At 52.6% G+C, this 246,274-nt stretch overlaps 2 protein-coding genes and 1 non-coding gene across 6 annotated transcripts; 2 read left to right on the forward strand and 1 right to left on the reverse strand.

Annotated features, from left to right (window-relative positions):
- The first annotated feature begins 39,825 nt into the window (after positions 1-39,825).
- Positions 39,826-69,656, forward strand: ALDH1A3 (aldehyde dehydrogenase 1 family member A3). 2 transcript variants are annotated; one of them, XM_040968832.1, is made up of 13 exons: positions 39,826-39,991; positions 44,413-44,517; positions 46,236-46,376; positions 51,106-51,235; positions 51,509-51,570; positions 52,296-52,424; positions 53,884-53,997; positions 54,844-54,946; positions 57,938-58,122; positions 61,207-61,371; positions 62,430-62,587; positions 63,963-64,037; positions 67,759-69,656. In XM_040968832.1, the coding sequence occupies exons 1-13, from the start codon at positions 39,893-39,895 to the stop codon at positions 67,829-67,831; spliced, it is 1,539 nt and encodes a 512-aa protein (XP_040824766.1). In that variant the 5' UTR covers positions 39,826-39,892; the 3' UTR covers positions 67,832-69,656. The 2 variants fall into 2 exon arrangements, with proteins under 2 accessions (XP_040824766.1, XP_040824768.1); XM_040968834.1 differs by lacking the exons at positions 51,106-51,235; positions 51,509-51,570; positions 52,296-52,424 and having other exon boundaries at positions 39,893-39,991.
- Positions 69,657-71,982: 2,326 nt separating this feature from the next.
- LRRK1 (leucine rich repeat kinase 1) lies at positions 71,983-189,138 on the forward strand. 3 transcript variants are annotated; one of them, XM_040969910.1, is made up of 34 exons: positions 71,983-72,121; positions 77,507-77,724; positions 114,302-114,465; positions 125,332-125,503; positions 128,560-128,739; positions 128,894-129,039; positions 144,088-144,317; positions 144,806-144,933; positions 145,019-145,182; positions 146,260-146,397; positions 147,592-147,704; positions 149,599-149,675; positions 153,670-153,799; positions 154,340-154,452; positions 154,819-155,033; positions 156,837-157,001; positions 157,403-157,575; positions 158,325-158,445; positions 158,539-158,698; positions 159,608-159,884; positions 166,689-166,860; positions 169,107-169,273; positions 169,837-169,976; positions 171,461-171,710; positions 174,262-174,428; positions 175,161-175,358; positions 176,507-176,784; positions 177,916-178,110; positions 178,737-178,888; positions 182,064-182,181; positions 183,010-183,126; positions 185,046-185,893; positions 186,400-186,501; positions 188,267-189,138. In XM_040969910.1, the coding sequence occupies exons 2-34, from the start codon at positions 77,628-77,630 to the stop codon at positions 188,442-188,444; spliced, it is 6,045 nt and encodes a 2,014-aa protein (XP_040825844.1). In that variant the 5' UTR covers positions 71,983-72,121; positions 77,507-77,627; the 3' UTR covers positions 188,445-189,138. The 3 variants fall into 3 exon arrangements, with proteins under 3 accessions (XP_040825844.1, XP_040825846.1, XP_040825845.1); XM_040969912.1 differs by having other exon boundaries at positions 144,091-144,317; XM_040969911.1 differs by lacking the exon at positions 71,983-72,121 and having other exon boundaries at positions 77,334-77,724.
- On the reverse strand, positions 132,892-132,998 carry LOC121149524. The gene has a single exon (XR_005882684.1). It is a non-coding gene; the product is annotated as a U6 spliceosomal RNA (small nuclear RNA).
- Positions 189,139-246,274: the final 57,136 nt, after the last annotated feature.

Genomic DNA, 246,274 nt, shown 5'->3' on the forward strand with positions numbered 1-246,274 from the left:
GAATTCCCTCAAGGAATTCATCCATCCTCCCTGGTTCCTTGTCCCAGGGCCACTTCCTGGGCAGTTTCAATAGTCAAGAACTTTCCCTAAAGATGTGCTGTGTCGACCCAGTGACTCAGTAAATGAGCAGATCATAGACCAAACAGGACTTGCCGAGACATACAGAGATAGTGCCTTTATTTTTATTTAAATTTTTACTTTGGCAGGAATCCATTAGAACTCTGCAGCTCACTCCAGGCTTTCAAGGCTTTCACTTTGAAAGCCTCTGGTCTCTCTGGCATCCTCACCAAGGCCCTAGCATCTGACCATCCACCCTCAGCCCAAACTCTCACGTCTCTTTTCTGCTCTCACCTCTCTACCCTCCTCCCTCGCTTCATCATCGTCCCCAATTTCCTGGAACAGAGTCACCCAGGCTATTCACAGAACAGAGTACAACAGGAAATGGTCATTAAACTGGCTTCGGATGTGTGCCCTCGTGGTAAGAGTCAACAAAATTAGAGCCCCCACCGGGACAACTGGACAAAGCAGGCACGTCTGCTGTGCTCCAATAGCGCAAGAACTGTGCACACGCTCCATGTGAAGTCAGATGGCAGCATGGTCTCTGAGATGTTATCTCCTGCTGGTGCATTGCGCAGCCTTTGAGAAAGGGCCAGGAAAGAACATGACGTTGAACATGCCGCCAAGGACTGCTGCTCCGTAATGGAATTTGCAAGGTAGAAATATCAAAGCCAAAGACTTGAAAAGCGTAATGTTCCACATGAAAGCCTCTAAGTCGCAGAGGAATGTCTATTACCATAATCATGAGGGTAAGAAAAACGCGGCAGGATGAAGTCAGTGTGCTGGCTGAACAAACGATCAGAAACAGTGAGCCATGACTTCCAGCTAAACACGGCAACGCAGTGCATCTCTGCTAAGAGGCTAACATCTGAGCCAGGTGACGTGGCCGCCAGCAGGTGCCTGTGTGCCCCAGCAGGTAGAACTTCCGCTCCCAGCTCTCACGGAGCTGCTAGAAGATATGTTTCACAGGAAGGAGGGTTGAGCCGTGAGAAGAAGGTAAAAGGACTCTGGGGGGTCATGAGGAAGAGGAACCTGGGATCACAGCTGTGGGGCAGGCCTGGAGAGTTCCCTGCGGAAACTGGAGCGGAAAAGCGGGGTGCTCTGAGGGAGTGACTCCCCCTCTGAGCGGGGCGGCTGTACAGCAGGTGCGCGAGAGACATAATGCATGACTGATGTCGTCCATCCCATGCTCAGGAACGTCACTGTGGTTCCTGGAGGTTGGCCAGAGTGGCAGTTTGCACATCTTGGAAAGCTACAACTCAGTGCTTGGTTTGTGATGCTGATTGTCTGCACTTCAAGAACACGATGAAGAACCCCTTAACAACGTAGATTAACATGTGTCCACCGTGAAGCCAGGCCAAAGACTGATGTCTCCATTACAACCTTGACAGCATGAGTTGTTCTCGGTGTCTTGATTAAGTAATAGAGCATTAGCAGGCCCTATTAAGCATCACTTTATTTCTAACCTTTATAACCCATCTGGGGCTGGGCCAATAGACTAGGTAAATCAAGTCCAAGCAATAACATTGCAGGGTGAATGACTATTGGGCGGAAAGAGGGCTCCAGAGGGACCTCACTGTTCCCTGAAGCTGATGCCATGAAGAGGGCACTGTGGCATAGTAGGTAAAGCTGCCTTCTGCAACAGGGGCCTCCCATATGGACACCAGTTTGAGTTCCGCTTATTCCCTTGTGCTAATGTGCCTGGGAAAGCAATGAAAAATGGCCCAAGTGCTTGGACACTTGCACCCACCTAGGAGACCTAGAAGAAGCTCCAAGCTTTTGGTTTTGGCCTGGCACAGTCCAATCATTGTGGTCATTTGGAGAGTGAGCCAAGAGATGGAAAATCTCTTACCCTCTGTGTCTCCTTCTCTTTGTAAATCTGCCTTCCAAATAAAATAATAATGAGTAAAGCCTTAAAAAAAATGTCCTGGGAAAGTATCAGTAAAAGGTAGGTTTGTGTTGGTTCAAACATTGCTGAGAATCATACATAGTTCTTGCACAACCCGCATTACCTACAACCTCTTGGAAGACCCCTGGGGTATGCCCATGTACCCCCTTGGATCTCCAGCTCTGGTGCCAGTTGGCATAGAACAGGTGTGCATGCAGAGCCAGCCTGAGCAGAGAGCTGGGCAGCAAAATCTGTCTGCCAGGCCACTTCCTCTGCACCCAGGCAGAGGACTAACCTACTCAAAGCCCTCGTTCATAGCCTCTTTACAATGGTGCCACTCCAGTTCTTACTACTCCCCATTACAGACCTGGGCTGTGTGACCCAGCGAGTCACGTGGTACAAGTTTGTCTCACCACGCAGCTCTGTCTTTGCATCCCTGCCCTGTGGGTTGACCTTCCTGGCTGGCAGCTGTGGGAATGGTGACAGGGAGGGGGCCCAAGGCCTCCCACACCCTACCCCATCCGATCTGCCCCTCTGCTCTGTGTGAGCTTAGTAATCCTATCCACCTGGAGAAAAATAAATGTGAGCGGGGCTCTGCACAGTCCCCAAGCTGCTTAACTGACCTGCTTCCTTGACCTTGTTGAGAAACACTTTCCAGGTCTGAAGACCCTCTAAGTCCCTGTCAGTCTGGCCATGCACATTTCTGGGATTTCCCGGACATTCTGCTCGAGGCAGCACTGGGTTTGCGCATCCTCTGTATCTCTCTCCATTCTGTCTACACACACTGGGATGTGTGCAGGTGAGAAGCCTCTGTCCCTCTCCCACAAGATCAGGGACACTTGCTTTGGCTGATGGCTGGCAAGGTCAGCCCAGCACACAGCGAGCTTCCAGGGACAGGGTAGGTGGATGGCAGCCCATAGGTGGACAAGGAGCTCAGGATTGGAGGGCCCAGGAATGTCACACTTGCCTCATTTACATGAGGACAGAGGCACCTCAGCCATAATACAGCTCCAGAGCCACCTCTGAGCTACATGCTGGCTCTGCAATCTGGGCCTGATTCTGGCCACGTGAGGCCCCCCTCCTGTGCCATCGTCATGAAGAATGACAGGATTTGGGCTGAAAGCATTCACCTGCTAGTTCATTCCTCAAATAGCTGCAATGGCTCAGGCTGGACTAGGTGGAAGCCAGGAGCCTGGAATTCATCCATGTAGGTGGCAGGGGTCCAAGCACTTGGGCCATCCTCTGCTGCTTTCCCAGGTACATTAGCAGGGAGTTGAACTGGAAGCAGAGCAGCTCTGTTACAAGATACTGTGATCAAAGGCAAGGACTTGGCCTACCACATTGCAAGGCTGCCTCCACTTGTCTCCCTGCGGAGGACTCATTCCAGGGCACCTGGGCATACCCACAAGTGGACCAGGCTGGCCCTCACCTACCCCTCCTAGACCTGTGTTGAGAATCAGATTCTAATTCCCCTGTAGGGCCCAGAGCAGCAGTTCCCAGAGACAGCCACCAGCTGCCCCAACCTTCCCAGTGCCATTTACTGGTCATGGCCAGCTCTCAGCTCCTACACCAACCAGGAAAGCCTGGCCCTGCCATTAGAGACACATGCCATGAACCAATTTGTAAAACCCAAGAACCCAAGTGGAAGTCATTTGAGTAGTCCACAAGAATAACACTGAAGCAACCTAGGATTTTGGATACAGACCAGTGTAGCTGAACAGGCTGAGGTGGAAGGCTGCAAGCAGAGACAGGGATCAGAAGGGAGGAGTTTGATACTTAGCATGGGGCTTAGCATGTGGTTAGAGTCCATAAGTGCCAGCCAGTGTTTATGTTGACATTCACAGATATAAAGTTGCCTTTTCCTCAGTGTATGGCTCTGGGAGGGTCAAGATATGATTAGTGTAACCACCTGCATAATCAGGTGACAAGTGACAGTCATCACTCCACTACCCTTTTACAGCCATCCCAACCAACTTCTGGCCACCACCACTGTGTGTTCTGGCTCTGACAACTGGACTCATGCAGCAGCCAGCCCTGGTGTCCTTCACTAGGAAGCGGTCCTGTGGCCGGGCGGCTACCTGGCTCATGGCTGAGTGCTGCCTCACAGGACACATCCACTACAGGGCGTTTAGTGACGGCCATACCCAGAGTCCCGGGGCCTGCTGCTGGCTTGGGGAAGGATGACTACTCTTTCCATCCACTCTCCCAAGCAGGCTTTCGTGCAGACACGAGCGAATGCCTAGCAGTGGGATCATCAGGTCAGAGAGTGAGTCTGGGACTGAATTGAGAAGACACTGCCCAGCCCTCCTCCAGAGGAACTGCACCATTGTGTGTCCCCAGCAGCAACGTGTGGCAATTCCCAGTGGTGCATATGTGTGGGTACTAGACGTTGTCAGCATTTTGTATTTTAGCAGTGCTTATGGGTAGTTTTCATTTTTTCATTTCCCTGGTGACTAATGACTTTTCAGAATCTTCTCATGTGTTCATTTATTCTCCTGATACCATCTTTGGTGAAGCCTTTGTTCGCTTATCTTGCTTATTTTTAAGAACTGAGTTTTGGCTCAGACAGCAAAGCTGCTGGCTGCAATACCCATTTCCCATATCAGGACAACACCAGCTGTTTCCAATCCAGCTCCTTGCTAATGTGCTTGGGAAGGTGGTGGAAATAGTTCAAGTGCTTGGGTCCCTGTGTGCACTTGGGAGAGCAAGAGGGAGCTCCAGGCTCCAACACCAGCAGACGGAGGAGTTCTTCCTCTCTTTGTCTCACTCCTCTCTCCCTCTCTCTCTCCTTCTCTCTCTGTCCGCTACCCCATCATCCTGCCTTCAAGTAAACAAATAAATATTTTTTTTTCTAAATAAAAATTGAGTTGTTTATTTTGTTGCTGGTGAATTTATTTTTGGGTGAAGTCAAATATATGAAGCTTTTCTTGTATTGGTTCTATTTGGATATCAAACAGAACATTTCAGCTAAGCGCATCAGGATGTTGCCCTGTTTCCGTTGAAGAGTTATGTATCATCCATTTAAGCTAATTTTTAAAATGCAGGATAAGGCTAAGTTCAGGGATTTTTCAGTTTCTCTGCCTAAGGATGCCAAGTTGTTCATTCGGCCAATACTGTTAACAGGATTGTTCTAATCCCTCTCTTGATGTCACTTTTTTCTTACTGTAAATTGAAAAGCCTTATTTGAAACTCACTACAACAGTATGTGAAAAGTGCCTGGTATGATTCATTGAAAAGCAAACAAATACATAATGGTTCAAAATACACTTAAACATGCGTGCACACACATGGTAACACACACATCCATGCACACACACTTCAGAAATTGCAAAATGAAGGCAAAGATCAGCTATGGCAGCCAGAATAGCTTCTTGAACCACAAGGTGAAGTTTGCAATGTGAGCTTGAAGCCCAAGATGCACAGCGATCACCAGCTCCCAGCCAGCCCCTCTCCAGGCCCTGCTGGAGAAGAAACACCTCTGCCTTTCTCCACAAACGAGGCCAGTGTGCGTGCAGCCCTGTTAGCAGACAGAGGAGTTGGCTGCAGCAACAGGCTGAGCTGGCGCGGGGTGCCCCACTGTGGGGTGCTGCCTGTGTGTGGATGTGTGGGCACTCGGGCTGCACAGAGCCCAGCTCCTGAGGCCTCTGCAAGTGCAGGTCCCATGAGAGCCATATGCCTCCTCCCTGGCTGGTACAGCGGCTTTCATCCTCTCCTGGGAGCTGGGCGCTCATTAGCATCATGGCCAGCACCATAAAGCTACAGATCTCCCATCTCAGGAAAGATTGCTCTGAATACAGAAGACTCGTGTGGAAGGCTGCAAACGCTCTTCTTGCTGTTATGATGGAAGAAGAAGCCCCTGTTTCTGGATTCTGCTAGAGGAAAAAGCCCCATCTTTCTATGTTAGCAAAAGTCATTTTCCATAATGAGCCTAAGGAGGGAAGTACAAGAGTACCCGGGCTGGCTCCGAAGCACAGGCAAGCTAAGTGATTTGTGAGACCTGTTTGGTGCCTAACCCAAATGCTCTCAGATGAGCCAGACTTACATGACTTGTCAGGCTGATGATAAGATTAAAAAAAAAAGTAAAGCGAGGGTTCCAAAGTTCATGGCCAAGCTCCAAAACCAGAACTGGGGCTGACAGATCAGCAGAGCTCAGCATAACCAGGTATTGGAACATGCGACATATCTACAAAATGGAATTCCATGTTGAAAAAATAGCCTCATTCTCTAAAATGTGTTTTCCACTTTGGAAAATGAGAAGGGGGCCCAGCATGGTAGCTTTATGGCTAACGTCCTCACCTTGCACGCTCTGTGATCCCATATGGGCACCAGTCCGTGTCCTGGCTGCTCCCTGGCTGTTCCCTAGCCTGGGAAGGCAGTCGAGGATGGCCCAAAGCCTTGGGACCCTACACTCACCTGGGAAACCATGGAAGAAGCTCCTGGCTCCTGGCTTTGGACTAGCTCAGCTCTAGATCTTCGTCTCCCCTTCTCTCTGTAAATCTGACTTTTCAATGAAAATAAATCTTTAAAAACAAATAAAGGAAAGATGAGAAGTAAGAGGTCTTATGGAAACGCAATGGAGGGTTACAGGTTCTCACAGGTGAGAACAGTTTGCAATCCTAAAACAGAGCAGGCCAACTAGATTTGCTAAGAGCAGGTGAGAAGGAGAGACCCACCCAGACAGAGGAGCTACAGGTGAGTTACAGCTGAGCCTCTGCAACAAACTTGGCCCGATCCTGTTCTGGTTTCCCAGCTCTGGGAAAAGATGCTTCCACACCACAGAAAGACCCCCAGCAGCATTCGACCCTTGTTCATTTCATTCCCTCCTCGGATGAAAGGCCACGTCTCTGAGCCTGTCTGCTCCTGAGTTCAGTGGGAATAAAGATGTCCACCCCATTCGTGTTAGACACCCTGCTGTAAGGCACTTAGCAGTATGGACGTTCAATAGGATGTAGCCTGGATTATTCTTACCATGAATATTGTTTGATGATGCTCCCAGACTGTTCAAATCAGGTCTGATCTCATGACCTACTGTTGAGCTAGGCTGCACCAAGTCATTCTCTCTCTCTCTCTGGCACACATGCAACACATAGAACTAAGTTTAATTGGAGGACTCTTCCTCTTCTTCATCCTCTTCATCCCTCAATATGCCTGGCTGCTTTTTGGCTTATAATTATAAAATAATAGAAATCACTATAAAAATAATTACGCCTACCATGTGACACTGAAGTTGAGCACAGATGGAATTTATAAGGAATACCACAGGCTGCCCTGGCGTAGATGGGAAAGAAGCTGTGGGGAGGGACAAACAGAAAGATGCTGCAGGAGAGAGAGCAGGAACAGATCCACAGTGGAGTGAGCCGGGGCTGGTCCTCCCTGCCGTCCCCCCTCCCCGGCCCCCACCTAGCTGTGGCAGGAATGACCAGCTTGCAAGAGCACTTAATAGAAAACATCCCTCAGCTCCATGGAACTGCGACCTGCTGTAATTGAGAGCACATAATGCAAAACACACTTGTTGTTTTCCCTTCTACCTAAGTAAATAGAGACCCAGGGGAAGGGGAGCCAGCCTGTTGCTGTGGTCTTCTGTGGTTGTGGATCTTAAGGCAAGGGGAACACCCAAGGGCTGACACCTATAGGAGGAAACTCTCCACCAAGGGAAATACTGGAGAAGACCGTCCACGCTGGGACCATTGAGGAAATGGTGAGAGTGACAGGCAATGGACCGACTGAATCCTCTGAGAGCTGCACCTCCCCACTTCCATTGGCTTGAGTCCTTGTGGGAAGCTTCGGGGGAACAAGTGCAAATTTGCTGCAGAAAGGTGTCGGGGGCTGAAGCCACAGTTCCGAGGCTTATACACAAGCAATCACAAGGCCACCTCAGAGAAGATTCAAAGCCACGCGTCACGGGGCAGTGAAGCAAGGTAGGGGCACGGCTGGGGGCATCTCAGATGGTAGAATTCCTGGCGGTGTCTTGACTTCCACAGCAGCTAGGCAGAGGGGCCAACAGGGGCAGTACGCAGGGGCCCCCCTGAAGCCCAATGATACAGCAAGCACTTCCCATGCCCCTGGGCGTGGCAGGTGGGGGGCCAGCTCACCTGTCCCGGAAATGTCTTTCTCCACTGCCTGTCAAGCAGGCTGTCCGCAGCACGCCCTTAAGGGTGTCTCAGAAGCTGCGTTGTACGCAGAGTTCATATTATTTCTCACAGGGACACCCAGAGTCTCCTGGGTCAGGGGTGGGGCCGGAGAGCCATGGACTTGTCTGCCTCTTTTGTCCTTGCTCCTCTCTCCCTTAATGCTCTAGACGTCTTTATCTTTATGCTCCCCCATCCCCATTCTCATGAATCAAAACTTCTAACCCACGCGGCCTCTCGAAACGTTGTGAACTGATTGTGAAGCTCCGACTTGAATGCTCTCCTTGGGAAACAGTGAGAGCAAAAGTAAATCAGCAAGGGAGAGGACTTCCAGAAAAGCGCTTTGGCTATGTTGTTTTCGAGATTCATGACCAGATAAGAACATTTATGGAGAAAACAGTTAACACTGGCTACTGGCCTGCAAGGAATTTCTAAATAAATAAATACACTCCATGTATCAGGAATAACTCTTCTTTAAAGATTTATTTGCTTATTCAAAGTCAGACTCACAGGGAGAGAGATTTCATGCACTGGTTCACTGCGCAGGTGACTTCAACAAGCAGGATTGGGCCAGGCGGAAGCCAGGAGTTATGAGTGCAGAGTTCCATCCGGGTCACCCACATGAGTGGCAGGGCGCAAACATTTGGGCCACCTTCTGGTGCTTACAAGTAACAGGAAGCCGGATTGGAAGTGGAGCATCCTGGACTCGAACTGGCGCTCTAGTGGGAAGTCAGCGTCCTAGGCAGTGATTTTACTCACAGTGCCACATGGCCAGCCCCACAGGGATTGCTTAAAAGCAACAGGTCCCTGAAATTTTTGAAATGTTCTTATACAGATTTTCAGCTCAAAGTGAAGTAGAAAACAGAATACAGAGTATTATACTATTAAAAAAAAAATGTACCAGCCACAAAATGTTCCAGCCAAGCCAATAACCTTGAAGGTGTTTTATAGCTTTAAGTATTCATACTCATTTCAAAAAATAAATGATTTCCATTCAATAAATGAGGGAGAGGGCAACAAGGTAACTTTGAGGAAATGACAGGGAGACAGAATAAAAATAAAAGAGGAAAGAGAAGAACTCAGTGTCTTTCTCATGTGCAAGCAACAACTCATTAGAACGTATTGTATAAGAAAGAGTTAAAAACCATGTTCGCTCTGGGAGCACACTTTACAGGATATGTAGAGATCTTATCTAAATCTTATCATTATAAATGATACCAACAGGCTTAAAAGAAAACTAAAAAAAGGAGGGGGGAATACCTTACTAATGGGTAGAAAAACTCAATGTTGGAACCATGTCGTTTTCCCTAATCTATGATCTTAGTAAAAATGCCAACAGGGTTCTACTTCTGATTTTAAGCTAATGTTAAATACTCAATAGAAAAAAATAACTAAACATTTGATCATTTCCAGAAAAAAAAAATGTGAAAGCTTAAGAGCTTTGGCAGGTTAGTCCTACCACTCATTAAAATCTGACACCACTGGAAGCTGGCTTTGAGCTTTTGCATCCAAAAAGACAGAAAGATCAGCAGAGTAGTGAAGTGAGCCCGGAAACATGCCAGGCACGGGTAGGCATTGGGTACATGTTCAAAACTGCTTCACACATCAGTAAGAGGGAGCTTGCTCAGAGGGGTAGCTATCTGCAGAAAGCAACAATGGACAGCCTTATCTCACTCCACCTGACCAAGAACTTTTACAGAGACTGAAGCCTTAAGGACATGCCCATCACGCGTCCGAGTTAAGACAAAGGGTTGGTTCCATCCTATGGAGTAACTTCTTGAGACCAAGCATCAAAGACAAGTGGTAGAGAAGTAAGAAAGGCTGCGTTTGTGAGAACGACTGCCAAACCTCCACCCCAGTGAAATACACTTGATTTAATTCAGATTTACTTTTATTCATATGGAATGCTTGTATGGCTTTTGGGTCTATGACGCAAATATTTCAACACAAGTATACAGCATCAACTGATCAAATTAGGACACCAGACATCACCAACACTTCCCTTCCCCTTTTTTTTTCTGTCTCAATCCTACAAGGCATACTATTCTCTTCCAGTTTTTCACACATAGGCAAGATATTGGTGTGATCATGTTATTTGATTGAAAAGGATCAAATCTTGGCCTTTCAAACTGGCCATGACCATAGGAAGTTGAACTCTGAACATGACTGTGATGGAGCAGGGCTCTCATTGGCTAATTATGAGTAGCGTAGCCTTTTGGAAGGTAAACTTGTCTCTACTGTCCCTTGGTTCTACTGTCTTAGGATTTCACCCTTTAGGACACTCAGAGCAGTACACAAAGACACAAAGAGAAGGAAATTCATGGCCACAGTCTTTGTAATAGCAGCATGATTCCAAACCAGCTAGATGTCTGTCAGTAGGGAGACTGGTTCCACGAATATCCAGATGATGCAGTGATGGTGGTTAAAATACTCAAGGTGATAAGACACCTAGTGTCATAAAGGAAAATGAAACAAAGCACGAATAGTGTTTAGGTGTTGTAAAATGCAGAATGAAATGGTTTATATATAAAGCAAGAAAGTACACAGACATCTGTTCTGTTTGGGATCTGGGATGGTTCTGAGCTGGACTGATGAGTTCAAGGTCTATTGTGCTCAATGCCTTGTGCTCCTTCTCTGCTCTAGTGCACCTGCCACGTGTCATGTCTTCCTATCTTTTTAGGAATGGGTATGGCAGCAGGGGCAGTGGTCACAGGGGCTTCTAGGATCAGAATCCATACCGGGCTCCTTTCTAATTGGTGGCCTTGGGTAAGTCATGGTGTCCCTTTTGTTTGCAATTTTGTGAAAGAAGCTTGCTAGCTGCACCCGCCACCTAAGGTGGACAGGAAGGTGAAAGGAGCCTACTCAGTGAAATTTGGATGCTCACAATTTGCCCAAGAGAATCGACCAGAAGAAGATGAGGAGGCAGCAACTCCTGGGAGGGCCAGGGTGTGTAGATGCCAAGAATATTTACACCCACTGGGCCATGGCGAACTTTCCTGGGAATTCATTGTGCACATTGGTTTGCCCCCACTGTATGTATGAATTATCTTTTTAATTAAAAATAAATGAATCTAGACTGGAAGCCAGGACTAAGCTGAGAGCCTCTATGCCCTGGCTAGGAGGAATTCCAGGTCCCCACGGCCTTCCCCTCTGCCGCGCTACCAATAATCCCCAGGGCTTGATGTCCTGCCAGGTCCCAGGGGCGCTGACAGACTCCTGCTCAAAAGTCCCTTTATGAGACCTTGTCCCTCGGTAAAGCTTGCAAATTGCTCTGATCTTAGCAGACAAAGCCATAGCTCATTCTCCCTGAATCTCTGGGTATCCTACACAATAACGTAAGAATTGGTGAAAATTACCCGAGATAAAGCGTCTTTGAGAACATCAAAGTCCTTGATTTCCAGGCTGTAGGCTGCAGGTATGCGACAGGCCTGACAGCCCAGATGGATGGCGGAGATAAAGCAAAAAGTGAAATTCTCCCAGCCAGCGAGCCCCTGCTGGATCTGCTGCTAGGGTTTCCGCCAAGGGGATTAATGTTATCCTCGGAGGTGTGAGCACATTTTGCTTTTACCTTCAAATCCAGGTAATCAGCAGCAGATAAGAATCAGCGAAGGCAGCCTTTCAAGCCACTGCAGGCGCAGAGGAGGCTGTTCCCCTGCTCGGCCGTGATGGTGCTGCATTATGTTCAGGTGGTTTCCCTGGTTCAGCTCAGCTCTTTGTGTCTAAGATGTGAGCTCCTTCCCTCCCCACCATCAGCAGACATTTTCAGTGTGTTGGAGGGGGAAGATGGGTCCCGGCAAGCTGACCACTTTACTCAACTATCCATAAATGCAGCTTGCTGTGGTCCCCCAAACCCATCAAATCCATCCGTGTACCATGTGTTCTGAGCCATTTGAGGTCATTGGAGGAAGGTGATGTGGTTGTGGGATATTCTTGGGGTTACCTATGCTCCTGCTTGCCCCATTGGCTCCAAAATATCTTTGGGAAGGAAACATGTTACCACACAACCAGGAGAAAGATGAGGCATCTTCTATGCCAAGTTGGGCCAGCAGGTTTGCCCTGCTTTGTTTTGGCATCAAAAATTGTGCTCATCAAAACAAGCAGGTGTCACTGGATTGGGATATGCTCTGGTTTCTTTAGTGTAGGGTTTGGAAACTAACAAGAAAGACATTGGGAATATGGACATGAACCCTGAAGATCTGGCTGTTACAGATATCATCAGAGAGTTACAAGTTTGAAAAACACTTGTTCTTTGAACACCTGGAGCCAAAGGAGTTTTACTGTGAGTGGGATTTTGTAATTGCCCCTGACCCACAAGAGGCCTGGGATGCTATTTCCAAGGGAAGCAGAAACTAATTCTATGATGACCTCTGACTTCAGTCATCCAATTGGTTACCAAACTCATTATTTAGACAAATTCTTTTTGAACCCAGAAGCCACCAAAATACATGCAGATCAACCTGTAGAAAAATGCTACAAAGCAGCATGAACAGCAAGTTCATTTGATGGGTTTTCTCAGCAAACAGGAAGAGCATAAGACACAATGCATAAGAAAGAACAGTTTCCAAACAACCAGGTTCACACTTGCACCTTCAACCAAATGCTGCCCTAAAAATGTGTTTTTTTATTGATCTGAAAGATAGAGATGAGACACATGAACAATTTCCCATCCAAATGGCTATGATGGCTTGGCTGAGTTAGGCTGAAGCCAGGACCTTGGGATTCTTTTCTTTACAGATCTCCCATGTAGGTGGCAGCAGCCATCTTCTTCTGTCTTTTCAGGCTCATTAGCAGTAAGGTGGATTAGAAGCAAAGCAGCCAGGACTGCAATGGACACCAAGACATGGGACGTTGGCAGGTGGCAGCTTAACACGCTATTGCCTGGTGCTAGCCCCAGGACCCTGCCTTTTGAAGCTGCTTTCCTTGGGAAGCTGGACACCCACTCTGTGATGCAGCTTTTTAGTGTTCTGGCTACTTAATTAAGCCTCAACATAAAATGGTCCCTTTACTTGATTCATGAACATAAGAAGTTTTTAGGCAAAAAGCCTGGCATGACCTACCATGCTTATTTTCCCAGCAGATCTGGGTGATTTAGAACATCAAAGCCACCCTCAGAGGACAGAGACTGTCATTCTTGTTTTTAAATATTTATTTATTTGAAAGACACAGTTACAAAGAGGGAGAGAAGTAGAGACAGAGAGATCTTCCATTTATTGGTTCCCTCCCCAAACGGCTGCAACAGCCAGGGCTGGGCCAGGCCAAACCATGAGCTTGGTCTGGGCCTCCCACATGGATGCAGGAACCAGAGCACTTGGGTTATTTTTCTGCTGCTTTCCCAGGCATGCTAGCAGGGAGCTGGATTGGAAATGGAGCAGCCAGGACTCAAACTGATACCCAGAAGAGAGTCCCAGATTTGTCATTCTTGAGGAAAATCAAAATCCTGGACCCCTAGCCCTGAGCCACCCAGTTTTGACTCAGACAGTAGAGCTGGGGCACTGTAGTGAATCGGGGGCTTGCCTTTCAAACAAAAATAAATAAATCTTCTAAGAAAATAGTGAATAAAGCAATGATAATGAGAATACCAGGACTACCCCAACAATTTTCAGTTTTTGCCTAATCCCTGATTAAGGTGCTTCAAAAAAAAATCATGGAAAACGAAATTAAAACACAAATTAATTTTCATGCAAAAATAAATTGAGTTCTGCCAATAGTCTTGTTCATAATATGCACTTTCCAGAACCATTTGGGGTTTTTTTAAGGGCTTTTTGGTTTGAAAGATACATATATAGAGAGAGGAAGAGAGAGAGAGAGAGAGAATCTCCATTCACTGATTTAGTCTCCAAGAGGCCACAAGGACCAGCACTGGGCCAGGCCAGAGCTAGGAGCTTCTTTCAGGTCTCCCACTTGTGTGGCTGGGATCCAAACACTTTGGCCATCCTCTGCTGCTTCCCCAGGCACATTAGCAAGGAGATGAAGCTGAAGTGGAGCAGCTAGGACTTGAACTGGTATCCTTATGGAATGCTGGCACTGTAGGCAGCAGGTTTAACTATGGACACCATAATGCCAGCCCCTCTGTAAACATTTCTAAGAAACTTTGTACTCATGTGACTGTAATGACATGCAATAATATATAGTATTATTGTTTTATCTTCCAGAAACGTTACATAGGGGCTGGCATGGCGGCTCAGCAAGCAAATTCTTCTCCTGCAGTGACAGCATTGCATCTGGACGCTGCTTCATGTCCCGGCTGCTCCACTTCCCATCCAGGTTCCTGCCTTTGGCCTGGGAAAGCAGTGGAGGATGACCAAAGTGTTTGGGCCCCTATACTCAGATGGGAGACCCGGAAGAAGCTCCTGGCTTCCAGCTTTGGACCAGAGCAGCTCTGGCCATTGAGGCCATCTGGAGAATGAACCAGCAGATGGAATGCCTCTCCCTCTGTCTCTCCTTTCTTTGTAAAATCTGACTTCAGATAAACATAAATAAATCTTTAAACAATGTTGTATGTAACTATTTCCTGTTACTAGTTTTTACATAATTATTTTAGTTGCTGAATATCATACTATAAAATGTCCATATACATGTACATCACACGTGATTTTCTGCTTTTCTACCATTATAGGATATACTTTAACGAGACTCCTCACACAAACATAATTTTCCTTTCATGAACTTCAGATGAATTTCTCAGGGGTGGGATGGAATATTTGGTTCCTGATGTATATCACCAAGTAATTTTCTAAGAACTGCCGGACTGAGTTAGAGTGCCACGCCAACAGCCTTCCCCGCCCTGTGGGCAAATCCCCCACGCAGTATTCCTGTAGGTGCTGGACAGCTGACTGCTCCGTATACCTTCTGGTGATCACAGTGGAAAACAACAAAACATCAAAGGAAATGAAAAACCGATGTGTAGGGGGACCTGATGGCAGAGTGTCAGAGCTCCAGAAGACAGTGGGAGGGAGAGCAGGCCGCGGTGGCCCCTCTCGTCCTTTGTTTAAACCCAGGACGAATCTGAGCTGTGTTTGTCTGAAGTCCATGAGAAACACACACACACACACGGGACAGTCATACTGACCACAGGAGACTAGACTTCTTTGTTCTCAGGCCAAGGCCCCAGATACGTCTGCCGCTGCCACCTGCTGCTTCTTAAGGGCACCCCAACACTGTGAATTGGGGATACTGGGATCAGAGGTCAAATGAGTGCGTCAACCTGAGCCTCATATAGTTCTCGAGTTCCAATGAGATGCTCATCCGAGGGCCACTCCCCATGTAGATCTCCCGGTCCTCCATTCGCCTCCACCCTCCTGCTTTCTGCTTTTAATTAGAACTTGGAACTCACTGCACAGATCCAAGTCATTTGAAGAATGACTTTCAAGTCGTGTGCTTTAAGGAAAATGAGTCTTGCTTGCTTTCCAGCCCCTACCTGTCATTACGCTCTCATGCGTCTCAGGGAAATTAGCAACCTGACTCTTTGCCCAGCTGTCATTTAAAAGAAAAAGCTTTCTTATTTGCCATCCAAGAAAAAGTACAGTAGACCCAGTGGCAGGCGGATAGGAGCAATGAAAGCTAATTAACTGGGTTCAGCAGGGGGTCCAGGATCGTATGAACTTATGTGTTTCTCACGGCTGTGACTTGCAGACCACGCATGCTTGCAGTTTGCAGTGGTGCTGCCCAGACCTCAGGCAGGTGTGGACCGAGTCTGCAGATGGTGATGCAGGGGGCAATGTGTCACCCCTCATGACTTCAGGACCCCTGTGGCTGCTTACATCACTTCCTCCACCCCCAACTGCATATCCTCAGCAAAGAGCCTCGACAAATGCCCCTGCGCCTGGACTTGAGTCTCTCAGCAGAGGACAATGAAAGGAGCCAACCTCTTCCAGTGGAAGCTCTTTGGCTCTCTGGCACATGTGTCAACCAGTCCTGGTTCTCCCACAGCTGGCCATGCCCCAGGCACCCTTCTCAGCCTTCCACTCAATGGAGGAGTTGAGGCCTCCCAGCCAAGTCATGGGGCAGACATGTGGGGGATCCACCAGAAGTCACTGGAGGGCCCAGGGTTGAGGCCAGAGCTTCCGAGGTGTCTTGGGACCCCTGAAGCTGACTGCTCTGAGAGTCCTGCTAAAAACCAGCACCCCTTGCAGGAAGGACTCTTGCCAATGTCGCTGAACCCATTACAAACCAGTTTTTGGATCAAACTTTCTGAGCACAGATGAGCTCCAACTTAAAATTATTCTATTGGCAGCTTGTGATTTGACAATGATACAAAAGTGCACCATTCTGGTTTTCATTTTCTTTTTTTAAAATTAATTTTTAATTGTTTTAAATTGAAAAGTCAGATATACGAAGAGAAGAGACTGAGAGGAAGATCTTCCATCCAATGATTCACACCCCAAGCAGCCGCAATGGCCACAGCTGCACCAAACTGAAGCCAAGAGTCAAGAACTTCTTCCAGGTCTCCCACGTGGGTGCAGGGTCCCAAGGCTTTGGGCCGTCCTCCACTGCTTTCCCAGGCCACAAGCAAGGAACTGGATGGAAAGTGGGGCTTCTGGATTAGAACTGGTGCCCATATGGGATCATGGGTCTTTCAAGGCGAGGACTTTAGCCACTAGGATACTGTGCCTAGCCCCCGGTTTTTCACTTTCAACAAATTAATCCATTGGTGATTTGAACCATTCCCCACTCTGTCATGAACCAGGCTTTGTGTTAGATAATTGTGTTCAAGTGTAGGCTAATGTGGTGAGCACTGCAGCGTTGGACTGGGCTATGCCATGGCAGCCTGTGGGTGAGGTTGTATCCACTGGCCTTCTGACTTCACGCTATTTCCACTTGACAATGAGTTTATCAGGACATAAAATGGGGCAAGCTGAGAAGTGCAATTTCCTGGTAATTGACAGATCAAGAAACTCCAGAGGATGGTCCTAAGTGCTGACTCTGGCCACTGAGTCCTGCTATGTATGCATTGTGTTGCTCTGCACTTTTTCCAACAGTTTATGATTTTTCTTAAGTTGTGGGGGAAAGTTTTTCTTTGGTGATATTTATTTTGGAATATGTTGATTAAAAGGTGAATCTCTTAAAATCATGGGTACTCAAAGGGTTAGATACCACATGTTTGCCTTAATTTAACCAGTAATTTTTTGTTTGTTTATTTGTTTTTGAACCTGTCATTGATACTGTCTCAACCCATGTGAAAAATTGAACTTGCATTATTTTTAACATATTGTTTACTCACTACTATGTCAATCAATTCCATAACATTGTATATTGTTGCTGATGTTTTGTTGGGGCTTTTAACTGACCGGGACTTTACTCTGTTAGCTCTACCTTCAGACCAGAGAAGGTCTCCCCTAGAAGCCACTGAACTTATCTGGACAATAAGATGCTGGACTCTATGCTAGGTATGTGCTTGCAATGAAGGAATCCCAATTGAACTTCAACTGTGATTATGCAGCAAGGTGGAGGAATCCACCACAGGGGTAGGGTTGTGGGAGGGGTGGGGGGAATCCCAGCGCCTATAAAACTGTATCACATAATACAATGTTATTAACAATAAAAAAAAATAAATTAAAAAAAAATCATGGGTACTGAAGGACCCGACACGTTTTTCAACCAACACATCTCAGGTTCAAGATGAAGAAAGCAAGTGTCCTAAAAGCTATTTAAAATAGAGGCTACAACTAGTTTCATTAAGCATTTATCCAGAAGACAGAAAGACAAATGCAACATGATTGACTCATTTCTGGATTCTAAATAATAAGTGGATGCCATAGCAGTTTAGGGTACAGCAGTGAGCAGGGAGATTTGGACAGAGGAGTGTTTAAGATCGGTTGTACACTGCACATATGACAGTTACCAACAGTGTGTAATATTCTTGCATCATACTAAGGAGGTGGATTTTAACTCTTCTCACCTCAGAAATAGTATTTTATGAGGTGAGGCATATATGATTAGCTAGCTTCTGTCACTCCACAATGTCAATTGTGGAGTCAAAAATATGCTTTCATCTCTCCATTTAAAACTAATTAAACACAAAGAGAGTTTATTTATCCTTTTAGTGGTTTTCACAATTTCGACAGAGTTGGAAAAATGAAAATTTCAAGTACCTAGCTATTTCACTAATTATTTCTGAGATATCCAACAACTTGAAGAAGTGATGAGCATTGATTGCTAAGTCATACAGCAGACTGTAGCCTAATATGAAACACAGCAGAGTATAAGCTATGACAACAGTAGGATAATAAAATTCATAATGTAATAGAGTAACAACAATATATACAATAATAACCATACACATAAACACAGGCTAAGAGGCTATTCAATGAAGGTAAAGGTCAGAAAGGTCCAGAACTTTTTCAGAGGAGTGAATGGGCAGGCAGCGCTTGGCTCATGCAGACACAGTGCTGCATAACTGTAGCAGGGGAACTTGGTGCACCAGCAAACCTGGGAGCCGCGTCTCCTGATCAACCACTTCTAATTACCTACTTCCAGCTGCCCTCCAAAGAACTTGCCCCAGAAGGAATGGCCCAGAGGCCCTCTCAGCAGCTTCAAGGAACACATCGGAAAGCCTCCTGTGGCCATCACTCCCGGGGATGTGTTATCTATGGGATAAATCACATTCCGAGAAATTAGATTTCATGCCATTAAGGCATACCGTACAGCTCAAGCATCCAGCGATACTAGTTTCACGCCTAGGAACTGATGAGTCTTCAATACTTTATACTAAAATACAGATCAAATGGATGTAATAATTATAGATACATACAAATTACTGGGAAGAAATGACTCCAGTTTAGGAACAACTTTGAATGCTTTTTCAAGCCATCATGGACACTGGTCACAGGACAGACCTTCGGGCTAGCAGCTAAGATATTGATTGACATGTCTGCATCCCATCTCAGGACAACGCCTAAGTTTGAATGACAGTTCCAGCTCCTGACTCCCAGTCACTTTTTTTTTTAAGATTTATTTATTTTTATTGGCAATTCAGAGTTACAGAGTGAAGGAGAGACAAAAAGATCTTCTATCCACTGGTTCACTCCCCAAGTAGCCACAACGGACGGTGCTGAGCCAATCTGAAGCCAGGAGCTTCTTTTAGGTCTTCCACATGGGTACAAGGTCCCAAGGCTTTGGGTTGTCCTCGACTGCTTTCCCAGGCCACAAGCAGGGAGCTGGAAGGGAAGTGAAGCAGCCAGGATATGAACCAGTGCCCATATGGGATCCCAGGTTTGCAGGGGGAGGACTTAAGCCACTAGGCTATCATGCTGGGTGGGCCCTCTGACTCCCACTTCTTGCTTATGCAGACCCAAGGAGGCGGCAAGTGCTGGCCTGCAGAGCTGAGTCCCTACCACTCTTAGGGGAAAACCAGATGGAGCTCCTGAATCCTCCCAGCGTTGTCCTCACCCAGTTCCCACTTTTTCAGGCATCTGAGGAGTGAACCTGCAGATGGGAGCTCTCCTAGCCTTGCAAATGAAGACTCAATTGAATTAAGATAGGTTCTTCAGTACTGAATACCGTAGCACTCCTGGCAGGGTTGTTAGCATTGCTCTTAGCAGCTGGACTCAGTTCTGATAGGGAATGCTATTTGCTTGGCTCTAGCACTGCCCTTTAGCAATGACTAGACATTGGATGGGATAATGTGGATCCTGGAAACCGGGGGTTCAGACTAACAGCGATGCAGGCAGCACTTTTGAGCCTGACCTTGACCTTGCATGGTAGCCAGGAACCTGGCAGGCTCTCATTCAATGTTCTTCTCAGAGGCCAAATACAGACCTTCAGTTTGTTGCCCTGGTGGCCTAGATCCCACTCCCCAGACTCTACTCCCTCCCTCCACTGTTGGCACCCCTCTCCCCTGAGCTCCAGCTTTGAGCATTCCCAGTTACTTACACGAATCAAATTACGGGCACCTCTGCTGGGTTGCCTGTGAAATAACAGATCTTACTGTAACCAAATATTACCATCTCGGAAAAACCTCACGCAGCCAGCGAGGACGCTGCATTCCCAGGCCACAGAGAAAAGCGTCTTTGTTTGGAGGCCGAACACCTGGAACACGTTATCCAGGGCGGCCTCCCAGGGCCGGTGGTGGAGAAGGGCCCTGAGGACCTGCTCACAGCCGGCTCAGGCTGGCCCTGTGTCCTGGGACCCCAGTTCTTGCTGCCACCGGCCACAAGCGATGGCACCTACAGGAAAAGCAGTCCAGAGCTGCAACAGGCGAGGACAGGAGAAAAGAAAGGGCCGAGGGTGCAGACAGGGCAAACTTGAACTTCATCCCCAGGTCCCACCCTGACCCCCAGACCATACACCCTCCTGCAAAGTAGCCACCAGCTAAGCATGCTGCGTGAGAGCTGCCGGGTGTCTGGCCTGAGATCAGTCGGCTGGCTCATCTGCACACAACTTCCCTTGGAAACTGCTTTCACCTTTGCTTCAAAACACTGACTTTCTGGAAGAAGTCCTCACCCTGCTTCTTTCATCTTCACTCCATGGCTGGTCACGGTTACGGCTCTGTCATGGAAAGCCAAAGCTCCCGAGAATCCAACATGGGGCAGTTGAGCCAGAGTGCGTTGGTAGCAGTGGGGAGGGCTCAGGATGCCAGAACTAACCGTGACCTTGGTCTGTTGGACCACTCCTTAGCATAGAGACCCAGGAGGGACAGCCTCAGGCAAACACAGAACCCAAAGCCAGTGCGACTGCCCAAAGCCAGCCCAGAGCTGGTACCTATGCTTGTTTGCATCTCAGTGCCCTGTCTTACTAAGGCACAAGGTACCAGCAGGCCAGGAGTGGCTCCTGCTTGTCTCCTGTGACACCTGCTTGAAGTGTGTAGCACTTAGCCTGTGCTCACCAGAACCAATCCGCTCAGATACTCACCAACTCAGCAGTGCCCTGCCCCCTGGGAAATGCAAATTCTGTGTGGGCCTTTACAGCCAGTTTCAGCAAGACCCAGGGCTTGGGGCTGGGCCAGGTCACACTGGGAGTTGAGAGTGGACGTCCTATGGACTGGTGTTTGTCTACTGAACAGACCATTTCCTTGAGCCAATAAAACGCCCATTTTTGACTCTGAGTGCATAAGACCATCCTAAGACCACAGTTCCCCACCTGCTACCCCCAAACAACCACAGAGCATACTTGTGTCTGGGAGGTCCTTCTTGGGTCACCTATTCATGCAAAAATGACTGATTCATCTGAGCAGCTGATCAGAGATTCTTAGTCACTGGGCAAAGGAAACAGACAAGTGTGTGTTTCCACCAGAAATGAGTCAAACGCATTCCTGCAGAGATATGGCTGCTTTTAAGCATTTTGGTAAAAGTTAGTAAAGTCCCGGGCTTCTGCAAAAGACTCGGGCGCATGTGGACAGTGACCAGAAATGGCAGCAGTTACAGGCCTGCCCTGGGATGGAGTGGCAAGACTTCAGGGACTCAAAAACCCATGATTTGACTTCCTATGCTGGGTGCCAAGGGTGATGTTGACAGAATGGTCCCCTCGAATGGGCAGGGTGAGGGGAGGGCACCGATTCTTCCCTGTCCCAGGCTCTGTGTCCAGGAACACGGCACGCAGTTTTACTGCTACAAGCTGATCCACATCCACAAGGCAAGGGGGCTTTTTCAGCCCACTTGAAACCAAGTTTAATTTGCCTGATTAAGCATCCACCTGCGTGGTCAGCGTGCCCCACCAGGGCTAGGGAGAGACGGTAATGAAGAAGCCTCTTTTGAAACGGAAGAGAGCCACGCGGTTTCCCAGCGCTTCCCAGTCCATCCTGTTGCCAGCTCAGCTTTCATGCGGCATCTGCTCTCACAGGAAGGCAGGCAGGAGTCACTTCTCACCAGCCCCTTAGCCCAAGCCCTCCCTGCAATGGGGGCAGAAGGCAGCCAGCGGACAAAGCCTGCGGCAGAAAGCAGGCACCCCCACGTCTGAGAAGCCTCTCTCCCTACGCTTGCTTTCACAAACTTGTTTTTATTTGCCTAGGATGTCCACATTGAACACAAACATAAGTTAAGTAAAAGAAATCTATTGCCTGGAATTTGTTATGCAATTAGAAAACGTGTTTTGTATTTATGTGTCTATTTATGCCTTTCAGAGAAAAATAGTTTATATATACTATTTTTTTTTACCATGCTATGTAGAAATTCCTTCAGCAAACAGATACTGGGTCATTTTCAAATATAAAATATATTTATTTATAGCTTACACAGTTTTTTTTTAAAAGATTTCTATCTGAAAGATTGAAAGTATACTTCCTTAGGTTAGTTCATTCTTTGTTTTTTTGTTAAAATACATATAATTACACGCGTTTGGAATGTCTGTAATGGTCTCGAGCAGGCTGGGCAATGATCTCTGAAAATATCAGTAGGAAGCTGTTCTCATCATTTTTCACCGAAGTTCAATAGCTTGGCTATTCATTTCCTGTTGCCAATAGCTGAGATAATTATACCATAATGAGAACTCTTTGCTGGGAAGACGGCGTCTGAAAGTTAAAGCTTTTTGCTGTTGTGCCGGGGAGGGGGCAGGACTATTGACCTGGAATAAGAAAGTTCTACAAATGGGAAGGTGAATCCCCTCTGAAATCATTTCTTCTTAGAAAGACCCCAGAGCCTGAGAGGCTGTGAGCCTATGGGGCAGCTCCAGAAGCCTGGAAGACACAGCCAGGAGAAGCCTGCCCGTCACTGTGCCTTTTTCTTCCTGGATATGGCACGAGGCATGTGACAGTCCAACTGCACGCGTGTCCTGTGGGGGTCTTGACCAATGTCTTCCCTGTGTGTGGACACTTATGGAATCACCACCCTGTCAAGACTTCAGTCATGATCAGTGCTTGAAGGGTCGCAGATCCCTTCTTGTGAAAAGGGTGAAAAGGCATACAGTTTTGGGTATGAAGTTCAAGATGGTCCCCAAAGGCTTGGTTGCTGTTAAGGGTGGCAGCCCAGTGCATATGGGCAAAGAGGAATCACACGGTCAATCAGGAAGTAGAGAGAATGCCTGGATCCACTAGGCCTTTGTAACCACTCTGTCTAGAGAATGACCCTGTGAGGGCATGCCCCCATGACCTAAGGCCCTCCCACCTGGTTCACCTCACAAACACCATAATTGGATTAATTTTCACCTCCCTGATAGTACCATTTGTGATGTTTTAGGGGGTTAAGTCTTTATGCCAGACATGGGGAATGCCCTTAAAATCATTTGGTCAGACTCTTGCAAGGCAACCACAGGCAGGACTCAACACTTACTAGATCCATAGTAGACTAGTTGATAATTCTGTAATGCCTGCAAATGAAGGAAGGAAGGAAGGAAGGAAGGAAGGAAGGAAGGAAGGAAGGAAGGAAGGAAGGAAGGAAGGAAGGAAAGAAGGAAGGAAGGAAGGAAAGAAGGAAGGGAGGAAGGGAGGAAGGGGGGAAGGGAGGAAAGGAGGAAGGGAGGAAGGAAGGGCAATGGGGCAGAAGGTGGGAGGGCATATAGGGGGAAGGAGGAGCCCACTAGGAGAGGAGCTGGCCCTGACTGAGCAGTCTCTGGCCTAACTATTGGCACCTCTTCTCTACCCAGCATGGGCAGGGTGAAGGCAGTAACACTGGCTCAGCAGCCCTCCTTCCAGGTCTCCTGTCCTATGTACTTGGCCAAGTTGGGTTCAGGCTGCCCAACACCCTCTAGCCAGGGTGTCAGTCGCATACAACAGCATATATGGGGTGTGTCTGTTAGACACAGCAAGTCCCCTAAGCCCTTCTCCTTTTGGACTAAACTCCCTAGGTGCCCTTGTTCCAGTAACTAGTCTCACCAATGATCACAAAGTCAACAGCGAGGCTATGGGAGGAAATTGACCACCCTCATTGCCAGCAACTCCCCAGCCCTTCCACCATGGTCCACCAGTCCCCCTGTCCTATAGGAACAGCACTAGCCCCCTGATGCCCTACTTACTCACAGACCCTCCCGGGGGGCGGGGGGGTCTTACGGCTCCTGTTATAACTTGGTCCTAAGTCCCAGGGGAGATGAGGTCCCAGGTAGTCTAGAAGCGTGAAAGATGGAGGCTCCCAGCAGAGCGCTTTGTAACCACTCAGGACGGCAGTGTTTTTTAGATGTCATGTCCGTTGGTTCCCTGTCCAAGGAGAGGGTTCTCCTCTGAGCACTGGAGCTGAGTGTGCAAGTGGCCCTGCCCCATTCCCCCATTCCCACTTCCCCTGGGTTTTCTCTCAGGGATGGACTGGCCTCCTCTAGGAGCCTTCCATTTCCAGGAGTATTGCTCAAGGCCCTGAGGGCCAGGGTGCACCGTGGCCCGCCATCCTGCCCTGCCCTGTGGTCAGATCACGCTTCTGTGAATAGCAGATGTTTAGCTAGTGAGGGGCCAGCTGCTTGCTCCCCTTTCCTTGGTCAGTTTGTTCAGAGGCTCCTGATTCCCCCAAGGCTATGAGGCAGAGCAGGCCTGGTACAGCCAGGGAAGAGGCTGAACTGACCTTGAGGATTCTGTTCAGCATGAAGGACTGCTGGGAAACGCTCCACTGGCCCGAGTGTGCGGGTGAGACAGCAGCTGATTTCCTGCAGATATGATGAGAGAGACGGAGCGCCCCAGCAGGAAGCCAGGGCACCCAGCAGCAGGCAGTCTCACCTGTTGGGCTGGGCTTCACTCCCTGCACAGGGAACAGGTGCTTAGTCTGATCCACAGATAGGCACAGGTGAATCAGGCTTCGCCTCTGCAGGAGAGTGGCCTCCAAGACTGTGGAGTTTCAGTTAAAAACTATGTAATTCCCCAGATTGCTGTAGGGAGACTGGAGCCCACCTACAGAGCTGTGAGGAGGGACGGAGAAGCAGGGCACAGTCTTGAAAGCCAAGTTATGGGGCAGAGCCACCATGCAAATATGGCCAACGAAGACACCTGCTGTGTGCCGCTGAAGCACTCACTCTCTGGGTGCTGGTGGCTTTGGCCAGACCTGGCCTGGGCTGACCCGTATGGGCCAGGACGTCAACTCTGACCCCGTCCTCCTTTCTCAGTTCTGCCTACACTGAAGCTGATGTCTATGATGGGGTTGGGGCATCGCAGGGTCACTGGGGCTTCCAGGGCTTGGCGCCCAGAAGGATGGGAGAAGCGTTTCCAGAGTGAGTGTGGAGGGGCGGAAGGTGTTAGCAACCCACCCTGGCGGGCCGGTTCTGACGCCACCAAGTCAACAACCGTGGATGCTTTGCTTTCTTTTCCAGAACCACGGAGAATCTGGGGAAGTTGCTGTGTGGCCAACCCAGAAAACAAAGGCCACTTTGGATGTTGTTTTCTTTTCTCCTCTTCCCAGATCGCTGTGCGGTTCCCTGGAGGATCCGCTGTGGTTTGGAGTTTCCTCTGGGCTGACTCTGTCCCTCTCCAGGCGCCCCTCGACCCTCCCAGGAATCCCCCTCCCCCAGAGCTGTCCCACACCCGCCTGGGGTGGGGGGCCCAGCCTCCTCCTCCTTGTTAGGAAGTGTTGGAAAGTTGGTGGAGTGAGAAATGAGCCTGCGAAAGCTCGTTGTCCTAATTAAACTTCCACAAGGAGAGTGACAAGAGGCGATGGGGAGGAAACGTGGCAAGCACCACGGGTCTCCGCCCCAGGCCCAGGTCGGGGAGTCCTTTGTCCTGGACAACAAAGGCCGCTGTCTGCGTGTGTTAAAGCCCATCCAACTTCACCAGGCCCAGGTGCAAAAAAGTGCACAGTCCACATGCCGGCTCGGCTTATGCCACCTTTCCTGGGCAGTGAGGGGTTCCAGCCGTCAATCCACATCAGGGCCCGGCCACATCAAAGCCGTGCACCCTCCACCGATGACCAGGAAGGCTTTGGCCATTGTTGCAACTGCTCCCCGTGCCTGGCCTCTGTCTGGCAAATTAGGGCACAGGAGCCCCACGACCGACCCGGGCTGTTAATGAGGAAAGAAGGCTCGGCCCAGCCTAGGCCTGACCTACTCACGTCACGCTGTGGCTTTGGGGCAGACCTGGCCTGCCCCAGACTCAATTCCCCTGGTGGTGGAGACACTGAGAGGAGCTTCCTGGAGAAGATACAAAGCCGGCATTGTCTGTTGCCTCCCTCCACCCGCCGGGCCATGCCTGGGAGCCACAGCCTCTGGCTCAGGCTGTCCAGTAGCAGTCTCCTGGCAACAATTTCTCAACACGGTCCCTGGTTCTGAACTGGCTGGGTCCTAGAGACCTGCAAGAGGCTTGCGACGCAGGATCCCAGCTGTTGGTAGTGTCTGCCATGAGGCAGCAGAGGGTGGCCCCTGGGGCTGGGCCCCTGGAAGAGGACAGAGTGTGCATGAGGAGCCCTCCAGGTTTTCCTGGGCACCCAGGTGGGCATCCTGGTTGTTGTCAGGTGTCACCTCCCCCAAATACTTCTTCTACTTCTTCCTGGGTACCGCCCTGTCCCCAGAGCCAGAATCACTTTCTAGAAGGGGCTGATCTGGAAGGTGGCCCCCAGGACTCATGTTGCGAGGAGCAGAACAGGCTGGGAAAGGAGGTCCAGGACCTGGGGCAAAGAGGAATCAGGGCCCATGGTGGGGGAGTGTAATGACTGACCCACATGAGTCAGGAGAGCGCCTTGGAAACACCCGCTTCTCTCACACCCGCTTCCAGGGGTTCCTGTGCATTCCCAGGAGCACCACAAGTTCTGGAAAGTTCCAGGCCACCAAGACTCTAGGTGACCAAGAGGAGGCCCATCTTTCTTCTAGCTCCAGGAAGACCCTGCGTGATCAGTCAAGGAGGAGCAAGGCACAGTGGCGAGAGGAGCAGGTGGGAATCCCATTCAGAAGGGACAAGACAGGGCCACCAGTTCTCCCAGAAAACACATCATTTCTGGTGGTAGCTTTCTGGTCAGGTCTGTTGGGGGGTGGGGGACAGGAAGGAACATCCACATTGGGTACTTGGTACTACCAACCGGGCAGCTGCAGAGGCATGGATGGGAAATGAGCACGTACTTGGCCCACTGTAGTCAAGCGGATTAATCCACTGTCTGCTATGCCAGCATCCTGTATCAGAGTGCTGGCTCAAATTCCAGCTACTCCACCTGCAGACTAGCTCCCTACCAATGCACTTTGGAAGGCAGTGGACTTGGGCACCTGCCACTCAATTGGGAGAGTCAGATGGAGTTGTAGGCTCCTAGTGTCGACCATTTAAGAAACCAACTTGCAGATGGAAGATTCTCTGTCTCTCCCTTTTTGTCATCCTGCCTTTCAAAGAAATGAACATTTTTTTTTTTAAAGAAAGAAATAGAGCAAGGGGAGGCAAACCCTTGGCTGTAGCAGTCTCCGATTCACCTGTTCTCCAGGCATCTCTGGAAAATTGGGACTTTTTTTTCCTTTTTGCAGTGTGGACCTGCCCTGGGCTGCCACCCCCATCTCCCTCCCATGTTGCAGCCTGGTGTGGGGCAGGGGCTGATCATGAAACCAGATGAAGCCATTCTTGGGGGCCCCCTTGAAACCCAAGGCACTCACAAGAGACAGCAGAGAGAGTAAAGTCGCTCAAGAGCTATTCTGTCCTGTGTTTCCTTTTAAATATTCATCTGCATAGAGATAGATAGAGATAGAGATAGATACACATCCATATATGTATAGGGAAGGAGGGATGCAGAGTCGGCATGGGAATGCCTTGGCTCGGGCTCAGCAAGATGAAAATTTTAAAAACAATTTAATCTCGCCTTAGACTGCCACACGTAAGGCAATGCCTTCCCAGGAAGCTGGAGTTGAAGTCTGAGAACTGTGCCTGGGGCCAGCTGGCAAGCCAGCGTGCTCGCTTGTAAACATTCTGCCCACTGCGTGTGTGCATGGCTGCCGGGCCCACTGAGGGCAGTGGGCAAATGTGCTGTCATGCCCAGCTACAAGGCTTCTCCTCCCTTCCCAAACCACACACTCCCAAACAGCGGCTATGTGAGGCTTGGGAAAGGCTGTGTCAGCCATCGGGAGGGAAGAAGCCTGAGGCCACCACGGTACACAGACCACCAGCTCTCCCAGGAAACTCACACCACTTCCCAGTGGCGGCTTTCTGGCCAGGACTGTTGGGGGTGGGGGGACAGCAAGGAACCTCCACGTTGGGCACTTGCTGCTACCAACCCACGGATGGGAAATGAACAGGCACTTAGCCCACAGTGTGTATGCCAGGGAATCACGCATAGGGGGCAGAAAGAGCTTACATGCAGTTAGGAAACATGGTCGGGGGTGCGGGGATGAGGGTGCTGAAAGTAATGCAAGGTAACCTCAGATGGAAGCCCCCAAAATGAAAACATTCCCACCAGTGCCAAAACACAGGGCTCACTCTAAAGCTTGAAGTGGGCAGACCCCAACTGTTGAAATGCTTTAAAAAATAAAAAAGAACAAAACCAAGGTGTTTCACATTTGTGTGGCCCATGTATCTGGTGTCCGTCTGCCTGCAGAGGTGATGGGGGTGCGGAGGTGATGTGAGTGCTCACAACAAAGGGCTCAGAGCTCAGCCTGTGCAATGGGCATGCAGGTAACAGCATCGCTGGCAACTCCCAGCTGGGCCTCTCTGGCCTCTGCTGGAGCAGTGCACCTACCATCCTCAAAACCCACCTGAGCCCAGGAAAGGAGGGCCAACATTTCCCTACGCGGTGCAGAGTTCTTCTCACCCCATACCATCCTCGTCCAACCACTCCACTCAGTGGAGAGGACCGGAAGTGACAGATGTGCATGGTGGCCCCGGTGGCCTCACTAACCTGAGATGTTACTGAACAAGTGGAGGAATTCCAGCTCTGAGCTCCTTCAAGGCCCGGGAGATGGAAGGGATGGGAGGGTCCTGAGGAAGGTTCTTCAGCACAGGGATTACTCAACCAAAAGGCAGGCTTTCCTCTTGATCTTTCCCCCTTGGAATGTGGCACTAATGGCTGGAGCTTCAGCAGCCACATGGAGACCAAAGGATGAACATTACAGAAAGACAGATACAAGATGAGAGTGAGGGTGGGGCATCTTGCCAGCTGCCATGCTACCTTTCTGCGTTTGTGCCTTGGGAGAGGAATTCCACCCTTATTTAGCCATCCTCAGTCAGTCTGTCAGTAACAGCTGAGTAGAACCTCATCCCCCCAGGGCACCGTGCACACCCGCACAGGGAGCCTTCTCCCCATACTGTGTGACCATCTTCATGCTGAGCCTGGGAGCCCACAACAGCATCCTTGTGAGAGATTGCTGAACAAGAGGCTCGGGCACAGGGCTCTACCCATGGGGTCTCTGCCCATGGTGCCCCCTTCCAGAACTCAGGGCGGTGTCTGAGTTAGGGGTGTCAGAGCCAGGGTCCAGGGTTTGAGCCAATGAAGGTGCAGGGGTGGAAAACTTGCTACTCACACTTATCTGTAGCGAAGCCCAGCAGGTCTGGGAGCCCTCGTCCTGTGAGCTACATCTCTAGCACAGGCCCCGCCCTCCCACTGGAAGCAAGTTTCCTACAATTCTAAGTGTAGGATCCCTCCCCTGATTTGTTTGGGTTTCTCATCTGCTGCAGTTGGGAAATGGCTGGCCCTGAAGCCGGCCTTCTGCAAGGCAACCAGGGCTTTACATCCAATGTAACTTTGCTCACTTGCTGAGAACCTCAGCAGGTGGGCCTGAGAGGTAGACTGAGGCAGGGCGCCTTGGACAACTGGACCCATCTCTCTTGGCCTCCCTGTCCTTTGGTCACATGGTCTCCCCTTCAGACAGGCACAGGTAGAAGCCTGGATGTCACTCAGTGACTTCCGTAGCTCAGGCAGCTGTATGGCCAGCTCCAGCTCAGCACAGGAGGCGCCTACATGAGGACACAGAGGTTCATGGGGCCATGGCTTAGATATACAAGGTATGACTTTTGGAGTTTTATAGGTGAAGAGGCTGACTCGTTGCAGGCCTGCAATCCCCAGAGGATGAAGACAGAACCAGGGCAGCCCACAGTGGCACACAAAAAGGCCGTGTGGCCAAATGAGGCACTGGAGCTAGAAGTAATGAGCCGTTCTTTCCGAGCTCCCAGCACACGGACATGGGTGGCACCTAGCTGCGTGGCACCACAACAAGTGTCCTGTTTGCACTTGCATCTCAGTGAGATTGCTCAGCTCCATGCCATGTTGTGCAGACAAGAAACAGATGTCTGCTGGTACCAAGGGCCAGTGAGTGTGGATCTGAGGAGAGAGCACCTGGAGAAGGCCTTGCCAGTGGGTGCCCCAGGAGCCCTCGTATGAGCTTAGGACTCCCCTCCTGTTCTTGGGAGACCACCAGCACTCTCAAGAGGACCCCACCCTCCTGCTATGCCCAGCCCCACTCTTTATCTCCAAACCACTCCTTATCTCCAAATGTCAATAACTTGTGCCTTGAGGGACTGGGCAGGGGTGTTCAAACTATGAGAGCAAGGAACGCTAACACTCTGCAAATGAAGTTCATGGCCGAGGGCCACCATTTTGCCAGCTATAGCTGCCGGGAGAGGTGCCATGAGATGAAGGGTGTTAGGACAGCGGGACTGTCAGACGAAAGGCCAGCCACAATGAGTCTGTCGCCCTCAGCTGGGCCCCCCATGTTGGCCCAGTCTGCTCTGCTGACATCCCACCCTGGATGAACGCATGCTCTCACATGCACCTGCCCTTCAGTAATTGGGATTTCCCGGTGGAATCTGCAGGTGCAGCAGGCCCCAGGGAAGCTGCTTAGGGTCGGGTGGGGGGAACAGAACTTTGGTGACCCAAAGGGGCCCCTCGCCCCAGGTACAGTTCTCTGGGCGAGCTTGAGAGGTCCCCTTTGTCTGTTTTTGCCTGGATCTGTGTTAGGAAGCCCAGTTCCCAGGGTTAGAGCAGGCCCAGCCTGCTGGCCTCTGCAGAGCCCCGCCTGCGGGGTAGGGCAGGAGAAAGAATGTAATCAGAGTTATGGCTTAAGGAAGTGAACCGTGATAACCATAAACAGACAGTCTGGGATTGAATTTGTTATTCCGTCCAAGGCAGTACCTTTGTGCAGCAACTGGTGTCAGGGTCAAGCTGAAGCCTTCTCGTGTCACCAACACAAACACAGCGGTGCCATTGTTAGCAGTGCTGGACATTCCCACCTTCAGACGGGACCGGCTCTGCGGGCTGGGAAAGTTAGCCAGAGCAAGCTCCTTCCGCCACAAAGGGGAGAGGAAGGGAAGTGGCTGGGGCATTTTGCAGACCAGCAAGGAGGATGGCTAAGCCATGGCGGTTGCAGACAATGACAGCCCAATGCCCTCACAACCTAACACAGAGGCTGCAGCAGAGGTGACTGTATAATAGCTCGTGCTTGCACGCTAAGTTTAGTTAATAAAAAAAAATGTTTCCCAGTACTTGTACCATAACCAGCTTCCTTCTCTTTGTAAATCTGCCTTTCCAATACAAATAAATAAATCTCAAAAAAAAAAAAAAGGAAGAAAGAAGAAGAAAATTACTAAAAAAGTTTCCCCTCTTGATTGATTATCCGTACCCCCAAATACATCACCCCCAGCAGCTGCCCAGGCAGCTTCTTAGTGCCCCAGCCAGAATGGAGGGCAGATTCTGTTTCCCCACCTGGAGACAAGATGCCATCTAGTAACAGCCAGGGTCAGCCTGTTGTTAGAGCTCTAGGGGTTCAAAGCCTCCAGTGGTGACACTCGGGGGAGTCTCCCACTGTTATGGCATATCCCAAGAGCACTTCCAGCTGGAAGGGCATGTCCCAGGATGACACGTGCTGTGTGCCCAGGCCCTGGGCTCCAGACTTGAAGCCAGACTCCCTGTTTGCTTGGATGCTGCAGGCTCTGCCCACCCAGAGGCTGAGTGTGCAGCAGTTCAGGACACTCCTCTGTCTTCCAGAACCTGCCCTGTTCCCAGGAGCACCAGTTCCAGCCCGGCCCTCTAAGACCAACTTCCTCGCTTGGAAGGGATTGTTTGTGATTCCACCTGGACAGGACTACTTGGCCAAGTAAATCACAAATGGCTGGGGAGTGGAGAGAGAGTACATCCTGTTCTCCACGGCCCCAACGTCTGGCGCACACGATTCTATTTCATGGACAGGGAGCCTGGCCAGGTCTCCAGGAGCCTGCTCTGTTCAGGTCCCCCAGTAGGTTACACACCCACAGACTCTTGGGCTGGAACACACCTGGAGGAGACGAGTTTTCATGGGGTGTCAAGTAAAGCATCCTGGATGGGGAGTCCCCCAGCCTGCACTCCCTCATCCTGAGCCACAGCCAGGTCCAAGGCCAAAGACACAGGCTCGTTCCCCAGCTGTGGAAGTTAGCAGCCTATAAAAGAAACTAGCAGGTGTTGTGGCTCGCTCCATCTTTGCTGGTCTACAGTGCTAGGCTCGCCGTCATATGTGACTTCAACAGAAATAGCCCCACCAGGGGGCAGAAAAACAAGCAAAGTCGTGTGTTCCTCCAAGCCAAAGCTCTGCTTCAGTTAGTTTTAGAAAGAATGTTAATCCTGACATAGACCACCAATAAACTATGCACAGGTAATCTGTGTTTTGCGCTCTCCCAGACCCCTTATATTGGCCCCTACCAAGCTGTCCTTGGTCAATGACGCCACCTGGTGGGTGGCTGGTGTGAGATGGGGGTCCCACAGTTATTCATTTGTACACAAACATCAAAAAGGCCAATGGGCACAATGAGATCTGGCCCCAGGTTCCATGAAGGACGGTGGGGGCATGGTTGAAAACAGGTCCATCTGCAGAGGCCCTTGGGGGGCCAGGCAGATCAGCTGGGGCTCATGGCAAGATGGGATGGATCACACAAAGAACCCGTACAGAAAGACACCCTACACATACCCAGCACACCCCCGGGGACAGGGAGGGGCCAGACAGGCACAGGTTCATCCCAGAAGGCTTTGCCAGATGGAAAGAGTCAACACAGGGTGGGAAGGGCTCAGGTGTTGGGTGGCAGTGTGGCACAGGGCTGCATCCACGTTCCTTTCTCACCTTCGTCAGTTCCACTCCAACCCCCCAGCTTTAGTCAGCTCTACTTCAGCAGCATTTTTGTCTATTCAAGTCTTTGGCTGGCTGTCCCAGAAAAATTTCTCTTCCCTTGAACAGCTAAGGGGCACAGGCCTGACCCCCACAGTGTTAGAAGGTCGCACCTTCAACCCCTACCTCCCTGGAGCCTTTTCTTATTCCAGCAAGTCTGTCTACCTCAAGCTCCAGAGTTCAAAATCAGATTAAAGAGCAAGTTTCATTCAATGCCCACTAGGAGCACTCCCTGATGTCTCTCCTGCTTGATCTTACACATCCACATTGATTAACATTCCGTAGAAGTGGGTGCTGTGGCATAGCATATTCAGCTGCTGTATGGGCTACCTACATCCCAAATTGGAGCAACAGTTAAAGTCCTGGGGTTTGCCCTCTTGGGCTCTTGTCAACCCACAAGATTTGTCTGTGCAGAACCAAAGTGGCACCTGAGAGTCTGCACTTCTTAGAAGCTCGCCAGAGGTTCATATGTTGATGCTGCTGGTCTCGGCACGCAGGCAGCCCTGTAGCAGAGCCACGCATTGCCCTGTAGCTAATGGGATCCCAAGTGGCTGCCGAGTGTCTCCACCTGTGCCCATGATAGACATAGCTAATTGATGATGTGTCCAGATCCTTCTCTCCACAGGGCTGCAGGGCCCTTGCAAGGCCCAAGAGAGGCAGCCCAGGAATGGACCTTGGAGAGGAGGCTCTGATGAGAACAATCATCAATCCATGTCTGATGAGTGAAGCAGGCGAGAGAGCTGGCAAGTGCTGTCCATATTCAGAAGCCCACGCCCCGTATCTGGGAGGAGTCCAGCAAGTTACTCCAACAGGGTTAGGCATACATGTGAGTGGAAGGATGTGTGCTGTTGAGGATGTCAACTGGAGGAGAGCCCCCAACCTGAGGGGTCCAGAGTCACTGAAAGTCACCTCTGGTTTCAATCAAAGATCAGGAAGAAGGTTCTAGAAATTCTAGTGGAGGGTTTCTTGATCAGGGATACAGGAAGCACCTGGAATCTGTCTCTGTTGACATTCATGGATGTCTTCTGAGTGCTAGGTTGAGGTTGGCTCTATCATATCAACCACGAGGTTGGTGCCACTGTACCTCACTGAGGGCACCTGATACCAATAAGTCCTGTCCCACCTGCAAGGCTGGCCTTTGGGGCTCATACCTGTTTATCCTTGGGCATCATTTACCCTTCTACCATCTCTGCAGTTTCCCCAGGGGGTCCTTGGGTGTTTGACCTCTGGAGAGGAGCTGGAAAGACAGGAATGGTGGGGGGAGGGTGTAGAGGGGAAGCCAGGGTTTCCCAGTTCACAGGCAGAACAGGGCTCCAGGCCCCGCCCTCTGCACCCCAGATGGAGAAGATTCTTGCCATCCTATTGCCTCCCACTCTGTCATTGGTCCCCACCCATCCCTTACTGGGAGGCATCATCACGTCCGTTGTCAGAAGAGAAGGTTGGCAAAGGCATGGAGATCAGGCACCGCCACTCCTTGGGCAAAGCTGGGAACCTAGTTTAGGCTTCAGAGACGAGAGGGCTCTTGTGGGCTAGCCTGGACAGCCATTTGTAGTCCCAGCCTTGTGTCTGGGGACGAAAGAAGTTTGCAGTGTTCTCCTGCCAAGGCAATTCGGCACCGTGAAAGGGGTAGGGGGAGACGTGCCCTTTGCTCACAGTAGCGTGAACCCCAGCGGCAACATCCTACTCAACTTGGTCCTGCGACATCCAGTGGCCAAGGGGAGAAGTGCCACTAGCTAGAGTCCTGGACCTAACCAGCAGGTGCAAGTTCTGCTTTTTGTGGGCTAAAAGAGGAACCAACATGCACAGGAACTAAAAGCTCTACAGAACTTATCAGAACTTATCAGACGCACATTGTAGCCAAAACCTAGAATTATATTACTAATATGAATGCTATTTACTATCACTGGTGAAAAAGACACCATGTCCAATCCACTGCCCCATAACTGATATTATTTCTGTAGGCTCTGTGCTGTCAGCCATTTCCATAATGAAAAGCACCATCAATTCAGTATCTGATGACCACCATAATGCCCATGGGAAAGGCTAAGTGAACCTACCCCTAACCAGCAGATTTCCCGTGTGCCATGTCCACGCACATCAACTAGGATCTGCTTTTACAATCTTCCTGGCTCCAGGGAATTTTCACAGCGCAAAGAGGCAACTCCAAGAGGGTCCCAGACTATCTCAGGAGAATGTCGAGTGTCAACATCTTCCCTTGCTGTGGTCTCCAGTGTGCAAATCATGGCCAGGTTCTTGGGGAGGACGCTCCAGTGATGGACAGTCCTGAATCGAGGTATTCCAGCTAAAGGGAGGGGGACCTCTTGGCACCCTGGGGCTGAGATGGATTAACCCAGCAGTGATCTGCCAAACCTTCACACATTCAAGTTATTTTTTAAACAGTCTGAGTTTGGCAAAGTGCATGTCACTAAGCCCCTTTTCTCGACATTTTTATACCCATGTGACTTTCAAAGGAAATTTAATATGTATGTTTCTGATTCACTCCAGCTTAACTCAGCACAATTGTTCAGCGAGCAGCGCTTTGCGTCCAAGAATCTTCCTGAACCTTTCCTTATTTTTTTTTAAATAAGCCCCCTGAAATGATTTCCCTTCTAACCAGGAAGTGTGGTGGTTTTTGTTTTTCCATCACAAATCGGACTCAGAAAGATCCAAGTCTGGCTCAAAACTCAGAATCTTAATTCCACAAAGGCTGGAGGACTGGCAAAGACTTCCTCCCATGGCCAGGAATGCCCAGCGGTGGCACTGAGCTGCTGGAGGCATTTCCACAGAACTTATTACTCTGGAGTGACAATGTGCCATAGCCTTGATGGCGGAGAAGGCTGGCAAGCCCACACCTTGTTGGACCTTGAGTACAAGGGGCTCTGGCAGTCACGTCAGCTCCCTAAGGGCTGGCACCTCCCTCAGTCGAGTTGAGGGCATAGCAGACACTCCAGGGCACCCACCCAACGTGGGCGACCAAAGCTGCGAGTGAATCATGAAGTTAGATTTATTTATTCCCAGGGTTGGCTAAGTCTTTAAGATGTGCTGTAGGATGCGCACGTGGTGTGTCTAAGAGCATCTGATTAAAGTCCAAAACAGCAGAGAGGGTGATAATGGGCTGCCCTCTGTATATAAAGAGACATAATGATTCCCTGGGGGTCTGGAAGTACTTTGTCCTGCTCACTGGACCCCAAACCAGCTGTATTTTGCCAAGCATTCGAGTCAGTCACAAGACACAAGACCTAAGGAGCAAGCTTTTGCATGTCCTTTGCTCACAAAAAAAAAAAAGAAAGAAAGAAAGAAAGAAACCCAAAGATGGAGACCCAGGGCTCCATTTCAGACCTGCTTTGTAGCTACAAGAGAGCCACTGGGGCTCCAGCCTTCAAGTCCCTGTTCCAGGGAGCAGGAACGAAAGAAAGCCTCGGGGCTGGCTCCGGGCTGGCTCTGGGCTGTGCTCTGGAAGCTGGCTCTGCAAAGGTGGCAGGGAAGCGCCTTGCTTCTATCAGTAAGTGTTCTGTGGCACAGGAAGGAGAACTGAAGGGGTTAGCAACTGCCCCCCTTCTCCTCGCATGCCCTGTCTCAGCCTTGTCACTGTGCCAACCACCAGGAGGCAGACCCAGGGACAGTCTGAACACCCCAGGCCTCCAGCCTCTGTGTGTCAGGGGAGGCTGTGGATACTGGGATGTTCTGGCTGCCTTGCCTCACTCTCATGGTGTGGGTGCAGCCTTCTCCCTCGAGGCCAGAGGACCAAAGAGAAAGCTGCTGGAGGGGCGATGTGGTCATCTCACGGTAAGGGGTGGGGGTATCTGTGCTGCTTTGCCAGCACTGAGAAGAACTTGCAGGGGACCTTGAGCTTTTGTCCCTAGTCACCAAAGAGCCCACTGTCTGGAGGGGTGGGCTCCTCCCGCAGGCCTCATAGCAAAGCAACAATCCCTCCCCGCCAGTGCTGTGCACACGCCAGCTTCCCAGGAAAGCAATGGGAAGGCACACCCAGGGCCTGGCCTGGCACCCAGCTACTAGGAGGTGGTGGAGAACAGTGTGGCCCCAGAGGCCAGGAGGCCTGCTCTGGACATAGCACCAGTGGGGGACAGAGGAAGCTCTGGGAAGGTCTTTGTGTCCCTCTGGGGCCCAGGTGCCAGCCTTGAATGCGAGCGGACAGAAGCGGGGTGCCATCACCAACATCATGGTTGTTGGCTGCTTTTGGTACCAAATTCAATGTCTCCCGCTCATGATTGCGGGCTTGAGAACAGAATGAGGTTGCATTCCGGGGACAACCTGTCTGTCCTGCTTACTTTGGTTAAGCGTTCAGCAGCAGGTGTAGCAAGTATCTGGGGACTCAGCTCACCTGGCACGTTCAGGAGCCTGAGAGCAGACAGTGGGAGTGTCCCAGAGTTGGAGACAAAATAAAGAGAATTTCCCAAGCATGCGATCGGCACAGGAACCAAGGCCCAGCCTTCCAGACACCAGAAAGGAGCCGGGGCGCAGGAGGAGCTTGCTCAGTGGCCCATGTTCCCTGGGACCACCTGGAACACCAGCAGGTGGCATGCAAAGCTGTTTTCAATAAGCTCTCCTGAGACTTTCCAAAAGGAAGCCAGGGTTCAGGAGGTGCCTGGGTACACGCCGCTGGCACATACCTGGACTCCAGGTCAAGAGAGCGGTTAGAGGGCTTTGAGCCTCAGCCACTGCCAGTGGCACCCCCAGACAAGCCAAGAGCCCGCTGTGGGCAAACCATTCTGCCTTCTCAGCCCTGAGGCCAGAACCACAATTGGATTCCTGAGAAGGACATGGGCCCCTGCCATCACACTTGCACCTGTTAAGCCGCTTGGTACCTTCCCTCCACGGGACACGGCTCCAGGCCACAGGGCCACGGCAGGACACAGGTTCCATCAGCTGGCTAAATGACTGGGACAGAGGGATGTTAGACAAACCGCTCTCTCACGCCATGTACCCTCCACCCCCACATTGTCTGGCCGCGTGGTTGCTGCGCTGACGAGGCTGTCTGGGGCAAGTCGCTGCATGCCTCTGTTTACTCACCTGGAAAATGGGAAGAGGAGCATCTCGACGAGTGTAGGCCAATGGAGTCCGGGGAGAGAGAAGCTGCTTGCCTAGGCAAGCCCAGAGCTGGGGCCGGCCTCCTCCTCTGTTCTCAGGGAGCCTCCTGCTAGGACAAGGCCTACGGGCCGGGCCGAGGATTCTGCTCTGATCTCAGGCAAGCTCCCAGGATCATCAGGTGTCGACAGGAGGAGCTGCAGGTGGGTGCAGAGCCTCCAACATCAGCTGCCGTGGCTTACGAGGTCACCCTGGGCTACGAGGCGAGGCAACCCCCATTTCTGAGTTCCTGGCCAGAGGGGTGGGCAGCCGTCCACTCCCAGCGAACAGGCAGGATGCCCTTACACCCTAGAGGAGCGGAGTTCCAGTGCTGGTCCCTTCACCTGCCTCCCCCCCCCTCAACCCAGCAATTATTTAATTAGCCTAGCTTCCTCTATAAATATCCAGGGTTTTGTTTGTGTTTTTAAGACCTGGCTGAGTGACGGGTGTCCGCAAATACTGGATCCCAGCTCAGCTCCTACTCCTGGAGCTCGGTTTGGCAATCTCGCCTAGCTGTGTCACCCTGATTCCCCTGGGGGCCTGTACCCTGCACAGAGGCCTGGCTGATAAACCTTTCGGTTCTTAGGGAGGGGTTCGTGAGATCTAGGGCTTGGCAGCTGGCCCTGGGCTGTGGTCTGCTCAGTTGTTCTCATGAGCCCTAAGTGGGAGGCAGGCTGGCACCCACAGGAGCAGAGGAGGAAAGTGGTGACTTCTCTCTGGGCTCACCAGCATCCAGGAGCCGCAGAGCAGGCAGGGAGGCAGCTGGTTGGCTACCAGCCAACCTTGGCCCATTGTAGGGGCCCTGAATGGGGCCCCTTTACTCATCCACCCCGGAACCCAGCGGGCAAGTGGTAAGGGGAGGGAGAGGGCAAAGGCTTTAAAGCTAGCCCATGGTCTAGGAAAGACAGTGGTACAGGAAGCAAGCCTACCCTGGAATTGAACGCCTGCTTTCATCAGGAGTCCGCAGGAAGGGCACTCAGAAGTGACTGGTGCATGGCTCCCAGGGGGTCTGGGGCAAGAGCCAGTGGCTCCAAGGAGAGGAGCTGTGAGTGACCAGAGATTCAGCTCTGGAACCAACAGCTGCAAAGACGTTGTTTTCATTGAGGTTTAACGAGTGCATTTAAAAATTCACAGTGATTGCATCCCAGGGCTGGGGCAGGACTCGGTGCTGTGTGCCTGAGGGGAGCAAGCTGCACCGCAAGGTGAGGAAAGGGCCTCCTGCGCCATCCGCCCAGCAACTCCCAGGGCTGGGCAAGGGCCCGGGTGGACTTGATAGCGACGGTCCCGATTCGGGCCGAGTGGGACGTGGCGGTCCTCTGTGCCGTGAGCGAACGGGACTGAGTGGCGGCCCCAAGCAGGGTCACCCCGCCCGGAGCTCCGATCCCCCTTCCCCCGAAAGACTCAGGGACCCTGGACTGGAGAGCACCTTCCCGGGCGCTGCAGGGAGCTCCAGCTGAAGTTGGGCAAGAGCCGCAGGCGGCACCGGGCAGGGGGCAGCAGGTGCTGCTGGCAAAAGCGCGGTCTGTGGGGACCGGAGTGGGCGCTCCGGACCTCCGGGGGTCCCCCTCTCCCTGATCCAGCCCAGCGTCCGAGTCCTGGGACTTCCGGAACTTGGAGAAGGTGCTTCGTAGAGCTCGTCCAAGAACGGACTGGGACGTTGCGGGCCCGGGACGACGGGCGGGGTGGGGTGAGGCGGGCCGGCCCCCTCCCCGCCCTCCGCGTCTGCCCTCCCTTCCCCTCGTCAGGCAGCCAATTAGCCGTCCCTGAGGCGGGAGGCGTGGGGAGCTCCATAAAGCGGCGCGGAGCTGTCACCCCGGGAGCAGGCTGCGCATCGCCCAGGCGCTTCTGGCCAGAGTGCAGAGGAGCCATGGCCACCACCAACGGGGCGGTGGAGAATGGGCAGCCCGACAGGAAGCCGCCTGTTCTGCCGCGCCCCGTCCGCAACCTGGAGGTTAAGTTCACCAAGGTGAGGAGGGCGTTCTTCTCACCCGACGGCTGCCTGGCTCTGGGCAGCCGGGGTCGGAGAGCCGGGCAGGCCCAGGGGGTCCGCCCGCAGCCTCCGCCTCTGCACCGGGCGCTTCGTGGCGGGGCATTCCGGGCGGGTCCCCGGGCTCCAGGCAGACTATGGGGCTTGGCAGCGAGAGTCCGGAAGCCGCCGGTCGAGGAAGACCGCGCGGCGCCCAAGTGCAGCGTGGCGCGACCCCTGCCCCTCGAGGCCCGCTCGGTAGGCGGATGGAGGCGCGCCCCTGGGGTGTGGAGGGGCCGTCACAGACCTCTGGGGGAGTGTTTCCAGGGCTGCAGGAGTCCCCAAAGGTGCCAGAGGACGTCAAGAATGAGCTTGGGGACCCAGGCCACCTCGGGAAGCTGCCAGTGCGAATCGACGGCATCTGTGCTAAGCTTGAACCCGGCTTGGCGGCACGGCTAGGGAGCTGAGAAGCTCCCGGGAAGTCGCGGGTGGTCAAGCCAGTGCACTGGCGCGGCTGCTGCAGCGCGGTGAGATCACCTGTTGCCAGCGGCAGAAGGAAGATGGCGAGGCTTCCAAACCGGGCCCGGAACGGGGCTCCCTAGAGGACATCACCCGGGCTGTTGGGGTGCACAGCTGTGCAGGGGCAGGACGCCAGGCAACTTGGAGACCCTGGGTTGCATGGCCTTGCCTCGGGCAGGCAACTCTTTATGTCTTACCAGTAGTCTCCGACTCCAGCGGGCAGGCACAGGACTTAGAAAATTCACACGTCGATTTTATTTTCTGGAATCCCAGTTATCCTTCCCAACTAGTTTTAATCAAGGGGGGAAAGTTGCAGGCTACTCTGTGTGACCTTCAGATTTCCATCTCGGGATGCTCCATTCCCATGGTCTCCGGGGCCAACATATAAATTGCACAACCTTTAAATGTTTTCAGAAGACTGTATAGTCGCTTGAATGTCAGTGCTGGAAATTATTTTCCGTGTCACTCCCTGCTTAGCATTGGCCTCCGAAGGAAAGCTGCACTGCAACTTCTGGAAACAGCTAGGACAGTACCTTAATTCCGCCCCCACTCCAATTTAACTGTTCCTGCTTGGCTGCTGTTGGCCCTGGCAGTTGTTTTGCGTTTTTTCTCAAGTTGTGTTAAACTATTAGGAGCCAGAAAGTAAAGACATTATTGTCCTTTTGTGTTTGAGTCCCTGGAGAGCCATCTGGCCTCTTACAAGAAGTTTATTTCTTTCTCGATGGATGATTCTTCTATGTCCTGTAAGAGTTTACATGCAGCTGTTTGTAGGGGAGGATGGTAGAAGGCTTGCACAGCTTGAACCGCGTCATCTTTGCTAGTAGGACACTTTGGGTGCCCGTCCTCTTGTTGCTAATAGGACATTTGGGGTGCCCGTCTTCTTGTTGCTACTGGGATGTTTGGGGTACCCTCTCTTTGGCAATGGAACTGTGTGGTGAAGTGTGAGGAAAGATAGTGGGGTGGAGGGCGCTTGGGAGCGGAGACCCTCAGGGTTGCAGGGGACAATGGCTGCAGCTCCCTTGAACTCAGCTGTACCTTCTGTCCTTGTCCCCCAGTGCCCTTCAGGAGAGGCTTGCGGCTTCCAGAATGGGAGCTCCAGAAGCCGGTGCAGCTAAGGCTGGGCTCTCCAGGCTCAGGGAGCCTGGGCCCAGAGAGGCTGCATAAGTGGCATCCGGAGAGAGACTCAGGCAGAGTGAGTAAGGCAGGTGTGAGGTGGGCAGCCTGAGGGCAGACAGAACACGGGAGCCCATGGTGGGCTGCCTTATTTCCAAGCTGTTCCCCAGTGCTTGTTCGTAGCGGACTCATGCTGGAAGTGGTTCTCCCAGATCTTGGCTTCAGCCTTGGTGGTCCGCAGACTCAGGATGATCTGGCTTCTAGAAGAATGCCCCTTCACCTGTGATCAGACTTCAACACAGGAGCTCAGGCTGTATTGTTTTGGTGAGAGGAGAGTCTCACCCAAACTAAGTCCTCCAGAGAAATCTCAAACGATAGCCATCCCTTCCCGTCTGAGGCTCTTTCCTTTGCTTAGCCAAGTCTTTCCAGAGATTCAACTTCTTCTGTGAGTGAAGATGTCCACTTTTAGCATCTCTCACGAAAACTGAAAATTCGCCTGATACTGTCTTCTGCACACTCCTCTTGAGTTCAGCAGAAGGGTCCTGTGGGCATTTCTGGACATGGTGTCAGCAGGATTCACATTTGCCATTGATGTTGTTGTGCCCACCCTGACCACAGCGCCCAGCACAGTCTGAATTCCATGTCGCACTGGGCTTTTGGAGACACACGAATTCAGTGCACAGCTGAATACAGTGTGCGTCTGCTTCACACCCACTGACACGGCCACAGGAACACTTCCTCTCTGCATTCTGATTTGGGAGTCCCGGAGAATGCAGACAGCCCCGTGGGTAGGATGCGTTCCCAGAGGCTTCCTTCTTCATGGTTTTGTTTTTGCTTTGGCAGAGAGACAATCCACAAGAGAAAACTACTCGCAAATGACTTCCCAGGGTAGCAAATAGCCAAGAATTTTGCTCAAGTACAAACATTGTGATGAGGCAATATAGTTAGATTCCAGCAGTCTGAATTCTCTCTCATTTTGGGGGGGAAGGAGTTGCTGGCTACCAAGGACCGTGAATTAATGTCACAAACAACCTAGGAGTGAGCTTTTTGTGTTTTCCCCCTCTTTTGGGGACAGTGCTTGGAGGTGAAGTGTCCCAGGCATCCTTCCGATTGTCGCAGTCTGTTCCCATCCCCGCCCCCACCCCCGACTTCTAGTTTCTTTTGCCACCTTCTCATTTTCCCTGCCCCTTGGAACTGATACCAGGAAGAATCCAGAATCAGCAATTTTCCCTGACAGTCTCTATTATCTAGCCCGCGAAATTTCATCTTCCTGCAAATGGGCCCCTCTCCCTGACTGCAATTTCCTCCCCACACTAACTAAACTCCTCTGCTCCACTTATTAATTTCTTGCTCGGACCGAGTGATTGCTCGCTGGATGGCAGAAATGAACTCTTGGATTTGGTTTCAGTTGGAAGAAGAAACCTGTAATTGTAGCCTGGCCTTTTTCGTCGCGTGTTTCCCTAGGGGCCTGGCCTCTCACGCAAGTGCAGAACATCCAGAAATCAGGCGGACACGATCCCCTGTTTGGCCGAATACTCTCAGCTGCGGCTTCCCAATAGAGCACAGATGTTCTCTGCCCCCCGCCCAGCCAGAAGCTACCTTCTGCGCACAGTCCCTGCCACACCAGACCAGGCTTCTTTCTCCCACAGGCTGCAGGGTTTGTACGAGAAAGCCCAAGGCAGAAAGCAAAGCCAAGTGCCCCCCTCGCTCTTTCTTTCTGTCTTGTCACTAGAGTTGGGTGTTCCAAATGAATCACTTCTCACGATTGTTGAGATCGGCCCTTTCCTGCTCAGGCCTCTGCAGCAGGTCAGAGAAGGCAGCCACGGACAGTGACGGGTGAGAGCTTGCCTTCGGCCAGCCCTGCAGGGCCCAGGGAGCATGCTCTGAACTGAGAACCACGGAGCAGAGCGTCCAAGTGCAGGGACACAACGGCTGCTCTGCTCTTGCTGCTGCTGCCGTGGGGGCGTTGTGATGATGAGCGGCTCCCCTGAGAGCAGCAGAACCTGCCTGCGTCTGCGCTGGGGCAGCCGGGCTCCCTGCGGCGGGGCGTGCATCTACCCTCCTCCCCACCATGCTTCTGAAGGCAAGCAGTGCTGAGCACAGACCACGAATGGACACGCAGAACACACATTCCCTGCCGTGCGCCTTCTAACCTCTCTTTAGTTTCTCCTTGGCATTGCAAAATAAATAAATCAGTCTTCTTGTTCTCTGGGCAGCTGGGGCTCCCAGAGAAGTGGTTCTGTGGTTTATTCCTTGGGTTCGGCTGAGCACGGACGTTTGCTGCATCACTGAATAGATCTGGAACCTTGCTTACCAACACACTTGACTTGGAGTTCCCGCATCGGAAGCAGAAGCAGGGCGTGTGCTGCGCATTGGTGTAGAGCAAGGGGTGCAGTGCGGGTCTCCCCCAGGGTGGGAAGGTGAGGAGCTGCGTGGGCTGGCTCCTTGACAGTCTTGCTGGGATTACAGGGAAGCAGGTGCGTTGAGTGCCTGCTCGGGAAACCCCTGGAATCCTCCCCCGAGATCTGCAAGGGTTTAGTCGGTGAACTCAAGTGTGCCTCCATGACTCTGTGTTCTGGCTAAAGATTTAGAGAAGATGCTAAATGACACAAGTTCTTTTCTGGCAAACCCTTGAGTCCCAATTCTGAGGAGTGTCATGGTGGGGAGGGGAGGGAGGGCAGAAGGGAGTGGGGAGGAAGCCAGACAAGACGTTACCTAAGGACCTAAGCATGTTGCAATGATATGATTTTGATTTAAACCTAATTTGTTACACTTCCCCTCCTGGTTAGATATTTATCAACAATGAGTGGCACGAATCCCAAAGCGGGAAGAAGTTTGCGACGTACAACCCTTCGACTCTGGAGAGAATATGCGAAGTGGATGAAGGCGATAAGGTGGGTGGTTTTTCTCCCTCTTTCTCTTCCTCTGAGCAGTTTGATGGCAGATAACCGTGGGGTGGTGAGGAAGTGTGGGGCCCAGCCATGAGCCAGAGCTGGCCCGTACGGGGGAAAGGCCCAGGCCAGCTGTGCCGAGGCATCCTCCGTGCCAGCTTCTGGTCAGGACGGATGCTGGCTGGGCTCAGAATGGGATCAATTAGAGACCTCCCTCTGCAGAGGGTCGCCTTCCTTTGAAGGATGTCTCCGTGGCTCAGGAATGACCTCACCTCCTCCCTGCGAGGCTGAAGGGAAGGTTTTTATCAATTACTTGAACCTGCAGGCACGGCAGAGTCTTTCCAGAAAGCATTTCTGACTGGCCGGGCTTTACCGAGGGCAGCATTTTGAAACACTTAAAAGATTGACTTCAAGGATTAAACAAAAAAAGGTTGGCTGCCCCAGTGGTGGGAACAGTGATAGTATCTCAGAACCCCCAGCGTTCCGGTCTTCTGGAGCCTTGGGACTGTCTCTCGTTGTTGCTGGGGAGTCCATGTTGTGACACGGGAACTGCAAGGACTTCTGGCTGTGCTCAGGCTCTCGCTTGCATTCTGAATGAAGCGACCCTGGGGAGTAGAGAGGGGGGTGGGAGAGGCGAGGGTCTCCTATCACAGGCAAGCACACGGGAACCTGCCCTGCACCGAGGGAGCACGGGACAGGTGGCAGTGCTCGCTGGTAATGTGTTGGTAGCATTGCACAGGGCCGCTAGTCGGGCGGGGCTTTAGGCTCAGCGGTGACGATTTGTGGGCACCTATGCTGAGCCCCTTTTGTGATGCCTCACGCTGAGCTCTGCTCTAGAGAAGATCACCGAGTCGGGGGTTGGCACTGGGGAGAGAGTGTGCAGGGTTTGGTGGTAGCCCTTCCCGGAGGTGCTGGGGTGCCCTGGGCTCCTTCCTTGGTATAGGTGACTATTCTGAGCCCCCGGAGGCAAGGCCTGCCCAGTCCCCTCCACATCAGAGCCTGCGATGAGGAATTCAGCCCCCACTCACCTGCAGGCATGCACGGCCTTAATAGTGTCTCCCTCCTGGCTGGTGGCCAGTGCCCGCTGCCCCTGTCTGGGGATAGAGGCTTAAGGATGCCTGCTGATCCTCACAGCCCTTTTTCTGCCAGTGGCAGCTCCTGAAATGGCTTCCATGGCTTTCGTGTACTGTTGACTTTGATGTGAGGTTCTGTTGTCAGTGTTCTATGCATGTACCACACGTCCAGTTCCTGGTCGATGAAACAGCGTGGCAGCCCTGTCTCCATGGGTGGGGGAGGCAATCTCTGGGGACCACCTTGTTTGCCCGCTTTTCTGGTGTGGTCAGTTCTGCCACCAGCCAAGCACAAGTGTGCCCCAACTTGGGGGAGTATCGGGCAAGAATGCACTTGCCAGGGCAGCCACTGCCCCTGATTTGTGAACAGATGGGCATGGCCAAGGTAAAGCAGGACGAAGGTTTTCTTCCTAGGGTCACTAAGAAGTATCCTCAATGTCAGTGACTCCATTAGACATTCCCAAAAACCTCTTTTATTCAGATAAAAGAGGTTCCTGCTCGGCTGTCGCAACCAGAACCAACAAGCTAGGGGAAAAAGAGAGAAAAGCATCCCAGGGCCTCAAGGGGTTTAAAAGCTCTGGCTGTACCTCAGTGATGGCAGGGTGCTGCTGCGCCCCCCTGACATGTGTCTCTGTTGTTCTGGTCTCTCAGCCTGACGTGGATAAGGCCGTGGAGGCAGCCCAGGCTGCCTTCCAGAGGGGCTCCCCATGGCGCCGGCTGGATGCGCTGAGCCGTGGCCACCTGCTGCAGCAGCTGGCTGACCTCATGGAGAGAGACCGCGCCATCCTGGCGGTGAGTACATGCCCTGGGTCCCTGCGCACAGGCCTGTCCCTCAGGGGGCACGGGGGCAGGATGAAGGCACCACTGCACAGCGGCTGTCCATTCAGCCCCCAGAAGCGTGGTCCTCTCCTCTGGGCTTGAGCTGTATTATTCTGAAGTCATAGTCTCATGCCCTGCAGCTCGGCTCCTTGGCCGAGCAGCTGCCTGCCGTGACTCCTGGTTCCCAGAGGCAGGACACACTGACCACTGATGGCAGGTCACGGTGGATCAGGCTGGCTGCTGGCCCCACTTGCCTGTTTTATGGACTGGGCTGTTTTGTTTGTTTCCCATTAACTCCTGAAATTTAACCCCTGTCTGAGTGCTGGGCCTCCTGCTTCTCTGCGTTCACTCTCTGAGGTTTCTAAAAATACCAAATAGAAAATTCCAGAAATTACAATCTGGAAGTTTTAAAGAGCACTTATCACTATATATCATCATAATTATTTCTATCATTACTTGTTATCATTGATATTTTTCTGCATCAAAGACCAAGCTTTATCTGAGGCGAGTGCTTAGCCTAGTGGTACCGGCACAGGCTAAGACACTTGCCTGCTACGCGGGAGAGCCTTGGTTCAGTTCCCAGGCCTGGTACCTGATTCCCAGGTTCCTTCTAAGGCTGCTCCTCGAAGACAGTGGTGATGGCTTGACTACCTGGCTTTTTTTTTTTTGCCATCCCCAGGGAGACCCTGCTCATGGCTTTGGCCTGGTCTAGGCCAGCCAATGCCTGTATTACGGGAGCTGAATCAGTACATGGGTGCTTTTCCTATCTGTGTCTTCATGGCTCTCAAATAAACACACTTTTCCACTAAAATTTTGACTAAGAGTACATAAACTCTAGTATAGCTATGCTCATGCATGGTTTTCTATAGGATACATTTTCCACAAACTACCCGGATACCCCTTATCTGCATGGGTTTCCAAATTCCATCTCCCAGGACCTTTCGGAAGTTCCTCGTGTGTACTGGGAGAGCCTCTTATTCTTGCGTCTCTGGTTTCAGGCTCCCGGAGGGGATCCTGCCAGGAAGGTGTTCAGGAAGCCGCAGGCTCCATATGCAGCTTGTGTTGTTCCTTATTCTTATGAAAAGAAATGCCGCTGCTTAACATAGAAGCAACATTCTTTGTAGGACCCCGAATCATTCCCCAGTCACTCCTGAGCTGGGCCACAGTCAAGTGTTTAGAAAACCTCAACATAGAAAGACCCGAGTTCCGATCCTGGCTCTGCTACCTGCTAGCCGTGTGGTTTTGGATAAGTGGTTCACCTTCCTGAGACTTACTTCTCCAAGTAAAAGGCCACAGCTGCGTTAGGTGCTGTGAGCGTGGGCTGCCTGAGCCCCTGGCAGATGGAAGCACTGCATAGCAAGGATGCCTGCGATGTGCAGATCGTAACAGGTATCAAAATAATGGAGGCTGCAGCCACAGCTTCCCTTCCTCCCTGCCACCCGTGACTCCCAGACCTCTTGGTGCAGAGTGTGAGCGTCCACACAGCCTCTGTGCTCTGGACAAGCAGCTGTGGGGTGGTTAATAAGGTCACGGCACCCTCACACTTCGGTCTCAGCTGAAGGACCCCGGGGCATCTCTGCCGACCCTCCTCCCTGGACCTCGGGCTCCTTAGTGTCCTTGAATGCAGTAGGTGCCGATGTTGAAAAATTGTTCCTAACATTGAGGTCTAGTTTGTTGAGGGAGGAAATCTGCTTTTTCAGTCTCTAATTTGAAAAAAAAAAAAAAGTCTTTGTTTTGTTTTGATACTGGAAATGAGCAGTACAGGGGCTGCCCTTTTAAAGGACACTGTCACCTGACAAGGACATTCCCCACCTTGTCCCTGAAAGCATTTGCGGGGGTGAGGTGTGGAGGTGCTTGTGGGGGTGAGGTATGGAGGTGCTTGTGGGGGTGAGGTGTGGAGGTGCTTGTGGGGGTGAGGTGTGGAGGTGCTCTCGGTGCTCTTCCAGAATGCATTTGCCTGGAGGTGCACCTGCACAGAAACTGAAGCTGCTCTCGCTCCCTGTGTTCCGAGGGCAGCTCCTTCACAGCGATGGTTGCTCTTCTCCATGGAGCTTCTCTCGTTTCTTCCTGCAAGGAAAGCCGGCCTCAACACTCAAGCCGCCAAACAGGCTCTTTCAAAAACATGTCTGTCTTCGGCCGCATGAGCTCATCGGCTTGCTATGTCCCTGTGCGCTAATTGCAGGCTGCAGAAGGGTGCCCTGCACACCCTCCCCACCCTGGCCTTCAGTGTCAGCACCATCTTGGTGGCTGCACAGCCCTCAGCCCACCTTCCCCTGCAGCCCACCCAGTTGTCCAGGTGCGGCTAGGTTTTGAAGTGGAGGTCAGCTGTGCTGGCTTCATCATAGCAGATCGCTGTCTCCCATCAGGGGCACGCTGCCCGCGAGAAGTAGGATCCAGCTGGTTGTCCCCACATGAAAGGGATGGAGAATTCCTGGCGAGTGTGGCTTTTGAAAGCTGCAACCGCTACACAAGAAAGTGTGCTACACTCCCCACCTGGATGCTCTTCTTGCACTTGCTCATGGCACTGGGCTTGGCCCCACGTTGCTCTCTTGCCAGCTCTGTGGTCTGGTGGAGATTTGGTGTTCGAGGTTCAGAAACACATGTGGGGGTGTCCTGGCCAAGACTCTGGTTCTTTGGGGACTCATTTTTGGAAGTATCCAAAGGCGGTTGGGGGGACCCTCCCCTTTTTTAATCTGGCCTTCCAATTTTAGTCTGGGTGCTCTAGGCGTGTGTGTATGTAGCAGTTCCCCCAGCACTTTTCCATCATTAGGCAGCATACAAGGGTTACGCCGTCTTCATCCTTCAGAAAGGACCTTCTCCCAGAATGGCAGAGGCAGTGCTGGACAACAGGAGTGGCCGTGGTTCGTTCATGAGGAGTCAGACAAGAACTGCCAGCGGCGGTTGTTCCCATCAAGGCTAAGGCTTGGCTTCTCTGGCTCAGTACTGTGCACTTACCCACCTGCCTGCCAATCTCTCTCTCTCTCTCCCTCCAAGATCTTCTTCTCTGTGCCCTGAGGACCTTGCCCTTGTTTTCCGTGGAGAACCAGGGCCATTACTCTAGTGTGTGAACTTACCCTGGTTCCTCATCAAACATGGCCCAGCTCTGAGGCTGCCTACTCTTCCTCAGCTTGTTGCAGGCACCTGGCCTGTGCTATTTATTATCCCATTTCAGAGATGAGGAAGACGAGCCCTGAGGAGGTTAAATAACCTGACTGAAGTAGCCCAGGCAGAGGGGAAAGCCAGTACTGGGGATAGTAGAACCAAACGGGTGGCTCCCTGCCCAGCCCTCACCCGCGGTGCTCCCTGTGTCCACCCAAGAGGAGACTGAGAGCAGCTTCTGGCTCCATGGGTAGATGGGCAGATGCTGGGTGGAAAATGGCTGGTCCCTGGAGACCCTGGCGTCATCCATAACTTGCAGATGAAGAGAAGGTGACAAGAATTCCGGTGACCATTTCTCTTATCACTGGTACTTTTTGTGTAGTGACTCTATCAGTGCTTGCCTTAGTCCTATGAGAACTAGACCATGACCAGTCTCACTTACAGAGGAGGAAGCTGGGACAGGGAGAAACCCAGCGCTGGGGTTCTGCCAAAGCAGTTGCCACTTGCTTAGAGGGAATATGCTGGTGCACCCCTATGGCCAAGGTCAGCAGAAGGGCAGTGGGCTCCTCACCTAACAGCTGCATCCGTTGTCCATGGCCGGGCTAATCCACAGTATCCGCACAGTTGTCCACAGAGTCCAGATGTTATTCTCAGCCCCTTCCTCATGTACGAGCAGGGAAAGGACTGCTGGGGTGGGGACAGGATCCTCACAGCGAGGTGGCTGCTCAGATGCCATACTGCTGCCTCTGTGCAGCCTGGGCCGAGTCCCTGGCCTCTGCCAGCTTTAGGACTGCACTGTAGAGTGGGAATGGAGATTTCAAGTTCAGACAGGGGACTGTGCAAGTGTACTGGGTACAAACTGGGGGGGATGGGGGAAGGGCACGTCTTCTTCCTACTCCAATGCCACGTCCACAGGAATCCCGCCTGAGGCTGTGTGTCCGGTGGCCACTTCCTGCACAGAGGGATGACTGGGGGTTTCAGGACGGGCTCCACTGGGGCCGCTTGTCCCAAGGACAAAGGGGTTCTCTCTAACCCTGGCTGGAAATAGAAAAGAATCCTGCCATTGAGAGGCTGGCCCTGCACGGCCACCTCCCTGGGCAGCGGGGCGAGGCCGCTGCTCTGGGCCCCGCATCCGGCCACAGCCTGCACGTTGGAGGGACAGCTTCTTTGTGTGGGCGCTGTGACCCTTGACGGGCATGATCACACTATTCCCCCTGCCAGGCCCTCCCTTTTTTTCTCTGCGTCCCCGGAAGCTGGCCCCTGCCGGTCCCACCGACCTTGGGAGAGCTTCCCAGGAATGCCTCAGCTCAGCGGTCAGGGTCATGTAGCTGAAACCAAAGGCCAGATGCCAACAGGGATCCTTCCCAGTGAGACTTCAAACTGGCCTCGCATCTCCGGGGGAGGAGGGTGTGGATCCTTCAGGGGAGCCACAGGTCTGGGTGAGACCCCCACTCCCACCCCACCCTGGGTGTTTGGCAGTAAAGTCCAGTCTTGCCCATCTGGCTATGAAGTCGGTGTCACACTATCTGACGTGTGTGACACTGAGGCCTTGGGAGCTGTGAGCCCAGTGTGTGTATCAACAACCATCCTGTTGTTGTCACAGACCCTGGAGACCATGGACACTGGGAAGCCATTTCTTCAGGCCTTTTTCATCGACCTGGAAGGCTGCATCAAGACCCTCAGATACTTTGCAGGCTGGGCTGACAAAATCCAGGGCAGGACCATCCCCACAGGTAAGACCCCGCTGTGGCTCTACCCTCCTCCCCTGGCAGCCTCAGGTAGCCCCTTTGGGCCTCAGGACCAGGATGTCCCTCCAGGTCCCCCACCCGCTGTGGCTCTGGCCTGATTGTCCCCAGTCTCAGACCTTCCCTTTTAGAGATTAACTCAGACCCACAGCTCAGATCATGGCCACAGCTGGGTGCCAGCTCCCGTGTGGGCCTCTGGGCTTCTGTCTGCCTCTCAGAAACCTTGACCTTGACTGGATAAGCACCTTCTTCTTGTTGCAGATGACAATGTTGTGTGTTTCACAAGGCATGAGCCTGTCGGGGTGTGTGGAGCCATCACCCCGGTAAGTATAGCCACTGCCCTGGATGCTGGCACCTTCCAGTGCTGTAGTCCCCATCCTAGGGTCCTATGGTCCACAAAGCATTTATCAAGCAGTCTCTGGGAGTAAGGGGTTTCGCCCCTTTCTGCTGCAGGTGTGAAGGTGGGGAGCGGGGAAGTCCCACCTGGAACCATGAGAAGCAGCCTCTCCTGGGCCTTGACACCTAAGAAAAGACTTGTTCAGCAGGAAAGGGTGGGACATGCTTGGCAAAGGTGTGAAAGTGCCAGGCTGCTAGGCAGAAAAGGTAGTGCCATCAGAACCGCGGGGGTGGGAACACACATCAGGGGCGAGGGAGGCTTTCCTGGGATACAGGATATTTGCAGGTGTCCAAGGGATGCAGTGATGCTACTGATCTGCCTGAGCAGTCCCCAGGATGCTGGGGAGACAGGAAGCAGCAGGACAAATGACGGTGCACACACACACACACACCCATACTCCCTCACCCCATGGAGGTCAGGATGGTGTCACCCATGCAGCCACCCACAGCAGAGTCCTCTGCACCACGGCCCCCCACAGCATGACACAGCACACAGTAGTTCCAACCATACACACTCCTGTGTAACCCCTAAACCTCTAACTGAGACCATGAAAGGCTGCTGTCCTACACTGGGACACCACTGGGTGTCGGGGACCAGGGTCATGCAGCGGTTGGCTCCGGATGACCATGACATCCTGGTGCTCTGCTGCAGTGGAACTTCCCGCTGCTGATGCTGGTGTGGAAGCTGGCACCTGCCCTGTGCTGTGGAAACACCGTGGTCGTGAAACCGGCTGAGCAGACGCCCCTCACCGCCCTGTATCTCGGCTCTCTGATTAAAGAGGTGAGACATCTGTAGGGAGGGCCTGCAGCCCCATGCCTGGGAGCCTGCACCTGCCTGGCTGGACAGGCAGTGACCATGGTCCTGTGGGGATGGAGGGAGACCCTGAATTTTGCTTGGCAGCTGCACCCCCCCCCCTTTCTGCAGTGGCCATGGATCTGGACAAAATCCTGATCTGTTCCTCCCTGTGGTTCTCAGCTCTTAGCCTGTGCTCTCAGGGGTTCTTGGGGTGACCTGTTTCTGTTGGAGGGTGACCTCACAAGCCACCTTCCAGATACCCCAGAGGGCACCCTCTCATTCTAAGTAGCCACCACAGCTTGGGGAATCAGAAGGCCAAGGGAAATCCCCTTGCAACCTTCCAGATGCCCCTGGCGATAGGATAAGCCATTCTGTCACCAGCTGGCGTGTGGCAAAGACTTGGAAAAAGAAACAACAGGAGAGAGGCTGGGCTGGGCTGGTTCCAATCTGTCCCCTGCAGTTCCTCCCACGTAGGTTTGGGGCAGCCAATACCAAGCCAGTGCCTGGCTTCTGTAGGCCATCGGTGACATCACGGCCCTGTTACATGATCTCTAAAGTCACAGCGGTGCAAAACCAGCACCCGGAAAAACTCTAGCACTGGGTGCTACAGCCTTGGTTCCATAGGCCAATGCATGTGGGGAGCCAGCAGGCGTGAGGGCTCTTGACCCCACCTTGTCTGTTCCCAAAGTGCCCTTGGTTACCCAGAGGCTGCAAATGCGCAACATGCAGGCAGCACCTAGAAAGACACGGCTGCCCAGCCTTAGGAGGGCAGGCTTCTGGGGAGGCCACAGCAGCTGGGGGCACCACTGGGGCCATTTGGAAAACAGAAGGGCAGGTGGGAGAGGTGGGTGACGGGCTACAGCACACACACATTCACACACACATTCTCTCACACTGCCATGCTCACACATTCACACGCACTGGCGTTCACAAATCTTACATTCTCCCATAAACTCACAATCTCTGTCACACTCATTTACACACAAACTCACATTTGCACACACACTGTCCCATGCACTCACACATGCGTTCACCCACTCTCATACACACTCGCGTTCTGACACACACCTTCTCTCACATTCACACACTCCCGTACTAGCGTTCTCATTTATACTGTCACATACACATTCTCACACACTCACACACTCTCTCTCCCCTCTCACACACTCACACCACATGGTACCCTCCTGCTCCAGGAGGGTGGCTGCCACCTTGTGCCCTCTTTGCACACTTGCTCACAGACCTTTGGAGGGCAGGAAATGAGAACTCCAGGCCAGTTCAGGGTGGCATGGCTGGGCCTGGGACTCCTGTGTGACCCGGGTCATTCTTCCTGGGAGATGCTGTTCCACGCAGGACCATTATGCAGCCACAGCCCCCGGGCTCAGCACAGGCCTGTGGCTGCCACCAGTTCTCTCCCTCTGATGCTGGCTCTGTGTCTTCCCAGGTGGGGTTCCCTCCCGGCGTGGTGAACATCGTGCCAGGATTCGGGCCCACCGTGGGAGCAGCCATCTCCTCCCATCCTCAGATCAATAAGATCGCCTTCACTGGCTCCACCGAGGTAACCTGTGCCCTGCCCCACCCCACCCCACCCCTGCTGGCAAGGGGACACTGCCAGGTCATGCGAGACCGAGAACTTCCCTGTCAGCGGGGTCCTTAGCCTGCTTAACTTGACTGCGTTGTAGGAAGGTCAATGACACAGGAGGCTCTGATCCTGTTTACAGAGTAAATCACCTTCTGGTCCAACCCCACAGGACGAGGGAAAAGGCAAACACAGTGTGCTTATAGAAGACCACCCCTCAGCAAGGCTAGCTGGTCAGCAGGCCGGGGGGAGGCGAGGGGTGCCCGAGGGGGCTCCTTCACACGTGACACGTTCCTGCCAATCAGTGCACAGAAAGAATGCGGGGCGGATGGGCAGCACCAAGGAGGTGAGCTTTGTCTTGGTCACTGGCCACCAGGGTGGTGCAAACTCCATGAAAACCAGTCTCTCTCCAGGCAGCAGCTTTGTTGAGGAGAATGTAGGGAGACGGGCGTTCAATCCGAAACTGCAGAAAACTCGGCTCTGAGCAGGTGCCATAGGCGAAGCTTGGCCTGCGATTGCATGGCACTGGCCCCTAAAAAATTATTTTTATTTATGTAAGATGCAGAGAGAGAGAAAGTCCCACCATCTGCTGGCTTGCTGCCCACCTGCCTGTCACAAGTAGTTGGGGCTGGGTGGATACGGAGGCTGGGAGCTGGTTTGAAGCCAGCCCAGGAGATGCTGACCAAGGCCAGGGGTGAGATAACAGTGCTTGGCCCTGGCTGGGGCAGGCACATGGCAGATGGCCCTGGTGATGTGATAGGAGCCTTGGGGCCAGGTTTGCTCCCATGCTCCATGGTGGACTCAGGCCTGTTTTTCATCCCAAAGGTGGGCAAGCTGGTTAAAGAAGCTGCCTCACGGAGCAACCTGAAGAGGGTGACGCTGGAACTTGGGGGCAAGAATCCCTGCATCGTGTGTGCTGACGCCGACCGTGAGTGCCCCCCTTCCCTCCGAGCCCCCGTCCGTCTCCCGCCAAGGCCCTGGCCCAAAGTTTGAATCCGCACATGTGAAGCCTGCCCACTCCAGCCCCTCACAATGATGTCCCCTGGTGGGCTCCGCAGCAGGATGATGAGCTGGCCCCTGTCTTCCCATGTCCCTGTGGGCCAGGCCTTCCTCACAGCCCAGAGGCTTCTTTCTGGGTGTCAGGCCTGATTGGCCAGAGGAGGAAGGTGGCAGCTGGTCCAGAAAATACCCCTGTGGTCTGTGTCCTGCCGCCCATGCCACCCCTTGCCTGGGAAAGTCACCTGCCGAGCAGCTTGGCAGCCAGCTGGCACAATATGAAAGTCCTGCCGTTCTTGGCTCCAGTGAATACAGAGGGAAGAAGGAGCCACAACAGGCATGTGATTCTTTGCTGACAGGGTCAGCTGGAAACAAAAATCTATGTGATTTCCCAAAGACCTTGAAACACCTATGTCTCCAAGAATAACTTCCCCAACCTGTTCACCAGTGCCAGGAATTCCTTTCCTGGAAAACAAAGCTTTCTCTGCCACCCTCAGATAAGAGGAGGATTGCGAACATCCCTGAGGGTGGAGAGAAAGACCTGAATACAATTTCTTACTAAAGTGTGAATGATTTATACCTGTGCTTTCCCCATGAAAGTGGGAGCTGGCAGTGGGAGCGAAAGCAGGAGACTCAAGCTCCGAGGCAGGAAAGGGAAGCATCTCCGAAAGAAGCGTCTCCCTTCAGCCAGGCCCAGCCCCAGCTGCTGTGGTCATCTGGGGAATGTAGACCAACAGATGGAGGATCTTTGTAACTCTTCCTTTCAAATCAGTCAATCTGAAAACATAAACATGTACTTCTTAGGGCTTATGGCATGGCGCATGGCACAAGACCATGGCACACCGGGGTCTTGCCTGGTCTGTGGAGGCATTGTTAATGCACCAATGAGTCTGCAGCCACAGTTCTGGGTGTGACATTCAAGTGCACTTGAAGTCCCAAACTCCATTCCCAAGAAGGAACAGATGCCCTATGTGGCTTGCTTGTGCCACCAGGACCGTGTGCCCCACTTGCTTCTCAGCTCATGCCCACATCCTGCCAGCAAAGTCCAGGGCTGACTCCATGTGGGCCCTGCTGGTGCAGTAGTCACGGACACCTGCCAGGAAGCCATCTCTGGCTTCTCATGGTGGCAATGCCAGGCCAGAAACATGAACACCTGGCCCGACTGGCATCCCAGGCACGGTGTCAAGAGCAACATGCCACTCTGCCCCTGCCACTTGGAACACCACCCGAAGCTCCCACCACAGTTCAGGAAATGAATGAGTTATGTGGGAGGAGGGGCAGTTTCCTCTTGGCACTGCCCTGGCCATCAGGGTGGGGGATGTAGGTCGGGGCCAGAACCCTGTGACGCAGTCGCACTGGCACTCACACAGACAGCCCTGCCAGCCAGGAGCGGCCTGGCTCTCACAGCCTTGGGCAGTGGCCCTGGGAGCTGCCCCTGTGGACCTGGAACTGTTTCCTCCCAATGCTCAGAGCCATCATCAGCCATGGGCCTTCACTCTGTGTTCAACAAAGCTGAAATTTTTAAAGAAATGTATTTATTTATGTTTTTTGAAAGGCAGAGTTCCAGAGAGCAGGGCAGAGACACACACACAGAGGGAGGGGAAGGGAAGGAGGGGAGAAGTCTTCCACCCTCTGGTTCACTCCCCAGACGACCCCGGTGTCAGGGCCTAGGCCAGGCTGAAACCAGGAGTCTGGAAATCCATCCACATCTCTCTTGTGAGTGGCAGGGGCCCAGCACTTGGGCCCTGTTCCCCTGCCTTCACAGGTACATCAGCAGGGAGCTGGATCAGAAGTGAAGCAGCCAGGACTTGAACCAGCGCCCACATGGGTTGCTAGTATCAGAAGCAGCAACTTGGTTTGACCCACTATGCCAGGACATATGCCCCTAAACTGCATTTCTTGATTGTAAGATTCATTGATTGATTTGAAAGGAAGATTTACAGAGAGAAAAATGTATCTTCCATCTGTTGGTTCACTCTCCCCAATGGACCACAGCAGTTGGGGCTGGGCCAGGATGAAACCAGGAGTCAGGAGCTTAGACTGGCTCTCCCATGTGGGTGACCAGGGCCTAAGTACCTGGGCCTCCCTTCTCTGCCTTCCCAGGCACCTTAGCATGGAGCTGGACCAGAAGTGGAATAGCTGGGACTTGAACCAATGCCTGAATAGGATGGTGGTATCAGAGGCAATAGCTTAACCCATGATGCCAAAGCACCAGCCCCAAAACTGCATTTGTGAAGCCAGCACTACTGTGGGGGTGGACAGGCAGCCCATCCCTGAACATGAGCAGCCCGTGTGTGTGCTGCAACATGTCCTGTTTCCCTTCCTATCCACCAAGCACTTACTGATGTCCCTGAGCGCTTACTCACTGAGCGTCCCGCCAGCGCAGTTGTAGGAACTGGTTGTGATTCAATGTCAGCTGTGCAGTTCCGAGGGAGTCCTCCTTGAGGTTTTAAACAGTGTTTTTATATCATATTTTCTAACCCTTCTAAACCATACATGGTGTTATGTTTCTCCATAACACTCTTCTCCCATCTTTCGCCTCCTTTAAAAGGCCTAAGCACAGAGTGTATGGAATAGATCATTGGGCAACTCCCAGTAAAGGACAAGGGGGAGGCAGCAAGACTAGAGGGGTCCTTGGGCAAGTGAAAAGGGGCTGCTAGAACTTTCTGGGCCCATCAGGGTGCTAAAAACATTGAGAAATCCAGGAGGGAAGACTCACTTAACCCTGAACTTGGTGGCTTACAAAAAAAAAAAAAATCCTTTTCCTCTCACTCCCTGCTGGGAAAAGGCTGAGAACAAAATTCTTTTCTGAAATACAGCCATCCCATCAGGGGCCTGTTTTTTGGTGTGGGCAATTAGCCCTGCAGCTGCTGCCAGCTCTGCCTTAATGACTTAATCGCTTCCTCTTGCCCCACCCCTGCAGTGGACTTGGCAGTGGAGTGTGCCCATCAGGGAGTGTTCTTCAACCAGGGCCAGTGCTGCACGGCCGCCTCCAGGGTGTTCGTGGAGGAGCAGGTCTACCCCGAGTTTGTCAAGCGCAGCGTGGAGTATGCCAAGAAGCGGCTGGTGGGAGATCCCTTCGATGTCAAAACCGAGCAGGGACCTCAGGTAACACCTCACGTGACTGCACCACCCAGGAGCTTCAGGGTCCCTTCTCCCATGTGTGCCATCCTGCTCTGCCCCTCTGGGCTCTTCTTAGAAGCCAATTGAGGAGACCTACTAGGTTCCCGTGGGGCTGTCACGCTGGCTAAGGGCCCATGTGTGTCAAAGAGCACAGTGACCGCTGTCAGAAAGCGGAGGGAGAGGACTGGGTGCAGGACTGGCCATGGGCAGCAGGGACACACACATCTCTGGGGACCAAGGACAGGATAAACATGATTGTGGCCACCAGGCTTGAAAGGGCACATCCTGTATCACTTTCTTACTAATTGTGAACTGAAGCAGATGGATAAATATTTAAAAGAGGGCAGCCTGACCATCCCATGCATTATTAAATCCAGCTCGGCAGCAGCCCACTGCACTGTCAGCCAAGGCCCTGTTCCATCGCGGGACTGCGGGTTGCCCAAAGCACAGGCAGCGACACATGTTTTATTTCACAGGCAGCTGTCACCCCGTGCTCATTTCCTTTTCCTTTTCCACTGTCTCAGTTCTCTCATCTGGGAAATCTGAGTAGGTGAGGAATAGTATGAGCACTTACTCATACTATTTATTCCTTAAGGTTTACTTATTTGTGTGAAAGTCAAAATTGCAGAGAGAAAGTGGAAGAGACAGAGAAAGATCTATCTGCTGATTCACTCCCCAAGTGACTACAATGGCCAGAGCTGAGGTGGGCTGAAGCCAGGAGCCAGGAGCTTTATTAGGGTCTCCCGTGAGGCTGGTAAGGACCCAACCACTTAGGCCATCTCCTGCTGCTTTTCTCGGGCCATTAACAGGGAGCTGGATTGGAAGTGCAGCAGTTAGAACTGGACCTGTGCCCATATGGAACACTGTGGCATTGCAGATGGTGGCTTTTCCTGCTGTCCCAGATACCAGCCCCTCTGGTCACTTTCCAGATGCCTCTACATACTAGAGAGATCAACTCTGTGTGATGTTACTTGTCACTGTTTCTTCTCAGATTATTGTTTTGCTCTTTGACTTTGTTTGTGTTTATTTTGCCTTTGGGTTTTTTAAATTTTTGTTTTTGTTTTTTAGCATACCCAAATTTGTCCATCTTTTCCCTGTTGGTGTCTATGCTTGGAGCCATTGGAAGACTGTGAACACTCTAAGTTTTCAGGGGTTGGGGATAATATAAAACCCCTTACGGTTTTGTTTTTCATGCCTACCCCTTTGATCTACTTAGAGTTTATCAGGATCAAAGCTGTGAGGGGTGGATGTGAGCCAATGTTTTTAAACTGAACCCGTGTCTCCTGAGATGTCAGCTCCGGTGACATGCTTGGTCCAGGCCCTCCCCAGGGACAAGGCAGTCTGCCACACTCACTATGGCTGTGCTTATGTTTCTGTTTCAGATTATGGGACTGAGACAAGCCTTTTTTTTTTAATTGAAAAGTCTCAACAAAAGCAAACCTAGCAAAGCTCTGTCTGTCCCAGCCCAAAGCAACAACAGAACTCCCTCAAGGTCAAGAAGAACAGGCAGTAATGGGGGCAGGAAGAGCAGAACATCTGCTCATGAAGACATTCCCCAGAGGGTGGGTGGCCTAGGACGCCGGGGTGGCACCGTGTCCACAAGTGGATGCTATGCTGGCAGTGTTAGCCTTCCGAGAGACTACTCGGACATGATAGCCATGCAGCTGCCCCCACCCTGCCTGTCTGTCCCCAGGGCTCTGCCTCTGGAGGTCAGCCTTTCTTGCTCTATGAAGGGAAGGTGAGCAGGATGCAGGCTCACCAGTAAAATGCAGTTCTTCTGTGAGATGCGAATTTCACATACACAGCAGTGAGTGATTAGTGTCATTCCGTCCCAGGCAGTATTTTGGAGCATGCTTTGTGTGCACTGTCATGTCGTTTTTCTGAAGTTCTGATGTAACTGGACATTCTAAATGATACTTCACCCTTATTCTCAAAGAATAGCTCAAAAGGCTCAATAGACTCCTGAAATGGCAGGTAGCGTTCAATCCCAAGAACACTATGTTTTCTCTTATTCATATGCGTCTCTGGTAAGGTTTAAATTATGAAAGACACACAGTACTAGATAAATAACAACTGCTAAATAGAGCAATCATAGGGCCTTTGCTGTGGCTCAGCAAATCAAGCTGTTGTCCGTAGTGCTAGCATTCTTTGCGGACGCCAGTTTGAGTCCTGGCTGCTCTACTTCTGGTCCAGCTCCTTGCTAATGCACTTGGGAAAGCAGTGCAGGATGGCGCAAGTGTTTAGGGCTCCTGCACCCACATGAGAAACCTAGATGAAGCTTCTGGCTCCTGGCTTCAGCCTGGCCCAGCAGCTGTCACTGCATCCATTTCGGGAGTCAATCAATGGTTGTAAGATCTCTCTCTCTCTCTCTGTCTTTCCCTCTCTTTCTCTTTATTTATAACTTCAAATGAATCTTTAAAAATTGGAACAACGGTACCGATAGACTAATTTTAAGGAAAATAAGAACTGTTTGACCCACAAGCCATGCATATCGCATTGTTGATCTTATATCTAGGTTATGGTTCCTGGCCCACTAACGGGCAGGCAGCACATACGATGTGGATGCACTGGACAGAGAGACAAGTCACATCCCAGGCAGGGTAAAGCTGAATGTGTAAACCTTAGGAGCCGTTTATTTCTGGAATTTTCCATTTCATATTTTCAGACCAGGGTTGACCTTGACTAACTGAAATTTTTGAAGATAAAACCTCAGATAAGGAGGGAACCCCATGTTTTTATGTAACAAATCTCACCAGGATTTGAAGAGTTAGGACAGCAAGGAGTAGAACTTCAGCAGACCTGGGATTCTCCAGGACTGGCTGCCCAGTGCAGGACGGGGAGTCAAGAGGTCCATAAACCATAGGCCTGGAGAGGGAGAGAATGGGCTGTGCTTGCCCCTGGCCCATGTTCTGCAGAGCCAACTCGGAGCCTCGGAGGAAGAGTTACCCGCAAGCATCAGTTAGGGCTTGGCAGGGACCTACTGGGCAACACGGCTGGCAGCGTGAAAGGCCCTGGAAGTCTGGGACGTCTGTGGGGGAAGTGACTCTACTTGCCATTTGTGTCTTGCAGATAGATCAGAAGCAGTTCAACAAAATCCTCGAGCTGATCGAGAGTGGGAAGCAGGAAGGGGCCAAACTGGAGTGCGGGGGCTCAGCCATGGAAGACAGGGGGCTCTTCATCACGCCTACCGTCTTCTCAGAAGTCACTGACAGCATGCGGATTGCCAAAGAGGAGGTGCGTGCAGCTGCAGGCTGGGGACCTTGCACTTCACTTGTGGGGGCCAGACATTCTGCAGGGCCAGCGATCCCAGAAGCCTTTGCAAGTCCTTTCCCATGTGACCTAGCCCCTGTCTTCCAGGTTCTTCCTGTCTCCAACAGTGCACGAGGGCAATGTAGCAGCCATCAGGCTATTCTAGCTAGTTCCTGCTTGGCACCTGTGGTCTCAGTACCTGAGATAGTTGCACAGCTACTACCCGCTAAATGGATTTTGCCAGGCAGTGGGCCATGGACTTGGGTCCAAAGCTGCTGTCAAGCCCGGAGGGAACCTAAACAACATAGCCTTGTTTCCATCAAGGCCATCCTTGGAAATGGCAGTTAAGGAGACCCTGTAAAAGTGCACATCTGCTTGTACCTTCCAGCCTCACTAATAGGCCAGATGGAGGCTGGGTCCTGGATGAGTGAACTGTTACGGAGGGCTTCCTGGAGGCGGGTGTTACCTATTACCCCTGAGGTCTCACGCCCCTGGGCTTCAACCCTCCCTGGGACTGGGTGTCTCCAGGCACCTGTGAAAGGAATCCCAAGGACATGGGCAGTCCTGCTGGGTGACGGCTGGGCTTCCTTTGTGATCCCTGCAAAGGTTCCACTGTGGGGCTCCTCCCTCTCCGTTAGGTCACCATTGAGTCCACAGAGACTCTGGCTCCTCCTCTGCCAGGGAGCTCTTACAGGATCATAGTAGGGTGTGTTCGTTGGTGGAGAACACAGCATGGTGATACAACCTTGCCTGCAAACACCCCTGAGATGTTGCCCCCAAAAGAAACCCACCAAGGTTTGTTTTCTGAGCACCCCAGCAAGCAGGGGTGACCCCCAAGGTTCCTGAGCTGGTATTCCCAGGTACCCTGATGACAACAAGAGACACTGAGTGTAGTATTTTCACCCAAGGGCATAGCCAGCTCATTTTCTGCCATTCTCATGGTCAGTGCATGTGCTCTGGCCATGTGAAAACGGCAGGAAGTGAGTGAGACACCTGCTCAGTGTCCAGGTCCCTCTCATTGCTCACCTTGCAATGAACCCTAGATCTTCGGACCGGTGCAGCCGATACTGAAGTTCAAAAACATCGAAGAAGTGATCAAAAGGGCCAACAGTACTGACTATGGACTCACAGCAGCTGTGTTCACCAAGAACCTGGACAAAGCCCTGAAGCTGGCCTCGGCGCTGGAGTCTGGCACAGTCTGGTGAGTTGTGAGTGGGCCTGGGTGCACGTGTGTGTGTGTGTGTGTGTGTGTGTGTGTGTGTGTGTGTGTGTGTGCACTCACGGGTTCAGCTCTCCCAGGCTGAATGCGTGTTGCCAGGCTCCAAAGGGGCTTCCCATGTGTGTCTTGGACCAGCACTTTGTCCTTTGGTGGGTCCTGGTGTCCACCGTCTAGGGTCAAGGAGATGGAGATTGTGTGATCTGCCAGGGTCCCACAACTGGGACACTTGTCCTGCAATATCAACACTGTTGCTTGAGTTCCTTATATGAAAGGATGTCATATAGCATTGTACAGCGCCTACATGCCTCCTCCCACATACTTTGAAAATAATATTGACTTATTTGAAAGGCAGAGTTATGGGGGCGGGGGAGATCTTCCATTTGCTGGCAGAGAGAGAAAGAGAGAGAGAGAGAGAGAGAGAAAGAGGGAGGGAGATTTTCCACTGTTGACTCATTCCCCAGGAAGCCCCATGGCCATGGTTGGGCCAGGCCGAAGTCTCATCAAGGTCTCCTGCATGGGTGTGAAGGGTCCAAGCACATACATTAGCTGCGAGGTGGATTAGAAGTGGAGCAGTGGGGGCCTGGCGTGGTGGCCTAGCGGCTAAAGTCCTCGCCTTGAACGCGTCGGGATCCCATATGGGCACCGGTTCTAATCCTGGCAGCCCTGCTTCCCATCTAGCTCCCTGCCTGTGGCCTGGGAAAGCAGTCAAGGATGGCCCAAAGCCTTGGGATCTTGCACTCACGTAGGAGACTTGGAGAAAACTCTGGACTCCTGGTTTTGGATCGGCTCAGCACTGGCATTTGCGCTCACTTGGGGAGTGAATCATCAGACGGAAACTCTTCCTCTCTGTCTCTCCTCCTCTCTGTATATCTGACTTTGCAATAAAAATAAATAAGTCTTAAAAAAAAAAAAAAGAAGTGGAACAGCCAGGACATGAACTACCACCCCCAAGGGATCCCCAAGGAATCAATTTTTTGCATCAATTCTGCACAACCTGATACACACACACAAAGAGAGAGAGAGATCTTCCATTCGCTCGTTCCCTCCTTCAGGTGGTTACAACAGCCAGGGACAGGCCAGGTCAAAGTCGGGCACTTCCTCTGGATTTCCCACCTGGGTGGAAAGGTCCTAAACCCTTGGACTGTCCACCACAGTCCTTGCCATACCGTCAACAGGGAGCTGCGTCAGAAGGAAGGCAGCTCATTCACGTGCCATGCTGGCACTGCAGGCAGTGACTTCGCCCACTATGCCACACTGTCGCCCCAAGGGCCTTGATTTAGGCATGACTCCACATCAGATGCTGATGTAGCTGCTGCTTCTGCAGGTAACCGTGAGCATCTTTGCATTCTTTCTCTAGGATCAACTGCTACAATGCCCTGTACGCACAGGCCCCGTTTGGTGGCTTCAAGATGTCTGGGAATGGCAGAGAACTGTAAGTGTCTCCATGCCCCACACCCTATCCCCAGGCATTCACAGGATGGTGGCTCGAGCTGCCAGGAGCCAGCCCCAGCATGAAAGCCACTGGCCTTCCATCTGGAGGACCAGCTGGAACCAAGCAAGGTGCCACCTGTCAGGTGGCATTGCTCTCTTAAATCCCTACCCTCGGCCAGGAAGAAAGGCCTGACTCCAAATCAGCACACTCCCCAGTGCCTAGGCTGGGCACCCCTGCTTCCTTCTTCATTTTGCCTGCTAGGAGAAAGAACTCTATGGCTTTGGATTCAAAGACAGGCCTTCCAGTAGCTGGTCCAGATCCAGTGCTGGATAGTACGTCCGGTAGAGGAGACATTGTGGTTTGCTGTCCTCAACCCTGTCTCTGTCTTGGGCTGCAAAGGTTTTATTAGCCTTCGTGGAACAAACATCTTGCAGGCCCCAGTGTTCCTGAGGAACCCTCTCTGACAGCACCCCGGGGCCAGTCCTGGAACATGTCTGTCGCTGGACCTGCTGCTTGCTGCTTAAACAGTGCATCCAATGGGATGGACTCAATTGCTCTGGCAAGCTCGGGCCCTGGCAGAGCCTTGCTTGGGCTCCCCTGTGAGGTTTTAAAGATGTTACAGAGGATGCTGGCGTCCATCTCAGAACAAGTGCATGGGATTCAGTCCCTCTGCCACCCTCTGTCCTTCTCAGCCCATCCCTGCCTCTGCCGAAGGAGGTCTGGACACCTTGCGGAGTGTGTCCACTGGGCTTGCCTTACAGGCTCATTCCCCTCCAGGGAACGCTTTGTGGCTCTTGGCCACAAAGAGTCTTTGCAGAAAACACACCACCCCTTGAAGGGTGTCGTGCCCTGTAAGACCCTGCCCAGTACCTTCTATACCTGCCTCCCCACAGGCGACGGACAGGTGGCCCTGGCTGGCATCACCTGCGTCCAGGGCCTTCCAGCTGCATGTACTGAGCAGGAGCCCCAGGGTGCACCACGCTGCCCTCCCTGCACATGTTGCTTCACGCCTCCACCATACTCTGTGAGGTTGAGTACAACTGTTTTCAGATGGAATGGTTCATGGGGCCAGTGAGTGACAGAGTCCGAAACAAAAGCTGGCAGCTTCGTTCTGGGACCCACCGCAGCCTGGGGCTTGTGGACAGGGGTCACTGTTAAGCCACCTGGAGGGAAGCCAGCAGGGCTTCAGTGGTCATCTGTCTGCTCTGATCTGATGCCATCAGCCAGCAGGCTCCAGCCCCCACATGGACCTCCTCCCGGAGGCCACACACAGCCTGTTTCTGCAGCAGGCTCTCCAGGTCCCAAACCAAATGTCCTTGGATAGAGAAGCTTCCGGAGCCTGCCTGCCTGCCTGCCTGCCTCCAGGCTTGCCCTGGCTCACGCCAATAGCTCTTCCAAGTCCTCTCTTTTGCTCCATCTCCCTGCCCACTACCCTGACACTTGCAGCTCCTTGGCGCCCCCTGGCTTGCCACAGAGCAGAGTCCCAAGAACACCTGTGCTATCAGTGAGGGCCGTGCAGATGGTGCTGGCCGCCTGGAGTCACAATCTAAATCTTTTTTTTTTTTTTTGGCAAGTCTAATGCTTGGACCCTTGTTGTGCACTTTCCCAGGCTTTTTGAAAACTTTTATTAAGAGAATTCACCAGGAGCCTGGAAAAGGCCTGGAGAAACAGTTTCCTTCCTCTTGGGTCTCATTAGTGTCTTCATGAAGTGGCAAGAAATTCCCCTTTTCCATGGCGAAGCACCAGGCGGTGCATTCCATGGTTTTCCCCCATCCCTGACCACCTGGGCTGGGCTGGCTACTGGCCGCCCACCCAGGGGCCCTCCGGGATCTGTGGGAGGTGGGCTGGGGATTGCAGTGTAGCCTCCTCCGCAGGGCTTTTCTTCTTGATGCTTGGCTTTGCGTTTGCAACACAAGGGATACAGCCACCGACAACTCCACCTGATAGAGCTGTGTGGGAAGTGGGAATCGGAGCCTTCCTCCCTGGCCCTCACCCCCAGTGCTGTCTGTTAGAGGGGACGTTTGTCAGTCATTGATCTGGCTCATTCATGCTCGGATTCCTTTGGCATCCTTGAGGGGGCAGCCATGACACCAGGCTCAGGCTGCTGCCCCCTGGTGGTCTCTGAGAAGAAGTGTTTCCAAAGGGTTTCGCTCTTAGACACCATGCTGATGCACTTCTTGGTTTGTAATATGATACACCTGCCAGAACCTAGTTGCAGAGTAGATCCTGGTGGTATTCCCATTTTACAGATGACTAAACTCAGGCTTAGCGAAGGGAAAGAACCTGTCTACGTGACAGGGCTCTCAGGGAGCGATGCACCAGTGTGAGCAGGTGATGGGCTGGTGAAGCGTCTGCCGGCAGGGCTGTGCACCTGCCACTTCTGGATCACAGGGTATAATCCTCGTCCGTTACTGCTGCAACCACACCACAGGCTCGCTGGCCTAAACAACTTCAGCTTCTTAGGGTACTGTGGGAGGGAACCCTGACATGGGTCGCACAGAGCTGCAGTCGAAGCCACATTCCTTTGGGGAGTTCTTGGCTCTGCGAGGCTCCCCAATTCCTTAGCTGTTGAAGCCCATGCCCAACAGCTGCAGAGCCAGCCCTGGCTGTGGCCTCTGACCCTGCTGCTGAACTTCTCATTTCTCTCCAGTTACCGCTGACTTCTGATATCAGGAGAGATATCTGGAGAGAAATTATATATACATATATATACATAATTTGAGTTTCAAATTATATTTTATTTAGTTAGAAAGGCAGAGGAGTATGGAGAACAGAGCGAGCACGCTGCCATCTGCTGGTTTACTCCTCAAGTGCGCTCAATAGCCAGAGCTTGAGCCAGGCTAACGCAGGATGCTGGAAGCTCAGTCCATGTCTCCACATGAGTGTCAGGGGCTCAGCTACTTGGCTCATCACCCGTGGCCTTGTAGGGTGTGTATCAGCAGGAAGTGGGAACTGGGAGTGGAGCAGGGTCTCTGACTGTGGGTGCAGAGATTCAGCCCCCTTGCACATCAAAGGACCCTGCCTGGTGACTCCCCTTTGGGCCCACCCACAGACCCAAGGGGTCATCTCCTTGTTTGGAGATCAGCTGATTAGAAACTTGAATCCTACCTGCAGTGTTAATTTCTCATTGCCGTTAACATTGCCGCTAACCTAAGCCGTCCACAGGCTCTGGACATCAGGGGGTGGACACTCTTAGAGGAGAGCTTACTCTGTCTACCACAGGTCTGGCAAGGCCTGGCAATCTGCATTTCTAGCGCATTTGCAAATGAGACTGAGGCTGCTGGGCTGAGGCTTGGAGCACCAGCGGTCTAAGGCCTTTCTAGCACAGGGCTCGCATGACCACGCCCTTTCCTAAGCCAGCACACATTTTCTGTCCCTCAGCCGCTGGTCCAGCAGGGAGATTCCACTATGTCTATAGCTGACCCTAGAAGTTTAAGCAGAGGCAAAGGCCAAGGACAACGACAGCTCAAAAGCTCTGGGTTCCCTGTGCCTGCTAGCTCCTCCCTCTTCCTCCTGCTGGTCAGGTCTCTGTCCTCAGGCCCCATTCCCAGTCCAAAGCCTTGGGCCTCAGCCTCCCTCTGTCCTGTCCAGCAGTTCCAAATTGCATCCCAAAGCTCTCTCTCTTTCCCTAACTCTGCCTCTCAAATAAATAATTTTTTAAAGAATGCACCTAGAGCAGTCTCCCGAGATGCACCATGCAAATTCTCTTCTGTGCTCACAGAGGCGAGTACGCGTTGGCCGAATACACAGAAGTGAAAACCGTCACCATCAAACTGGACGACAAGAATCCCTGAGGACAGGCGGGCTCCGTCCTCCATTGCGGGACAGCTGCACAGGGCAGGTGGAACTGCTGAAGGACAAGTGACACCTGTGACCTTCTGAGGACATTTCCTTCTGGACACGGAGTTGAATGACTTTGGATTCTTCCTCTCACGCACAGGCTTTGTTGGTCCAGCTATGGACATGGCCCATGCCTTGTGTGTGAAGCAGCCCAGGAGAGGGAGCCAGGGGCCCCGGGGAGACTCTGAGGACACTTAGGGCTCTGAGCACAGGAAGTGGCCTCTGACATGTCCAGCAGCTGCTTCTTGCCAGCCAGACTCGGTTCTTATAAAGCAGGTTCCTCCTACCCACTGGTCTCAGGGTCACCTGCCTATAGGTAGGTCCCTCTTTCCGGGCAAGGGCAGGACCATTCAATGGGACAGATTAACACTAAGTTTAAGTAGCTTTTCTGAAGGGGGATTCCCCACAACCTCATATCCAATATGGGCATTTCCAGATGGTGTGCCCTCTGGAGAAGGTACTCAAAGCCTTGGGCGTGAGGTGGGCCTGTAGACTGACATTAACCTGGGAGAGGAGGAAGGGGAATTAACCTGCAAACCAGTTGTCACCTCTGGGATAGGAATGAACCCTGTCCAGAGCTTGCCCCTACCTTTGCCTTGATAGCCCCCAACCAAGTACTTAGTTAGGCCGGCAGCAGGATTAGGATCACCTCTGTCGCTAGGGACATCATGGCCCGCAGCAAGTCCAGGATAATGAAAGTCCCACACTGGGGGAAGCAGAGCTGGACCCCAGGCTCCTTACCCACGAGGGGTTGGTGCCAAGCATGCACAGCTTGGCTTTCCCTTATCCACATCCACATTCACCCAAACGGATCGTTTGCATGAGCAAACCAGCTGGGGAGACCGGTGTGGTCTGACAGCTCTGCCTGTCCCATATCCTGCTTGGGCACGTTTCTGACGAGTTAACAAGTAATGTCCGGGTGACAGCCAGCGAGCTCTTGGCTGCTCATCCAGGTGACTTGGAGATGCCATCAGCAGGTCACGGGGTCTCCTTTTCCCTGTTTCTGTGTCTCCACTGGGGAAGCGAAAGCCTTCCCCTACAGCTGTAAAACCAAAAGCAGACTCAATTCAGGGCCTTGCGGATTCACTCATTCTTAAACTGGTGGGGAAAAGGGCGGCTAAGGTTGGAAATGAAGCTGGAGGACCACGGCAAAGCTCCAGGGCAGCCCAGCAGGGTAAAGATACCACAAGAAACTCACCTGGCCTTCAGTTACTGCTTAGACCTGCACGGACTTCTGGCATCAGGATCTGACTTCATACACTGAATTTGCAGTATTGTGTCTCAAGTGACGAGAACGCTCACCGCGACAAGAAGACATGGGGAGTTTCTTGTTCTTCCTTTGTACGATAATGCCTTTCCGACGAGATGTTACATTATTTATAATTGCAATAGCTAATGTATCTTTTTATAGTTGTAAGTAGACAGAGGTGGTATATTTAACCTTCTGTAAAATACTGTATGTAGCGATGGAAATTTATCTAGCGTTAGCTCTCATTTCTTTTACGGTTTACCCCTGTGGCATGGTCTTAAACCTACTCGACTGGGAATTCCGATCCCAAATGCAGCCTCTGTTGAGCACTGCAGCATCAATAACATCACAGCAGGTATCTAAGGAATAGTACACTTTTTCGTGTAAGGACCAATCTCACTTTCATTCTGTGGCAGGCCTCTTTCTGAGGCCCTCTATAGTAAGTGGCTTATTTAAAAATAAAAGCAGTATGGGTGATCTTTCTTTCTTTTTGTTGTTGTTGTTTTTCAAATAAAATTGCATTTGCTCCATGGGTCGGTCCCAGTGTTTTGTCTGTGTGTCCCACCCAGTCCTGTGGCCATGGGGCTTCTCCAGAAAGTTCTGTCTTTGTTGGATCATCTTAAAACGTCACTGCCTCACTGAGGGGAGGTGACATGAATGTGGGCTATGGTGGGCGGGGTGCAGATTGCACGGAGACCTCGGGAAGCTCCACATTGCTGGGGAAGGAGCACGTGTCTTTGTCACTGTCACCCAGGGAACGTTTCAAATGCTTCCAACCAGGAAGCCTCCCTTGCCAGGCTATGAGCTGGCACAGAGGCTGGGTCAAGGCCATTGCTTATATTGGTTAGGTCCACCTGTGCATTTACTATCGAGAACCCAGATCACTTGGGCCATGGAGCGAGGCCTGCCCCTTTTAAGAAACACTCCAGGGAGGGAGGGTAGGGGAAAATAAAACACTCCAATGGCATCTTGGCTCAGAGCTCCCTTAAAGCACAGTGTTGTGTGTGTGTGGTGCGTTTGAGGATCTATGGTATGTGTGGTGTCTGTGTTGTGTGTATGGGTGTGTGGTGTATGAATGGGGGCATGTGGTGTCTGGTATATGTGTATAGTGTGTGTGTGGCGTGCACCGTGTGTGTATGGATTATTTGCAGTGTGGGGAGTATGCACGTGGCAGGTGGACAGATGGTCAACACACCTTGAGCCGACAGCGGCCAGCTGGAATGCCCACGTGCCCAAGTCAGACTGCCTGGGGCCAGGCCTGCCCAGCTTTCCCGTGCAACTTCCTGCTAACACGCACGCTGATGACAGGATGATGGCTCCAGTGACTGGGTCCTTCAGCCAGGCAGGAGGCCTGGACGGAATTCTGGGCTCCTGGCTTCTTCTCGGACCAGCACCAGGCATGGAAGGCATTTGAGAGTGAACTAGTGGGTGGGGCAGCGCCTGCTCTTTCTCTGTTCTTCTGTACTTCAAATACAAGTTAAAGTAGACCCTCTGGCTCCAGCCATGCTGAGGTCGGGACCGGGGTTGCGGGTGGGTATCCAAAGCCGCTGAGAGAGGCCTGTGAGCAAACTGCCCTGCTGGGGACAAGCTGGGGAGGTACAGATGGGAGCCACGAGGGGTCTGTATCCCATGGGACCCTGGGTCAGCCAGCGGACCCCAGGGAAGCAGTCAAGCTTAACCACCCACCCCAGCGTTCCCAAGCTGCGCTGGGGCTACCCATGCCTCACGGGCGGAGTAAAACTAGCTCCCTCCCCGGGGTGTGTGTGAGGGGAAGACACCCCGGCTTAGTCTCAAATTCTCTGAAAACGCAGCTGAGCGGTCCTCGCCTCTGAGCCAAGTGCGCTCCCGCTCGGCGGCGCCAGGTGGCGCGGTCGTACGTCTGGGAGGCTCCGCGGGGCGCCGCGAGTGCGTCCGGCTGTGCGCACAGCACCACCTGCCCTTGGCCGGGGAAGCCGCGCCCACCCCCCGAAGCGCAGCCTCTGGGGCTCGAGCCCCGCTGCCGCTGTCCCCGCTGTCCCCGCTGTGCCCGCTGTCCCCTGCCCTCCGGGGGCGGGGAGCCGAATGCCCTGCCCGGGGTTCCGGGGAGCGGAGGCAACGGCTACAGCGCACGGTCCCTGCGCTCGTTGCCACAGTCGCAGGAGAGGAGCCCCGGGCCCGGGTCGTGCCCTCAGGTTTCGCTCTCACTGGCGGACACGTGGGTAGATTGTGGACCTGAGCCTGGGGTTAAAACAAGACAACGTGGCAGCATGGTTTACCTCACCAAAAGGCACTATCTAGGCACCTATCCCAATTGGCGAGGCTGGGGAGGCACCTTTTGCGCCATGCTAAAGCTCTCAAAATACGAGGACGCTTCTAAGGATTCGTGGAAAACCGAATTAAAAGACAAGTTGATTGAGGTGCGGAAGTTTTTGAAGCCCACCCATGTTTTGTTTTGTTTTGTTTTGTTTTCTTAATACGTACTTCCCAGCAACTTTTCCAAAGCCCCAGGTGCAAGTCCGTTGCACTGTCCGGTTAAGGGGCGCGCCGGGGCCAGCAGCAGACTGGGGAAAGGCTCGCGGAAATAGCATCTGCGGAGATGCTGTGAGTGCGGGGTGTGGGGCTGAGCTCCGCACGTCCAGTCTCACCCCGCGCCCGCCCCGCCTGGGACCATCGGGGACCCCGGCTTCGGCTGAGTCGCTGACAGTGCGCGCGGTGACCTGGGTTTGCAGGTACAGGGCCTAGGGCGGCTCGTCCCGCCCACTCCTCGGGCCTGGCGTCCCGGCCCTGCGCTCGGCGCGCCGCCCGCCCTCGCGGCCCGCCCGCCGTAGGATTGAGGAAGTGCGTCTGGGCCCGGCCCGGCCCCGGCGCGCTCGGCCCGAGGCGCGGGAGGACTCAGGGCGCCGGGACTCCCAGGCCCCAGCTGGCTGCCGTCCTCCCAGCCCTCCCCGCGCCGGCCGCGCGTCCTGGGGGTGCCTTCGCCGGCACCCCGAGCCCACCGACGGCGCCATCTCCGCAGGTAAGTCCGGCCCGCGCCCCTCATCCGCGGGGACCCCGGCCGCTGCTTCCCGCGTCCGCCCCGCCTCTGCCCGCCCCCGGGGTCCACGGGTCCTGTAGCCCGGTGTGCCGGCAGGACACGGTGATCTTTCCCCAGGCGGCGGAGGGCTCCGGGCCGCCCCGGGCCGCGTTAGGATCCTGGGTCATCCCCGGGAACCCCGGAATCCCCCCCTCCTGCTAAGGCCGGTGCTGCGCAGAGCACCGGGGGAGAGGAGTTATGAGGGGGGCAGGCAAGAAACAGAACCAGGGTGATTCTCCTCTGCCTTTAATTTGGAACATGGTGTGAGCTTGTGCGGGTGTCGGGGAGGGACACCCCACAATGGCTGGGTGCGCCTGCCCCTTTCTCAGAGGCTGCAGCCCCTGTCTTTCCCCGAGTCCTATACTGAGAAAAGCCGCCTCTTCTGCTGGCTCCCTTGCCAGCACAGACCCTGGGTAGGCTCCATGGGCTGCTAGGGCCAACCCAATCTTCTCTTTCTTACTTCCAGGCCATAAAGTTTTTCCCTGCCCAGTCGCATCCCCCTGGCAGGGGTCAGAGAGAGCCAGTGAGAGAGTGAAAGCGAGAGAGCCAGGGGTGTATCGTTCTGTTTTTAGCAAATACACCAAATACACGACCTGTTCAGTAAATTCCCCACTCACGTGGGAGTGAAGTGTCAGGGTATTAGAGGGACAGGTACAATGTGCCAAATTTTGGGAAATATGAACATTAGTTCCCTTTTATGATTGGGTTCTCGGTGTGGTTGTTTATGTCCCAGAAGAAAAACAAACAGTAAGGCCGTTTGCACGTTGAATCTGCTCCCGACTCTCGTTCTGGGTAAATCAGACTTTCCTCCCCACCCTTCCCCACTGCGGGGTTCCTGAGGTCGACTTCATGGCTGCAGCGGAAGCCCTCGGAGTTGAGCTCATCCTTGGGACTCCATGCCCTGTCTGCCCCTCCTGTCCACGTCCCTTGCTGTCCCTTGCCGTCCCTTGCCGTGTGGTGACTTTGTCAAATAAAACAGATGCACAGGAAGGTGCTGGCCTTCTTCTCACAGCAATCTGGTGGCTTCTTCTAGTCACAGGGGTGAAACATGGAGACCCCCTTCCTCCAACAGCCCACCAAGCCACTATTCCCAAACCACCTGGCCACGTGGACCCCTCTGCCCCTGCGTGGCTGGTCCAGCCCTTGACGTGGCCTTGAAGGGCCTTCCTGGCCATACTCTCTTACACATCCCTCTCACTGCATCCCTCTCACAGTCCCCACCAGCTCTGTCTTCCTTCCTCATCTGTTTGATTGCCCCCAGTCACTTAACTCCCGAGGCCAGAAGCCATACCCATGCTGCCCACCACAGGGTCAGGAGCACAGTGGAGGGTACAGTGACTGAGTCATGAACGCCCACCGTGGTTAGCTACACTACAGCCACTCAGGAATGGACAGACATAACTCATGCGAGACTATCTTAAAAAAAGTGCAAAATGGAATTCAAAAATCAACGTATTTTGGTACAAAACAAATATTGAAATACATGCATGGTGTTTGTATATGATACATTTTCTTTTTTCTTCTTTTTTTAAAAAAAATTTCATTTTGGGTGATGTTTACATAGTTGATTAGGGTGGGAAGAGTTGAGGATTATAGGAAAGTGGGTGAGACTATTGTTTCCATATTTTCTTTTTCTTCTTCCTGTATCTGGGGGAAGGAGGGAGACCAGGGGAGAAGCCAGACCCAGACTCCCAACCCTCTCATTATCCAAGGCTGGGGAATGGATCAGTGGTGTCATCCCAGGGTCCCAGTATGGCACGCACTCTGAGGGTTCTGCTCAAATGGCTTCTGTAGTTCTGAAATGCTGTCGATTGCGCCACTCCAAGGGTGAGAAAATCTCTCCAAGGTCCGCTAGCTGACACAGTCCACCCTAGAATCTCCATTCACCCAGAAATTCGCTGTCAAGCTTCACTGGGGGTATTTGACCAACTTGTTCTACCCCCTTCCTCTGCTGTGGTACCAGACGTCCTCTATAGGCTCCAATGGACTGCCCAGTCCTCCACATGCATCTGGGTATGCTGTCCATTGTTACGGCTAAGCCACTGAGGATGACCAGTTCTGACACATTGTACTCCACTCTCAAATCACAGGTCCTGCTACTCTCCCCATGGTCAGAGTTCTGAGTCCAGCGGTTCAGTTTGGTGGACCCTCAAAGAAATCTTGTCTGAGGTGATCCCAGACCTGACTCCTGTGTGTGTTCACCAATACGGTGTCTGGCTCATTCTGTCACCCACACACACATCAGCCTACACATACACTGATATTTGCAATTGCTAGGTCAGATCTATCTCCAGCCCCTCTTATACAAACCAATGGGTACTGAGCCCAGCCCAACCTTGTCCACCACATGCTCAGCACTCCCACACACCATCAGGACCTGCAGCATAGTCAGAGCAATGCCCAATAACCCCCACTGTGCTGGTCCCCAGCCCTGGTTCCTGTGCCTCCCAGCATGTACAGTGAACTGGTTGGGTTTGTCTCACATCCCATTGAGCTCTCATACACATCATTGAGTGTTGAAGCATAACTCAACCCAGCCAACTCCACTGCCAGTCCATACTCATGCTAGTGGGTGCCACCTCCCATCTCACCAGGCCTGCCCCCAGTCCTGGCTCACGAGTGGGAGCCGCAGCCCAGCAGAGAAATGCCCACAGTTTCCCTATTGGACCCACTCTCTACCCTGATGTTATGCTCTCCAGGTGGTTCTACAGTCTAGTTCGACAAGACTTGTCCCCAGTCCCAGCACTTGCCAGCTAATGCTGTGGCAAAGTCCAATAGCCTGCCTTTATGTGTAGTGTTTGTGTAAGGTACATTTTCCATGAACTTTCTGAAGACCTCCTCGTATGTGGTTTCATGTGGTCTCTCTGTTCCCAACCATTGCAATCTGAGAACTTTGTATATCTCTGGCCTGGCACTTTGTGTTATGTTGATGTCCACAAACTCACAAAACTTGATTTGTACTGGTCAAGGGATGATATTGATGCTGAAGGAATGTCTGGCATCTAGAACTGTGGCCCAGCCATCTTGTGCCCTGGCTGTTGATTCAGAGAGAAGCTGGACAATATGAGCACTTGGCACCTGCCTCACTTGCCAGGGTCTTCTTGTCAGCTCTCAGGCTGCCTGAAAACAGACTTTAGTTTCTGCTGTGGCCAACCTAGAGTGATTACCTTACTGAACTATCTGTCCCAATACCAGCTTCAGACTCCCAGCCCAGTGAATACATCTGGACAATGAATGGGAGCTTCCTCTTTCTTTTCTTTCTTTTTTTTTTTTCCTTTTGCTTTGTTTGTGGACTCAGTAACACTGGCATCAAAGAGTTGGGCCAAGGAAATGAATGAGGTTTTACCAAAAAATTATCAGAGCAAGCATTATGGCAGAATGACCTCATAAAGCCTTCTCGAGGCTACGTAATGAAAAGGAGACACATCACGTCAGACCAGAATGGCTGCATCATCCGTCCCCCAGAGCAGCAGGAAGAAGCCGAGGTATGTTTGAGGACAAACGTTGCGCTCACTATTTAAGATGAGCTGCCTCATCTTAAAGCCTCCACCTGCCAACTTAAGCCTGAGTGCTAATTATCATTTAAAAACTGCTCCAGTAGTACAGTCCTCATTGGTAAAGTGATTTGCAAAAGGAAACTGAAAAAGGGAACAAAGTGTCCCCGGCGAGGGTTAGCTCAAAATACTTTGCAGATTTTACCTTTTTTTTTTTTTCTCAGCTTGAATACGTTGTATGCCGAGACACTTCTGTTTTCAGGAGGAATGTCAACTTTGGGCTTTTCAAATGTCACCGGGTGCTTTGGGTTTTGGATTTTGAGGGGATTCTAGAAGCCGACAGCAGCTGTGCTGCGTCTCAGCCTCTGGATGTTCGGGTGTGACTTGCAGCCTTAAGCTGATAACAGAGTCCAGTCCTCTCTGTGGCCATCTCAAGTGAGTTTTCCAGACCCGGTTTTGCAAGCTTTTCATCCGAAGCAGTTGTTTCCCGGTCAGGGTCTTCCCCACACACGGTTTCTCTAGACCTTTCCCTTGTCAGCTCATGATGAGCAAGACTGCGTCCTGGCCTTTTCCAGCACCTTCTTTGGCCTCAGAGTCTGATCCACTCAGACCAAGTGTCTGATTTCCAAGCTTACAGATAAGAATTTTCCACTGTCTTCACAGCTTTTGGTTTGTGGCTTCTTCAAGGCCCACGCTGCTCAGGGAACCTTCTAGAATCTACCAGCCGGAGGGAGAGAAAGAGAGAGGGTTCATTTTCTGAGCTTGTGAATTAAAGTGGGAAGCGCTACAGGCCTGCCCAGCCCTCTCACTGTTGCACCGGGTGGTGACCCGCCAGTCCTGTATGGTGAATTCCCCCAGGGCCTGTGTGAAGGGGGCCAAAGTCTGCAGCCAGCAACTCAGTCCAGGTTTCCCGCGTGAGTGGCAGGAGCCCCACTACTGGAGCCATTGTGGGTGCCTCACGGAACACACAATGGCAGAAATCTCGAATGGAAGCAGAGGTGGGACTGGGACCTGGGTGACCCAAGCGACGTTACAACAGCTATGCCAAATACCCACTTCCCATCTGAGATTTCCTCTTTGTGTAATTCTGAGCTTCTGCACCTTGGAAACGGTCTAGGATCAGCTGATTTGTTGCAGGCAGCTCTCCTGTTAAGTGGGGCATGCTTACCAATACCCCTAATTCCTGCTAACTGCATGTGAATAAAACACCCCCATCCCCAGATTGTGGTAAACAAAGATAAGCTCAGGTGTTTCCAAGTGCCCCCTGAGAGCAGAAAGTAAACCTTGTGGCCCTCACATCAACCCCAAAGCTCCCTCTGACTTAGCTGCTCCGTTGCCTGTCACAATGCCCTGGGGACCCCTTCTCCTGGCACCTGTTGCTCTCCTTTCTTTTGAGATTTCACATCCACCTCTGGGCTTTCAGAAAAAGGAGGAGTTTGCATCACAGTGTCTTCCCCGCCCCAGCTGGAGGGCGGACCCTGAAGGCAGAGGTTTGTTCCACTGTGTTGGTGTCACTGGCACCATACATTGGTGTTGACCAAGGAAGGCCCTTGCATACCTCCGCAATTGTTTTGGGTTTCTGTGAGATTCTTCTCAGAGAGACAAACCGTAAATCCAGTGCCATGATGGGTTGGGGAAAGGATCGACATTCTGTGTTGTTTTTTTTTTTCTTCTTCACTTTTCCATCCTGTGAGGTTGGGTAGGTAAGTGGGCTGGGAAGAGAACTATTGCAAAGAGAAGGAAAATGCACACAAAATAATGTCCCAGTGAATATGTGTGGGGATGCAAGAGGACTTGACACACCCTTCTGATTTGATGATGATTTTCACCACAGGACGTCGCAGCTCCTGCTCAGCTAGGATGGTGTGTCTGCAACTTCACCTACCCCGCGGGCAGTGGCAGCTGCAGTGACGAGCGTGGAACCTGTCTTCAGACATCTACTGGCTCCAGGGCTGATGGCCGGCATGTCGCAGAGACCTCCCAGCATGTACTGGTGTGTGGGGCCGGAGGGGTCAGCTGTGTGTCCCGAGAGCGCCATGGAGACCCACACTGGTAAGTCTGGGATGACCCGTGCACCTGCGAGCACCAGCTTTTCCTACGGATCGTCAGGGCCACATAAGCTCAAGGGCTTTTTGTAGAGTGAGTGCCAACTCTTTGAGATTCTCCACGACATTCTCAGGGGTCACCTGAGTTGTCCTGGGCTTGAAGACCTTGTGGAGGTGCACCTGCACGTGGGTGAAAGGAATGCTGCTGCTGTTTTCTTCTTTTCTAAATGGGAATTTGGTTTTGGCTTTACGTTATAAAACGAATGTGTGTTTATTAAAGGAACAATGAGAAAAGGGATGTAGGACAAGTACCCCACTCTCCCCAACACAACTTGGCCCACTGTGCCCTGGGTCCCTTCTCTGTCCTCAAGGGACTGTGTTGTAACTGCTCTCCTTAGAGTTCTGTGTCTGTAGATTTGTAACCTGCTCTTGTTCCTCCTGACGTTTTATCTGTGGTGTTTACGCAGGGACTAGCTGGGTCGTGCGATTAAGGGTGGCACCATGTAATAAGAGGGCACCGTGTCCAGGTGCCGGCCACACTCTTGTGTTGCTGTTGCTCCCTGCTGTTGGTTTGGATTTTAAGGTTGTTTCTGTCTGTTAGATTTCCAAACGTCAGGTCATGAACTTCGAACCTTATTAAGCCATTTGGTTTAACATGAAAGCTGCACCACTTTTAATCCCAATGGAACATCACTGTTGTTGTAGCAGTGAAATGCACTAATCTCCCTATCAGAAACCCACTTCAGTGCTTGAAGTAATCATCTTTAATCGTCAAGGCCACATGTGCAAATTCCCTTTTTCAAAACAAGGTTTATTTATTTTACTTGAAAAGTCAGAGTTACAGGAAAAGAGGGAGACACATACACACACACACACACACACACACACACACACACACAGATTTTCTATGCTCTGGCTCACTCCCCAAATGGCTAACAATGCCAGAGCTAACCCGATCCAAAGCCAGGAGCCAGGAGCTTCCTCCAGGTATCCCACATGGATACAGAGTCCCAAGAACTTTGGCTAACTTTTGCTGCTTTCTCAGGCCATAAGCAGGGAGCTGGATCATAAACGGAGCAGCCAGGACACAAATTGGTGTTCTTTTGGGATGCCAGCGCTGCAGGTGGAGGATTAGCTTGTTGCACCACCATTTCAGCCTGAAAATGCTACTTATAATCTTTGTTTTCTTGCTAGAGAATTTGAGGGTAATACATTTGCTCAAAGTCAACAAAACACAAATCATGGAACTGCCAGCTGAACCTGGCTGTGGCCTTAGAGTTGTCCATCTTGAAGCTGGACCATCCTGTAGGGTTCAAGAAGGGCCACATGTTTGTACCTTCAGCATATTAACCACTGGGCGTTGCAGCTCACTGCTCACTCGACAGATGCTTGTTCAATTGCTGCAGTGTTGTTGTTGTTGTTGTTTTGTTTTTCTCCATCTCGATGTCCAGAGGCTAATCGGGGTGATGTTGCTGGAGAGTTTATTTTTTACACATGATCAAATTATGAAATGGGAGAATTTGCTCCATGACATTGCCCAGCACTAAATGTTTCCAGGGCATTCTTCTTGCGCTTTTTTTTTTCCCTTTTCAGATGAGTGACTTTTTACTGTTGGCTTGTGAGGAAGGCCTAGTCTGGGGAGTTAGAGGGCAAGTGGAGAATGCTAGGCCCAAGTTCTGGATTGCGTCACAGCTCTGTTTTCCCAGCTGCAGCTCCTCTTAGCAGTTCTGAGGGGCAGGTATTGGGGCCCGTCCAAGGTGTACCTGCTAGGTAACTGCATTACGTGAAAGAACCAACCCCTCAAGAGGCTTTGCCAAGTGCCCTTCCTCGTCAAGAGCTGGTGACCCAAGCAGGTGCTTCCCATCGTGGTCCCCTTGTCGATCCCCGAAGTAACAGCTGAGAGACTGGAAGGAGACGTGGGTGTTTTTCCCGAGTCCCCTGGTGATTCTAATGTGCTGTTGGGTTTGAGAACCAAGCATTCCAAACAGTTGGAGTCCCACTGAGCAGCACTTTCCAAATGTGTGCTCGGGATGTGTGCCCTTCCCTGGGCATCTGGGTACGGGGCATTTCCAGCAGGCTCCCAGGTCATCCTGAGAAGTAGGCAAAGTGAGAAGTCCTAAGGACCCAGACAGGAAGGGCGCTGGACCCACCTGGGACCCACGCTCCTCCTGGGCTTGGGGCAGAGGACAGAACTCCAGAGTTCATGTGCACAGACAGGCCAGTCCCCGTTGTCCCGCTTAAAGGTCTGCCAGTTCTCTAGTGAGGTCCCCTCACCGGGAGGGAAAGTGCCTGGGCCTCTCTGTCCCTCAGTGACTCCAGGCTCGCCTGCCTCCCTTGTTCTGAACAAACTCAGGAACGCACACAGGGTGGAGGTGGAGAGGCTGGTGCAGAGCCCGCCCCCGCCCCCGATCCTGCCCCGTGCATTGTTCTGGGTGCTTGGGTTCGGGAATAGGGCAGGAAAGGGATTTCCTGTGACCCTGAGGGAGAGGGACCTATCCCATAGCCTGCAGGGCTGAATGTGAGTGGAAAGGGGCCTAAAATTCCAGAACATTCCCGTGGTTCAGCACTGAGAAAATTAGATATTCAGTGATTATGATGACGACCAAATGGTCCTAAGAAGTCATGGAGCAGTGCTCAGGTTCGGCACGTGTCCCCCAAAATGGAAGTTCCACCAGAGGGTGAGAGGCGCTAGCTGCCTAACCATGGAGATCCATGTCGCCGGCCCCCCACGCCCACCCACAAGGGGGCTGTCATTGTAGCTATGTGCTCTGCTTATCTGGGTGGGGTGTGGGTTATGGTTCTGCCGAGTATGCGTTTCTTTGTTGGGCTCTGCATCGCTATTGAAATCAGAAGAATTGCGGGTAGTTTTCTGAATGGCTGTTTCTCTGCCTTCTGATGTGCTGTGGCTGGGTCCACCTCCAGCATTCGCATCCACAGTCAGTTTTTCTTCAGCTGCCCTCTCCTCACGCATATCTTTCTGCACTGCCCCATAGGGGAATACTGGACCCGATACACCAGCCACGGAGCCCTTGCCACGCCCATCCTCTGGATTTGTACCTCCCCTGAGATCAGGGGGTCCCTGCCCCTCACCACTTCCTCACATCCATGAGGTTCACTTTCGGGAAGATTCTTACAGACCTAACTCCCAGGGCATGCTAAGAGAAGTTGGTCACCAGGAGGAAACCCAACGATAACGCCTATCATGAGGGCCGGTTGTCTCAACTTTCCAAGATAGTGTCTTTGGAAATGATAACATTTTTTTAAAAGGTTTATTTATTTTTTTTTTAAAGATTTATTTTTATTATTTTTTCATTGGAAAGGCGGATATACAGAGAGGAGAGACAGAGAGGAAGATCTTCCGTCCCATGATTCACTCCCCAAGTGAGCGCAACGGGCCGATACTATGCCGATCCGAAGCCAGGAGCCTCTTCCGGGTCTCCCACACGGGTGCAGGGTCCCAAAGCCGTCCTCGACTGCTTTCCCAGGCCACAGGCAGGGAGCTGGAAGGGAAGCGGGGCTGCCGGGATTAGAACCGGCGCCCATATGGGATCCCGGGCGTGCAAGGCGAGGACCTTTAACCACTTGCGCCACCGCGCCGGGCCCGGTTTATTTATTTTTATTGGAAAGGCAGATCTACAGAGAGACAGAGAGACAAAGATCTTCCATCTGCTGGTTCACTCCCCAAGTGGCCACAATGGCTAGAGCTGAACTAATTCAAAGCCAGGAGCTTCATCCCAGTCTCCCACATGGGTGCAGGGTCCCAAGGCTTTGGGTTGTCCTCCTTTGCTTTCCTAGGCCACAAACAGGGAGCTGGGTGGGAAGTGGAGCAGCTGGGACATGAACCAGTACTCATATGGGATCCCGGTGCATACAAGGTGAGGATTTTAGCCACTAGGCTACTGTGCTGGGCCAATGATAGCATTCTTATTCTACTTCCAGCAGTGGCTTGGACAAAGACCCACACCCCCTTTTAGTAAGACACTGATTCATGTTTGGATTTTCTGGGAATGGCATCTTGTTTCTGTTTGTTTGGAGGTATGTGTTTTCAGACCCTTGACCTGTTGAGACCTGTGTGATCCCTCCTTTGACACTGAACAGCTCCTGCCCTCCAAGTCTTGGAGGTGTGAACCAGGGCTCTGTGCCTGCCGTGTGGCTCTGAGCACAGCTGTGTCCTGGCGAGGTGTGTCTCCACATCAGGTGAGCAGCGGCAGCGGTCAGCTCCCCCGCAGGGCAGGGGGACCTGGTAGGAAGCGTTGTTGGGCTCACACGTGTCCGTCCATAGTACTAGGACTCTGGGAGAACCACTTAGGCAAACCTGCCATTAGGCATGCTTCCCTGGGTGTGTGCCACCTGCCAGAGTAGAAAAACCTGTCCCGCTGGCTGAGGTGAGGCACCTGGGAAAGTGGAGAGGGGAGAAAACTTCCAATCATTCACAACGAGGACATTTGGTAAGACTTCCAGATTGCAGAAGGTAGGGGTGTCTGCTCAGACACCCCCCAAGAGGCAGCTCCCGCCCGCCCTGTCTGCAGGGTCAGAAGCCCCCTGGAGCAGGGTCCACCCCCGGATGCAGCATGGACCAAAGGAGGGGAAGGAACCTTCTGGAAGGTCTTCAAATTCCAGGTTGTTACCTAGCTATTTCCAATGTCCCTTTTTGTCCCTACTGAATTGCCTTTGTTTTATTTTAACTCTGATATATTAAAACTATAGCTTCAAAGAGCCCAGATTGCTCCATCCGGGGCTTTTCCTGACTTCCAGAAATAGAAGTAGGAAACAAGCTGAATTAGGAACTGTCTGGGGAGGCTGCATGCCTTCTGGCCATGTTGGTGAGCCAGACCACATCCTTAACCTGTTCCTTGTGACCATGTGCTGCGGGTCCGTGCTGAGCTGAGACCCAAAGGGAGCCTGGAGAGGGAGAATGGATGGGGCTTCACTGGACCGGTGGATCATGGTTGTCCTGCATCAACCTGGCTGGGCAGCATGGCCAGCATCCACTGGGGCATCCCTTGTACACCAGGCAGAGAAAAGGGAGCCTTCCACCCCTGCAGATGGCGGTTAGCGTGGCTGTCTTTGTGCCCAGGATACAGAGGCCATCCACGCGAGCTCTGGGCTGCACCTGAATCTGAGGCTGAGCTCTGTCCAGGAGACACTTGCTCACTTCTGGGAACACGGAGCTGGCTACCTGTCCGTCCGTGCCAGCCTCACTGGGGCTGCCTGGGGGACAGGGGGCATTCATCTAATGAGGACCTCTCCAGCTCCTGTTGCATCCCACAGCTCCACTGATTTAGAGGCGGGGAGCTTCACACCTCTCTGGGGTCCCGAACAGTCTTGTCTTTCTTTTGGATTCCCATACATGCTTAACTGTCCTGCAGGCAGCACCTTTCCACATCCCACTGTAGCATCACTGGAGTTACTGTGTGAGTCTGTTATGAGACCTGGCCTGTCCCACCCAAGGGAACAGTGACCCTTCCTGCCCTGCCCCTTCGAGGCACTGGGAGCCTGAAGGTGGTCACTTAAGGAATTTCATCCCATCTGTATTCCAGCCCCTGTGAGTCAGACTTAGAAGGAATCAGAACTGAAGATTTTTAGGAAATTTATCCTCTCCCTGGGAATGGACCCTGCTACTGAGAACATGTGCTTATCAATCTAAAAGTTTGCGTGTTGAAGCCATTGACATTCTCAGAAACCCTGATCACCCAAAGTCAGGCTCTGTTGGCCCGGAAGTTCCTGGTTGGCCCAGAAGTTCCTGGCTTATGATTTTTTTTTTAACTTTATGATAGCACAGAAACCATACCGCCTCCATGAAGTCCATACCTGGAATATGGAATGAGGTCTCGTCCTAGGCCAGCGCTGTGCTTCTGATCCGCTCTCTGATGCTGGGCAGGGCAACTCCATGGTCACCATAGGAACAACAACCTCTCCACAGTGCTGTGCTGTTGGGCCATGGTGTATGGCCAGCTAGGGGAACTGGGTGCATTTCTGACTTAGGATACTTTCAATTCACAGTGTGTGTATGGGGACATAACCCCTTGTAGGTCAGGGAGCTTTTGTAATGCTTCCAAGTCCCAGCTCTGTGTGTCTTTAACCATCCAAGCCACCTGTGTGTGAGGCCCACTTCTACATCATCTTGCAGTTCACTGGGTGACATTTGTTTATTAAAGGAAAGGATGCAGGGGGGAGCAAAAATAGACATTTCAAACTTTAGATTGTTCCTGAGCTCACCACTTCTTCACAGCAGGATTCTTATATTGGTTAGAAATTGACTTTTCAGCTAGAGGACTTTTCCAGGCTGTGGCTCATCGTGCTCATTTCATTGGGTTGTGCTTGGCTGTTTTTTCTTATTCTTCATCCGCCACCCAGACAACAGGGCATCTTGCGTCGTGTCGGTTTCAAATTGACTTGTTTCCATTTCAGTGGAATTCAGACAAATTTCTGTGGCACATTGAACTTTTCAGTGACATAGAGATATTTCAAGGCATTTAAATTATTATCTATTCTTTTAGCTATAGATCTATGTGGATTCAAATTTGAGGTTAGAATTTGTTTACCAAAGGGCAAGAATATCGCCTAGAAGTTCCTGTGGGCAGCTCATTTTGGACTTCACCTGGTTGTGTGCACAGTTAGAGATAAGTGGGTGATCCCGGGTGCCCACACCCATCAGGGCTGGAGGTGGAGGGCACAGGTCCCTACTCTGCTGATGGTGCTGAGTGGGGTGAGTCGTGGGCAGGACCCTTCCAGCTGCACTGCCCACACTCCAGGCACACATCACTTTAGTGGGCACCTGCCCCCGATGTGTGAACACATTACCAGCACTTCTAGGCCCCAAACCAAAAAACAAGCAAAGACCTCCCCACCACCCGATGGTGGCCCAGGAGCATTCTCCTAGTGGGCAGCTCTTCCCCCAAAGGCTAAAAGAAAAACACTTCTTTGCATGTCAGCCTACGGATCCTCATAGCAGGCTGTGCCCCCCCCCCCCCCCGGTCCCTCTCCAACCTGCTCACTGTTGGAGGCTGGCTGTTTACGGAGTGTGTTTCCATCCCTGCTGCTTCCTACGCACTTCCTGCATGGGCACAGTGCTTCCTGAGTGTATTTGTGGTTTTATAGGCAGAATAGTCATTCCTGCACGTGAGCGTGCAGCGTTTTCCCTTGAGTGATGGCGTCTTGGAGCTCCCTTGCTGAGCACCTCATGTGATAGTGTGACAGTCGACCAGCATAGCTCCTTAATCCCCGGCAAGGCACTCTCAGAGCTGGCCTTCAGCGTGCCTGTGGTGATGCGGGTCAGCTGTTGTGCATGCGCCCCAACAAAACTGCACAAGGTAACCACATTAAGCATAAGCAAAGTAACGCAGGTCCTCTTCACTGGAGAAGCCAGTAGCTCAGATGGCACCGTCCCACAGGCAGGGTGACAAGGCGCTGCCCTGGTGTGTGCACTGGCCTGCAGGTAGGGCCCGCCCCCCAAGGGAGTGGGAGGCCCCATCTCTCTGCCTCTTGCTCTCTGGGTCCTCCCCTGGATGCCACATGCAGTCAGAGCTTGGCCGGGGCTCACACCTCTGGGAGTGCCCGGTTGCCTCCTCTGGAAGCTCTGAGGGTCTTCCCTCTGTGACCCGGGGAAGGGTCTTTTCCCATCCAGTCTGAAGGTGTCGCTTTAGGAATTGAGCCATTCCTTGTATTTTCCTTTGATAATATGTCTGCCTTTTTCCTTTTTGTGGCTTATCTTCTGTCATGTTCCTCAGCTCTGTTTTTGAAGTAAGATTTTCTCTTGGCCATGTCTTTTAGCCCATCTGTTAAATATTTTATTTTGGCCTTGTGTTGAATTTGCAAATATTCTTTCCCGTTCTTGGTTGTTTCTTTTCAAAGCATTCTGACCCTGTGTTACATATACAATATTTTCTTGAATTCATTAGCTGATCCTAACTGGCATTTATTTGTTTATTATTATGTCATTCTTACTATCTTTTCAGTTACTTTTTATTTTTGTCTTTTGGTAAAATGTTAAGTGTGTTTATTAAAATCAGTTTGCTTAAAATGTGTTTCAGATAAAACAATAGTTTCAGAATTCACAGAATTGTTAGGAAATCTGCAATCGACTCACTTTGCAGGCAGAGGATCTTTAAGATGTGTTTGTTTATCTGTGAGGCAGAGAGAGAGAGAGAAAGGGAGAGAGAGCGAGAGGTCTTTCATCTGCTGATTCACTCCCCAAACACCTGCACCAGTTCAAAGCCAGGGAGACAGCAACCCATCTGGGTCTTCTCTGTGGGTAGAAAGAACCCAAGTGTTTAAGTGACCATTTGCAGGCTCCGAGGATGCAGGAAGCGGAAGTAGCCGTTTGATTGAGGCATTCCAGAATGGAATGCAGGCAGCGCAACAGCCATGATGCTTATCCCAGAAAGTAAGTCCCTCTGAAGCCAGAGGACATGCTGACAGAATGTGGGAATGGGCTCAGCTTGAGTAACTGCACAATGGCCTGTGTGGCTGCAGGAAGGCATGAGAAGCCCCAAGCGGGCTGAGAGGTGCGGCTTCCCAGCAGGCTGTGGCAGGAGCTGAGACACAGAGGTGGCAGCACCCCAGGGGCAGTGTAAGTCATGGGGAGAGGCATCAGGCTTCAGATGGTGGCAGCGTGGAAGTGGGGAGAAGAGGAGAAAGAGGGGATGTGTTCACCTTACAGCTTACAACAATTCATTATTTCCTGGAGTTTGTGGGTCAAGAATCTGAGCTGGGGGTGGAGTGGGGGTTAGCGTTGTTGCATAGTAGGGTAAACCACTACCAGTAGCAACAACATTCCAGCATTTCATATGATCACCAGATCAAGCCCCAGTTGCTCCACTTTTGATCCAGCTCCCTGTTACTGAACCTGAGCAGGGAGCAGAGGATGGTCCAAGGGCTTGGGCTTGCTTCACCCATGTAAAAGACCCAGGAAGAGTTTCTGGCTTCAGTCTGCCCCAGGCCTGGTCATTGAGGCCATTTAGGGAATGAATCAATAGAAGAAAACCTGTCTCTCTCCATCTCCCTCTCGTGCCTCTCTCCTGTTCTTCCCCCTCCCTCTTCCTCTTTCTCTGTTAACTCCGGTTTCGAAAGAACCTGGGCAGGGCTCAGCTGGGTGATTCTTCCCACTTGGCTGACATGCCAGTTGCCATAACTGTGCTCTTTATTTTTATTACAAAGTCAGATATACAGAGAGGAGGAGAGACAGAGAGGAAGATCTTCCATCCGATGATTCACTCCCAAGATGAGTGCAACGGCTGGTGCTATGCCAATCCGGAGCCAGGAGCCAGGAGCCAGGAGCCAGGAACTTCTGGGTCTCCCAAGTGGGTGCAGGGTCCCAAAGCATTGGGCTGTCCTCGACTGCCTTTCCCAGGCCACAAGCAGGGAGCTGGATGGGAAGTGGAGCTGCTGGGATAAGAAGTGGTGACCACATGGGATCCCAGTGCGTTCAAGGCGAGGACTTTAGCCGCTAGGCCACGCCGCCGGGCCCGCACATACTTTCTTCTTATACGGATACCTAGCCCGAGCCTCTTTACAAGCTGTGGTTGAATTCCTAGAGCTCGGTAGCAAAGCCTTCTGAAGGCTTAGGTCGAGAACATTTCTACTCAGCACCACTTCCCCACCCCAACCCCATGGAGCAAAACCAGTCAGAAGGCCAAGCCAGGCGCAGTTCAGGGCAGGAAGTGGTGTCCCCTCCTGATATGAGGAATGGCATAAAGCTAGCAACCCATGCCATAGGATTGGACAACAGAGTCAATATGAGGAGTGAAGGAAAATCAATGTTATACCAGTACTCAGGTGTTTTGAAATTTCATGTCAGAGACAAAAAGACAGACACTGATAGAAAGATGGAGAGCTCCCATCCTCTGACTCACTTCCTAAACGGGCATGCGTGGCCAGCGTTGGGCCAAACCCAGGTCGGGAGCTGGACATCAGCCCAGGTGTCCCGTGCGGGTGCTCAGAAGCCAAGTGCTCCAGCATCACCACTGCTGCCCAGGGTCTGCATAAGCAGGAGGCTGGAGTCAGGAGCCAGAGATGGGAATCGAACCCCGACTCCCTGATACAGGGTACAGGTGTCTTAACAGCATCTTAACCAGCAGAACCAGTGCCAGCTCCCCCACCCCGGACCCTGCCACTCAGGGGCACTCAGGGTGCATGTTTTCAGTCATGCCCTCGGGTTCCGCCAGAGCCAAAGGAGATTACAGTTGCACTTGAAGGACAGGCTGTCTTGGCCTTCTCCTCCGAAGGGCGAATGAGTTCACTCTGCGCCGACTGTTGCTTTTAGCCTCGAAGTCTCTCTGTAGCGTCCTGATCTGATCATGGCAGGACGGTCTGTGCCTGTTTCTAGGGTCACTGCTGAGTCACTGTGTGGGGGCAGGGCTAGGTTCTGTGCAGGCACAGCACTGTCTGATATAGAAGACTTGCACACCCCTGGGTTTTGGTGTCAGGCTGGGGGCAGGGGGAGAGAAGGAACTGGGATCAGCCTCCCATGGTCACTCTGCCTACAAAACCATCTAAACCCTGCCTGCTTTGTTAGGGGCAGACTTCATGTTTTTTTTTAAATATTGGTTCTTTCTGTGAATGATAGATTTCATTTAAATTTTCTGCTTCCGGGCCCTGCGCAGTAGCCTAGTAGCTAAAGTCTTTGCCTTGAATGTCCCAGGATCCCATATGGACACCAGTTCTAATCTCGGAAGCCCCACTTCCCATACAGCTCCCTGCTTTGGGGCCTGGGAATGCAGCAGAAGACGACCCAAAACCTTGGGACCCTGTGCCCGTGTGGGAGACCTGGAAGAGGCTCCGGGCTCCTGAGTCTGGATCAGCTCAGCTCCGGACGTTGCTACCGCTTGAGGAGTGAATCAACAGTTGGAAGATCTTCTCTGTTTCTCTTCCTTTCTATATATCCGACTTTGCAATAAAAATAATTCTTTTTTTAAAAATTAAAAATAAATTTTCTGCTTCTCTTGAATTAATTTGGGGAATATCTTTTTGTGGAGACCCATCCATTTAATCTGGAATTTGCAATGTTTTAACATAAAATTCGTAGTGGCTTCAGGATTTTTGCAATGTATTTTTAGACTGTGCATGTTGAATGGATAAAGCAGCCATGTCTGCAGAATTCAATAGGAAGCGCTGTGGAAGTGCTGCCCCGCACGCCTGCCGCAGTGCAGTGCTGACCCCTCTCCCCAGCAGTCGGGGGCAGTGCTCCATTTCCCCGTTGGACTGCCTGCGAACCCGGTTCCAGAGGCCTACATTCAAAATGCAGTTTTGCTTTTCATAAGCCTGTGTGCAACTTGGAAATGCTTTGCCTGCATCCCAGATTTTCTTTTCATTTTTATATTATAGGGAGGGTTTTTGAGATTTTTTTATTTAAAGGCAGAGTTACAAAGAGAAGGAGAGAGAGGTCTTCCACCTGCTGATTCATTCCCCAAATGACTGCAGTGGCTGAGGTTGAACCAGGCCAGAACCCGAGCCAGGAGCTTCTTCCACATGGGTACAGGGGCCCAAGCATTAGGCCCATCCTGCACTGCTTTCCTAGGTGCATCAGCTGAGAGCTACACCGGGAGTGAGGCAGCCAAGCTTTGATTGGGTATGCCAGTGTTGCAGGTGGTGGCTTTATCCACTATGCCACAGTGCCAGACCCTACAGTCATTTAAAAATAATTTTTTCTGTTTATCTGAAAGACAGAGTGACAAAGAGGGAGATTCAAGAGAAAGATCTTACATCTGCTGTTTCAGTCCCCAAATGGCCACTACAGTCATGGCTAGGCCAGGCCGAAGCCAGGAGCCTGGAATTCCATCTGGGTCTCCTGAGTGGGTGCCAGGGCCCAAGGACTTGGACCTTCTTCTGTCACCTTCCCAGGCCCATTTTGCAAGAAAAGTTGAATCCACCATGCCACAATGCTGGCTCCTGTGGAAGCACTGAGCATATTGCAGAGGTGCCAAGAAGGCTTTTGTGGGTCCCCTGTACCTATTGCTGGACTTCCACGGTCATCACACCTGGCCACTCTTGATCCATGGGTGTCCCCTTGTCTCTGTCCCTCAAAGCCCAATTCCAGACTTGTATCCCAAGCGGCTTACACACACACACACACACACACACACACACACACACACACACACACACACACACACACAGAGTTACAATGCATTTAGCATACAATTTTAAATTTAAAAATTCTTTAATAGTCTAACCTGTCCTTAAGGACTTACATGTCCTTAAGTGCTTCTTAATCTCTTGTTTCATTGGTTTGTTCAAATTGGGTTTGTAGCATCAAAGTCCCTGCCTTGTTTGGAATCAGTGTAGCGTCTTCGTTTCCATCTTTCACCCTTCCTTTGTGCTTGTAGTCTCATTGCTAACACAACCCTGTGGCTCGTGCCTCGTGCTCTTCTGCAGTCTGGATTTTGGCAGGGAGGTCTGTGCAAGGCTGACCTGTTCCTCTACGAGGTCTTAGGTCCTGAGGCTTCCTTGGGCATAGTGAGATGTCTTGGCAGGAAGCCACGGTCGATGGTGTTGTGTGTTTTCTGTGGCCTCGCATCATGAATCGTAGACTGTCCAGTTGTGTCTCTTGAATGTTTAAATTTTTTTTTCTATGATTTCAGGTGTTGTCAGCAGAATCCTTCACTAGAGAGGTCTTAATGGTTTGGGGGCTCGTCCCCTGATTTTGTAATCAGGGGTCTTAGGTCAGTGTCAGTCAGGAGGGACCTTCAGCCTGCATTCTCTTCCTCTCAGCAGAAGGCCATCTCTCCCCAGGGCTGTCTTCCAGCACATCAGGAAAACACTTTGCACTTGCTACTTATTCATCGTGCTGAAAGCGACTGCATTCCCATCACCTTTCAAAGATGACCTAAAGGATATTTTCGTCAGGATCGTTATGAACCCAGGGGTTTTGCCTGAGCAGATTCTCGATGCTGGAACTGTTGCTGTTTGGCCCTTCCGGTTGGTTCCTCGGAGTCTTGATCACGTTCCTGCTCTCTGCTGTGATTTAGACTCTAAGCCATTGATAACCTGGATTCATTCATCACTGGCAAGTGGTCAAATGTGCTTACTGCTGGAATGTGAGCACCCTAAGACCAAATCATCAAAATTCAGTTATTGCAATGAAAACTGTGTTTTGAGGGGTTTTTGCTTTAAAGTTTTTTTTTTTTAATTGGAAAGGCAGATCAGATGTATGGAGAGGAGAGACAAAGATCTTCCATCCTCTGGTTCACTCTCCAAATGGCCACAATAGCTGGAACTGAGCTGGTTCAAAGTCAGGAGCCAGGAGCTTCTTCCTGATCTCCCATGTGGGTACAGGGTCCCATGGCTTTGGGTCATCCTCTATTGCTTTCCCAAACCATAAGCATTGAGTTATATGGGAAGTGGAGCAGTCGGGACACAAATCGGCTCCCATATGGGATCCCGGTGCTTGCAAGGTGAGCATTGAGCCATTGAGCCATTGTGCCGGGCCTGAAAACTGTTTTTAATTAAAGTTCAGATCTTTCCTTATTGTCCAAATGCAGTACCCTATCTCCTTCTCCTCCACACCTGCCCCCACACCCAACACCCTGTCTCAGGGAACAAAACTGGTGACACATGCAGCTGTAAAACTCACAGAGTGAGCAGGTCCGAGGTGTGGCATGGGGTCCCTGTCCCCTCTTGCTCTGCTGAGTCACCGTGGGCTAACCCAGAGATGGCCTCCCTGCCCCTGCTTGGCATCCACTTGCTGGGCAACTTGGGTGACACTTTGGGATACACTAGGAAAGGGTTTCTTCCCAGGTTTGTACCAAATGGCTCTGAAGTGGCTTGAAAGTATACACTGACTTTCCTGCTCTTTCACAAATCGGGACATTGTAGAGGGACTTCCAGGACACAGACAACAGACTGGGAAGTGAATGAATCCCCCATAAGAGAGCAGGACAAGCTGGCCTGCCTGACTCTTTCACTGCTACTCAGCCGGTGCCCAGGGCCGCTCTGTGCCTGCTTGCTCAGAGCCAGGAGCCCAGGCAGGGCAGCTGCTGGCCTCACCCCCGGCCAGTCCTTAATCTCTGTAGTTGGGGGTACACGTCCCTGAGCCACTCCAGAAATCATGTTTCCTTTGGACAATTATAAATCAATGTTCCTAGCTTTCTCATCTTGAAGCTCCTGCCAATTGCTACAGCATTGAGACAATGAACAGTAGTTTTAGGAAGTTGCTAGGATAAGCTATCAGAAACTTGTACTAAATCTGACTATGGACCATGTCCCTTTTCTCTTTTTTTCTTTCTTAGATCAAAATAAGCTTAGTGCCTCCACCAGTCCTCCGCAGTCTTGTTTGTGAGGGAGTGAATGTCTTGCGTGTTTCTCTATGATGGCTTAAATGTAGGGAGTCAGATTCTGGAGGCTGGGGCCTTCATAGCAGAACCAACATGCTTGGAATGTGTGTGATTCCTGAGAAATCTCAGAGACCCTTGCTTTAATAATCGGAATATCACCCTTTATAAAAGGTGGAGGGAGGGCATCATGCAGCCAGGGTCTGTGCTCAAAGGCCGAGGTTTAGACAACTGACTTTTCCAGACAGGAAAAGTAGCTGTTACTGGAACAGATACAGAGAGCAGCCAGTTGGACACTGAAAAACCTGGCCCTGGAAGAGGCCAGCTCACAGGAAAGCTGACTGTCGAGAAGAGCCACGAGTAGTTGTCCAGGAGATTGCGATAGGAAAAGCAGCTGTTCCCTTCAGCATTCTCTTTCCCAGGGATGAGTTTGTGCATGGGCTGGTACTTTGCAGAGCCCACATGCAGTTCTCAGATCCCCGGTTAACCTGCTCCCGCCCGCCTGCAGGAGCAGGGGTGGCCATGAGCCTGGCCTTATGGCTTCACTCCAGTGTGTTTTGCTTTTGGAGGGAGGCAAAGAACAGTTCCTGGAATGAGGTAAATCAGCTGGAGTCAATTTCTGTTTGAACTTGAGGATGTGTGTGTGTGTGTACATGCAGGCACGCATGGATACAGCTGGAAGAAGAGCAGCTGGCCTCGCCTTTCATGCTGGCCGAGACAGTCGTGTGTGGCTTCGAGACAGGGATGCGATTGGAGGATGCAGTGTTGTGCACAGGAAGCCTCTTGGAGGGCCCTGTCGGCTGCATGGCACAGCCTGCTGTCACCTGGCACTGCACACCCAGGCTTTCGACACACATGGTACACAGATAATGGCAACAAGAAGACGGACTCGGGCACAAAGAAAATGATGGCCTCCAGAGATACAGAAACACGGCATCCAGGAGGCTGCTCTTGGCATAACACAGTGCTTGATTTTACCTTTTTAACAAAGTTTTGCCCCTTTAAGGGAGAGAGACAGAAATCTCCCATCAGCTGGTTCACTTCCCAGACAGGGATGGACCATACCTAAGCCTGCAGCAAGGAACTCAGCCCCATTTCTTGCTGGTGGGTGGCTGGGACCCAGTTACTGGGACCCAGCATCATCTGCTGCCACCTGGGGAGCATATGAGCAGGCCTGGGCCTTGAACGCAGGCCCTCCGCTGTGGGGTGCCTGAGGCAATGTGTTGTATACTGAGCCGAGTGCTCGTCCAGGCTCCATTCAGCTTTCATCTGCATCTCTCTTGCGATGAGTGAGCCTGCTAGTGTTTGAAGTTGTGTCTGAGTTGAGGATAGAAGGGCTTTTCAGAAAGTACATGGAAAGAAACTACTTGCAGATTTCAAAAAAATTGTGTGAACAGGTACCATTTTACAAATATGCTACCTTCTCTCTTTTAGTTTTTGAGACAGTTTAAGTTTCCATTGGAGTCAAAGTCTTAAGAATCCACTAAAGAGTTCAACATGTAAAGTGTCTGGCAGGAATACAGGCAAACAAACAATAATCAAATGCAAAGATGTCAATTTCCCTCATATGAAGCAAATTTTAAGTAATCACAAATCATTAAAGCTATAATTGGTTATTATTATTATTCTTAACCATTTATCAAAGTTTGGTAAAACTATATTTGCAGTGATACAGTCACATTTTAACCCCATCTTTCCCCAAGCGTTTGGAAGTGCCCACTCACCTGCCTTTACAAGCACTCTCATACATCCGTTGCCAGGCTGCGAGGTGCGTGTTCCTGATTCCTTGGCCATCTCTCGGTACTCTTGGTGCCAGGCCTCTTCCCAGTGGTTGCTAACGTATCGCATGAGGCCTTGTGGAGACCCACTGGCGAACACGGAGATCTGAAGTGAGAATTTGAAACATTCAAGCGACTAACCGAGAAACATCCTGTATTGCTTCCATGAATGAACGTATGACTTAGAATGTTCCAGAAAGGCCCAGTCGGTTCTTTCCTCAGCTTAGTATAGAAATAAAAAGCCAGAAATCTGTGGCAGACAGAAGTTTATTGTTCATTTGCGAAGGGACCAGGTGAGCAGGGAAGGGAGAAGGAAGGGGAAGCACCTCCCAAGAGATAGCCGGGAGGTGGGGGCCCTCTCCAAAGAGGAGGGAGAGACACCAAAGGTTTGAGGAAGGGTCTTGGGATTTTAAGCATTCCCTGACCCCTCCTTGTTGGGCGGGGGACCTACAGGTAAGATGTTCTCCATTGGTGGTCTCTTTATCAGTTAGGAAATGGGTGGGCAATGCTTGTACTACCCACCTGAAGATGTGGCCAAGACCTCAGCAGGCCTGGATAAGATAAGATATCCAGGACAGATGATAATAAAGAACTGCCTGAAAATATTGAAATCCTGGACAGGAAAACTCTTTCAGGAGGGGCCAGTGTTGTGGTACAGCCAGTTAAGCCACCACCTGAGCTGCTTACCATCTCCTATCAGAGCACCAGCTGGAGTCCTGGCTGTCCCACTTCCTGTTCTGCTCCCTGAGAACATGTCTGGAAAAGCATCTGAAGACAACCCAAGTACTTGGGCCCCTACATCCACATGGGCAACCAGGATGGCGTTCCAGGCTCCTGGCTTCAAGCTGCCCTACTCTGGTCATTGTGGCCATAGATCCATATTATGCCCCCCTCTCTATCTGCCCTGTGTCTTTCCAAAGCATAAAATACATCTTTAAAAGTAAATGATGTCAGGCCTGGAGCGATATGCTAGTGTCTAAATCCTTGCCTTGAATGTGTTGGGATCCCACTGAGCATGGGTTCGTGTCGCTGCTTCTTCATTTCCCATCCAGCTCACTTCCTGTGGCCTGGGAAACCAATAGAGGACGACTCAAAGCCTTAGCACCCTGCACCCACATGAGAAACCTGGAAGAAGCTTGCTGCTGGTTTTGGCTCGGCTCAGCTCTGGCCATCGTGGCCACTTGGGGAATGAGCCAGCAATTGGGAGGTCTTTCTATCTTGCCTTCTCTCTGTAAATCTACCTTTAAAATTAAAAAACATAAACATCTTAAAGAAAAAAGTAAATGATACCTTCTTGTACAGGAAGACATAATATTGTCAACTCTTTTACTAGTGTCAGTTCTTCACAAGCTGGTTCTATAGTTCCCTGCGATAGCAATAAAAATACAAGCAGAATTTCTTTGTAGCACACAAAAGAAGTGTAATAAATTTTGTCTAGGAAAATAAACCTGGGAAAATAGCCTGGAAAATTCAAGTGGAAAAGGGTGGGTTGAGGGGGAGGAGGGAGCGTTGGGCCCGCTGTCTGTCAGCATCTCTGACCCCGCCACAGCCCGGATTGGGATTAGAGTCCAGGACAACGCAAAGCTGGGCCAAAGTGCACTGCGATCTCGCTTAACTCAAGGATTTCATATGAATCCGGAAATGAAAAAATGAAAGTTGCGCGAGGTAATTGCTTGGGAATGGCATGTGGACTCTCGCTGCACAGGAAAATCAACCTCAGGTGGATGAAGTGTTTAAACACAAAGCATTCACGTCATCAAAAGTCTAGAAAGAGATTAAGTTAAAACAGCTGTGGAAGGAGGGAGGCCTTTATTCTCTAAGTACAATACAAACCCTAAGCGGGGGAAAGGAGTGTGACCGCCCACAGCTGGTTCTTCTCTGCAACGAACCCCTCTCACATGCACCCAGCTAACAGGCAGAAATTATTTTTAAAGGTTTATTCATTTGAAAGGCAGCATGATAGAGAGTTGGAGAGCCAGAGAGACTGCTTGTTCACTGTCCAAGTGGCTGCAGTGGCCAAGACGTCACAAGCCAAAGCAAGGAGCCTGGGTCTCCGTTCACGACTCCCTCCTGGGCAGCAGGGAGGTACTCGGGCTGTCATTGGCTGCCTCCTGGACACGTGAGCAGGAGCCAGATCAGAAGCAGAGGGGCTGGGACTCAGCTCCGCCCTAATACGACTCAACCCGAAGAGCCACAATCACACCCTCTCCACATACACCTAGAAATGAATTTCAGTGTGAATTATGTGTCTGTCCAAGACCTGATTTCTTATCCTGCAAAATGAACTTGCGTAAGTGGGTCAACTTTGTGGCATGGCAAGATAAGCTGCCATTTTGTGCCAGCAGTATCCCCTGTGGGAGCGCTATGCTGAAGTTCTTTCCACAGCACGGTGCCCAAGCCACACCTTGGAGGACACGGCTCAGCCCCTCATTTACTCTCTGTGGAACCTCAGTCATTCCACGGACCAAACTCTGCACACGGGCCCAGGTGGGGCAGCGATGCCGTGGGGCAGGGATGCCCTGTGCCAGGGCGGAGGTGCCAGGGGCTGCTCTGGGCTGCACAGGGTGGTCCATCGTGCAGACTGTGAGCAGATGGCTGATATGGCATTTAGAATATCCTGCCACCAAAGAAACTTAAATTGCTTCAGCAAAGTTTTTCGTGCTAGCAATGAACAATATGAAAATGAAATTCTCTGAGAAGCAGTTGCATTTACAGTAGTATAAGAAAGAGCAAAACAGCTGGGAATGAACGTAGCCAAAGGACAAGAGTTACAGCTAGAAACCTACAAAACACTGTGGAAAGAAGTTTAAGACATAAAAAAAAAATACAGGAAAACGTCCTGTCTTCATGGACTGGAAGATTTAACGACGTGCAGGTGGTAGTTCTCCGCACACTACACATTTAATACTGTCTCTGTTGAAATCCCACCTGATTTTTCTCAGAAATTGACAAGCTAGTGTTACAGTTAAGAAGGAAATACAGGAGATTTAAAAAACAAAAACAAAACAAAGTTTAAAAAGAAGATCAAAGTTGGAGGATGCAGACTGCTTGGTTTCAAAAGATAATGCCGGGCCCTGCGCGGTGGCGCAAGTGGTTAAAGGTCCTCACCTTGCCGCCCGGGATCCCATATGGGCGCCGGTTCTAATCCCGGCAGCCCCGCTTCCCTTCCAGCTCCCTGCCTGTGGCCTGGGAAAGCAGCAGAGGACGGCCCAAAGCTTTGGGAACCTGCACCCGCGTGGGAGACCCGGAAGAGGCTCCTGGCTTCGGATCGGCATAGTATCGGCCCGTTGCGCTCACTTGGGGAGTGAATCATCGGACGGAAGATCTTCCTCTCTGTCTCTCCTCTCTGTATATCTGCCTTTCCAATGAAAAAATAATAAAAATAAATCTTTAAAAAAAAAAAAAAAAAAAAAAAAGATAATGCCATGAAGTTTTGGCCTAAGGACAAATGTAACTGAACAGAAGAGAATCAGTAATCCAAAATAAACCTGTACATTTTATGGTCAGATGATTTTTTGACAAGGGTGCCAAGATAACTCGATGAGGAAGCAATCATCGTTACAACAAATGGTGCTGAGACAATACGACACACATCGCGAAAAAGTGAAGGTGTCTGTGGAGCTACAAAACTAAATATAGGAGCTAAAATTATACAAATGTCGGTGAAAAATAAAAAAAAAACAAGATTAATTCTTCATGACCGTAGACGAGGCTAGATTCTCAGACATAAGAACAAAATTACAAACAACAAAGATTACGTATACTGCCTCGGTCTTTGTGATTGAGGAGCCGGTGTTGTGGTGCAGCCTGCAAGGCTGGTATCCCACACGAGTGCCAGGTCCAATCCTGGCTGCCCACTTCCCATCCAACTCCCTGTTGATGTGCCCAGGAAAGCAGTAAAAGATGGCCCATCTTACACCCATGTGGGAGAACTGGATGGAATTCCTGAGCTTCTGTCTTCGAATTGGCCCAAGCTTGGCTATTGCTGCCATTTAGAGCATAAACCAGGAGATAGAAAATCTGTGTCTTTGTTGTGTGTGTGTGTGTCTTTCTGCCTCTCAAACACATTTTAATTTTTTGTGATTGAAAGGTAGTCATCAAGAAAATGAAAATACAGCCTACAAAGAGGGGAAGGTATTTGAGAATCACATTCTTACAAAGGCCTTACATCCAGATTAGATAAACTTGCAGTTCAACAATGAAAAGACAAATAATCCAATGTAAGAACAAACAGAGGTGTTGAAAAGACATTTATACAAAGAAGCTATAAAGATAGCCCAAAAGTGCACCCAGTGGTGGGCATTCATCATTAGGGAAATGCAAACCCAGACCACAAGGAGATGTTACTTCAAACCCACCAGAATGCATAATGAAAAAATGACGGACAGTACCAAGTGGGGGTAAGGATGTGCAGAAACTGGACCCCTCCTACATTACAGGTGGGAGTGTAAAAATGGCAGACATCTTGGGAATTAGTTTCACAGATCCTCAAAATTTTAAACACAGAGTTATCATATGGCCTAGCAATTCCTCTGAGTGCATACCCCAGAGCTTTGAAAATATACATTCATGGAAAATGTGTACACAAGTTATCAGAGCTATGTTCGTCATAACAGTGAAAAAAAAAAAACAGGAAAAACAAGTGCAGTATATGACATGGCATATTATCTGGCAATCTAATGGAATGTTTTGATGATACACACTGCTACAAAGATGAACTTAGAAGACATGTGAAGGGCAGACGGCCAGTTGTAAATGCCATGCATTGCATGGCTCCATTTATATGCAGTTTCCAGGTGGACAATCTCTAGAGGCAGAATGTGGGGTCCCGGCTGTTGGATGTGATTAAAATACTGTAACATTAAAGCATGGTGATCATTAATGTAACTCTGAAAATATACTAAAACCTGACAACTTACATTGTGAAATGGCAAGTTTTATAATTGTGAATTGGATCTCAATAAAGTGATCATTTTAAAAATATGATCAAGCTAACCAATCTTCTATTGCCTGTAATATGTTTGAGTAATAGTTAAGAATACCATACTCTCCTGGGTTAACACCCTCACGCTGAAAAGAGATTCAGCCAGATTTCCTTCGAATGCTTGTGTGGTTTTGTTGACCACATGCCTAACTCTGGTCCCTTTGGAATTTTCCTGGTGTATCCTGTAAGGAATGGGTCTGATGCGATCGGTTATCATGTACCTTCCCCATCATACAAAAACAATTGGTTGGCAGCTCCTGTTTGTGCCACTCCTCTCCCTGGACCTCTGGTTCCCATCAGGGAGACAGCCTGGAACCCTAGCGCCTTTGCCTGCAGATGGTAGGAGAGTGGTCAGGCATTTGGTTACACCCAGTTTTATCACAGTCATCACTCTTACAGAGGATTTTTATGGCGATTAACCAGACCATTGATCCACACAGGATCTAAAAGTGTATTAGCTATCCAGCTCACCTTTTGCTCAAGGATGCTATTGGGTATTCCCCGTGTCTTCTAACATGATCCCTTAACCCAAATCAGCACTGCACATTCCAGTTGATCTCACTTTATTAGAATATACTTGACAAATAAAAATTGTGTATATTTAAGATATATAACATGATGATTTGACATATTAATGCACTGTGAAATGATCACACAACGAAGCTAATTGACACATTCACTCTCCAGTGTTTTGTGTGAGAGAAAGAGAGAGATAAGAACGGTGAAGAGCTACTTGCAACAGATTTCAACTCTATGATGTCATAGTGCTAGGTGATCACCTGACAGGAGATTAGCTCCCCAAACTTGTTCATCTTATAACTTTATACCTTACTCTTGAAACAACATCTCTCCATCACCCTCCCCCAGTACCCAGCTCGTAAACACCAATTTATATCCCGGCTTTTCTGAGCTGGATTCTTGTAGGTTCTACCTGAGTGAAATCCTACAGCATATGTCTTTCTGTGTTGGCTAATTTCACTTCACACAGCATCCTCCAGGGCTCGTCCATAGCATACTCCTTTTTCAGGCTGGATGGTTTTCCATTATACACAAACATATACTGCCTGCTTATTTAATGCCCTGTCCACCAGCAGACACTCAGCTTGCTTGTGTCCTGGCTGTTGTAAATGATGCTGTAGTAAACACACGGGTGCAGATGTCTCCGGAAAGTACTTGTTTCATTTCCTTTGAATATGTACACAACAGTAGAATTGTAAGGCCAGATGGTAGTTTAGTTTTTAATTTCTTGAAAGGATTAATTAATTTGAAAGCCGGAGTTAGAGAAGGACACACACACACACACACACACACACGGGTAGGGGGAGGGGGGAGAAAGAGAGAGAATCTTTTATCCACTAGTTCACTCCCCAAATGGCCATGATAGCCAGGGCTGGTCTGAAACCAGGAGCCTAGTGCTTCTTCCAGGTCTCCTACTTGGGTGCAGGGGCTCAAGTACTTGAGTCATCCTCCACTGCTTTCCCAGGCCATTAGCAGGGAGATGGATCAGAAGTGGAACACCCAGGACTTGAAACAGCACCCATACAAGACTGCAAGCTACAGCTTATTTGCTATCCAACCCATGCTGGGCCTTCCATGTATAATTTTTTGAGGGAACGCCATGCTCTCTTTCATAATGACTGTCCCAGTCCCACCAGCTGCACCAGCAGTTCCCTTCTCTTCACAGCCTCGCCTGCCCTTGTCACCTCTTACGTCTTGGAAGCAAGTGTGAGGTGCTAACTCAGCCTGAAGATCCAGGATGTTGAGCCTCTCTGCATCTGTGTCTGGCCATTTGTATACCTTCCTTGGAAGAATGTTTCTTAAGGGGATGGGCATGTGGCATAGGAATTAGGTCATCACTTAAACAGCCTCGGATCCCATGTTGGAGTGCCTGGGTTCAGTCTTCAAGTCCAGCTCTGGACTCTGCAGGCCCGGGGAAGCAGCTATGATGGCTCAGGTAATAGGAGTTGGGCCACATATGGGAGGGGTTCCTGGCCCCCACCTGCTGCCTCCTGCCACGGCAGTCATGTGCAGAGTGGACCATCAGATGGGGATGCGCTCTCTCTTTCTCTCTCTCTCTGCGTTTCTGTCCCTCTGTCTATATGTGTGTGTGTGTCTTATAAATAGATTTCAAAGACATTTTTGTATTTCCTATGGTTCAGTGTCCATTTCTAATTGGGTTGTTTATCATTATTTCCTATTGAGTTATGTGAGATCCTTATATATTTTGAATATTAAGCTCTTATCAGACATAGACTTTGCAAATATTTTCTTCATTTCGTAGATTGTATTTTCATGTGTTGATTATTTCCTTTCCTGTAGAGAAGCTTTTGTTATTGGATGCAATCCCTTTGTCTTGTTTTTTGTTTTTTGCTTTCGCTCTCTTTTTTGCTTGTTGGTGTCACAATCAAAAGCATCATTGCCAAGGCCAGTGTCAGGGAGTGTCATCAGGGCTTACATTTGTCCCTAATGCATCGAGCTGATTTTTGCTGTGCTGTCTATTAGGCTCTAATCTCTTTCCCTTGTGGATTTCCGGTTTTCCCAGCACCTTTTACTGCGGGTGCCCTCCTTTTTCTGTTGTTTATTCTTGATGCTACTCTCAAAGATGAGTTGCTGCGTAGGGGTAGGTTTGTTTCTGAGCTCTGTTGTGTTCCATTGTTTTTTTGCTAGTATCATATTTATTAATTCTCATCGTTTAGTTTGTATAGTTTGAAGTTAGGAGGGGGCAACATTGTGGCTCCGTGGGTTAAGAAGCTGTCTGCAACACTGGCCTTCCCCGTCTGTGACAGTTTGTGTCCCGGCTGCTCTGCTTCTGTTCGTTCCTTTCAGTGGCTCATGTGCCTAGGTTACAGTCAGGTGGGGCATGAAGCCGCAAGGCTCTCCCTTCCTGCCTGTCAAACGGATCTTAGAAGAAGATGAAACGAGGAGATGTGAGGCCCCCAGCTCAATTCTTTCTAGAGATTGCAGTGGTTGTTCGGGTCCTTTGTGGTTCCTCACAAATTTTAAGATTGATTTTGTTTGTTTATGTGGGAAATATGTTACTGGGAATTTCGTAAAGATTGCATGGAATCTGTATATTACTTTGTGTTATTTAACTATTGTATCATTAATTTTTCTGGTCCATGAATGTGAAATATCTTTTCATTTATTTGTATCTTCTTCAGTGTCATTTATTAGTGGCTTATGCTCTTATCATACAAATCTCTCATCTCCTTGGTTATATGTCTTCCTAGGTATTTTATTATTTTTGATGCAATTATTTTATTAACTTCTTCACATAGTTTGGTGTGTGGAAATACAACAGATTTTTGTATGTTGATTTTGTGGCCTAGAAATAAGTTGCTAGATTCACTATTAGTTCTAAGAGTTTGTGGTGGAATCAGTAAAGGATTTCTTGAGATGTGACTCTGTTGTCTACCAGCAGAAGCCGTGCAGCTTCTCCAGTGCTCGGTCAGAGAGACCTTCAGGTCCTCCCTCTTGACTCGTTGCTCTTGCTTGTCTGCCACTGTGTTGGAGTGAAGTCGTGAGAAGCTTCACCTGGGCTTCTTGCTGCGCTTGGAGGAGCAGCTCAGTGCAGTGGCTGGTGTGGGGTTGTCATTTGTGGCCTTGCGGCTTTGCGGCGCATTCCTTCAGTACCTAAGGTGTTGAGACATTTGGGTCATGGGCAGGTTTTGAATCGTGTCAGATGATTTTCTGTGTCCATGCCAATGAGCCTATGATTTTATACCTTTCATTAAAATCTTGTGGTATATCAAGCTTATTAACCTGTTTATGGTAGTATTGTGGGGACAAATTCCACTTGTTGCTGGCATATCTTTTTAATATCTTTTTAATGTGCTGTTTAATCCGATTTGCCCATACTTTGATGAGGATTTTTTTTTCACTTGTATCTGGCAGAGATGTTGATCTGCAGCTTTCCTTTATTGTGATGTCAGCATCTGGCTTATTTTTTTTTAAAGATTTATTTATTTTTATTGAAAGGCAGATTTACAGAGAAAGATCTTCCATCTGCTGATTTACTCTCCAAGTGACTGCAACAGCCGGAACTGAGCTGAAGCTAAGCCAGGAGCCAGGAACTTCTTCCGGGTCTCCCAAGTCTTCCCAGGTGCAGGGTCCCAAGGCTTTGGGCCGTCCTCCACTGCTTTCCCAGGCCACAAACAGAGCTAGAAGGGAAGTGGAACAGCCAGGACACGAACCAGCGCTCATATGAGATCATGGCACATACAAGGCGAGGATTCAGGTACTAGGCTCCCACAGCAGACCCAGCATCTGACTTTTGGAAGGAGAGCAGTGCTGGCCCCATGAAGTGAGTTTGGTAGTGTCCCATCGCCTTGCCTTGTTTGGAAGAACTTGAGAACTGGAGTTAGTTCTTGTGGACGTTTGGTCACATTCACCCACGAAGCCATCCAGTCCCGAGTTTTCCTTTGTTAGGAGGCTTTTGATGAGTTTTCCATCTCCTTCATTGTGATTGGTCTGTTCAGGTTTTCTGCCTCGTGATTCACTGCTGGTGGGTTCAGTGTTTCCAGGGGCTTTTCTGCTTCTTCCAAGTTATCTGATTTGTCGGTGTGGAATGGCTCGCAGTGGTCTCTTTTGATCCTTCAGTGCCATCAGTTGCAACGTCTTCTCATTCATATCTGATTCTATTCATTTCAGTCTGCTTTTCTTGGTTAGTCTGGCTAAAGATTCAGGCAATTTTATTTGTGTATTTAAAAACACCAACTCATTCCATCAATATTTTCTAGTGTCTTTCTAGTGTTAATTTTACTTAGTTATGCTCTCATCTTTATTATTTATTTATGCCACCTTTGAGTTAGTTTATTCCTTTTGTGATATTGAATTGTAAAGTAAGGTTATTTATTTGATAACTTTTTTTCTTAATGTAAGTGTTTACCGCTATAAATTCCCCCAGAACTGCTTTTGCTGCATTCCATGAGCCTGCCGTATTGTGTGTCTGTTTTTATTTGTGTCTTGATACTTCCTGATTGCGCTTTGATTTTTTTTCTTTTACCCTGAAATTGATTTTTCAAGGCGTGTGTTCTTCAATTTCCACATATTTATGGAATTTTTACAGTTTTTCTCTTCAGTAAGCAATGTTTAATTTCATACAAAATGGCCAGAAAAAAGCCTTGATTGGATTTCAATTTCCCTAATTTGTTAAGACTTAACTTTGTGAGCCCCTGTTCTGATCCCTGTGGGCCGTGTGAACTTGAGAAGACAATGATCGCTTCTTGCTGGATGAAATGTTCTGTGTATGTCACTCAGGTCCACTAGATCTGTAATGTGATTCAAGTCCACTGTTGGCTGTGCTCATTTTCTGTCTGAGTGAGCTGTGTGCAAGTGCGGTGTTTATGTTCCCTAGTATTATTGTATTAATGTCTCTCACTTCAATTCCTTTGCTGTCTTCTTTATACATTTAGGTGCTCCACAGTTGGATGCATTTCAGTTTACAACTGTCACATCTTCTTGATAAATTGATCTCATTACCATTATGCAGTGACCTTCTTTGTTTCTCATGACAGACTTTAATCGAAAGTCTGTGTTTGTATAACCACTCTGCTCTCCTTTCGCTTTCTTATGTGTGTTCTAAAGCTAAATGTGGATCTCTTGTAGGCAGTAGATAGGTCAGTAAATTTCTTGGCCATTCAAACAGTCTGAGTATTTTGTTTGGAAAATGTATTCCATTGACAATCAAGGTAATAGGTAATTATAGATGGTATAAAGATTTGCTGTTGCTATTTCACTGTTTCCTGGCTGTTCTATAGTCCTGTTCCTTTCCAACTTTTTTTTTTTTTTGCATATTTCTTTGTGATTTGGGTTTGTTTTTTTTAATAGTGGTAGGAAGCATTGTTTTTAGATGGGGCAATGTCTGAGCAAACACAAGATGCTCTTGATTTTGGTCTGTTGATTTTTGGTGTATGCCGGTTAGCGTGCAGAGGCCTGGCAGTGCCCGCTGGCACCTGCAGTCCAGTATAGAGGGGATGCTTGAGCATTTTGCCTGCCTTTGTCCCTCGTCCCCCGGTGCTGTCTTGCAGTGGCAACAAACATTTTGTCTGTCATTCTTTGGCTTCACTTGCATCTGACCAAGAACCAAGATTCCAGCTTGTCTGTTGGAATCAATGTGGTTTCTCTCACATGCCTTCAGAATCATATGGGAACTCCAGACTTTTTAGAATTGGGCCAACTTCTAACCATTTCAAATAACAGTTACAGCAGCTGGCATCAACCTAGGGTCCAGTGAGAGTCGGGCAGGGTCTGAGCACTCCCTACCATTGCCTTCCAAGGTCCAAGCTGTCATCATCTTAGCGTGATGGGAGAAGGAAGAAGCAGAAGGAACATGCCAAGGTCCCTGAGCTGGCTGCACACAGTGAGGGGGATGGAGGAGGTCCTCTCCCACCCTGACAGCACTTTAGAGCCGTGTATTCCCACACAGTGAAATAGAACAAGGTCACAGATAAACATCATGACTTGGAAAGCCCCAGAATTTTCTGTTGACACAATGTGACTCTGACCTGCCATGACCCCCACAGCTGCTAAGTCTATGGCAGCATTATGGGGAGGCAGGACCATGGGGCCATGATGAGGCTGTGTTCTTAGAAAGGAAATCCCAGAACGGGTGTAAAGGCATGGCTGGCCTCTCTTTGTAGGAAAGTTCTTTGCCCCCACGGTGGCATGACTGCCCTGGCTGTGAACAGGTGCACATGGAAGAAGGAGGAGAAAGCCGGAGGAGAGATTGCACAAGTCCCCTTGGGGAGGGCCCTCTGCACAGGGGCTGGTGGGCTGTGATTGGCAGGAGAAGAGCATGGCTTATCCCCTGCCAGAAAAGGGGAGAGGCCTTAGGGTCCACAGAGGAGATGAGAAAAACCCTTAACTGAGGAAGCCTGAATGTGCTGGAGTAGGGAGGAGGAAGCCAACCCTTCCAAAAATAACCTCTATTTTTATGGCTTCTGGTTCTGTTTGTTTGTTTCTTCTATGCAGTGTCTTCTACCTAGGCCAGGATGGTAAGAGCCAGACATCTGAAATACTTGCCCAAAACCATGCACCCGTTACAGAATAGAGCTGTGACTTGCGCCCAAGTCTAAGATGGATTCTAAGAAGAAGTTGGATTCAGTTAGGATATTGTTACCATGAAAAGTTTCATGTGAAAACCAGCTTGTTCATTGTAGTAGTGACACAGCAATAACCAGAATGTAAAGAAAAGGGTTTGGCAAAGATCACCTCGGAATCCACTGCACAAGAACCCTCTCCCCCACAGGATCCTCCTGCGTCCCCCTTCCCACCAGGCTTTCCTGAGTGGGTGGTGCAGTGTCTGTCCATCCTGCTGCCTGTCACACCTGTCACATCCACTGTTATGCACAACAGCCACAAAGCTGCAGTCAGCCACCCAGACACACTGCTTCTTCTGCTGGTGCTTTCTCAACGTGTCAAGACCTCCCCTAAGAGATGGTTTCCAGAAGCAGGGCTGCTGTGTCCAGGTGCGCTAGCCAGCTCTAAGAACCACCACCGTCAGCCTTCAAGAGATCACGGCAGGACTGAGCTGTGTCAGCTGCCATCTGTGGGTTGCACAGTGTATACCGTGTTGGTAGTTAGCCAGGGAGGTCAGCAAGGACCTAGTTTCTGAGATCTGTTTTCCCCAGAAGGAAGGTCACTTCCTCCTTCCTCCATATCAACTTGTAGTTGACTGTCCCAAGACCTCAGCATGACCCTGACTGGAAAGCAGGGCCAGCTTCTGTTGGAGATAATGGCCCCACATCAGAGTTCTGCCTGTCTGTCTCCATGAATGGCATCCCCAGGGCACCGCCCACCGAAGAGCAATGATTAGATAAATATAGCACAAGAGAGCGATGCAAGGCTGCGCTTTGAAAGAGGGACTAAGTTGAGAAAAGAGTGCCTTTCAGTAGCCATTCACTGCCCAGGAACCACACCAAGGAAGAGTGCTTGTTCTCCAATTCCTTTGTCTGTCAAAGGAGACAATGCCCTCGCCCCTTCGATTCTCATTCTCTGGTCTGTCCAACACTGGTTTGGGAGCACACAGCCCCAAGGGCAGGTGCTGTGGGCCAGGCCACAGCTCTGCTGCAGAAGCTGTGTGGAAGCAACTTATCCAGCTTCGCCAGAGCTCTGGGCATCACCCAGGGGTTGGTCTTGGGAAGGCCAGCCGTGGATGGGTGGTGGAGGAAGGCCAGCCATGGATGGGTGTCTGGAGGAAGGCAGGTAGGTGCAGTAGGACAAACGCTGCACCTGCAGGACTTGACAATGGCCCAGATTAATCATGCATGGAACACTGTGATTGTTTTATCTTTCAAAATCTGGAATACCTGTGCCAGCTATTGTCCACAAGATTACATATATATATATACACACACACACACACACACACACACACACGTGCATACACAGAAAAACACAAACAGAAAAACTTCCCCAGCCATCCCATCGTTTCATCTACTGAGGGCAGCTGTCATTGTCATTGTGTATCTCCTTGGAGTCTCCTCTCTACATGGGGGATAGGAGTAGAGAGAAAATAAAGGAATAGGGTAGGCAGAAGGGGGTACAACCAACAGGATTCACAAACAAAAAATGACAGCCTGTGTATATTGGGGTACTTCGTCAAGTCCAAGGAGAAGATGAATTAGAGGATTTGTTTATTTTGATACAAAACATTTTAGAAATTCATGCATAATTTTACTACGATACTCATTTTCCCATCCGTGAAACCCCTCTTGCACTGTCTATACTCAGGGGAAAGCTTTTATTTCTGTTATTTATATACTTTGTCAAAGCATTTTAACTTGAGCCTGGAGAAACCTCTTTGCCGTGGCCCTTGGTCATCTGTGGCTGTTGTTATATACCTGTGGTATATTTTCACATGGGGTGTGTTTTCACCTGTCACCATCATGGCCCCCAACCTAGGCAAGACCTCAGGCACCACCCCTGGGAGCCCCTCCGCATTCCCTTGGCACTCCCTGGCTGGCCGGTTCTTCCCGCAGCTCTTGCCGGAAATCCTGCAGGAGCAGGGGCCGAGCTGAGACGTGGGTCCCTGTTGCCCATGGTGTGGCTGCAGCAAACAAGAGCACTGGGGGGTGGGCAGGGACCCCTTCTGAGGGTCTCGTCCTATGTCATGGTGCCGTCCCATCCACCAGGGCTCCCACCGAAGCCAGTACGCAGGGCACTGTGACAGGTTCCACTGAGCTGGCTGCATTGAGCGTTGTCAGACTGCATCTTTTCGCTGTGTCAGGTGGACACAACGTGGCATCTTAGGACAGATGAGGTGTTCTCTTACTAAAGAAGCTAGTACTCCCCAGCGCCATTTCCTCCAGCTCTGTCTAACTCCCATCTGTTTTCTCTGCTCCTTTCCGATGCTTCCGTGGGGCTAGCCACCAAGACGCCGTCAGTCTGCACTGACAGCTTCCCCACCAGGAGATGTGCCCAGCCTCCCTAGCTGGACCCGGCTCCTGTGCACCTCCCTAGTTGGACCTGGCTGTGCTGCCCCCAGGCAGGGCTCCTGTGCCCTGAGCTTTTCCAGTGCTGCTGGTGTGGCTGGCAGGATGGAGCTGAGCAGCAGCTGTCTGGAGCTGGGGAGGAATTGCCACGGAGGGTCACCCTGGCGGGGGGCGGAGGACTGTGCCTCCCCCACCGCTTCTGTACCCATGACCTCTACATCTTCCCAGGAGAAAGAAAGAAAGGGTTGGATTTCATTGTAACATGACCCACGGAGAAAAATTGCTGCTGGGGCTGAAAACCCAAGAGAAGCATCCTTTGGCTAAAGGCCAGCAGTGCTGGGGCAACAGAGAGCAGCCGCCACAGTGCTGGGAGAGTGCCCCCCTCCTGGGGATGCATGCTGTGGCCACACGGGACCCGCTGGTGGAAAGCACAAGAAGGAAGTTACCCAGCTATGAGCAGGTTGGTAGCATCTAAGAGTTCGCTTGTGTCTGTTCTGGAATGAGCCAGGGACAAAAAATCATTTTCTGCCATTTACCACTCTCTAGAGGGAGGCGAATGCAACTAAACCGGCATGTCCCCACGGATCTGCAGGTGGGACGGCAGTGGGGGTAGGCCGCCCCCCAGTTTGACTTGGTAAATGGCAAGTGCCCTCCCTGGTACAGGTTTTCTTTGGTGGGGATGAGGTGGCATGGGGGAGGGGATTGCACTCGTGTGCACACACACACACGCACACACACCAAACATTAGGACTTCTGGGAGTAAATCCACTCTTCTGCTTCCTTCCCATTGTGCTAGAAGTGTAGGAGAGAAGGAGGGGGTGACAGAGAATTTTGCTCCAGTTGTTTAGTCAAGAAAGATGATTTAGCCATTGTTGTTCTGGAAGACAAGGGAACAGTGTCTCCTGGGGAACTCTGGTCGGGGCACTCCGAGGGTGGGCAGACAGGGGAGCCCTCCAAGTCGTGCACGGGCCACCATGATGTGTTGGGATACAGGACGTAGCTGCATCCCAGGAGGCGATCCTCAGTGATATTTGCGGGATTCTGTCTTGCTTTTCTCTGAGATGTGAGCAGAGGATGGATCTGTGGTTTTTCTACATTTGAGGTAGTGTGTTTTCCTAAAACATCAATTATGGAGCTGGGGTTTAGTGCTTGAGTTATCCGCCAGCAAAAGTCGCTCCTCCTAGCTGTGGCTGGCTGTCTGCCTCGCGCAGTGTGGCTGACAGCGTTTCTTGAACACAGAATTCAACCTGAAGGTGATGATCCGGGTGCCCGGCGGCTTTGCATGTCTCATATTCTTTAATCAAGTACATCTGTATGTGATGAACTTGAGGTTCCCATGCTCACATGGCACGTTGAGGCACAGGACGGAACAGAGGGCTCACCTCCTGACTTGGACATCACTGGGAATACCTCTTATGTTCTTGAATAGCTGTGCTTGCTTGGATCTGTAACCTTCGCTGTTCGCTACACTTTGATGCTTCCCTGCTTCTGACAGACTGTATGCTAAAATCAAACTAGTAGCCAAAGCTAGGAAAAAAATAAATAAATAAAAACAAGCTGTCCCCTTGGTTTCCCCTGCTTGTCATTCAGCGTTCTGTGCACGGAAGGCAAGGGCCGATTTTGTTTGTTCACACAGTATGTTTGGAATTTTCTCCCCCATACAGGCAAATAGTAACACAGACTGTAGCATAAAGAACAAAAAGAGAATGTTTTCAGCTCTGTAATGCACTGCTATTATTCCCCTCCTAATTCTAGCTATTTTGTGGGTCATTAATGTTTTATGGAAATAGAATAAATTTGGGAGGTTAGACTTTTAGATTTTAGATCTGTGTGAAGGAAACGGAGCTGGGATGGTTTACTGTATAGAAGCATATATTCGGGGCATTGGTTGATGACTAAGTGCAAGTTATTGAATAATCTCAAATGGGATAAATACATTCCACGGTGTTTAAATTTGAATCAGAGATCTGCGGTTCTCACATACAAAACAGCGATAAGTTGAAGGACAAAGTGGCAGTGACAGTGTCTGCTGGCAGAGGCTGGCTTCTGCCTTCCACAGGTTCCTGTGTGACTGAACTCTGTCCTCTGAGAACGTGTCCTTTTATTACCTGTGTGATGTCCCTTTGACACTTTAAACGAAGCAGAGACAGCGTTTCATTACCCAGACTTAGGGGACACACAAGAAAAGCCTTCTCTAATTCTTTCACTTTTCCCTGGAAGCCCACCGGTAAGACCGACGGTTCTCATTTTGTCCTCTTTTCTTTCGGCTCAAATGAGCATCAGCCAGTCTCTAATTTCAGCAAATTAAATGGAAGATTAAATTAAATGCAGATGCATTCATCAGTGTTTTCCCATCGTGGTTGGACTGAGCCGCCAGCACGTGGGGGTCAGTGAGCATGGATAAGCACTGTCCATCCAACTTCAGAAAAATCGGATTCCAAACTCAAAAATACAAACGTAACTTTAAGAACTGTAGCAGGAACTGAGCAGGCTCTCGATTCCTGTTACATTATTTACACTCCCTACTTGGTGTTATTTAAAGATCAAGTTCAAATAACATCTCATTGTAGTTCCACATATGACCTACATGTGTTCTGGGTTTCACCTTCACAATGCCCATGAACCTGAGCTCACAGTTCAGTTGTTTGTGCTTCTGTCTGTAACTGAACAGAGAAGGTTACTCTGCAAGCTTGCTTGTATGAACGAGTGTTCCTGATTGTGCACACACACATGTGTAGAAACACATACACACACCTTTTACTGGATAAGAAGAAGATTTGCTTAATTCAGAAGACAAGCAATAGCATGTTTAAGTGCATCCCTCTGATAAATGGCATTCCACTTAATTCTGTCTGGGTCCTTCACACCCTGCTAATGGCCTTTCTTCCTTTGCCTGCTCTCCAATGTCTTGGGGTCCCAGGGGGTAAATAATTCATGGGCATTGTTAGTGTGTGCCGGGAAGCAAGATTGTCTTGTTTGTATGTGTAACCACCTACACACCATGCCTTCCCCTGACTCCTCTTCACAAAACATGCAGACAGTCACACACATATCCCACATATGCATGCATGATGATCTCCACCCAGACACAGCACTTCTGTGCGCTACTCCAGGGAGAGTGTGAGTGTGTGTGACCACACACTGGACCTGCATTTTCAGCACGATTGCCTGAAGTCCTGGCTTAGCAAGGGCTAGATGAGCCACTGTGGTATTAAAGACCTTAGCCTTAGAGGTGGTGCAGCTTCTTTATTCTACAGGGCAGGGTCACACTGCAGGGTTGGTGAGGTCCACACACAGCCGCATAAACAGCCTGTGTATATTTGGCTAAGATTCAGTGTTGCTGTAGTGTTTTAGGTTAAAATGTCTGTAATGTGAAATGCACAGGTCTTAGATGGACTGTTGGTAAATTTCTACAAGTCCAACAGCTGTATAATAATAGTGCAGCTGGGCACAGAACTGTCAGCCCCATGTTCTCTTGCCCTTGGCTGGTAAACATGACTGCATGCTGCAACCCCAGGAATGACCCCTGTGGTCATGTTTAAAGCACGATTAGGGCAGCATATAAATGAAATTGTTTTTGTACTTTTCTTTCACTCATCATTAGGTCTCAGGAGTCAATGCACGGATCAGTAGTCATTTGTTTTTTATTGAGGAGTAGTTACTGAACCACAGTCTGTTTATCCGTCCTCCTATTCATGGGCAGTTGGGCCCCAAAGTTGAGAACTATGACAAGTAAAGTTGGGGCTGGTGTTGGGGCTGGTAAAGTCACCACCTGCAGCACCTGTATCCCGTACGGCAGTCTTTGATTGCTGGCTGTTCCACTTCCGCCCCATCTCCCTGCAAAGGCTAGGAAGGCAGCAGAGGATGGCCCAAGAGTTTGGTTGGGCCCTTGTACCCATGTATGAGACCAGAAAAGGCTCTTGGCTCCTGGCTTCAGTCTGGCCCAGCTCCATCCTTTGCAGCCACTTGGGGAATGAACCAGTGGTGGAAGGTATATTTTGATGGGCAGGTAGCAGTGAGGCATGCTGTAACAATTTTTCCTTTCACGGCCCTCGTTTCCCAAATCCCATCTAGCAAAACCTTTTTGCTCACTCTCAAGCATATCAGTGTTTCCTATGTGTTTTTCTAGCTTTCTGGTTTTAGCACTTACCTTTGATCGGGACCATGGTCTGTCTCAGGTTCATGTTTGTGTGCGATGAGAAGTAAGGACAGAAGTTTCTGTCTGTTAAGCAAAACCCACACTTACTCCAGCACCATTGGTTGAAAAGATGTTGCCCTTCCCAGTGCGGGGCTAGGGCACTCTTGTCAAACTCAGCTAAATGCGCAAGCGCGAGTCTCTGAGTCTGTTCTGTTGGTTGGAGCTGTGTGTCTGTGTCAGTCCCACACTGTTTTGATTGCTGTAACTTTATGGAAATTCTTGAAATCGGAGAGTGCACATTCTCCCACCCTCCTCCTTTTCAGTACTGCTTTAGTTATTCTGCATAAGATTTCCATACAAAATCAGAATCAAATTGCCAATTCCTACACCCCCCTCAAATGTAACAGGATTATGGTAGGGATTAGAGTGGGTAAAATGAGGAGAATTGGCGGCTCAGCAGTATTGATTCCACTCATGACTGAGCACTGGATGTCTGTCCATTTATTTTAGATCTTGCTTGACACTTGTACACTTGATTCTGCTCTTCTTTTGGTAAACGGATGTGTCAGCAAGTGATTCTTATGCTTTTGTAAATGAATGGCTTCTTATTTTTTTCCCCAAATGTTAGCTGCTATTATGCAATACTTTGTGGTATGAGTATTTGGAAACCACCTCACTAGTTTTTGCATTTTAAAAAAATCTGCAGCCTGTTTCATTTAGCCCCTTAGAGAGCCAGCAAAGAGATGAAGTGGGTCCCGCCCTCTGCTACAGAGCCAAAAAATCAAGCTTCAGTCCCAGTTGGCCACCGATGGCTGCGTGACCATGGCTGAGAACGGCAGCAATCGCAACCTGGTGTTGCTGCGGTTCAACACCATCAGAACTTACCTCCTCTTCAATTGCAGCCTTTTCACTAATATCTATGCTTGCCACTCTGAATTGTCAACCTTTTTGGAAATCTGGAGGCCTTGAATTTTCTCCCTAGAAAAATACACAAGAGTTTTATATGCAGTTTAGAATACTCAGGGAACCTGGCTGTTTGCCACCCAACACACACCTGACCATAAATCCCTGTTCTGGAATGGGATTCTGATGGAGGAGGGCCAGCTACCTTTCTCTCTGCCTCCAGCACCCGGCACGGGGTGGGGCCCCTGCAGCTGCCCAGTACATGGCTTGTGCCTTCATTCACAAGCCTGGCACTGCTGTACTGCGGCCTCCTGCAAGTCTGGCTTGTCCTCCTAAGGTGGTCTGTTCATCTGGAGCTGCCCCCAACTGCCCCCCACAGAACAGGTATGCATCCCCAGCAGGGTTGCTGTATGGATAAGCTGGAGGTGTCTTTGGAACCCTGGTCAGTCACACCTGAGGTGCACATGCATCCCAAGGCCTGGGGACTCAGCATGTCCAGGAGCATCACATGATGTGTTTGTGTGGGAGTGGTGGGGAGTCGGGGCTGCCAATTCAAAATCTGGCCTACTTGGGGCTGTCTAGACAGGGTCAAAGACTGGCATCCCCCCTCAAAACAGATATTTCGGCTACCTCTAGATGCCCTAACTCCCTGAGGGACCCAGCAGACAGACACACTGGCTGGAATCCTTAGCCTCCATGCCTAACTCTCTGCTTCCTGCGTACCCTGCTTCTGCAGGTTGTGCAGTCAAGGAGTATCTTTCGCCCTTCATCCATGACACCAGGCAGCTACCTTTGGGTTCTGCAAAGGTTCAGGGCAACAGTGGCCTTGCAGGGTCATCCAGGCTGCCCTTGGCTGCCTGGAGACTTTGCAGAAAGCCCAGCTTCACCACCTGCCCCTTCCAAAGAGCTGCAGGTGTCATGATGGGAGCTTGGGGACAGCAGCACATTGCGGCCATCTGCTTCTCTTCCTGCCCCCTAGAATTAGGTTCCAGATGGCACAGCCCTCTGCTGTCCTCTCCCAAGAACATACATGTGACAATGATGCCACGTATGATGATGATGCTTTCTCTCATATAGGTGCCAGAGTCATGGGCAGCAAGCCGTCCACCCCGGGCAGTGACTGCACAGCGCAGGCCCTCAGGACAGAGGACATCCATGCTGCCTACAGACGAGGAGACTCTGGCAGGGCCCGGGACCTGCTCCGAGAAGCTTGTGAGGAAAGCACATCCCAGTTGGACAAGGTAGGAGAACCAGGCCACCCGTACTTGCCAGGGGTCACAGTCCTGGTGTCTTTGTCATGAACAACCTCGTTTCTGACCTTGCCACCTGTCACTTCAGGCCAGTGAGGGATAGATGAGAGGTTGTGGAAATGTCAGGACCAAAATGCATATCATACACTCCAAAGACAAGCTTTAGAAGGACAGTAAAGTAGTAAAAGAGTCAGGAAGAAACCCTGTTGCTAACGCACCCTGGCAACTGCTCGAGGCCTTGGGTATCTTTTGCCCAACCTGCTAACCTGAATGTTGCTGTTGCGTTTCATCTAGAAAGCCTTGTATACATTACTTATTGCCACCTAGGGTTGTACTTAGATGTTCTTGTGGAAGTATACGTGTTTATAGTATCACACCTTCAGCAGCCAGGTGACATTCCTTCTGATAAAGGACCTCTGGACCAGGGAAACCGAGGCTGTAATCTCATTTTGGGGGGACAGTTGGGACTGACTCAGCATGGCCCCCCTCGAGAGGGAGAGACCAGCACACCTGCTGTCTTGATTTCCCGCAAGCCTCCCAGCCCACAGATGATGATGCCCACACCCAGGCCAAGTCTTCCCATGTGATCTGCTAGACTCGCACGCTAATCTAGTTTGCAAACCTTCGCACAGACATGCTCCAAATGATGCTTTTCCTGAGTTTCTCCTAATCGGCTCAAGTGGAAGTCATACACTTGACCATCATGCCAGCTTTTCCTTTTAATTGGTACTAGATTGTTTCTGATGTCTGTAGTGGACCTTTTTTTTTTTTTTAATGTATAGGTTCAGTTCTAGAATGGAAGAGACCAAGGAAAGAAGGGCTCATTTTAAGTGTAAACCAGTAGAAATTGCTCAATCTAGACAAAAATAACAAAAAGTCAAAAGGGGATAGACTTAAATGAACAGCTGATGGGGTCAGGAGAATGTTAACTGAAGATCTAACGTTGGTTATTACAGTTCCAGAAGAAGAGCAGAAAGTAGTCAGGACTGATAGATGACTCAAAGACACAGGTCCTAAAACCTCCCCCAACAACGAAAGAAGCTGAGTGAACCCAAACGAGAATAAAGCCGTGAAAGCCACCCTAAAGGAGACATAGGAAAACAGCCCAGAGACACGCGCAATGCGTTTAAGGCAACAACAAATGAACCCACAGTGAGTTCCTCATTAGAAACCTTGGAGACCAGAAGGAAGTGGCTCATGTGTTTCAGGTCCTCAAACAAAAAGTCAACACAGAACTCCATATCCAGAGAAAAATACCTTTCTAGAATAAAGTCTGGGAAAAAACAAAAGGCTTTCCAGGGTGTCGTGAAACCCAGAGTCCTTCCCGGAGGAGCTGTCCCAAAGGAATAGCTAAAGGGTACTGAAGAGGGTACCCTGGGACACCGGAAAGAAGCAGAACATGGCAGTGGCAAAAACTGAGTAGTTAAATTAGACGTTCACTCCCATATTTGTCTTTAGATTGATTGACAAGGCAAAAATTATAATGTTGTTTTATGTGGCTCTTAATAAGTAGAGATGAAATGTCTTAGACAAAAAATAAAATGGGAAAAAATAAAATGATGCAGAAAATGTTGAAAGTAGGAGATTTTGGTAAATCATGTAAATGTAATAATGATACCCAGAGCAACCACTTAAAAAAAAAGAAAACATAAAAAGAGACATACTGAAAAACCATAAAACAGTCAAAATGGAACTAAAAAAATGTTCAGCTAACTCATGGAAGGCAGGGAAATGGAAACGGAGAAATGGAAAAAACCAAGCAGAAGCAAAGAAATAACAAAGCAGACCCAAGGTGTAAACAATTATATTAAGTTTAAACGGTTTAAATACATGAACTTAGAATCTGGCAGAAGAGTTTTAAAAGCACATAAGCCGTAGCTGGTCCCTGTCCTCATCCCTACCAGTGACCATGCCTTGAAAATTTGAGAAAATCAAGGAATTTCGCTCATAGACAGGCAAGTCTGTCAAATGAAGAGAAGAGGGATCACATGAGGTTAAAGTTGGGGCGGCAGATGCCTTTAGTGTTGGTCGCCACAGACACGGAACAGGCAGAGAAACAGAAGCAGCCTCTGACCCTAGGTTGGGCAGGAAAGGGGTAGAAATGAGTGAGATTTAGGGCCCAGCACGATAGCATAGTGGTTAAGGTCCTCGCCTTGAGCGTGCCAGGATCCCATATGGGTGCCAGTTCTAATCCCGGCAACTCCACTTCCCATCCAGCTCCTTGCTTGTGGCCTGGGAATGCAGTCAAGGATGGCCCAAACAGCTTTGGGACTCTGCACCTTGTGGGAGACCCGGAGGATGCTCCTGGCTTCGGATTGGCTCAGCTCCATCTGTTACGGCCGCTTGGGGAGTGAACCATAGGATGGAAGATCTTCCTCTCTGTCTCTCTTCCTCTCTGTATATCCGCCTTTCCAATAAAAATAAATAAATATTTTTAAAAGAAAAATGAGTGAGATTTGGGCCCAGTGGGATGCCTCAGTGGCTAAATCCTCACCTTGAAACCGCTGGGATCCCATATGGATGTCACCTTGTGTCCCAACTGCTCCATTTCCCATCCAGATCCCTTGTGGCCTGGAAAGCAGTAGAAGATGATCCAAAGCCTTGGGACCCTGCACCCACGTGGGAGACCTGGAAGAAGTTCCTGGCTCCTGGCTTAGGATCAGCTCAGCTCCAGCCATTGTAGTCACTTGGGTGTGAATCAGCAAATGCAAGAACTTTCTCTCTGTCTCTGCTTCCCTCTGTAAATCTTCCTTTCCAATAGAAATTTTAAAAAATTAAAATTTTTAAAAAAGTGATATTCACTAGCTTAAACTTTATTACATACTGTATATGATACAAATTATGTATGTTGGTTGGAAGTAAGAAGCAAGCAAATACATGTATACATATGTGTATATATATATATATATATATATATATATATATATCATGCAAACATTAGGTAGACTATAAAGCAAAGGAAGCAGGCAGACAGGGTTTTATAAAATAACAGAGGAGCCAGTCCACCAAGAAGACACAGCAATCATAAATGTGTATGCACCAGATGACAGAGCCGCAAAATTAGTGCAGTAAACCCTGCTGTGAAAGAAAGCATGGACGGACAGATCTGTCACTTCAGCTGCAGACTTTGAAGAACATTGAAAGTATGTCATTGCCAAAAAAAAAAAAAAAAGAAGAAGAAGAAAGAAAAATCCAAGGTTAGGAGGAGGAGAAAAGGTGGGAAGCAGGGCATGGCAAGAAGTTATGCTGCAAAAACTTTATATGAGGTAGTAAAAATTGTTCCCTCCTATGGATAGGTTTTTTAAAAGAAAAATTGCAACTGACAGAAGAGCTAAGCAGTAGATCAGCAAGGATACGAAGGAGCTCAACAGGACCCTCGTGGCATTTAAGGGACTCTCTCTCCATCACCAGATGCCAGAGCAGGATAAGCCAGACCTGGGTCGTGGCACAAACCTTAATACATCTAAAATAACTGCAATCCTGCAGGACACGTTCTCCTTCATCCATGGAACCAAGCTGGAAATCCACTAAGAGAGAGGGGAAATTCCCCAGCACTTGGAATTGAACCCTATTCTTTCAAGTAATCCATGGTTCAAAGAGAAAACCTCAGTGGAACTTGGAATGGAACGAAAATGAAAATACGAAACATCAAGATTTGGGAGATGCAAGGAAGCCATGCTGAGCGGTCCATTTGTAAGACTAAGTGCTTAGATTAGTAACGAGTAAAAGGGCTGGACGTTTGGCTCAGTGGTTGAGTTATGACTTAAGAAACCCACATCCCCTGTCAGAGTGCCTCCACTTCTAATCCAGCTTCTTGTGGAGTTCATCCAAGGAGGCAGAAGTTGGCGTCTTCAGCCACCAGCGTGAGAGACCACATGGAGATTCTGGCTCCTGAGTGCTTCCTTGAACTCTGCCCTGGCTGTGGCAGGCTGCACCGCAGATGCACAGAGACCCTCTGAGTCTCTGCCTTTTGAATAAAATGAAAATAAATATGGAGGTGAAGAAAGAAAAGATGTAAGTCCCGAATCAGTGAACTACTACCTAAAGACAATAGAAAATAAACAAATCTAAAGCCAGCTGAGGAAACACTAAACATAAGTAGAAATTTAATGAAATCTAGAGGGAAAACAATGAAGAAAAGCAATTAAGCAAAAGTTGGCTCTTTGGAAAAATCAGTAGACTTGACAAGCATCAAGCAAAAAGAATGAAGAGAAGAGAGGAGAATCACCAACATCAGGAAGAAAACAGAATGTTAGCATGCAGTGCACAGGGGGCAGCAGGCTCAACTCCACAGGCTTGAGTTTGACAGCTGATGAAATGGGCCAGACCCTGAAGAATTAAAACCACGACAGCCTTGTGGTATGAAATGAGCAGCTTGAAAATCCCTGCAATAATTAAGGGATTCTTCTCTTTGTCTTTGAAAACCCCCAAGAAGATCTGCAGACTCAGATGGTTCACTGGTGGATTCCCCCCTATGGTCAAAGAAAGAATTAACACCACTTCTACACAATCTCTTCCAGAAAATGCAAGAGGGGAAAATACTTCTCCAACATTCCTGGGAAACCAGGTCAACCCTCATACAAGACTCAGACAGAAATGAATCAAACAACAAAAAGAGACAAGGACCAAACAGCCATGGTCCAATAAGAACAGATAGAAAACTCCAACAATCGTGTGTAAAGCCAATCACATGTTAAGTAACCAGTGTGATCCCCAGAGGAACAAACTAAAGAAAAACGCTCCATCACATCAAGCGATGCACGGAAAGCATTGGAAATTTAAGTGCTTTTTCATGACTTTAGGGAAAGAACCCCTCAAGGAATCCTCTGGACCAAGAAACCCCACAAAGGGTACAAAGCCTGACAGTTTATGTCACCCTGGACGGTGGGCTTGGTGCACTGACCCTGAGACTGGGTTCATGTTGGTTCTTGGAGCTGGCGGCTGAAGACCAAGGTCAAACAGCTGCATCTGTCCAGGGCTGCACTTGTCATGCCTTGTGGAAGGGCGCTCACTTGGAGGAAAATGCACTAATTCCCTGGTGAGAGGCCTCCCAGCCACCTCTTTAAAGCCCTACCTCCGGGCCCGGCGCGGTGGCGCAAGCGGTTAAAGGTCCTCACCTTGCACGCCCGGGATCCCATATGGGCGCCGGTTCTAATCCCGGCAGCCCCGCTTCCCTTCCAGCTCCCTGCCTGTGGCCTGGGAAAGCAGTCGAGGACAGCCCAAAGCTTTGGGAACCTGCACCCGCGTGGGAGACCCGGAAGAGACTCCTGGCTTCGGATTGGCATAGTATCGGCCCGTTGCACTCACTTGGGGAGTGAATCATCGGACGGAAGATCTTCCTCTCTGTCTCTCCTCTCTGTATATCCACCTTTCCAATGAAAAAAATAATAAAAATAAATCTTTAAAAAAATAAAAAAAAAGCCCTACCTCCCAGCACTACCACACATCAATCAGATTTTAAGACTGCCTTCCCCTCGCAACAGGAACAAGGCAAGGATCTCCACTCCCAACAAGACACCAGAAGTGCTTCTCAAGAATAATTACAGCATAATTATACTCAATAAAATTCTGTTCCTTGTGTGATTATAGTTAGGTAATAGAATACTTAACTAGAAATTCTAACCCATGCAGTAAGATGAGGAAATGAAATCAAAGGCATACAGATGTGGAAGGCAGAAATAAAAATGCATTTGCAGATAACACCATAATCTAGATTAAAAAGACTGTATTCAAGAAGAGGAAGTTGAAGGCAGTAGTTTAAGCCTCTGTGTGGATGCTTGCAATCCATCTCCGAGTTCAAGTCCTGGCAGCTCCGCTCCTGGTCCTGCTTCCTGCTGACACTCACTCTGGGAGGATCAGGTGCTGGACTTAAGTGCTTGGACCCCTGCCACCCATGTCCACCCGTGGGAAAGACCTGGGTTGAGTCTCAAGCTCCTGGCTTTCGTGTGGCCGGGGCCTCTCTGTTGATGGTATTTGGTGAATGAATCGGCGAATAGAAGATTCTCTCTCCCACCCTAAATTGGAAATCAGTTAATTAATTTTGAAATGTAAAAAGGACCTGATACATTGGATCCTCAACATTAAAAAGCCAGAAATGCAGTTATCAAATGTGTGCACTCCTGGAGGGCACATGCTCAGGAGAATATGCAGCGGAAGAGCAGCACGTGAGCAGGCGTTCTGCGTCACTGGCCACTGGGAAGGGCAGATTAAGAGCACCGTGAGAAACAGAGCCAAACCACGGGCAGTGCCAAATGCTGGTGAGGGTTCAGAGCAGTGTATCTCTCACATACTACTGATGAGAATATGAAGTGATACTATCTTGGCAATTTCTTGAAAAACTAAAGACACCCTACAGTTGGATCCAGTCATTGAACTCCTGAGCGCTTACACGACTGGAAAAGATGTTTATCTGCACACCACCAGCTGCCCCTGTGATATGCAGAAGCTAGTATCAACAAAAACTCTCAGCAGGTGAATGGCTGAGCATTCTGCAGCATAGAGCTAAGCCATGTGGAGTTCTACTGGAATGCATAGCTTGGGGATTTCAAGGCCATTGTGCTGCATGGGGAAATGTGCATCTGAGAGGGTTGCAACCTTATTGACTCCATGCATGCAATGGTCTCAAAACGCTGAGTTAGAGATAGGTTAGAGACTGTGGAGACCAGGGTTGTGGGTGGGACTGCGAGGGGCAGCTCGTGCGAGCTCTTTGTTCCCATGTCCCAGCTGCTGTGATGGTGGCAAAAATTGACACCTGTGACCCACGACTGTGACCTGGGCATCCCTATACAAGTGCCAGGTTTCTGGTCTTGGGGTCATGCTGCCATCATATAAGATGTGACTGCTACGGCAAACTGGGGGAAAGACTCTGCACTCCTCACTACTGTCTCTCCCACAGACTATAAATCTCTAATTATTTTAAGGCAAAAAAAAAAAGTTAAAGCGAGTCAGGAATTCTGCCTTTTTCCATTGAAAAAGATTCACACTGTAATTTTAGTTAGATATTTTTGCCATTTAGACCTCTGTAATTTTTTTTTTAACTGGCAAAAATGAATGTGTGGAGTTAGAGGTCAGAATAGGGGCTGCTCCTTGTGACCACAGAGGGTCCAGGGGAAATCTGAGTGTGTGTGTCCAGTAGCGGTCACAGAAGCACAAGCCGCGCATATTTTAGCTTTTCTATACTGCTGCAACATTATAACGCGTCAGTTGGAAAGAGCGCTTTGCTTTGCATGGCTCACCTGTGAGTTCCTGTGGATGAAGGTGTTCTAGAAGATTGTGTGCGAAGGAGTTAAAAAAAAAAAGTGGAGTCCACTTTTAATTTTTCCTTTGCCCTGCAGTTGAGATAAAAATCAGAGAGCCTGCTCCAGCCCTTCCCCCTCTCGGTCACTCCTGGGCGCGGGCTGGCTCTGTGCCATCTCTTACCGCAGCACAACCCTGTCGCCAGTGGAGTCTAGACAGCTGTGAGCTGTGGGGGTCAGTTAATCAATTGTGTGGCTTTTCTGTATGAGGCGAGTGCTTTCCCGGAACAGCGGGCTGCCCTGCCCCACCCGGGCAGAGTGGCTGGCAGGTGTGGGTTCTCCTCCCTGGTTAGCGGGGTAATTCATCCCCGTCCGTTAGAGCGTTCCTCACCTTACCTCCCCACCACGCCCAGTCCCTTCACTCTTGCTGCAGAACTTAAGCCCTCATCCAAGCCCCACCTTCTCCTGGAACTCTTGGGGTGGAGCAGAGAGCATGACCTTTGGAGCAGGACAGGTCGAAGTTCTAGTGCCCATGAACTCCCTAACCGAACTCTCTAACCTTGACTGAGGTTCAGGCACCTTCCTCATATGCTGCTGCAAAGATTGAATGTGGCCACAGAAGCCTGATCATCAGTATCCATTGCTTCCCCTGGGTTCCAGCAACTCCTTTCTGCCTGTTTCATCCTAAAGTCATTTCCAAAAGCACTTTATTTATTGCTGTTTTAGGCCTCCTTTCATCTCAAACAGAGGCCAGAGATCCACCCCCACCTTGGTATCCTCAGGGACACCCCTCACCCTGCCTCTTACACACAGTAGGTCTTAATGAATGCTGATGGAGGTACCAGCTCTCTCCTTCCAATTTGGGTTTCTCCTTCTGCCCCTCTAACATGCCGGTGCTCACGCCGTGGGCGAGCAACCAGTCTTAAAAATGCATTCCAACACCTGAACGCCACCCAGCCTCCAAGCTTTCTTTTCTTGGGCCCAGGAAGATCATGCAAATCCAGGGCCATTTTCCACCCATCTATGACAACCACTTGCTTGTTATGTGTCTATGGGAAAGTGATGAAACTTCCTCTGAACTTTCACATCCTTGTCCATCCTACAATCTACCACCCCGCCCCCATGACAGAGCCTCATCCCATACCAGAGCAGCTGGGATGAAGCAGAGCTCAGAGTTAACCGTCCGTACCCTGCTTCCCTCTTCCCTGGGGCCACCAAGTGAGGAATCCTCTGTGCGCTGCTGGAGGCTCTTCATCCTGATTTCAAATCTCTGGGTTCCCGTGTGGGTCACACGTGTGCGTGAACAGCTGGCAGAGCCTGGCTGCCCTTCCTGTCAGTAAGACTCACTGAGCTCGTGTGAGGTGACTGAGTTCTGTGCTAGGTTGGGAGGGGTCGCTCCCACGGCCCTGTCCTCATGAGTAAGATGCTGAAGTGCCGTACTGTCCAGGAGAAATGGATTGTGAGCCACAAACACAATTTCAGAATTTCTAGCAGCAACTTTAAAGAATTAGAAGCAGGTAGAATGTTAATAATGCTGTTTTATTGACCCTGTAAGTGGAGGTCTCTGACTCAGGATGGCTTGAATTACGATTTTTTGACTTTACAGTGGTATACAGGTGAAGCCAATTTAGATGAAGAATGTGGGCTTTGGATCTTGTTCTGGGCTCTGGGCCGGTTCCATGGTGTCTGATCCTCTCTGGCCATATTGGGCAGTGGCAGCGAACACAGCTCCTGGTAATCCTATGGTCACCATGGAAACATGATGCGCTATGGTCTGTTGTGTTGCTGACTGTTTCTGGATACAGTGATCGAACAAATTGCCAGAGATGGTCAGCACCTCGTTGTATGTAGGCTAAGTCCATGTTCTGGGTGAGCTGAAAGCAGGTTGTGCTAGACACTTTTTAGGGTCTCCCATGGTTAGGGGTGTTAAATGCATTTTCTTTTTTAAATTTTACTTATTTTTATTGAAAAAGCAGCTTTACAGAGAGAAGATGAGACAGAGAGAAAGATCTTCCACATACTGGTTCACTCCCCAGGTGATCATAATGGCCTAAGCTGATCTGATCTAAAACCAGGAGCTTCTTCTGGGTCTCCCACATGGGTGCAGGATCCCAAGGCTTTGAGCCATCCTTTACTGCTTTCCCAGGCCACCTGCAGGGATCTGGATGGGAAGTGGAGCAGCTGGGTCACAAACTGAAACCCACATGGGATCCTGGTGCGTGCAAGGCAAGGACTTTAGCCACTAGACTACTACGCCAGACCTACATTTTTAGTTTGAACCGTTTTTGACTCATATCGAGTTTGTTGAGACAGGATCCCATAATAAACCAAGGAGCGTCTGTGTGTGTGTTAACCATTGGTTGGGGAAGGACGTTTACCCTAGTGCTTAAGAAGCATGGATACACGTCAAGCGCCTGGGTTTGACCCCGCCTCCTGCTCCTGAATCCTGCCTCCTGCTCCTGAACCCCGCCTCCTGCTCCTGAACCCCGCCTCCTGCTCCTGAACCCCGCCTCCTGCTCCTGAACCCCGCCTCCTGCTCGTGCAGACCCTACCTCCTGCTCCTGAACCCCACTTCCTGCTCCTGAACCCCGCCTCCTGCTCATGCAGACCCTGGGAGGCATGGCTCACATGGTTGGGTTCATGCCACCAGTGGCAAAGACCTGGATGGAGTTTCAGGCTCCTGATTTGACCTGACCCAGTCTGGCTGTTGCAAGCATTTGGGAAGTCAGCCAGTGGATTCTTGGGGGTTTTCTGAACAGCTGGCCCCCGGAAGCACTGAGGGGGTGAGGAAGTGGTGGTGTTCCTTAGCATGAACCATCACCGGAGACAGTCTGATCAAGCATGTCCATTTATTGTGATGCAAGCTCAGACTTATACAGACTACGAAAGGGGAAGGCAGGGGGCACCTCCCTGCAGTCCTCCCACCCAGCAATGGCACTGTAATTGGCTAAAAGACATGTCTGTCTCTCTAGACCTTCCAGTCATGTCATAGGTCACCTACAACACTCATGGCTGGCAGGTAAGCTGTGGGTCACATATACCAGCTAGGCTGGCAAGGTGGCTTGGAACACTTACCAAGGAAGTTCCAACACAGCTCGTGCAAGGACAAGGAAGAGAGATGAGAGACTGGGATGCAGCCTACTGCCCTCACCTGTATGACCAGTGAACAGACCAGGTTGAGATCTCGGTTAGCCGAAACCATTGTCATGGGTTCCCCTGGAGACATGCTGTGCCACATGCCTATGACCGCTCACATAGGCCAAGCAGGCAGAGATCCGGGGCAATCTCCCACAGTGGATGAGAGCTGTCCCTTTCTCCTTATGTCTGTCTCTCTCAAGTGAATTTAAATAACTTTAAGAAGCACTGTTTTAGCATGTGCTCACTGTATGCATACTGCGGAGAGAATTTACTGGCTTTGAATACACACAGGCTTTGAAATCACATGCGGGTTCCCACCCGGCTCACTGATGGCACTTGAGCCACATTTCCCATGCTCCGCAGCCACAGCGGGCAGGCCCGGCCACCCTGGGCCAGGGAGCTCTGGTCTTGCCCCAGGGCTTGATGGAAGCATTGAAAAGTGACTGTCTAGCATCTCACCGCAACCTTGTCCTCTCTTGACCAGAGCCAGCTTCTGAGCATCGCTGCGGCTCACGGGGACCTGGAGACAGTCCGTTATCTCCTCACCGAGAAACAGGTGCAGCTGCCGACCGAGCCCACAGACGACAACCCAGCTGTGGTGGCGGCACACTTTGGGCACACGGCAGTTGTGCAGGAACTGCTGGAGTCCTTACCAGGTAAGTCGCGGGTGTGCGCTCTCACTACCTCCCAGGATCCTGCACTCAGGCTTTCACCCAGGAAGCAACAAGCCATCTGGGGCAGCCCCAGGACAAGCCCAAAGGCACCTGACAGTGCGCCTCACACTGCCTCACTGCTATGAACTGACCTGAAAGGACACCGTACTATAAAGACCATAGACAGATGTTGGGTTTTCCCTTTTAGAAGGGTAGTTTTCTTTATTTTTTTTTAATTTGAAATGTTTATTTTGTTTATTATTTTTTTTAATTAATTACATTGTGTTATGTGTCACAGTTTCATAGGCTCTGGGATTCTCCAACCCCTCCCTGTGCCCTTCTCCCATAGTGGATTCCTCCACCTTGTTGCAGTATTATAGTTCAAATTCAGTCAAGATTCTTTCATTGCAAGCGTATACCAAGCATAGAGTCCAGCATCTCATTGTCCAGATCAATTCATCGGTTTCTTGGGGAGACCATCTCTGATCTGAAGGTAGAGCTGACACAATATCATCCTGATCAATTAATAGCCCCAACATAACATCAACAACAATTTACAACATTATGAAATTAATTGACATGGTATTGAGTGACCAATATGTTAAAAAATGCAAGTTCTTAACCACATCCTATGACTACTTCGTTGATATCTCAATTTTAGTTTATATACAACCAGTTTCTATACACCTTAAATTGGCTATAGGGTACTATTCAGCTGCCTTGTGTCTATTTTCATTTTAGTATTTAGCAGTTTATAGAGTTGAAGTATAATTTTGCTGAACTTGGCAGTTTTTAGGGTTTGCTTGTCACTGTGTGCTGGACAGGAATCCTATGGCTTTCCAAGACACAGGGCTCTCTAGGAAACTGCTTCCAAGGCCCTCCCTGCTCCCAAAGACTAGGCAAGGGCACACCTACCCAGAGATGTGACCATGCCTGCCTGGCTTGTCGGTTCCTGCTGTGCCAGTGCCACTGGGGAAACAGCAGTAGCACATGCACCTTGGGCTTGTATGTGAAGAATCACTTGATACTAAAAAGCAGCAAAATAGCAATTCCATTGGGGGGAGCGGTGCAGCTGCAGGCTTTTGAGATGGATCCAAGCTGGGAGCTACCTGCAAGGTCATGGGCACTTGTCAGGCGTGTGACGGGAGAGTGGGGTGAGGGCAAGGGTAGAACCCCAGGATACAGCCCAAGAGAGGCCAGAAGAGCCCAAAGCTGTCCTTCTGTTCAGTGCTTCTCCTCCAAAGCATCCCTGTGGCAGACTGCAAGCCTTGCTTGTCCAGCTCACATTTCTGGGAGATTGCCCAGGTCTGAGCACCCTGCAGAACTTGAGCAGTGCAGGGATTCTTTGGAAGGTAATTCCAGTCCTTTCCTAGCACCTGACCAAGCAGGGGAAATTGCAGCAGGAGTCCTGAGGCACACATCAGAGGATGCTCTTGTCTGCCCTCAGGACAGGGAGGCTGGCATCTGAGTGGGGCTTTGCTGGGTGAATAGGAGTTTGCTTGGTAGACAAGCAAGTGAGGACCGGAGTAGTCTGCTCCTGCAGAGCAAGGTGCTGGGCTGACTGGCGGGCTGTCTGGCAGATTGTGCTGGCCTGTCTTCAGCTCAACCCTAAGCAGTTGCTGAGGCCCGAGGGACTGCAGAGCACTGGGCTGGGCAGAGGCTTCTCTCTGGGTACCCCACCCAGGCTGGAAAGACGGGCAGCCATGATTAGGAGTTACGTAAGACTAGAAAGCCAAAGAAAGGTAGCTGGTAACCCAGGGAAGGGTCAAGACAAGGAGGGAAGAGGTGAGTGAGTGGGCCCTGGCAAGTACTTCTAATGTAATCATGGTCTCTGTAGCCGTTCAGGAAGGTGGCAGGCAGAGACCCAGCCAGGGACCTGAGTGCTGCTGACCTGAGGCCTGAGAACACATGCAGGTGGGCACTGTGGCTGCAGAAGACAGCTCCCTGACAGCTCCGTGACCTGGCCATGCCCATGGGGCAACCTTTCTGAACCTCTCACCATCCTGCACCTGCAGCCCCACTTGGTGGAGGGTCGCGATTCTGATGTTTCTCATACCTGGATGTTCTGGGAGTGGACAAGCTGGGGCCCATCTCCCTGCTGTCTGCCCACCTTGGAATCATTCACACTGGCACAGAGCAGAGGGGGAAGAGGGAACACTGCCTGTAGCTCAGGCTCTGTGCCTGGCCCTGCCTCCTGCTCAGCGTCCTGTCACAGCGGGAAGGCTGCTCTGTCCACGCACAAGAACCCTGTAGTGACCCCGGTCTCTGTGAAGATAGCAGTGTCGCTGTGGAAGCTGAGATCACTTCTCCATGGTAGCTGGATGTGAATGACATCTAGCTAATCTGAACTGAAAGACGCTGTAGCACGTTGACCCAAACACCTCTTCCATCCTGTATGTTGAGTGTCTTCTGACAGTTTCAGGTCTGTTTCTTTCTGGACAAAGTATTACTAATGAAGGGAACATCATGATGAGGTGTTGGGACTGTAACCATGTAATGGACCAGGATGTCTTGGTGTACATCCTCTTAAGCCCTCCTCACATTGACCCTGGGAGGATGGGTGTTTTCTTTTTCACTTTACCAGTAGTGAGTACGTTGAGTTATAAAAAGGTTTCTTTAAAAATCTCTTCCAAAAATGACACACATAAACTAATTCCACCTGGAGTTGCCTGCCTCCCAAGCCTGTCTGTGTGTGGTGCTTCCCCTGCCCTGTGGTAGGCGGGGTCAGAGCCAGCGATAAGGCAGGTGCTGCGGGGAACATTCCAGTGCAGCTGACCAGAGAGAGGCCCACAGCGCTGGCAGGGTTCTTTCCAGCTGGATCTTCATGCCTGTAGCTTCTGTGCCGTTGGGGTGGCCCTAAGCATGCTGCCTTCCATCACTTGCAGATGGGGGAGCTTAACATGGCATAGGCAATCCCAAGGGACTGTTCCAGCAGCACCATCCTCTCCCCAGAGGCGGCTTTCAGCTGCAAACCGGAGACTCAGTGCTATTAGTGATCAAGGGGCTGGTCTGCATGGCAGTCACCGTGTCCTTCTGTCCCTTGCCCTCTGTCCCGCCAGCCCCCTGCAGCCCCCAGCGCCTGCTGAACTGGATGCTAGCCTTGGCATGTCAGCGGGGGCACCTGGGCATCGTAAAGCTCCTGGTGCTGACACATGGGGCCGACCCGGAAAGCTACGCGGTCAGGAAGAATGAGTTTCCCGTCATCGTGCGCCTGCCCCTTTACGCAGCCATCAAGTCAGGTGAGTGTGGCCCAGGGGAGGGACCCTCGACCGAGGCACTGCGGGGGTTGGTGCACCGGCTGTCCGGCACAGGGGCAGGTGCATCATGGCACTGCCTTTCCACCGCCCATCCCAGAGGCAGCCCTCAGTGCTCTCGCCCGCTCTGTCCCATTAGGAAATGAAGACATTGCCATATTCCTGCTTCGCCACGGGGCCCATTTCTGTTCCTACATCCTACTGGACAGTCCTGACCCCAGCAAACATCTGCTCAGAAAGTACTTCATTGAAACCAGCACCTCCAGCATCCATGCGGGGAAAATGGTGAGTGACCACTGCCCACAGGTGGCTCCGTGCACTGCCGCAAGGTTCTTATGAACTTTGTCCCAAAACGGGCTAAAAGTGTCATCATCTTCATCAACTGATGTCTTTCATTTTCTTTGTGATGCTTTAAATGACGAAAGTTTTTTTTTGTGTGGCGGGTGTGTTTAACCTAGCAGTGAAGTCACCAGTTAAAATGCCTGTGTCTCATTTGGGTTCCTGGGTTCAGTTCCCAGGTCTGACTCCCTAAAGCAGGCTCTGAGAAGTAATAAATCCAGCAATGGGATCCGTGCCACCCGTGTGGGAAACTCGGATGGAGTCCCCAGCTCCTGGCTGCGGCCACAGCCACTGCATGCCCTGGGGGTCAGAACCGCAAGATTAGAATTGTATATGTCCGTCTCTCTGTATGTTTCCTTGCCTCTCAAATCATTTTTTTTTTAAATTTTAAAAGCATGTGTTCTTGATATAGCTAGTGAAAACAGTGGGATATGTAATAAATACTATGGATCCATTTCTGTGCATTAAATGATGTAACAAGCCAGTAATGATTTTACTTACAAAGCTGGAGTGCCATTTATAAACTCATTATTTGAGGTCGTTTTCTACTTATTCGTTTATTTTAGCATCAGTTACGGAGGGGAAGTGACAGATTTTCATTTGCTGGTTAACTCCTTAAATGACTGCAATGGCCAGGACTGGACCAGGCTGAAGCCAGGAGCTTCGTCTGAGTTTCCTATGTGGGTGGCAGGGGCCCAAACACTTGGGCCATCCTCTGCTGCCTTCCCAGGCCGTAAGCAAGGAGCTGGATTGGGAGCGCAGCAGCCAGGACTCAGACTGGAGTCCTGCGTCACAGGCAGTGGCTTCACTTGCTAAATCACAAAATCACAGCACCAGCCCCACAGTGTTCTTTTTCTAATAATAAAAATACTTACTAAAGCATATTGTTTATGTAACCTTCAATTTGCCTTTCAAAGAGCAGTGCTGTCTCGTAGCCTGCTTCTAGGTCAGCCAGTGTGGCTGCAAGTGCATGCCTTACGCTCCAGCACAGTGCAGTGTCAGTGGCTCAGCCACCCTTCCCATAGGCTTCTGGACGGTTCGAGGGGCTTTGCCATTGCCTAATTAGACAGCGTTCCAACGTGTGGTTGCTTGGGAGCTGCCACACCCCATGCTGGGGGCAGCCGACACACACAGCAGCAGAACCTGGGATCTAACCTTTAGCCAGCAGGAGATACCTGCAGATTCTCATCAGGCTGATGGGGAAGGGCAAGGTCTAAACAGGTCATGTCCCTGTTTTAGGTGCCAACAGCATCTGGTATCTTTCCACCTGCCTGTCAGCTGTCTGTACTCCTACATGTGAGCCATCTGGCCTGACCTCAGCCACTGTCACTTCCTGATCTGTCTTTTCCTTCTTGCTGTGGAGGCCTTTTGGTAGGTTAGGGAAAAACCTTTGTTTATTATGTATTTCTGTTTTCCCAATCCACTATTTTCCTCTTATTTGTTGCCGTTAAGCTGCAGGATTCTGTAATCCAACATCTTCATCCCCCACTGCCCCTGTGTAGAAGCTCCTGTCCCTCCTACAAGATTACCTAATGCTGGCTTGGCACCTGCAGCAGCTCTGAAGTCCTAACAGAACATTCTGGAAACACCAGTGGTACTCTGTTATTAGAGAATCGTGACAGACAAGGCCGTGTGTGCCTGCTTAGGACAGTCACCGTATTTTGCCTTCAGAGAGTTTCAGTCCCTGGTGGATAACATCCATGACCGGCAAACCCACAGATGCAGACCCACAGCTGGCAGGGCCGGCAGTTGTCCTTCCTGGGGCTTTTAGAGTTGGACATGAGCTCGTGTCCATCCTTGGCCTCTGCCTGATTGCCGCCCTTGTGTTGCCTTGCTAGCTGGGGATCTGGAAATCAGACATTTGAACACTCAGAGACATGTTCTTGCACCTATATACATTTTACTTCCCTCTTCTGCAGATTTCTTTTTCGCTCGTTCTAATGGTTCCACAAGGCTGAGTTGGTGAGCCCCTCACACGGCCCTCCTTGATGTTGCATCCGGCTTGGACGTGTCGCCTTGGTTTTCAGTTTGCCCTGTCTCGAGTGCATTTCTTGTCAATAGATTTCGCTTTCTCTCCCACCCTTTCCACACTCATGAAAACTCACCATGTAGGTTTATTGGTCTGTATAAATTCTGTTTGCTGCTCTTTTGTTCCCACCCTGACACTCAGCTTCTGTCCTGTGTCTGTTCCCTCCTGGTGTCTTCGTTGAATTTCTCTTTTAGCAGACAGAGATGATGACCATGTCTGCTGTGCAGGTGGGGAGCGTCTGGCATGTCCTCTGCTCTGTCAACTTCGCTTCCCATGGCAAAGGAAATGGCGGTCCCCAGCCACCTGGTCATCCCTCCGTGCTGAAGTTGTTTCCAGAGCAGTGAAAGTGGACATCCTGTCTTGTTCCATGTCAGAGAAGAACTGCTTTCAGCTTTCCCCTATTCATTAAGAAATTAGCTGTTTGTGAAATATAGCCATCAAAATTTTGAGGACTAGGCCTTCTAAACCTAATTTGTGAAGGGCTTTTATCATGAAGAAGGGTTGAATCTTAGCAAATGTTTCTCTCTATTTTTTGAGATGACCATACTGTTTGTTTTTCATTCTACTGATGTGATTTGTGACATTGTTGATTGGTGAGTGTTGAACCACCCTTGCATTTCAGGGATGTGTTCCACTTGATCATGATATATGATCTTTTTGGTGTGGCTTTGGATTTGACTTGCTAGTATCTCGTTGAAAATCATGGCGTCTGTGTTCATGAAGGATCTAGACTTGAGGGGTTTTTTGGCCTGTGTCATGTCTTTAGTTTTGTTATCAAAGTAATTCTGGCCTCACTTTAGAAAAAATAGGCTGGCAGAGTTCCATCTTACTCAATATTTCCAAATACTTTGAATTGTATTGGAGTTACTTTCTCCTTGAGTGTTTGGTGGACTTCACCTGTAAAGCCATCAGGTCCCAGACTGTCTTCGATGGAAGATTTTCAGTCACTTCTTTAATCTCACTGATTTTATGGGGCTGTTGAGGTTAGGGTTATTTGTGAGTCCTGGAGTTTAACCGTTTCTTCAAGGTTTTCCAGGTTATTAGCATACTATTTCTTAGTAGTGTCATGATCCTTTGTAGTTCAGTGCTGTGAGTTATAATGGCTCCTTTTTCATCTCTAATTTTGTTTGAGTTTTCCCTCTTTTTTCTGTGTTTGGCTACAGGTGTATCTTCTCCAAAACAAAAACAAACAAACAAACAAAAAATCCACTTTTGGTTGATCTTTTGTATTTTCTTTTTAGTTTCAATTTCCTTTATTTCTGCTCTAATCCTTATTATTTCTTGCCTCTTGGTTTGGTGTTTGGATTGGTTTCTTTTTTCCCCTAAGTCTTCAAGTTGCATCATTAGGTATTTAATTGGAGCCATTTCTCTTTTTTGTTATATTTTTATTTTGAATTTTTGAATTTTATGTTACAAATTCATATAGACTAGGATTCTGCCCCCCCAACTCCCATCCCCAACAGATTTTCCCCATGTTGTTACAATAGTGTAGTTCTTCATAAGGAGTCCTAATTCCATCAGCCTCTTATTAAAGTGCACCCTGACATTGCTGGTGTAGATAGCGTCAGACAGTCTGGCATCCCATTGTCTACACATGTCCAACAGTTTCACTGGGAGTCCATATTTGGAAGCAGGAATGCATGTTGCATTGTACCCCCACATCTGGATATGGTAGACCCCAGTTCTCCATCACTGTACATTTCCATAAATGAGAAGCCATGAAACAAGGTCAACAATTATTTTGAGTTAGAACAACAGTCACAACAACAAAAAATATGGAACGTTTCACAAATTTGCATGTCATCCTTGTGCAGGGGCCATGCTAATCTTCTCTGTATTGTTCCAGTTTTAGTATTTGTGCTGCCGAAGCTAACACGAACCATTTCTCTTTTTAAGAAAAAAAAACTACGGGCAAACCTGAGTGAGGCCAGGGCTTGTGTCACCAACTGTTTTGGCTCTAGCACTGTGTGGTAAAGATGGACCCTTCTCTAAGTCATGCTAGAAGAGTCTCAGTAGTGTCATGGCTTCAAACACCAATGGCCCTGGTCCTCCGGCGAGGAGATGCGGACTGCTGCAGCCTCTCAGGATGACTACAAGATGTACTGGAGACTTTACTCAGGGAGGTGCAGTGCAGCCAGGCTCTTGCAGTGGCACCAGGAAATTTAGAATGAATTGGTACAGCCCTAGTGTTGCAGGGTGCATGGGGGGTCATTACGAAGATCTGCCAGGGTAGGGAAGGTTTTTTAGGGTTAGCCCCCCAAAACTAAGGAGAATGCCCTGGCTCACATACGGTGCCTGAGCACAGATCTGGGGCTGAGGTCCCCAAACTCCCACACTTACAGGATGCAGGGGCACTGCCGGTGGCCCCGCACGTTGCTCTGACTCTGATTACGATGCTCGTAGGAGGAGAAAAGGTGTGCACTGTGTGGCTTGGTCACTGCCAGGCATGGCACACCTGGGAGCCCAGCAGTTGTTCAGACCCCGGTCGGATCTCCAGGCTGAAGTACAAATCAGTGGGTGGCAGCAGGATCCCTTCCCACCAAAGCTGTGACCGGCAGGACACGCAGTGATTTTTTGCCTTGATGTGGTAAGATGGTAGCTCTGAGGTCTTCTCTCCCCTAGTCCCAGTCTTTGATTTTTGTCTGTTGCTGTTTCATTGCTTCTTCATCAGAAATGTCCACTTCCCCTGGAGATGCAGCCCCTCCTTTGAGCAGTGTAAGACAGTGTGGCTGCACCCTGTTCAGCCATCTTGAATGAGAGAGAGAGAAAGAGAGAGAGAGAGAGCTTTCCACCTGCCAGCTCACCCCCCAAATGGCTGCCGCAGCCAGGGTTCTGGAGCTCTGTCTGGATCTCCCGTGGGTGTGCTCAGAGATCTGAGCACTTGAGCCATTACCTGGTACTCCCCAGAGGGCACTGGCAGGAAGCCGGATCAGAAGCAGAGAGAACCCCACGGGACGACTCACTCCCGGTGCCACAGCCCAGCCTTTTCTCCTGATTTCTACTGCACACAAGTCATTTGTATCACTGCTTCTTGGAACAGCGGCTCAAACCGAGCACCAGCTGGCTGCTCAGTATTTTCCTCGCCCATTCCCCTGGCCCTGGCTGTTCATCTTCAAGTTCCATGAAGGACTTACCACATGCCTTCAGGCAGAGCTTACCGCATGCCTAGGTATCATGGGCAGCGTGTGGAACTTCCTCTGAATCCATCTCTCTCTCTCTCTCCACTTCAAATAAAACAAAATAAGTACTTCTTAGAGAATCAAGCAGAAAGTGGCTGATGAAGGAGACATGCACAGAGAGTAAGGTTAGTGCCTGGACTTTGATGAAAACGTAATAACAGGAATGTCATCAGGTGGCTTGGGAAAGTCCTGAGGTCAGTACAAAAGCCTGGATTCATTGTTGGTCTCTTACATTCGGCAGGATAAGAAAAACACCGAACTTGCAGGAGACCAAGTGAACTCAAAGAAACATCCTTCAATTAGCTCATGGAGATGGAATTGAAAATTATTCTAGTGCAAAATATTTTGAAATCCATGCATGTTTTTTTCACAAAATGTGGAGTTTCTATGAACTCCTTGATGACCCACTGTATGCGTGGATTTCAATTTTTTGGAATCAAAATAAACTTAGTTTTCAGCTTGCCTTTGCATGAGCTTTTGTTTTAACATATATGTATGTAACTGTGTGTTTCCAAGCACATGTATGCCATTTACATGGAGCTGATTATATTTCTGTTTTAAAACAGAGATGAAGAAATAACATAAATGTGTTTATGTGTTAGAGCAAAGTCGTGTATGTTAAAATATAATTCTGAAAAGAGATAGAAAATATTTGAAAAAAAAAAACCCTGACAAAGCTTATATCGTAAGTAGATCATAGATCCAATGGCTCGTACGTCAGTTGGCAATTGGTTGTAATTTAGCCAGCTTTGCTAAGTCACGCAGTAGCCTGGGACTCGGCAGTGACGGGGCCAGGCCCAGGCCACAGCCACCACGTTGCTCACAGATTCTGTGGGCCAAGAGGCTGGGAGCAAAGAGCAGTTCATTTACATGTAAGGAAACCCTGGGAGTAAGTCACGGCATGGAAACGCAGTCATGTAGTGGCCATTACAGGAATCCAGATTCAAATGGCTTGAAAGTCCTGTCATCTGTGGACACAGAAAGGCTGAGTCAGACTCTTGGCGGCTCCGAGGGTTGCGGCCACAGCCACACCGGGGTGCAGGCACTGGGAGGGGACCCACCTGCGTGGAAGGTAGGCAGTGTCTCGTGCAACAGCCAGCAAACAAATCTGAATTTCCTTTTTTTTTTTTAAGAGTTTATTTTATTTTCATTACAAAGTCAGATATACAGAGAGGAGGAGAGACAGAGAGGAAGATCTTCCATCCGATGATTCACTCCCAAGTGAGCGCAACAGCCAGTGCTACGCCAGCCCGAAGCCAGGAGCTTCTTCCAGGTCTCCCACACGGGTGCAGGGTCCTAAGGCTTTGGGCAGTCCTCGGCTGCTTTCCCAGGCTACAAGCAGGGAGCTGGATGGGAAGTGGGGCTGCCAGGATTAGAACCGGTGTCCATATGGGATCCCGGCACGTTTAAGGTGAGGACTTTAGCAGCTAGGCCATGGTGCCAGGCCCCAAATCTGAATTTCAACGTGTCCTTTCCAAAAGATGTACCCGCCATGAGCAGGCTCTGTACCTAAGAATCCAACGTAAAGAAATAGACATGTCCCCAAACTGGAGCGTCCAGGCAATGCCAGCAGGTTCTCCACAATGCCAGCAGGTTCTCCACTCTTGAAGCGCCCCTCCTTATCACTCAACCCACAGGTGCCCCCAGAGCCCAGGACCGGTCTCAGCCCCAACACCGCCCTGCTCAGGATGGCCCCTCTAACTCCCAGGCCTGGTCATCACCCCACGCACACACCTTTTAGCTCTCAGTGCTTCCTCGTTTTATTTCACAACCCTTAAAAGTTGGAGTTGCCTGAGCAGGTGACACTCTTATGTAAGGTCAGTTACCTCACTGGAGTGGAAACTTCCTGCAAGTGGGGAAGTCCTGTGGCTCTGAGTTGTCCACACAGGGCCTGACAGATGGACAGTACCTGGATGACGGATGTGGGATGGAAGGATGGAAGATGGATGGGGTAACAGGTGAACAGAAGCAGAAAGAAGTGTCAGGCGGATGAATGGATAGTCGCACTGGTGAATGCGTACAGAGTCGTCATCCCATAAACACACTAGCCTTCCTTGTTTACACAGGACTTCCTGACGGAGAAAGTCGCTTTCCAAACATTCCTCTTTCATCTCTTCCACGGTGCTGTGATGTAGTTTTGTTTTTACGTAAAAGTTGAGAAAACAGGTTCTTTCAACATGAACTGGCCTAGTTCATGAACTACAGACATGGAACGCGTATTTCTTGTTTTCTTTCTGTCTCAAATAGCTATTGGCAAAATTCCTAGCTTGGAGCTACTGCTGGGAGATTTCTTGTTAAAGTTTCCTAATTTTTTTTTCTGAAGGAATAATTGAAATACGACGGGGGGGGGGGAAATACACAATGTTAGCTTTTTTGAAAGAAACCCTCCCCATCTATTTTAAGAATCTCAGTGCAGAGAAAGTCATTGAGATAAATCAGAGAGGAGCTGAACTCCCAGTTCTTTGGGAGTGTGGGCTGTGGTTTTCCCTGGTTTTCACAAGGCTGAATTCTTGGTGTGGACTCTGCTTGGCGGTGCGACTGAGATCGTGAGTTGTTTCCCACTAAAGAAGTGTGTGCTTCCTTACACATCTGTGTCACCAGCCTGGAATTTTAACAACCCTTGCAAAATAGCAAGTTTTGATTCATGAGTCTCGTATTAAGGAACCATTTATATAACATGGGGACTATTTGTTCTTTGAAATATTTGACGGCCTGGGGCGAGGGGTGCTTAGCTTCCTGATTTGTCGACCCGCCCGGGAGCTTGCTCCTTCTCGGGGCTTAGCCTACTGCCTCCTAGTTTTTCCTTTCTTGGAGTTTCCCTCGCTGAGTGAGGAGGGGGCATTTCTCACACCTCCTTCCTGAAGCTGTGGTCGGCCAGGGGCCTTCTCTTGGCCTTCATGATCCTAGAGCATCCTCTGTTGCTGAGTGCTGGTTTCTCTTCCTTCCACGCACGGCTCCAAGGACGTGTTTTTGTTGTTGGCTGTGTCTCCTGCTCGCCTTCCGTCGCTGTGCAGGTCCTTTACCTGTCTCCAGGTGTCAGCTGGGTGGCGTACAGGGCGAGGTGGGTACGAAGCTGGGCTTTCTTATTTGCTGCTCCTTCATCTCTCAGAGTCAGCTCACGTATACGCCTCGTATCTACTCGAAAACCAAAATGCTTCTCTTGCCACTGCCATTTGTTTTCTCGCCTTGCCGCCTGCTGTGTGGCTTCATCATTCATCTATCCTTGCTTCAAGTCTCCAATCGTTCATATTCTGTTAGCACTTTTTTTTGCATTTCCATATCCTTTTTATCCTAAATGCAATAGGCATTTTAGGGTTGGATGTGTTGGTCTTTTTCCACGTCACTGTGGCCCTGGATGTGAAAGGAGACTCAAGAGAAAGCTAACCTGTTACCATGGGAACAGGTCGTGTGTCTGAGGTTCACCGTGTGCAAACTGTACTGACCTTGCAGGGTTTTCTTGAGACCCAGGAGACGGTCACAGGGAGGTGCTTGGTGTGCAGTGCATGCAAGGGACTGTGGGAGCCTCGTCCAGGCACAGCCCTGCTTCCAGGCTGTCCACCTGCAGGGGAAGCCGCAGTGCCCTGGACTGTGGGATGGGCCAAGTGTCCTACAGTCCTGCACCCACGCGCCTCACTTACCTGGTTTCTACAACAAAGCATCCCCTCTTTGTCTATTTTTTGTTAGCTCGGGCTGGCCACTGCCAGTTCTGCTTTTTACGCCAGTTGGGGCAACCTTGCTTCTATCCACCCTGGTTTCCTGTATTTCTCTGGCTCAATCGTTTAGTCATCCTCCAGACTCTCCTGAGAGTCCCCGCCCGAGCCGGCGCCTTGCTGAGTGGCTGCTGCTGCCCTCGGGGCCTCGGGGGTCCGGCTGCCAACCTCCTTATTCCAGCAGGCATCATTTGCCTCTTGGGAATCTTCTTTTTTCAGTTTGTGCCTGTCTGTTGACAGAACATTCTAGGCTCTCTCTCTGTTCTGGGCCAGCAGCGTGGCCCCCAGGTGCCTTCATGGCTGGGGTCCTTCCTTGCCTCCCCAGCTCCTGGCTTGTGCACCCATCACTCCAGGCAGAGAGGGGCATCTTCGCTGTGCACCTGCCACTGGGCCCACACCCCTCCTCTTCTGTAAGAACAGCAAGCACGTTGGATGAGGCCTCAGTGCAGTCACCTCATTTTAACCCATCACTGTGAGGTCCTAGGTCGAACTCAGCCTTCACCCCGGGGTGCTGGGGGGTCAGGATTGCAACACTTGCTCTTGGAGGAGTGCACCCGTGGCTGTCGCCCCATCGTCCTGGGTCTGCCTGCCATGAGCCATGTCACATGCCAGTTGGGGTGTGCTGCTCATCCTTCTTTTTGTTTTAAGATTTACTTATTTATTTGAAAGATGGAGAGACAGAGAGCTTTCATCCACTGGTTCACTCCCCAAATGGTCACAACAGCCCCTGATTCTAGCCAGGCCTCCCACAGGGGTCCAGGCGCTTGAAGCATCTTCTGCTCCTTCCTAGGGGCATTAGCAAGGATCAGAAGCCGAGCATCCGGGGGACCCCAGCTAGCACTCCTGTAAGGGAGGCCAGCACTGCAGGGGGCAGCTTAGTGCACTGTCCCACAGCTCTCGCCCCTCCACTCTTCCTTCTGACTTTAAGCAGCCCATGTCTCCCGAGAGCCTGTGTCCGCCCCAGTGCAGGGGCATGGGAAGTGGGTGTCGCAGGACTGTGACCGAGGACCTCTCACAGGTGAATGATGAGGCCGGGCTCTTCTGGCTCAGGCTGGGACCGAGTCGGTGTCTCCTGCATGGCGCGTCCACATGGCTCACTGTGGTGGGTCCACTGGCTCGCTACAGTGGGTCTGCATGGCTCACTGCCCCCTCCGCTGTCCTGGAGGGCAGTAGCAGGCTTGCAGTTGGCTGTGTGTGTTGCCTTCTGTGCACAGACGCCCTTCTGCAGCCATCACTTCCGATGTGTCACCCCGGGTCACCGGGAGGAGCTGGCCCAGGCCTGTCCACGCCACACCGGGTCTGTTGCGCAGAGTCCTCCTGGTCTTTGAGTTTCTGTGGCTTCTTCAGGCTTTGTGGTCACAGCTCCTTTGCTGGCTGCAGCGTGTTCTGTTCCCTTCACTGCAGCCTTCTGCTTTTTCCTACTTCTCTCTGGCCTCAAGTTTGGCAGTGTCAGCATGAGGAGACCTGGCAGGTGCAAAACCAGAAGGGGCTGGAGTACAGCAGTCCCCACTTCCCCTTCCTCCTCAAGTCTAGGGAAGTGAGCAGCACTCGTGGCCACGCCTCGCTCAGCGGCCTTCCTCCCGCGAGAGCCCCCGGGGGAGCACACATTTCCCTACGAGTGTTCGAGTGTTCGTTCTTGGCTGGAAGGACAATGTCAAGAAGCCCTTGATCCAGGCGCACGCTCACCCAAGCCCGCGTGTACACACTTACGCCCGGCACATGCACCAACACGCATGCGTGTGCTTCTCTCTGGCCCGTGAGCTGCCATGTGTTACTGCCACCCTGGAGCCTGACAGGATGAATGGCACATGCCACCACTCAGGAGCGTGCTGCTGAGTCGCCGGTGCCAAGTCAAACAAGAGGGTGCCTGCTGCGCTGTGGTCAGGGGTGAGGAAAGAGTCACCCAAGCCAGGACCCGCAGGAGAAATGTTGGGGGTAGGACAGGAGGAGGAAGGGCCAAGCAGACCCCAGGAGCAGTGGGAGGGACGCCGTCCCTTTCCTGGTGGTCACAGGACACGCTGGGCAGACACCGGCTCTGTGTGCGCTCTTTCAGCCCTCACCCACCTTGTGACCCCACGCTGAAGGGACACTGGCTTTTGGAAGTAAGGGTCCCTGGCCCAGCTGACCTGGTATTTCCCGCTCCATTCCCCCATTCTTGGGGCAGCCCCTCTGGCACTTGGCAGTTCCCAGTAATTAGGTCCCACCGCTGCCATCCATGGAGTTCCAATAGTGTGGCCCCAAGATAAACTTAGTGTGGAATTGCATTTCTCCATGACTTTTGGAAGTCCTGTCGTGTTTCAGTCTGCAACAGGGCAGCACCGTGTTGAGTTCGGAGGTGCCTACACTCTGGATTCTGCATGGCCACGCAGCCTGCGTGGTGGGGACAGGACCCCTGGGCCAATTCAGTGCAGCTCAGCATCACATGGAGGCTCGCCTGGACAGAGCCGGAGGCCGTATCCAGCTCTGCTGTCCTCCACCCCAGCCAAGCCCAGACCCAGCTTAAGGAGGCAGCTGGAGGACGTGGGGGAGGTGGCTGGGTCAACAGCAGTGCCCTGGCTGCCCCCTGAAGATATCTAGCGCATTCATGCCATCAGCTCACGTCACAGTGGCAGGCCGCCTCTTGTCCCTGGTGGCCCATGGCATTTCACTGACATGCTGGACAGGGGACACCAAAATCAAACTCCTCCTTGCCCTTGGCTGCGGCCTTGAGGTCAGGTCCACGTCACTCTACAGTGATTGACTGTGGCGGGGGAAGGTCAAGGAGAGTCAGGTGCCAGACTGGACACTGACTTCCTGTCGGGTGGCTGGCCCTGGCCCTCGGGCCTGGGTGTATCTCAGCGTGCCTGGGCCCTGGGAGAGCTATCTTTGGCCTTACAGAGTTGTGGTGACCGTGCCTGTCCTCTCAGCCTGTCCCTGGGTCCAGAAGGGACCCAGAACGTCAAGCCAAACAATAGTGAGGTGAATAGTGGTACAACAGCGAACCGTTAGAAAGTTGGGAAGACCCTGCGTTCGAACCGTGGCACGTCAGAAGCCAATGCAGTAAGCAGTAATGTCCTGCAGGGGTCAGCACACCCAGCTCCCCGCTCACCTACAGGGACTCCCGAGGAGACCAACACTCATGGGTTGCCAGCAAGTAGGAAGGGGTCCCAAACCAGTGAGACCTGTCACAGGCCCAGGAGTCCTCCTGGACGGAGAGGACTCAGCCTCAGTAAACTGGGAGTGATTTGGGCATAAAATAGATGAAAATAATAATGAATTAAAATGCTTTGAACCTGGGCAAATGCAGCATCCCATATAGACGCTGGTTCTTGAGTTGGCTGTTCCACTCCTGATGCAGCTCCCGGTTAGTGCACCTGGGAACAGGAGCTGGCCGAGAGCTTGTCCCCCTGCCCCGCCATGGCGGAGATCTGGATAAAGTCCCAGGCTCTTGGTCCAACCCCTGCCGTTGCAGCCATCTGGAGAGTGAACCAGCAGATGGAAGATTCTCTCTCTCTCTGCCTTTTGAACAAATAAAATTAAAATCATGGGAAAGAGACTTTTAAATTAAAGCAGAATCTGTGAGTTCAGAGTGATCTTGTGTAGGTGGAAGAGGTGAGCATTTTTCTGTACAGAAGACCGTGTGTGTAATGCTTGTGGGAAGTTATCGTTGTTCTGGATGGACACGGTTGCCAGACGCACTGAGTGGAGTGACATAGAGCAAGGGACATTCACAATGGCCGCTGTCACCCCACAGTTGCTGACCTCTTAGTCACCAAGGCCCCGTAGGACAACCTGATATCCAGCGCCCCCTGCTGACAGTCCGTGGGAAGGACTCATCCTTTTCTCATGTAGCCAAAAAGTTTCACTTGAATCTGAAATTTAGGGAAAGCTTTGAAGAGTGAAAAACCAGTGCTACCCGGTGCCATAACAGAGGACAGAACAAACTGATCAACTACCCCAGCCAAGCGTTGGCAGTGAGAATCTGAGCAAACGGAGACTCTAAGGTGGACTGTGTCACCATTGCATTCTGGAGAGATTTCATCGTGCATGTTAATGGCGAGATTGGCAGCAACTCAGAACTGTTGAACTATCAAAATTACTGGAGCAGTGCCCTCGGAGCATGCCCCACGTCAGGGACCCTGGGATGGGTGGGAGGCTGGGCGGGGCTTCTCCATCTCCCTCCGCACCCCAGATACACACAGAGAAATGTGGAAACCATGATCTTACTTTCCTGTAGCTCTTGACTCTTTGTGCCCTAATCAACTATGCAAAGATTATCAAAATAAAATCATAAGCTTGTCCTTTAATTTAAAAAAAACAATGCCAGTGTGCACAGAAAGCCATGAGGACTCTTCAACATGGAAGAGAAGCTTTCGGCGGTCACCTGGTGGTTAAGGTGCGGGTTCAGATGCCTGAGTCAGGACTCTCAGGTCGATAAAGGATGTTTCTGGAATATTTGACAGGGCCTGTGAAGTGTTTCTCACACATGATAACTGAGTTCATCAGGTATAAACACACGTTTGTTCCTCAGAGAGAGAAGCCGAGGTGCTCAGGGGATGCAGTGCGATGATGTGGAATCCATCCTGCGATCAGATAGTTTGGCTTACAGCGTGCGGTGTGTGTGGGGGAGAGGGGGGTGCTCTGTGGGTATCCGTTGGGTCTTATTTCAGCTTTCCTTCAGCTCTGAACGTTTTTCAACACACACAGGAAAACAGTCATAATAAACTAGGCCCAGAGCAATTGAGTGATTTATCCTAAAAAAAAAAAAAATTAGCTGAGACTAAGACCTCATGGTTCTGATTGCCTGTTCCTCTCCTCTGGGAAGACTGAGTCCCTGGGCTTTGAGAAAGGCTGGGCACAGGCCTCTCAGTGGCCAGAACAAGCAGGGAGGAGGAGAAAAACGCAAGTGCACTGCACCATCTAGTGGCCGCATGGGTCCAGCCTGGCCGCTGGCCGCTGGCCACTTGGAAGGCCAACTGTCCCAGTGGTTGGTGCCTCTCCCAGCGCCTGCCCAGGGGCTACATTCTCCCATTTGCAAAACACTCATTTTTGTTTATATATGTGAGTCTCTCATGTTCCAACACAGCGCTCCAGACTCTGGAGAGACGAGTCGAAAAGGCCAGTTTCCGCCCCCACCCCCAGGAACCTGGTGCAGCCTTCTAGTCTCACTCATGTGTACCTTTCCGGATCCCGCTGGCCAGCACACAGCAGCGGATCTCCGGCCTTGCCCACCCCCTCCTGTGGACATCAGCAAAGGCCAGCCTTGGTGTCCGGGGTGCCCTGAGCGGAACCTGCTGGCCTGGGGCAGCTGGGGCAGGAAGAAGAACCCCCTGGCGCCTGGATAAATCACTCAATTGCTCTGAGCCTAGTTTATTATGACTGTTTTCCTGTGTGTGTTGAAAAACGTTCAGAGCTGAACCCCCTGGCAGAGGGAGAGGACTTGACTTTGTCTGGTTGGTCCTAAGTTGGAAGTTGGGACAGAAGGGAGAGGAGCTGCCAGGTCCACACGCATCCTGGCCATTTGGGGCAGATTGCCATGGACGCTACTGCTTGTCATCTTGGACTGTTATTAAAAGTGACCAGCTGAGCCTCATGCCAGTCTAGCTCATAGCAAAGCTGCCTTCCCCATAACCCACAGGGGGCTTGGGGTCCTGGGGAGCTGGCCTTCGGCTGATATGGCCATGGGTCTGCTTATATAGTCCCTTCTGGACTCTGCCTGCCACACAGGGTATGCATTGGGGCCTGGTGTGGTGCAGGTGGCTGTGGTCCTCCAGGAAAGAGAGTACTAAGCTCGGGTCCCCAGCTGCTTCTCCAGTCTCTTCCTCCATACTGGGCAAGGTTGCTTCCTGGGGCACTCTTGCAGGGAGGTGGCACTGAGCCCACCAGCTCCCCCAGAGCTGGACGGTGAGTTGCTGCTGGATTCCCTGCAGGCTGCAGGTGCCTCCTGCATATCAGGTGCTGGGTGCGCTGGCACTTCCAGACTCCAGCAGGGTGGGCACACAGGCTGGCACTACTTTCTTCTCAGGCATGCCGGCCCCTACCCCGCCCTTGGCCGCGGCCTGCCCGTCCACTTGTGTTTCTTCCCCTTCTGTCACAGCAGGCGCTTCGTGTGAAGTGGTCCCGTCTCAAGCTGCCCTGGGTGGATCTGGACTGGCTCATCGACATCTCCTGCCAGATCACCGAGCTCGACTTGTCTGCCAACTGCCTGGCTTCGCTGCCCTCCGTCATCCCCTGGGGACTCATCCACCTCCAAAAGCTGAACCTCTCTGCCAACCACCTGGGCGAGCTGCCCAGCGTGCAGTCCTCGGACGAGATCATCTGCTCCAGGTGTGCCCGCTGTCTCCCCAGCCTGTGCTCTGTGGTCTTGAAAACCAAGTGTTCTAGCTAGAAAGGACATTGCAGCCACCTTACGCCGGCTCCTGGGCACAAGGTCACAGCCCCACGCTCAGGTGTGCACAGAGTACTAGAGACATGGCTTGCCTGGCCCAGAATGACATGGCCAGCACAGCCTGCCAAGGTTGGAGCTCTGGGGTCTCCCAGCAGCTCCGAGGGCCCCAGCCCAGGTGGCCAGCAGGTGCCAGCCGGTGGGCCATTCGGGGAAGGGTTTCCAATCACTTCCATCAGCGTTCTCATTTCCTCTCTGCACAGAGCAAGGTCAGGGGTCATCCAGTGACAGTCCCGTGTGCCATGTCTCCAGCGCCTGGTGTTCAGCTTGTCCAGGGAACGGGAGGCCCTGCACCCCTTATTTAGAGAGAGCTGTGCCAGGGATCGCCTTCCGGCTCCTCAGGCCCCGCCCCTTCTCCCACCCGCCCCAGGCTGCTGGATATTGACATCTCCTGCAACAAGCTGTGCCACCTGCCGCCGGGCTTCCTGCACCTCTCCAAACTGCAGAGGCTCACGGCTTCCAAGAACTACCTGGAGAAAATGTTTGAAGAAGAAAATGGTATGTGGGGCCAGCCGGGCACTCCCCAGGGCTGCTTGTTTGCTTCCTGGTACGAGGCCACCAAGCCATCCTTGTCCACCCGCAGCCACCAATTGGATCGGTCTGCGGAAGCTGCAGGAACTCGATCTGTCGGACAACAAGCTGACGGAGCTCCCGGCCCTGTTCATGCATTCCTTCAAATCCCTCAGCTCCCTCAATGTCTCCAGAAACAACCTGAAGGTGTTCCCAGACCCCTGGGCCTGCCCCCTGGTGAGTTCCCAGACCCCTGGGCCTGCCCCCTAGTGAGTATAACACACACACACACACACACACACACACACACACACACACACACACACACACACACACACACACACACACACACACACACACACGCACCTGCCACGCACGCCAGATGGCAGGAAGGTAGGTCCTATGCTGAGGATGAGCGAGGTCCCTCAGCATACAGCGAGGCCCCCACCAGCAACCCAGCCTTTCCCACCCCAGGGGCCCACACTGACAGCTGTACACCCTGACACAGGATTATGCCCCCGAGGGAAACAGGTGGCTCTTTTAAGAACAGCTCAGCCACCCTCTGCAATGCCGATAACCCGTACGGGCGCCAACTTGAACCCCAGCTGCTCCACTTCTGATTCGGCTCTCTGTGGGTGCACCTGGCGAAACAGAGGAAGATGGCCACGTCCCCTCTGCGGCCACGTCCCCGCTGCAGCCACGTGGGAGACCCGGCTTCTGGGTGCAGCCTGGCCCAGTGCTGGCCATTACAGACATCTAGGGAGTGAACCAGCAGCTAGATCCTCTCTCTCTCTCTGCCTTTCACATGTGTACAGATAAGCAGTACATTCAGGGTGCCACTGTTGGGAACTGTGCTGGGTAAAGCAGAAAGGCAAGTGTGCAGGTCTCCGGGACTGTAGATTCAGTCAGCCAGTGTCCCACACTCAAATCAGTGTCTGCAGTTTAACGCTGTGGGTGTGGTCTCTACCCTGAATTATTCCACTCTGTCCCAGCACGATGGACCAGGTGTTCTAGAAATAAGGAAAATCTCCCTAGGGAAGCTCCATTCCCATTGCTGCCTAAGCTGGTGAGACCCTGGGTATGCTCGCTGACCTTGGGCCTCTACACTGACACTAGGCCTCCATGCTGACCCTGGGCTTCCACACTGACACTAGTGGCATCCACACTGACCCTGGGCCTCCACACTGACACTGGGCCTCCACACTGACCCTGCACTCCGCACTGACCCTGCACTCCGCACTGACACTGGACCCTCGCACTCTCAGAGCCTCCCAGTGACTGTACAGCAGGTCCATCTTCCTTCTCCCCCTTTAGAAGTGCTGCAAAGCATCCAGAAACGCCCTGGAGGCGCTGCCCGACAAGGTGACTGTGTTCTGGAAGAACCACCTCAGAGACGTGGACTTCTCCGAGAATGCACTCAAGGCCGTGCCCCTGGGCCTCTTCCAGCTGGACGTGAGTGTGCCTTGCCCCTTCCTCCCACTGTGGGGGGAGCCCTGCCCGTGGTCCTGCCCGTGGCCCTGCCTGTGGCCCTGCCTGTGGCCCTGCCCGTGGCCCTGCCTGTGGCCCTGCCCGTGCAAGCTGCAGCTAGTTCTGCCTGCCAAAACGCTGGTGGTCCTGAGAGGACTTGGGACAGCAGGGTGCTGGGATGCAGAGATCCGGCTCTGCGAGGGAGCCAGCTGGTGGCTGGCTGCCCAACCCAGCAACCCCTTGACCTGCAGGAAGGCCCCTCATGGTGCTGGGTGCTGATGGGGAACAAAAGGACAGCTCCCTACAGGGACTCCCAGGGCACAGGGCCAGGCCGTGAGGCCAGAGAGCCACATGCAGCCCAGTGTCCCTGCCCTGGCCACCCAAAGCCACCACTGAGCGACAGCAGGCAGAAGACCCAGAGCCCACCTTCAGCCAGGAGGGGCGTGGTCACCCAGAGGGCGCTAGTGGGTGGGGACCCAGTCCTTTCCATATTCTGTGTTACACAGCCCCACCCTCCACCATCAACCACGTGCTCCAGACCATGTGACGTGGCATGGGGAGGTGGGGGTGAGGTGTCCTTAGCACTAGTGCTAGGACCTGGCTGGCAGGGGGCCTTCCGCCAGTGCCTGCACCCCTGCCCTCCATGGGCCGCAACATCAGCCTGCCCACGAGGAAGGACACAGAAGCCCTTGGAACTGGGACTCCTGAATGAGGGGCTGTTAGGGCCCTGGGTGAAGACGCTGTAGCACGCCGATTTAATAAAGTTCGCTGCACGTCCCAGTGTGGAGCCCCGACTCCCTGGTGGTCCCATTGGTGGTGGAGCCACACACATACATACACACACACACACTGATTACCCCCACTCTGTCCCTAAGCCTGGGGGATGCCCAGCATGGGACTGGTCCCCTCAGGGCGTCCCTGAGTGCTCCAGCCCACCACTCTGGGGAGGCCCTGGACTTTGCCAGTGAGACCTCAAGACTCCTGTCACCAACAGGGGCCACCCTCCTTGGTCCCAGCTGTGCAGCTTGCGTAAGTCCACGAGCCTTAGCATTCGGGTGTCAGAACTGACTATCTGGATGCTGCTGGCAGGGATCCAGCAGATTTTCCTCCGTGGTCTCCCCTCCCCCACTTGGTGCCTGATGCCAGCTCGGCCTCTTTCCCTCCCCCACACACCCTAAGGCCCTCATGTTCCTGCGGCTGCAAGGAAACCAGCTCGTGGCCCTCCCACCCCAAGACAAGTGGACCTGCCGACAACTCAAAACCCTGGATCTCTCTAGAAACCAGCTTGGCAAGTAAGCAGGGGGCTTGGGATACCTGGCAAGCCCCAGAGCCTTACAGGGGCCTCCCCGGTTGGGGGTGGTAGTCAGTAGGAGGCAGGACACAGGCTCAGCCAACACAGGTGCCTGCTTCCCGTTCCGGAGACCCCGCGTCTGGGAGGGAGCTGCTGGCAGTGTCCCTGGCTCCCGAGGCCACTCCCTGGATGCCCGTCTTGTCTTTCTCCGAGTCCTCGTGCAGCTGTTCCCCTGTGGGTCCATGTCCCCCTCCCCTCCTGCTTGTAAAGACGCCGGGCACTCTGAGCCAGGGCCTGTCCCCTCGGTCTCCGCCTCAGAAAACCTGCAGGCTGAGCATCCTCAATCCAAAATGCTTGGGGTTAAAAATGTTTTAGCGTCCACACTTTTTTCAGATTTTGGAATATTTGCATAAACGTGTCATATATCTTTTTTTAAAATTTATGTATTTGAAACAGTTGCAAAGAGAGAGGGAGAAACATAGAAAAGAGAGAAAATCTTCCATATGCCACTCTGCTGCCCTGATGGCCACAATGGCCAGGGCTGGGCCAGGCTGTGGCCAGGAGTCTGGGCAGGCACGGTGGTCCAACAGGCTAATCCTCCACCCACAGTGCTGGCATCCCATATGGGCACCGATTCTAGTCCCTGTTGCTCCATTTCCAATCCAGATACTTGGTTATTACCTGGGCACACAGTGGAGGATGGCTCAAAGTCTTGGGTTGCTGCATCCACATGAGAGACCTGGAAGAAGCTCCTGGAACCTGACTTCAGATCAGCTCGGCTATGGCCATCGCAGCCATTTAGGGAGTGAACCAGCAGATGGAAAATCTCTCTCCCTCTCTCTTTCTCTCCCTCTGTCTCCTTCGAATACAAATAAATAAATCTTTAAAAAACAAAGAAGAAGAAAGCAAGCATAGGAGCCTTGAACCCCATCTGGGTCTCTTACGTAGCTGCAGGGCCCCAAGCACTCGAGCCATCTGCTGCTTTGTCAGGAGCGTTAGCCGGAGTTGGATCAGGAGTGCAGCCGCCAGGATCTGAACTGGCACCCATGTTTAAGATTCATTTACTGGAAGGCAGAGTTAAAGAGAGGAGCATTAGGGAGAGCTTCCATCCACTCGTGTACTCCCCGGGTGGCTCCAGGGGCTAGGACTCCTCGGCCAGGCCAGCGCAGGTCTCCCGAGCAGACGGCAGGGGCCCGAATACTCCACGAGCGTCAGCAAGGACGCCGATGGGAACCGGAGCTGCTGCTTGTATGGGAGAGCAGCGTGGCAGGTGCTGGCTTAGCCTGCTCCACCCCAGTGCCAGCCCTGTATGCTACTTTTGGTACCCTTGGGTTTTGACTGGCTGTCACTGGGGGTCGGGTGTACACCTGTTACACATTTAGGATGCAAAGTGTCTTAGAGTTTGGCTTTTTGCTTCTAGAATGCTCATGCTGTCATGTGCTGAGGTCCAGGCAGGGGTTGATCGTCCAAGCGTGGGGGACACGGGGCAGCTGTTAATCAGGCCACCCATGTCTCCCCAACAGCCCCATTTCTTGTCGTAAAGTCTCTGTCCCATTGCTCACTCACATGAACATGGGGATTTTAACAAGTTCATGGAAGAGGGACTGGAAAGGCTCTCCCTGGAATTTGTGCTCGCACCTGGCCACACCCTGCCAGCATGGGAAAGCTCAGGGAGGGCAACCCCTGTCCACCGCAGCAGGATCAGGGTGGCCTGGAATGGATTCCCCAGGCCCCTGAGCGTCGTCCCTGCACATAAGCTGCAGAGTCCCAAACACCGAAGATGCGATTCCCTCCCCTCGCCGTGTTTCAGCGTCATATGGCCAAGATGGCCACAACCAGAGCTGCGGTTCCTTTGCTGGTCTCATCTCACCTTTGGGATTCTTAACCCCTTACAGAAACGAAGATGGACTCAAAACGAAGCGCATTTCCTTCTTCACCACCAGAGGGCGCCAGCGCTCAGGGCCCGAGGCAGGTGCGTGAGGAGCCTGTGGGGAGGGAGGCCGGGATGGCCCGTTTCCAGCTGCACCCAGGGACAGTCTTTCCCCGCATGCAGTGCGTGTTGGGGCAGCACAGGTGACCATGTGGGATGGAGAAGCCAGCAATTACTGCCTGTAGCTCAGGTCACCTGCTCACAGGCAGGTGTCTGGGAGCCCTGGGTTCCTGGGTGGGGCTCAGTTGTATGCATTACACTGATTAGTCCTGTGCCCGGTTCTCTGGCTGACATGCAATAATCAGGGGCCCAGGGCATCTTCATCAGGGTGCCAGCGTGGGCAGGTTGTAGGGAGGGGGCACCTCTGGCCTGCAGCTGACCACCTTCTCCCTGTGTGGGGAGTTAGGGATCTAGTCTTGCTTCCTCTTCCTAGGAGGATGCGAAGCCCCTTGGGTGGGCCTCACCCAAGCCTAATGACCTCCCAAGACTCCCTAGCTCCCAGCACCATCCCGGGGTGCAGCGCAGCATTTGGGTGAGAGCTCAGTTTGCAGCAGAGGGCTTCCCTGTCTCGTCCCAGGTCACGTGGCTGCTGAGGCGAGAGCCGGGGTTTCCACCTCAGGCCTAGGGGGCTCCAGACCCTGTCTGGTCCTTCCTGCCACACACACTGTAGGATCTCTCAGGCTGAAGCAAAGCCCATGATTTTCCTGGGCTCATCCTGGTTCCTTGGCACAGCCAGTACAGCACAGGTTGCCTGCTGTCTCCCGTGGCGTGCAGGGAAGTTGTGGCCCTGCCCACCCACTGAACAGCCAGCTCTCCAAGCCAGCCAGAAAGCAGAAGTCAATATTTACAGCATTTAAAGTGTAATTAATTTGCTTCTCTGGCTAAATAGATGAATGTTGGCACGCACAGATGGCAAGAGGTAGGCATGGGCGGGCACAGGGGCCAGGACGCACTGACGGGAAGTGAGCTGCACACGGTCCACCTGCTGCCCGTTCCAATGAGCTGGGCTGTGTGTGCACATGTGACAGGCATGTCAGTCAGTCATGGAGGGCTGCGTGCGCCTGTGTGCAATTGACAAGTAACACAGGAGAGCAGGTGAGAGTCTCCACACAGCCCTGTGTGAACACAACCATGGCCTCTCCCAGGGGAGAATACCCTGTTAACTGGCCTGGGCATAGCTGCCCGTCCAGCCTGGAAGAGGAGAAACTCGGGGCTCAGCCACGCAGATGTCCTGGGCTGGCAGCAGGCTTCCATGTAAAAGAAAAGCAGAAAGTCATGTTTCAGAATATTTGCGTCCAGGAGATGGGTAGGGAGATGTTCTGAGAGCTAGCTGAAGAGTCCAGACATCGTATTGAAAGACAGAAACCCCAAATCTAGGGCTTTGTGAAGACTGAAAAGTCTCTCTCCGTAAACAAGGCGTAATGCAAACAGGCTGAGAACTGTTTGCAACACGAAGGGTTGCAACACGAATTGGCTTGCATCCCCAGTATACGAAGGATGCTCACAGATTGATTCTGAAAAGACGGCGGCGGGGGAGGGTGGGTGGGGAGGCAGGAGGGTGGGAACCCAGCAACAGATCGGAACAACTATGGGGGTCCTTACAGCCAGGAACAAATGAAGTCTTCACCCCTGCTGATGGGGAGATGCGCTCACAACCAGCCAACAACGAAGGGCCTTAGGAGAGATGGAGTCCAGACTGTGTGGGAGGCAGGAGAGACTCACACAGCCTCCGCACTCCGCCCCATGGGGGGCGTGGGCAGGAGAGGATACCAGGGCGTGGGCGGGAAGAGGAGACCCTGGTCTCTGCCAGTGAGCCAAGCCTGATGGGAGTGTGTGGGGGATCTCAGTTAGCAGTGTGTGTCTGCGTAGGTGCAGCATCCGTGCAAGGCACATGTGGGTGGCAGATGCTCAGGCGTGCTTAAAACCTGCCGACTGGGCCGCTCTGGAAGCCCCCAGGGAGGAATGAAAAGCCCCAGGTACCCAGGGTGCCAGTTTGCTGCTAGTGCGCCCCCTGGAGGCAGCAGGAGAGGGATGGCTCCAGTACTTGGCTGTCCGCTGGCCCTTCGGGAGACCCCCTGGACTCTGGCTTCAGCCTGGTCCGGCTCCAGCTGTGGGTAGGCATGAGAGGAGTGAACCAGAAGATGCAAGATCTCTCATTCTTTGTCTGCCGTTCTGTGCTTTTTGAGTAAGATGAAAAATATCCTTTAGAAATAAACCATAGTAGAAACAAGTACCACTGTTCTAGAAAATAGCTTTTCAAGGGGTCCAAGGGAGCTTGCCTGGGCACCAGCTGAGGAGGCCACCCTCCCGGGAAGCTGCCCCGTGCAGGTGGGTGGTGACCTTGGCAGGTGACAAAGACCTTCTTTCTAATTTCACCTGGAGAGTCGGGACCCACACTGGATAAAAAGGAGGTGTCCCATTGTGAGCCCCCCACCTGGGCTGAGCGGCTGTCTGAGGGAGGGCAGAATTATCCAGAAAAAAGAGCTTGTTTGTGGCCGAATGGTAGAATTCCAAGCAGACGGCCATACATTCATCTCGTCACCGTTGCAGTGGCTGCATCCAAAAATAATCCAGGTGGCGTGTTTATGGTACAGCTCACACGAGCAGAGCGTAAATGATGTGCGGGTAAACCATCGCAGCCTATAAATCCTGCGTGCTGCGCCCCTCCCGCCTCAGCGTCCGTGGTTTCCCACCCCAGGCCAGGAAGCCTGCCAGGTGCTGCCCTTGTGCTCCGAGGCAGGGCCTGGAACGTGGGCGGCATAGGGGCAGGGCATCCAGAGCGAGGACCCCGCGAAGGAAGGAGCTTCCCCCGTCCTGCTGGCATGTTCTGAAAATGCAAAGTGGGGCAGGCTACCGCCAATCCTCGCACTTCGCCTTTCTTCCCACGAGACAGGGCAGGGGACGGAGTTGTCGTAACATGTCCACTAGACCTGTGTGTCCCAAGGGTGCTGGGACGTCTTGGTCAGCCAGCAGTCTCGGTGTCCCAATGGCTGGGTCTTCCTGGATGCTCCCGCAGGCTAGATCTCCCTGCTGGCCCTGCAGCCAAGCCTGGAGCATGCCCAGGGCCGAGGGCATGGGTGTGACCAAGAGCAACCAAGCATGGGTCAGGCCACACAGGACTCATCTGGGTCCAGCAGGGAAGGGGGCCCGTGGAGGAGCTTTGGGACAGCCATTCCATCCTGAATGCAAGTCACTTGCTCCAGTGTCTGTAGAAACAGCAGGGTGTGGCTCTCATGGTGATCTCATGGTTAGCTTTGTTACCGGAAGCCCCCGAACCCTGGAGTGTCTGTTCAGAGACCACTGCCCCTTGGGTGATGCTAAGTCACTGCTGTTGGAAGGCAGGAAGTGGTGCAGGCGTATTTCATAGCATTTCTGAACCGCACAGACAGGGCGTGACAAGCATCTGTCCCCTTCCCCAAGACAGCGTAGAACTTAATAGGACTCCGTTAACACGCATGTTTGTGTCCAATTCGCATGTATGAGAGCGCTGCAAAATGTTTGCAGAAAATTAAATTAACAGCTACGTTGATTTGAAGCCCGTGACTAGTTTTCTTGTAGTGCGTGTTTCCCACAAACTTTTTGGAGATTCCCTCATGCACCCAGTGTATATGTGTGTGCACACAACATTTCTGTCCTCCTTCGTGTGCACAAGCGTGCGTGTCTGTGGTGTTTCCGTGGTATCTGTGTGGTGCAGCTGCGAAGTGTCTGATTGTGCACCTTGCTTTTCGGTTTATGGGTAGCGCTTCTGGAAGGCTGTGCCCTGGTCCGTGTACCCTGCCCCTACTTTGTGGGGGCTGGGTGTCGTTTTACTCCGGTGGGTGAGCCCTGCGCACCCCCTTTTGTGACACTTAGTCACGTGTGTGTGTGTGTACGTGACAATCCCTGTGATGTTGCAATTGCTGGGGGGTGAGAAGCAAACAGCTTTGCGGAGACGCCTCCGGAGGTCACAGCCCTGTGCCCATTCCGCTGGCCCCTGCTTTGGGATAACCAGGCTGGGTCAGCACCACACACAGTCCACCCTGGCCTCTCACTGCAGCTTGCGTACCGGAGTTCCCAGCCTTCCTGAGCGAGTCGCTGGAAGTGCTTTGCCTGAACGACAACCAGCTAGACGCTGTGCCCCCATCTGTCTGCCTGCTAAAGAGCTTATCCGAGCTCTACTTGGGCAAGTAAGTGCACGGACCATGAGGGCAAGCCACCCAGGGACAGGGTGCCAGGCCGGGAAGAGCCATCTGCCTCCCAAGATGCAGCTGTGGAGTTTTTCAAGTCCAGGGTGGCTGCAGAAGGTTGAGGAGAGGGGCCAGGGACCACACGGCAGCAACATGTGTGTGTGCTGCTTGCCTGGGTGAGGAGGAGGCGTGTGTCCTCAGCCGTCCGTCTTATCGTCCACTGAGCTCCCGCCCGCCGTGTGCCACATCCTGCCAGACCTGGCTTGATGACACTGTGAAATGCCACCCTATGAAAGTGGCAGACTTCCTCCCAAGAAGAGGCAGTGGCACTGTCTGGGGTGGGGGTAATAAAAGGAAAGGGTCCCAAACCTAAGCTGTGGGGGTCTGTGGGAGACAGAGCTGCCATGACTGTCCAGGGAAGAAAGGTTTTGGACTTGAAGGGATGCTGGAAGCCTGGGCCCACGGTGTGAGCTGGACACGGACTCTGGGAGGCTGGCGGGAACTGCACACGTGTCGGCTCACACCTCTGTGGGTCCTCAGCAACCCTGGCCTCCGGGAGCTCCCCGCGGAGCTGGGGCAGCTGAGCAACCTCTGGCAACTGGACATTGAGGACCTGCACATCAGCAATGTGCCTGCGGACATCAGGAAGGAAGGTAGGGTACCTGCGGCCCCCTGTGGGTGGGACAGGGACTCGGGGCCACCTGCCGGGTTCTGGGGCTGGGAATGACAGGCAACCCAGTTCTGTTTGGGGTCTGGGAAGATGCTCTAAGACAGTCCCTCGGCTGACAGTTGGCAGGTGTCATTCTGCTGATGGTGATGGACTCATCAGTGTCCGGCCTCGTGGGCAGCAAGGACCATGTCCTTCTACATCCCGTCTGGCCTCTGCCCACCCTCAGTGTCTCCCTTGGCCGTCCCCGTGAGAGCACGGAGGTTGTGCCTTCGCAGTGGGGCGTGGTCCACCAGGAGAAGAGAGTGTGTGTCAGCGGTGAACCTGTCCTCGCCCTCTCTGATTTGCACAGGCCCCAAGGCCGTGCTGTCCTACCTGCGTGCCCAGCTGCGGAAGGCGGAGAGGTGCAAGCTAATGAAGATGATCATCGTGGGTCCCCCACGCCAGGGCAAGTCCACCCTCCTGGAGATCTTGCAGACGGGAAGGGCCCCCCAGGTGGTGCCCAGCGAGGCCACCATCAGGACCACCAAATGGGAGCTCCAGAGGCCAGCGGGCTGCAGAGCCAAGGTCAAGGATGGTTGGTGTGCAGAGTCCCCACGGGTGGCAGGGAGTGGGGTGGGCCACGGGGCTGTGGTGGGCTGTGGACGGAGGGCTCTTCTCCCTCCTCCCCAGACAGCCCAGCGTTTTGTTGGGTGGGCATGGGCACCCTGTCCCAGGCCCAGGGAGTTCACAGGGGCTGCCAGGTGCTCCTGGAAACGGGCTTCTGCCAAGGGCAGCAGATGGTTGCTTCACATGACCTAGCCCACTTCCTGTTACCATGAAGTCCGGCTAGGGGCCTATGTTTATTAGCCCTGCCTGCCTCCTTGCACTGCCTTGGGGAGCTTCGAGAGCTAGCCAGCCACACTCAGATCTCACCAGTCCCCAGTCCCGAGGATTCAGGATTGAGGTGTCTTGGAGAGACGGCTGCTCGGGGCTGAGGACTGATTGGACGTCTGCCTGAGAGGCACCCCCCCCCCCAGGAACGATGTTGTCTTCCTGAGCCTGCTTCCAACCCAAGTTCGGAAAAGTCCCGTTGATAAGGCGAGAAGCATCTTTCAATAAGTTCATAGGAAATGGCGTGGGAAGTTTGCTCTAGTGCCCCTCCCCCGTCAGAAAGGGCTGAGATCCATGCCTGAGTTTCTCACGAATGTCTTGCCAAAGCCCTCCTACTCACAGCGACCCCTCACCCAGCCTCATGAGTCGGCCCCTTTCACATCCAGCAGCAGGTGAAGGGAAACTAAGGCTTTTGGAGGCGAGAAGAGCCTGTGTATGGTACACCGGTGACTGCCCTGCGTGGGCTCCGGCTTGGAGCTCGGAGCTGCTGCTTCTGGCCGTGACGCTGTTGTCGCAGGTGCAAGGTCATGGTGCTGTCCACCAGCAGCCAGAGGCAGAGCTGCCCCTGCAGCGAGAGCCAGGAGCTGCCCGTGCTGTTCTAACCCAGATGCTGAGGCTTGTCCAACACAGGAAGCCAGGCCGGCTTCAGCTGCAGCCCCACCCCCACCCACCCCAGAGAGATTGCAGCTAGCTCCTGTCTGAAGCCCGTCCAGCGTGGCCCGAGTCTGTGCCTTCGCTTAGCTTTGCCCGTGAGCCATCGGGCTGAGCAGGGACGGCAGGGGGGTGGGGTGGCAGGGGGGCAGTCAGCCCAAGAGGTGAATCAGTATTTCTGTATCTCCTGCCGCTTCCTTCCTGCCCGCAGCTCCCTGGGTGGCTGGCCGCCGGCCAGCTGACAACAGCTGTCCTTTTTCTTCCTCGCACAAGGCCAGGTCCGCGGACTGTGTTGTCGGAGGCCCACACGGCCGCCGCCTCGCCTCACGGAAATGACTCCTGGCTCCAAAGTCGGTGTGGGCTCCGCTTCCCAGGCCAGAGCCTGACCTCATGGGCCGCAGGACAAACCGCCGTTGACATGGCCTTTCCCGGCAGCCCACAGCTCGCCTGTGTGTGCTTCCCAGGTCGGGGAGAGGGAGGGGAGCCAGGAGAGACTTTGCTGGCAGCCTTGATGGGCCAGGCCTGGGTGTGAGCCAGAATGTCAGAGCAAGACCGCTCACTCGTGGGTAGCATATAGAACTGCACAATGCCCTCCACTGCGCCGCCGGTACCCCTCCCTGCCAGGGCCCAGCCCCTGCTCAGGCAACAGGAGGTCCAGCCACCCCAGCCCGAGCAGGGACCCCTCCTGCTGCTACGTGGCTGGGCCCCCATGCTCTGTATGATGGCGTCGACTCAGGCCTACAGGCCCATGCTGGGCAGGTACAGCTCTCAGCTCATCTCACTGAGGGCTCCCCGAGACCCCGGTGTGTAAGGCGCCCACCTGTTGCCTCCTTGTTGCTCAAGTAGGTGGAGTCCATAGAGTTCAATGTCTGGGACATTGGGGGCCCAGCCAGCATGGCCACCGTCAACCAGTGTTTCTTCACGGACAAGGCCCTGTACGTGGTTGTCTGGAACCTGGCGCTGGGGGAGGAAGCCGTGGCCAACCTCCAGTTCTGGCTGCTCAACATCGAGGTGAGGGGATACCGCCGGCCCTCTACTCACCTCTCTGAGGAACAAGGCCGCGTGCCAGGCAGGCTCTCATGAAAGTCTGGGATAATGGCCCAGCTGTTCTATCACAGCGAGGCATTTGCAGCCCCTCTCCTGGCACCTCTGTGGAGCCTGATGGCACCTCTGTGGAGCCTGGTGAGTCCCCACACTAAGATGCCACAGGGGGCAAGGTTTCCCTCCCAGCAGGCTTAGCAGGTGCTGGCCTGAGAAGCTGCCAGAATATCCTAGAATGTGTTATAATGTCTCAGGATCAGAGCCCTAGTGCCCCCATTAGGCCCTTCCAGCTCCAGCACCCTTCAGTGCAAGTCCGGCCCCAGGACAGGGGCAGCACAGCTAGGCAGGTCTCATCCCTGGTCTGCTCTTAGGCCAAGGCCCCCAACGCAGTGGTGCTGGTGGTGGGCACGCACCTGGACCTGATCGAAGCCAAGTTCCGTGTGGAGAGGATCGCGACGCTGCGTGCCTACGTGCTGGCACTCTGCCGCTCCCCTGCCGGCTCCAGGGCCACCGGCTTCCCGGACATCACCTTTAAGCACTTGCAGTGAGTGGCACCGCCCCCTCTGTCCATCTGCCCAGGAGCTGCCCGGGTCCTGCAGGGCCACCAGAGCAGACCAGGCCCTGGGCAGGGCAGGGCACCCCCTCTGTGCCTTCCGCCGGGACCTCCCTCCATGGTCAGTACTGAGAGGGTACTGCTCCCCTGAGACTAGGAGATGTGAGCTGGAACACCTCCGTGCTGTGGGTGGGTCAGAACAGAGCCCGGAGTGAGGAGTGCTGAGGGGAGGGGTTGTCAGCTGAGGGGGATGAGCCAGTGCAGGTGGCACTGAACTGGTCACCCTTCTCATCCTGTGCAGGTGGCCCTCCCAGCCGCCCTGCAGGCTGGGGACTCACTGTGCCCACTTTGCAGCTGATGCGACTGAGAGAGTTAAGTCTCTCCAGTGAGACCCAGGTGATTGTTCCTGCAGTGCCACTGGGGCCTCCTCCCTCTGGCTGGAGCGCGAGGGCCAGCCTGGCTCAGAAGGCAGCATGTGCCACTGTGGGTTCTGGGTAACAGGAATGCCAGCTTGGGTCCACTCCTCCTGCCCAGCTCATGTCCTTGGGGATCAGGTTTCACCTCTGTGAAATGGGCATACAAAGCAACACACAGGCCAGGCCCCAGCACTGTCTTCAGTGAATTCTACAGACTAATGCCCGTGCTGACTGCAGGCCTCTGGGGAGAGGGAGAAGCCAGGGGCTCGCGAGCCAGGCGAGCCTAGGCATGCCGCGGCAGCTCGGCCCCCTTTGCACACACAGTGAGATCTCCTGTAAGAGCCTGGAAGGCCACGAAGGGCTGCGGCAGCTCATCTTCCACGTCACGTGTAACATGAAGGACGTAGGCAGCACCATCGGCTGCCAGCGGCTGGCAGGGAGGCTGGTGGGTGCCTGGCTGCCCGGGGCATCCCCTCCCTGGGGAGGGGGCAGGCTGACACATCCCCCACCCTGGTCCTAAGGCCCCACCCGTCCACAGATCCCCAGGAGTTACCTGAGCCTACAGGAGGCTGTGCTGGCGGAGCAGCAGCGGCGCAGCCAGGCCGATGATGTGCAGTACCTGACGGACAGGCAGCTGGAGCAGCTGGTGGAACAGACACCCGACAATGACATCAAGGATTATGAGGACCTTCAGTCCGGTATGTACAGGCATGGGGCACCCCCTCCCCAGCCGGGAAGGCCGGGCAGAGGGAAGGGTACCTGGGGGAAATAGAACCTTCCACACTCCCAGGCCTAGCTTGGCCTTCAGCACAGCAGGGTAGCCGGCCTAACGGCCTCCCCCAGCCTCCCTCCATCATCGCTCCCTCCATGGAGAAAGCCCGCAGACACCTGCTCTAGGCAGTGCTGGTGACCACTGTCAGATGAGCCCAGGACACCTGCTCCTGTCTTTGCCAGTGGCTCCTATTGCTTGGCTGCCAACCCGTTTCCTCACTGCCACCTGTGCCTTAGCAAGCCCCAAGTCAGTGCTCATGGGGAGGCGCAAGATTCGGCTCTGTGGTCACAGCATTGTCATCAAGTGGCGGGCGTGCACCTTGTTAAGTGCATTTCTGCTCAGAGACCACCTTAGCCGATCCGTTGCATCTGTGGCCAGCAGTTCTGTCATGTGCTTGCTGTCCAGGGCATACCACATGTGCGTGGGCCCATCTCACATGGCCGCAAAAGGTGCAGGAATTCCAAAGCTGTGACACTCAGCAGCTGGCACACAGGATGGGCATACCTGAGAGCTGGATGCGAGCGCTTTGCCCAGCCTGGCTGGGCACCTGCTCCCAGTGTGACAGCTCTGCCCGCATCGGCAGATGCTTGCGGAAGTGCCTCATGTGCTGGGTTTTTCAACAGGCAGGTAATTCTGCAAAGGCAGTCTGTGGACTCCAAGGCTGGCCACTGCCTCAGGTTCAAGGGCCATCAGGGAAGAGTTGCTGTGGCTGCAGACCAGGCTATAGGATCCAGTATGTCAGCACTGGCCCAGGAAGTCAGTGCCCCAGAAGGAAGTCCCTCTGCAACCCCTCTGGCCCTCTGAGTGATGTTAATTCCTCCTGCCTCCTCCACAGCCATCAGCTTCCTCATCGAAACCGGCACGCTGCTGCACTTTCCCGACACCAGCCACGGCCTGCGCAACCTCTACTTCCTCGACCCCATCTGGCTGTCCGAGTGTCTGCAGCGGATCTTCAACATCAAGGGCTCCCGCTCAGTGGCCAAGAATGGGGTGATCCGTGCCGAGGACCTGCGGATGCTCCTGGTGGGGACGGGCTTCACCCAGCACACTGAGGAGCAGTACTTCCAGTTCCTGGCCAAGTTCGAGATTGCCCTGCCCGTCGCCAACGACAGGTGAGGAAGGGACTGGGCTGGGCAAGCTGCCCCCTGCAGGCAGGAAGTCCAGATCCGGGGCCACGGTGGCCCAAGTGAGGTGCCACCGCCGCCCACCAGGGTCAGCCAGTGCTTGGGGAGCAAGGGCCCATATGGCCAAGGCAGCAGGATGCTAATCATGGCTGGCCTCTCCCTTCTGCGCCTTGGGCTTCTCTCATTAAAAGGTTGAAAGAAAGCCATTTAGTGAACAGGTATAGGAAAACATGCAAGGATGGCATTAAAGTGATGTGAAGGTTTTGGTTATAGTGGTTAATCTTGGCCCCAGCCATTGTGTCAGCCCCCGTGATGCCCCAGCCACTTCTGGAAAGTGTCAGATTTCCAACAGAGGCTGTCCCCCAGGCTTCAGGCCTGAGCTTCTGAATGACCCCTCCCAGAAGGCCCGCTTTGCACTCAGAATGGCATGTGCCGGAGTGGCGGTGATGCACCTGCTTCCAGGTGTGGGCCACGGTGACCCTGTCCTGGGAGCACCTGTTCACCTGCTCCCGGGGCAAATGCTGCTAGCAGCCGTGTAGACTCTGTCTGGGCCACCTCAGTGCCCATTCTCTCCGGACCTAAGTCACAAGCAATCCTCCTCCTGCCCTTCCTCCCCGAGCATTCCGCTCTCCAGCTATCATCCTCCGCAGCCTCCTTCTGCCCCTATTGGCCACCAAGCCAACTGCTGGCCACTCCTGGTTGCCCATCCCTGTCCTCTGCTGAACTCCCAAGGTGGTCAGGTCCTTGGCTACCCCATGTCTCCAGTGTCCTCCCGGCAGGCTCTGTTTCAACGGCGCTGGGTTCCAGCTGTTGTGTCAGCCACCATGATGATGCCCTAGCCCCTTCTAGAAAGTATCCAGACTTCCACCCTCTGGGCTTCAGGCCTGAGCTTCCGAGTAGCCCCTGTCCAGAAGGCCTGCTCAGCCCTCGGTTCAGCGTGTCCCAGAGCCCTGCCTGCTGCTCCCCTCCCTCACCTCTGCCCTCCACCATGTGGCCCCTGCCCCACCCTGGGATATTGCACTGCTGGCCAGCCCTTTCCTCGCTGTACTGCTCACAGCTGCCACTCTTGCTTAGTGGGGGGGACACTGATTTGTAATGACAGGCACAGATCCCCAGCGTCCCAAGCAACATAGCCAAGCACATGTCCTCCAACTGCGTCCCCAAGACATAGAACATTCCCCTGGCCCCAGGACACTGCACACTCTCCGAGGCCACGCCCCTTTCTCCCAGGCTGGCCCTGCCCCCACAGCCTGCATTGTCCCTAGCTTCAGGACCACACAGTGAGTCTGCAACAGCTTCTCACACTCAGCGTGGTGCATCTGGGGTGCTCTGGGCCTTGTGTGTCTGGGGGTTCCCTACTCATTCCTGAGTCACAGTCCTGCTGTGGCTTCCCCACAGCTGGCCTGTGGATCTTTGGATTGTTTCCAGCTCTGGGCCTTTATACGTAACAGCTGCTGTGGAAAGTCTGTTTTTTTCCTAAAAGATTTATTTATCTTTTCAAAGGCACAGTGAGAGTCAGAGAGAGTGAAATAGAGAAGTCCCATCCATTGGTTAGTTTCAGGTCTGGGCAAGGAACTGGGCATCTCTCTGCTCAGCTCCCCCATATGGCTCTCAGGAGCTCAGGCTCTTGGGAGCCTCCACCTGCTACCTTCCCAGTGCGCTAGCGGCAAGCTGTGATAGGAGCTGAGCAGTTGGCCGACACTCTGCCATGGGATGCCAGTATCACAAGTGGTGGCTACCCTCTTGTCACGCTATTTCCTTTCCGACTTTTGCTGCTTGTAGATCTTTCTGGTCTCAGCTGTTCCCGTGGGTATATCACGGTATCTCATGGTAGCTTCATTTGCATCTTCTCCAGGACCAACAAGGTCAAATGTGTTAGCTCAGTGGCCGTGAAGTGCCTATTTTAGATCATCTTTTAAATTTATTTATGGTTGTTTATATCTTCTGGATACAAACTCTTTCTCAGACATGTGATTCGCAAATTTTCTCCCCACCTTTGACTTCCTTTATATTAATGAGATATAACTTATTTTACGACTGTTGCTTTTAAGAAATCTTGATTGATTTGAAAGGCAGAGCAACAAAGAGGAAGACTCTCTCATCCACTTGTGGCTCACTGCCTAAACGACAGTAGCAGCCAGATCTGGGCGAGGCTGAAGCCGGGGACCGGAGCCTCCATCAGCTGCCTCCTTCGGAACATCAGCAGGAGTCTGGGTCCGAAGTGGAGCAGCACTCTGATGTGGAGCTTGACCCACTGTGTCACAACGCTGGTTTATGCCCGGATCTTCAGGCTCTCACTTGGTTTTGAAAAAGTTTTTCAGTTTAGTTTTGACTTCAGGACCCACAATTCATGCCAAGTTAGTTTTTTATAGAATGTGGAGTGGAAGTCAAGGCCATTTTTTCCCCTCCCGTTTACCCAGTTGTTCCAGAACCTTTTTTTGTGGGGGGAGGGTGGAGGGGAGTGACTTCCTTGCCTTTTCCTCTGATGAAATACCTCAGTCCCTTTAGCAGAAGTTGCCTGTGCCAGTTTGTTTCTGGAACTTCTTGTTCTACCAATCCATGTGTGTCCATCCTGGCCAGCACCCAGCTGTACTATTAGAGCTTTAATGGGCTGAACTCCGTGGCTGCTGGAATAAATGGCCATGGACTTGGAGTCCTAAGGCAGCACACATTCATGTTCTGGATTTGGAAGGTCGGAAGGCCAGAATCAGTGTGCAGGTTCCAAACCCAGATAACAGCAAGATCCCCCTCCCAGTAGAGGTCTAGGGAAGAACTCATTTCCAGTCTTTGGCAGCTCTTGCAGCCCCCGTCCTTGGCCCATGGCCCCCAAGTCCATCTCCAAAGCCAAGGTCACATTTCCTGTTTCGGGCACACCAGATCTCCACCTGCTCCCACCCCCTTACGAGAACACCTGTGGTTGATTTAGGGTGCAGCCAGATAATCCATAGTCGTCACCACCTCACCATGCTTACATTGTCGCCTCCGAGCCCTCCCTTGCCTTAATAGGTGACATTCATGCCTGTAGGGATACAAACCTGGCTCTGTGGTCTCGTTTTTCAGCCCCTGGCACCCTTCACTTCCATCTCATGATTGTTGTTGACTCTTCTAGACCCTTTGTATGTCCACCCAAGTTTTAGAATCACTTCACTTGTTTCTATCACAAAAAGAGAAGACAGATTTTTCTTTGGGTTACGTTGGATTGTGGCCAGTGTTGTGGCATAGCAGGTTACACCCTCTGTGATCCCATATGGTCACCAGTTCGATTCCCATCTGCTAGACTCTCACTCCTGCTGTCTGTTCATGATCTTAAAAAAACAGTGAAAGATGACTGACATGTTTGTTTCCCTGCACCCATGTGGGAAACCTAGATGAAACCCCTGGCTCCTGGCTGCAGCCTGGCCCAGCCCTGGCCATTGCGGCCATTTGGGTGGAAGATTCTGTCTTTCTCTCTCTGTAACTCTGATAAATACATCAGCCTTTTAAAAGAGGATTGCATTGGATCCGTACACCAGTGAGCTCAGAGGGAGCTGACCCTGAGCCATGTCGGACCTCCCCGCGGGACCCTGGACTATCTCTCGGTTTCCTTGGATCTCCCCAAGCCATCTCTGCCCCATGTTTTGCTACTTTTGGTTACAGGTTTTGCACATATTCTGTTCAGTTTATCCCTCCATAATCCGGATTCTTGGCTAAGTTGAGTGACACATCTTGTGTAGTGGCTACTGTTTATTTCTGGTGTCCAGAAATAAGTTGGTTTAAAATATTTCCCTTATTTCTGGAGGCCTCCCCCAGTTCATTTCCTGGCCCTGGTGGATTTGTGGAGCTCACTCAGGATTCTTCTACATAAACCTCGGCCTGCCACAAGTGAAATGCTTTCACTTCTTCCTTTTCTCATCCTTGGGTGCCTCATTGCACTGACTCAGGCCTCTCACAAAGGCGTCAGCAGCAACATCAGAACACACCCTGAGCTCGCCCGCCGCCTCCGGGAAGCCCGCAGCCAGAACTGCTCTGTGCCGTGTGTTGGCAGTAGATTTATGGTCGTGCTTGGTCAAATTGAGAATGTTCCATTTTCTCCCTTGCTTGTTGAACATTTTAATCATGAGCAGACACTGAATTTAATCCCAGAAAAGTGCTTGTTCTGTCGCTACTAAGATAATTCTCTGATCTTTTTCATGTCATTGAGGTTTTCAGAAGTTAAACCAACTTTGTGTTCTAGAAATCAATATCAGTGCATCATGATTTACTGTTTTTATATATTTCCAGTTTCAGGAGCTCATATTTCATCTGAGAATTTCGACACTTGTTTTCATGAAGGATATTGGTCTACCCTTTCTTGAAAGGTTTCTGTGGGTTATCATACATCTACAGACTCCCAAAAAAAAAGAAAGCTGAACATTTCCTTTTTATCTATTTTCGGTTTTTGTAAGAGTCATACTCCACCTCCCTTAACTTTTAGATGGGATTCATCCTCTAATGGTCTGAGTGCAGAGTCATTCTCTGTAGGAAGGTGTTTTCATTGCAAATTCAGTCTGCTTAATAGCTTACTCAAATTTGGGGTTTAATTTTGTATCCATTGTGGTAAGTTGATTTTTTTTAAAAAGAGGCATTTATTTATTTGAAAGTCTGAGTTACAGAGAGAGAGGGAGAGACAGAAAGAAAAAGAGAAAGAGATCCTCCATCCACTGGTTCACTCCTCAGAGAGCTGCAGTGGCCAGGACTGGGCCAGGCTGAAACCTGGAGCTTAATCCAGGTCTTCAACATGAGTGTAGGGACCCAAGTACTCCGGCCATCTTCCACTGCTCTCCCAGGCCATTAGCAGAGAGCAGCATCAAAAGTGGAGTAGCTGGGAATCAAACCGCTGCCCGCAGTAACCTTCAATGCTGCGATGTAAACTGCTTCCTTTCCACTCTCCTCCAGGATGCCAGTGTCTGTCTGAGGCCACCCTGGTGGTGGCGTCAGCCGGCTCCCCGGGGTGGACATCACACCTTGGCCTGAGGTTTCTGTCCTTCGATTCAGCAAACATGTGACTAGTTGCCCTGCTCCCTGCTGCTCCCCTGGGATGGTCATCCCTGACTCAACTTGTTCCCAGCAGGTGCAGGGGTCTTGCCAGGGGCTCTGCTGCTCTAGAGCGTTGGCATCCATGGTCAGGCAGAGCTGGAATATTCTGGTTTCATAGGCTGGCTTCTGGATCATCTCTGCCTTCCCAAAGCAACCCAGGCATCTGTCTGTGCTGGGGAAATGGGGACTGAATGAGGGATCCCAGGCTTTGTTCTTTGAAGCCACATCCAAGGACATGACAGCATGAGGGGGTGAGGTGAGAGAGCCAGGCTGAGGCTGACACAGCTGGGAAGCAGGAGATGACCATATTCTCTGGGGAGGAATGTTGAGGGATTAGAGCAGGCTCGTAGGAGGAAGAGAGCTGGGATGGGGAGGAGGCATCGGCCTTTCCCCACAAGACCTGAAGTGGACCCAGGACTTTGCCACCTGGGCATCCTCACCTGTCCCCATGGGCATCCTCACCTGTCCCCGTGAGCATCCTCACCTGTCCCAGTGGGCATCCTCACCTGTCCCAGTGGGCATCCTCACCTGTCCCCGTGAGCATCCTCACCTGTCCCAGTGGGCTTCCTCACCTGTCCCCGTGGGCATTGTACTTTCTGTTTTCCATGCACACAAGAACCAGGGCACATGAGTCCCAGTCCAGGTATGGGTCTGAGCATCCCTCGCGGTCTCCCTTGGTAACCGTAGAGAATCGGGTTCAGCTCTGCCTGTGGGGCCCTCCATCCACGGAGGCTCACGTCCCTGACAGAAAATGGCCTAGAATGTGCGTATGACCCATGACCCATACACCATCCCCTTCTGCTTGGAATCAGCCTCTAAGTGAGGCTACTTGATACAATGTAAATGCTACTTAAACTGTGGCTAGACAGTGGTCTTATGATACTTGATACAATGTGAATGTTGCATAAATAGTGGCTAGACAGTGATTAAGATGGTATGTGTTCAGTTATAGAGGCGCTTTCTTTTTCCCAAAGTATTAATCCAAGTTTAGTTAAATTCAAAGATAAGAAACACACAGATTTGGAAGGGTAAGTGGCAAGTGTTTTATGGGAACCTCTTTTAGAAAGTTCTAAGAACCCTCCCTGGACTTAACATGGATTTAGCCCAAGGGAATTAGAAGAGTTGAATACAGACCCTTTAACAAAGGGCCCAGGGTCTGTCAGCAGGTGTTCGGACCACCTGTGGTCACCAGCGCCTGTCCCCACAGCTCGACAGCACCTAGGTACTGCTGGTTTCCAGACGCATGCTGGGAGGGACACTCGGTGAAGCAGACAGCTCCCTCACATAGTGACGCAGATTTTTACGATGACCAGGCGGGTGCTCATAAACCATACCTCCTGTGTGCCAAATAGCTTTGTTCTAACTTGCAAGGCAATTCTGTTCCCTTAGCCAGCCAAGAAAAACAAATGGCCCCGAAGCCTGGTGGCCTCGCTGTGACCCCCTTAGAACTGTGCAGCTGTGTCCTTCACCAACCAGCATCATTGTGAAGCAATCCCTGGGCACCATGGTGGGGAGCATCCACGCCCACTCGTGTGACCACAGAGGCGCTCATGTCTGCCCTTAGCCTTGTTGTAAACTCCGTGCTAGAACCCCAGGACATGGAGGCCCATCTCCATTTTTCTCCAAGGGGCAAATGAGAGGGCCCCGGATGTGAAAGCAGTGCTGACCCACAGGCCAGAATGCAGGCAAAGGTCCTGGCCCCACAACTCAGCCCCTTGGGTCCTTCGCGTGTTTCAGCTACCTCCTCCCGCACCTGCTTCCGTCCAAGCCAGGCCTGGACACCCATGGCCTGCGGCACCCCGCGGCCAACACCATCCAGAGGGTGTTCAAGATGAGCTTCGTCCCCGTCGGCTTCTGGCAGAGATTCATCGCACGGATGCTGATCAGCTTGGCTGAGATGGACCTGCAGGTAACTGCGGGCGGGGTCTGCAGGGACGGCCGGCAAGGGAGGGAAGATGAACTGCAGTAAAAGGTTGTGCAGCGAGGCCATTGACCTCAGGCTGGGCAGCAAGGCCAGCACCACCCCTGGGAATCATCCCATGCTTCCTGAGCCAGTACCCCTCTAGCTGAGGAGTCCTCAATGTCCCTCACCTTCCCCCAGCTGGAGGGTGTTTCCTACAAGAACACAGCCTGCTGTCCCATGCAGTAGTGCTCCCAGAGGTACTGACTCAGCAGTGGGGCCGGGGAGCACTGGGACCAAGAGCTGCCATCTCTGACCATCTCCTGGCCACCACGCTGGGAGAGCATGACTTCAGAGGCTGGGTTCTGCCAGCCAACCTGTGCACCCCGCTTGGCTATGGCAGGGGAGGAGGCGGTTCTGGCAGACACGCGCCACTCCACAGAGCACATGAATCAGAGCCTCTGGTTGTGGCTCACAGTTTGTCCAGCACACATCTCCTGCAAGACAGTTGCCTACAGCAGGGGTTCTTGTATGAAGCTCTCAAGGCAACAGCCAACCTCACCTGGAAACACACGCAGATTGTACATTCTCAGGCTCCACCCCAGATGTGCTCCCTCCAAACCTCTGGGATGGGGAGGTGTGGGGGCAGGTGCCCACAAGCCCTCCAGGGGTCTCTACTGCCTGTTGAGTTCCTGACATTGAACTCTTCCAGAGTTATCTTTGCTACCTTCTAATTAGAAGACCCTCGTTGGATTAGTTTCTTGACTTCATCAGGATATTCTTAGGTCCTCCTATTTTACTCAAACGGCAAGAAAAATAAATGCCAGAACATAGTGGGCGGGGAGGGGAGTTTGTTCGTAGTACCAGGAGAGTACCCCGAGGAAAAGCAGGGACGTGGGCGCTGGCTCGCCCGTGCTGTCTCTGTGCTGTCTTTGATCTCCACATCCTGCTGTGTTCCATGTGGGAGGCCAGAAGCACCAGCGGGCAGTCAGTGCCGTGGGAGGCTGAGCTCAGGGGCCACAGCTGGCTGGGAGGCAAGCAAGCTGACCCAAGAGAGGGATTGGGAAACTTAGCTCATCAAAGGTGAGCCGGTCCCAGAGGCACAAGCCCAGCCTCGTGCACACGGCCCCTGTGTCCTCCTGTGCAGGCACAGACTCGATGTTTTGGAGGGTGATTTCTGCATGAGAATCCAGCGCCTTGCCACCGTCACACCTTTCAGTTCAGTAACCCCACCACTCAGCATGTGAGCTAGGGAGGGGGTGGCTGGCCAGTGAGCGTCTGGACCGGAAAGTCAGAGTCAAATGCAGGGAGCCGAGCAGCTAGAACCAACTTAAGTGTCCAAGAGAAGGGAGTGATTCTGAAAATTACCATACTTAACAAAACTAGTACATTTTGGAAAAATAAATCTTACACGGGTTCTTAGTGGCACAGGATCAGAGGGTTTTTGTTATTGTTTCTGATATTGTTGACAGAGACTTATTTATTCGTTTGCAATAGTTACAGAGAGAGGGAGACAGAAATCTTCCGCCTACTGGTTCACCCCCCGCCACCCAAATGTCCACAATGGCCAGAGCTGGGCCAGTCTGAGGCCAAGGAGCCAGGAGCTTCGTGTAGGTCTCCCACCTGGGTGCAGGGCCCAAGCACTTGCGCCATCCTCTGCTGCTTTCCCCTGAGAGCCAACAGGGAGCTGGATCAGAACTGGAGTGACAGGGACAGCAGTTAACATCCATTTGGGATGCAGGCATTGAAGGTGGCAACTTTACCTGCTGTGCCACAATGCCAACTTCCTAAGTGGCGTTTTTAAAAGTATACAAAGCTAGGAAATAAAATCTGGTTATGGCTGTTTTTTAAACATATACATATATGTGTGTGTATAAATTCCTGGAGCAGACTGCCAGCATCCTAATAACCAATCCATGTGATTTCAAACTGGACATTTTGTTCTCTCCCAGGTGGCATTCTTCTCCACATTTTTCAGCATACAGTTTTGCTTGTAAATTCAAGGAGGATATTTTTTATTTATTTATTAGCATAAAGATTATTTTCAAACTTTGGGGGGCAGAGTGGGGATGTGTAGCCAAAGCATCAGGCACCACCAGAAGTAGCAGGGACTTGGCCACGCACAGGGGTGCCATGCAGGAGGGCAAGCGTGGGCGACGCTGGTGACCAATCAAAATGGGGCCTCCCTGGCCCCAGAGTGCTGCCCAGGGCCAGCAAGGAGCCCAGAACACACAGGCAGGGTCTTTGCCTTGCAGCTCTTTGAGAACAAGAAGAACAACACGAAGAGCAGGAACCGGAAAGTGGCCGTCTACAGCTTCACGGGGAACCAGAGGAACCGCGGCAGCACATTCCGCGTGAAGCGTAACCAGACCATCTACTGGCAGGAGGGGCTCCTGGTCACCTTCGACGGAGGCTACCTCAGGTGGGGGAGTCTGCATGTACCTGCCCGGGTCCACCTCCACGCTGGGTGTCTACACTTCTGCCCTTGAGAGGTGCCCACCAGGGCAACCTGACCCCCTACTGCAGGCCAGGGGTGAAGGAAGACGGGCATGGGGTGGGATGCTTGAACACCCAGCCTCTGTCCCACACCATGAGCAAACAGAACAGCACCTGGCGCCCTGTGCCTGCTGAGTTTAGCCCAGTGAGGCCCAGCAACAGGTTTAGTGGTGGTAAGCATGCACAGCTGGACATTTTTAAGAACTGTCTCCAGCTAAGAGTGGAACGGGGAGGGGAAGATCACCCCCAGAGCAGCTGTTCTGCACCCCAGAAAGCTCACTGTGAGCACCCCAGTGCAGAGCAGTCAGGTGCTACCCAGGGTGGGGAGCACAGCCTGGGCTCCCCTCATTCTGTCCCGGCAGGGCCAGGCTGTGCTAAACTCACAGGCCCCTGACAGTCCTGCAGGGCTCAGGTCCTCCCAGGATCGTCTTCCTGGGCGCCCACAGCCCCAGTCACGACGCACACCTTCCCTGCCACCCTGGGTTTCAGTGTGGAATCCTCCGATGTGAACTGGAAGAAGAAGAAAAGCGGAGGCATCAAGATCATCTGTCAGTCAGAGATGCGCGACTTCTCGGCCATGGCTTTTATCACAGACCACGTCAATTCCCTCATCGACCAGTGGTTTCCCGGTGAGAGCCCACGGGCAGGGCTGCCTCAAGGGGGCAAAAACGCAGCCCAGGAAAGAAGGGACTGCGGGATGGGTCCAGCTCTGAGCAGCACAGATGGGGAGCCCGGTGGTGGTGCAGGCAGCCAGGCCGTGGCCTTGGGCTATACAGTGTGTGGAGGGAGCGGGAAGGAATGGCACCAGACCTACACATGGTGAAGGAGATGGTCCTGGGCCAGCTCACATGGGTCTTGTTTACTCAGTGGGGACAGTGGCCAACATGCCCCCTGCCGTGCAGGGCCAGGAAGGGAAGGGAGCCCCTGCCCACCCACACAGCCCTTCTTGGATCCTTTGGGTCCAAGTCTTTGTTAAGAGCTCACCCAAAGAAAACACCTTTTGAAGTGAGGCTGCTGAGGGCTGTTTGTTTTGCTGTGGCTGGGGTGGAGATGACCGCTAGAGCAGCCGGCAGGAAGGAGGCCTTGGGCAAGGGGTCACAGCCCCTGGATCTCTGCAGGCTGAGGGCAGTGTAGAGCAGGTTCAGGACCCCAGCACCACCCCTACATGCTCCGACCTCAGGAGCTGGCCATCTCCACTACACACCCTCCTGCAACCCCAGGGAGCACACCTGGGGCTGTTCTCCCCTAGAGCTTGAGGTCCTTTAGGGACTGGTGGGGAGGGCAACCGAGGCTGAGCTGTGCCAACCTAGGAGGCTCCTGGCTGTGTGCTGGGCATGCATTGGCGCTTGTGAACATGTGCCTGGCTCCCATCAGCCAGGGTCCTTCCCCCACCTACAGCAGGTGCTGTGGGTTTTGACAGGTGAGCTCATTAGAGACAGAAAGGATCTAACTGAGCAGAGGGTCTCAGACAGGGCCCCGGGCAGCCAGCAGCAGTGGCCAGCTGCCAGAGCACCTGCCAGCAGGATACCCTCCACATGGACCTACACAGAGCAGGTGTCTAGCTGGCCTCAAGGGAACCTCCCAACAGAGGCATGCAAGAGAAGTCTGCTGCTCATGGTCCTGAGTCCAGCATCCGGCTTCTACCTGTCAAAATTTGTACTCATTTCTCCCTGCCACTGTATTGTAGTAACTGCAGGCCTTGTGTTTCTAATCCTAAGAACAACTGCTTACAAACCAGTTGTGACCAAGTTTTGGTGTGGCTCAGACCCAGCCCACAGGAGCCCAGGTGAGCCCAGCAGTGCAGGTGGGAATGAGGACCACTTTCTCGACTCCTGTCCCTGCCTATTCAGCCTCCCCAGCACGGACAGCAGCCTCCCTAGCACTCCCCAGCAGCCTATTCAGTCTCCCCAGCACGGACAGCAGCCAGAGTGGGGTGCCTTTTGGAGGATAGCTGAGGAGTTATCAAAAGCGTCCCAGTATGATGTAATCTCAGGCTCTCTTTGGGATCTAAGGGACAGTGAATGTCCACCTGGTTCCAGGTCCAGGTGCTGCTCCGCTATGCATCAGCAGCACCTGCCTCACATGGACCATCTCCTGCTCTGGCCCCGTGCAGCCCTGACGGCCACCGAAAGCGATGGGACCCCTCTCATGGAGCAATATGTGCCCTGCCCTGTGTGCGAGTTGTCCTGGGGCCAGCACCCAGACCCAAGCGAGAGGTTGGACAGCGTGCAGTACTTTGACATAGAAGACTGTGTGCTGGCGGCCATCGAGCGAGACTTCATCACCTGCCCCAGACACCCGGATGTCCCCGTGCCACTCCAGGAGCTGGTACCTGAGCTCTTCATGACCGACTTCCCAGCCAGGTGTGTACTGATGGCCCCTGCTGGGATACAGGGGCAGACTTGGGGGGCTGTGCAGGGGTGCTATCCTATCAGACCCTTCCCACCAAGCCCCTGTGTGGCAGCCCAGGCATGGGGCTGAACCATTGCTTCCCACCAAATGTGGGTGCCTCTTGGGCAGCTGGGCCACGCAGGGACCATTGTCTTTCTGTGTCTGAGGCCTTCAAGGTCCCTCTGGGCACAGCACTTAGCCAGTGAAGCCTTGCTGGGCATGTGCTCCTCTTTGCCCACTCATCAGCACAGCCCCATTGGCCTTCCCTAACCAAAACTGGCTCCTGGGCAGCCCCGAAGCTGAGCACATGGAGCCCCTCGCCCCGTTCTGGGAGTTGGCTGTGCACACTAGCCAACGGTGAGTTCTGATCAGAGACTACTGGAAGAAACAGGCCATGCTTGGTGGCTCCCTCCAACAGGAAATGGCCACAAAGCCTCTGTCCTGTGTGGTCCATGGAGCTAGGCTTATGACCCAGTGTCCCTGGGGACTGTGTGACATCAGGATGTCCCAGCTTTTTTTGAGGTTATGAAGTCCTGGTGTTTATGCATTCAGAGGAATGCTGTGTGTGGTTTCTTTCAGGAAAATTACATTGATCTGGTTTTTCTGTTTTATTTTTTGGTTTTTGTTTTTCTTCTAAGAATATGAGGCTTCACAGGGTTCCTGGAAAATGGAAATGAAAAGATAAGTTCAAGTGTGGGTGTTTGGCCTCACGGTTAAGACACAGATGTGCAACATGGAGTCGATGTGTCCAATACCCGACTCCAGGTTCCTGCCAGTGCAGATGCTGCGGGGCGGCAGGAGTGGCCCCAGGATTAGGTCCTGCCACCCGCGTTTGGGACACCAGACTGGCTTTCTGAGTCCCAGCTGTGGCCTGGCCCAGCCCCTGCTGCTGCAGGCATTTGGAAAGTAAATCTGGATGGGAGCTTGCTCTATCCAATTTAATATGCTAATGATGTGGTATATTGTTGCATGTCATATATTAATATATATTATTTTAGTGAAAAAAATTTTGAAATACATGCAGCCTAGAGCTCTTCAGTCTGGAAAATGTAGACTATGTAAAACTTCTGCATGGAATTCAGAATTCTTTGCACCAACTTCCTTACCTCTTAGTTCCAGTTTCCCGTGGCCTGAGTGACGCTCCCGTCCTCACGTGGCTCCGAGCAGGCGAGTGGTGCCCTGTGGCTCCAGGCCTGCAATCCCAAAGCATACACTTGTGTGGATCCTGGAGCTGCTTGCTAGGCAGTGGCCTCCCATGGGGTCTTGGCAGTGCCCGCAGTGTCTGCCCTGGGGATGCGACAGTTCACCTCCCATCCTTCGCCAGACACCTGTCTCACTCCCAGATCTACAGGGCCAAGATCCCCAGCTCTGGTCTGAGATGATTGGGCACTGCCAAGGGCCAGGTTTTCCTCTATGTTGGCAGTCTCATGCCACGGCTCCCAGCTGAATCCAGGCTGAGGGACGTTCCAGGTGGGATCTGAATGGCCAGATCTGTGTATTGGTGTGAACCCAGTCTTACACCATGGCACAGTTCGGAAAGTAAGTCGCCTGGGAGGGAATTGGCCTTGTGAGCCAGTCTACCGTAAGCAGAGGTGCTGGGCAGGAGGAGCAGGGAGCGTCACACCCCATGACCAGGGCTTGCTGCAGAGCCCTGCCCTGTGGCTCCTACAGAAGTGTGTGCTTCCTGGAGCTGCTCTGTCCTGTGCCCCTTGCTCCCCTGGGGCCTTCCAAGGGGCTCAGAGCACCACACTTCCTAAACAGGTGCATATTAACAAACAACTCCTGGCCAGCCACGAGGGTTGCAGTGAGGTGGAATGCCAGGTCAGCAGGGCATGAGAGCCACTGCAGCTGGGGGCCAGGAGGGCTCCAGTGGAGGCTACACCTCTGCCTGAGGTGCAGACGAGGGACCCAGATGGACCACAGCAGAGTCCAGGGCAGGTGGAAAGACCTGAAGGCTGGGGGCATCAGGTCTGTTTACCCCCCATACTCTCCTCCACCCCCTCCTCACTCCCTCTTTCCTCTGCTTCATGCTGGATCTTCACTGTTCCTGCCTTCCAGGACCAGGGGGCAGGCCTGGGGAGCCTGGGGAGGGGCAGTCACAGAGGCCTGAGCCTCACGTGCCGCTCCGGGAGTCCCAAGGCACTGAGTGCATTCTGATATTGCCAGCCCAGCCTGCTTCTAAGTGTGTCTAGAAGACTGAGCCTTTCTCCAAGTCCTTGCAGGCCTGGGCAGCTTGGATAAGAAGGCCAAGGAGTCGAGCAGAGGTCAGCAGTGTTACCAAAGGCCTGGCAGAGCTCTTCCCTGAAGCCAGGCTTAGAAGCCAGACTAGCCGCTGGCTATAGGGATCCTCGGTAACCTGCTCAGGCCCCAGTCAGGCTGTCTGACTTCCCAGGTGGCTTTGAGTCCACACCACATCCCCCCTACCCTGCCCCTGCCTTGGCTGGGTGGGCCTGTGCTGAGCCCCGTGTGTGTGTGTGTGTGTGTGTGTGTGTGTGTGTGTGTGTGTGTGTGTACGCATGGCAGACTCTTCCTGGAGAACAGCGAGCTGGTGCACAGTGAGGACCAAGGCAGCACCTTGGGCCAAGGTGGCAGCGGCACTGTCATCTACCGGGCCCAGTACCAGGGCCAGCCCGTGGCTGTCAAGAGATTCCAGATCAAGAAGTTCAAGAACTTCGCCAGCGCCCCCGCAGGTAAGCAAGGCCCCAATCCAGCCTGCCCTTTGTCTTCAGAAAAATCCCAGTTTTGGGTCACTTTAGGGCGGCAGGGGGTGGGGGAAGGGGGAATTGAGGCTGCAGGTACACATGGAGTGGGGCAAGGGAGAGGGCGCATGGGGCCACAGGCTACCCCAAGAAACCACCCACCAAGAAACTTTCTGCTGGCTGTGAGGGCCCAGCTAAGCCTGCAGACTTCCCTGTTGTCCAGACTTCCCTGTTGTCCAGACATAGACCTCGAGAGCAGGAATGGTCCTTACCATCTCCACCTGTTCTCTGCCCAGCACGCTTGGCCTCAGGTACACCCCTCACCTGTAGGACCTGTCTCAGCCACTTCTGCCACAGGTAGTGTGCCAGGACCTTCTCTCCCTGCCCCCAGAGGCAGAGCCTGCTTCTTACGTGGGCACACAAGACCCATTGTCATGTGTGACCCTGTACCTTTCAGCAGCTCCTGAGTGCCCACTGGCCCTCCAGGTGGAGGTGTCCCCATTCTTGCCATCCAGAAGTAGTTCTTGTAGCCCACAATAACAGCCCCTAGGGCCAGACTGAAAGCAATGGAAATTAAAAGTGCAAATCTTGCCCCTGCCCCACCACATGTTCTTGGGACTCCTACCACTTTGGCCCTCTGGAATCTGCCTGGCCAGGCCTGGTGGCCCCCACCACACCCCTCATGCCCCATGGACCACTGATGGCTGTGCTGTGTCCCGGCAGACACCATGCTGAGGCACCTGCGTGCCATGGACGCCATGAGGAACTTCTCAGAGTTCCGGCAGGAGGCCAGCATGCTGCACGCCCTGCAGCACCCCTGCATCGTGTCGCTCATCGGCATCAGCATCCACCCACTCTGCTTTGCCCTGGAGCTCGCCCCGCTGAGCAGCCTCAACACGCTGCTGTCCGAGAACACCAGAGGTGCGGGGGCTCTGGGGGGAGGAGGGTGCCGTAGCTAGCCAGGCCTGGACGTGCCCAACTCCCATGGCTGTCCCGGACGCCGACCAGCTGTAAGCACTTTGAATCCGAAGGGATTTGGCTCTGAATTCTGCTTCTCTGCCACGGTCAGGAGTTGCTTTACTCCCCTAAAGGGGCATAAACACACGCCCCTTTACCAGAGGGCACCATCACAGCAAGGCGCCTCTGGCTTATCCACAAGTAAATAAGGCCTTTGACTTGACACACCAGACATCCACAGCTAGTGAGGCTTGGGGACCCTGCAGTCAGGTGCATCCATTCCAGAAATGAGTCATTAAACTTTGCACTGCTGCCAAAGGCCCTGTGTCTAGGGAGGAAACGCTGTTAGCATCAATCACTTCTTCCACCTGCCCCATCACACCTTTCACAGCAGCCTTGGCCTGAGGTAGAATCTGTAGAGTTTGAACCCTTGCCCTCTTCCTGGAAAGGAGTGGAGCGTGATCCAGCAAGGGCTTCTGTCCTATGTAAGGGTTCACCAAAGGTCATTGGTTTTTGTCCTTCTGGCTCCGGGCTGAACAAGAGTGAGAATGGCTGATATCGTGGAGTGGCCCCTGGCTGGGCCCAGCTCTTACCTCCACCGAGAAGGGCTTCAGGGAAGAGATGAAAGTAGAGAGCAAGATGCCAGGGTTACTCACCTGCAAAACAAGTGCAGGCCAGCCTAAGAGAGAACTGCAATCCACAGGTTCTCGATCTTTTGTACCACTTGGGATCCTGGCGCCTGGTGTCTGGCATGGACTTCACTGCATATTCAAAAGGGGCACTTTAGTGTGAGACTTGGGGAGGCCCCTTTGGGAAAATTTTCAAAGTGTCATGGAATCAGATACATAATAGGGTAGGCTAGGCCTGTTGCACTGTGGATGATGGAGCCACGCCCACTACCAGGCAGGACTGCAATGGGCAGGGCAGCAGGGCAGTGCTGACCAAACCTCAGCTTCTCCTTGCTAAGGCCTCCTCCCCCTACGTCAGAGAACATAGAGTCTCCGGGGAAAGACAAGGGAGACTGTTGCTCTAATGAGAACTTTATCCTAATCCAAACCAAAGTGTTAACCAATTAGAAAGTTGTTCCTCTTTTTCTTTTTTTGCTTTGCAAGACTCTTCCTTTATGCCCCTGGGTCACATGCTCACCCAGAAAATAGCCTACCAGATCGCCTCAGGCCTGGCCTACCTGCACAAGAAAAACATCATCTTCTGTGATCTCAAGTCCGACAACATCCTGGTGTGGTCCCTGGACGTCAAGGACCCCGTCAACGTCAAGCTGTCGGACTACGGCATCTCGCGCCAGTCCTTCCACGAGGGCGCCCTGGGCGTGGAGGGCACTCCTGGCTACCAGGCCCCAGAGATCAGGCCGCGCATTGTGTACGATGAGAAGGTAGCTGCCGAGCCCATGCCAGTCCTGACAGCACCCCAGCAGCCCCCAGCCCCTGCCCTGTCTCTCACACCCAGCAGTAGGGGCTGGCCCCAACCCGTAGGGCTCTGAGCCCTGTGTCTGTCTGCCCATGATAAGGTGGACTTCTCAGCTTGAGAAGTCTCGCGTCATGATTCACAAACAGCACAGAGGCTACGGGCAGGGGACCCAGAATCCAGCACAGACATGGGCCTGGGTCAGGTCCCAAATCTCTTGCAGGTAGGTGTGCAAAATGGGCACATAGGACCAGCCTTGCAGGGCCTGGCGAGGAACACTCAGCAGGGTGGTAAAGGGTGACACCTGTCCCCCAGACCTCACCTTTAGTGCTGGCCAGATTGAATGCCCAGCAGGACAGGCGTGGGCTCCACAGGCCACAGCTTGCATGGCCAGCCTTCTCCCTGGACAGCTCTTGGGTAGATGGGGCACCCAGACGATGCGGACTCGTCCCCCTGCTGTGTCTCGTGCCAGCCTTGTAGTTAATCACCTGGTGTGGAAATGCCCCTTTGTTCATAGTTCCTTGTTGTTTGGGATGGTGTTCAGGCGGGTCCTTAAAAAACGGAAGCCTTTTCAAGGTTACAGTAGGAAAATTCACATCAAGAATTCTCCAGTGTCTTTCAGCAACTCTCCTACTACAAAGTAATCTGCCCCCTAAAGAAGCCCCTTTCTGGTAGGAGATGATTCCAGTCAGGGCAGAGGACACGCTGGGATCTGGGGGACGCACCTCCTTTTCTGCAGTCCAGTGTGGCTCTCCTGCTGGAGAGCGCCTCGTCTTGACGCTCGGGGTAGAGGATGCTGGTGTCCTTGGAGCCCTTCGTCGGTGGCTGACAGCCGAGTTCTCAGGGGGTGCTTAGTGGACAGAAGGATGGACAGGCAGACGGGCAAAGAGGAGGAGGGAGGAAATGGACAGATAGCGAGGTGGTCATTCCGGGTTTGGACAAAAAGTGTCTGGTGGATAGACTGGTACATGTATCGAGGAAGAGCTGTGTTTTCCTGGTCTCATCATTTCTGCCTGTTCTAACATCCCCCACTTCCCCACCAGCTTGCAAAGGCCACCAGGCCCCAGGAGCACCTGATGTGGCTTTTGTCTCCGCCCAGGTAGACATGTTCTCCTATGGCATGGTGCTATACGAGCTGCTGTCGGGGCAGCGCCCTGCTCTGGGCCACCACCAGCTGCAGATCGCCAAGAAGTTGTCCAAGGGTATCCGCCCGGTGCTGGGGCAGCCTGAGGAGGTGCAGTTCCACCGGCTGCAGGCACTCATGATGGAATGCTGGGACACGAAGCCGGAGAAGGTAACCGGGAGCTTCCCGGGGGGCTGAGGGTTTCTAGGGCTGCCAACACAGCAGCCTGCCCCCATTACACAGAACAGCTGGGGTGACCTTGTTGCAAGAGTTGCCGACCACAGCTCACACATTCAGTCTCATGTTTCTGTGTGAGCCGCTCTCAGGAAAGGCAAGCTTCCTTCCCGCCCTAGTGTTTGTATAAACAGTGTAGCAACCCTGCCTAGCACTTGAGTCCCCATACATGGGCAGAAAATGGATGTGTCCCTCCGTGAAGGAACACACAGAATCTACTGGCAAGGTGTGGACACAGAGCGAGGCTTCCTTGTACTCCACCTGTTTTATGGTCCTGTTTGTTTCTGAAAAATGCCAGAACTACAGGGTGGAATATTCGCTCGTCAACTCAGAGCTGACTCAATAGCATGCTGGGCGTAAAGAACTTCCCAGGGTTCTCTGGCCTTGGCCGAGGACATTTGACCAGCTGAGCCCCAGGTTCTGTGGCCAATGGTGATCTGACTCCCAGCTGACATCCCAAGTGGTTTGCCTCCCAGCCCCCCAGCTTGAGACAACAGAGCCCATGGGCCAGATTGGCACTGACCTGGCTGCAGGTGCTCAGGGCCCGGTGCTCTCTCTCTCAGCGGCCGCTGGCCTTGTCGGTGGTGAACCAGATGAAGGACCCCACGTTTGCCACATTCATGTATATGCTGCCATGCGGGAAGCAGTCGTCCTTCTTCTCCTCCCAGGGCCAGGAGTACACCGTGGTGTTCTGGGACGGGACCGAGGAGTCCAGGTAAGCCCAGCCCCACTGCCTGTGTCCCTGGGGCGGACAGGCGATGGCTAGGAACACACAGTCAGTGTGTTGTTCCACAGATCCGGGGGCCAACGCATGCCTCCAGTCCATGCAGGAGAGCCACTCCACCTGCACCAGCGTGGGGCCCGAGGGGCCTGTCCTTCCAGGAAACAAAGAGGGGCTGGTGTGTGGCCTAGGGCCAAGATGCAGGTTAGGGTGTCTGTCTCTTGTCAGAATGACGTGCTTCAATGTCCGGCTGTAGCTCCCCACTCCAGCCGCCTGCTAACGTGATTCCCTAGGAATCATCCCACAGGTGATGGCTCCCGTGGTGGTTGCCGCCACCCACGTGCCAGACCTGGATTGCTGGCTCCCAGTTCTGGCCTCAGCCCAACCTCAGCCATTATTAAGGTGCTTGGGCGAGTCAACAGTGGGTAAGAGCTCTCCTCTCTCTCTTTCTGTCTCTCTCCCTGCCCTCCCCCCACATGTCATAAATAAGAAAAGAAAAATAGAAGAAACAAAGAAGTGGGGAGCACTTGCTAAGGGTGTGGATGGGCACCAAGATTTGGTTTAAGACGAAGTTCCATGCAGTGGTGGGGTGGGGAGGTTGGTTGCTGACATTGTAGATGTGGCTGAAGCTGAGCCTAGAGGCAGGTAGGATGTCCCCTGAAATAGGGGTGTGTGTTGGAGGCACCTGCCGTTGGAGACCTTTTCCCCAGAGAAGCAGGAGGAAGGATGAGAGAGTGAGATGGATGTGGACACGCACAGTGGGCAACGCAGAAGAGGCCAGGATGTCTGCCGGGAGGCCTGCATTCCAGCTCTGTGACTCTCTGACTCTGCAGGAGAGCCCACGAGGTGGCTGGAAGCCAGGTTCCGTAGCACCTCCAGTGCAGCTCAATGTGTCTGTGTGTATTCATCATGGAGTCTCCACCATGCTGAGGCAGCCAGGTGCATCATGGGACAGTGAAGGTAGGGTTCAGGACAAGAGGGAGACATTGTAGGAAGTGGTCCAGCCCTGTGGGTTCCCACCTATTCCACCTTGCCTCGGCACAGAACCTTCCTGTGGGGCACACACTCGGGACAAAATCGAAGGTCGGCAGATGGTCAGCAGATGGTCAGCAGATGGTGTCACCTGCTGTTACCATGAGACTGCCTGTCGCCGTGGCCCAAGCTGAAGAGTAATTACAGTGCTGGTGCTGGGTAAATGCAGCTTTTGACAAGGGCCAAAAAGCAAATGGGTGTAAAAGTAGAAGCAGAACACCCAATGCCAAATCAAAAGCAGATGCCCTTGTTATCTATTTTAAAGAAACTAAACTCCTACCTCCTCCATCTGTCCATTGCAAAGACCTAGAAATGAGGACCAACCCCACACAAGTGGGCACCACTGGGAGCCAGAGGACGGTCTCTAAGTGCCAACAAACAGTTGAGCCCAAGTGTAGGGAAGGAAGTGAGCAGAGCATGTAACAATCAGAATATGTGATACACAAAGCATGTGACACGTGCTACATGTGACACTTTGTCATAGACTTGTGAGGGACATCAGAGGAACTTGGGAACCAGCCTGCTCCTGTGGTGCTAGCATGGGCAGTACTCCACCCACATGGGGAAGTATGAAAGAGAGAGGTCCATCTCCCATCTTCTGGCTCGCTTCCTCAAGGCCCACAGCATCTCGTGCTGGGCCCAGCCCAAGGACACCAGCCAGGAGCTCAGTCTGGGTCTTCAACGTGGACAGCGGGACCCACGTACTTGAGCCATCACCTGAGTGCACCTCAGCAAGAGGGCTCAAATCGAGTGCTGTATGGGAAGCAGGTGCCCATCCCTGCAGTCCTGCGCGCGCGCGCGCGCGCACACACACACACACACACACACACACACACACACGCCAGGACAGGCAGCTCTGCCCGGGGCCCAGGAAGCTTGTACTCTTTGGGAAGACAGCAGCCTCTCTGTGATCTGTGATGCGTCCTTGTGTTTTTATGTATTTATTTTCATGATGTCTGAAAGGCAGAGAGACACAGATCTCCCATCCAGTGGCATATTCCCAGATGTCCACCACAGGCAAGGTGGGGCCAAAGCAAAGCCAGGAGCACAGAACTCAGTCCGAGTCTCCCACGTGGGTGCCAGGGGCCCACCTGGTGCACTGGGTGGGACCCTGGGTCAGAGACGGGTGCTCTAGCATGGGGTGTGAGTATCCCAAGCCACATCTGAGCCACTGTACCCACCCCAGGCCTGTCTAAGGCTCACCACCAGGAGCGGGCAGGCCAAGGCCTGGCTGTCCCGTTTCACTTCAGCTTTGTACACCTCGGGAAGCCACAGACGATGGATCCAGGGCTGTGTCCCTGTGCCCCACCAGGGAGGCCGGTATTGAGACCTGGTCTCCTGGCTTCAGCCTCACCTCTGGCTGCTAGAGGCATTTGGGAAGTAAACCAGCAGATGGGGGACTTCCTGTCTGTGTGTACCCCTATCTCTCTGCCTTTCAAATGCATGTTTTTAAATTATGAAACAGAAAAGTAATACCAGCAGCCTGAGGAAGGGGCAGCTCCCGAGGAAGGGGGGCAGGTACTCTGGGCAGGGAGGAGAGAAGAACTGCCCTGGGACACATCTAACTCACGGAGGGGTAGGGATGGGCAGGGAAGACAGAGAAATGGAATCTGCGTGGACCGGCATTCTGCTCAGAGAATGAGAACGGGCTGTCAGCTCAGCCGTGTTTATCATCTCTCATCCAAAATGGTGACGCGGTAAGCGTGCGAGGAGGGGATGGGCTAGGTAGAACGTGGCATCAAGAATCTTCTGCCCCCACTTAGCTTGGGCTGTAAGAAAGACCTATGTGCTCTGGGATGCACCTACCAGCTACCGTCACAGACAAGGGACACAGGAGACAGCCATGGGGGCAGTGGGGCCACAGCGTCTGCTGAGACCATACCTGGCCCTTGTAGACAAAACTCTTCCATCCCCAGAGGACCTGTGACTCTGGGCTTCCCTGACCCCAGAATCCTGCAAGTGTCATCAGGCAGACTGCACACACGGGGCCCGATACCAGGAGGCACAGTCCTCGGTGCCCTCTGGAGCTAAAGAGGCCACAGCCATGCCCTCCTGCAGAGCTGTTGGCCACACTGGGGCTGAGGGCACTGGAGGTGACCACAGTCCCCAGGAATGAGCCACACGGTGCCTCTCACAGGAACTACACGGTGGTGAACACAGAGAAGGGCCTCCTGGAGGTGCGGAGGATGTGCTGTGCAGGCCTGAGACTAAGCTGCCAACTGAAGGTGCAGAACTCGCTGTGGACAGCCACTGAGGTAACTGCCCCGTGGGACCTACAGCTCCCAGAGTGAGGGCCAGAGCTACAAAACTACAGGACACCCAGGCCAACTCTACCTGCAGGGAGGCCTGGGTTCATCTCAAGGGACCCCCAGAGGAAGGCCCTCAGCCACGACAGGCTCCTGCCAGCCCTGGCCCCCACCTGTCCCGAATTCCGTGTACCTAAATGTTGAGTTCAGGAGAGAGGCTCAGAAAGTTGGGGTGTGTAGGTAGGGTCTCCACAGAAGACACCTCGTTCTGGGGACCTCAGGAATGCAGACCGACTCCAAAACAAGTGCTGTGACACTCTAGGTTGGGAGATAAAATACCACTGTCATACCTACTGGAAATATGCCGCTTGGTTGGTGTGGTCTGAATCCAGAATGTGCCAGAAAGAAATAAACAAGAACCATACTCGGGCCCACACAGGTCCCTAAAATGCACCCCCATCTGACTGGGGGTGGTGAAAACTGGAGAACTGGAGAGTGAAGCACTACACCTCATGCTCTTGTGGAAGGGTTGAGAACAGGTGCCATGGCTGTGCCTGAGAATCAGTGGGAGGAGCCCTGCGGGGGCATCATCCCCTATGGTGGGCACCCCAACACACGCAGATACACAGGCTGTCTTTGGGGAGTGGACAATGGGCAGCTGTAGATTGATTCTTTGGATCTGCCCATGGTTTGGGGGGGGTTTCTTTCACCTGCCCCAGGAAGCCATGATGCTTGTACTTTCTAAGGCACAAAAGGGGTACCCTGGCCAAGCATTTCCCCTTGGGGAGCCCTGCACACTGCCCACCCAGGTCTCATGGGGGCTGTCTGCCTTTACAGGACCAGAAAATTTACATCTACAGCCTCAAGGGCATGTGCCCCTTAAGCACACCCCAGCAGGCCCTGGACACCCCGGCTGTTGTCACCTGCTTCTTAGCAGTACCTGTGATTAAAAAGGTGAGCTCAGGGGAAGATGGATGCATAGTCTCTCACCCCTATCTCTGACAGGTGAAATGCTTTTAAGGGCCACAGGTCCGTGTGAGCAGGTGTATGATGTACTCCATCCCTTGTGGCGCACAGGGGTCTCTGGGGCACTTGTTCACCTGCCAGGGCCACAACATCCCCATGGCCACTGGGTCCCAGGCCCTCGCATGTCCTGCTGCCAGCCCCTGTTCTCAGGCAACTCTACAGCCTCTCCACCTCCTCTCAGATGCACACCAAGGGCCCAGTTTCCAGCGTGGCCTTGCTCCCTGCAGCCTCCTGGTTCTGAAAGAGGGGTGCCTCCCTGCACTGCCCCTACCCAGCTCCACCGCACCCTGAGGGATAACGCTCTGCTGCCCTGGGTGGGCAGGATAATCTCTCATCACCTGCTCTCTCTACCTCTTCCTTCCGCAGCACTAAGCCCCTCCAGTCCTTGGCCCTCCCAGCCTCAGCCAGGTCCTGGCCCTCCTGGCCACTCCAGGCCCTGGACCTCCCAGCCTCTGCCAGGCCCAGGCCCTCCTGGCCACTCCAGGCCCTGGACCTCCTAGCCTCTTCAGGCCCTGGGCCTCCAGCCTCTGCCAGGTCCCTCCTGCTCCTGGGCCTCCTGCCCCTGCCAGGAGCAGCCCCTCTGTACACTCCTTTTCTAGCCCTCCCCATCCTTGGCTCTCAGGACCCAGGGTCCCAAGCTGTTGGCCCTACAGGGGAGCGACTTCCTGGCACTTGCAGGAAGCAGGCAACATGCATGCGCCAGGCATTCTGGGTAGACGGCTCGAGGAGCTTCTCCTGGTGCTGTTGCTTCAGACGTGGTGACAGCCGGCCTCCCATTCCACATGCCCCTCTGCAGGGAGGGTGTGAGCACGGAGCCAGTGCCGGGAACCCATGCCCTGAGCAGCGGGGCATTCTTAGGACCCGCTGACGGTTGCAAACTATATGAGCACTGCTCTCCTCCAGCCAGCTCCAGTTTCATTTCTTTAAAACGGAAGGGGGCGGGAGGTACAGGTATGAAATGAACCTTAGAGAGCATGGAGAGCAGGGGCACAAGGCGGCATTGAAGGCCGTGGCGGGCCAGAGCCCCCAGCCGGGGCGCCATCTCCAGCCTGACCAGGAGGAATAAAGCCGGCTCTGTGCACACCTCCCGCACGGGCACTGCCTCCTCAGCCATCCTGCCCGCGGCCAGGCCAGGCAGACCCCTGCATTCTTGCACGCACACACTCACACCCATGCCCCACCCCGACCTGGCCCAAGCAGGGACTGCGGACGGAGACCCGGCCTCTGTTTGCCTTGGCTGCCTACTCTCCCCTAAGATCCTGCATATGGATTCCAGTCCTTTCCTAGGGCTCATGGCTCTGGCTGCTGAGCAAGAGGTCGGTCACTTGCTCCTGGCGAGCCCCACCGAGCTCCCCAGTCGCCCCTCACTGGCTCAAAGCCTGGCTCCCTGCTCCATCTTGAGGAGCTCTTCCTGCCCACATGGACTTGTGAGGCTACAAAGTTGCATCCTGGGAGAGGCACCACCATGGGTCCTGGTTCAGTCCTGTGCCTGTAACCGTGGCCCCTGATCACTCTCAGGAGCCCCACCAAGGTCAATGGAATCCAGGGACTTGAGAGTAGGTGTCGCTGGCTGAGAGGGTGGATGCAATAGGATGAAATATGCCCCCAGGAGTGCCAGGACCACGAAGTGAGTGAGACTTAGCCCCTCCCTGTTCCCAGTCAGTGCAGTGTGGAACCATGGAGAGCATAGGGACTCGGTGGCGTGCTAATGCAACCCTCCTCGGGTGCAGGGGTGGACAGCGCATGCTCATGTTCAGATCGAATGTGATACCCACTCTGGTTCTCTCTTGCCTTGCACAGGGCTCAAGAGCATAACGCTTTCCCTGTCTTCCCTCCACTCCACGCAGAATTCCTTCCTGGTGCTGGCGGGCCTGGCGGACGGGCTCGTGGCCGTGTTCTCCGTGGCACGGGGCGTGCCCAGCGACAGCTGCTCCTACTTGTGCTCACACACGGCCAACAGGTCCAGGTTCGGCATCCCGGACGAAGACGTGCGGCAGAACCCCTACCCAGTGAAGGCCATGGAGGTGGCCAACAGTGGCTCGGAGGTGTGGTATAGCAATGGGCCAGGCCTTCTGGTCATCGACTGTGCTGCCCTGGACATCCGCAGGCGCCTGGAGCCCTACACGGCTCCCTCGGCAGTCACGGCGGTCGTGTGCGGCTCCGAGTGCCGGGGCGAGGAGGTCGTCTGGTGCTTGGATGACAAGACCAACTGCTTGGTGATGTACCATTCAGCCACCTACCAGCTGTGCGCCCGCTACTTCTGTGGGGACCCCAACCCTCTCAGGGATATGTTCCCCGTGCAGCCTTTGGGAGAGCTCCCAGACACCCCCATCGCCGCCCCCAAAGAGCCCAGGAGGGACTGCATGGCTGATGTGAGCATCATGTACAGCAAGGAGTCGGGCACACAGATCCTGACCCACCAGGACTCGCTGACCGACTACTGCTCCATGTCTTCTTGCTCCTCGTCCCTGGCCCCCCAGGCCGCCAGGTCCCCCTGCAGCCTGCCCAGCTCCCCGGTCAGCTGTGCCAGCGTGCCTTTCTCCAGCCCCTGCGAAGATGCTGACCAGCTGCACGAAGTCAGTGCCTCGCCCGACAGGGCTGAGCCCGAGCTGAGCCCCCTGGATGGGGACGCTTTCAGTCAGCACCTGCAGGCCGTGAAGCTCCTGGCCGTGAAGGACCTCATTTGGGTGCCCAGGTAGGGCTCCTGGCATGGTGAAACCATCCTCAGCCTGCCACCAGCTGCTCTCTCTCTCTCTCTCTCTCTCTCTCTCTCTCTCTCTCTCTCTCTCTCTTTGGGGGCTGGGCTGCAGAATCCTCTGGCTTCTGTGAAGGTAGCACTGAAGACCCAACAGGGGCTGTTGTAACAGGTGTGCTTGAGAGGGGAGTGTCAGTTTTAGCTTCTGGAGCATTCTCTTTAGCCAGACCTCACAGCAGCTGTGCCCGCTCTGCTCAGCTGCTCACCAGCGAGCCTGAGGGACCAGAAAAGGAGTGAGTGATCCCCGGCTGTGGCTGGGTTTCCAGCTGGGAGCGTTCTCTGCCTGCCTCCTCCCACCCGCACATCCTTCACGCCACCTGATCCCTGAGCAGAAACTGGGTATTCGCTGCCTGCTGACCATGCCTTTCTCTGCTCCGCTGCATTCCCCCAGAGAGCTCAGCCAGGACAAAACACTTCCCCTTCCCCTCTCGGTTCTGGTTTCCCAGGCGGGGTGGAGATGTTATCATCATTGGCATGGAGAAGGATTCAGGTGCCCAGCGGGGCCGAGTCATCGCAGTCTTAAAAGCTCGAGAGCTGACTCCACATGGGTAAGCCCCATGGGGACAGGGGAGGGGACCCCCCCAGGGGACCCGGGAGCAGCATGGGGGAAACGTGGGGAAGCTAAGGCACGAGCACCAAGTCCCATGCCACGGCCCCAGCAGCTGTGCGGCCCCCGTTCTCACAAAGAAACCTATATCCACCAGCATGGCCATCAGGCAAAGCACGAACAAGACAGGCTCTTCTGGGCAGCTGTTACAGGTCCAGTAAATGCCATGTGTCAGCATTGGCTAGGGCCACCTGCCTCTGAGATACCCAGTGCACCTGTAGACCAAGTGCCCAAGCCGGGGTACCTCGCAAGGGCCCGATTTCATCTATGATTCAGTCTCATTTTTGCCAAGTGGGGAGCCAGGCCCAAATTGTGCCAGGAGGAGCCGCAAGGCATAGCACGCTCCTTGCCTCCAGGCTGTGGGAGCAGCCCTGGGCCTGGGCAGGACAGCCTGCCTGGGCCACAGCCACAAGGCAAGTGCCCGCCTGCCATTCCTGCTGTCCCCTCATTGAGAACTGAGCCCCGTGTGGTAAATCTCCCTTATGAAAAGCCCCTCAATTTAAACACAGGTGTGCGGATGTACATGTGTGTAAGCACGCATGCATGAATATGTGCGTGTGGATGTATGTCGGTGTGTATGAATGTGTGTATATACCGGTACATGTGTGTCTGAGTGTGTTGCATGCCTGGATATGAGTTTAAATGTACATGTGTGTTTTAACATGCATGCCTGAGTGTGTTGTGCATGTGTGTGTTTGTGTATGCATGTGTATGTGCATCTGTGTATATGTGTGTGTTTATACAGACATGCCTCAGTTTCTGTGCAATTTGTACACAAGTGTATGTACGTGTGTGCCTGAGTATGTGTGTGTGCGTGCATGCCTGTGAGTGTCTGCCTGTGTATGAATCTGTGTGTGTGTCTCTCTGTGTGTGCCTGAGTATGAATGTGCATGTACAGGGGTGTGTGTGTGAGTATGAATGTGCATGTGAGGGGTGTGTGTGTGTTTGGGTGTGCTCTGAGCACCTCCCCATCATTCTGTGCTGCCTCTCTGGCGGCTACATCCCGTCTGCTGGTGACTGCGTGGGTTTTTATGTCTTCCGGACCGTCAGGGGGCTGAAGGATCCTGTCAGGCTTGTGTGTCCCTGATGACCAGTGGGACATCTCAGGCCACGCCACTCCCTGGCTCACCAGTACTGAGCTTCCTCGGTAAGACGGGGCAGTGGCCCCTGCCCTGTGAGGGCTCTGAGGCCAGGCTGAGCCTGGGGATCAGACTTGGAGCAAGTGGTCTGCTCACCAGGCCAGTTGGCTCTGCTGTACCTGCTTTAGGGTCCTGTGGCCTCTACCTAGTCCCATCCAAAGCCGAAGTGAAGAAAGAGCCCCTGGTGGCCAGTACAAGCCAGCCCTGGCACGTGCTGGGTGCCAAGTGGGTGCCCGTATGGAACGCAGGAGAGAAAGTGCAGGCAGGTACAAGGTGAGCCACCAAGGCAGAGGAGCCCCAGTGCCATCCATTGTGACCCAAAAGGAGAAACGTGTCTGGAAATCATGTGAAGCAGCTGCCAGAAGGGCAAGCACTTGTCCCACCTGTGCTCTATCCTTGGGCTTGATAAGGCCTCAGCCCAGAGCGGAACACACCAGGGAGAAGCTGACCGGGGACCCCAGTGCATGCTCAGACCCCAGCCCGGGAGGTGCAGACAAGGGGGGCCCTGCTCCAAGGCAGAGGCAGACCCTCCAGGATTTCCTGAGACCCACCCCCTCCCCTCTGCAGGGCACTGGTGGACGCAGCCGTGGTGGCCAAGGACACGGTGGTGTGTGGCTTTGTGAACGAACAAGCAGAGTGGTGTCTGGCCGTGTGGAGGGGCTGGGGCGCCCGGGAGTTTGACATTTTCTACCAGTCCTATGAGGGGCTGGGCCGGCTGGAGGCGTGCCCACGGAGGAGGAGGTGATTCCAGTGCGTGACAGTCACACGGAGCTGGCTCATGACCACTCGCCCTGGCACTGCAGCCTGCAGCACCCTGAGGACCAGGAGGGTGGTGGAGCCCCGCCCTGGACTCCGTGCTGCTGAGAAACAGCCAGGCACCAATGATTTGGGGGGGTTCCTGGTTTCCTAGGGTAATGTGACCTGAACACCCAGGGGAGGGCTGTGGACGACAGTGAGAGACACCTCCCCCGCTTCCTCTGTCAGCTGCCAGGAGCAGCAGAGGGGACCCTGTCCCAGTAGCAAGCCTCCCTGACATAATGGACCTGCCCGGCTGCCTTCCTGGGTCTCTGATGGAATTACACCAGAATCTCTGAGATTGGGAGCAGTTCAGGGCAGGGTCGGGGAGGGTCCTGACCCCTACCTCTCCCCCACCCCAGGCTCTCATCCCCTTTCACAAGCTCCTGAGTGCCCCCCGGGTCCAGTGTGGGCCTGCCAGGATCAGATATCCCCTGGCATGGAAGGTGTGTGTGTGTGAGAAGCCCCGGAGGACCAGCCGAGGCAGTGCCCGCTGGGTCCTGGAATGAATGGGTTCCTTTAAGCCTCGAGGCCCTGGGCAAGCCTCTGCATTTTTCTCCCTGACAAAGGGAAGGAGAATTTCCCAGGGGCTCGGAAGGGGCCCTGGGCTTCCAGCTTTGCAAAATAAACTGGGCAGCCGCTGGGGCACAATCCCTGTCTGTGCTTTGTGTTCGTCATCCCAGTCGCCTTGGCCGTGGGGCCTATGCTTGGGGACTCCCCATGTGTCCATCTCTGTGGGACACAGGGACAGCAGAGCAAGAGGCACAGAGTCATTCATGGGCCTTACGTGCATGCCAGCGAACCAGTTCTATAAGGGATGTAGGCATGAGCACACACTTATTTCATACATGTATGCACAGGCAATGAGCGTGCATGCAATACACACGTGCACACTGTCGGGCACATGGACAGGCCGATGTGGCCCCCTCTTTGCCTGGAGTTAGCCAAGAGCAAGAGCTTGGATGGAAGACGACACAGCTTGAGTCACTAGCTGTTTTCTCAAATTCCATGATAGAAAACAAACGTGGGGTTGGCCAAGGGGCACAGCCCCTGCTGAAGTTCAGATGGCAGCACTGGCTTGGGCCTCGCAGCCCCTCACCACTCAGGGCAGGAATGGATGGCCCCACTTCTGTGGGCAAAGACAGCCTCAGGACGGAGGAGCCCCCCACCACACCAGCAGGACCTTGGGGGTCAGTCACCCTCCCCTCTCATCCTGGTGCTCACAGCTACCCAGTGAACACCCCAAATGCAGACCAGGTGCCCTGCCTCAGCCTGTACTGTGTCACCTGCTACCAGGCGGCTTTGCAACCACCCATGTTCCCTTCCCATCTGCCTTCCCAACTTCACCATCCCCAGCCCCAGGCCCAAGCCACATAAAGAACCCTTCGTCCAGTCAGAAACCATGCAGGTGGCTGTTCATGAACTTGAGGACATGGAAATAGAAAAATTACCACAAAATCCAAAGATGGACAGTCACCTGAGGGTAAGTGTCTTCTTGCAAATGGGAGATGAACAGCTGACTTGCATACGAGGAGTTGAACATGGCTCAGTAAGAGAAGGGGTCACATTGTAGAACAGCAAGTTAAACCACCACCCACGATGCCAGCATCCCATATTAGGATGCCAGTTTGCATCCTGGCTGCCCTGCTTCCCAGCCGGCTCCCTGCTAACGCACCTGGGAAGGCGAGAGAGGCCAGCCCAAGCGTCTGTGCCCGTGCCTGCTGCTGGGAGACCGTGACAAAGCCCCAGTTCCTGGTTTCGGCCTGGACCAGCCCCAGCCACTATGGCCATCTGGGATGTGGACCAGTGGGTGGCACAGAGCAGTTAGTGGTAAGAGTGCCGTGGCCGTGGCCAATACTGCTCACACCACCCTCCCCCTTCCGCGTCATTTCCCAGCAGCCTTTGAGGCAGAGGCAGCTCAGCACTGTCAGGAAGTTGCATCACAGGGGCCTGGGGCGACGGGGGCCACTTGGGCCATGGCCCCTGCCTTTGTCTTCCCAGAGGGTCTGTGGGACCACAGCCCCTGGCTCTTGGGAGCCTGCCCACCAGGTTTCTCGTGGTGTCGTGGAAAAGGAAGACACAGCTTCACCAGAGCCATTACCAGCTGTCGGGCGCCACAGCCAAAGGTGATTCCTAAACCCGCATAGCCGTGGTCCGTTAGCTCAGCCAGAACCCTGGGAGTCAGCCAGGGAGCCGACTGCCTCTGTGCCGGTGCCAAGAGAGGGACCTGGGCTGGGTAGAGAGCCATGGGAGGAGCCCAGACGTGTCCCAGCTGACACTTCCACATCATGAGAGCTATGTAATGGCCACCAACAGGAGAAGGGCCAGGGCATCAACCTGGCCACACAAAGGCCAAGTCCTAGGGCATGGTGACTTTTGTGTCCGAGTTCCCTCGGTCCACCCCCAGCCCCGTGGCCCTGGTTTCTCCTGTGTGGAACAGTAATCATGGCCCCTTCCCCCATCAAGACTGGCTTGGCCATTAGCAGAAATTATGCCTGGGACATCCCTGGCCCAGCCTGGCTCCCCATTCCCTGGCCTCGCTTGGCTCTTCCCCCAGAACCAACGTGGGGAAGTCCAGGGTCCAGCAACCTGGGAATTACGGGGGGGTTGGGGCTCTTGGGGCACACGCACACTTCTGTATGGAGTGCCTGGTGCTTCTCCCCATATCATGTTGGAGTGCACCCTAACAGGCTCAGGTACTCCAGGCCCTGCCACCCATGTGAGGGGAGCTGGACTGACTGGGGACTGTGGCTGCCTGGAGCAGGAGCAGGGACTCTGAGGATCAGCTGGACCCCTCTGTGCAAGGTGTTGCTCCTGTGAAACCACAGCCCCTTGGGACCAGTGTTACAGCACAGCAGGCTCGTCTGCTGCCTGTGACATGAGCATCCGCTGTGGACACTTGGGGCCCCTGCTGCTCCACCTCTGACCCAACTGCTCGCTGATGCTCCTGGGAAAGCCACAAAGGGTGGATCCAGTGCTTGGGGTCCCTAAACTCACTTGGGAGACAAGGTTGAAGCTCCTGGCTTCAGCTTGGCACAACCATTTGGGGAGTGAACGCTCTAAATTCTGCCTTTTGAATAAGTTAATAAATCTTTGGGGAAAAAAGAAAGTATACAGTTGGTGTTCTTTCCTAAATGTGAAGTGAAAAGGTTGCACGGATGCAGATGGAAATGTCAGTGATGGCTTTCTCTGGCTGATGAGAGCATCGCTCAGTTTTGATTCTTTTGATCCTGGCTTGTTATTTCCTTTGTCAGAAGAAACAGATAAAAGTGATGAGAAAAATGATTCGCTTTTCCTATGAGGCTAAGACCGCATGTCTTGCTGTGTGGCTCCAGCCCTGGGGACTCCGAGTTTCCCAGCAGCCACGGCCCAGGGAGTCCTTCAGTCAGCTATGCAAGCCCAGAATTAGAAACCACCCAACTTCAAGGGATTCCCAGCCGGCTGCATCCCCCATACCCAGAGGACATGAGGATACGGAGGAAAGGACACCCCGTGGGACACAGCCACGCCTTCCTGGAGCCGACTTGAGCCACCATGCGCGGAGTGGACAGCTGCTATGCAGCCACTGCCCAGCAGAGTGGGACCCTTTGGGGCCAGGTCCCAGGCCTCGGATGGGTCTGGCTGGAGGCAGGATGGGGGGATACCTGGAAACAGACTTGCCTCCTGCACCTGAGTTCTTGGGTATGGACTGGGGGCAGGACTGAGAGGCAGGGCAGCTCTCCCCTCGTGTGAAGGCCTTGTACTGCCCAGTTGGCCATGGGCCTTGCTCAGGGTCTTGCTGACCTTGCTGCTGGCACTATACCCATGCCATTACCATCATCATTGCCACAGAAGCGGGGCCTCCTGGCGCGCCCCTCATCTGCCCTTCACACAGGACTGAGGGCCAGGCTTGCAGCTTCCTCACTACTGCACTGTCTCAGGGGGTGCTGGGCAAACTCTGCTGGCTGTACCCACACTCGCCCTACTGACATCTGGGCTGGAGCCAGGACAGGGTACCAGGGGACCTTTTGTGCCTGGGCAGTCAGGGAGGCCCTGGCTGTAGAAAAAGCTGAGGACGGCCAGCGTCTATCTTGTGGCATGACCTCTGGCCAGGACTATGGCGGAGGACAAGTGGCAGGGGAGCGGGGCCAGACGAGGGGCAGGGACATGTAGAAGAAACCAGGGAACATCTCCACCTCGGAAATAGCCACTTCAGACCAGCCAAGCCTCACACGGCAGGTGTGGCTACAGAAGTGAAAGCATGCGAGTCTGTTGCGTAGATTTTATTTAGAAAAGCGGTTTCTCCGCGACCCAAAGCACACGCGGGTCATGACCTTCAGTGCCTTGGGGGTGGGGGAGGGCGCGGGGGAGGGCCAAGGAGACCCCTGACGCTCTCTGGGAAGGGACCCCAGGCCGGGACCCCTTCCTGCCCTTGCAGCCCTGGACTCCTGGCTTAGATATGCCCCCCTTGGCTCCCATTTGTTTCTCTCGTATCTTCAGATGCAGAGTCCAGAAAGTGAAGCTGCACCGAGCCAGTGCTGGGGGTGAGAGGCAGAACGCTGAGTCTGCTTTGCCACCAGCGCCACATGCTGCCTGGCCCACCGATTCCTCCTTCCTGGGACCGCTGGTGCCTCCACCCTCTGCCTCTGGGACTGAGGAAGAATCGAGTGTGTGGACCCAGCAAACCACCCAGTTCCATTCATCACAGCAGAGGCCAGTGTGCCTGGGGAGCCCTGAGCTCAGGGAGGGGTGGCCAAGGGCAACAGAATCTGCTTGGCCTTTTTTTTCTTTCTTATAGATGATGTAATAATTAGGGACACAGAGAAAGCTCCCGCTCACTGGGCCACTGTCCCAAACACCTGTAATGACCAGGACTGGGCCAGGCCAAAAGCAGGGTGTGCGAGCTGAGCATCTGGGCCACCTCTGTCGCCTCTCAGGGTGTGTGTCCCCAGGAAGCCGGAGCCAGCAGCCCGAAGTGAGAGCAGACCCTGGGTACTCCAACATGGGATGTTGGTGTCTTACCTGCCAGGAGACACCCACACCTGTCTGGCCCTTCAGCACCCCCAAAGCTGACACCAGAATTCCCCCCTCCCCTGGGGTTCCCACTGGTGCTTGCCCGGACAATAGCTGGGCAAAGCCCCGGGGCTATCCCTTGGTGTGACAGGGGGTGGGGAGAGCTTTAGAGCCTGCCTCTGCTGACTGCCCACAGGGAGACCTGGGCCTGGTTCCACTTACTGGGAAGAAAACATGGGGCTGGGTTAGGGACAGAGTGCAATGGGGCACACATGGCTGTGCTTGTGTCCTTGTGTTCCCATATGTGTGCTTGGCTGAAGAAATGTGCTGGCTGCCAAAATAGGAGCTCTCCTCTCCCTGTCTTCTTGGAGTTTGGGATATGTGGCAGTGGGCGCCAGCCTGGGCAGCCCTCTCCTCCTGGGTCCTGCTCTGGGGTGGGTGGGGCAGTTCCATTGCCCGCCACCAGGGGGCGGCCTGCTCCGAGCAGCCCAGCCTTGGCCCTGGGCGGCTGTGCCCTGGCCCAAGGTTTGCAGGGCAGCCGGATCCAGCGGGAGCTCCTGGCCTTGATGAGACTACTTTACCAAGTATCTCCAAGTAGGAGCCGATGGCAGGGGGCAGAATCCTTGTGGACATGTGTGACTACAGATTCCCACGGGAGCCGGGGCCTGCCAGGGAGACAGCTTGGGGAGGGGAGAGGTGATTTTTTTTTTTAACTTTCTGATTGACATCTCACTTTCCTTATGTCATAGAAACTTTTGAAAATTTTACTTGGCTTTTCTTATTATGCTACAGGCTTGTGAGAGTCTGTTCTGTGTGCATGTCTGTGTGTACATAGGTGTGCGCACCCTTCTCTCACATGAGAAGAGATGGCCCCAGAGTAGGCCCACCCAGGCCATCCGTGCAGCGGGTCGGTGGCTGGGGCCAGGCACAAAAGCGATCTTCACAGCCTCTCCGTTGCATCAGTCCTCCTCCTAGAAGCAGGGTCTGCGCCCACCCCTCTTCACCCCTGGGGGCCTGTCACCAGGAACGCTGGCAGAAAGACACACCTTGTGACTGCTCCAGGTCAGTCTGAAGACAGGAGAGCTGGGGACCTGCACAACCAGGACGGAGGCTGCCACCAAACACTGTGGCATGTGAAGATACCCAAGACCGTGCCTGAGTGTTTGGTCCAGGGACTCTGCTGAGCCACCCACCCACTGCTGGCGTGAGAGAAAGCAGGAGACAGCCTCAGGGCATCCCAGCTGCCTGCCCCCACCCAGCCGTAGACTTGGGGCAGCTGCCAGGGCCGATATGAGACTGCCTTACCGGGCTTGGTCTGAGTTCCAGCCCACAGATGGGAAGTTGGGTGTTACATTCTACTAAATGTTGGGCTGCTTTGTTAAGAAACAGCCGTTGGCATGGGCGGCCAAGGAAGGGGTCCAGCAAATCGTGTCCCCCAACTTCCCACAGACACAGCCACTGCTGGGACCTGGCGGTCACAGGTTATACTCAGAGCTGCCCTCTCTGTAAGCCCGGGTCATCAGCTGACTACTGGGGAACAGCTCATCTCTGAGGTCCCACCGCCCTGGAGCCTGTACACACCCCTTCTGGACTAAGCCAGTAGCCTCTTTTCCCAACCCCAGGCCCAGGCAAGGTGATGGTAGCCACCTGGCGAAGCTCCAGGACCAAGTTCTAGGCCATGCTTAGTGTCTCTGCACCTGTTACATGAATGGAGGGGGGGCTTTGGGAGTAGGAGGGTTACCATGGCAACCAACTCTTCCCTTGGAGCAAGCCCAGATGACAGCAGCTGTGATGGGGTGGCAAACCTGGAAAGGAAACACACTTTGTATTGGCCTGGGCTACTGTGGGGCCACCTCTCCACCAGCCACTCAGACCGTGGGGGTGGCCTGGCGGACAGGAGTTTCCAGGAAGGGAGCAGGGACGGCCGACAGGTCCTAACTGGGCGGCTACGTGAGGCCCGTGCCTCTGGGGTCCTTAGTGGCCAGCAGCAGCCAGGGACCAGCTGGTCAGCAGCTGCCATCCCTGCCCACGAGTCGCTACCAGTGTCCAGGTCTGAGGCTCTGGTGGAAGAGGGTGGGTGCTGCCCCACAGAGCACTGACTGAGATATTGACCCACCGCACAGGAGGGAGGCCCCAAAGTGTGGGTTTGGCCTCTCAGATTGTGGAGCTGGCAATGACCTTGACGTTCTCCCATCCCCGTGGCACACGTGGGAAACAGAGGCTTGGAGAAACTGCCAACCCAAAATGTGTCGTTGCCATGGGCAACCTGGCCGCAGCGTTGGCCAGCCTGGGAAAATCTGTGGTTCATCACGGGGTGGGCTGGAGTTGGAGGAAGGGGTGTTTATTTCATTTGGGTTTTTAAAAAGCCTGAACCAAATCTGCTCTTTAAAATGCTGCTCCAGGCCATGGTGCTCCTTGCAGGGGGTCTAAAGGGGCTGCTCCAAGCAGGATTCGAGTTGAGTCATTCACGCCCCAGCTGACACCCTCCGCTCTGCCTTACTTCCAGTGGACAGTCTGGTTCTGGTTCCACCTGCCCTGGAGCCAGAGGGTTGGGCCAGAATCTGTGTCTATTTGTTTTGTTTTCTTTTTTAAGGGTTCATTTGTGTTTTTATTTGAAAGGCAGTGTTGCAGAGAGATTTGTCCATCTGCTGGTTCAATTCCCAGAGTTGCAAGTGGCAGACTGAAGCCAGGAACTCCACCCGGGTCTCTCACTGACTACACAGGTCCACGTGCCCTGAACTATCCTCTGCTGCTCTCCCAGGCACAATAGCAGGGCACCTGGGCTGGAAATGGAGCAGCCGGGACTCGAACTGGCCCCTATATGGAATGCTGGGATTATTGCAGGTAGCAGTTGAACCTACTGTATCACAATGTCGACCCCCAGATTCTGTTGCATTCTATCAATAGCTTTCATGGAGGAATCAAAGGTGCAGGAATCTAGAGGTCGTAGTCATTGTTACACATCTGTGTCAGCTGTAGGCTTCGATTGTGACATACAGACATCACTGGGACAGGAACCGAGTTGCTGCTTTCCAAAGTGAGCAACCTCAGGCCAGGGAGGAGCCCCCACCTGGGCCTGGCTACAGGTCCCTTCCATTGCTTTAGGTCTCAGGTCATAGGCATAACTCAGACCCAGCTGCACCCAGCGGGGACAGCCACCGCCTCTCGGCCACCAACCCCCAGTTCAGGTTCCAAACTCCAGGAGCTGCAGGGCTGCTGAAAGTGAGTCTCTGCTCACCAGGCCCCTTGCTGTGTTACCACCGTATCTGAGGATGCTCCTGCAGATGGATTTACTTATTTGTACTGGAAAGGCACATTCACAAAGAGAAGGAAAGACAGAAAGACCTTCCATCCACTGGTTACTCCCCAGATGGCCACGACAGCTGCAGTTGAGTTGACCTGAAGCCAGGAGTTTTTTCTGAGTCTCCCATGTGGATGCAGGGCCACCCTTACTTTGGGCTATCTTCTGCTGCTTTCCCAGGCCACAAGCAGGAAGCTGGATGGGAAGTGGAGCAGGGCCTGGCACAATGGCTCAGTGGCTAAATCCTTGCTTTGCATGTTCCAAGATCCCATATGGGTACCAGTTCCTGTCCTGGATGCTCCACTTCCCATCCAGCTCCCTACCTGAGGCCTAGGGAAACAGTCAAGGATGGCCCAAAGCCTTGGGACCCTGCACCCACATGGGAGACGTAGAAAAAGCTCCTGGCTCCTGGCTCCTGGCTTCGGATCAGCTCAGCTCCAGCCATTGCATCCACTTGAAGAGTGAACTAGCAGACAGAAGATCTCTCTTTCTTCCTCTCTGTAAGTCTGCCTTTCCAAGAAAAAATTTAAAAATGGAAGGAAGGAAGGAGGGAGGGAAGAGGGAAGAAGAAAGGAAAGAGAAAAGGAAAGAAAAAGAAAAGAAAGAAAAAAGAAAGGAAGAGAGAGAGAAAAGAAAGAAAGGAAGGAAGGAAGGAAGGAAGGAAGGAAGGAAGGAAGGAAGGAAGGAAGAAAGAAAGAAAGAAAGAAAGAAAGAAAGAAAGAGAAGAAAAAGAGAAATGGAGCAGCCAGGAACAGGCACCCGTATGAGATCCCAGCGCTTGCAAGGTGAGGATTTAGCCAATGAGTCATCACACCAGGCCTGATGACCAAAATTTTTAAAAAAGATTGACCATGCTAAAGGGACATAGCAAGGGGACCTGGGGAGAGGCACTTAGCAATATCCAGTTTGGGGAATTCAAACCAAAATAAAAGAAGAATGTGGAAAGGGGCTTCAAGTGGATATTTGTAGCCCCAAATTCATATGAACACTGTTCAGAATAAATAAAAATACAAACAACCCAAATGCCTATCAACAGGGGAATGGATATGCAAAGTGTGGGATGACCACACAATGGCCTTTAGAAACCCTCTGAGATGTGTCATAGCGTGTGTGCATCTGGACAACACCGGGCCAGAGTCGACAAGCCAGTCACAGAAAAGCACTTCCTGATAAGGTGTTCCAAGGGGTGACAGAGTGAGTCAGTCCAGAGCCGGAAAGCACAGAGCCCTTAGCCAGTGCCAACCACTCAGTGAGAAAGAGTGCTTGTTGGAGAGGATGAGAAAGTTCTGGAAACAGACCACAACTTGGGAATGCACCCACTGGGGATTCATGACAGGGAACTGTATATTTAAAATAGTTAAACAGTGAGTTTTGTACCATGCATGTTTCACCACCATTAAAAAAAAAAAAAACTTTAAAAATCTTACTGCTGTAAATTAGACTTCAGGGAAGACAGGAGCAAAAGTCAAAACAAAAACCATGAGAGTTTTGCAATGTGGCACCCACGGGACCAACAGCCTGAGGCTGCCGCCCCCAACACGGCCACCCAGGCTGGCCCGAGTGAGGGTCCAATGACAGTCCAGGTAGGGAGAGGGGTCTTCAGGAACTCCTGGGGAGGCCAAGACGTAGGTCCTTTATCCCCCAGGGTTCCCTCACCTGGCAGGCTGGGGGCAGAAGGATGGGGAGCTGGCTCAGCCACATGGGGGACTTGGAGAGCAAGGGGTCATGCTTGTTGGGAGGACATGCCAAGGATGGAGGTGCTCGTGGGAGGCTGGGGTGGCGGGCTGGGGGGCAGGGCAGCTCCTGAAAGCTGGGGCAACTTTGCTCCTCCTGCACTTGACCTTCTGGACCCTGTCCCACACATGCCCTTGGCTCTCTGAGTCTCCCAGACACCTCCTGCTCCCCAGCTCCCCACTGGGCGTGCCCCAAGACCATGTCCTGTCCACCCACTGCTGTGACTGCACAGTCCTTCCTGGGTCCCCCCACTCGCCACACCCACTCCCAAGACCACAGACACCCCCAGAGCCCCAAGGACATGTTTTTCTTTTGGATCACCGTGGGAGGAGAAGGAACCTTACAAAATTTCAAGGAAAAGACGGAGATTTGAAGGGTTTTCGTTACAGAATAAACTTTTATCTTTTGGTTCCTTTTTTCCCAGGCTTTTCGAAGCCCTGTCACCTTCCCAACACCCATGTCAGTGTCTGGTGCATGGGAACTGTTAGGTAATATGACCCGAGAGGCCAACAGGCCACAGGTGTCCACTGAGAGTGCTGTCAGCAGAACAGTGTGGGAGGGGGTGTAGGGTTCAGGATGGAGGTGCTGTGATAGATTAGGGATGGCTGCCTGGGTGTGGAGCTGGCAGGAGGTGGCACAGCCATCCTCGCTTGGAGACATAGCCCTCAACCCAGCCAGCCCTGAGCATTCTCCCGGGGGGACTGGAGCTGTATTGCCCCATCCACTCCTCTGATAAATGTAAAACATATTGTTGTTTTTGCCTCCAAACTTGCCTGGAAATGGAAAACTCAAGCTGATGGTGCCAGGCCAGGAGGGTTTTGCTCGGAAATGGTATCTCCTTTCAATAGTGGCTTCTTGCCAATTATTTTTCGCTTTCTTCAAAGCCATGTGCCTTCATAAGCCCTACATGGGCAAGTTCTGTTAACCCCTGATGCCAGGCCTCGACTCCTTGAGACACACTTTGGAGTAACTGCCCACACGAAGCACGTGAGACGTGCAGCACGCTGAGGGCCAAGGCACTCAGGGCCACAGACCTGGCTCCCATTAAAGACATGGACAAGAGCCGGTGTCCCCATCTGCCCTAGGCTGGATTTTCCTGCGATCGTGACTTGAGCAGCCCTGGGGTCACCTCCAGAACCTGTGTGTGCAGTAGCCACATGGTCCATCAAGGGACCTTGGACGTTCCCCCGAGCTGCAGGGAAGTGCCTCCCCAACTGGACCAGTCAGGAGGGAGCATTCAAGGAGGAGCCTGGATGCTCTGTCCTGGGATGGGGAAGACATTTCCCCCGAAGTGGGGTCTCTCCTGTAACCTTGCTGCCCCTTGGAGCGTCAACCACAGCCTCCGCTGACCCTCCGAGTGGGCCGCGTCCCAGCAGGCCAGGCACAGAGCCCCTGGCTGCCACAGTGTCCCAATCCTGCAGAACCAGCACCAGCAGTGACACTGGGTATTATTGGATGCCACGTTGATGAAAACCAAGGAGCGGCGGTGAGCACGGGTTTCCTGGCTGCCAATGAGCATCTGACCAAAGGCATGCTTTCTTGAGGTGCCTTCCACAGGGTTCAAAACATATTTAGGTAGTCAAAGACTTTGCTGAGAGTTGATTGCATTTTAGCAGGTGGCTATTTTTCCAAACCAAACTTGTCATGTAATGTCACCTGGCCAGCTGGCTGATGTACTTAGATCAACATTAGCCAAACCATGCCTTTATGGATTTGCCAACCCTGATTTGGACCTCTCCAAGGCTGCCTCACCCCCAGTACACACTCATCAGGGTTGCTCACTCTCCTGTCCATGCAGGCAGCCATGCCCATGATGGAAGCCAGGCCTTGGAGCCATCCAAAAACCACACTTTAGGGTCAGCCAGGGCACAAGCCAGAGCAACACGTGTAGGGCCAGGGCCCTGTCTTCTGTTAGGCATCAGCCCCCTGCACCTTGACCTGTGACCTGTTGAGAACAGGTCACATCTGTGGCCCCAGTGAGCCTGAGGGCAGACACCTGGGGGCAGGTGTGGGCAGCTGTGGGCAGCTGTGGGCAGGAGCCTGGGGCACGCAGACCAGGGGGACCACCAGTGTGGGTGCAAGGCTGGTGTGGAGCGGGGAAGAAGGGCCAGCAGCAGGGGCTATGGCGGGGGCAGAAGGTGGAAGCCAGAGGAGGTGACACCAGCAGGGCAGGGATGATGAGTGACACACAATGGTCACAGACAGAGGCCAACGAGAGGCTGGCCCTGCAGCTAGACTGGCTGCAAAGGAGCGTGGCATGCCGCTTCCGGTGAATCCACATTTCCAAGCTTTTCCTCTATCCCCCCCTTAGGTCCCCATGTGCTCCCCACCCCATAAATCCCTCCCACACACCCTTGTGCACTGCCAGCCCCGTGGGGACACAAAGGTGCTTTCCTTGATCCTTAGTGGGACCCCAGCTGCCCTGAATGGTCAAAGGTTTGAAACCCAAGGAAATGAGTGGGTGGCTGGATGTGTCACAGGATGCAGATCCCGCTCACTGGCCCCAGCCCCTGTTTCTCTCTGACAGCTGGTCCTGAACGTGCTGTCACGCACCCCCAACTGCACAGAGGTGTGGGGGCTACCCCTGGGCTGTGGCTTTCCCCACCCCTGCTCTGGGAGCTCAGGAAGCTGTCTTCACTCCCACAGGCCTCCAGGAAGCACGGAGATACCCAGAAGGACCTGGGTACCCATCTTGGCCAGGTCCTGGAATCCAAGGGTCCCACACACAGTGGGTGCCTGTCATCTGTGGCCTGCGGCTGTGTGCGGTGGCAGCACCTGCCATGCAAGCCGAGTCTGTTGGGCCCTGGGCGTGCCGCCGGCCCCGCCCACCTCTGGCTGGGCCAGGAGTGTGTGGGGCACAGCAGACAGGCCCAGCCAGAACCTCTGCCTCAGGGCCAAAAATCCTCACCCTTAAACAGCTCAGGCCTGTCCTCACGGAGGAGCCACAGTCGCAGGTGGCCAAGGAGAGCTGGGCGGGGCTGAAGCTGTGGCCTCACAGCCACTCCCTGTGGCAGGTGAAGCCTGGGGTGGGAGAAAGATGGCACAGACCAAGGGCGGGTACCCACATGCTCCCCACACACACACACACAAAAAGCCTCATTTGAACCAGATCTTCCACATCATTGCAATAATGTACTTATTAAAGAAAGAAAGAAAGCATAGGGTTAGAAATAGCTTAGGTTGTAATTTGTGGATATTTTTGTGTATAGCATGTAAGTGTCTCTTTGTGCCCACCCCTGGGGTGGCCTGCGGGCAGTGGGTGAGGCGTAGAGCCCTGGGGAGGAATGGCATGTGGGTCACCTGCCACGCTGGTCCTAAGGGCATCACTGAGTTCCTGGTGAGGGTGATGTTACTCATTGAAGCGTCAAGGGCTCAGGACGGCCAGAGAGGCTTTGCTCCAGTCGTGCCCCCCACCCCAGGTACAGTGACATGCCCGTCCAGCAACCACAGGGTGCCCCTTGCTGTAGGAGTCATCCAGCTGCTCAAGAATAATCTGAGGGGTTGGCACTGCAGTAGCGCGGGTAAAGCAGCCACCTGCTGCCCAGGTATCCCCTGTGGGCATTGATTTATGTCCTGGCTGTCCCTGCTCCACTTCCCACCCAGCTCCCTGATTGTGGCCTGGGAAAGCAGCAGATGTCCCAAGGTCTCAGGCCCCTGTACCTGCTTGGGAGACCAGAAGGAAGCACATGGCTTTGGATCTGCTCAGCTTCTAGCCATTGCTGTCCTTTGTGGAGTGAGCCTGTGGGAGGAAGATCTCTCTCTCTCTCCTCCCTTCCCTTTTCAACTCTCCCTTTTTCTGTCACTCTGGCTTTCAAATAAATAAGTAAATATCTTTTTTAAAAATCATGAATTCTTCAGGATACGCTGAGGGACTGTGCATGTAGTTTTCTTTCTTTTTTTTTTTTTAAAGATTTATTTTTATTATTTTTCATTGGAAAGGCGGATATACAGAGAGGAGAGACAGAGAGGAAGATCTTCCGTCCGATGATTCACTCCCCAAGTGAGCGCAACGGGCCGATACTATGCCGATCCGAAGCCAGGAGCCTCTTCCGGGTCTCCCACGCGGGTGCAGGTTCCCAAAGCCTTGGGCCGTCCTCGACTGCTTTCCCAGGCCACAGGCAGGGAGCTGGAAGGGAAGCGGGGCTGCCGGGATTAGAACTGGCGCCCATATGGGATCCCGGGGGTGCAAGGCGAGGACCTTTAACCACTTGCGCCACTGCGCCAGGCCCTGTGCATGTAGTTTTCAAAACTCGCTACGGCACTTTCAACCAGGAGCACTGGAGACGAAGGCGCTGTTTCCATGGAAAACACAGCCTGTGGGCTCCCACAGTGGACAACAAGTCATGTAGAGAGATTCCTAACTTTGTGACTTGCTGATTGATACCCCAAACCCTTCAAAATTTCCCTCACAAAATATCCTGCCGCTTGGTATTTTGACAAGCCAGGGAGCTGCCAGAGCCATCAACGGCTATTCCCAAGGGGTGCTAGGTGGAAGGCAGCCAGGGTCCAGCTCCACTCACCCTCGAGGATACTAGGGAAAGTGACCTGTTGACAAAAGCCTGCTGGCTCTGGCTTCTCTTACCTTTGGAACATAGACTATGTCCCTGCCACTTTTCCTGCTGCCACTCGCTAATGCGACATCCAGGGCTCCCCATGGGATGACTGGGCACTGCGTCTCCTCTGGTGGCCCTTTCTGCACCTGCCTAGAATACACTCTGGTCCTTTGCCCCTTCCAGAGTGCACTCATCCCCAACCTGGTTCAATTCCCACCCCCTCTTCGTAACTCACTTTCCATGTGTAGCCCTTACCCACTGCGCCACTCCTGGCTGTAGCAATGTCATACAGTATTATCAAGCTGTCCTTTGAATGGAAAGGCCTAGAAGCTTGGGGGAGAGGGAATTGGTGGCAGGGGTCTCCACAATTGGGACCAAGCCTATCCTTGGTGAAGATGCTAAACGTTGATACCCACTGCCCAGGCATAACATGCAGCTTTAATTGGAGGCAAAATGCCTGGCACCTGAGTAGGACCCCAAAAAGGGTGGGAGATGAGCACCCTAAGGAGAGATATCCAGGGCCCCACGCCTAACCTCCATAGCGTTTGTGTATCTCATCTTTCCTGTCTGTAAAGTCAGGAGAGTTGGGTCCATGCCCAGGTGGTGGAGGACCACAGCAGCCCAGGACCACCTAGGGCAGACCTACCTGAGCCAGAGGCCCCCTGCAGAGCTGGGCGTGTCCAGGATGCACAGCCCTGGCTTGGCAGAGGGAGCCTGCCACCTCCCTCTTCAAGTACAGGGGAATGGGGCGGCCGCTGTTGCAGAAACAGCCACATTCGAGTCACATGGTGTGGATCGACGGCCACCCCAGAGCTGTGGTTGCAGCTGCATGCCTGTCTCTCCAGCAGCCCTGAGCTTCTGCAAGGCCGGTGATGGCTCAACGCCTTCAAGCTGATGTTTATCGGCAGATGCAATGGCCTGACAGGCAAGGGAGGCTGGCCCCAGACCCCAGCACTCATACACAATCTGGGAGCCCCAGGGAAGGGTTATTTCTGAGCAAGCTGGGGCAGGGCCAGGGTGTCAGACATCACATGGGCCTGACTTGCTGTTCTGCAATGCTGTACAAAGATCTGGATCCCAGGCCATGCTGGGAGGACCTCCCAGGCTCTTCTTGTCCAGCTGGTGAAAAGGAAGATTTAGAATAGAGAAATTTAACTTGCTTCTTTGCCTTCTGTACTTTACTTGTCTTACTTGCTGAGAATAGCTGAATAGGATGTCTTTGGTAAATGATTAGGTTCAATTGGGATTCAGGATACAAAATTCAACAGTGGCCCTGAGATAAGTATCTCAGCAGGAATCAAGGTAAAACAGTGAGGAGCCGAAAAGTCCCCGACTTCTTGGAGGAGGCTCCAAAGGTCTGAGAAAAGTAAACTTGGTCTGAAAAAGAAGCAAACTCAAGGAAAATTGTGACAAAGAACTAAAAGAAACAGCAGTCTTACGATGTTATGGTCAGGAAAAAACAGCCCCTAACTTTATTGTTTTATGATTCTATTTGTACCTATTAGTAAGCTATTTTTCAAAATGCTGTATCTGTGATTTTGACCTATAAAAGCCATGTGGTGTAGCGACTGAGTACGGATGTGCCACCCTCCTGCGTGAGGAACTGGCCTCCGTCCCAGCGCGCTGGCATCTGAATAAATCCTCCTGCTTTTGCATCAAGCCTCGCCTTCGTTGATCATTGGGGAGACTCACTTTCTCGAGAGTCGGTAAGGCTGTCCTCACTCCGCGCGGCCTTACACTGGCTCCCCAGGAACTCACCCTGGAGCTGTCTCTTCCCCCTCCTGAGTTTTTCCTCAGGGATTCCCCAGCTTCTGGCCAGGGGTGGCCACATCTCTCCAGGGAGCAAGAGGCAGGCGGTGGGAAGCTGAAGGTGTGACCTTCCCAATGTCCCTGCGTGCCACCCTGGGCTCCTGCCCTGCCTCCGAGTGCCTCTGGTCTCCCTCCCCCTAATGCACTTGTGATGCCTTGAGGAAGGTGAGTAGAGGCTGTCGGGCTCGCCTCCGGCACCAGAGAAGTCTCTCATCTTGCTGCTCTCGGACCCCACCTGCTCTTGCTGGCTGGGGTGTGGAGAGCCATCTGGGTAACAGGCCTGTGCTGGGCAAGGGCTGCCAGGTGCACCAGACAAGCCTCTGGGACTGCCGAAGGCTGGCTTCACACAGGGCAGGGCAGCTAATCACCTCCCTGACTGTGGGCCCCTAGGCCCCCAGGCCTGGGCTGGGCACCTGACACACAGCTGCTACTCCACTCCACAGCAGGCCTGGAGGCTAGAGCGACTGAGCCAGCTTGCTGGGAGGCACTTGGGGTCTCCAGACTCTGAGTTGCTGGTCCCCTGGGGCTAATCCTTTACAGACTAGCTTAGAAGCATTTTCTTAAATAAAACAATGGCAGACCCAGCGTGGCAGCTTTGCGGCTAAAGTCCTCCCCTTGCACTTGCTGGGATCCCATATGGGTGCCAGTTCTAATCCTGGCAGCTCCACTTCCCATCCAGCTCCCTGCTTGTGGCCTGGGAAAGCAGTTGAGGACGGCCCAAAGCCTTGGGACCCTGCACCCACCTGGGAGACCCAGAAGAAGCTCCTGGCTCCTGGCTTTGGATTAGTTCAGCTCTGGCCATTGCAGCCACTTTGGGAGTGAATCAACAGAAGGAAGATCTTCCTCTCTGTCTCTCCACCTCTCTTTATATCTGACTTTCCAATAAAAATAAATAAGTCTTAAAAAATAAAAAAAGAATGAAATGGAGGTACAGGCCCCATGGGACAGTGGATTAAACTGTTTCCTGTGATGCCAGCACACATCATGAGCACAGTTTCACGTCCCGGCTGCTCCACTTCCCATCCAGCTCCCTGCTTGTGACCTGGGAAAGCAGCAGAGGATGGCCCAAAGCCTTGAGACCCTGCACCCATGTGATACACCAGATGAAGCTCTTGGCTCCTGGCTTTGGTCTGGACCAGCCCTGGCCATTGTGGCCATTTGAGGAATGGACCAGCAGATGGAATACTCTCTCTCTCTCTCTGTAACTCTTTCAAATCAATAAATACATTTTTAATTAAAACCAAATCAAATTTTCAGAAGGGCAGAAGAGTCCTGGGGTGTGCTTGAACCCTGCTCCCTGACCCCGTACCCTGATTTGAGAGCTATTCTTGGATCCAGGGTCCCAGAGGCCCACAAAGCTGTTGCCTGTGCCAGCCACCTCTCACCCACCCTGCCTGCTGCCTGGGCCCCAACACACCGCACACTCCTAGTGCAACAGAGCCTCCCCTTCCCATCGCCGATGGGTTTGCTCCTGCAAGAGCTAACTTTGAGCTTGCAGGGAACAAAGACGGCTTTATGACTTTGTGACTGGCTTTCGGGAAGGGAGATGGTGGGGGTGGAACCGCACAGATCCATTCTGCAAGCTCTCCTGTGAATATGGCATAAAAACCACAGCTGCAATGGAGCCAAGTGTCGCCAGCCGGGACCTGGGGAGGGCCCAGGGCCCACAGGAGTCACTGTGTGCGGGGCGGAGGCTGCTGGGCCTGTAGGGTTGCTCCAGCCCCCTTCCCAGCCCCTGGTGTTGCAAGCTTTTTAACCCTGAATATGACAGCAACCTCAATTCTTGTCTCGCAGGAAAGAAGAATTTTCGTGCGGACACAGTTTAGTTTTAAAGCAAGATTTATTTAGAAAAGCTTGAGAAGAGAGACTCCCGTTCTAGTGACGGGAGGGGGTTTTGAGATAGAAAAGACCCTCACCCCCTGCCATAGTGGCAGAAGGACAAGAAGAACCCCAGTGCTCTGCCATAGTGGCAGGAAGTAAATAACCCGCATGAATGGTGGGGAATGCACCTTTTAAAGGTTTCCCTCAAAGTTGTTTCTCCATGAACAAAGAAAATTCCTGGTTTCCATGGTACCTGGCCTTGGGACAAAAGGCCACAGAGGTGCCAGACATAGGACATTCCAGGCCTTAGGCAGATGTGTATTACTTCTTCCTGCTCTCCTTTCAATGATAAAGAGATCAGCCTGAGGCCCTCCCACAATGGCCAGAGGGGATGGCCGATACTTCAGGTGGGGAATTGATATGCTAATAGCATCCTTGTCCAAGACATGGTGGGGGATTTTATATTTGAGAAAATGACTTGGGGACCCAGAATACCCGAACTGCCTACTACCCTCTCACTGGGACGCCCAGCTCGTGTAGGAGAAAATGGCTGTCAGCTCTGCACTGCTCAGACTGGAAAGGAAACTGCCTGACTCCTTCCGTCACTGCCGCTCCAGCCATGCGTATCACCCCACTTCCCGCCTGCCTCTTCCTGCCAGTGCCCCAGGCCCCCGGAGGACCCGGGCAGCAGCTTGAAGCTGTCTTCCCGCATACCGTCCACACTCACCAGCAGGTAAGAGAGGGCTGACAAGCTGCTGGCCATCACTGCACATGTTCTCAAGCTCAGGCGCCGCTCTCATCTGTCGGCAACAAGCCCGGTGCTTTCATTGACTGTCACTTCCTCTGGGAAGCCCTCCCAGGCTGAGTTACTCCCTGTTAGTTATTTAAAACAGTTAAAGTTGTGATCTTACGTTATTATTATGGTATTATGTGCAGCTAATTCCCAAAACCGTGAGCTGAAAACCCCAGAGACAACGAGGTATCTTAAGAGGTTTATTCTAGCAGGGAAGGAACAGGACAGGTCGGTGGAAGAGCAGCAGGAGGAAGGGAAGGGAAAGGGGAAAAGCAGGAAGGAGGGAGACAGAGCCGCACCTGGGGTCCTTGGCGCCATTCACGTGGGTCCGCAAGGTGTGGGGGCGGGGATTGGGAAGGACTGGGGGCAGGCCCCAGGGGATTGGTGCTTGAAATTGTCACAGGTGATTGCCTAAGGATGGTAAGTAGGCGGAGCTGGGGAAGGGGCTGGGAGATTGGGGGTGGGATTCTCAGGTGAAATGCCGGGTTACATCTGATTGGTGGATGGCTGGACTGGCGCGAATTTCGTGAGCTGTGAGGAAGAGGAGATAGTGCCGGGTCCAGGGAAGGGTATTCTAATAACTCCTTATATTCCTCCCTTTTGTTATATATAAAGGAAAAGGGGCATTGTTCTCTATGGCTTCTTCAAGCTGAGTTTTCTCTTGGCAGTGGTTGCAGCCTGGTGGGAGGAATGGGAAACGGAGGGACACTCTTAGTCCTGCAAAAGAAACCGGTTAATGGTTTGATTAGAAAAACATCTTTTTCTACATTTGAGTGGATGATACAGGGATGGGGGAGGGGTTATTGAGAGTCCTTTGGAAAAGGTGGCTTGGGTTCTTTTTGTCTTAGCCAGGCCTTCTTGTACTTTGGTCATTGGTTCTTCATTACTCCTGAATGGCCAACGTAGGCAACATAGCTTCACCAGGAACCAGAGACCCTGACTGCCTGTAATCCCATCTAACTCCTCACATTTCCAGAGAGGAGTGAACCCAATTGCTCTTCGGGACAGAGGGATGGCGACCGCTCTAGCTGCTTCGCGCTGAAGGGGGCGCTATTGAGTAACTGCAGCAGTAGGGGGTTCTACAGGTTGCTGGTAGAGCATCGAAGTCATCAGGTGTCCAAAGTGCTGCCTGGCGCTTGAAGGCTTCTCTTAGTTGAAGTCTAGACAACAAAACATAACATAATCTTTCCCAACCTTGTAGGTCGTTCAGTTAGAAACCCAGTTTGAATACTTGGGCTTTCGAGCTTAGATATAAAAGAATTGTCAGGTTTCAACCTTTGTCAGAGTAAACATCACTTTAGTTTAAAACTCTGGAGTAGATTTATATCAGTTTAACTTAACTCCTTCAAGTCCCAAATTTTGAAACCCCCAATGAATGCAGTGGAACATGAACCTTTTGGGTTGTATGAAATTGTCAAATGAAAGGATTAGTGTGTGGCATCAGAATATAAACCCATCACAGGACAGGTAAATGCAAGCTGACTTCTTGACTAACCTTAGTAATTATTGCATTTGACGTTTGAAAATGCTATAGTAGTTTTGAATCTAGCTAGGGAACACGCAGTGTTAGATTTTTCTAAAACAGTTTTACTTTACCAATCGTTGCAAGCCCTAAAAGTTTCAGGAAAAGATAGTCTAGAACAGCGCTGAAAACCTTGTTACAACACCTGCTGGTCACATTGTAATGTCAAAAGATTTAAACTATTTATTTACAATAACCCAGCATGTTCTAGTATTCTAACAAGATTTTAAATAACTTTCTACTCTTCAAGGCAGAGGCAATCAGTCTACTAATTTACAGTCTGACAACTTATGCACTGGCAATTGAAGGACACACGAATCTTAAGTAGATGAGCTGAGAAATCCCAAATAACTTAGCAAATGAGGAAGACAAGAAGTCAGTCTGCCTTAGAGCAGTGGGGGTATCCTACCTCAGGGAAGCCCAGGAAAGCCGAAGAGGGAGACGGCAAACATGCCCTGTCGGGAGCCTGGTCACTGATACAGGCTGAGCAGTTACAGACTAACCAACTTTTCCTTAGAAAAGCTTCTTTTTCTGAGTTTCCAGATTTATACCTGTCACCTGAGCTAACTTGGGGCTCCTGAGACACCCTGATGGCTACCATAAGAGAGGGAAGAAGCCCAAGCTAGCTAGATCAGAGAAGGCAGTGCCCAGACAGACGCTCACAGTTTTCCCTTCCACTGTGAGAACCACCCGGGGCTCTTGGGTGCTGTTCCGAGGTGTCACTGAAGTCCGTGGACGGCCTTGAGCCGCTGCAGGTTCCGGGGCTGCTTCCTGTCCCATGTGGGCGACCCAATGGGAGATGACTGACCTGAAGTACTTGGCCTTCGAGGACAGTCAGATCTGCAATGTCCTCCTTGGTAGTTGGGACATGGCCCTGGGCATACTTTCTGATGAAGTGTCCGTTGCTTCTGCAGTGAAGAGCACTCGGAAGGCCTCCGGGGGTCTCCCTGGAACCAGGAGCACACACCTCTCTCATCCTGCTCTGCCATGGGATCCCCTCCTGGTCTCTGAGATAAAAGACCATGGTGACCCCTTTAAGAGGATATCAGGGTACTTTCAGGTCCCATTTGTAAGTCTCTAAAGCTCTTTCCTAATGTCCAGGGCAGTTAGGAATCTGTTATCTATACATCACCTATTTTCTACACAGAATCTAATGGAGAATATTCAAAGTCATTCCTCAAGCATTTTAAGGAGCTGGGGGATTTCTCTGTGGCCCTAATCTCAAGGATTTATTTAAATCAAAATAAAAAAGATTTAGCTTAGCAATGCTCACCTATGAACATTTTCATCTATAAATCAATTAGCATAGATTACATAGCTATACATAAACATGCATGTAAACATGTGCATGTATATCAAGTAACAGCTTTTGTAACAGTTTTTTAAAAAATGTAAAGTTTTTAAAAAGTTTTAAAGTTACCAGTTTGAAGTTACTAGTTATTTAGAATTACATCTTGCTCTTAGCAACCCGAATTAAAGATGCTTTCAGTTGGAACCTGTAGCTTTTAACTTTAGCTCTATCTGCAATGGATGCAGTAGCATCTGTTGCAACCTAGAAGATGAAGCATTCATTGTTACAATTGCAAAGCTATCAATCAACAAATATAAATATCTATTTGCTTCCCACAGCACACTGTGGAAGCGCCTGTAGGACTTTACCAGAGTGGGGTATTCTAATAACTCCTTACACACTCTGCCCTGCTACCCACTACCCGCTACCTGCTACCCTACCCTCCAGTCCCCAGTGCAGGGCCTCCTGGCTTGGCCCCATGTCTGCTCCATAGCCAACTGAGACCCTGACTAAAGACATAATACATCCGTGTGCCCTCGGCTCCTGACCCCACCAGCAGACTTGGCACAAGGGCACCTGGTGGATAGGCCTCTTCTTTACTGTAAGCCGCCATCTCTAAAACAAAAAGGGAGGTAGGGGAACTCACAGAGCCGTATGTCTAAACCAACTACAGGTACAGCTCGATCCAGGACCTCCTGCCTTCTTGGCAGGCCAGCCACCCCCACCAGCTAGCCCTGCAGTGCTGTTAAAGGACAGTCCCTCTGTCCCCCACAGCCTGATCAGACCCTCCAACCCAGGGCATCCTGAAGTCAAGCTTTCCTGGGGGCACAGATTCTCTGAGGAGGCAAAGACCTGAAGAGGGGAGTCCAGGAGATGGCTTGGGTGCTTCTCAACGCCCCCCCCCCACACCCCCAGCTGCACTCCACGGGAGTCGGGGAGGGTCCTGGGCATGCGTACCCTGGGACCCCTGCTTTGGACAGAAGAGATGCAAGGTCCCATCCGAGTCCTGACCTGTGCCCAGACCCCAACTCAGCTCTATGGCACCTCTGAGGCCAGCTCCAAGTGGTGACCAGGCTGGTGAGTGGAGGAACAACAGCCCCTCCACGTGCCCCGCCACTGTGCAGAGCGAGAGCATGGAACCCCGGATGACGGAGGGTGACTCATCAACTCCAGAGCCTGAGCCCCCGCCCCACAAAGACCACGGGGTTCACTGGAAAGGTGGCCCCTTTTCGTTCAGCTTGCACTCAATTCTCGAGTGGGTCTGGGTGGCCCATGGCAGCTGTCAATATCAATACAAGGAGATTATGGCTGGTCGCTGCTTGCATGTGTTTAAGTCACAATGTAATAAAATTACATAAGTCAACACTAGGAGGCCAAGACAACCTTTAAAAATATATTTAGTTATCTGAAAGGCAGAGTTAGTTGCAGGAGAGAATCTTATATCCACTGATTTGCTTCCCAAATGGTGGAAATGGCCAAGGCTGGGCCAGGCCAGAAGCAGGGAACAGAAACTTGGAGCTCTCTTCTGGCCTCCCTCCTGGGGGCAGGGGCCCGAGCACTTGGGCCACCCTCTGCTGCTTTCCCAAGCACATTACCAGAAAGCTGGATCGGAAGTGGTGCAGCTGGGACTTGAACCAGTTCTCTTACAGGATGCCAGAGTCACAGGTAGCAGCTTAACGTGCTATGCCACAGCATTGGTCCCCACAGTGTCTCCCTCTGAAGTGGAGAGAGTCCACCCTTGTTACAGATGCTGTGATGATGTCATAAGTGACTTTGCGGGATTGCAACAAGTGACTTAGCCGCAGGACTTGCCCTGAAGGGGTCGGGGGTGCCTGTGCCAGTTGCAGTTCCTTTCTGAGCTCTGACAGAGGTGGGGCTCACCTTCCTGAGCCAAGTCTCAGATCAGGAAAGAAGCTTGACCCCGGAAAAGTCCTTCCCCCAGGGCCCACTGCCAACGCCATAGGACAAGGTCTGGGTGAGGACTCAGGGCCAGCCACCCCTTCCACTGTGGGCAAGGATTCCTTCCCCCAACTCCAACACTTTTGATTATGACCCAAAGAATGAGCTCATCTTGCCATGACCTTACACACTAGCAGGGGCCCAGTAGGGAGAGGGGAGGAGACAGCCTGGCCTCTCACCTCCCTGGACCAGCTTAGCCTGGAGCCAGCAGGACCCCTGTGGACACAGGTGCAGCCAAGAGCTGGGGCTAGCAGGGAACGTGACAGATTCCCGAGGTGTCCGAGCCCAACTGGAGGCCCCACATGCATATCTGAGCATGGCCAGGGGCTGTTGTTGACCCAAGTGGAGGTCAGGCCAGGAGCCAGCATCCAGGTGAGCCCAGCCCATTGGCCTGGTCAGCCACAGATGCACCCGTAGGAGACCGGCGAGCTGGGCTCAGGCCAGACCTGGAGGCCAGGCAGGGAAGGGCTGCGGCCTTCTCCGCAAGGAGCTGTGGTCACAGGCTGGCCTGGCCCTCAAGTCACTGGCCTCGCGGCTCGCTCTGGGCCTATGGGACGCAGCTGGAGGGCAGGATTGACTGGCCAGGACTGGGTTTATTTTTTACTTTTCAGAGTTGCCCCCACCAAACTGAAGGCTGCTATTTAACCAGCAGCCACTAAAAATAAATATCTTAACACCACATGCACGCAGCCCAGTCAGGCCCCTGGCCGCACCCGAGGCCTGCTGCGTCCCACAAACGGCCAGGCGATGACAGCCCCAGCCCAGCTGTGGATGAGCCCTGCTCTGCAGCTCCAGTCTTGTTCTCAGGGACCTGGGGGCGACAGTGACCTCCCCTCCTGCCCCAGAGAGGAAAACGGGAGGCTATGCGAAGGGGGGCACTCGCCCTGCACAGCAGCGGCAGCCCCCGGGGGCACCCCAGCCAGCCATAGAACTGCACAGCGACACCAGACACCACACTACCCGGGCCACGGCTGAGGTCAGAAACCACACGCAGCAGGGGATCCATGGGCTGAGCTAGGCTGGATGGAAGCCAGCCCAGGCAGGACAGCTACTCTCCACTGTGTCCCAGCGCCAGACTCCCAGGCGCAGCCATGCCCCAAGGGGGTTGGGGAGTCAGCAGGCACAGTGGAAGCTCTACTTCAACATCTGGAGTGAGGGGCCCAGGCTGGGACTGGGAGAGAAACAGACAGAGGGAGAAGAGAGAGTTGTAGGCATAAGAGATCTAGCCAAGGAGCAGGGGGAAGGGTTAGGGCAGCTGGTCCAATGATGGAGCATGGTAGCCGGGCACAGCTCCTGTCTGTCTAGTGGCTCCCTTGCCAGCCCCCACAGCCCTAGGTGACTGTGCTTGGGGGGCTTTCTGGATGACCTTGTGGGGCCCAGGGTCACACAGCACTCCTGGACAGGCCTGGAAGCAGCTGCTGCTGACCAGGCCTCCGCCAAACTGGGACATGCTGGGAGTGAGGTTGGATTTTCGGCAAGTCCATGGCTGTTCTGGGAATAGGCTTGTGGGGACTAAAACCCTATCAGTTTGTGAAGCATGAATTTGGAAAACACCCAAGGCGTGTCAGCCTGCTCTGGGCCCTCCTTTTTTTTTCTTCTTAAGAGAGCAAAAGCTTCATGGAGCACAGTGGCCAGCTCCTTGAGCCTGCTGCTCCCTGAACCCCCAACCCCCACACCAAGGCACTGTTGGGGGACCCTGCTCAGAGCACAACCTTGCCCCTGTGGACTAGCACAGACCCCAGGGACCAAAGCTGCCTCTAGCAAGATCTGCAGCTCTCAGAGTGGGACACCCTACAAGTCACAGACCCCAGGAACCTAAGCACCGGTGTAGCCTAGCACAGGAGGGGATGGCAGAGCCGGGGCTGGGCAGCCAGGAGAGATGGGGCCCCAGGCAGGGGCTCCACCTCCAGCAGTGCCAGCTCGAGGCAGCAAGAGCCACTAGCTCTGGATGCTTGGCAGTTGAGGCTGAGCCAGGGCCCTGATCTGTTTAAAGTCATTGCTTAAAAGAAACAGAGAGGTCTTTCAGCAGCTGGTTCACAGTCCCCATCCCCAAAAAGGCCTGCTACAACCAGGACCGAGTGCAATCAAAGCCAGGAACTCCACCCAGAGCTCCCATGTGGATACATGACCTATGTCTGCGTCTCCCCATGGTGCACAGCGACAGGGAGCAGGATCAGAAGTGGGGCAGCAGGTGGGGAGGCAGCAGCTCATAGTTCCAATCCCGGGGGCTCCACTTCTGATTTAGCTTCCCTGCTAGAAAAGCAGGGAAAGCAACAGAAGATGACCCGAGTTCCTGGGTCCCTTCCACCCAAGTGGGAAACCTGGATGAAGTCCTGGCTCCCAGCTTCAGCCTGGCCCATTTGGAAAATAACCCAACACATGGAATATGTGTGTGTGTGTGTGTGTGTGTGTGTGTGTGTGTGTGTGTGTGTTTTGCCTCTCTCTGCCTTTCAAATAACTCTGCCTTTCAAATAAATTAATTAAAAAAAAATAAAATTAGGGTGTGCTAGCCTAGCAGCTAAAATCCTCACCTTGAACGTGCCAGGATCCCATGTGGGTACTGATTCATGTCCTGGCAGCTCCACTTCCCATCCTGCTCCCTGATTGTGGCCTGGGAAAGCAGTCAAGGACGGCCCAAAGCCTTGGGACCCTGCACCCATGCGTGGGAGACCTGGAAGAAATTCCCGGATCCCAGCTTCAGATCGGCGCAGCACCAGCCGTTACGGTCACTTGGGGAGTGAAACATTGTATGGAAGATCTTCCCCTCTGTCTCTCCTCCTCTCTGTATATCTGACTTCACAATAAAATAAATATTTTTTGAAAAACGGTAGAGTGGGGACTCAAAGCAGGCACGATGATATGGGACACAGGTCCCCAGCTAAGGGTCATTACTGGAGGTGTCTCCTTATCTGGCCTCTCTCACCATCAGCAGCACCTTGAGAGTATCAGAAACGAGAAATGGTCCCCCTCCCCTGTCCCATCCTATGCACTAGCATAGTATCATCGTGTTATGGTGCTGCGGCACAACCTTTTGTTCTAGTGGATTGGATCCACAGAAGCGCCCACTAGCCCCAGCTCACTCCCTCACATCACACTGTTTTCATGCCCACTCTCCTGCCACAGGGCCCTTGCACATGTTCCTCTTCATGCTTTGCACACTCTGCCCCAGGCTTCATCCAGCACTTCGCCCTGGTCTCTCTTCAATGCTCTGTCCTCTGAAAAGATTCACTTTACAACTATCTGTGACAGTCCAGGAGAAATTCCTTGTACAGGAGATCTATACTGTCAGTTCAGAGATCATAACGAATGAAAAAACAGAGCAGAGCCAGTGGCGCGTCAGCGCCTCGGATGCCTGTGCCTGACAGTAGCGTGCATCCAGGTTCCACTTCGAGCTAACACACGTCACAGGAGGAGATCCGAATGGAGGCCGAGGGCCCTGGCATCCTGTGCCTGCTTGTTGTAGGAACTCTAGGGAGTGAACCAGCAAATAGAAGCTCTCTCTCCATTTGTTTTTCTCTATATTGTCTTTCTGCCTTTCAAATAATATGAAAAGAAATGCATAAGTGTTTCTTTATTGCATAAGTGCTTAGAGATACTTTGTAGCTTCTACCACTAGCAAGTGCAGCCTGCTTCTGCACTGCTCCTTGATCAAGCAAGTGTGGTTCAAGTGACCCCAGGTGACTCCAATCAAGACCTTGGAGATTCTGCTGTCAGTCCTTGGGGGTCCAAGGCACCATGAGGAAGCTTCAGCTGATGGGTGGAGAAGCCGAGGGACCTGCCAGCAGCCCTGGCTGACTCGCAAGGAGGTGGGGAGTCACGAGGCTCAGGGATGATGGAAGGTGCGTCTATCGGTAACCATGGCCAGCACACTGAGCTGAACAAATAAATGCAACTGGAGGAGAAACAGAAATCGTACAACTGGTAGTTGGAGCTCGGTCAACCAATCCTCCTAGAGTTGTCAAGAGAAGCCCAGAGAGGAAGAATACTCTCTTCAATAATGGTGCTGGCTATGCACCTGCCAAAGGATGAACTCAGGCCCCCAGCACACAAGCTACACACAGTAATCCAAGACTGAAATGTGGGATGTGAAATAGAGAACCTCAGGGTGTGTGTGTGTGTGTGTGTGTGTGTGTGTATGCACGCGCACGCGTGTGAGGCTTCCTGACTGTGGACAAGGCAGTGGCCTCTTGGAACACTTTACAAGCCACAAAAGGAGAAAAATAGAGGTAAGTTGGACATCACCAACATGAAACACTTTTGTGTTGCCAGGACACCATGAAACAAGTAAAAAGATAATTGACAAAATTAGTGTTTCCAAATCATACACTACAAAATATGGGATTTATTTCTAGAATATATATAAAGAGTCTTATGGGTCCAGCATAATTGCTCAATGGCTAATCTTCTGCCTAGCATGCGCCAGGATCCCATATAGGCTCCAATTCATGTCCCAGCTGCTCCATTTCCCATCTAGCTCCCTCCCTGTGGCATGGGAAAGGCAGTAGAGGATGACCCACAGCCTTGGGACCCTATATCTGCACAGCAGACCCGGAAGATGCTCCAGGCTCCTGGCTTCAGATCGACTCAGCTCTGGCCATTACATCCACTTGGGGAGTGAATCAGTGCAAGAAAGCTCTGTTTCCCCTTCTCTCTGTAAATCTGCCTTTCTGATAAAAATAAAACTTAAAAAATAGAATCTTAAAACTCAACAGTGGAAAGACTAATAACCAAATATGAAATGACCAGTGGGGAAGTAGGCCTATCTGTTACCACACCTCTAGTCCACATGGGAGCAACTGTTGAATTTTGCTTCTTGACTTCAGCTACCTGCTACTGCAGACCCCAGGAGGCAGTGATGGCCCAAGTCACTGGTTCCTGCTCACAGCTGGGAAATCCAGACTGTGCTCCCAACTCTTGGCTCATGTCCTGGCCCAACCCAATTATTGTGAGCATTTAGGGAATGAACACATGGATGGAAGAGCTCTCTCTCTGTCTTTCCCCACCCCTTCATCCCTCTTTTTTTTTTTTTTTCTCCAATAAAAAAGTAAGCGGTCAAAGAATTTGAATAGACATTTATCTAGGGGGAAAAAAAGACATTCAAGTGACCAACAAGCACCTGACAAGCCATTAGGGAAAAGACATCAAAACCACACTCTGTACCTACTCAAATGACCACAGATGCTTTGAAGGCAGCTAACAGGTGCTACTGAGAAAGTGGAGAAGTTAAAGCCATGGAGGGAATGGGAAATGCGGCTACCACCTTAAAGCAGTATGGTGCTTCCCCAAAAACTTAGGCACTCCCATCGGACCAGCAACGTCATTCCTGGAGAACGATGAAGCCATTCATTCATGTACAATCTCCTACTGGAAATAGGCCTGCAGAGTCACTGCCAAATGCCAATCTGCAGATGAAGGGATTCTCAACAGCGTGGCAGACTCACACGGCGAGCTACTCTCCAGGCGTAAAAAGGAGGGAGATGGAGAACCCAGCCGCCAAATGCCCTGAGCTGTACTGGAAGATTCTGTTTCTCCTGAACACCCACACTAGGCAAATGCCTGCAGGCCAAGATTCACAACAACCTTAGGCTGTGAGGAGTGAGTGCTAATGGCACTAGGTGTGTTTTTCAGGTGATGGGAACAAATACAGGATAGAACAGTGGTCAGAACAAGATGGCTCTGAGGATTGGGAGTGGGTGGGAAGGCTTGGTGCAGAGGCTCAATTGGCTAGTCTTCCCCTTGCAAGCACCAGAACTCCATGTGGTGCTGGTTCATGTCCCGGCTGCTCCACTTCCCATCCAGCTCCCTGCTTGTGACCTGGGAAAGCAGTAGAGGATGGCCCAAAGCCTTGGGATCCTGCATCCACCTGGGAGACTCAGAAGAAGCTCCTGGCTCTCGGCTTCAGATCAGTTCAGCTTCCACCATTACAGCCATTTGTGGAGTGAACCAGCAGATGGAAAATCTTCCTCTCTGACTCTCCCTCTTGCCTTTCCAATAAAAATAAATATTCTTTAAAAAAAAAAAAAAGTGGCTCCAACGGCCACGAGCTTGAGTGGCCGTTCACGCACCGCTCTACCCGCACAAGGGCCAGCGGAGCCAGGTGAGCGACCACAGTGTCTGTCTTCAGCACAGATTTAGACCGTGGTGCCGGCTGCACGGAGCCTGGAGCTTGGCTTAAAAACCACTGAATTTACAATTTAAAATGGTGCATTTTTCAGAACACGAATTACATCTCAGTCAAAACAACAAATACCCAAACACCTGCTAAAAATAAACCTCAGACAACTATAAGATTTTTTTTTATGACTTTTAAAATGTCTCGATTTACCCTTTGGTTTTGAATTTGTATTTTAAAAGCTATTTTAAACTTATTTCAAAGACAGAGAGATAGACCTCCAGATAGGCAGAAATCTCCCATTTGGGGGATCACTCCCAAAATGCTAGAGTGGAGCAGCCCCAAAGCCAGGAGCCAGGAGCTCTGTCTGGGTCTCCCACCTGGGTGGCAGGGACCTAAGTTGTTGAGCCATCAGCAGCTGCTGCCTTCCAGGGTGCACAACCATTGGTCACTGGAATTTGGGACCAAAGCCAGGACTCGAACCAGGCACTCCAACACAGTCTTCAGTTCCAGGCTGTGGCTACACTGCTGCCCCAAAGACCCAGCCCTTAAATGAACAATTCTGAAAGAACATGCTTCAGTGTTGAAGATGCTATTTCAGGCTAGCACAATGCTTCCCATGCAAACTAAAATCTGCCCTCACCTTGAGGCTTGGCGCCGTTGCACTGTCACATGCATTTTAAACAAAAACAAACACTTTGGTGGCCACACCAAGCAATACGACTACATCTTCGTCCTGCTGCTCCCTGAGCCGGGGCTGCTGTGTCAGTGAATCCACTGTGGAAACCTGGGACTCGGATGTCATGTTCCTGGAGAGAGGATTTATGCCCAGAGCAGTTCCAAGGCCCCTTTCCACTGACTTTGGAAAAGCATGTTTCTGAACCAACTGTATACTTGAGAGCTCTCCAAAATAAACTTTATGTAGAACGCAGTGTATTACAGGAAAAGCAAATCACATCTGTTTATAGCACATGCAATGCTCACTGTAACAGTTACTACCAGTTGTTGAACATATTTAAAATTGGCACAAACTTTTCCTGGAGAGGAGAATTTGATCACCAGGTGACACACATGTACACGCTCCTGCATCTAATTCTTGCACATACATCACCTTACAGCCTACGGCCAGGCACCCAGACCCTCCACCAGCCTGTCCTATTTCCTTAGGGCTCTTGAACTCGTCATTAGACTCTATCCTTGGGAGACCCAACTTACAACAAAAAGAGCCCGAAGGAGGACAGAGGCTTGTCCAAGTGCCAGCAGGAGGGGACACAGCCTGGAAGTAGATTCTGTTGAATCCCACTTATTGGCCACCTTGGTCCCGGACCCAGCTCCAGGGCCCTAGTCTGTCCATGCCTGAGGTCACCCCTGGCCCCAGCCCTGGCTCTCCAGCTCAGTCAGGCTGTGCCTCTCTCTTAGGAACTGCTGTTTGCGCATGGACCTGCCGGAGCTGAACATTCAGAGCTCACACAGAGAGCTGCCACTAGCAGCTCCTTTCTCAGCTGCTGTCTGCCCTCAACCAAGGACACGCTCATTAAGGGAGCCCAAGGGACATCCCACAGAACCTCTTCCTCAGGCTGCTGCCCCCATCTGGACCTGTAGCCCTGCACCCCTACATTCCCGCTGAAGCACTTTGTTCCCCACAGATGAGCCCCGTGTGGATCAGCACTGTCTTAGAGTGCGTTTGGAGTAGCCTGGGAAACTCCATCCTCTCAGCAGCTGCAAGCAGCCGGGGAGGGAGGGCAGACAGACGACCTGGCCAGGCCCAGAAAGGGATTGGACTGAACTGGCCGAGATAAACACAACAAGACCCCCAAAGAGCTTGTGCAACAATGGAATTAAAAGATTATTATTGTATAAAAGAGAAAAAGATTCTTGAATCTACACACAAGGCTTTTACATAAGACAATTTCTCCACAAACTTCAGAAATCTCTTGGTAGTGCCAATGTTCTCAGTCTTGTTTTCCTGGGTGTCATAAGTCGTTAAGATCCCCTGCATACACCGGTGAGTGGCCAGCCCTGGGGAAAGGCCCAACTGCTTAGAACAAAAACAGAGAAGGATGGTTTCAGCTTCCACACAGATCTGCCAGGATGTCCATCAGGGGGGAAGCACCATCAGGGCAAGGCCCAAGGCAGGAGTCCAGGGACACACGATGCTGTGGGCACGGCACTGCGGAGCAACATCTGCCACGTGGCCAGGGGCCCCGCACGTGGTCTGAATGAAGAGCGGGCTGCTGGTATGAGCCAAAGCCCTGGACATGGGCCGCCAGGAGAAACAGCCGAGCACAGCAGCGAGAGGACAGACCTGGCCGCTGACACTCCGTGCTATAGGAGGAGCTGGCAGGCCGGCAAGAGCCAGTTGTGCACACAACTGCGGTTTTGTCTCCAAGGGAGTCGTGGGAACCGCGTGGTGGGAGTGCTTATACCGTGGCCATCGATGGGCGCCACCAGCGGTGGGGTGGGGAGTGGCACTTGGTCTTCTTGAGAGCCGCTTGTTCAACGTTCACCATCTCTAGTGGCAAAAGAGGCGGGAAATGCAGGTGTTCACCCCCCCCACACATACACACACACACACACACACACACACACACACACACACACACACACACACCTTGGATCACCTAACACCCTGCCAGCCTCTTTTATACACTTCTGGAAGGTCCCCTGCAGAAACCTAAACACGGGCAGAATGAGGCCTGCCTGGGAAGCTGCAGGACTGCTGGCAATGGTGTGGAAGCCATGTTTCTAAACCCTAAGTGCTCCTGAGCCATGTGTCCACGTTCATTAACCCTCTGGCCAAGGAACTAATGAGTTAACAAAATAGTGGCCTGGTTTGAAGAGGTTGACTTCTATGTGCCGAGTGGGAAACGCATGTGTAAGCAACTGAGGAATAAGAAGTGACGGGTCTGCGCCAGGATGACGGTTTTCTTTGAACCTGACCGTCACGGTGCCGTGTCACTGGTGACTGGAACAAGTGAGACTTGAGGTTCAACAGCCTTGGAGGCGATTTCTGGAAAGCTTAACAGTCCATCAGGAATAACAAGAAACACATCCAAGATATGCTAGCTGCATCTGGGGCTGCTAATTAGACAGACAAAGCTGCGCAGTTTCATGCCCCAGCGGAGCTGGATGTACGCCCGTCACCTCCGTGAGCTGCCAGCTCAGCGGGCGGAGGTCATGGCAGCAAAGCATCACGGAACCAGGGCTTGGCGGGGGGCCTGCAGCTGCTGGGGCATCTGGTGCGAGGGCGCTGGGCAGGCAGGTTGCCTGACACCCCATTTTGTTCTTATGGCACAGCTTCCAGATGTGGAAGCAAGCTGCTAAGGACTGTCACCAGATGCACACGCGTGTACGCGCACACACACACACACACACACACACACACACACGTTGAAACCCTAGCTTCCAGAGTGGCTGCATTAGGAGACAGGCCTTCTCAGGAGACCATGACGGCTGGATGAGGACTAGTGTCCTTGGAGGAAGAAAAGACACAGACTAGAACTTTCTTGGCTTCTGAGAACCCAGCAAGAAGGTAGCCATCTGCACAAGCCAGATAGAGAGTTCTCCCGAGGAGCCAAGCCTCATAGCACCTCCTGCCTCCTCAAGCAGTGTGAGGAATTAATGTGATAAATGTATTCTGGGTAAGTCACCACCTGGTTGGTGGGATCTGGACAGGAAAAGCTGATCAACATAGAAGTTGAACATCCATTCAGGTGGCGCTGGTCAGCAAAGAGCCCCTCTGGGTGGCCCAGGCTGTATCCCTTCCAGCCCACCCATACTCAGCCCCTGGCCTATTCCTCAGGCAAGGTTAGACAAGGGCACTGAGCCGGGGGAGGAGGGGGAGGGCACACTTGCCACCCCATAATGGGCTGCTTGGACCAGGGGGCATGTCCCTGTGCATCAGCTTTGTGGGGACAACCGGGCTCTGCCGTGTGGGTCAGGTGTGTCCCTGAGGCAAGGAAGACCCTGCTGTGGTTGGGACAAGGTCTGAGTGCCCCACCACCCTCAGGGCTCCTGCGGTGAGGTTTAATCCCTACCAGGAGGTATCCAAGAGGTGGAAACTTTAATTCAGCTGCACTGCCCAGGGGAAGCTGAGTCACGTGGGTGGAGCCCCGAGATTGAACCCTGGGGAAGGAGGAGCAATGCGAGGCCACCCACGTGTGCTCGCCTGCCTCTTGCCATGGACGCCATGGCCAGGTGTGCCTTGGACTAGAACGGTAGCTGGAATAAACCTCCTTACAGACAGCTGCCACAGGAATGTCCTTCTAGCAACGGAGAGGGGTAGGGAGGGCGCTTGGGGTGTGTATCCTGAGGCCCAAGTTTACTCCCTGCAGGGAAGCAGCCCTCCGAGACTTCCAGATTACAGAGAACTCCAAGACTAAACAGGCAATTCAGGTTGGGGGCAGCGAGGGGGGAGGGGAGGCAAGAATTCCAAAGAAGATCAATAAACATGACCATTAGGTGAATGTCAATCAAAATGACAGTGACAGCACCTCAGATACAACAGGAGGGACACCATCAAAACTAAAGGGGGAGGGGCAGGGCGTTGGCACAGCAGGCAGATCCTCAGATCGGTAATGCCAGTATCCCAAAGGACTGTTCCACTTTCCACGCAGCTCCCAGCCTAGAGCCTGGAAAAGCAGAGGAGGATGATCCAAGGGCTTCTGAAAGAAGCTCCTGGCTTCCAGCTCCAAAGCAGCTCAGCAGGAGCTGCTGAGGCTGTTCAGGGAGTGAACCAGAGGAAGGAAGACCTCTCTCTGTCTCTCCTTCTCTCTATAAAATCGACCTTTCAAATGAAAATAAACAGGTCTTTTAAAAAACTAAACAGAAAGTAACAAGTGCTGGCAGGATGTGGAAAGACTAGTTTTAAACAGTGCAGTCAAAACCAGAATTGCAGCAACTCTTCCCTTCCCTTCCTCAGCCCCTCCTCTGCCCTCCCCTGGGAAGGGCCTGGGAGATGGCCTGGAGCCTGGACCACTTGGTACAGACCAGGTCCTTGGCAGTGTCTGAGGCCTGAGCTGATGGAAGGGACCTGGGGCCACAGCCTCCCCTGGAGATGGCCTGAGGCTGGAGTTGCACAGGCAGGCCTGGATGCATGCCCACAGGCAGGATGGCCCTGGGGCTAAAACCACACTACACAGGCTGGGGTCCCAGAGCCCAGAGGGCCAAAGTAGTTGCCCAAACCAACAGGATTTCCTTGGCACTGACCTTTAGCAGGAGGGAATCTTGAAAGAGCCTTGTTTTTTCTCTTCTGTGAAATGGCTTAACAGTCCCAAGCCAGCATACCCTAGACAGGAGCTGGGGCCAAGTCGCCCAGAGGAATAGACACACTGCGCAATTAGGACCCAAGACCATGGGTGGGTGTGTCCCAAGAAGAGGATGGAAGGGATTGCAGGAGGTACTGAGGTGGCCCATGGGGCTCATGCAGCAGAATGTGCCAGAATAGAGAAGACAGACACATCTAATCTCTTGCACCCTCCACATCCTTGGCCAGGGGTGACCCCTTGCACACTCACAGCTGACCACCAGATCACAGGAAGAGTGTGAGGACTGGCAACCCCATGCGTGTGCCCTCCACGACCTTGGAGGATGTTGTCTCTGCTTCAGCTTCTCTGCTCTCTCCCCGTTACAGCTTAGTAATGGGGGAGCTGGACTTTCTTTTCTACATACCTTACCAACTAGTCCTACTTCACAAACACGTCCTGACACACTTTAACGTACTGTTCCTTACTCTAGGTTATACACGGTTGCATTTCATTAACTAATGTTTCACACATTTCACGTGTGGGTTAAGCATTATGTCAGTTAATATTCTAGATATTTCACATTTTGAGGGGATGGTGATATTCAGATATTTTTAAGGTTCATTGTGTTATGCTCAGCATGTGGTGCATAGCTGTCAGGCTCTGTGAATGCACCTGCTGTGTGTGCACACTGTGTACACACTGTGCTCACTGCGTGCATGTGGGAGGCACGTGTGTACTACAAACACATGCTGTGCTCATGCATGATGGTGTGTGTGTACATGTCATGTGCATGTGTGAGCATGAGTGAATGGCTTCTTAGCACACACGATGTTTCCACTTGACTTTGTCACTTAGTACCAGGATGTTGGGGGCGTCGCTCTTGCCATGTGCCGTCCCTAGGAGTCGGTGTCAGATTCCGAGTTTCTCAGTGGCAGAGTTGCAGTGGCCTCAGTCTCCAATGAAGACAAGTCACCCATCTCCCATCTCATCGCCTATAGGGTACAGTCTGACCACTGGCAGCCCTGGTCTTCCCCCATCCCTGAGAAGGCTGAGCCAGGCTCCCAGGGCTCAGCCTGCACTCTGCTCAGAGGAAGGCAGCTCCCACCTGCAGGTCTTGCAGATGACCAGACTCTGCCCTCCATTGTTGAGTGCCCAGAGGACAGGGGCAGGAGCACCTCACACAAGGTGGCCCTTTTTGGGAAGGAAGAGTGGTGGGCAGCCAGTTGGAGTAGGTGGGTCGGCGAGGCGGGGAGATGCTTGGCCCTGCAGGAGTGGGAGTAGAGCCAGGAGTCAGGTGGTCCCAAGGGCCCTTGAGAGCCCTGAGGCCAGGGTGACCTTCATTTGGGGCTCTGCCTCCAGGCTCCTGCCCCAGTTTTTCTCTGAGGGGCAAGTGGCAGGGGCTTTTCTGTTCCTCCTTCCAGCTGGGCAGGCCAAGTGTTCCTCCCACGAGGAAGGCGCCCCCCTCCAAGGAGACCAACAGCTTCTCTCTGGCCCTCTCATCCTCTTTCTCTTTTTTTCTTAGCTCGTCTTTTCTTAACGCGTGGCCTGTGGACTTGTCCACATCACTTTAGGCTTTGCAACCAGCCAGCAGCACCATCCCAGACCAATCTAGCCAGTTCCTGAGCCAACCATTCTGCCAAACAGCACCGGGGGTCTTGGGAGCTGGGGGCTGAGTCCTGACAAGCTATGGTCAGCTTCAAGATGATCCACTTTCCCCAATCAAAGGGCTGACCGCCAAGAAGGGCTGGGGTCTGCCCTCGCCCCACACAGGCAGCCAAGCTCCATGACTTCCCTGCCTCCCTGCTCAGGCTCCCTGGGGTCACAGAGGTCTCTGCATTGGTCATTTCTGGCTCATGGTTCCCTTTGGTCTCAGTCCTGCAGACAAGGCCTTGACCCCAGACAGTGGGGATTTTCAAGGCCAGACAGCAATGGAGTGAGTAACTCGTCCAGAGCTGATGCTTTAAGTCCCACCACTAATTCCTAAACACAGTTCCTGTTTACACACAGCCTCCTGTGAGGCTCCCTACAGCAGCCACCTTGGAGAGCATGGCCACAGCCTCAGCTAGAGAAAGGGGCCACCTAACTTGACAAGCTGCCTGGGGCCATGCAGAGACTTCGGTGATGTCACCAACATTCTCACAATCTGGCAGCTGCAGCCGCCTGGCTACCCACACATCACATTCTACAGCCTCTAGACCCCCGGAGGGCGGGGAGGGGAGGTGCAGCATTGCTGCCAGGGCAGGGGTGGGCAACTTCACCACTGCAGGGCGTTGAACTGGTGCTGGCCAATGAGGAGACACACGCATTCCCTGCCCTGACAGCCTCTGCCATCCCTTGGGCCTAACAAGGTACAAATGGAAGTGCTGTGCTTGGCTAGAGTCGGGAGGAAGGAGGAAAAACAGCCAGCCAGAAGGGAAAGTAGTCAGTGTGTGGTGTGCCATGAATGCAAGTGTACATGTGCATGTTTTGTGCCTGGATTGTATTCTAAGTGTACATACGTTTATGCACTGTGCTATGTGTATCTATGTGTGTGCACTGTGTATTGCTATTGTATGCCTGGATGTGCCTGTGTGTGCCGGAGGGCCAGGCTTGGCTGGGGCCTGTTTGAGGACACTGTCCCCCATGGCATCAAGGCCAGGAGCCTGTCCCCAAGGACAGAAGGTCCCCTGAGAGCTCGTGGTTGGCCCACAGTGGGCTCTTCCTACCTGCAGCAGAAGAACAAGGAGCTCTCCTCACCCATTTTTGCTTTCCAAGGTTTCAGTTACCAGAGATTGACCATGGCCTGAAAAGATTTTATGGAAAATTCCAGAAATAGACAATTCTGGAGTGTCCCATGGGCTGCTGTTCTGAGAAGTAAGGTGGAAGCTGGGGCCTCTGGGACGTGACCTGTGCCTGTCCCTATGCAGCAGAGCCACATGCCATGTGTTTCCTGCCCATTGAGACATGCAGCAGCCAGCCCAGGCACCACATGGGCCTATGCAACAGCCCAGAGCATGCGTCCAACAACCCCTGCATGGCACCTGTGCTACATCTGTGCCCACATCACTCCTCTCCCTCCACCTCCTCTTCGCACAGTGTGGCTACAACACAGGATTTTGAAAGAAACCGAGTTCACATTCACAGCAACTTACATCACAGTATGCATGTGTTGCTATAATTATTCTGTTTTATTAATTACTACTGTTAGTCTCAGACTGCCTCTAATTTGTAAGTTAAGTCTTCTACTAAGTATGTACGCATAGGACAAAACACAGCTTGTGTGGGGTTGGGCACTCTGTGTGGTTGCAAGCATCCCCTGGGGGTCTTGGAATGCATCCCCACAGAGGGATCACCATACTTCAGCACGAAGCCAAATGTTTTTGCGGGGTCAGTGCTGCAGCATAGCAGGTAAAGCCGCTCGCCTGTGGCACAGGCATCCCGTATGGGTGCTGGTTCACCTGCCAGCTGCTCCATGTCTGCTCCAGCTCCCTGCTAACGGCCTGAGAGAAGTAGCAGAAGTTGGCTCAGGTGCTCGGGCCCTTGCAATCCACGGAGGGGACTGAGGAAGCTCCAGAGTCCTGGCTTCGCCTGACCCAGCATTGACCATTGCGGCCTTTTGGAGAGCCAAACAACGATCTGCGTGTATGTGTTAGGGTCTGATTTCCAAAACAAACAAATCTTTTCTAAAAAGTGTTTGTGTTAGCATATATATTTAATTACATAGGAAGTAAAAATCTCAAACTGTTCAAAGTTAATAAATATAAAATCCCAAATGTTCTGCTTTCTTTTTTTTTTAAGTGTTTATTTTAAATGTAGAGTCACAGAGGGAGAGAGATTACATTCTCAGAGAGATGGAGAGAGATCTTCTATCTGCTGTTCATTTTGCAAATGGCCAGGGCAGCCCAAGCCAAAGCCAGGAGCCAGAGCTTCCTCTGGGCCTCCCGCATGGGTGCAGGGGTCTAGCACTTGGCCACCTCATGTCGCTTTGCCAGGTGCACTAGCAGGGAGCTGGAGCAGGAGTGGAGCAGCCAGGACTTGCTGCTCCCCATCACTGACCACGGCCTTGCTTTCCGGTTGGGGGGGTTTGGCCTGGTCTGGGGCAGCCCATCGCCCAGGCCTTGTGGGCAGGTGGTTATTTCAGACTTGCTGTGTTCAGGCTGGGGCGCAGTGCTGAACAGAGCACACGAGCCCACAGTGCTGGTGTTCCCTGGGGGATCCTGCGACAGGCTTCAAGGGGTAAGAGTCAGCTTCTGGAGAGATCAGAACTGCTGGATTGCTGTCTTAGTGTAGCATGGTAAGCTGCCACTTGGTACGTTGTTGGCCCACACTGGAGTGCTTTGTTCCAGTCCCAGCTGCTCTGCACTTCCAGTCCAGCTCCCTGCTGGTACACCAAGGTGCCAGTGGAAGAAGACTCCAAATCTTCAGGTTCCTGCCACCCACCAGGGAGACTTGGGTGGAATGCCTGTCTCTAGGCTTCAGCCTGCCCAAGTCCTATATATTGCAGGCATTTAGAAAGTGGACAAGCATTCCCCTCGCCCTCTCTCTGCCAGGGCACAAAGGTGGGCCCACGACACCAGGATAGGAGAGGAGGCATACAAGACTAGGTGTCCCACAGCCCCGGACCCCCTGGCTGCCTGGCACATTGCTTCTTGCTTGAGAGGGCTTGGAAAGGGTGCTAGCAGCTGCAGAAGGCCTGGTCTGTAAAATGCAGAGCCGTTCCCTGGCAGGGTTGTGTAGGCATAGAAGGTGATGTCTATAAGAGGTGGCTGGGGCTGGTGCCCAGGGTCTGCTACACCCAGACCCCCCTCACAGGCTCTGATGTTCTGCGGCAGATACCGGAAGTGTCTAAAGCCGCCCCCTTAATTCACAAACCTCAATAAAACTGCCTGGGCCCTGGCTTGTTCTCAGAGCTGTGCCTCGTGGATCAAACCCCTTTGGGAGGGCCTGGGAGATTTACTTTCCACACACTCTGCTGAGCCCTTGGAGGATTCTCCCAGTCTACATCAGTGTACCAGACATCCAGGGGCCCAGAGTCTCCACAGAGATGCCCTGCACGTGCAGGCCACGAGCCAAGGAGCACCAACCCCAAGCCGGGGCACGTGGGTAGCGTACCCGAGGGTGAGCCTCCTGGCTGCCTGTCCCGGCTGCTTATGAAAGTCTAAAATCAGATTGAGGAGTTGTAACCACATCTTGTAGGCTCAGTAGGCTGCGGGATTTGCTTGCAAAGCCATTGCTTACATATAAAACGATGCTACAGCATTTGCTCAAGCGTTCAAGTCCTCTGGGTCTGTAAAGATTTCATGTACATCAGGGGTTGGGCTAGGTCCAGGGAGAGAGAGGCAAAGGATTCCTAAGGCATTGCTTTGTGGAGAGTCTACACTACCAACTGAATAGCCCAGCAGAGCAGGGACCTGGGAGTGAGCAGGGCTTGGGAGCAGCCCAAGCCAAGGCCACGGCTACCGTGATGGGAGTCACAGAAGAAGAGGAAGACGGGGAGAACCGGCATGTGTGCAGAACCCAGCTGCTGGCATGACAGGAGGGGAGGAGAAGCTAGGGTAACTCACAAATCTCAGGGGACAGGTGGAAATGAGGTGCACTGTTGAGGGGTGCGAGCAGAGACAGGAGAACTGGGGGGGCTCTGCACAACACCCAGGAGGTGTGAGACACCCAAAGAGCCACCAAGCCAAGCCATCTGAGGGCTAGCAGGTGGAGTGGAGGAGAGGGGCGGCAGGCAGATGGGTTGGGGATGGATCCCCGTGGACCGCTCCTGTGGGATGAGAGGTAAACAGGCTGCGGAGCAGAGGGTAGGAGTAACAACAGGCCATGGGCTAGTCTCCAGTTGCCCCCTGTCTTGAGAGTTATGCTGCTTCTGTGTGGGATCCTGCACCTCTAGGCAGCACAAAGAGAGCTACTTCCCAGCCCCCTTCACAGCCAATATATGCACCTGACACGCTCCACCAATGAGATTCAACATCATGAGACACGAGTCCAGAAGAAAACTCTCAAGGGCAGAGCCGACCCCGGATGGACATGCAAGCCCTGAAGGGTGGCCATGTCCGCCGGTGCAGTGAGGTGGAGCTGCTGAGGCAGCCAGCAGGGGTGAACTCAGCTCCCAGGAAGTGGTTTGGGTTTGGTCTGACATTTGTTCTGCATGATGACACATGAGCCCTTTCGGGCTCCTGTGCCCACACGCCCTCCCACCCTGTGCCTGAGGGGAAGTGAGGCTGCACCCTTCGTCACATCCTCCGCTGTGGCCTTGACTGCCCTCTGAGGTAGCCCTGCAGGCCCCTGAGGAGAGGCACCACCTCTGCCCCTGCAGTGTGGAAATGCCTGCCCCTCCATCCCTCAGCCCTGGGGGTACAGCATCCTCTGGTCATGCGGGCACAGTGCACCCTGCCCTCCAGGTTTTGATCCTGACTGGCCCTTTGGCTTGGCAATGTAGGAGGCCTCCACTAAGTCTGCATCAGGTGCCCAGCCTGGGTCCACTCACCAGTCTCTTAAACTAATTAAACACCATCTTCCTCCACCACAGGGCGGCTGCTGCTTAGAACCTTCTAGAAGCTCTAAGGTTGGCACCTGTCGAGGCTGGGGGGACATTGAATGATCATTTCCTGTCCCGATCTGTCTTTATAGAAAGTGTAAGAAACAGATCTCGAGTTTTGCACGGTAGCACCCAGTGTCACTGACAATAAATTGGTCACTCTCCTTGAAACACAGCAAAGCTCTCCATCTTCCGGCACTCAGAAATCCACCTGTTAGGGTGTTGCCAAAAGCAATCAGTAAAAGAAAGAGACCAAGGCTTGCAATCTACCCAACCCCCGGTAGATGCTGGAAACAACCCTCTGACCAGCAGCAGAAGAAAGACAAAGGGTACCTTCACTCTGTTACTCAACCTTCCAAACACACACAAAAGCCTATCCCCTGGGCCTGCCACTCCCACCCCTGGAAACCTGCACTCCTTGGTGTCTGAGGAAGTGACGAACGGACAGTCACACCTGCTTGTCCTTTTAGGCCAGCCTACTCCACTCTGCACAGGTCCTTGGGGGGCACACAGCTGCTGCAGAAGAAAAAAAGCCACACACACAAAGCACCCACAGCGAGTGACTCCTGGCCACTTTTTCTGTGGTCACTCACCTCTGCGCCCCCTCCTTCTGGAAGCTGGTGTGGTCGGCGCTCCTCCACCAGGGCTGGGCCACGTGGGTGGAGGATGTGGCTTCTGCCCGAGAGCCTTGTGGTGTCCTGGGCAGGGCAGGGGTTCCTGGTATTGCCCTGATTCAGCCTGTCGCCTAGGCACCAATGTGGGAGACCCAGAAGAGGCTCTTGGCTTCAGAACAGCTCAACTCTGGCGGTTGCGACCACTTGGGGAGTGAATCATCAGGTGGAAGATATTCTTCTCTATATATCTGACTTTCCAATAAAAATAAATAAATCTTTAAAAAACCAAGAAAGTATTGTTCTAAAATGCATTTGAATGCCCCAATAAGCACATTGCATAGTTGGAAAGTCAACTATTGGGGCCTATCTGCACATGAAGAGATTAGTCTATTCCGCTATGACTAGCATGCATTTGGAATTTGGCTTAAGTCTCCTTCCGTCTCCCAAAGTTGAGAAGATGTCCTTCCTCAAAGCTTTGCTGTGTCCCCGATCATAATCAGATCTTTCATCTACCTGTCACTTAAAAAAACTTATTTATTTGAGAGACAAAGTGACAGAGAGTGAGAGAAAGAGAGAGTAAGGCAGAGAGAGAGAGAGAGACATCTTCTATCCACTGGTTCATGCCCCACATGGCCTCAACAGCCAGTGCCGGGCCAGGTTGAAGCCAGGAACTGGGAGCTTCTTCCCAAGGCTCCCACGTGGGTACAGGGGCCCAATCACTTGAGCCATTCTCCTCTGCTTTCCCAGGCAATTCAGCAGGGAGCTGGATTGGAAGTGGAGCAGCTGGGACACAAACTGACACCCATTTGGGATGCCAGCATTGTAGGTGGCAGCTCAACCCACTGCATCACAAAGCCAGTCTACCATAACAACTCCAACTGACCCAGCACATCTGCTGCCCACTCAGTCCTTTGCCACCTGCCCCCATTTGTTCCCCACAGATGTCTACTGGAGTCTCTGAGTTCTCCGGCCTTTGCCATGTCCCTGTCTGTCTGCCCCTGGCTTTACGAAGCAGTCCCCCATCCCAGAGCCACATGGCAGACATCCATGAATTCAGCAATGTTCCTTACAGAAGCTGATGAAGGTGGGAACAGCAAATGCCTACAGGGGAACCCAGGCTTGGAGCTGTGTATGTGGGGCTTCCCCTGGCTGGCACTGCCCAGCCTCTCCTGGGAATTCTCCTGGAGGCTCCCAGTCAACACCCATGGGCACACCCCATGGCTTCCAGGGCTTTGTGCTGTGCTGTGGGTCAGGCGGGTTCAATGCATTTTCCACTTAGGGTATTTCCAGCAGCCCACACTGGCTTTCCTAGGCGCTTCGGAGCCTCTGAAGTCGAAACCATGACTTTCAATTTCAAGAGAGGACAGGGAAATTGGCTGGTGTCTGGCGCCTGTGGGACAAGATAAAGCCCGGCACGGAAAAGGAGAGTGGCTCGGCAGGCTTCCCGCAAGCAGTGGGAACTGCAGGACTCCTGGCCTGGGGGAGCAGCAGGGGCCCAGAGTGGCAAATGTCTCCTGGACAGGACACATGGGCAGAGTCAAACTGAGCAAGGGCACCCCCAGCAGAGACACCCCATTCCAGTGGGAGGGGAAAGACAAGAGGGCGGCTTGTGATCCCCAAAACCAGAGTCCAGTGTCTATGGGGGCTCCCTGAACTTGAACTTCAGAGTTGCAGAGGAACACTTCCCGTCTCCTACATACCTGTTGTCACCTGTTCACCGACCAGGGCTGTCTTTATGGAGATCTCTGACCTGCTTCTTACTTGCCTTTGGCCAACCTGCTGACCAACGGAATGTGCTAGATGCCCTGGCTGGGTCTGAGAGAGGGGCAGGGCTCGGGATTCTGAGCACACTGTGGGGAGGGATGGGACTGCCACACATGTTCCCCCCTCCCCACATGGAAGGGTCAGAGGGTCCTCAGCTCTGTGAGCGTGAGAAATCCTGGAGCCCTGTGCCTGCAGGGCATGGCCGCCCCACATCCCCGCCCCCAAGCCCCACGTTGCCCCTGTTTTGTAGAGGGTGTTTCTGTCTGTGATGACAAGAGGTGTTGGGTTTTGCCTGCGATGTCTTCGTCAGTTCTTGGGCCTGTACTGGCCTTAAAAACAATTTGAGAAGTGTTTTCTATTTCTTAGTGGGGGTTTCTATGTAGTTAGAAGAGCTCTTTGTAACTCTTTCAAATAAGTAAGTAACATTTTAAAATACAGGGTCACATTTGAGAAAAAAACAAACAAAAATACAAGGGGATCTCCCTGACAGCTAGGTCCCTGACTCTGTGAGCTGGAGAAAGTCCCTACCCTCTACCTCCCTACCCCCCACCCCTGCTCCAGAAAAGGGATGAGCGAGTGAGACAATCACCACGCAGCTCCATTCTTTAAGTCAAATCCCCTCACTTCTGCCAGGTCTTGGTTATTCTTGGTGCCTTTCCCAGGCATGGTGCTGTGGTATAGCAAGTAAAGCTACTGCCGGCAATGCTAGCATTCCATACAGGCACTAATTTGTGTCCTGGCTGCTCTACCTTTTTAAGTTTAATTTTTACATGTTTATTACAGAGGTGAGGGTATGGGCACTGCAGACCCGTGTGGGTAACTGGTAGGAAAGGGAGTGGCATGTGTGGGGGAGAGCGGGGTGGGGAGAGATCACTGCCGTTTGTTGGCAGCACGGAGATGGTCTCTTGACGCCTTGGGGGCCTGGTTGGGGAATGACGTCATGGGGTGTTACCTGAGTGGCAGATGGGTAAGACTGACAGAGTGCCCTGTGGCTGATCCCGTTCTGACTGGTGGGAGCCTTTCCCTCCAGTGCAATGGCTGTGCCCCCCGCACCTTCCCAACGGCTCTAAGAAGGTGTTGGCGCCATTGTGTGTGAAGTGACACACTCCATCTGTCCTCACAGGGGCTCTTCACTGCTCCAGTACCCAAGCCTGTTGCTTGGCCACGTCTACGTCCGTGTCCACAGCTCTAGGTGTTTGTTCTAGAACCTGGCCTGCGCATTGTGCCACTTGCTTTCTTTCTGCCCCCTAAAGAGGCACTTTGGGTTTTGTGTTGCATTAGCGGAACTGACTGTCTTGTCTTTCGTGTGCATCTTGATATGTTCTTTATCTTTGCTTTTTAAAGATTTATTTGTTTTTATTAGAAAAGGAGGTCAAATTTAGAGAGAGAAGGAGAGTCAAAGAGAAAGCTCTTCCATCCACTGGCTCAACTCCCCAAGTGGATGCAATGGCCAGAGCAGAGATAATCCAAAGCTAGGAGCCAGGAGCTTCTTCTGGGTCTCCCACATGGGTGCAGGAACCCAGCACTTTGGGCCATCCTGGACTGCTTTCCCAGGCCACAAGCAGGAAACTAGGTGGGAAGTGGAGCAGCTGGGATATGAACCAGCGTCCATATGGGATCTAACACTTGCAAAATGAGGATTTATCCATTGAGCCATCGCACTCTTTTCTTTAGAGTCTGCAGCAGAAGTGGCCTGGTCTTGCAACATGTGCTCCATGGTTGGACCACATGTCTGAGATGTCCCTGGGATTGGGGATCTTGTTGGTCTAAGATCCTCAGGTGATTCAGGGGGCCCGCACCCAAACAGGTCACTCTACCTGGCCCACCCCCATCCCTAGTTCCTGTGCTCCTCAGCAGGTGCTGCTCCCTAGGCAAGGCTGCCACCTTTCCTACGTTCTCTATGTATCTGCAAGTATGCCTGCCTGGTCTGGGGTGAGGGGCCTTCCACAATCCCTACCAGGCTGGCTTCCAGCCCCAGTTCCTGTGGGTGGCATCAGATGCAATGATCTGGCCTAGCCTACCTCCAGCCCCAGCCCTTGCATGGACCATCAGGTATAGCGACCAAACCCAGCCTGACCCCAGGTCCAATTCTCCTGCTCATGGGTGGGTCCCTTGGCCTAGTCGAGCGACCCTTAGAGCCACTCCTAAGCTGGCCCCTAGACCCGGCAGTCGTGTGTTCCAGTGAATGCTGCACCAGCTGTTCCACTTTTGATCTATCTTCCTGCTAGTGGTCTGGGAAAAGCAGCAGAAGACAGCCCAGGTACTTGGGTGCCTGCCACCTTCATGGGAGACCTGGAGGAAACTCCTGGTTTTGGCTTGGCTGTTGAAACCACCTGAGGAGTGGACCAGTGGATGGATGATATTTCTCTCTCTCCTTGCCCTTTCTCTCTGAAAATTATGAACTCGGGGCACTCCTCCTCGAGGAGGTTACAATGAATGAAAAACACAGAAGCCACTGCCTTTGGTTATGTGATCAGAAAGACTGTGCAGGAACGTGGGGCAGGCGTACCCCTTTGCCCTGTCTGGGGCGGAGGCAGAGTCCGTCCATTGTGAAGAGGGGCTGTGTGAGCATCCTTAGGCGGTGGCTCTGTGCTGTTGTGCATCCTGAGCACCGGCTGTGCTGTAAGACCGTCTCACTGCTTACAGAGAGGATCCCTTAACGCATCGCTTCACGTCCAATGCTGACAGCCAGCACTGCTGCTAGGCCAGGAAATACAATGAAAACTCCCTTTGGCGGCCTGTGGTAGAAGCTACCAGTTGTCCTCCCAAATCCTAGACCGCTTCCTTGGGTTTGGAGCTGGGCCAGCCGAGGTAATGCCTGACAGTGACCATGCGGAGAGGGCAGTGGCCCTATACCGCTCCTGATGCTGCTCACTCACCTAGAACTACCTGCTCCAGAAAAAAATGGAATGGGTGGCACCCTAAATACCAGTGCTCCAGCCAGGTTGGCCGCAGGAGGGGGGATTTGAAGGTCTCATCCTTGAACCAGTGTTGTTAAGCCACTGCCTGCAATACCAGTATTGCTTGTCGGCTCAAAGACCCGGCTGCCCCATTGCAAGCCAGCTCCCACGAGCCACCTGGACAGACAACAGGTGGCACTCCAAGTATTTGGGTCCCTGCCTCCTTGTGGGAGACCAAGATCGAGGTCCTGGTTCAGCCTGGTATAGTCCCAGCTGTTGCAGTGATTTGGGGAGGGGACCACCGTATATAAGCTCCCCCTCTTTTTTTTTTTACTTTACCTTTCAAATAAATAACACTCTTTAAAGGAAAAAAATAGCCCTGCTGGTGAGTTTCACTATTGTTGCCGTGACTATATAGTTTCCATCCATGGGAGGATGGCCCTGAAACAAGCAATGTCACCATCCCTAGAACTCAAACCTTCTGCGTGTTTGAAATGCTTTTGCCACACCTGTATCAGACGGGATGTTTATGGAGTTCTTGGAAGCCTGGCCTTTTCAAAGCTCAAGGAAAGCTCAAAAGAGAAGCTGAGTGCTTGGGTTCACCTACAGTTCCAAAGACAACGCATGGAAGGGGCTGTCACCTCCCACTGGTCTGTGACACATGTCAGCCACACACAGCAAAGCCCTGACTGGCAGGTGCACTGCGCCATCCTCATACTGCCCCACCAACCTCCAGACATGAATTTAGATTTCGGATCTGTCACCGATTAACCTATGATTTTGACGTGTCACCAAACTCTCCCTGACTGCAAACCAAACTTGTGGATGCAAATCCCACAGGGACCGAGGAGCAGCATGCAGAAGCAAGCTGGGTCAAGTGTCCCCTAACCCAGAACCACGTGATCCTGCAGGTGAGCGATGGCACTGGAAGCCGTTGGTGAAGCAAGGCAAGGCCCTTGTTCTGGCCTAAAATGATCTGGCATTTGACTTTGACAATTCCCCCACTGGCTACGTGCCCTGAGCTCCCAGACTCACAGTGATGGTGCGAGGAGGTTGAGGGGAACTCAAAGATAATGGAGCCTTGATCTCGGCCTGGCTGGTGTAGGGTTCAGGCACCAGCAAACAGATGAAAGCAGCAAGTTCCCAGTGAAGACCTGGAACTTGTTCAGGGGAAAAGACTCTGAACCAGAGGGCAGGGGCTACTTCAGGTTCAGGAGCACACAGGCAGATCGTCTTTGCTGCCTGGGCCTTTCTGCTTTCCCCTGCAGCGTGGGGAGCGGGTGAGGTGAGAGTGGCAGGAGCTGCTGAGAACAAGGAGGTGGCAGAGGCGGGAGGCTGGGCAGGCCGAGCAGGAGGGCAGTGGGCCAGGCAGGAAGACTGGGCTCACACCAGCTCCGTCTAAGTCGGACAGTCTGGGGTAGGCATTTAAGCTTTTTAAGGAAGAGGCTGGGCCAGCAGGCCAGGAAATGAGCAGGCTGTGCCCCTGAGGGTGCCGGCTGCCTTGCTGGTGGATGACCAGGGCAAAGAGAGAAGGGCCATGCTGGAGCCTTTATCTACGGGGGGCAGGATTTGTGGGGTGTGACGACTCTTCAAATGTGGGACTGAAAGCTGTGAGCAGCCTGTATTTCTGGGCCATCACTCACAAGAAGTGACGGCAGACAGCCACTGATCCCTCATCGGTGCTGAGAGCTGAGGGAGACATGTTCGTCTCCCAAAGGAGCGGCCGCACTCTAGCACAGGAGAGCCACCTGTCCCCAGTCCTGCAGGCAGATGGGAGGGTGCTTGGCCATCCTCTGAGCAGCTGGTCAGACCTAGAGCTGGGCGGGTGAGCCCACCTTGGAGAATGCCCGCTCTGAAGCCTTTGCCATTTCCTGTGGTGTAAACACTGTCCCTCCAATTCAGGTCAGCGGCCTGATGTCACCAAGTGCAGAACATGGAATTGGGCTGTGCCTGCCGACCCCGGCTGATTCCGTGCAGCTCACCCCCGATGCAGTGGGTACGGCTGGCTTCCCGGCAGCTACAGGCAGACCGGGTAGGGGTGGGGGTGCATGGGACCTTCATTCCCTGCCCTTGCTCTCAGACTATCAGGTCTACAGGACCATAGCTCATGAAGCTTTAAATGGGACATTAGGGCAGAACCATCCCTCTTTGGATCCCCCAGCCTCCAGGATGGCTGCTTCAGTGTATTCTCCTGCAGCCAACCATATTCACACAGCCAGGCTCAGGCACAGGGACGACTGGCACACATGAGACCCTGCTGTTGGCTGGCACCTGCAGGGAGAGTCTGCCCAGGATCTGCATTAGCCATCATGGATGCCTGTGATACCCATGTTTCCCACATGATCATCTCCAAGTGGATGGGATTTGCACAGGTGCAGCTCAGCATCCATGGCAACAACCTGTTGGGGGACACCCAGTGCTGGGGATGCCTGCGTGGCCACCCTTTCTCCCTAGTCATGTGGCTTAGGGGGTTTTCCTTCTTGTCTGGCAACAGAAGCAAGCACACCCATGCAGCCAGGAAAAGAAGGCAACGGAACCTCAGGGACAAATGGAGCCATGCTGTGACAAACTCAGCACCCTCTGCACCTCGGGGCTTGGAGACAGGGGGTGCAGGAGGCCAGGATGTGTGGCATGAGCTTAGTGAGGCTCATGGATCTGCTGGGAAGCAGAAGCCAGTGACTTGGCTTGCTTTGGGCCAGACCTGGCTACAGGGAGCCAGCCAGGCTCTAGGCAGGCAGAGCTGCCCAACAACTCCTGGCATACCCACGGGAAACCAGCTGGGGCTGGCCAGGGCCTCACTTCCTGCCCAGCTGATGGAACAGCTGTGTCACATCTTCCTGAAGACGTGGCCCTGACTGCAACAGTGCTGACACACTGCCTGGGAAACTAGGCCTGGCTGGCCAGTGTTTGCTGGAAGGACCATGAATCACACAATAAAGACAGCTAGCTCCCTGCCTGGTAACTGCATGGGGAGTCACCCGACCTGGGGCCACCCTGGCGTTAGCAGTGGCCTCCCTGGAACCCAAGGCACCCTCTCACAAGCACAACACCCAGACTCGGGACCAGAGATCTCTTTTCGCTTCCCATCCTCACCTGCTCCTCTAGTAACAGTCAGAGTCTCCAGGCTCTGTGTCTCCAGACCCACCCGCAGCCGCACGCTACTCGGGACCCTAATAAGGTACAGTGCCTTCCTGGCAACCTGGGTGCCACATCATCACACACTGTGACGGGCACACTTTTATATGTGACATTACATCAGTGACATCACCCAGCCTCCAAACCCGTGTGGATTGTAGGCAGGTAGCCAGCGACTGCGTCTCTACAGATCACATTCCATTCCCACCCGTCTGCTCATGTCCACTTTTCCCAGGAAGCTCCCCTCTGGCTGCAGGGCAGGATGCCCGATGCCTCCGACAGTGGCCATTCCCTGGCCCAGGACCCCTGCAAAGTCAGCAGAGCTGCTCTTATCTGGAGCCGGCCACTTCAGCGGCCACCCTGCATGCAATGCTGGCCTGGGAGTGCACCCCATTCCCTCCCCAGAGGCCGTCTGTCTGGAACTCGCTGCTGCTCACACCCTGAGTCATCAGTAAATCCGGCTGCCTTTTTCCCTCATTTCGCCACCGTGACTCAGGGTTTGCAGCCCGAGTGGGGCCTGCAGAGCTGCTGATTTCCGCAGTAATGTAACGCAAAATAACCATGCTGCATTCCTATGGCATCTCTAACCAGCCCTGCATTGTCCCGGCTCCTTTTCACAAGGGATGTATTTTCAACAGCGTTTATTCGAATGGCTGAGGGTGGGTGTTCACCAAACAAAGTACTAGATGACTGTGGAGGAGAGTCCCCTGAGCCTGAACGTGAATGCTTCACCCTGCAAATCCACCGGGTGGCTCAAAGCACGGGCAGGGGGCTCCCGGAGGCACTGCCCAGGACGGGCACTAGCAGCTCATCAGGATGGGGTTGGGGGATCTTTGACCCTAGGGGAGTAGGCAGCCTTGGAGCACTGCTCCGCAGTCAAGGATACATTCACTTTAAGCGGCAGAGGGAAAAACACAATGCTGAATGGCTTCCTAATATCCACAAATTCATGCAACTCCTCCCGCCCCACCCAGAAGACTGCCACGGTGAGAACAAGCAAAAGGAGCACATGGGAACAAGTGAAGGGAGCACAGTGGGAACAAGCAAAGGCAGAGTGGGTCTTCCACCGCCTTCTGCACTTCCTACACAGCTGCCCCTTAGTGCCACTGGGCCCTACTGCTTCTAGGGACCCCCATGTCCCCCAAACCTGCAGATGCTCAGGACCCGTGCCCCCATTAGTATAGCTCACGCTCCAGCGTCTCCTGCCACGTTGTGAACACTGTGGGGACGGTGTTGATCCACAGCACTCAGGAAAGGACAGAGACCAGAGTCTCTGGAGCGATGGATGCAGGATGCAGACAGGGGGACTGGCCTGTGTGTGTGTGTGTGTGTGTGTGTGTGTGTGTGTGAGAGAGAGAGAGAGAGAGAGAGAGAGAGAGAGAGGCAGTTACACTCACTTACATCGAGAGCAGAATTCATTTAAACACGCCAAGTGCTCCCCTTGCCATTCACAGGGTCAAACGTGCAGGTTTAGGAACAGTTTCCCAGGGGCCCAGCAGCCAGTGTCTGGGTCTGAGGAGCGCCTGCCCGGTCTCCCTCCAGCCTGGGAGCATGCTGCTGGCCTGCCAACAGCTCCCAACCTCATAGTTTTCTTTCACGGGAGGCGTGCAAAGTGCTGGGTTTGCCCAGGGTGATGTTTAGGTTTTTGAAAGATTCATTGAAAGAGAGTGATTTTTTTTCTCTCCATCTGTAGTTTCACTCCCCAAATGGCTGGAAGCAGCAGGCCAAAGCCAGGAAGCCCATCTGGGTCTCCCACATGGGCTGGAGGGAAGGGGCCCAAGCAGCTCTCCTGGGTGCCTTGGCAGCGAGCTGGATGGGATCCCAGCATTGCAGGCTGCTGCAGGTGGCAGCATGACCTGCTGCTCGTGTTCCCAACATGGGTCCCTGAAGGGATATGGGGGTGGTGGCAGCCAGAGAGCCCACTGACCTAGCAAGGAAGGTCTGCTTCATGGAGACCCTGTGCCTCCGCTCCTCAGCAGCCGGACTGACCAACCTCGTTAAAGCAGCCAGACCCAACAGACTCCTCTCTCCACTCAGCTACCAAATGCCACCTGGGGCAGTAGTAATAAGAAATAAAAATCCAGGCACCAGGGGAAGGCGGCGACCTGTTGCCATGCTCCTGTGCTGCTGGCACAAGGGGCCTAAGGATGCAGACTTGGGTTGGGAGATGGCTAGGGGTATAACGCTGATGGGCATATGAGGACCTGGGAGCTCAGCTCTAGGCAGGTGAAACGAACCTGGAGATTTCTTTAAGGGTTTAGTCCTGGGCAAGGTGAGGAAAGCGGAGAGGAGAGCCCCAGGTCAGTATGCTGCTCCGGTGTGCTGGCGGACCAGGTCTGGAGACTTTACTGGGCCTGGATCTTGGGTGTGTGGAGGGGTAGGGCACCAGGCCAGCACATGTGCCAAGAGCTCGGGCCCTGGTAGGCAGCAGAGTTTCGGATCAGCACACCACCCACTGGGCTTCTGAAGGCTGGGCTGGGCACAAGGATTGTGGATTGATTAGGGATAGGAGCAAGGGGATATGGAGGAGGGAGGACCATCCTAGGGGTATCTTGCAGGTGAGGAATAACTCCTAAGGGACTCCCAAAGACAAGGCCACTGTACTTGCAGGTAAGCAAGGGGACTGAGACCTGATGGTTTGGAGGAGATCGGAAGACCTTTATGGGTCAGACCAACGTACCAGCCCACATGGGAGACCTGAGCTGGACTTGTTAGAATGGAACACTGCTGATCACCACACACCAGCCCACATACAAGCTAGGGCTGGGGGCCTGTCTGGCAGGGCTAGATCCCAATACCCGATAGTGAGTGTCAGATCAGGGGATGGGTCACATTGGGCTGGACCATAACATCAGCCAGCACACAAAAGAACCAGGTCTGGGGGTGGATTCTGTGGGCCCAACCCTATGGAATTACAAGTCCCGCTGGTTAGCTTAAGAGTTGGGATGGTGAGTGGCTGAGCTAGGCATGATCATGGAACTCACTGACATTCACGGGCTCTGGAGCTGGGAACAAGTGGAGCAGGTCCAGGCTGCAGCACCTGCATGAGCACCCTAAAACAGGGTGTGGAGCAGGCCAGGCTGCAACATCCACCAGCTAATACAAAAGCCAAGATTAGATGGGACAGGCCATGCCGGATAAGGGCCTAGCTGCTGCTGGCATGCATGAGATCTGGATCTTGGATTAGCGTGAGTGGGGGAACATGGGAAACTCCCCTAGTGGGTCCTGCTGGTGAGCACGTAGTCCAGGCCTGGGTGTCGGGCAGGCTGAGCAAGGTAGCTCCATCCCTTGGCAAGTGTGTGAATTGGTGTTGGAAGGGGGCAGACTGGGCAGGGCCAAGCAAACCATAGCCCACTGGCAAGTACACAAACTAGGAGGGAGTGCAAGTCATGCCTGGATAGGCTGTCACACCTACTGGTTTGCATGAGCCAGGGATGGGAGCAGACTGAGCAGAGCCAGGTTGTAGTACTGCCAGTGAGAGTTAAAATTGGGGGCCAGCCAGACCAGCCCAGGCTGCAGCATCTGAAGGCAAAGGCTAAGATAGATGAGGGCCTATGCCCAAGCTGGGTCAGAGCAACCACTAGCACGTGTGAGATCTATGGCTGAGAACAGTCCTGGTTGGGGAGCTAAGGGGATGCCTTGGCTGGGTTATGGTTCCCACTAATGAGTGCAGGGGCTGGAGTGGAGACTGCTGTCTGCTCTGAAAATGGCTGCAGTGTCCCTCGGCATGGGTGGGACTGGGTCTGGGGCGTGCCAGACTGGACTGGACACCATCACTCACTGGTGATTGTGAAAACCAGAGTGGGTGTAGGACAAGCTAGGCTAGGTCTCTGCCCCTGCTGAGGCATGTGTGAGCTGTGTCTGAGTGTGGACTAGGCTTGGCTGGGTTGTAGTACCCAACAGTAAGGACCAGAATGGTGAGGGCCAGTCAGGAAAGGCTACTGTTTCTGCTAGGACAGAAGGTGGACTAAGTAGGGCTGGCCCATGGACCTACCAGTATGCACAAGATCTGGCATTTGGAGAGGTTCTGATGAAGGAGCCTAGGCAACTCCTCTGGCAGGACACAGTCCCTGCAGGTGAGCCAAGAACCAAGAAAGGGAGCAGCCCAGACCAAGATAGGTTATGGTACCCACAGGCTCGCTCAGGTCTAGGGCAAGACAGGCTGGGCCAGTTCATAGCACCCTTTGGTAAATCCAAGAACCAGAATAGTGTGTGGGTCATGCCAGGTCAGGCTGTAACACCAGCCAGTTCACATTAGGGCAAGGACTGGGGGCTGGCTGGGCTGTTTAGGCTGTAGTCCCCATCAGAGTGAGCTGGAACTGGGAGTGGGTCAGGTTGGGCCAGGCTACAGCACCCACTGGCAAATGTTGAGGTGAGGTGAGCCATGGTAGACTGGGCCATAGCACCCAACCAGCACATATGAAACCGAAGGAAAACAGGTGAACCCAGTAGGGGGGCTGCATGGGGCTCCCTTTGCTGGGCCACTAGTCCCACTGGTGAGTGTGAGAGCTGGAATTGGGGGCAGACCAGGCCGGGCATGGCTACAACACCTGTTGGCCTGCATGTAAGCTGGATTATGGGAAAGCCAGGCTGGGTGGACTATAGCTACTGGTACATGCACAAGCTAGAGTGGGTGCGGGTTGGTTGGGCTTTGCTGCAGCTTCAGCTAGCAGATGCTGGCACAGGGGGCAAACTCTGTCAAGCTAAACTGTAGAACCACCTGGAGAGTGTAAGATCCAGGAGAGTGGGAGTGAGCCCATTAGGGAAATAGGGGAGACAGACCTCTCTGATGGGCTGCAACTTCCACTAATGAACATGGAAACCAGGATAGGCATGGCTAGTGGCACCCACCAGCACCAGCATGGACTGGATAATGGGGTTAGTTGAGTTGAACTCAGCTTCAATGCCCACTGACATGTACAAGAGCAGAATGAGATGGGACAGACTGGACCAGTCTGCTGTTCATGCTGGCAAGCACAGGAACCAGGTGTGTGTAGGCTGATTTGGGGAGACAGATTGTGCCAGACCCTGTGTTGGCATGCACACACAAGAATCAGGTCTGGGATCACCTCAAATGAAGTTTGTTTGGGAATCTCCCCAACTGAACCACTGGACTCAGAATTCCAACCATGGAGAGAATTGCAGGTTCCATGGTCTGACTGGAGTGCATGTGTCAGAGCTGGGCCTCCTCAGTGGCTTAGATGGAGCAGTGGGCAGCACATCCAGATGCACATGGAGGATACGGCAGTACACTGGAGCCTGCAGAGGACACCTGGTACCATAGAAAAGGACAGAACAAATCAATCAAGCACCCCAGCCAAGAGTTAGCAGTGAATACCTAGACAAATGGAGACTCTAAGGTGGACTATGTCAGCCAGTAGAGTCTGGAGAGATTTCATTGTAATTGGAGTGGCAAGATCAGCAGTAATACAGAACTGCTGAACTATCAAAACCACTTGAGCAGTGAGTGCCCTTGGAGCAAGCACCACATTGGGGACCCTGGGATGGCTGGGAGGCTGGGTGCGGCTTCTTCCCTTATCTGTCCCCTCCCCACAGATACAGGAAGGAAAAAAGGGAATGTGAAAACAATGGTCTCACTCACTTTCCTCCAGCCCTTGACCCTTCGCACCCTAATCAAATACATAAAAATTATCAAAAATAAAAACAAAGATCCTCACACCTGCAATGTAATAAAGGGTAGATTAAGCCCATTACAAAACCCGACAGTGGAGACCCTGACCTGGTCAGGCCCGTGCTGGCTGGTTGCAGATGGACACCCCTCCCCTCTGTCCCCAGCAGGGATGCAGCATGTGTGGGTCTCCCGTGGGGAAGCTTGCAGAATGAGGTGCTACATCGCACGTGCCTGATGCTGTTGCATCTACAACACAGCGCCCTCAGCCTTAGCAGAGGTGGGGCCCACTGAAGCAGGTGGCAGCCCCTGGCTGGCTGGTGCTCACATAAGCTCCTGGCAGAACAGATTAGAGTGGCAAGGCAGCTTAACTCACAGGGCATGGTCACACCTTGGCTCCCTCCACCACAGAGCCCCAGGGCCCTCAAGCCACCAACCTTTGCGGGCCACCAACCTCTTAAAAGTCCCCAGAAGCAGGAAGCCTGCCTGCCCCGCTAGCCAAGTGCTGAACTTCGGAGAGCGGTGGGATGACTGGAACTCCCTGGCCCCCTGGGACAGGAGAAGGTGGGGTGGGGAAGGGGTGTGCAGAGAAGCCCCAGATGCTTGCAGATGGCAGAGGAAAAAGGCAAGGCCTGAGTTTCACCAGGGAGCATTCCGAGCTGTGGGTGGGGGGTGCTGAAGGCACATGCCTGCCTTCTGAGAAAGGGGCTTACACATCCACTCTTGGACCATTTGTAAAGCAGGCTGTGGCAAGAGACGGGGCAGGAAGGTGGCGGAGACCTTGCTGGCAGGCCCTGGGGAAGGGTGCTGAGGGTGGGGAAGGCAGACTCCTGCCGCTGAGCCCTTGCTCCTGCTTCTGCATCCCCAAGACTTGTCTCAGAAGGGTGCAGACACTGGCCCCTTCCCCACCAGCAGGGTCTCCGGAGTTGTGGTCCACCACAGGTGTGGGATGGCCATGAGACAGAGCTGTTGCCACACCTCCCTGCCTCTCACACTATTCTACTGAGTCCTCCAAGGGCCAGAGCCAGCTCCTGTCCTGCGGGAGAGGCCTGGAAGGCCCTGCACCTCCCATCCCTGGGGCACTCAGACTGCAGCTGAGCACACAACCCAGGGGAGCCCTGTGGCTGGAGGACTGCCCCCTGCCCCAACCATGCAGGGTGGGCTGCTCCTCTTTCTCAACCATGGGCTGAGTGAGTCTTGATTTTTAAATGCTATGAACAGGGTTGGCATGGTGTGGAATTATAGGCCATTGTATTTTAAAATTCCTGGCATACGCTCCTGGAAGTACAGATTACATAGCAGTGAGGAAGCCTAACCCACAGGCCATGGTCTCCACAGCTGTTCCTCCCCTGAGAATCCAACCAGTCACCCACTGAGTCCCACAGCCACTGGATGGGCTGAGACCTTTGGCCCTAGCTTTTGGCCTCTCCCCTTCTTTCCACCTCCCCGCCCCCCCCCCATCCCTCTGGCACTTAAATTCAGAAAACTCAGTTTAAACTTGTTTCATTGATTTGCTACTTCCCACAGTGACCAGAGACCCAGATCTGAGCTCTAGGGACTTTGAAAACACGCTCACACGGTGCATCAAGGGAGAGACCCACACGAGCCTGTGGCAGGTGTAGAATAGGGTGGGTGGCAGAGAGGAGAGGGCTGAGGGCTTAGGTGCTACAGGGGAGTGCTGAGTCCTTGCTATGGTCAAGATGAGAGCACAGAGTGACCATATGACTGGGAGGACAGCAGGATCTGGAGTTAGGGAGCGGGCTCAGGGACCCCAGAGCACCACTGGCCACGTGTCCACCTGAGGGCCAGTGTGAATGAGGAGGCAGAGGCTGCGTTAATCGATGCCTCACGCAGCATTCCCAATCCGTACTGGCCGTTCCGAAGCTGCTCGCATTTGCTTTTTCAACATCGAGATGAGGTGGAAGTTGGACAGGGTGCTCTTTCCCAACAGAGAACTGAAGCGGTTCCCCCTCCCTCCAGGACGTGGCCACAGGCTGAATCTGGTCCCTGGTGCGAGTGGGCAAGCATAATGCCATCAGGCCACTTACACCTTCCAGGTTCCATCCATAGAACCCTTCCTCCCTC

This window comes from Ochotona curzoniae, unplaced genomic scaffold (genome assembly GCF_017591425.1).
Source record: "Ochotona curzoniae isolate NIBS_2020 unplaced genomic scaffold, NIBS_Ocur_1.0 scaffold_4701, whole genome shotgun sequence".
Classification (NCBI taxonomy): Eukaryota; Metazoa; Chordata; class Mammalia; order Lagomorpha; family Ochotonidae; genus Ochotona; species Ochotona curzoniae.

Coding starts and splice junctions, on each gene's coding strand:
- LRRK1 (XM_040969910.1), top strand. CDS start 77,628: ATGGCCGGCATGTCGCAGAGACCTCCCAGCATGTACTGGTGTGTGGGG. Junction 157,002..157,402: donor TCTGGCTGCTCAACATCGAG/GTGAGGGGATAC, acceptor GTCTGCTCTTAG/GCCAAGGCCCCCAACGCAGT. Junction 183,127..185,045: donor CAGTACCTGTGATTAAAAAG/GTGAGCTCAGGG, acceptor CACTCCACGCAG/AATTCCTTCCTGGTGCTGGC.
- ALDH1A3 (XM_040968832.1), top strand. CDS start 39,893: ATGGCCACCACCAACGGGGCGGTGGAGAATGGGCAGCCCGACAGGAAG. Junction 52,425..53,883: donor TCGGCTCTCTGATTAAAGAG/GTGAGACATCTG, acceptor GTGTCTTCCCAG/GTGGGGTTCCCTCCCGGCGT. Junction 64,038..67,758: donor TCTGGGAATGGCAGAGAACT/GTAAGTGTCTCC, acceptor CTGTGCTCACAG/AGGCGAGTACGCGTTGGCCG.